Source organism: Pteronotus mesoamericanus, unplaced genomic scaffold, assembly GCF_021234165.1.
Source record: "Pteronotus mesoamericanus isolate MK-2021 breed Mesoamerican mustached bat unplaced genomic scaffold, CSHL_Meso_final scaffold_31, whole genome shotgun sequence".
Taxonomy (NCBI): Eukaryota; Metazoa; Chordata; class Mammalia; order Chiroptera; family Mormoopidae; genus Pteronotus; species Pteronotus mesoamericanus.
In genome coordinates, this window is record NW_026555312.1 from 35022595 (window position 1) to 35280968 (window position 258374).

Below are 258374 nucleotides of genomic sequence, written 5' to 3' on the forward strand. Positions count from 1 at the left end.
AGTTACAAAGGGAAAAAAGTGAATAAATACCTATCAATAATAACTTTAAATGTATATGGATTAAATGCTCCAATCAAAAGACATAGAGTGGCCTAATGGATAAGAAAACATAACCCACACATATGCTGCCTGCAAGAGACCCACTTCAGAACAAAGACCTACACAAACTGAAAGTAAAGGGGTGGAAAAAATATATTCCAAGCAAATGGACAGGAAAAGAAAAAAGCAGGGGTAGCAATACTTATATCAGACAAAATAGATTGCAAAACAAAGGCCATAAAAAGGGACCCAGAAGGACACTTTATAATATGCAAAGGAAGACTCCATCAAAAAGACATAAACATTGTAAACCTATATGCCCTCAACATAGCAGCACCCAAATGTATAAGGAAAATCTTGGAGGAGATCAAGAATGATATACACAGCAACACATTGATAGAAGGGGATTTTAACACCCCAGTGTCAACAACGGATAGATCTTCCATACAAAACATCAACAAGGACATTGTGGAAGTGAATGACACATTAGATCAAATGGACTTAACTAATATGTCTAGAACCTTTCATCCCAAAGAAGCAAAATACTCATTCTTTTCAAATACACATGCAACATTTTCAAAGATAGACCACATGATAGGACACAAAACAAGCGACAACAAATTTCAGTAAGGTGAAATTATAAGAAGCACTTTCTCGGGCAACAGGGCTTGAAACAGGAAACCAATATCAAGGAAAAAATTCAAAAACATTCAAACTCATGGAGACATAATAGTATGCTATTAAACAATGAATGGGTCAATAATGAGATCAAAGAAGAAATCAAACAGTTTCTGGAAACAAAGGAAAATGAACACACAACAGTCCAAAACCTATGGGACACAGCGATGGCAGTCCTGAGAGGGAAAGTCATAGCAATGCAGGCATAGCTAAAAAAGATAGAAGCATTTCCAATAATGACCTAACCCTACAGCTTCAAGAAAAGGAGAAACAACCACGACAAAGCCCAGAGCAAGTAGGAGGAAGGAAATAATCATGATCAGAGTGATTTGAATGACATAGAGACAAAAAGAACAATTCAAAGGATCAACCAATCTAGGAGCTGGTTCTTTGAAAAGATAAACTAATTCCACAAGCCTTTAAGCAGGGTCATAAGGAAAGAAAGGGAGAGGACCCAAATAAATATCGGAAGTGAAAGAGGAGAAATAACAACTGATACCACAGAAATACAAATGATTATAAGAAATTACTATGACTAATTATATGCCAAGAAATGTGAAAGCCTCAATGAAATTGACAATTTCTAGAAAACTATAACCTTCCAACACTGAGTGAAAAAGAAGTAGAAAGCCTGAACAGGCCAATGATAACAGCTGGTGAAACTGAAGCAGTAATCAAAAAACTCCTGATATACAACAGCCCTGGCCTGGATGGTTTCACAGGAAAATTTTAGAAAACATTTAAGGAAGAGCTAACCCTTGTCCTTCTCAGACTATTCCAAAATATCCAAGAGGAGGGAAGACTCTCAAACACTTTTTATGGGGCCAGCATCATCCTAATCCCAGATAAAGACACTACAAAGAGAGAAAACTAGTGGTCAATATTGCTGACGAACATACACACTAAAATCCTCAACAAAATATTGGGAAGCCATATCCAGCAATACATTAAAAAGATCATCCACCATGATCAAGTGGGATTCATCTTAAAATATAGACGAGAACAGGGGAAAAAATGAAATTATTTTTCGTTTTGCAATAGCATGGAAGGACCTACACAGTACAATGCTAAGTGAAATAAGTCACACAGAGAAAGACAAATACCACATAGTTTCACTTGTATGTGGAATCTACAGAACAGAATAAACAAACAAAATAGACTCGTAGACAGTTTGGAGTTGGGAGGCTGTATGAAAACTGACAGTTTGGGGTTGGGAGGCTGTATGAAAAAGGTAAAGGTAAAGGGATTACAAATTGGTAGTTACAGAATAGTCACAGAGATGTAAATTACAGGATAGGGAATTAACACAAGATGGGCAAAAATAGGTTTACAGTTGTAAAACAGTTTATTCTGTTTATGTGAAACAGTTTATTCTTGTGTTATTATTTATTAATTATTATATGTTTTCCATGCAAACAACTTAAATCTACTTTTGTCCCTCTCTGTATGTATGGGGCCAGGTGGATACTTGAAATATCAGGGAACCACTCTGTAAAGTACATGATATTCTAACCACTATGCTATATGAAACTAATACAGAATAATATTGAATGTAAACTTTAATTTTTTTAATTAAAAGAAATATCCAGGTAAATATATAAATGCTGAAGTGTTTTAATTTTAAGTGTGTGTGTGTGTGTGTGTGTGTGTGTGTGTGTGTGTGTGTGTGTAGGGAAAAAAATAAAGAAAGTAGTTTTCAGTCCAAAGTTGGTTTAATCTGTAGATGTGAAACCTGGGGATACAGAGGGCCAAATGTATATGTACTGGAAAAAAATGAGTTTATAATTGGACCTGCGCAGTTCAAAATCATGTTGTGCAGGGGTCAACTGTACTGTGTTAGGGTTCTCTAGAGAAGCATACCTAAGTAGTTCTTGCAAACTGGAAAACCAGGAGGCCTGAATGGTGTAAGTTCCAGTCCAGTGTAGCAGAACAGCGATGTTTCAACTTGGAAATAGAAAGTTAGCTCTCCCTTACCCTACTTTTTGTTCTCTTAGGGCTTTCAATGAATTGGATGAGGCCCACACTCATTGTGGAGAGAAAAATGCTTTACTCAATCTATTCATTCAAGTGTTAATCTCATCCAGAAACAACCTCAAAGATAAACTCAGGATAATGCTTTAACCAAATATCTGGGCATCCACGTCTCAGGCAAGTTGACACATAATATTAATCACTGCTGGGGAGGAGGAGGTAGAAAAGAATAAAGGCGAGGATAAATGGTGACAGAAGGAGGCTTGACTTGTTAACACAATATAATATTCAGATGATGTATTATAGTATAGAATTGTATACTTGAAACATATATAATTTTATTAATCACTGTCACCCCAATAAATTCAATAAAAATTTAAAAAATTACCCCACATAAGCATTATATAAATGTCCAAACTCATAAGAATTTTTATGAGTTTATTCGATGACAATTGCTGGAAAGCAAAACCTCAGTAGATTGAGAAAATGCTCCAGAAAATGGCAGTTTTGCACCTCATTTTACACATTACAGTCAAAAGAAAAGACATAAGTAGGTTACATGAAATCCATTGGTGATCGATTAGGGAGGCAGGAGGAAGCAAAGCAAAGGAAATCTATGGGATTGGATGAAAAATAAAATGATAGACACACTTCTTTTACAAATGTGAGTACAGGATAGCTAACAGTCACCAATTAACATGATCACAGTAACAATGAGGGGATTTTTAGTCTCCTTCTGGTACAGTGCCTATGCTTTGAGGGATCCAGAAGAAGGAAATTTGAAATTCCAGAGGTATGTTATATAGATGCAAATAGACAATAGACAGGCTCAATTAAAGCAAAGATTGACTTTTGTCAGGGAAGATTTCAGCCTAGGACATGACTACCTGCCATGTCCTGTTTTTAGTTAGAAATTTTTAATTTTTGACTATCCTATGTGGTTCCTATTGGTCACTGAGTTTGTAAGGGCATCACACTGGCCTCCTCTGACCTTGTCAGGATTAGTATTGAGGTGGATGGCAGACTCTGTCCCACAGAGTACACTCCAAGTTGTCACGGATGGGGAAATACAATAAGTTGTCCCAGACACTTTTCTCTCAGTCTGCCAGGGGAACGGGTGGCACTTCCCTTTAGTGGAGAAAGCCTTGAGCCCCTGTGTCCAAAGGCTTTTATTGAAAGGGTTATCAATGGGCCTAGGTAGTAGAAATGCACAGGTGATCTCATTACATCAGTATGTTAATGTTTACAGAGAATAGATGATGTTTCGAAGAAAACAAATGGCAGGAACACACCGATTTACATGGGTCTGAGAGGAAACGAGTAAACATGAGAAAGTAAACATAAGAGCGCCAAAGGGTTTAGGGTCAGGGTCTGTGAATATAAATTTCCTTCCCAGTATAAGCTGGTTATCATAGCTTTTGAGGGAAAAGCAAAGCATACTTCAAAGAATTTACTTCTAGACCTGATTTCCCCTGGGAACAGCCCGATCCAGTTTAGGGCCGTCTCCAGTATTGTTTCAAACCTGAGCCAGGTCGGGGATCAGAGCTACCAAGACATAAGGAGACTTCTTTCAGATATAATGAGGACTTAGGCCATATCAAAGCTGAGGGGTGAGGGTCTTTTTGCCCTTTCTCCGTGTCCCCCAAGTTCTTCCCTGATGCCCATGCGGCTGTGCCTGTCTTAGGTTGCCACTGCCATCAAGGGGTCTTACCTGTCATTGACTAACCAGCCATCATCTGGGGCCAAGCAGGGTGATGTGAGGGAGGGAGGGGCTGCACCCCTGCCAAGGGTACAGGTTTTGTCTCCTCAGTGGCCTATTTTTCCAAGGCCCCCTTGCTTAGCTCCAGCCTTGGGGCCCTCTCACCTGTCAGCAGGAGTACAGTTCCTGAAACCAGACGGGACATTTCCCAACATAGTATTTTTTGCTCACAATGTAAAAATACCCTTGTGAACTTACAGCTATAGTTTGGAACCCAAATAATTTCAAATCCTCTATTTCAGGAGTAAGTATGGAAAAACTAAAGGCAAACCATTTAACATCTTTGTAGCTCTATTTTTCTCTTTCATCTGCCTTACTATTTATATCATGTAGTATGATTAATTATTTTGTATGATTTCATATTAGAAATAAATTCTTAACTAGCCCACTTAATCCACATTGTCTGACTAAAGTTAACTTAATTTCATTGGTATCTGTTGGATATAAAAATATATTTGAAGAAAATGATACACTACTAACTCTGGCTTTAGTTCAATGTAGTAAATTCTATAAGCAGAACATTATAATGTGCAAAAATCCCATGATTTCTACAGTTACTTCACTCTGCCTAGGAAGGCAATCTATGTGGTAGATAGGAGTACACAGTTTGAAGTCAAACTGCCAGACTTCAAAATTTTCTACATTGTTTATTAGCTATGTGACACAGGACAAGTTACTTGCAGTGCCTCAGTGTCCATAACTATTAAATAATATAGGAACACTTTAAGGTGGCTAAACCTATCAGCCATTCCCTTCCTCTCCTTGCTCATCCCATTATATATGTTAAAAAGCCAAGTACTGTGCCAACTTCCTTACAGTTAGCAGTGGCCAAGTAATTCATGTTGGGTCAATTAAAAATAGAAGGAAGTTTTTTGGAAGGCATATGAGAAGGCTTATGATTTTTAACAACAGGAAAAGAGAATTTTCTAGCATCACTATTCCTCCTCCTTTGGACCCTGAAAGACCTGTGGCAACCATCTGTGACCACAGGGCAACACTTACACTAACAGTGGCGTAGACTAAAAAGGATTTGTGTTAATTCTTGTTTATGAACTATCCTTGATCTATCTCAGATTTCTTGTTTTTGAGAGAAATAAATGATTTATGTAACTTTTGTTATATACAACTGGTTCATTTCTAATTTTCAAATAATAATAATCTTGTTATAGTAAATGAAAAAATTCAGGTAAGAGGCTGATTTAGCACAGGACCTAATACATTGGACACATACAATAATGTTATATATTTTTATTTTCTACTTCAAATGTGTAATTACAAACCAGTTTCATCACACCTTAGTCACTGTCAATACCAAGAAGATTAACATTAATATTATCCAAATAGTTGTTTGTGGCTATCAGTCATTTCTGAGGGATGTACTAAATTCTAAATATAAAACTAAATTTTTGGAATTGCTGGGTCAAAAGGCAGTTCCATTTTTATTTTTTTGAGGAAATTCCATAATCAACAAAACAAATAAGTGAGCAAAACAGAACCAGAGACATGGAAATAAAGAACAAACTAACAGTAACCAGAAGGGAGGGGAGCAGATAATGGGGGAAAGAAGAGGAAGGGTCAAGTCCAGGAACATGCATAAAGGACAAAGACAATGGAGGTGGGGAGTATTGAATGTGGGAGGTAGGGAGTGGGTAGGGCAGGGGAAAATAATGGGGGGAAATGGGGACAACTGTAATTGAACAACAATAATAAATAAATAACAATAAAAATGAAATGTTTTTAAAAATTCATATAAATGACATTTGTATCAATCCTGTATGCTCTTCTAATTAGTAAAAACAACTTGAGTGTAGTTTATCCAGAATTTTGCCAGTTCTGTTCGTTGTGTTCCTTAATTGTTTTTTTTATTTTTTGTAACTTAGAAAAAAATAGGTGCTTGTGTTTTTGTTTGTCTTTTGATCAACTTTGTCTAAATATTATGTTCACAGTTTCCTAACGTGTAATTGATGGCTAGATACAGGGTATTTTTTCATTTCGGTGCCTCTTATGAGAACTGACAATCCCTTTTACTCCTTTTCTTACCCTAATAGAGCAGTAAAAGATCACTCCCTTGAGAAGTTCTTTTGCTTCAACTTCTGCTACCATCAGTGTTTAGTTAGATATTAGAAAGGAGAGCAAAAGGGAACTAGACATTGAATTTAATAAACTGGGAAGCACAAGTCTACTTGCTAGTTAGGAAGCTAAAGTTTCACATCCCAAGGGATTACAGCATTTCTCTGTCAAGAGGATTAACACTCTTCCCTCCCCACCCCTCCAGTACCAGATTGCCAGGTGGGAGCAGGGAATGTCAGGCACATGTGCAGGAGAGTGAAAATGACACAGGGGAATTGTTTGACCAAAGAGGCCTATCAGTCTAGCCCAGGGAATGAAGGGATTGGTTGGGAGGTGGGCTCAACCAAACACCACAGAAGCCTGGGAAGCTGACCGGTTCATTTGAAAGGCACCTGGTCCATCCCAAACCCAAGCTAATTATAGGGAGCAAAGCTGTCTCTCTCCACTAATGAATAACAAACACACTCACCTGTGTTTGTGCACTCTCTCACCCAAGAGCATGTGACCATGTGTGTCTATCAGCTACTGCACCTGCAGCAGATGGATTGGGCTCCAAAAGGACTAAGCTCTCTCCTTCAGGTGGCCCTAGCAGCCACATGGCCCATGGCAGTATGGGCTCTACACGCAGGCTCCAGGAGGGAGCGTGGAATGTCCTGCAGTGGGAATAAGCTAAACTACCTGGATGGGGATTGAGACCATTTAACAGCCACCCACGGGCTCTAATGGACTGTACTTTAATGTGAAGCAGAAACTCTAGACATTGACTTTTGTCTTGGCCTTGCTGAGGACATGGTTGGACTTTTTGCATGGTGAGACAGGAGATGGGACATTGGAAACCCAGAGGGCAGCTTCTATCTCCACAAATATAAACCATGGAATACTATGATCTCCCATGCATGGGTCCTTGAAATTCCTTTTTCATGATCTCATGGAAGAACCTAATTCCCACCTACGACACTTCAATCTTTACTTTCATTAACTTTCCCAAGGATATTGATCTGTTCATAAGACAGGCCTGTCTGACTTCAGGATATCTGTATTATTTAGTGATTTTTTTTCCGTCAGCGTAAGTATAAATATTACTCATTGCACAGCTGTGATGCTGAGGTAAGTCTAGTGAAATAAAGATTGAAGAGAACTAGTAGCCTCACCACAGATTGTCTTTCAGTGGAAGGGATTCTTTCTAACTGCTTTTAAAAAACATAAAGAAAATGAATCAACATGGAAAACAGTTAATAAACCAACTTTATCTTATGCCCATACTGACATCAAATGGTATACCAGGTTTTAGAGTAGTAACTCTTCTAGAACACTGCTTGTTAATCTCAGTTGATTGCTTTTGGTGTTTCTTAATTTTTTTAAAAGCATGACTTCTATTACTCCTCTTATAACCACAGCAGAGGCTTTGGTTACCAATTCAGACCTTCTCTGAGCAATTAAACAGGTAGTTATATTATTTATTTTACTGCAGTTTAAGATTGCAATAAGATGCAGTGCCCAAAGAATAAAATATTATTTTTTTACAAAGTATAATTTGTGGTAGTCTATAGGATAATGTATCAATATACTTCCTACACTAAAGATAATTAGAAATCTCTATATTGTAGTATGCTCTTAATAAACTAAACACTTATGTTGAGCACTGGACATTGTCCAATGTTAAATTCATGTGATTTATGCTGAGTTTTTGACTGAAATCATTCTTTCTGGCCATGTGCATTTCTGCTGGGAACCATAAAATATGCAGCTAACTTAATTTTATAACTGCACTATTTCTGTTTCTTTTCCTGGAAAAGGAGAAATCATTCAGATCAACTTTCAAGTTGCATTATAGACTATAACTCTGAAATATTTTTTAAAATTTTCTTTGTTCTAGAACTTCTCTAATACAGTAAATGCTAGTCACATGTGTATATGGAAAGACTGAAATGTAGTTATTCCAAATTGAGATACACTGTAAGTATAAAATACACACCAGATTTCAAAGACACAAAAACATAATGTAACATAGCTCATTAAAAAATTTTATGATTGCATGCTGAAATTTTAAAATTGTGAACACACTAGTTTTCAAATAAGTTGATAAAATATATTCTTAAAATTAATTTCATCTCTTTCTATTTACCTTTTATAATATGACTACTAGAAAATTTTAAAATTACTTATAGAGATCATAATTTGTGACTTGTATTACATTTTATGACACAGTGCTTCTCTAAAGAGTCATTCTGTTAAATTCTAAACTTAACTCCAGATGCCTTGAGGAATAGGTGCCAAATCAGGAGCCTCCCTGATCTTCTGCTTTTAAAAGCCAGCAACAATGAGCACTATACCTTCTCCCTTCAAAAATATTCTCTCCCCATGTGCAGTACACCAATTACATATTAGTTGGGGGCAATTAAGCTCCTCTTTTAAAATGTATATTGAAAAAGATTGAGGGAGGGAAGGAGGGAGGCGGCAAGGGAAAGTGGTTGGGGGGAGGCAGAGACAAATGTATTTGAAAAAATAAATTAAAATTAAATTTAAAAAAGTAAATAAAAAAAAAGAAAAAGATTAGTCCAGATATTATTTTACTATTATATAATCAGATTATTAAATTGTTTTTTTTCCCCTAAATCCTGTCAAAAATAAATTAGCTCTCATAGAACTACAGGATCACTTTTGTAATGTGATTCATGAATTACAGGCTAAATTAAATCTCTCCTTCCCCTAAAGAGTAGAAAGTATACAAAATTTCTATGTTAGCCCTTAGAGTAATTGAAAATTCATAAACCTTGAAATAAATACAGGCTATAAAATCATTACATTTTACAAAAAAAAAAAATTAAATTGGCTTTGAAAACTATGCATAAGATAATGAAAGCTAAGTTTATCATTGTCACAGAGAGAAATTACAAATAAGCAAAAGAGAAATTGTAGAATGAATCTGTGGTATTGGACTGAAGGCAAAGGTATCAGAATAAGTTTTTTTTTTTCCTTTTTTTTACAACACAGATACAGAAACATAGATAAGAGCACATACATGAGTTAGAATACCTCCAGGTATTTTTTTTTAATCTCTGTTGGCTAAGGGGGACTAGATGAATACATCGAATGTCCTGTTCTTGATTCTAAAATATTATGCTGTAACAAAAGAAACCAGAGCTCCTTGGAGAAATAGTTGTTTCCAGGGTTAAGCAGTGAAAATACAGAATTATCTGGGAGAAACTTCTGGTGCCTAAAAATGAGAAAGTGCTCAAAAACAAGGATGGGACACATAAAAGTGAGACAGGAGTCAACCTGGGAGAGTTCCCAATGGCCAAAGCTGAAACAATTTGAGCAACAGAATAAATAACAATAGTACTGGATTGTAACCCAAAGAATGAAATTGATACCCATGAATCTTATGTATGAAGGGGAGATGGGACTTTTCTTTCTTTTTTTTAAGATTTTATTTTTATTATTTATTTTTAGGGAGGGAAAAAGAGAGGGAGAGAAACATAAATGTATGGTTGCATCTCACACACCTCCTGCCACAGACCTGGCCTGCAACCCAGGCATGTACCCTACACTGTGAATCGAACCGGCGGCCCTTTGGTTTGCAGGCCGGCGCTTAATCCACTGAGCCACACCAGCTAGGGCAAGGGACAACTTTTCCATACAGAAAAATTCCAACTAATAAATTTGTTAGGAGTAAGGAAATAAAAATTACCATTAGAACACCAAAGCTGATAACTGAACCAGGCAAGATCAAATGATGAATATGAATATAGTGGACACAATTTGAATAAGAAACAGGATATTACATAGCTCAAAGTGTCTGCCCCTGAAGTTTTTGTTGACTGCCAGGAATAATATGGCTTTATGCTGGAGAAATATGACAGAAACCATCTTAAACAGTGGTTCAAGGCTAATATCACTGGTTATGGGACAGATCCAATGCTTATAAAAAAACATTGGGAAGAACATCTGTGATATTCCTCCCAAAAATCCATGGACTCTACTTAACCATGAGTAAACAACAGCCAAGCACAAAATGAGGGACATTTTACAAAATAATAAATGTCAAAGAGCATGAGTTGGATCCTTAAACAGAGAAAGGATACTGGGGAAAAAAATAAACTGGTAAAATCTAAGGTCTGAAGTTTAGTTAGTGGTCTTATACAAAATCTATTTTCTTAGTTTTGATCATTGGAACCAAAGTTAGGGGCAATGTTAATATCAGAGAAACTGAGTGAGGCATGTACAGGAGCTCTTTGTTCCAACTTTTTTTTTCCTTTCTAAAAAATTTTTATATATTGATATGAGGGGAGAGAGAAAGAGAAATATCTATTTGTTGTTCCACTTATTTATGCATTCATGAGTTTCTTCTTATATGTGGCCTGACCAGGGATTAAACCCACAACTTGGGCATATAGGGATGATGCTCTAACCAACAGAGCTACCCAGCAGCCAGGACCATTATTATTTTTTAATTTTATTTATTAATTTTAGAGAGAGGAAAGATGAGGGGAGAGAGAGGGGAAAGATGGGGGAAGAGTGAGAGGTGTCAATTTGTTGTTCCACCTTATTATGCACTCATTGGTTGATTATCTGTATTTGCCCTGACCAGAGATCAAACCTACAACCTTGGCATGTCAGGAGGACACACTAACCAACTGAAAAACCTGTCCAGGGTCTCTGTTCTATCTTTACAACTACTCTGAACATCTAAAATAATTTCAAAGTAAAAAGTTAAAATGAAAAACCTGCATGATAATTACCTGGCAAAGAAGATGCCATAATTCTAAAGGGGAGGCTCATCTATGGCACTTAGGATCTACTAATTTCTACAATGGCTGATCCCCCAAATATAAGAAATGTGACTGCATAATTGGTGGTAGAGGGGTACTGCAGTAGCTCTTTCTCTTGGGAAAGAATGGACATTGCATAAATGCTGTCTACAAAAACATCAGACAATTGTGAGAGAAAATAGAGGATTGGGTGTCAAATTACCAGTTTACAAAAATTAGTCTGCCTGGGAAGATAATGGGATAATCTGTACATACTATTTATCTATGACCTTAAGCCAAACGATACAGAGCATAGAAAAATAAACATTCTCATTGGCATCAAATAAATCTTCATGGTAAGTTTGGTTGATACCTTTTTAGAGAGATTTATTCTACTGCAAGATAAATTAAGTGCTAATGTTTTTGATTTCTGGTTTCCAGTTCAACATGCAAAGAGCTTGGAAGCTGTAACTCCCATTTTCACAAAAAGAAAAGAAAGCTGAACAAATTGAAAAATGAATCTCTTAGATCCATCAGAGAATAGAAGTTTTTGGGAGAAAAACTCTTCAAGTTGGGTCCTATAATTGAGGGCCTGCAAATTAGCTGAGGAAAGACAGATTAACAGGAGAATGGCAAGGTTTATTTGTACTTGTATACACAAGAGCTCCCAGTAAGGGTATCCTGTATGATACTGCAACAGTGGATACGTATCACTATATATTTGTCACAAGTCAATAGGAATAAATAATTCCAATAGTGAACCCTGGTGTAAACTATAAACTTTAGTTAATAATAATGTATGAACAATAGCTGATCATTTATAACAAGTGTACTAAACTAATACAAGATATTAACAACAGGAAAAACTGGATGTGGAGTGAAATTATATATGGGAACTCTGTATTTTCTGCTCATATTTCTGAAAACATAAAACTGCTCAAAAATAAAATTCTGCCTTCTCTTGAATTCTCTATTCCAGATTATGTCTACACCATTGACAAATTTGTACTAGTCAGAAAACTGGAAGTAATTCTACATTCTTTCACTAAATTCAACAGTCATGTTAATTTCATCCCATCATTATCTTTTAATCTATTATTCTGCTCTAGTTCCCAGTGCGACTCAACTCTAGGCAATCAACAGATCTCACTTGGATGTCTGTGATTGCTTTCCTCTAACACTTCTTCTGGCTCACTTCCCTCAAATTTTCTTATATATTCAGGAATTATGAGACATAGTTATATATTTATATTTTGTTTGTTTTATGAAACAAAAATATTTTTATTATATTTATGTTTATTACAAAATAATACATGTGTATTCCAGGAAGCATTTGATAATAGATTTTTCAGCACATCCTTCTCAGACAGAAACTTCATCAAGGCTACAGAAAATCTGAATTAAAATATTTCTCCTAAGCCATATGTATAAAAGACTGCATCTAATAATTAGATTATACATATTTATTCACAAGAAATAGACCATATATTTTGGAAAATTTACAAAAATTGATCAGGTCCATAAAGAAAACCTCAAAATATTTCAAAGAATAAGCACTATTTATAACTAGATCTTTGGCTACTACCCAGTTAAGTTAAACATAAGGGGAAAAAAAGGCAAAAGTAGAAGCAAAAATTCTTATATGCTTGAAAAGTAAAAAAATAAATTAAATAAATAAATAAATAAATGAGCTAAACTGTCAAAATGAATTTTGAAAACATCTTGGATGAAAGGAGGAAAATATCACATTTCAAAAGCTGTGGAATGAAGCAATAGAGGAAATACAATAGAACAACATAGCTTTAAATATTGATGACAGATGATTCAAAATAAATGAGTCATGGCTCCTTATGATATTGGGAAAAGCTCCAGAGAATAAATAAATGAAACAGATGATAAAGATAAGAGTACATAATAGTGAAGTACAAGTAGAAGAGACAAGATCGTGGTGAAGTAGATGGAAGCTACATTAAAACTCCTCCCAGGACCAAACTGGAATTACAACTAAATTATTTTTAAAAATTATCCTGAATAACTAACTGAATGGTAACTGGAGAATATCATAACCAAGATCTTGTGGAAGAAATTATATCACCAAACCAAGACTAGTAGGCAGTGTGGAGGTGCAAGAGGACTAAGCAGCAGCTGAAGTTCCAGAGAGATAATTCAATAGCTGGGGGTGTTCCCCCAGAGAAGTGTGTGATCCTAACCCCAAGATAGTCTCCCCAGCCTAAGAGCACCAGAACCAGGGATTGAACCAAGTAATACAGGGCTATGAAAAGCAGTGGGTTTTTTGTGCACCAGGGAAAGACAGCTAGAGAGGCAGAGAGCTTCTTACAAAGCCAATGCACAAAATTTCATTAGCAGCCACTTACTGGCAGCTCTAACAGGCAGAAGCAGAGTGGACTAAAAGACACATCATAATTAAAATTGCTCATGTGAGAGGAGTCTAGGGTTTGTGACTCTGGAAAGAGAACTGAAGGGTCAAGCAAGAACCCAGTGCTTAGCCATTTCCTATACTGCAGAAGGACTCCCCTCCATGCAGCATGAATCTCGGAGGGAGCAATAAAGGTCCACGCACAGGAATCCCACTCACTGCACCTGGTGGAGCTTAAATTCTGCTGATAAGGATTACAGCTGGAGACATTTACAATGGTTAAGCTTAACAGGAAGCCTGCAGGTGAAGGCAGAATTCTGGAATCTTTGAGACTTTAAAAGGCCCTCCCCCAAGCCCAGGGCTGCTCAAAGCCAGTGTTGGTGCACAGCTTGGTTCTTTCTGCACGTGCCCATGCCCAGCAGAGGGAGCCACAAGCTGTGGATCACTGATAGCTCCAGAGCCAGTCACAGGCAGCATCTGACATAGGGCTGCATATAAGCCTTTGTAGGTTTGCCTAATACATACAACAAACACAAAGAGGCAGCCAAAATGGGAAGACAAAGAAATAGGCCCCATATGAAAGCACAAGACAATTCTCCAGAGGAAATAAATGAAATGGAGGCAAGCAATTTATCAGTCACAGGTATCAAGAAATGATTATAAGGATGCTCAACAGCATGAAAAAAGACATAGAAACCATAAAAAAAGGACCAGTTGGATATAAAGAAAGCAATATCTGAAATAAATGATACATTGGAAAAAATGAACAATAAGTAAAATGAAGCAGAGGATCAAGTCAGCAATTTGGAAAACAACATTTGAAAAAAAAACAAAAGCCCAAGCAGAGCAGCAAAAAGAAAACATAATTTTTAAAAAATGAGGAGAGTTTAAAAAACCTTTGGGAGAACATGATGCATAACTACATCTGCATCATAGGAATACCAGAAGGAGAAGAGAGTAAGCAAGGGATCAAGAACCTATTTTAGAAATAATGACAGAAAATTTCCCTAATCTGGTGAAAGAAAAAGACACATAAGTCCAGGAAGCACAGAGAGTCCCAAACAACATGGCTCCAAAGAGGCTCACACCAAGACACATCATAATTAAAACAGAGAAGTTTAAATATAAGGAGAGAATCTTAAAAGCTGTGAGAGAAAAGCAGTTCATGACCTTCAAGGGAGCTCCAATTAGATTGTCATCTGATTTCTCAATGGAAACATTTCAAGCCAGAAAGTATTGGCATAAAATAGTCAAGGTGAAGAAAAGCAAAGATCTAAAACCAAGGCTACTTTACCCAGCAAGACTATTATTTAAATAGAAAATGAAATAAAGAGCTTGCCAGATAAGAAAAAGCTAAAGGAATTGGTTACCACCAAAAAAGTAGTGCAACAAATGTTTAAAGGCTTGCTTGAAGAAGAAAAAGAATAAAATAAGAAGGAAGAGGAGAAGGGAGAGGAGGAGATGAAAGGGAAATAGTGAAAAAAAATAAAATGGCAATAAATATGGATCTACCAATAATTACTTTAAATGTAAACAGCTTAAATGCTCCATTCAAAGAAAAGTAGCTGACTGGATAGGAAAACAAGACCAATATATATGCTGTCTCCAGAGACCCACATCAGAACAAAAGATACAGACTCAAAGAAAAAGGATGGAAATAGAGAAGTCATGCACGTTGAAAAGAATAAAAAGCTGGGATAGTAGTACTTATATCCAACAAAATTGACTTTAATACCAAGGGTATAGTAAGAGACAAAGACAGACACTGCATAATGATAAAGGGAACAGTCCAACAAAAGAATATGGCTCTAGTAAATATTTATGCATCCAACATAAGAGCACCTAAACATGTAAAGCAAATCTTGATGGACATAAAGGAAGGTATCAACCAAAATATAGTCATAGTAGGGGATTTTAACACACCATTGACTTCAATCGATAGATCTTCTAGACAGGAAATCTACAAGGAGATGGTGGCCTTAAATCATACACTGGATCACCTCATGGCTTCCATGCCTAGTTTAAATCCTGGCCTGGAGCTTCTGTTGTGATCCCATTTCTGACTGCTCCCACAATGGGTTACAGCTGCCTGTTCTCTGCAGTGCTCATAGTCTTTCTGCTGTCATTATCAGTCCGGGCAGGCACGGCCTGGTGACACACGGCAAACTGCCTTCCTGCCTCTCGTGCAGGTGCTGTAACAGGAGAATTGCCCTCCCTGCTTCACAGGTGCTATAAACTTCCCTTGGCTACATCATGGCTGTGTTAGGAGACAAAGAAATTCCCATCTTTTTGGTGCTGAGCAAATGAGCCAATGAGTGGCACAGCTTTTTAACATAACTATTAAGCTAGCCAAGTGGCCATAGATATGCAAAGTACCTCTCAATGGTCATCTCTATTTTTCCCATCCCCCAAGCCAGGTTTGTGGGGAATATCCTCTGAAGAGCTTTACAAAAACACAAAACACGTCTCAATAAATTTAAAAACATTGAAATAATATCAAGCATCTTCTCTGACAATAATGCTAGAAAATCAGAAATTAATCACAAGAAAAAAAAACTGGAAAACACAAAGACATGGAAGTTAAATAACATGCTTTTAAACAATGAATGGGTCAACAATGAAATCAAGGAAGAAATCCAAAGATACCTTAGAACAAATAAAAATGAGAACAAAAATCTCAAAATCTGTGGGACACAGGAGAAGCATCCTAAGATGGAATTCATAGCATTACAGGTCTGTCTCAAGAAACAAGAAAAAAACTCAAATAAACAGTCTAACTTTACACTTTAAGGACTTTGAAAGAGAAAAACAAACAAAGCCCGAAGTGTGTAGAAGGAATGAAATAATAAAAATCAGAGCAGAAATAAACAAGATAGTCCTTAAAAATTTGATATAAGAGATCAATGAGTCCATGAGCTTGTTCTTTGAAATGATAAACGAGATTGACAAACCTTTAAACAGCCTGATCAAGAAAAAGAGAGGATCCATACATAAAATCAGAAATCAATGTAAAGAAATAACAACTGACACCAAAGAAATACAAAGGACTGTAAGAAAATATATGCCAACAAATTGAACAACCTGGATGAAATGGATGAATTCCTAGAAACATACAAGGTCTGTCCAGAAAGTATGGGACATGTAATATAAAAATATAGATATTTATTGAAGAAGATACAAGATACAAGAAACATTGCACATAGGACAATGATTCCTCAATACCGTTCGTTGTAGGAACTTTGGGATCTCACACAGTTCTCCCAGCATCTCTTCCACCATTCAAAACATTCTGCATATTCCTTCCTTGGAATTGCCATCAGCAGCCCCATCAAATTTTCCTGAATTTCATCAATGGCCTGAAACCTCTTCCCTTTCAAAGATGACTTTAGTTTTGGGAAAAGTCAGAAGTTACAGGGTGCCAAATCTGGGCTGTAGGGGAGTTGAGTCACCAAGGTGATTTGGTGTTTTGCCAAAAAACTCTGCATAAGATATGATGCATAAATGGGCATGTTGTTGTGATGAGCTGCCGATCACCAGTTGCTCATAGCTGCAGTTGTTTTTGTCATATTGCATCTCTCAACCAACAAAGAATATTGAAGTAATACTCCTTATTAATTGTTTGGCCTGGATGGACATACTCATAGTGAACAAGACCTTCCCAATCAAAAAACACAGTTAATGTGGTCTTAAAGTGTTTGTGCCACACTTTTATCTGCACTACACTCATTGCATCATTCCCTGAAAGCCTTCTGAATTATCTGAACAGTTTACGCAGAGGAATGCTCAAGCTTAACACAAAATTCGATGCAGATTCATTGCTCTGCTTGCTCAGTCACTATGAATGTGATGGCCACACAGTATACATGCTCACTTAATGGAATCTACTACCCCCACTGACTAGTACAGTGAAGTTGTCATTGTTCACACATGTGCATTGCAGTCCACTGTCTGGCTGCCAGGTTACATCAATGTCACACAAACCATTCTTGTTATATTAACAATGGCTGGAATTTTTCCAGACATACTTGTACAATCTTCCAAACTAAATCAGGAAGAATCAGGGTATCTGAATAGACAGATGGACATAGTGAAATTGAAGTACTGTCCAAAAAACTCTCAGCAAACAAAAGACCTGGGCTGGATGGCTACACAGGTGGATTTTACCAAACACTGTGAGAAGAACTATGACCTCTTTTTTCAAACTATTCCAAAACAGTCAAGTATCCTAATTCTAAAACCAGATAAAGACACTACAAAAAAGAAAATTATGTGCCAATATCTCTGTTGAACATAGATGCTAAATCTCAACAAATATTAGAAAATTAAATACAGCAATACATCAAAAAGATCATATATTAAGATCAAGTAGGATTTATTCCAGGAATGCAAGATTAGTACTATATCCTAAAATCAATAAATATGATATACCACATAAACAAAATAAAAGATACAAACCAAAATCATATCAGTAGATGTAGAAAAAGCACTTGATAAAATCTAGCATTTATTTGATAAAAATTCTCAGCAAAATGAAAATAAAAGGAACATACCTCAACATAATAAATACTATATATGACAAATTCACTGCCAACATTATATTTAATGTACAAAAATGACAAAAATTTCTCTTAAATTGGGATCAAAAAAGAGATGTCGATTTTGCCTTCTCATTCTACATGGCCCTGGAGTCCTAGCCACAGCAATCAAACAAGAAGAAATATATGGCTTCCAAACTGAAAAGGGAAAAGCAAAACTGTCATTTTTTGCAATAACTTGATAGTGTATATAGAGAACAATACAATTCCACCAACAAAATGACTAGAATCGATAAACAAATTCAGTAAGGTAGCAGGACACATTAATATCCAGAAATAATTTGCATTTGTATAAGCCAGTAATGAACTATATCAGAAAAGTGTATTAAAAAACTATACCATTCACAATTACTTCAAGAATCGAATTCATAGGAATAAATTTAACCAAGAATATGAAAGACCTGTACTCAAAAAATTTTAGAAGAAACTGATGAAAGACATTGAAGAAGATACAAATAAGTGGAAGCATATACCGCATTCATGGATAGAAAGAATTAACATCATAAAAATGTCCATATTACCCAAAGCAACCTATAGATTCAGTGCAATTCCTATCAAGATACTAATGGTGTATTTCACAGAACTACAACAAATATTTCAAACATGTTTATGAAACCACAAAAGACCCCAAAAGGCAACAACAATCTTGAGAAAGAAGAATAGGTTTAAAGCAATCATGCTACCTAATATCACACTATACCGCAAGGCCATAGGAATGGAAACAACATGGTATGGGCAGAAAAACAGACATAGAGATTAATGAAACAGATTAGAGAGCCCAGAAATAAATCCAAGACATTAAAATCAATTAATGTTTGACAAAGGAGGCAAAAACATACAATAGGCTAAAGATAGTTTACTTATATACTGCTGTGAAAATTGGACAAATATGTGCAAAAGAAATGTAACTAGACTACTTTCTTAAGCCACACACAAGAATAAACTCAAAATGGATTAAACACTTAAATGTTTGAGTCAAAACCATAAAGATCCTAGAAGAATATAAGCAGTAAAACCTCAAACATTTCTCATAGCAACATTTTTTCTGATACATCTCCTTGGACAAAGGACACTAAAGAAAAAAAATAAACAAATAGGACTACATGAAGCTAAAAAGTTTTTTGCACAGCAATGGAAACCATCAAAAAGTGAAAACAATCCACTGAATGGGAGACATTTTGCAAATACGTCTGATAAGGTGTTAATATCTAAAATTTACAAAGACCTTTTTAAAATCAACACAAAAAGAAACCCAAACATCCAATTTTACAAAATTGGCAAAGGACCTTAACAGACAATTCTCTTAAAAAGACTTACAAGGTGAAATCAAGATGGCAGAGGAGTGAGTGGAAGTCACACTAACCTCCACCCAGGACCAACCTGAAATTACAACTAAAGTGTGGAGAAATCACCTGGAACAAACAACTGAACAAGAGCTAGAGAGAAGCCTTGTAACATTGGAGACAGAAGAATCGGCTTTAGCGCAATCTAACTGGTAAGGAGTGCGGTACAGAACTGAGAAGGTGGGCGGCGCACACATGGGCAGCAGCACCAAAAGGATATTGAAACAGCCAGTTGGATCCCCCTGAGAAGAGCGGGGTCTAAACCAAAACTGGGGATCTCTAGCCCACAGCACCAGAGCCCAGAAAATACACAGAAAACAGCCAGCTCTGGAAAGTGGCAGGGTTGCTCTCTTCGCGGCTGGAGACCCAAAGAACCATTTAAAGAGCCAACACAAAATTTGTATTTGCAGCCACGTACCCTGGTCTCTGGCAAAGGCAGGGGCAGAGTGGGTTAGAGATGCCTGAGGAGAGACTGGGGAAGGAGGCTTTGGGGAGGGAACGGAGACAGTAGCCAGCGGGATCATGGTGCTGACTCATCCCCCAAGTGGCAGCAGCCATCTTGCTCAGGCAGAGACCACGCCCCCTGACCAGCACCTGTGTCAAAAGACCCACAAGTCTCGCCCCCAGGTGGGATTCCACCCTGCCACTTGCTGTCTAAGCTGCCTGCTGTGTGCAGAGTGGCAGCTACAGACAGTAAATCCCTGGTGAAAGGGGGCACAAAGAGGTCTGGAGACACTTAAGGAGAGGCTGGGGACAGAGGCTTTGGGGAGAGAATGGAGAGAGTAGCTGGTGGGATCCCAGTGCGGACTCTTCCCCCATACGGCAGCAGCATGAAAGGACCCAATAACCCTGCCCCTAGGAGGGACTCTGCCCCGCCCTGAGCTGTCTAAGGTGGGCTGCTGAGTGCAGAGTGAAGAGCTTAACAGCTGAAGGAGACAGGCACAAAGAGTAGATTCCTGGAAGTCTCGAACAGACTGCCTAGAGTTGGACAGGGTCAACATCTGACATCATTAGAGGCAGATTCAAAAACTAAAAACAGCAGTCTCCTACCACAGAAGTTCACACCACAAAGTCAGGAGATCAAGACAGATCAACTTAAGAATCAGAAGCAAAATAGAAGAGTCTCACAAAAAATGGGAAGACAAAGAAATATGCCCCACTAGAAGAGAAAGGAGAAATACCCAGAGAGAGAACTAAATGACATAGAGGCAAGTAAACTATGAGATATTGAATTCCAAACAATGGTTCTAAGGAAGTTCAATGAGCTCAGTGAGAATTACCAAAAACTGCAGGGAAACTACGAGGAACTTACTGCAAACTGTATCAGCAAGAAAAAGGACATAGAAACTATCAATAAGAGACAAAAGGAAATGAAGAATACAATTTCTGAATTGAAGAACAGAGTAGAAGGAATCAAAAGCAGTCTCGATGAAGCCAAGGATCGAATCAGCGAGCTGGAGGACAAGGTAGAAAAAAGCTCCCAAAAGAGCAAGAAAATGAAAAAAGACTCAAGAAGAATGAAGAGGCATTGAGGGAAACGCAGGACAACCTGAAACGTAGTAATATCCGTATAATAGGGATACCGGAAGGAGAAGAGGATGAGGATGGGATAGAGATCCTGTTTGAAAAAGTAATGATGGAAGACTTCCCTAATTGGAGGAGAGAGAAAGGCACACAAGTCCAGGAAGCACAGAGGGTCCTATTCAAGAGGAACCCAATGAGGCCTACTCCAAGACACATCATCATTAAAATGACAAATATCAAAGACAAAGAGACTCCTAAAGGAAGCAAGGGAGAAAGAGGTAGTAACATATAAGGGAGCCCCAATACGGCTAGCATCTGACTTCTCAACAGAAACACTGCAAGCCAGAAGGGAATGGCAAGAAATATTCCAAGTAATGAAAAGCAAAGGCCTGTAACCAAGACTGCTCTACCCAGCAAGGTTCATGATTAAAATGGAAGGTGAAATAAGGAGTTTCCCAGACAAAAGAAGGCTAAAAGATTACACCTCCACCAAACCAGCACTGCAAAAGATGCTAAAGGGACTGCTTTAAGATGAAGAAAAAGAGTCTATGAATACCCAGTTCCTTTCAGAGTTGCCAATACTTGATATTACCAATATTGTTAATATTCATTAATCTGATTGTGACAATGATGTTATTTTAATTGTTCCTTTACTATTTGTTGAAACTAAACCTGTTTTAGTATATTTCTTGCCTATTTCTATTACTTTTTTTTAAAAAAGCTTTAAATGACTTTTTGGTATTCTTTATCCATTTACTGATTAAAGGTTTGTAGAACCTTTTTCAAAAGAGAACCCTATTAACCATGTTTTAGATGTGTTGCAAATACTTTTCTATTCTATTCTTGGTCCTTTAAATTTTTTATATGTATATTACTATATAGTTAAATATTTAATATAGTCATATTGTCAATATTTACTTTATAGCTTCTGGGTTTGAATATTTTACCTCAGGTCATGAAAACTATTAGTTCTATTTTCTTCTAAAACTCCTTAGATTCTACATATTGATTTTTAACTCACCTGAATATTTCTTGTATAATGTGTGAAATAGGGCTCTATGTTTGTTTTATTTCAAGTAATAGTGGCCCATGTACATTATTTGTTGAATTAGCCTCATTTTCCCCATTGATTTGAAATATCAACTTAATCATACATTGTTAGACAGATATATGCATTTGTCTCTAGAATGTTCATTGTATTTCATTGATCTACTGATTATTTCTGTGCTCGTGTCCTGTTGGTTTAATTGCTGAGACTTTATAAGGGTTTTAAATTTTTTTAATATAATTAACTTTGACATAAAAAAAATAGATAAAATCAATCTGCATTTAAGAAAGAAAGAAAGAGAGATGGAACTGCTCCCTTTTGTGACGACATGGATGGAACTGGAGAATATTAAGCTAAGTGAAATAAGCCAGTTAATGAAAGACAAACACCTTATGATCTCACCTATAAGTGGACTCTATGCAACAAAATAAAGTAACAAACAAAATAAACCACAGGCACGGAAACATGGAGCAGACTGAAAGTGACCAGAGGGGATGGGGAAAGAGGACAACGGTGGAAAGAAGGGGAAGGGACTAGACAAAGAACATGTATGAATGACCCATGGACATGGGCAACAGAGTGGGAATTGACTGTGGGAGTGGGGGGGGGGAGTGGGTGGAGGGGAGTAAAGGGGGAAAAATTGAGACAACTGTATTAGGATAAACATGATTTATAAATAAATAAATAAAGTAAAACAAAAGAATGACCAAAAAAAAAGCAAAAAAAAAAAAAAAGACAGGATTAATTTTCATATAAAAAGATGCTCAATGTCACTATTATCAGAGAAATGCAACTTAAGCTACAATGAGATATCACGTCATATCTGTCAGAATGGCTATCATCAAGAAAGGAACACAAAACAAATGCTGCTGAGGATGTGGAGAAAGGGGAATCCTTGTGCACTTGTTGGTGGGAATGCAGATTGGTGCAGCCACTGTGGAAAGCAGTAGAAAGTTACCTCAAAAAATTAAAAATGAAACTGCCTTATGACCCAGCAATACTGTAATTGGGCACCCCTTGGGGCCCGGCCACTTGTTGCCATGTATATGCATAACATGATGAATTGTGGGGAAGGAGATAAGTTTTTTATTAACAGTGTTTTCAGTTTGATAGGGCTAGAAGCATTTGTGCTCCAAGCTGACTGAGCCAACTCTCATGCAAAGCACAGAAAACCAGCCACTTCCAGGAAATTGAAGTCCAAATCCATGTCCAGAGTTGTCACTTGAATGGGCCACTGTCTCTACATCTTCAGGTTCTCTCCCTCTCTCTGGTGCCAGAGGCTCCATTGCCATGTAGCTGCTTTTTCTCTCTCAGGGTCTGGGATGCATTGCCAAATCAGTCCAGATGGTCATGCTGGGGAAATTTCATTAGCAAGGAACTCCCCAGCTCATGCCTCCATATGTTGCTCTCAGCTTCCATACACTGCTCTCAGGATGAGAGAATAGAAGCAATCCAGGACTCATGTGCTATGTGGCATAGGGTCATAGCATCCTAAGGGCTGGATTCTGGTGAGGGATGCATCCCAGTGTGGGACCCTGCCTCTTGGACTTGGCTTCCAACAGTGTGTGGTCTAAGCCTGGAGTGATCTGGGTTTATGCTGCTCCCACCTGTGTGGGGCAAAGCAAGTGCAAGGCTTCTGCTTGCCTTCATTTTAAAAGTCCTCTCCCAAAACCCCACATGGGCCAGAAGCCAGTGGGAGCGAGCACCTATTAGACCAGTGAGGGCTAATGTTGGCTATGTTTGCCTTTGCCCCCCTTCTAGCTGCCATGTTGTGTAAGGGAGAAAAGTCTTAAACCCCACATCCTCTGCACAAGCGCTCTTCTGCTGAGTCAGGTGCTGTTTGTCTGTCTTCGGCAAGCTCCCCGCTCTGGCAATCCCTCCCTTCACAGGGAAGGCAAGCGGCTTTTAATATTCACTTCTGCCTGGGAGTTTTCTCCTCACCCGCTGCCTTCTCCAGTGATTTGGTCTGACCATTCTCTTATAATTCCACTTCTGGGAGTTTGTCTGAAGAATCCTGAAACACTAATTCAAAAGAATGTAAGCTGCCCTATGTTCATTGCAGTGTTATTTACAATAGCCAAGAATTGGAAGCAATCTAAGTGACTATCAGTAGATGAGTGGATAAAACAGCTCTGGTACATTTACACAGTGGAATACTACTTGATTGTAAAAAAGGAGAAAAATTTACCATTTGCAAAAGCATGGATAGACCTGGAGAACATTGTGCTGACTAAAATATGACAGAGAACAAAATTATCATATCCTTTCACTCATATGTGGATTCTAAGGAATAAACTGAACTAAGATGCAAATTAGAGACAGACTCATAGACAGAGAGCAGGCTGATAGCTCTGGTGGTGCTTTGGGTGGGTGGAGGAACTGAGGCAAAAAAAAAACCAGACAATGAATTCATAGCATGGACAACAGTGTGGTGATTGCAAGGGGCAAGGAAGTGGGTTGAGGTGTAAGAGGGTATAAGGAGATAAACTAACTCAAATACAATAAGTGAAATAAAAATTAAAAATGAAATAGACAAAACTGGCAAGATTGATCAAGAAAAGTAGAGCGAAGATCAAAAATTTTATTGATATAAGGGGACAAACACCAGATAGAGTAGAATTTTAATATATAAGATATTTTATTACTGATTCTATTTCCTTACTAGTAATTGATTTATTCAGATTTTATATTTCTTCCTGATTCAGTCTTAATAAGTTGTATGTTTCTAAGAATATTTCCATTTCTTTTAGGTTGTCCAGTTTGCTGGTATATGCATGTTCGTGTATGTCCAACTATTCAGAATAGCTCCTTTTGATACTTTGCATCTGTGATATTAGATGTAAGGTCTCCTCTTTATTTATAATTTTGTTGTTTTGGCTTCTTTCACTTTTTTCCGTGGTTTGTCTACCTAAGGGTTTTTCAATTTTGTTTACATTTTTGAAGAACCAATTCTTATTTTGGTTAATCTTTTCTATTGTTTTTCTGTTCTCTATTTCATTTATTTTTTTTCTAATTTTTATTATTTTTTTCCTTTGGCTAACTTTGGAATTTGTTCTTCTTAATATGTTAAAATGTAGAGTTAGGTTGTTTATATGGGGTTTTTCTTGTTTAATGTAAGCATTTATCACTATAAATTTTCTCTGAGAACTGTTTTTGCTGTGTCCTGCAAGTTACGGCATATTGTGTTTCCATTTTTGTTTGTCTCAAGAAAATTTTTAATTTCCCTGTAATTTCTTCTTGGATCCATTAGTTCAGAGAATGTAGTTTAATATCTATGTGTTTATGAACTTTCCAGTTTTCCTCTCATTATTTCTAGTTTCATGTCATTGTGGTAAGAGAAGATATTGGTTATGATTTCAGACTTCTCAATTTTGCTAAGACCTGTTTTGTGGCCTAATATATAGTTTATCCTAGAAAATATCCCCTTGTGCTTTACAAGAATATGTGTTCTGCTGTTGTTAGATAGAATGTTCTGTATGTATCTGTTATGTCCCTTTGTTTACAGTTATTCAGATATGTTGTTTTCTTATTGTGTCTCTCTCTGGATGATATATCCATTGTTGAGATGGGTATTAAAGTCTCCTACTATTATTGTATTACTATCTATTTTTCTTTTAGCTCCATTAGCTTTTGCTGTATATAACAGAGGACCCCCAAAAAACAGGATTATTATCTGGAGGGTGGACCCCTTGTAGTACAGGCTTTCCCCACTAGGTGAGTGTTTTAGCAACCCATCTGTATCAGTGTACAAGCTAGCATTGTTGTGAGAGGCTGTGTTCGGCTCTAGTGAATTTTTTAAAGACTCTTTCAATGCATTTGCCCATTTCATGATGGGTGAGTTGTGAGTATACCTGCCCACACTGTGCTGAGTGTTCAGCAATTTTCACCAAAAATGGCATGACCCCCATGCCCCATCCCCCTCCCTATTTACCTGATCTCACCCTGAGTGACATTTTGATTTTGTTTCCCTGGATGAAAATAGTCCTCAAAGGGAAATGTTTTGCTGATGTGGAAGAGGTGAAACAGAAAATAGCAGAAGCACTAAAAGGCATCAGAATCAAGGAGTTCAAGAACTGTTTACAGCAGTGGGGGAAAAAAAGTCTTGATAGCTGTATTACATCAAAGGGAGAGTACTTTGAAGGTGACTGAAGTTTAAACATGTAAGAACAAATACACAGTTGTTTAATAAATAAAGTCCTTTTCTGGGGGATGCCTCCTCATATTTTTAGTTTTTCCAATGTTGGGGATGTAAGTATTTACAGTCATATTTTTCTCAGGTCCTGATTCCTTTATGATTATATAACGACCTTTGTTTCTTTTTACCATATGAAGTAAAGCCCAGGACCAAACAGCTTCATTGGTGGATTTTATCAAAAATTTAAAGAAAAATTAACACCAATCATTTTAAACTCTTTCAAAAAATGAAAGAGGAGAGAACATTCCCAAACTCAATTTATAAGGTCAGCATTTCCTTACGCCAAAACCAGGAAAGAACACTGCTGAAAAGGAAAACTACATATCCTTGATGATTATAAATACAAAAATTCTCAATAAAATTCTAGGAAAGCAATTTAGCAGAACATCAAAAGATCATTTACCATGAGCAAGTGGGATTTAATACTGGCCTATAAGGATGGTTTAATATATGCAAATCAATGATAGATCACATTAAAAGAATGAAAAAATCATATGATAATCTAATAAGTGGAGAAATAGCATTTGAAAAATTCAACATCCCATTCATGATGACAGCTTTTAACAAATTACAAACAGAAGGATTATACTTCAACATAGAGAGGGTATATATGACAAGACCACAGTGAAATTTATAGTCAACAGTGAAAAGATAAAATTTTTCCCCAAGATCAAGTTTTATGGCTTTGGGCTTTACATTTAAGTCCTTAATCCATTTTGAGTTTATTCATGTATATTGTGTAAGATAGTCACTTCGTTACATTTTTGGCATGTATCTACTTCTGCTCATCATTGTACTGAAAATATGAGCTAGAGAAATCAGCAAGAAAAAGAAAAGTATCAGAATTGGAAAGGAAGAGGTAAAATTGTCTCTATTTGAAGATGACATAACTTTATATATTAAAAAATCCTAAAAACTCAAGCAAAAACTGTTAGATCTAATCAACAAATTCAGTAAGACTGTTAGATCTAATCAACAAATTCAGTAAGACTGCAGTATACAAAATTTTAATACTCAAAAGCCCCTTTTTTCCTCTTTCTTTCTCTAAAGATCCATTTATTTATCTATTTTTAAAAATTTTATTGATTTATTTTTAGAGAGAGGGGAAGGGAGAAAAAAAGGAAGAAAAAGAGGAAGAGAAACATCACTGTGTGGTTGCCTCTCCCACGCCTCTCTGCTGGGAACCTGGCCCAGCAACCCAGGCATGTGCCCTACACTGGGAATCAAACCAGCAACCCCGTGGTTCGCCCCTGGCACTCAGTATGCTGAGCCACACCAGATAGTTTTTTTCATTACAGTTAACATACAACATTTACTAGTTTCAGGTGTAAAACATTGTGATCAGACATCTATATAACTTATAAAGTGGTCACCTTGATACTTTGAGTATTCATTGAACATTAACACAGTTACTACAATTATTGACTAGGTTTCCTATGCAGTACTTTAGATCCCTGTGATTGTTTTTATAACTGGCAAGTTATAACTTCTTAATTTTTTTCTCCTTGTCGATTCATCCCCCTAAACTCTTCCCCATCTGTCAACAATCAACATGTTCTCTGTCTGTATCCATGAGTTTGTTTCTGTTTTCTTTGTTCATTTGTTTTCTTGTTTTTAGAATTCACATATAAATGAAATCATAAAATATTTGTCTTTCTCTGTCTGAATTATTTCCCTTAGCACATTATCCCCTATGTCAATCCAAGTTGTCACAAATGAGTAGAGTTTATTCTTTTTATAACTGAATACTTCATTGTATATATGAGCCACACCTTCTTTGTCCATCATTCATCTATTAATAGACACTTAGGTTGCTTCCATACTGGGGATATTGTAAATAATGCTGCAATGAACATAGGAGTGCACATATCTTTTTTGAATTAGTTTTTTTGATTTCTGTGAATAAATAACTATAAGTAGAATTGCTCGGTCATAAGGCAATTCTGTTTTGAATTTTTTGAGAAACCTCTGTACTATTTTTCGTACATACTGTACCAAATTACAGTCCAACCAACAGAGCATGAGAGTACCCTTTTCTCCAAACCCTCACCAATATGTGTTGTTTGTTTATTATTGATGGTAGCCATTTAGGCAGGTATGAGTATTTTTTCATGTGTCTGTTAGACATCTGTATGTCCTCTTTGAAAAAATGTCTAATTCAGGTCCTTTCCTATTTTTAATTGGATTGTTTACTTTTTGGTGTTAAAGTGTATGAGTTTATCATATATTTTGGATATTCTCCCCATATTGGATGTATAATTCGTGAGTATCTTCTCTTATTCAGTAGGTTGTCATTTCATTTTGTTGATGATTTTTTCAGGGCAAAAATTTTAGTTTGATATATTCCCACGTGTTTTTTTTCTTTTGTGTCCCTCACCTGAAGAGACTTATCAAAAAATATATCACTAGGAGCAATGTAAAAGTTATTATGTTTTCTTTCTTTTTTCAATTGTTGTTCAACTACAGTTGTCCCCATTTGCCTCCCACCACTCTCCCCCACCCTACCCCCACCCTGTTCTCTTTGTCTATGGATTATACATGTTCTTTAACGACCCTTCGCGTTCTTTCTCCTATTACTCCCTTTTCCCCTCCACTCTGGTTACTGTCAGTTTATTCTTTAAGTACTATCTATGTTTTCTTCTAGGAGTTTTATAGTTTTAGGTTTTGCATTTAAGTCCTTAATCCATTTAGAGTTTATTCATGTATATTGTGTAAGATAATCAGCTAGTTACATTTTTGGCATGTATCTATCCATTTTTCCAGCACCATTTATTGAACAGACTGTCTTTATTAATTGATTTCTGGTTGTTTTCTTTTTCTTCACGTTCCTTTCTTAGTCTCTTTTTCTCTTCTCTTGTATCTTAATGACTTCTAAGGTATTTTGATTGTTGTTGTTGTTAGGAAACCTTTTTCTTCTTGTATATCTGTTGTAGATTTTTGGTTTGTGATTCTCATATGCTTAATGTATATCAGGCTCAGTGTATAGCAATCTATTTAAGTTGATGGTCACTTAATTTGAAAACATAAAATAATGACTATTTTTATTTACTTCTTCCACATTTATGTTTTTGTCACTCTTTTTTACTTTCTTGTGAGTGTATTTGTGTGTATCCCTTTAGTTATTGTTGAAATTACAAATGACCTTTCTACATTTGCTTTTTAATATTTGTACTAACTTTATACTTGGTTGATCCACAGCTTTGACAAGTGTTTGCTTTTGTTACTGAGCATTTTTCTTTCCTTTTTTTAATTGTTGTTTTCTCTATTTTCCCAACAACCCCCTACCCGCCCTACCCATCCCTGCCTACCACCCTCGATCCTATCCCCTTTCGCTTTGTCCATGTGTCCTTTTATACATGTTCCTTGATGACCTTTCCCCTATTTTCTCCCATTATCCCTCTTTCCCCTCCCCTCTGGTTACTGTCAGTTTGTTCTTTTTTTTCAATGTTTCTGGTTATATTTTGCTTGCTTGTTTGTTTTGTTTATTAGGCTCCACTTACAGGTAAGATCATATGGTATTTGTCTTTCACCACTTGGCTTATTTCACTTAGTATAATGGTATCCAGATCCATCCATGCTGTCATAATGGGTAGGAGTTCCTTCTTTCTTTCTGATACATAGTATTCCATTGGGTAAATGTAGCACAGTTTTTTGATCCAGTCATATACTGATGGTCATTTAGGTTGCTTCTAACACTTGGCTATTGTAAATTGTGCTGCTATGAACATTGGGTGCATAGGTGTTTTTGAATTGGTGTTTCAGGATTCTTAGGGTATAATTCCAGCAGTGAAATTCCTGGGTCAAAAGTCAGTTCCATTTGTAGTTTTCTGAGGAAATTCCATACCATATTCCACAGTGGCTACACCAGTCTGCATCCCTACCACCAGTGTACGAGGGTTCCCTTTTCTCCACAATCTCATCAGCACTTGTTAATTTGTTTACGATGGCCGCTCTTACTGGTGTGAAGTGGTATCTCATTGTGGTTTTAATTTGCATTTCACAAACAACCCAATTAAAAATGGGCAAAGAACCTGAATGGGCACCAAGGAGGGTATACAGAGGCCCCAGAGTCATGGGAAAGAATGCTCAGCATCACTAGCCATCTGTGCATTTTTCTTAGTCATATTTTTATCTTTTTTTCCTCCTAAAGAAGTCCCTTTAAGATTTCTTGATATACAAATTTGGTGGTGATAAACTCCTTTAGCTTTTTCTTTTCTTGAAACCCTTTATCTCTTCCCATGGTAGCCTTGTTGGGTAATCTTGGTTGTATGGCTTCCGTTATATCACTTTGAACACTTCATGCCAATTTCTTCTTGACTGCCAAGTTTCTGGTGGAAGAGGGTATAGGGAAGATAAGTGGTAACTGAAAAAATACAATAAAAATGACATTAAAAAGTTTCTTTTGAGAAATCAGCTGGCAGTCTTATAGGAACTCTCTTGTATATACCTAACTTCTTTTCTCTTGCTACTTTTCTGATTCTGTTTGTCTGCAATCTTTGATATTTTAATTATGATATGTCTTGGTGTGGGCCTCTTTGGGTTCACCTTCTTTGAGACTCTCTGCACTTCCTGGACTTGAATGTTTAATTCCTTTGCCAGGTTAGACAAGTTATCAGTCACTATTATTTGAAATAGATTTTCATTTGATTGCCCTCTCTCTGTTCCTTTTGGTACCCCTATAATGTGCATGTTGGTATACTTGATGTTTTCCCAAGGTTCTTAAAATATTCTCATTTTTTTTAATCTTTTTTTTTTTTTTTACTAATTGATTGGTTGTTTTCTGCTATCATCTCCAGATCACTGATTTGATCCTCTGATTCATCTAATCTCTTGTTGACTCTTTCTAATGTATTTCTCATTTCTGTTATTGTGTTCTTCATTTCTTTTTTCTTTATTTTTTTTTTGTCTACTTACAGTTGTCCCCATTTTCCTCCCAGCATTCTCCCCTGCCCTACCCACCTGCACCTCCCACATTCAATCCTCACCCCTCCCCATTGTCTTCGTCCAGGGGTTCTTTATAAGTGTTCTTTGCTGACCCTTCTCCTTCTTTGTCCCATTATCACCATCATCCCTCCCCTCTGGTTACTGTCAGTTTGTACTTTATTTCCATGTCTCTGGTTATATTTTGCTTGCTTGTTTGTTTTGTTGACTGGGTTCCACTTATAGATGAGATCATATGGTATTTGTTTTTCACTGCCTGGCTTATTTCACTTAGCCTAATACTCTCCAGATCCATCCATGTTGTCATAATGGGTAGGAGTTCCTTGTTTCTTTCTGCTGCATAGTATTCCATTGTATAAGTGTAGCACAATTTTTTGACCAATTCATCTACCGATGGGCACTTAGGCTGTTTCTAGCACTTGGATATTGTAAATAATGCTTCTATGAACATTGTGATGCATAGGTTCTTTTGAGTTGATGTTTCAGGATTCTTAGGGTAAACCCTCAGCAGTAGGATCACTGTATCAAAAGTCAATTCCATTCCATTTTTAGTTTTCTGAGAAAACTTCATGTTGTTTTCCACAATGGTTGCACCAATCTGCATTCCCATCAACAGTACACAGGGGTTCCTTTTCCTCTACATTGTCACAAGCACTTCTTTTATTTAGCATTTTAGATTCAATTGTTGATAGATATGTATTTATTACCATTATATTGTTCATATATTTGATATTTTTCTTCTTAAAAAAACCCCTTTAACATTTTACGTAATACAAGTTTGGGCAAAACGAACTACTTTAGCTTCCTCTTGTCTGGGAAGGTATTTTTCTGTCCTTTGCTGGGTAGTGTAATCTTGGTTGTAGTTCCTTGCTTTTTATCACTTTGAATATTTCTTGCTAATCCTTTCTGTCCTGCAAAGATTCTGTTGAGAAATCAGCTGACAGTCTTGTGGAAGCTCCCTTATGGGTAGCTAGCTGGTTTTCTCTTGCTGCTTTTAAGATTTTTCTGTCAACAGTTTGCATTTTTTAGGATTTTATTTACTTACTTTCAGACAAAGGGAGAGGTAGGGAGAAGGAGAAGGAGAGAAACACCAATGTGTGAGAGAAATATTATTGTTTGCCTCTCACACTCCCCCAGCTGGGGGACCTGGCCCTCAACTCAGGCATGTACCCTGACTGGAATTGAACCAGCAACCTTTTGGTTTGCAGGCCAGTGCTCAATCCAGTGAGCCACACCAGCATTTTAATTATGATGTGTCTTGGTGTGGGCCCATATGGGTTCATTGTTTTTGGGACTCTCTGTGTTTCCTGCACTTTTTTTGTGTATTTCCATCACCAAGTTAAGACATTTCCTTTATTTTTTTCTCAAATAGGTTTTCAATTTCACGATCTCTTTCTTCTATTTCTGGCACCCACATGGTGTGAATGTTGGAACATTTGACATTGTCCCAAAGGCTCCTTACACTATTCTTTTTTTGTATTCTTTTTTCCGTTATGATTGGATGTTTTTTGCTTTATTATATTCCAAATTGTTGATTTCATGTTTGGCTTCATGTACTCTACTGTTGATTCCCTGTAAATTGTTCTTTATTTCAATTAGTATATTCTTTATTTCTCACAGGTTCTTTTTTATGCTGTTGAGGTTCTCACTAAGTTTACTGAGCATCCTTAAAACCAGTGATTTGAACTCTGCATCTAGTAGGTTGCTACTCTCCATATTGTTTATTTATTTTTCTGGAGTTTTGTTCTGTTTTATTTGGGCAATATTTCTATTAATCCTCAGTTTGGAAGCCTTATGTTTGAATCTATGTATTAGGCAGATGTACTATGTCTCCCAGGCTTGGTAGATTGGCCTAACATAGTAGATGTCTTGTAGGGCCCAATGACACAGCCTTCACTATCTTCCAAGCTGGGTACTTGAGGTGAGCCCACTGTGTGAGCTGTGTACACCTTCCTCTTGTAGTTGATGCTTGATTGCTGTTGGCACATCAATAGGAGAGATTTACCCAGGTCAATTAGCTGCAAGAATTGGCTGTGACGACCACTGACCTCTGACCTCTGATGATTGTGGAGGTTCAGCTGTGCAGGAGATAACCACACAGAGCAGGTCTTATGTCTCCAGGGCTCCAGTGCCTGCTAAGTCTTCTTCTTGAGTGTGTCCCTTGTGGAGGTGGTTAGGTAGTGCTGTTTCAATGTGGTGTGATGTTTAGTGGGTGAACTGGCTTTGGGACTTCCTGGGAGGTGCAGGCCAAGGTCAACCACCACTTATTTTCTGCCCAGGGCCTGATAGCATAAGCTACAAACCGATCTGCAGATATCTGGTAATTATTTTGGGCTGAGAGTTGTCCAAGTGAAGCCAAGATGTGAACCAAGTCAGCTGCTGCTATTGCTGGTCCTAGGGCCACTTAACAAGAGGAAGATGGCTTGCTGAGGCCAGTTGCTGCTTGTTTGGGAGAATTTAGGAAAATTCAAAGCATAAGGGAAAGCAAGCCATTTCTTTAACAACAAAAAAAATCCCTTGGAAACAACTTGGGTCAGCCTGTAATTTGCATTGGGTATGTACTCAGGGAATCACCAGGTTGGAAAAAACTGTGTGAACCAGGCGGTTGGAGACTCAGATATGGTGCCCACCTGTGTGCTCTGTGTGGGGAGGTCTCAGAAAAGGAACAATGGTCTCTGTCAGCACTTCTGTCTGGGAGAAAGCTATCCCTCCAGCTCCCACACTGATGACAAGTCATTTAATTCCTCCCTGTATGTTTCTAATATATTTCAAGCTGCTGCCCCCACCCTGGGCCTTAAGGGAGTGAGTTTGAGTAAGTTTGTGTGTGGGCCCTTTAGGAGGAACTGCATGGGGTTCCAGAAGTTTTCATCTTCCTCAGCCTTGATCCCCACTATTTTTTACAGCCAGAATTTATGGGGGCTTCTCTTCCTGCCGCTGGAGCCCTGAAGCTGAGGTGCCTCGTGTGAAACTGGGATCCCTTCCTCCTCAGGGGAAACCTTCCAGCCAAGAGGTCTGCCCCCAATTTTTATCTGTCACATGTGGGTGTGGGACCAGCCTGTTCTTTGTCCCTGTCTATCCTACCAGTCTCAATGTGGTTCCTTCTTTAATTCTGTAGTTGTAGGACTTCGGTTCAGCTCAGTTTCTACCAATTCTGAATGATGGTTATTCTGTAGTTTGGTTGTAATTTTGATGTAGTGTGGAAGGAGGCAAGTACCACATTAACCTATGCCACGATCTTGACTGGAAGTTGCTTTTTTCTCCTTCTTCTTTCATTTTTTTATTGTATCCAAATGAGAAGATGGGTGTTAGCTGAACCTACTGTGGTAATCATTTCACAATATGTAAATCAAACCATCATGCTGTGTGCCTCAAAATTTAACAGTGGTGTATGCCAATCACTTCTCAAAATTGGAAAACTATATGAAAATAATATAATCAACTATATGTTATCAATTTTGAACTTTGGAGATAAAATAAACTAACTTTTTATATTTAAAATTTAAATTGAATCTGTAGATACTGTGTATCAACAATGATCTTGTAGAATTTAAGAACTTGAACAGAGATTTGACAAGATGATGGAGGACTGAACGGAAGTCACACTGACCTCCTCCCAGGACAAACATTGAATTACAAATAAAATGTGGACAATCACCTGGAACAAACAATTGAACAATAGCCAGAGAGGAGCCTTACAACCTCAGACAGACAGAAGAATCAGCTTTAGCACAACCTAACTGGTATGGAGTGGGGTCAAGACTCAAGAAGGTGGGCAGGGCACCCATGGGCAGCAGCGCCAGAGGGATATTGAAATGGCCAGTTGGATCCCCCTGAGAAGAGCGGGGTCTAAACCATAAGCAGGGAACTCCAGCCTACAGCACCAGCGCCCAAAAAGTACACAGATAACAGGCAGCTGCGAAAAGTGGCAGGGTTGATCTCAGAGAGAGGTGGCTGGAGACACAAAGAGCCTTTTAAAGGGTTAACACATAAGTTTTTATTTTCCGCCAATTACCCTGGGCTACAATAAAGGTGGGGGCAGAGAGGGCTAGTGATGCCTGAGGAGAGACTGGGGAAGCAGGCTTTGGGGAAAGAGTAGCTGGCGGGATCCCAGTGCTGACTCCTCTTGCTCAAGCAGACCACTTCCCTGAGCAGCAGCAGTGTGGGAGGACACAATAGCCCTGCCCCCAGCGGGGACTCTGCACTACCCTGTGGTGCCTACGCCTGACTGCTGAGTGCAGAGTGACTAGATTAATAGCTGAAGGAAACAGCCACAGGCAATAGATTCCTAGAAGTCTCGAAAAGACTGCCTAAGTTCAGATGGGGTCAACAGCTGACATCATCAGAGGCAGATCCAGAATGTAAAAACAGCAGTCTCCTACCATAGAAGTTCACCCCCCAAAGTTAGGAAGTCAAGACAGATCAATTCAAGAAGCAGAAGTGAAAAAGAAGAGTCTCACAGATAATGGGAAGACAAAGAAACACCTCCCAATCAAAGGGAAAGGAGGAATCCTTAGAAAGAGAACTAAATGAAATAGAGGCAAGTAAACTATCAGATGTTGAGTTCAAAACAATGGTTCTAAGGAAGCTGGTGAGTTCAGTGAGCTCAGAGAGAATTACAAAAAACTGCAGGGAAACTACGAGGAACTTACTACAAATTATAGCAGCATGAAAAAGGACATAGAAACTATTAATAAGAAGCAAGAGGAAATGAAGAATACAATTTCTGAATTGCAGAATGCAGTAGAAGGAGTCAAAAGCAGGCTAGATGAAGCTGAGGACCAAATCAGCGAGCTGGAGGACAAGGTAGAAAAGAGCTCCCAGAAAGAGTGAGAAAATGAAAAAATACTCAAAAGGAATGAAGAGGCATTTAGGGAAATGCAGGACAACGCGAAATGTAATAATATCTGTATAATAGGGATACCAGAAGGAGAAAAGTAGGAGCAAGGGATAGAGAACCTGTTTGAAAAAGTAATGATGGAAAACTTCCCAAATTGGAGGAGAGAAAAAGTCACACAAGTCTAGGAAGTACAGGGGGTCCCATTCAAGAAGAATCCAATAAGGCCCACGTCAAGACACATCATCATTAAAAGGCAAATATCAAATACAAACAGAGAATCCTACAAGCAACAAGAGAGAAAAAGGTAGTAACATACAAGGGAGCCCTGATATGGCTAGCAGCTGACTTCTCAACAGAAACACTACAAGCCAGAAGGTAATGGCAAGAAATAATCCAAGTAATGAAAGCAAAAGCCAGCTGTCTCAGGGGGCGACGTGTTATGTGGAGCGCAGTGTGCTCCTGAGTCTGAGGGTTACTGTCTGGAGCCAGCTGAGGAGGGAGCAGGGCTCGGAATCCCACAGAGCTCGTCCCAGGGTTGTCACAGATGGGGGAAATAAACACGAGTCATCACAAACACTCCCCTGTTTGCCAGGAGAGGGGACATGGCAACTTCCTTCTAGTGGAGAAGGTCCTGAGCCCCTTTTTGCAAAGACTTTTATTGAGAACCATACGCTCATCAATCAATGTAAAAGGCTATGTTTACAGAAAACAAATGAGAGCATGAATAAAAATTGGAGGAACACAAGAGATCTATCTCAGGTCAGGGTCTATGAATAATGTGAATTTCCTTCCCAGTATGAGCCGGTTATCATCGCTTTTGAGGAAAGTACAAAACATACTTAGAGGAACTTACTTCTAGGCCTGATTGTCCCCTGAAACTGCCTGATCCAGTTTAGGGATATACCTGCCTTTAGCTATTGTTTCAAGCCTGAGCCACGTGGGTGAGGCAGAGCGGCCAAGAGGTAAGCTTTCTTTCAGATAGAATGAAGACTCCGGCCATGTCTAAGCCTAGCTGAGGGGTGTGGGCCTTTTTGCCCTTTCTCCGTGTCCCCCCAAGTCCTTGTCCCGACGCCCTTACTGGCCAACATCTATCTTATGTCATCTCACCCCATAAAACAACTTACCCATCATCAACAACCGTCCACCACAGGGCCAAGTAGGGTCATGTGAGGGAGGCAGGGACTGTATCCCTGCCAGGGGAACAGGTTTTGTCTCCTCAGTGGCCTGTTTTCTCAAGACCTCCTTGATTATTTCCAGCCTTGGGGCCCTCTCACCTGTTGGGGAGGCTACAGTTCCTTAAACCAGACGGGGCGTTTCCCAACAGCCTGCAGCCGACTCTGCTCTACCCAGCAAGGCTCTCAATTAAAATGGAAGGTGAAATAAGGAGTTTCCCAGACAAAAGAAGGCAAAAAGAATACACCTCCACCAAACTAGCATTGCAAGATATGCTAAAGGGACTGCTTTAAGAAGATGAAGAGAGTCTATGAATACCCAGTCCCTTTCAGTGACCAATACTTGATATTACCAATATTTTTAATAGTTATTAACCTGATTGTGACAATGATGTTATTTTGTTACTTTATTATTTGTTGTTACTAAACCTGTTTTTGTATTTTTTTTTCCTATTTCTATTATTTTTAAAAAGCTTTAAATGACTTTTTGGTATTCCTTATCCATTTTTTGACTAAATGTTTGTAGAATTTTTTCCCTAAAATAAAACTATTAACCCTTTTTTAGATGTGTTGCAAATACTTTCCTATTCTATTTCCTGTCCTTCAACTTTTTTATATGTATATTACTGTATAGTCTTAAATGTTTAATATAGGCATATTTTCAATATTTTACTTTATAGCTTCTGGGTTTGAATATTTTACTTCAGGGTAAGAAAAATATTAGTTTGTATTTTCTCTTAAAACTCCTTAGATTTTACATATTGATTTTTAACTCACCTGAATATTTTTTGTATAATGTGTGAAATAGGGCTCTATGTTTGTTTTATTTCAAGCAATAGTAGTCCACACACCTTGTTTGTTGAATAAGCCTTATTTTCCCCATTGATTTGAAATATCAATTTAATCATATATTACATTGTTAGACAGATATGTACATTTGTTTCTGGAATGCTCATTTTATTTCATTGATCTACTTGATTATTTCTGTGCTGGTGTCATGTTGGTTTAATTGCTGAGACTTTATAATGGATTTCAAATTTTAATATTTTATAATGGATTTTGACATTTAAAAAATAAATCAATCTGCATGTAAAGAAAAAAAAATGAAGGAACTCCTACCTTTTGCGACAACATGGGTGGAACTGGAGAATATTATTCTAAGTGAAATAAGCCAGTCATTAAGACAAATACCATGTGATCTCACCTATAGTGGAATCTATTCACGAAAATAAACTGTTGAACAAAATAAACTGCAGGCATGTAAACATGGAGCAGACTGAAAGTGTCCAGAGGGGATTGGGACGGAGGACAATGGTGGAAAGAAGGGGAAAGGACTAGAGAAAGAACACGTATGAATGACCCATGGATTGGTCAACAGGGTTGTAATTGTCTGTGGGAGTTGGGGGCAGGTAGGATGAGTGGAGGAGGGCAAAGCGGGGGAAATTGAGACAACTGTCATAGAATAAACATGATTTTTTAAAAAAGAAAATAAATAAAATAAAAAGAAAATCCTCATCATTATGTTGCAGGTAGAAATTTGGTCCTTCCACGGGATCATAAGAAAAGCACTTCAAGGACCCACACATGAGAGTCTGTGGTATGGCAGCGGTATTTGAGGGGAGATAGAAACTGTTCCCTGCGTATTCAATTCACTAATCTCCTTCTGTCCCACCATGGAAAAAGACCAAGCATGTCCTCAGCAAGGCCAAGATGAAAGCCAATGTCCAAAGTTCCTGCTTCATATTAAAGTACAGTCCTTTAGAGTGCATAGATGTTTGCTAAATGGTCTCAGCCCCCATCCAGGTTGGCCTGATGATGGAGTCCATGATGTTGCGAGAGAACTTAGTTCTTTTGGAGTCCACACCATCTGCTATGGGCCTGGTAGCTGCTGGATGCACATAGTTGTGTGTTCCTCGGTAAGAAAGCACACAAAGAAACGGGAACGGGCAAGTGCATCACCAGGTGGGCAAGAAAGAGAGAGCTTTTTTATTACCCTGGGGTTTCATTAGCTTGGATTTGGGATGGGTCAGGTGCCTTTTCAAAATGATCAATGACCTTCCCAGGCTTCCATGGGCTTCAGATGGGCCAACCTCCCAATCAGCCTCCTCTTTCCACAGGCTAGACTGACAGGCCTCTTTGGTCAAGCATCTCCCCCTGTACCATTTAGATTTCTATTTCACATGTGTCTGCCTTCCCCTGTTCTCACCTGGTAATCTAGTATCTGATAAGGAAAAGGAGTGTTAATTCCTTTTGACAGAGAAATGCTGTAATCTCCTGGGGTGTGAAGCTGTAGCTTCCTGGCTAGCAAACAGGCTGTTTTCCAGTTTATTAAGCTCAGTATCTAAGTCCCTTTTGCTCTCCTCTTTCAATATCTAGCAAAACACCAACAGTAACAATTGTCATTTAGTTTATAAATAGTTCCCTAGGTAGCTTTAAAACTTATGCATACTGTTTGTAGGGTAAATAGAGGTAGTCTGGCTTCCTTACCCAGGTGTCTGGGTAACTAAGGGAAGTAGTTTTCTCATAGCATTATAGGGGTCTGATAAAGTAGTGTTCTCACAGCCTTGAGAAAGGGTCTCATAGCCTTGAGTCTGGGTCCGGTAAACTGTTCCCATAGCCTTGAGTGGGCTCGATGTGTGGTATGAAGCCCTGCGGTATAAGGTCTGTTGACACCCTGCTGGTTTTGTTTGTTTTAGAACTTAAGAAGATAGGGGCTTCTCACTGGGGGCACAGACATAAACACTCATGGGGAATGCAAGGGCCCACACTGGGTGCCATGCAGAGGGGACAGGTGATATTCAGTGTGACACGCAGCTTGTAGGTTGTGTGAATCATCTACCCTTGAATAAAGGTATGTCAGACATCCCAACGGCTTTGCGAATATTCTTCCATATGTGTAAATCCCATGAACCTGTCTGGCCCTGATCAGTCCCAACACACTGTGTACACATAAGAATACATCTGTAAGATAAATTTCAAAATGTGAATTTCCTGGATCAAAGTGGAGCTGAATTTCACATTATAAAGTTGCCTGCTTGTCCTTTACAAAAATAACATGGTTTTATTTTCCCATCAACAGTAAATCCAAGCATTTATTTCCCTGTATTGTCATCAAAACAGCATATTGTTCAATTGTTAATCTATGTGAAAAATGGTATTTCAAGTTTTTATTGGATACTTTCTTGTACTTTTACAAATTATTTGTATTTCTTTTTGTAGATGAAAAAGGGGCCACATACTAAACCTGACAATCTCAGGGGAGGCCTGTATGGTGACCTTACAAACTCAGAGATAGAAAGTATACACATAGGATGGTATGAAATTAAAACTTTCTAACTTAAACCAGTTCAAGGCAGGCAGTCATGTCTTAAGGCAGTATTTTTCCCTAACAAAGGTCAATCTTCATTTTAAGTAAGCCTGTCTGTTGTTTTTTTGCATCTAATATGACATACCTTTGACATACTAACATCATTTCTTTTTTTCCTCACCCCTAAAAGCACAACTACCACGAGAGTAGAGACCACCAATCCCCTCATTGTTATTATTATGTTGTTAACTGTTAACTCTCCTATATTCTTCTCTGTAAAAGTATGTGTCTGTCATTTCACTTTTTATGTAATCCCAGAGGTTCCCACCCTTTGCTTTCTCCCACCTTCCTTTGATTCTGATGTATACATAAGTGGTAAAACTGTCATTTTCCAGAGCATTTTCTCAATCTCTTGAGATTTTTTTTACTGGTAATTGTTGTCAGTTGGCTCAAATAAATGCATAAAAATTCTTTCAGGTTTGGATGTTTCTTATGTTGACTCCTCCCCCCCCCCCCCCGCCCCCCGAGGAAACCTGTGTATACACCTTGTCTTTTTCTGAGCTGTTGAATGTTTTTTTTAACTGATTCTTTTGTCATATGAACAGTAGACCTTTTTTGGTCATCATATTTATTGATTTCAAATTTTATGACTTCTGGCATTGTGGTCTTGTTTGTAAAGTTTCTCTTTGCTCCATTAGTTTTTTTCGTTTTGTTTTCCTCCTATGTTTTTTGTTCTAGTACTTCTATGTTTTTTCACGTGTAAATGTTTGCTCTTTTTAGAATTTATTTTGATTTAAGGCTGTCAAAGGCATCCAGTGTTTTCCTGTCACGTAGCTAGACTAGTAGCAGACAAGAGTTTCATTCTGTAATTAGAAATTAGGTATAGTTATAAAATGAAAATCAGATATCGTAGAAGAAAGCATTCATGGCCAGGGTATATAACCTGTATCAGATGCTTCGCGGATTTCAGGTTTTGGTAGAGGGAATGGGCAAAAGAAAGTGAGGAAAAGGCGGAAAGAAAACAATGCAGTAAGACTAGAGAGTCTCAAAGAAAGGTTAGATTTCCTAATTCACAATTCCTAAACGCAGTTGAAAATCCCAGTGAGCCCCCAAGAATGTGTCAGGCGTTCTGCACAGACAGGGATGCAGTGGTGGCCAATCCGGATGAGGACACCACTTTTTCTTATGGAGTCTCCTCAGGGCCCCTCAACAGGACAGGGTGAACTTCGCAGGCCCTAACACTTTGCGCCCAAGGCCTGGGCCAGAGCCACTAGGCCCGTCCGCAAAGCAGAATTAGGGATGTTTTGGGGAAAGAGAACCTGGCCGGCTCCTCCCGCTCCCGGTGGACGACGCTCTCACCCAAGGGCGTAGTAAGACGCCAGTCCTAACCGTTTGCCTCAAGCCCGGGAGTTACCGCGAGTCCCCGGGTCACGGTCCGACAGGCCCTCTCTTCTTCCGCGCGTCGCCGCCCGGGGGGCGGGGCAAGGTGTCTAGAGCCGCCGGTCCCGCCGCACTTCCACTTCTCGTCAAGCGCACGGTGCCCCGGCGTCGCCAGCCCAGCCATTTGCCGGCTCCGGAAGGGAGGAGGAGGCGACGGCCTTCCCGCCCTTGGTCCGCCTCTCCTTCCTGCCGGAGGTCCGCCCACCTCCCCACGCTCGGCTCCATCGAAGAGGGAAGAAGGCTAGCTTGGAGCGTCTGTGGGAGACGGGGTGCTGAGACGTCGGCGGCTCACTGCGGAGAGATGCTGGGCGTGGCGGCAGGAATGACCAACAGGTAAGGGCCGTGCCCCTGCCACGGCCTCCCGGCGCTGAGCATCCGACTGGTCAGAAGCCCTGAGTACCCGGGTTTCTCGTCGGCCTTTGTCCCCGCGCCTCTTCCGGCGTGGCCGCGTCCCTCGCGGGACTGTCTGGGCCCGGCCGCCCTCCAGGCCGCGCTTCCGCCCTCCCTGGAGCTCCCTGCAGCACAGGGCCTACTTGCGGTTCCTAACATATGTTTTAATAGTGTGAGTGTGTCCGATATATTAGGAGCGCTTGAGGGCATATACTGTCTCAGTGCTTAGCAAAGTATTCAACAAAAAATATTTATTGAGTAATTTATATTCTAACAGTTGGACTATAATATAGACCAGCGGTCTTAGCACCCATTTTAAAAATAGGAAAGAATTTTTACTTAGGATGGTTATGACTATAGTTATTTACTGTATTAAAAATGAAAACTGAGACATTTAAAAATACTTATAATTCATTTAAGAAACAACTCCATGCTACTGCTAACATACATAACACATTTTTATGAAAATAGTAATATTCTAAACAAAAGAATTCGTGGGAGGAGCGGCATTCCTGTACATTTTGCAGCTCTTTTAAATATCTGACACAGTAGAAGACAACTGGATTTTCCCATTTTCTTTGCCTTCAGTTTATTGCGATATATTTTGATTGAACTATATGAAGAAAATCTGGTCTTACAGTAATAAGTAGTTGGAAAAAGGAGTATTGTAATAGCTTTTCGGGTAATTGTAAGTATCCTTTGTTACTAGATCCAAACGAGATAAGTAGTAGTTTCTTAGAGATTAGTGTGGATGTGGAATCTGAAGCCTTACCGATGAACTTTCACATGTGTTACATTAAAATTCATTGGTCTATCCTGCCATTAGAATGGACTTGTTAACCCATTTTAACTTCTTATGTTTGTTATTTGGAAAATATTGCTTCACTAAGTTAAGGCAGGTCTTCCAAATGCTGACACATTTCATTACACAGTGTCACTAAATCACATTTGTTAATATCACCACTGATTTCCCTTAAGTATTGAGAAGCTGTCAGACTCATGGGGGTGGATACTAGTTTTTCAGCATTCTAATTCTCAGTTGAAAGCTTAATTTTTATTATTGATAGGCAACTATTATCAATTATTTTCCTCACAGTGACAGGTTCATTTTGTTCAGTTTCAAGAAATGTGTGCCAAATATTGCACAAGTCTAAAAGCCATGGTTTGTGTGTCTGTTTTTGTTTCCAGTAAAAATGGTATCATGAAAAAAAGCATTTAATCTCGTGACTGAACCACATGTACATGCATTTCCTCAAGACAACTGGCTTTCCTTGGTATGCAGCATAAGTGCTTTATGCATACCTCATTTTCATCACAAGTGACAAAAATTAAGGCTAAGGGTCATGATTAAATAACATTCATAATTTGTACTGTACAAGGACACTTTTCCTTTTTAAAAATCTATTGAATATTAAGTTGACACAAAATTTAAAATATGTGTGAAATATAAAGAACAATGCCCTGGTTGGTGCAGCTCAATGGATTGAGTGCCAGCAAGTGAACTGGAAGGTTGTTGGTTCCAGTCCCAGTCAGGGCACATGCCTGGGTTGCGTGGCAGGTCCCCAAGTTGGGGGCATGCGAGAGACAGCAGACAGATGGTTCTCTCCGTTTCTTTCTCCCTCCTTTCCCCTCTCTAAAAATAAATAAAATCTTTTTTTAAAGAAAAGAGCAACAGTACAATGGATATACAGTGTAAGTAAAGAATATAAGTTTCCTTTTGAGGCCCTTGAACCCCTTTCTGATCCAGTGTCTCCCCTTGAGCCCATCCCCTTTCCACCCTGAACTTTCCATTAGCAATCCGTTACTTTTTTTGTTTGTGTTAAGTACACTTGTATTGCTGTGCAACCATCACCACTGTCCATCTTTAGAACTCTTCATCTTGCAAAACAAGAACCTTTATAGATTAAAAACTAACTCCCCATTCTCCTTTCCTGCAGCCCCCTGGTAACCCCTGTTTTATTTTCTGTCTCTGATTTTTGACTATTCCAGTACTTAATGTAAGTAGAATCATACAGCATTTGTCTTTTTGTGTCTGGCTTATTTCATCTAGCATAATGCCCTCAAAGTTCATCCATATTCTAGCATGTGTCAGAATATCTTCCCTTTTTAAGGCTGAATAATATTCATTGTGTGTAATGGTATTCATTTGTTTATTCAGTCATCCTTTGATGAGCACTTCAGTCACTTCCATGTTTTAGCTATTGTGAATAATGCTGCTGTAAACATGAGTATACATACGTTAATTGAAATTTTATTGTAATTGTAGATTCACACTTAGTTGTGAAACAAAATAGATCCAGTGTGTCCTTTACCCAGTTTCCTCCAATGATGATATATTTGCAACATTGTAGTACACTATTACAACCATGATACAATCAATCAGTGTTTGGATTTCCCGTTTTATGTGTGTGTAATTAGTTCTGTGTGTAGGTCACGTATCTACCACCACAGTCAAGATACAGAACAGTTAATTCCATCAACTACAAGAATCCCTTGTGTTGCTATTTTATACACACACCCAGTTCCATGTTTTCCTTCTCCACAAAACTTAGCAACCACTCATTTGTTCAAGATTTCTAAATTGTCATTTCAGAAATGTTATGTAAGTAGAATCATACAGTATAAAACCTTTTGGGATTGCCTCTTTTATTCATCTTAATTCTTTGGGGATTTATCTAGGTTGTTACATGTATCATAATTTGCTCCATTTTACTGCTGAACAGTAGTCCATGGTGTGGGTGTATGACAGTTTAACTATTAACCTATTGAAGAATGATTAGGCTATTTCCAGTTTGGAGCTATTAATAATAAAACTACTATGAACATTTATGGATAAGTTTTCTGTAAACAAAAGTTTCCTTTTCTCTGGGATAAATGTCCAAGGGTAGAATTGCCAGGTTGTGTGACAGACTTTTCTGGAGTGAAATTTTCATCACGCACACTTAAAAAAGAAATTGGCCTTTTTTTTTCCTGCAAGTACATGAAGAATTTGGTTATGCTACCACCGACTTGATTAGTACTAAGAGACCAGCAGTTTTATCTACAATTGCTTTTGCATTATCAGTAAAACTGTCACCACAGTGCAAAAGTCTACGTCAACTTTTCAGGAACTTCTTAGCATTATTATGAGAAATACATAGTTTTCATCCTCTAGACCTTTTGAAAAGGTCTTAGAAATGCTCCCTGGTGTCCTCTCTCCAAGTTTCCAGACCACACTTTGAGAACCACTGTTAATGACATAATCCTAAATGATGAGGGAAGTGCAGGTATTTGGGTTATTTAAAAAGGAATGTATACAGAGATTTCTTTTAAAGATATGTACTGAATGCTTGTTGTAGTGCGTGCTTTCTAGTTTGGGGGAGTTTTAGTGGGACTTAGTAACTAAGCCATGAAAAACCACCATGAAAAAAGCAACTTGCTTCCCTTAAGGATTTTCCACTGTTCTGAAGAGTGTAAATGTCTTGGCAGTGTCTTCATAAAACTTCAGTGCTCTGTGTTTACTTCAACAGCACATACTCTGTATATTAAAATTGGAACGATACAGGGAAGATTAGTATAGCCTCTGCACAAATTTGTGAGGTGTTAACATATTCAAAACAAAAACAAAACTTCAGTGCTTTATGCCTGTCTATATGGTGAGGAAACAGCTCTTAATTTTTAAGAAAATTAATGAAAATTTGATGGTAGAAAAGATACTTTTTGCTTTTGGTTGTTTTGTGCCCTGTAAGCCTAGAAAAAACTATCAGGACTGTGCTGTCATGATTTTTTGTTTTTAATCATTTCCATTTCTTTCCTTTGAACCATCACCTGGATAGCTCTTTCTCTTGCTAAATGTGGGCACAGCAAGTGAGCTTTCCTTTCTGCCCCTCTACTGGCCAGAGAAACTTCAACAGCTACAGTAGATTAGTGATGAGAGCAGAGCTTTCTTCTGAGAATAATGTTGTGTTTGCTTTTCAGATGATCATTTAAATAAACCTCAGTAGAGGTCATGTTCATAGTTAGGGTTGCACTTAACTATGAAGAAGGAAAAATATCTAATCATTTGTCAATTTTAAATTTCTTGTAATTATGTTTTAAGCTGTGGTTTTCCACCCACAGATATATCATCTGCATTACATGCTGGAGTGTTGCCATGTTGTCTTCCAGAAACTTTTAATTGTGAGATCCCTGAGAGGCAGAGCAGCATTACCTGCTGCCACATGCTGTGCATTCTTTAGCAGCCACACTGTCCCTCCACATGCCGACACTGGCTCTTCTTTTTTACTTGATCTCATCAGACAGTTCCACCACACCTCACTGGGGGCAAGTAGGGAGCATTTTCCTTCACATTTTCTTCATGTTGGAACATGTTTTGGAGTTGGATGAGTCTACAGTGACATTCAAGAGAGGTTATGAAACTTGGATAAACCAGAATCTGAATGCATATTCTGTGTCAGGTAGGAAAAGGGTGCTAGGAATTGAGCCTGAATGCCAACAGATGGGGGTGGGAGAGACAATATTCAGCGGTAGCATGGTGAAGTCTGGAGCCTTACCAAGTTGTCTTAAAGTAAGATAAGGGATAAAAAAAATCTACAAAAAAATATTTATATATACACATACACACATTCTCTTTGTACAGAAATTGAATCAAAATCATACCGTTGTGCAATTGCTTTTTTTCAGGATTTAAAAAATTGTGGTAAAATGTATATAACATAAAAGGTACCATCTTTATCATTTTTCAGTGTACATTTAGTGGCATTAAGTACATTCACATTGTTGGGTAACCATCAACACTATCCATCTCCAGGACTTTTTCATCATCCCAAACTGAAATCTGTGCCTAGTAAACAATAATTACCCATTCTGGCAATTCCTTTCTTAACTTAATCAGCTGTCTTTGAGGTTTTCCTGTGTGGCATATCTGGATTATCTACCTTATGTTTTTTAACCTTAGTTTTTATGGCTACGTATTATTTCACAGTATACATGTGATATAATTTAAATAACCAACCCTTTGTTATTACAAATACTTTGTCCATTTGTGCCAGTGTTTGTGTAGGAGATCCCTGAGTATAGAGGTGTGCGCGCGGGTTGGTTGGGTTTATGTTGCAATCCCAGCTCTGTCCCTTCATGGCTCTATGGCCTTGCCTGGTTAAACTTTTTAAGGCTTAGTTTCTTAACTTACAGCGTAATACCATTTATCTCAGAGAGTTGTTGTGAGAATTAAATATGAAGGCAAATATAAACATCTGAAAGGATATGAATGAAATTATTAATTGATTGTTGCCCCTGATAAGGGAATCAAGCAAACCAGGGAGTTTAGGACTCTAGAATGAGAGGGAAAATTTTTACACTGTCTTGATTTTTTTTTTTTTAAACCACATGCATGTAGTAATTTTTAAAGAATTTAACATGATGCCAGGAGCCTACTGGATGCTCTGTTCATGGTAACTGTAGTGGTCGGTGTGAATTTTTCTTACCACCCTGCTTCTTTTCCCAAATCTACAACTTCTGACTGTACCGTGTTTGTTAATGGCACACTAACATAGTGAGTTTTCTTTACTCTGTATATCTACTTGCTGAGTTCCTATTTTAGAATTTTCTTTTGAATCCTTTCTCTTTCTTACTACTTTCTTACTGACTTCATTTTCACCCTCATCCTAATTATCTTTCAAGTGAATTAAACTAACAGTATTAAGGCTGGGAAAGATTTTAACGAATGCAAAATAAAAGCCCAGTGCATATTAAACATATGAGGTGAAACAGTAGTTTTGATGTGTTCTTGTTTTTTTTACTTACATGTTGAGAAAATACAGATTCTTTTAGAGGGGCTATGGAATTTGTGGTAACATTTACATAGTATATGCTTTATTAACATATACTAAAAATACAATTACAGTAATGTGAAGATCTAAGAAATTTGCACTTTGCTGTCCTGTGTAGAATCTGCCTTACTAATACAGTAAGAAAGAGAGGAGGAATGGATATTGGGTGGGCAATTGCTGTCTGTGCCCACAGCTGCTTGTCCCTCTTCAATGAAATGGATTCAACAATTTTTTTTTTTTTTTTAAATAAGCAAGCACAGTGCAGGTGCAGCAGTGGAAGTTCAAAAGGTGAATGAGACTCGATCCCTCCTCTTGAGAATCTTTCAATTTAACTCTTGCATTATTCGTGTTGGTTCCAGATTCTCCTAAAGCAGCATTTTGGTCATACTACCTCTCTTTTCAAAATGTTAAGACATCTTTTTATTGACTGCCAAATAAGGTCCAAATACTAGAACCTGAAATTTAAGGCTCTTTGTAATCTAGCCCCCAACCTGTCTTCATAGCCTATCACACATTGTTCCTTTATTCTTTGTTTTGGTAAACTCTAATCCACTTGCCATTTCTGGAAACACCTGGTGCTTTCCCCGTCAGTACTTTTGCTCATGCTGTTCTCTTGAGCTAGATGACCATCTTCTCCTGTTTCTTCTCTGCATTGAGCCCCTGTTGTATGCTAGGAAATTAGAGATTCAGAGCTTGTATCTGTCCTTCCAAACTATTTTAACTTCTTTTTTGGTAGTTATCAACTCCTGTTTTGTATGATAATTATTAGTTTATATGTTTAATCTTTTCTGTCACATTGAAATCTCTGGAAGTAAAGGAATATCTTATCATATTTGTTAAATGTCCAAAGAAAAATAAATTGGATTTAAATGAGCTTTATTTCTCCTTTTATTCCTTCAGTTTTAGGAGATTGAAAAGTTCAGAGCCAGTTCTGCATAGTGCTGGGAGCATTGTTTGAATAAATTGACAAAACTTTGAGTAAGACAAGATAGCGTTCACCTTTGATTTAACTTAACTCTACAGTGTATTCTCTACTAGTGGCAGAGACCCAATATCCAGAGAACTTTGGGAGTAAATTCAAATGAAGTTCAGTCATCTCTGGTTAGATTATTTCATTTTGCTGCCAAGTCATTCTTTTGAAAACTTTCTGATTAATAATGACCATTATTAATTACCTAATTTGATGAAAAGTACTTTAAATTTGTGAAACATCTATGTAACAAACCTTACTCTCATAGCTGCACGATGAAGTGGAATCTTTATGTTCACTTTGTAGATGGTGAAGCTGAGCTCAAAAGGGTAAGAATTCACAAAGTCACAGTGATGGATTTGGGGTTCATACTGAAGTTCCCTGCAGAGACCTGTGTCTTCTCAGTCCACTCTTCAATGAAAGGTTCACAGCTCCCTAAGTCTCTTAGGTTTCAAGGCTTTCTCTTCACATGCCCAACCAACTTATTCTTTCTTTAGCTTACATTATCTTACTGCCAAGACATATTGCAGTCCTTCTTTCTTAACACGGCTTTTCCTTTTCTAGAAGGTGTGGGTCTGACATCTTACTGTTAAAGCCCAGGCTAAACCCTTCTGTCTTGAAGATGGCTTCCCTGACTGTTTCAACCTCTATTAGTCTTTTCTCTTCTGACCTTATAAAGAACTTATCGGATAAGAAAAAATTCTTTACTTAAATTTAGTGTGCATCTACTTCTGTATAACACACAAACTTCTGCGATTTTCCCTTTGGAATCTTGGCCACATTTGCAAATTTGGGGACATATGTTCTAATTCATTGTGTCCATTGTGTAGACTGCACTGTGCTATGGGATCATACATTGTCTATCTTGCATTGTAGCTATTTGTGTACAAGTACTATAGGAGAAGTTAAAAACAGTTTTTTAGATAAACACAGAAATAATCATTTGTCACCAGTTGTTATAGATTTATTATTATATTTAAGACTTGACAACCAGTCAAATACTTACTGAGCTCTTTCAGCAGGTAGAGATAAGTCAGTCAGGGCAGTGTTCAACCAGTGGCCTGATTGATTTGGACCATTTTGGGGAAATTCAGAATCAAATAGAGCAGTGCTCTCAGGACGTGGGCTGCGGACCACTCACGGTACAGGGCTTACAGATTGTTTATCCTCATTCTTTACTTCTTGGGTGAAGAAGAATGCCATGAAATCTTGTACTTTTAAATTTTTTATTATGGAAAACTTCAGACATACAAAAATAGAATAATGTAGAACAATGTGCTACCATTTAGCTTCAATAACTGTTGACTCAGAGCCAGTCTTTTTTCACTCCTCTCTCCCTATTGCCTATTATAAGGATTTCAATAGGTATTCTTAAAAGATAAGGACTCTTCTAAAAAACTTTTTAAATATAACTACAACATCATTATCACGCCTAAAAGAAAGATTACTAATAATTTCTTGGAATCATTGACTACCCAGTTGGTTTCAATTTTCCATATATCTCAAACATCCATTTTATTTTATAGTTTTCCAGATTGGGATCTAAATATAGTTTATGCTTTTTGATAGCTTGGTAAGTAAGTTTTTTTTTCTTCTAACAGATAGGTGCTTCTTCCGTTTCCCCCTTGGTCTCCATCTTGTGATTTTGTCGTTGTTGTTGTTGTTGTTGTTAAAGAAACTGTTTGGCTTGAAGAATTTCCTATGGTTGGGATTTGGCAGATTGTGTCCTCAGAGTAGAGTTAGTTAAACATTTTGTTTTGCGTTCTACATAGCTAATAAATTGGTAGTTGGATCTAAAAAAGCAGTTCTCAAACTTCTTGGTCTCAGGACCACTTTACACTCTTAAAAATTATTGAGCACCCTGAAAAGTTTATTGATATTTGCTATGTTTGAAATTTAATAAATCTTTTGTATGTTAACATAACATTTTATAATTATTTTCAAAAATAAAAAATGATAGTGAGAAAAGTCCCACTTGTTTTGTAAGTCTCCTTGATGTCTTACTGGAAGTCAGCTTGCCATTAGTCTTTGTAATATTTCATGTCATATGCTTTCTGAAAAACTCCAGAGTGTGCTTGTGAAAGAATAAGAATAAAAGAAGGCAGCTATACTGTAACATCTTAGTGTTGTTATGAAAATACTTTTGATTTCTAGATCAGCAGTTTACTCCTTGGATCTAGAAGTCTGATAAGATTCAAGTTTGATCCCCACATCACTCCATGACTACGTTATAGATGGTATTGAGTTCTCCCATTAGGAGGTACATAATGTCTGGTTGTTTCCCTTATTGTGATTCAGCACCTGTTGATGATCAGTGCCCTAGATCAGAAGCTGGGAAAGTTTTTATCTAATGGGCCATTGGTAAATATTTTCAGCTTGGGCTATAGAGGGTCTCTGTCACAACTGCTCAGCTGTGCTGTTGTACCATGAAGACAATATGTAAAGAAGGGAACATGTCTGCATTCTACTAACATTTTAATTATAGACACTGAAGTTTGAATTGCATATAATTTTCATGTCACAAAATATTATTATTATTTTTTTATTTTCCCCCCAACACTTAAAATGTAAGAACTTGGAGAAGATGGATGATATATCATTTTCCTACTTCTCCAACTAAGTACAACCAAAATGATAGACATCATTTATAAAACAAACACAAGAAGAAGACCCTAAAATGTGGAAAACAGAAGGCATGCTGCTGGGAACCATGGAGCCTGATGAATAACAGGGTGGTGAGTTCTCTGGGCTTTCTTCTTACCTTATATATGCCAGACTTGGAGCTGAAAAATGTGGCAGTCTGGAAATGCCAACAGGTGCAGACAACAACACCACATAAAAAGATTCCTCTTTTGCCCTGACTGGATAGCTCAGTTAGTTAGAGCATCATCCCCATACACCAAGGTTGCAGGTTCAATCCTGTCAAGGCACATATAAGAAACAATCAATAAATACAAGAATAAGTGGAACAACAAATTGATGTTTTCCTCCCTCCCTCCTTATAATATCAATTAAAAAAACAAAACAATACAAAAAGAAAAACCCTTTTCTCTCTATCCAAAGAACCAGGAAAGATACAGTTTAATAGGACAAAATAAAACATCAAGACAAACACACAGAAAAGACTATGGCCCCATTCCTACCCATGTCAGAAAAGTCCAAATGGAAGCCTACACTTGTACCCTCAACAGGCTAAAACCTCGTACTCCAGGTCATGAAAGGCCATGTAGGGAGCCAGGACTTTCATCCTCAGTAGTTACTGGCCCCCTCCATTATCACAGTGTCAGTGAACTAGAACTGTTATCCTGACCCAGCAGTGATGTGGGATCCTCATCTTGCGTGTCTGTGGAGGTCAAATAGGGAATCTGGACTTCCACTTTCATCTGGCAGGAAAGAGAGAGGTCCCTTGCCAGAGAGATAACAGAGAAAAGCAAGTAGTTAAAACAAAGTTCAGATATGATCCAGTCTCATATGCAATGTGAAATGTTCACGTGTCTTTGGAATATCATTTGTTACATCAGGAACCAGGAAGATCTTAAAGTAAATGAAAAAAGACAATAGATACCAATACCAAGATGATGGAAGTGTTAGGAATATCTGACAAGGTTGTATTTTTTTAAAGATTTTATTTATTTTTAGAGAATGGAAGGGAAGAAGAGAGGGAGAGAAACATGTGGAAGAGGAACATTGATCAGTTGCCTCTTACACATCCCCAACTGGAGAGTTGGCCTGCAACCTGGACGTGTGTCCTGACAGGGAATCAAACCTGCAGCCTTCCAGTTCACAGGCTGATGTTCAATCCACTGAGCCACACCAGCCAGGGCAGACAAAGGTTTTAAAGCTGTCATGATAAAAATGCTTCAGTTATCAATTGTGAAGATACTTGAAACAAATGAAGAAATACAAAGCCTCAACAATGAAATAGAAGATATAAAGAAGATCCAAATGAAAATTCTGCACCTGAAAAAATGAGCAAAATAAAAAGTTCAGTGCAGGGCTCAACAGTAATTAGGCTCAGCTGGAGGCATTGGAAAAAGAATCAATGAACTGGAAGATAAATAACAGAAATTACCTAATGTGAACAATAGAGAAAATAGACTAAGGAAAAAAAGAACAAAGCTTCAGGGAACTATGAACTAAAATAGAAGTGCTAATATTTGTGTTATTGGAATCCTAAAAGGAGAGGAGAAAGAGGATAGGGTAAAAATGTCCTAGGGGAAATGATGGCTGAAAATTTTCCCTATTCTAGAAGATCAGCTGTACCAAAACCAGACAAAGATATTACAAGAAAAGGAAACTACATAGCAGTATCGCTCATGAACATATATGCAAATATCCTCAACAAAATATTAGCAGACTGAATCCAAAAAAATATAAATAGAATTATGCATCATGACCAAATTGGATTTACGTTAGGTATGCAAAACTGGTTTAACATTCAGAAAGCAACTATTCTTAATATGCACATACTAGAAACAGCGCAGATGTCCTTCAGCCGTTAAATGGATAAAATGTAGCATATCCATATGGAATTCAGCATGAATAAGGAACAAACTATTGATAACTGCAGCAGCTTGGATGGATCTCAAGGGCATTTTATTGAATTAAAAAAAATAAAACCCATCTCAAAAGGTCACATATGATTGATTCAATTTATATAATATTCTCTAAATGACAAAGTTATAGAGATGTAAAATATATTATCGATTCTTTGGAGTTAAAAGGGGATGGCAGTGGGGACGAGGTGGGAGGAAAGTAAGGTTTGAGTCTGAAAGAACATGAAGGATCATTGTGATAGAATGTTTTGTATCTCCACTCTAGCATGTTAGTATCAGGTCTGTAATCTTGTACTGCAGTTCTGTAAGATATTACCATTGGAAGAAACTGGGTAAAGTATACATGGACTTTCTCTGTATTGTTATTAGGACTGCATGTGAGTCTACAATGTTTTGAAAACATTTAATTTTTAAAAAATGTATGTTTGCCTAAAGGGGCAACAGCCATCTTCTTCATACTTGTGTCCCTTTGAAAATTTAACATGCTTATTACACCAATGTAATTTTTTCAGACAGCATATATTCCTAATTTTCACTGAAATTCTCCAAGAGTGAAGTGGAGAATGAATTAGGGTAGGGAGAATAAATGTGTTTGTAGGACACTTGAATTAAATTACTGTGCTCTTTATTTCCTGCCTCATTTACCAAAAGCAGAGTGAAATAGAAAATTAAAGCAATTATTTGAGTAATCCAGACTCCCTCACATCTCTAAAAGGAATGGCCAAAAAGTCCTTCTTCAAGGACTCCTTAAATCTCTCAGATTTGTCTAAGCTTGTCTTTTCTGGCTTTTTGAGATGCAAAGCACCTAATTGAGAAGTAGAGTTTTTGAAATTTGAAATTTTAGTTGGAAAAGGTATAAGGAAATTATAATTCCACCTCAGGTGCTTCTGGAGTAGAGCTCAGAAATAATCTTTTCAGAATTTCTGATACATTTAAAAGGCTCCCAAATTCTATGGTTTTTCAGAGCTGTGCATGTGCTGGTGTTACATTAGCTGAGGAAACGGACTGTCAGTAACAACAGTATTTAAGTAATGATTATCTTTTTTTTTTTTTTTTTGTTATAAGGGGTTTAATTTTTCCAACCCCTGATCTGCATTATAATTTGTTTTTTTAATTTAATTTTAATTTATTTTTTCAAATACATTTGTCTCTGCCTACCCCCCACCACTTTCCCTTGCCCCCTCCCTCTTTCCCTCCCTCAGCTCTTCCCCTTTGATTTTGTCCATGAGTCCTTGCTATATGTTCCTTGACTTTCCCCTTCCCTTCCTTTTCCCCGCCCCCCGCCTCCTTCCCTCTTGTCTCTGTTGATTTATTTTCCTTTCAGTGTTGCTGGTCTTATTTTCCTTGCATCTTTGTATTGTTGGTTAGGTTCCTAAGTAATGATTATCTTAAATATCTGTTTAGCCAAAAGGTTTGTTTAGTTTTTTCCATAAGATGGCTCTTGTAGAGCTTAGTTGTCTTTAACTTCATTTGAGACAATTTTGTTAGATTGTATTGTAACAGCTGTCATATTAGCGTGCATTTAAAAAACAAAAATTGGTGAATTTTTGTGCAGCCGTATTAATATTGAAAATGGAAGAAAACACTCAACATGTTTGGCAGATTATGCTTTATTATTTCAAGAAAGGTAAAAACGCAACTGGAATGCAAAAAAAGATTTGTGTAGTGTATGGAGAAGGTGGTTTGACTGATCAAACGTGTCAAAAGTTGTTTTTGAAGTTTCTTGGTACCATTGACATTTTGACCAAATAATTCTTTGCTATGGGGCTGTCTTATGCATTGGAAGATATTTTGCAGCACCCCTGACCTCTGCCCACTAGAAGTTAATATCAGGAGATAGCCGACATGCTCAAAATATCCAAATCAGTAAAGTTATTGGTGAAAAGAAAAATGTGTCTTTAATTTTATGGAGAAAAAACTAAACAGACTTTTTGGCCAACCCAGTACTATTGTCTTTTTGTGCAGTTCTTTGTGATTTATACCATGTGTTGTCTTGTCCTCAAACCTTACTCTTCCAGCTTTGTAAGTGGTGGTGATTCATCCTCCTCTACCCTTAACTGTCCACAGGCTGTGTGTTCTACATTTTCATAGCTGTTCTAAATTATGAGGTATCTCTTCCCTTCATTTCTTCATGTTTTTACCTATCCTCTTTCCCCAACTTTTTGTGCCCTGTGAGAAATTCCTAATCTTTCAAGATTCATTTCAAGAATCATCTTTTCCATGATGTTTTCCTTGATAATACATTCCCTTCTTGCTCACCCAGAGAAATGCTGCAGATTCCTTTTTCCACTTCCCTAATACACAGTAACTCCTGTGATATAAAACTTTTCACATCGTATGTAAAGGATAATTTTCCTATATATCTACTTTAGGCTCTGACTTTCATCAGGGAAGTGATTTACCCATTCACCTTTGTGTTCCAAAACGTAGCAAAAATGCCTGTGACACATATTAGGTGCTCAGTAAGTTAAGTGTATGAGTTAGGGTAAATATGAATATCCTTACTGTCATGTTAAGAATTAGAGACTTGGAAATTTAAAAGGGTGCAAAACTGATATAGGGAGGAGCTGCAGCCTTAATTCTAGTAACTTGACTCTAATCTAAGGATAATGGTTTTTCTGCCTGGGGTGTCTGGCCCTTTGCAGTTAGTGTACCTTTACCAGTTCCATCTTACTGAAATGAAAAGAACCAGATGTATCACTGATTAGCTATTATAGATGGGTCACAGCACATACCAAAATGAAGAGCTTAGAACTAATTGCCTGTGCTCAGATCTCAGCTTCTTAACCTGTTGATAATTGCCTTAAGTTCTCTCTGCCTTTTCGTAAAATGAAGATAATAGTACCCCCACCTCATGGATGTTAGGAAGTTACTGTGTAAAACATTCGAAACAGTGCCCAGCTGATTAAGTTTTCTGTGTGTTTGCTGTTATGTTTGTTGTTATTAAAAATAGAAAAGTGAAGAATTCCTTAATAAATTTGAAAATGTAAGAGCTCTTAGCTCACAGGCTATGCCAAAATAGGTCATATGTTGAAATTATCCTTGGGCCATATTTTGCAGACTTTCAATCTAAGATCATTAATTTATTAGGGGGTTGCAAAATGGAAATATTCTAATTTTGTTGTTTAAGACATTTCATATTTTAGTTGCAATACTTTTATTTTTAAAATATTTAAAAAAATTTTTTTACATTTTTAATTAAAATTTTCTTTAATTAATTAAATATTTTAGAGAGAGGGGAAGGGGAGGGAGAAAGGGAGAGAAACATCAATGTGAGAAACATTGATTGATTGCCTCCTGTCTAGGCACCAAACCTGCAGCCTAGGCATGTGGTGTGACTGGGAATTGAACTAGCGACCTTTTGCTTTGTGGGATGACCCCCCCCAACCAACTGGGCCACACCTGTCAGGGCTACTTTTTACAATTTTTTAATCGTATTTTTTCCATTATCATTTATCACCCCCATACCCTCTTCCACCCCTACCCATTCCTTCTCTTTCCCGAACTGCAATACTTTAAAAGGAACTTCCCCTTAGTTGACTATTTAATAACTCACTGGTACAGCTTGACAGATTACAAATGGTTTCAAAAATACTGTCCAGTCCCCTACTTAATAATACATATGTTGCCTTACCACCTACCACTTTTGTATAATACTGGACATGAGATCTGTGCTCAGAAAAATACATTGCCTAGATCCCACATTTTCTGGCTCGAAACAGTGTTTTTCCCTCACTCTCAGGCTGCCTCCGTACTTTTAGAGAGTATGGTGCCCTTGTGTTAAGAGCCTCTCTGGTTAGGGTGGCATCTGCTCCTTCATGGAAGCCCAGTGGGGTGTGTGGATAACTTCCTGCTCACATCTAGGGATCCCTGTAATTGGCCTATTGCCATGACATCAAAAGATGTACCATATTTTGCTGTGTATAATGTACACTTTTTACCCAAATTTTTGAGGGAAAAATAAGGATGTGTATTATACATGGGTAGTACCTGAAATACCTTATATCTGTTCTTGTGTTTTGTAATTATTTGTTACATAAAATTTCTTGTACCATAATATGTTGAAAAATAAATGCTAAAATCCCTTTATAATACCAAAAACAAGTATCTAAATATAAATAAATAAATAGAATTTAAAAATTAAAATAAAGGATTTTTTTTCCTGAAAGTTTGGGCCAAAAATGTGGATGTGCATTATACATGGCAAAATATGGTAGTTAATGTTTGTGCCACTTATAGCTGAACTAGCATAGCCTCAGCTCTTCATTACTTAGCAAACCTGACTCTAATTTGGGTGAACCCTTATTTAAGGAAGTTGTATAAATAGTTCCATGTTAAATATCATGTAGAGTTTGAAATGGTCAATGAAAGATATGAAAAAAAATCTCTAAAGGGCAAAATAAGTTGCTTATGGAGCACCCACAAATCATTTGGATGTAATAATGTCTGTTTTTTAAATGGAAAACAAAATTTCCTTAATGATCCTTGTATTCAAACTAGAACTTAATTTTTTAAAAGTTAATTTTATTTTTAGAGAGAGGGGGAGGGAGGGAGATAAATATTGATGTGCAAGAGATACATCAATTGGTTGCCTGTTGGCACACCTTCAACTGGGGACCTGACCTACCACCCAGGCACATGCCCTGACTGGGAATCAAACTGGCAACCTTTCAGTTCGCAGGCTGGCACTCAATCCACTGAGCCACACCAACCAGGGCAAATTTAATCTTTTTTTTAAAGTAGTTGCCTTCCTGACCTTAATTGTGTCCGTATGACTGAGGAAATTAAATGACTGATTTAAAGTTCTGTTTTCATTACATGATAAGAAGATAGGATGATGGATTTCATTATTTGGACTTGTGTTTTGAAGTTAATTTTTTTTAAAGTATACTTTATTGATTATGTTATTATACTTGTCCCAATTTTTCCCCCTTTCCCCTCCCCTGCCCCATACCCCCTTCCCTCCAGCAGTCCTGCCTCCTTACTTCATGTCCCTGAGTCATACATATAAGTTCTTTGGCTTCTCCATTTCCTATACTATTCTTAACATGCCCCTGTCTGTTTTGTACCTTTTTAATCCCAGCACCTTTTCTCCCATTCTCCCTCTATCCCTCCCAGCTGATAACCCTCCAGGTGATCTCCAATACTTGTGATTCTGTTCCTGTTCTTGTTTGCTTAGTTTGTTTGTTTGTTTAGATTCAGTTGTTGATAGTTTTGAATTTGTTGCCTTTTTAATGTTCATAGTTTTGAATTTCTTCTTTTTCTTAAATAAGTCCCTTTAACATTTCATACAATAATGTTATGATGATGATGATGAACTCCTTTAGCTTTACGTTGTCTGAGAAGCACTTTATCTGTCCGTCAATTCTAAATGATAGCTTTGCTGGATAGAGCAATCTAGGTTGTAGGTCCTTGCCTTTCATCACTTTGAATACTTCTTTTCAATCCCTTCTTGCCTGCCAAATTTCTTTCTAGAAAACAGCTGATAGTCTTATGGGAACTCCTCTGTAGGTAACTCTCTGCTTTCCTCCTGTTGCTTTTAAGATTCTCTCTTTATCTTTAGCCTTTCGCATTTTAATTATGATGTATCTTAGTGTGGTCCTTTTTGGGTCCAACTTGTTTGGGATTCTCTGTGCTTCCTGGACTGGTATGTCTATTTCCTTCATCAAATTAGGGAAGTTTTCTTTCATTATTTTTTCAAATAAGTGTTCAATTCTTGCTTTTCCTCTTCTTCTGGTATCCCTTGATTCCAATGTTGGCACATTTAGAGATGTCCCAGAGCCTTGTTATACTACCCTTGTTTTTTTGAGTTCTTGTTTCTTCATTTTGTTCTAGCTGAATGTTTTGTTCTTCCTTATGTTCCAAATCATTGATCTGAATCGCAGCGTCCTTCCGTTCACTGTTGGTTCCTTGTGGATTTTTCTGTATTTTACTTAGTATAACCCTCATTTCTTAGTTTTTGTTGCTGCCGTACTCAGTGAGTTCTTTGAGCACTTGATCACCTGTGTTTTGAACTCTGCATGTGATAGGTTGGCTATCTCCGTTTCATTTAGTTCTTTTTCTGGGGTTTTGTTCTGTTCTCTCACTTGAGCCATATTTCTTTGTCTCCTCAATATGGCAGTCTCCCTTTGTGTGTTTCTGTGTACTAAGTAGAGCTGCTTTGACTTCCTGTAAAAGGTACCTGTAAATTGTGTGGGATGGAGCCTTAGATAATCACCAGGGTGGGGCAACCCGTGTCACTACTTTGTGACTCTGTGTGGGGGGAGGGCTCCGGGAGGGGCCTGTGCTGCTAGTTGGCTTGTGGAGGTTTGCCCAGTACTTGCCTCATTTCCAGTCACTTCACCCACTCCCCATATGTGAGTGGCACCCTTCCCCCTGTTGCCCAGGTGTTGAATCCCAGAGTGAGTGTTTTTGCATATGTTTTAAGACTGTGCGGGCCCTTTAAGTGAAATTTCCTGAAAATCCTGCTGTTTCTTCAGCCATCCCAACCCCATCTGGTTTTTACAGCCAGAAGTTATGGGGATTTATTTTATTGACCATGGAACTCCGGTCTTTGTGGTCTGGACTGGGGCTGGGATCACTCGCTCGCAAGGTATCCCTCCTGATTTTTATCCACCACATGTGAATGTGGGCCCACCTGTGCCTGTTCCACTCCCTCTACTCCTGCCAGTTCTCCAGGCCCCACTCTGTCTCCTCACCTCTCAACCAGTCTCCATGTCTCTGCTGCTCCTACCCACCTGGATGATTGTGGTTTCTTTAAGTCCTTGATTGTCAGACTTCTATACAGTTTGATTTTCTGACAGTTCTGAGTGTTATTTGTTTAGTGATTTAGTTCTAATATTTTGTGGTTGTACAAGGAGGTGAAGTGTGTCTACCTACGCCTCCATCTTGACTGGGAGTCCTGAAGTTAAATTTAAAAAATTTTGAGTAAAGTTTTTTTCCTCACCCCTTGAATTAGAAAGTACCATTTAGACTGACTTCATCACATGACTAGTGTGCTTCCACACTTACTGATAATGTAGTTAAACTTCAGGTTGCTAGAAAGTAGGCCAAGTCATATTCCAGGATGGTGGACAACCAGCGGGACTTTTGTGGGAATTGTCAGTATTCTGTACTTCATCACCAAAGGACAGTGGGTGGGGCGGGGGATGGAATTTTTGAGGTTTGGAGTCTGTCTTTTCAAATCCTTAGAACATGATGAGAGAGTCTTCAGGAAAGGTTAGCTTGCCCTGCTGGCTCCCAGTGGTTGGGCATCCTCTCTGGTAGTAGTTCTCTCAGTCCTTGGCTCACAGAGACAAATGCAGAAGCAGTCAGATAAAAGTGGTATATGCTAAGCCTGTAATTAAAGAAGGAACCTTGGGACTTTGAATTATGCTGTGTGTCCACCTTAGATTTATTTTTCAGATATCTTAGAAGCTTAAAGCATATGAATATGGGTTAAAGTTTAGCCTGGTTTTTGAGGCTTGAGTTGAATACCTCTGTCTGTGTTTCTAATGGGGAATTTTAGAACAAAACAATTATTCATTCACTACTTTCAAATTTTTTCATTCAGAAAGTGTGTGGGAAAATGTCCAAAATATCAAGGTTGAGATAATGCCAGTATTAGAATACACTGATTCCCTTGAGTTTTAATGGATTGCTGTCAGAATAGTTCTTTCTTTGGAATATTGTTATGGTGAAGCATGTTGTAGGAAGTAAAGAGTTGTCTTTATTAGAATCTTGAGATGGAATAATTCATCTCCTAAATGAGTAGCCTTTTGTTCTAGGAGTATGGGTAGCCTATATATTTTTGTAAGAGATATGAAACTTATATAAACATGGCTAGAGACTAATTTTCTCTTTTTATATGCCCTGACAAGGGATTGAACCCACAACCATGGCATATTGGGACGGCATTCTGACCAGTTGAGCTACCCAGCCATGGATAGTTTTCTCTTTTTTAAAATGAGTCCAAGAAAATAAGAGCTTTTGACTAGCCCTATTACACCAACAAAGTTCTGTTAGCATCTTAGCCCATTTTAGGTGATTTAATATGTTTACATAATTGAGAATAATGCTAAAAAAAAAGTGTTTAAAATTTTTTAAAGATGCATGTGTAAGACACTAGGTTATCTGTTTTATAAGATAGACCAGAATAACAATGATGTTACTTTAAAGTGAATGCAAGACTAGTGTTTGAGATCATTTAATGATGTTTCTGGACTTAATGTGTTTTTTGTTTATTTGTTTTTTAAAGCTGGCTAACCCACATCATGAAATGAGAGCATTTTTGGTCTTTTGGGCATTTGCCAGATCTATGCAAAGCATGAAACATCTGCAGATGTCTTTTTAAGGCAATATGTTTATGCTTTGTAATGGAATGTTTGAACCATGAATATTACATAGTTGCATGAAAGCTACGTTATTTTTGTTACTCTATTTTAGAGCTGGATTTCCCAGTACTTTTCCCTTTGAGAGTGTTACTGATAATGACAGGGCATTAGTAAAGTGTAGAAAGTGATGTTTAATTTCCGTATATAAGTCTACTGAATTTGACAAAAGACAAAAAAATTCCAGTGTTTCCTCAGAATTTCAGAGGTCAGTTTTTCCCCACATGGGTCATTTTGGGACCGTCAGACCAGACTTAAAGATACACGCACATCTCTTTCTGATAATACATTTGGTTATGTAGAACACTTTCTGTGAAGGAAGTGGTGGTGATAGGTTCTGGAATGTGCAGGCTGCAGCAAACATGGCTTGATTAAGAGAGAGATAGGAACACCAAGGATACAGGGCTTGGGAACTGTTTAGAAATGAAGTTTTCTTTTGCTAAGTCATGCTTAATCATGCTACCCAGGAGGAACCATTGCTACAGATGAGCTAAACAAATGGAGTTTTTAGATAAACTTTGGTAAAGAGGTTAAGTTCTAAGTAAACAGCAATGTCCTAGAAAAAGCTATTTATACTATTTAGGAAATCTATGTTTCCCATGCTGTTATAATAATGAATAGCACAGTAAATACTTGTCCAATGAATAAATAATGATGCTGTATATTTTATTTGGTAAACCTGGGTTTTTTTGGATTTAGTATAGTGTGTTTCTTTAAATACTGCCCTAAAATATGTGAGTAAATGCTAATAAGGTTCCTTTCGGTAGGCATTAAATTACACTTGAAGGGTTATTTCAGATATACATAATTGCAGTGATACTGTGCAGGTATTTTTTTGATTAGTTTTTAGTGCATGAACAATTATGGGAGGATGCTATATTCTGGATCAATGAAGCTTCTAGGTGAATGTCTTAAATCTTTTAGATCAAACATTAACAACTTTTTATGTGAAGTTCTTCAACTTTTCATATTGATACACTGCTTTAATACTATTAATCAGAATTCCAGGTGGAACTCTTGGTACAGTTGACAGAATTGTCCATTGTGTTAACTCAAAGTGTATTGTTTGATTTGCTTAGAAACAATCAGGAAAAAAAAATGTCGTCTACTAGCTAGTTAATACTTCTTAGTAGATATGTGTGTTCTGATTCAGTACAGATGCATGGAAGTTATTTAGGCAGTATTGAGAACTGTGATTTTCATTTCGCTATGTTGAGAATGGGAGAAGGAAAATGTTTTTCTCCAGCAAGGCAAAATTAGGAAGTAGGTTACCAATCTCCTTTCTGTATCTTGCTTTCATCCTTTTTTCTGAAGAGCCATTCTGCTTCATCTTTGTGTCCATTTCCTTTCAGCTGCCTCAGTTGCTTGTCTCCATGCTTCTTATTGACCAGTTCTTTTCTTACCACCGGTATCGTTCCTGTCTCACTTTTTGCCCTCTATTTAGACAGCATTCTTAAATGAATGGTTCACCTTTCCACATTACTCCCAGAAGTTTTGTTTTCACTATTGAGGTGACTTCTCCTTAATGACTTCTTTCTAACCAGGTCTATATGTCTTTATTAAATGTTGGTTCTTAACTTTTTTGTTATTTCACATCTATTGATCATTGTTCAAATTCATCCTTTAACTTCTCTGTTACTCTATTTGAATACACTCTTGCTAATACTTGTTTTCTCTCTCACCATGCCCTGTTTATTGTCTTGTTCTTGAACCTTATCTGTGGTTTTATTTCTTGAATGTCACTTCTACAAAATCAGTTTCTAAAAAAAGCCTTTGGTTATTCCCCAGAGCTGGCTGTAACCAGGACTTCTCTGTGTTTCACCAAACTTAACTCTGCTTCTCTCGCCTCACTCCATGCCGTAACTAGGTTCATTTTCTAATACCCTTTACTGGCTCTCTATTCCCTGTATGTATGGTAAGGGCATTTTAAGAATCTTAACAATATAGCCTCATCCTAATCATCATGTTAATTTTCTACTAATCTCTATATCCTCTTTCTCCAAATGCTATTTAATAATTGTTCTCAGTAATTCTCTGCTCTTAGTAATTCCTTGCCTTTAATAAACCTTTCATAACTCCCAGACATCTCCTTAGGTAGGCCACTGAGTCCCACTCTTGCATCTTTTTACTCTTGTAAATTCGTAATTGTATTTAAGATCCAACTCAGAAGTCACTTCCTTGATGACGATGCCCAAAGTTCCTTTGTCCCAATACTAAATTATTTTATTTGCCCTTCTATAGTACTTTATTCACTCTATTGGTAGAATAGTTACCACAAAATATTTTACTTGGCTTATGCATACCTGTTGTGCCCTTCTAGGTTATGAACCACTTGAGACATTACATTTCTTTCATGTCCAAATCACTAACATAATCTCTTACACAGTATAGACATTCTATAAATGTTGAAAGGGATAGGTCTTTTAGTATTAATAATCATCACCTTGATATTCTTTTGGACCACAAACATAGTTATCCAACCTTTTTCATTCTCTGTACACATAGCCTGCTTTTGTTAATTTAGTTACTTCTCTGTTGGTCTACATATCTGTTCTTATGCCAGTTACCACCACACTGTCTTGGGTACTATAGCTGTGTAGTAATTTTGAAATTGGTATCTGTTCATCTCTTTTGAGATTCCTAATGCTTTTTTACATTCCCAGTCTTTTAAATTTTAGGATGAGCTTGTCAATTTCTGAAAAATGGATTTTGGTAGTGATCGTATAAGATGTGTAGATCAATTTGGGGAGTATTGCCATCTTAACTGTATTAAGGGTCCCAGTCCATGGACATGGATGTCTTTCTATTTACGTAGGTCTTCTTTTAATTTCTTTTAACAGTGTTAAATTTATTCCTAAGTATTTTATTTTTTTGATGCCATTTGTAAATGGAATTGTTTTTTTCACTTTATTTTTGGATTGTTTGTTACTAGAGTATAGAAATACTGGGTTGGCCTAAAAAGTTCGTTTGTTTTTTTCCATAAGATGGCTCTAGTAGTGCTTAGTTGTCTTTAACTTCATTCAAAGCAATTTGTTAGATTGTATTGTAACAGCTGTCATATCAGCGTGCATTTTTTAAAAAAATCAAAATTGGTGAATTTTTGTGTAGCCATTTTAATATTGAAGATGGAAGAAAATAAGCAACATTTTTGAAATATTTTGCTTTAGTATTTCAAAAGAGGTAAAAATGCAACTGAAACACAAAAAAAGATTTGTGCAGTGTATGGAGAAGGTTATCTAAAGTGTCAAAAGTGGTTTGCGAATTTTTGTGCTAGAGATTTCTCGCTGGTTGATGCTCCATGGTTAGGTAGACCAGTTGAAGTTGACAGCTATCAAATGAAAATATTAATTGAGAACAATCAATGTTCTACCACACAGAAGATAGCTGACATACTCAAAATATCCTAATAAATTAAGTTACTGGTGAAAATGAAAAAAAAAGTGTGTCTTTTATTTTAGGGGAAAAACTAAACGGACTTTTGGCCAACCCAATGCAATAGAATTTTTGTATATTGTTTTTATGTCCTGCCTTGCTGAAACTGTTCATTAGTTCTCATATTTGTGTGTGTGTGTGTGTGTGTGTGTGTACGTGGATTCCTTAGGATTTTCCATACATAAGATCATGTTTTATGCAAGTAAAGAGAGTTTTACTTCTTTATTTTCAGTCTGAATAATTTTCTTTCTTTTTCTTGCCTAAGTGCCTGGGATAGACCCACCAGTATAATGTTGAATACAAGTGGCTTACGTTTCTTATTTCTGATCTTTGTGAGCAAGCATTTGGTTTTTCACCATTGAATATATCTCTTTTATTACTAGTTAGGTCTATGTTTTTATCATGAAGGGGCACTGCATTTTTTCAGATACTTTTTTTTTTTTATGCCCATTGAGAGAATTAGGGTTTTTGTTTTTTGTACTTTATGAATATGGTGGTTGAATTTTGGATGTTAGACCAAAGTCTCATTCCTGGGATAAATCCCACTTGATCATGGTGTACAATCCCTTTAGATGTTTACTGGTATTATTTTTACTTAATTTCTTATGTTTCCTTAGGGGTTTCTTTGAGGATTTCTCAATCTATATTCATAATTACAATATTCTGTAGTTCTTATTTTGTGTCTTGTGTTTGTTTTCAGGGTCATATTGGCTTCATAGAATGAGTTTAAAAGTGAGCATTCCATGAATTCATAAGATGTGTCCAGTAGCTCATTTTTCTTCTGTTGCTTCTTAAAACATACACATTTCTGAATGGAGCAGGCCGGAGTTTCCTTTGAACCCAGGTGTCTTTTTCTGCAGGTTGCTTCTTTTTCTGATCATTTTCCTTTGAACATTTCAAGAAGATAATTCTGTTCTTAGAGTGTTTAATGTACTTAAATTGCACATTAACTCTCAGGACAAGAATCTTGCCTTGTTTCTTTACAATATGTCAGCGGTGTGCAGTGTGTAATGCATCATAGTGGACTCTTCCACTTTGGTCATAATAAAGTTGTGGGGTGGTAGGCTCCTAGTCAGGATGGTGGAGTAGATAAATGCTGTGCTTACCTCCTCCCATGATCATATGAAGAATAAATTATAGAACAGTCTTTCTTGCCAGCCATCTGAAGATTAGCTGAACAGAACTCCTTTAGCTAAGGATATAAAGAAGAAGCCACACGTAGGTTGGAAGGAAGGGTGGAGACAAATCCATAGTGTGCCAGTTAAGAAACAGGAATGGTATCTCAATATGGAGGTGCCCCCTGGGGAGTGAGGGGTCCCATCCCCACACAGAGCTCCCCAGCCTGGACCACCAGTCCCAGGAAGAGAAGTCCCTACAACGTCTGGCTGTGAATATCAGTAGGGCTTCCATCTGTCTGTGTGAGACCAAGGGCTGTTGTCTACCCAGGTGTCCTCTTAAAGAGCCTAAGTACAGACTCACTCACTCATTTACAAACACTTGCTATAAGCTGAAGAGAAGGGACAGTAGCTCCAAAAGTGGCAGGGACATAGAGGAAAAACTGAATTGTTTGATTTCAGGGAAGGGGCTGGAGGGGCAGTTCTTTTCAGGGCCAAAAGCTTGCAGGCACCAATGTTCCTTTGGTGAGCACTGCCTCCCACCCATGAGCCAGCACACACTGACCAAAGTGCTGGTAGGCCCTGTTGTTTCTTTGTTGAGCCCTGCCCTCCACACAGCAGGCCCCAAATCTGAGTCTCCATTAACCAGGAAAACATCTTTCTTGCCCCACTCTGGTGATTCTCTGAGACTCTCTGCCTCCCATACCTCCCCGCCCCCGCCCCCGCCCCCTGCATTCCCCCCTCTTCCCCGCCCCCTGGAATTCACACACCTACCCAAACTTCTTTCAAAGGCTAATCCGTACAAGTAGCTGGCATGGGCCCTTGCTGCAGACTTCCATAAACTCTCTTCAAAGGTCCAAAAATAATCCAAAAAATATAGCTGGTCTTGGCATGCCCTTTATCCTTTGCTAAGTGGCCTCAAGCCTGACACTAGTGGCAGCTGTACTTGGTTCAAGGCACAACCACTCCCAGGCACCTCCAAGCCCAGTACAGGCAGCTAGCAAATGCAGATCTCATTGTAGCTCCTACCAGGTGATCCTGGGCTAGACACCCACAATAGCTGACTTTGTCCTGCACCAAATCCCCTCTCAAGAAGCCCCAGAACCAACATACCTGGCGGCCAGTTTTAGAGAGCACCACCCAGTTAGTGCTACAAACAACATACACTAAGGGTGGACTTGGCAGGCACTCAAGTCCTGCTAAAGCAAATTGTAGTTTGTGGGGTCAACCCCTGAAAAACAGCTTGTCTGCTGTAGTCACAGCCAGTCAGCAACAATCAAGTTTCAGCTATACCAGGAGGGCACACTCAACTCACCCAAGGGACATCTCTGTAGCATCTGGCTGAAGTAAACAAGGAGACTGTGCCAATGGGCCACACAGGACACTCACTACATAAGGCTACTCTGCCAAGACTGGGAGACATAGCAGATCTACATAATACATAGAAACAAACACAGGGAGGCAGCTAAATTGAGGAGGTGAAGAAACATGTCTCATATGAAAGAACAGGACAAAGCTCCAGAAAAAGAACAAAAAAAATGAAGACAAGCAATCTATTAGATGCAGAGTTCAAGACACTTTAAAATGATGGTCAGTGAACATAGGGAAAGAGTAGATGATCTCAATGACAACTTTAACAAAGAGATGGGAAACCTAAAAATGGAGATAGAAAACATAAGAACCAGTCAGAAATGGACAATACAATAACTGAAATGAAGACACCATTAGATGGAATCAGCAAAGATTAGATGAAGCAGAGGATCACATCACTCATATGAAATCAAGGTAGTGGAAAACACCCATTGGAACAACAAAAGGAAAAAAAGAATAAAAGAAAAATGAGAATAGTTTAAGTGACCTGTGGGACAACATCAAGTGTAACCATATTTACATCATAGGGGTACCAGAAAAAGAAGAGAGAGCAAGGGATTGAAAACATAAAAGAAGTAAAATATGATGACAAAAACATAAAAGTGGGAGAGGTGAGTAAAAATGGTAGTGATTTTATATTTTGTTTGAATTTAAGCATCCTTCAACTTAAAATAGATTGCTGTAAGCATAGCTTGGTATATATGAAGCACATGGTAGTCACAAACCAAAAATCTACAAGAGTTAACAACATAAAGAGAAAGAAATCCAAACATAACACTACAGAAAGTCATCAACATATAAGAGAGCGAGAGAATAAGAAAATAGAGAATAATGACAAAAAACCCCAGAAAACAATTTATAAAATGTTAGTAACTACAGACCTATAAATAATCACTGTAACTGCTAAGTGGATTAAATGCTCCAAGTACAAGAGTAATAGTCAAAGAGGATGTGGTGCATATATGCAAAGGAATGTTATTTGGCCATAAAAAAGAAGGAAATTGTACCATTTTGTGACAGTGTGGATTACCTAGCGGGTAATATGTTAAGTCAAATACGTAAGACAGATAAAGAAAATACCATATGATTTCACTTATGTGGAATCTAAAAAAAAAAAAAAAAAAAAATTAATGAACAAACTGATGGTTCCCACATAGAAGGGAGGTTTGGCAGCTGGGTAAAAAAGGTGAAGGAATTAAGAAGGACAAATTGTCAGTTGCAACATTGTCATGGGGATGTAAAATTACAGCCTAGGAAATACAGTCAATAATAGTGCAATAACTATGTGTGATGTCAGGTGGGAGCAAGACCTATTGGGGGACCATTTTGTAAGTTATATAAATGTCTAATTGCTATGCTGTATGCCTGAAAATAATATTGAATGTCAACTGTAATTGAATTTTTTTTTTTTTTTAAAAGAGGAGAGAATAAAATTGTGGGCATTCCTTTTTGAAAGTACCATTTCTGTCATGTCTAAAGTGCCATCTTCATAGGCCATGAAATACCAAAGAAATCATTACGTGTTTTTAAAAGGGCCTAGAGTATATATGTGCTGGATCAAAACTTTCCCCTTCTATTAGTTATTTAAGTGAAATATTGGAAGATAGCTAAAAGGACTCTTGTAGTTTTGCTGTGCAGGGAAGTGAATAGTTAAGAGTTCTTTTTAGTCACTGTGTTCATTGGGCTCTTGCCAAAAGTAGAGAGCAGTTCTAGCTAACTTAAGTCAAAAAAGGGAATTATTGAAAAGCTGTGAAATAGATAAAAGGAAAACTGCTTATTCATGACTTGGAAATATCAGGGATATTAGTCACAGTCTCGTCAGATTGTCTTTCTTGGGATGAGTCTTTTCCAGTTGTTTTTCATGGGCTGTGTCATTTGGCTCAAGATTCATATATCTGGAGTGGCCTGGCCTAATTTGGGCATGTACCTAACCTTGGCCAGTAGAAGTCAGTGCTTCCTTATTCAATCTCACCAAAGGAGAACAGATGAGTTAGTACTAGAAAAGGGGGAATGGATCAGGGCCAAACAATATATGCCAGTATAAGGGCTTTACCTAATTTGTGGTTTATTCCTTTTAAAAACAAAGGTAATTCGGGTCCCATTAATCCTAACACCCAGTGCCCAGTCGGGTATGCAAAGACAGCTAAGGTGGATTCCTTTCAAAGGGCTTCCAGTGTGTATTTTACGGGTGTTAAAAAGAGAGACACAGACAGACAAGTTTTCTAATCTGATAATGAATAGAGATGCAGTTAGGACTTCAAAAAATGTACTGATCAGAACACTATTAGTCTGAAAAAAATGCAAGGGAAAGGGAGTTATAGGGATGTTGTAGTTAACATAATAAATAAATATTTTAAGAAACATGTCCTCACACTTAAAATTGTTCCCAAGCCACTGACTTCAGGAGGTGCTGGATTAACATGGTATTGATGTAATTCACTACGTTGTAATTCTATAATTTAACTAAAAACACCAAAAAAGTTTCCTTTGTAATTATCTCAAAAACACTTGTTCACTATATATGCCCTTAAAAGTTAATTTCTGTTTGTGAGACATAGATTTAAGAGATAGATTTAAGGAGAATGATGATTATGCATCTGAGACCTTTATGCCATGGTCATATCTAACTGAAAAATAAGCCAGGTTTAATCAGGTGGACCCTGAAGAAGGTACCAAAGCATCAAAAATCACTGCTGGTGCTGATAAGATGTTAAAGGTAAAACCATGAAAAATAGTTATAATTCATGTGAGCCTCATCCTTCCACAAGAGAATAGGGTACTATTCTACTGTGAATCTCCATGCTCTCCTAGATAGAATTTGTAAGGTCTAAGATTTCCTACTGCTTAGATTCAGCCTGTCTCATTGCAAGTAAATTTCTTCTGCAAGAGAGAATTAGTATCCTTCTGGGTCTGTTTAAAATAGTGCTTTTACTTTTGGTTCTCTTTAAAGTCATTGCTCCATGATTGAAGCAAATAGTCAGTGGTAATGTACATAAATTCAGAAAGCCAGTTGAGGATGGTGGGTGTTACTTGGCAGGATTAAATGGGGATCATGATAATAGAGGCTTTGATAGCAATGGAATCTGTGCTGAACTTTTTCTGAGGTGGGGCTTAGGATCACAGAATCCCAAAATGGCAGAGCTGTAAGAAACTTTAGAGAACTAACCAGTCCTTTCTTTCATTAGAAATTAGTTTGCATCAAACTTGAAATTTTGTGGTATAGTTTCTGCTTAGAAAGAAGAACCCTTCACCTTGTAAACTTCTCTGATCCTTGCCATGCACTGCTAAGGAACGGAAAAATTCCAAATTGCAGGCAGGTGCAGACCCAACCCAGCCTTTCCAGAATCTCTGGGGACCTAGCTTCAGGACATGCACCACAACTGCTGCTGTGGACTCCAGTGGTTGGTATATGGAGGAGGCATGGGCCAGATTATTTTCAACATGAATGAATATGCAGAATTACAAAGTTCTAGATTATGGGGAAACCAATTTCTCACCCTCCACATGGAGAGCTTTGATAGTAACAAACATTTGTGTAGTGTTTCATGATTTACACAGGACTTTTCTTCTGTGCTGTTTTATTTAATCCCCATAACTCAGATGAACATATTGAGACACAGAAAACACTTGTGAGACACATAAAACACTTGTCTGGGTGTATAGTTGGTTAGTAAAGTGGCAGAATTGAAATTAGGACCTGGATACTGACATTTCAAATCCCATGCATTTCCTGTGGTATTAAGCTGTGTCTGGGCAATCCATTCAGTAGTGGAGAACAAAAATTTTGACCTCTTTATTCTGAAACCACAGAAACTGCCAGGTGTTTTATAGGGTTTCACCTATCCCGAGGAGAGGAATGGTGGGGAGGAGTGACAGCTCCTGGCAGGGTCAGATGGTTTTGGAGAGCTTATGGAGAGTCTTAAGAGATACTGCTGTTTATTTCCTGCATATCCAGTTGTCACTTTTCCACCCCGCATTTCTTCTTGGAAATGAGTCAGACCAACCCATGACTCCACTCTATGCTTCTAGAGTCTGCACTTGATTTCCAAGGACCTGTTACCCCTTCATTCAGTTTTTAGTATGGGGTCCTTTGATTAGGGTTGCTAAAGGACAGCCTTTGTCTGAAGAAATGTATCCTCCATTATTCTGGAGGTAGAGACTATTATATAGCTGGGGTGATAAATGCAAGTTATTCATAATGCTTGCCATTAGAGCTAGAGTACATTTTACATTCATCACCATTGATCATTTATCCAAGTATTCTGTGTAAAAAGCTTCTTAGTTTCAGGATGCCTCAGGATAATTTGTCACCTACAATACTCAATATCCACTGCCGTTGCAGCCTAGAGGAATGGGCTGGATTGTAAAATCCACAGCCCAGCTGGCAACCAGCTTCACCACATATGTATGTGAGAACTTGAAGAGGCTGTCAAATACTGTGGTAATTAGAGGAGGTGAGGATACACAAACTGTTGTTGGGTAGCACCTGCCAGTAGGGAGGGACCAGCAGAATCATCATTATCTGCACATTATTGTTAATGCAGAATCTTGGGCCTACTGAATCGAGCTACATTTTAATGAGATTCCCCAGGGGGATTTTTATACATATTTATACAAGACCAGCCATCTGTATGGAAAGTCCATGGGAAACAGTTTGGGTGGCCCTGAAAGTTTGATGGGGCAGTGACTCAAGGAATCACCAAAGTGGGGCAAACAGTGTGAGCCAGGTCGATGAATTCTCAGACGTGGCACCCACCTGCCTGCTCTATGTCTCTGTAGAGGGAGGGCTCAGAAAACATCACCTCTGCCAGCACCTCTGTCTGGGAGAAAGTTCCCCCCAGCTCTCTCCCTGATGCCCGCCAAATCACTTCCTCCCTGAGTGTCAATGATGCTTTTGAATCTGCTGCTCCTATGCTGGAGCTCTGATACAGTGAGTCCAATTAAGTCTCTTATTGGACCCTTTCAGAGGAACTGCCTGTGATTCCAGAAGTTCCTGTCTACCACAGCCTCAATCCCTGCTTGTTTTTACAGTCAGAATTTAGGCAGTCTTAGCTTCCTGGCATTGGAACCGGGGATGGGAGGCCTGGTGTGGGGCTGGGACCGCTCACTTTTTAGATATTCCTCCTGATACTTATCTGCCATATGTGGGACCAGCCAATTCCATGTCTCTGCCCTCCTGACAGTCTCAATGTGTTTTCTTTAATCCTGTAGTTGCAGGACTTCCATTCAGTTTAGATTCCTACTGTCCTGAATGATGGTAGTCCTATAGTGTAGTTGTAATTTTGATGTGCTTGTGCAAGGAGGCAAGAGTCGTGTTTACTTATACTGCTATCTTGACTGGTAGTTCCTGCTTACGAGATTGGTTTTTTAATATTTCTTTTCCATTACAGTTTACAATCAGTATTATTACTTTTTAATTTTTATGGAATTTACTGGCCTGTCATTGATTAATAAAATTATATAGCTCTCAAATCTACAATTATATAATACACCATTTGTACATTGTATTGTGTGTTTACCACCCAAAGTGAAGTCTCCTTTCATCACCATATTCCCCTCTTTACCCTCTTCTACCTCCTTCCACACTCCATCCCTCTGTTAATCACCATACTGTTGTTGGTGTCTGTAACTTTTTTTCTTTTTTGCTTAATCCCTTCACCTTTTTCATCCAGTCCCCAAACCCCTGCTCCCATCTGACAGCTGTCAGTCTGTTCTCTGTATCTATGAATTTCTTTCTATTTTGTTTATTTTGATCATTAGATTGCATATATAAGTGAAATCATATGGTATTTTTCTTTATCTGACTGGCTTATTTCAGTTAGCAAAATACTCTCCAGGACTGTCTGTGCTGTCACAAAAGGTAAAATTTCCTTTGCTTTTATGACCAAGTAGTTTTCCATTGAGTTTTTTCTCTTTTTTTTTTATAACTTTTAGTCTGGGTAGTATTCCATTGCGTAAATGGACCACAGCTTTTTTATCCACTCACCTACTTATGGGCATTTGGGCTGCTTCCAAATCTTGGCTATTGTAAATAACACTACAGTGAACATAGGGATGCATATAGTTTTTAAAATCAGTGTCTCAGGTTTCTTCAGATAAATTCCCTGAAATGGTTTCACTGGGTCAAAAGGCAGTTCCATTTTTAATTTTTTTGAGGAAACTCCATATTATTTTCCACAGTGGCTGCAGCAGTCCTCATTCCCACCAACAGTGCCAAGAGTTCCCTTTTCTCTACATCCTCGCCAGAATTATTTGCTTTTGATTTATTGATGATAGCCATTCTGACTATTGTGAGGTGATATCTGTTTTTTTGTGTTCAAGCACAGTTGTCTCCATATTTCCCCCACGAACCTCCCCCGCCCCACCCATCCATACATCCCACTCTCAATCCTAGCCCCCTTTCGCTTTGTCCATGGGTCCTTTATACATGTTCCTTGATGACCCTTCCCCTTCTTTCCCCTGTTACCCACTTCCCCCCACCCTCTGGTTACTGTCAGTTTGTACTTTATTTCAATGTGTCTGGTTGTATTTTGCTTGCTTGTTTGTTTTGTTGATTAGTTTTCTCTGATAGGTGAGATCATATGGTATTTGCCTTTCACCCCCTGGCTTACTTCACTTAGCATAATGCTCTCCAGATCCCTCCATGCTGTGGTGAAGGATAGGAGTTCCTTCTTTCTTTGTGCTACATAGTATTCCATTGTGTAAATATACCATAGTTTTTTGATCCAACTCACATACTGATAGGAACTTAGTTTGCTTCTAGCACTTGGCTATTGTAAATAATGCTGCTATTAACACTGGGTGCATAGGTTCTTTTGAATTGGTGTTTCAGGATTCTTAAGGTATAATCCCAGCCATGGAATTGCCAGGTCAAAAGGCAGTTCCATGCTGAGTTTTTTCAGGAAATTCCATACTCTTTCCCATGGTGGTGCACCAATTTGCATTCCCACTGACAGTGTACTGGGGTTCCCTTTTCTCCACAACCTTGCCAGCATTTGTTGTTTCATTTGTTTATGATGGCCATTCTGACTGGTGTGAAGTGGTATATCTTACTGGTTTTAATTTCCATCTCTCTGGTGGCTAGTGATGCTGAGCATCCTTTCATATGTCTCTAGGCCCTGTGTCTGTCCTCCTTAGGGAAGTGTCTGTTCAAGTCCTTTGCCCATTTTTTAATTGGATTGTTTGTCTTCCTGAGGTGGAGTTGTGTGAGTTCTTTATCTATTTTGGAGATGAAACCCCTGTCTGAGGTATCATTAGCAAATATATTTTCCCATATGACTGGCTCCCTTTTCATTTTGCTGATTTTTTTTTTTTTAACTGGGCAGAAGCTTTTTATTTTGCTGTAACCCCATTTGTTTATTCTTTCCTTTATGTCTCCTGCTCTAGGGGACATTTCAGTGAAAATGTTGCTGTGTGGGATATCTGAGATATTCCTCCCTATGTTCTCCTCTAGCACTTTTATGGTGTTGTGACTTTTAAATATATTTAAGTCTTTTATCCATCTTGAGTTTATTTTTGTGTATGGTGTCAATTGGCAGTCAAATTATATTTTTTTACACGTAGCTGTCCAGATCTCCCAACACCATTTGTTGAAGAAGCTGTTTTTACTCCATTTTATACTTCTGTCTCCTTTGTTGAATATTAATTGGCCACACAGACATGGGTTTATTTCTGGGCTCTCTATTCTGTTCAGTTTATCTATGTATCTGTTCATATGCCAGTTCCAGACTGTTTGATTACAGTGGCCTTGTAATATAGTTTGAAGTCAGGTATTGTGATCCCTCCTACTTTGTTCTTCTTTCTCAAGATTGCTGCAACTATTCAGGGACATTTATGATTCCATATACATTTTTGAAATGTTCTGTATATGTGAAATGTGTCACTGGTATTTTAATAGGGATTGCGGTTAATCTGTGAATTGCATTGGGTAATGTGGACATTTTTATGATGTTAATTCTTCTAATCCATGAACATGGTATATACTTCCATTTATTTGTGTCTGCCTTAATTTCTTTCTTGAGCATTGTATAATTTTCTGAGCACAGGACTTTTACCTCCTTGGTGAGGATTATTCTTAGGTACTTTATTTTTCTTGTTGCTATAGTGTATGAGATTTTTTTCATAATTTCTTTTCTCATATTCCCTACCTGGTGTACAAAAAAATGCCTTCAATTTCTTCCCCCGCCCCCAATATTGGCATCTCCATTTTCTTTTCTTTTTTTTTAAATTAATTTATTTTTTCAAATACATTTATCTCTGCCTACCCACCACCACATTCCCTTGCCCGCTCCCTCCCTCCCTCAACTCTTCCCCTTTGGTTTTGTCCATGAGTCCTTGCTATATGTTCCTTGACTTTCCCCTTCCATTCTCTTTCCCACGCCCCCCCCCCCCCGCCCCTTCCCTCTTGTCTCTGTTGGTTTCTTTTCCTTTCAGTGTTGCTGGTCTTATTTTCCTTGCATCTTTGTATTGTTGGTTAGGTTCCACTTATGAGATGATATGGTATTTCTCTTTCGCCCCCTGGCTTATTTCGCTTAGCATAATGCTCTCGAGTTCCATCCATGCTCTCACGAAAGGTAGTAGGTCTTTTTTTCTTTCTGCTGCGTAGTATTCCATTGTGTAAATGTACCATAATTTTTTGATCCAATCATCTACTGATGGGCATTTAGGTTGCTTCCAACACTTGGCTATTGTAAATTGTGCTGCTACGAACATTGGGGTGCACAGGTTCTTTTGAATTGCCGTTTTGGGATTCTTAGGGTATAGTCCCAGCAGGGGAATCACTGGATCAAAAGGCAGTTCCATTTTCAGCTTTTTGAGGAAATCCCACACTGCTTTCCACAGTGGCTGCACCAGTCTGCATTCGCAGCAGCAGTGGACTAGGGTTCCCTTTTCTGCACAGCCTCGCCAGCACCTGTTGTTTGTTGATCTGTTTATGATGGCCATTCTGACAGGTGTGAGGTGGTACCTCATGGTGGTTTTGATCTGCATTTCTCTGATGGCTAGTGATGCTGAGCATCCTTTCAAATGCCTCTGGGCCCTCTGTATCTCCTCCTTGGAAAGCGTCTGCCCAGGTCCTTTGCCCATATTTTGATTGTATCGTTTGTCTTCTTGGAGTGAAGTCGAGTGAGTTCTTTATGTATCTTGGAGATCAAACCTCTATCTGATGTATCATTAGCGAATATATTTTCCCATAGGGTTGGCTCCCTTTTCATTTTGCTGATGTTTTCTTTAGTCGTACAGAAGCTTCTTATTTTGATGAGGTCCCACTTGCTGATTCTTTCCTTTATGTCCCTTGCTTTAGGAGACATATCAGTGAAAAAATTGCTGCGTGGGATATCTGAGAGTTTCCTGCAATGTTCTCCTCTAGGAGTATTATGGTGTTGCGACTTCTATTTAAGTCTTTTCTCCATCTTCAGTTTATTTTTGTGTATGGTGTCAGCTGATGATCCAATTTCAATTTTTTGCATGTAGCCGTCCAGCTCTCACAACACCGTTTGTTGAAGAGACTGTTACTGCTCCATTTTATGCTTCTGCCCCCTTTTTCAAATATTAGATGCCCATAGAGACCTGGGCTTATTTCTGGGCTTTCTATTCTGTTCCCCTGGTCTATGGATCTGTTCTTATGCCAATACCAGGTTGTTTTGAGTATAGTGGCTTTGTAGTACAGTTTGATGTCTGGTATTGTGATCCCTCCCACTTTGTTTTTCTTTCCCAAAATTGCTGCGGGTATTCGGGGTCTTTTATGGTTCCATATAAAGTTTTGAAATGTCTGTTCTATTTCTGTGAAATATGTCATTGGTATCTTAATAGGGATTGCATTGAAACTATAAATTGCTTTGGGTAGTATGGGCATTTTGATGATATTACTTCTTCTAATACATGAGCACGGTATGTGCTTCGATTTATTTGTGTTTTCCTTAATTTCTTTCTTCAATGTTGTTTAGTTTTCTGCGTACAGGTCTTTTACCTCCTTGGTTAAATTTATTCCTAGGTACTTTATTTTTCTTGTTGCTATATCGAATCATATTTTTTTTTCTGATTTCTTCTTCTTCTGTTTCATTGCTGGTGTACAAAAATGCCTTTGATTTCTGAATGTTGACTTTGTATCCTGCTGTTTTGCCAAATTCGCTTATTAGGTTGAGGAGCTTTTTGGTAGAGTCTACAGGGTTTTCTATGTTTACTATCATGTCATCTGCAAACAATGATAGCTTTACTTCCTCCTTTCCTATTTGGATGCCTTTTATTTCTTTTTTTTTGTCTGACTGCTGTGGCTAGGACTTCCAATACGATGTTGAAAAGAAGTGGTGAAAACGGACATCCTTGTCGTGTTCCCGATCTTACTGGGAAAGCTTTCAGTTTTTGCCCTTTGAGTATGATGTTGGCTGTAGGCTTTTCATATATGGCCTTTGTTACGTTGAGGAATGCCCCATTTATTCCCATTTTGCTGAGTGTTTTGATCATAAATGGGTGCTGGACCTTATCGAATGCTTTTTCTGCGTCTATCGAGATGATCATGTGGTTTTTGTCTTGTCTTTTGTTTATGATGTATTACGTTTATTGACTTGCGTATATTGAACCATGCCTGCATCCCTGGGATGAATCCCACTTGATCATGGTGGATAATCTTTTTAATATATTGCTGGATGCAGTTTGCCAATATGTTGTTGAGGATTTTAGCATCTATGTTCATCAGCGAAATTGGCCTGTAGTTTTCTTTCTTGGTACGGTGTTTATCTGGTTTTGGGATTAGGGTGATGCTGGCCTCATAGAAAGAGTCTGGGAGTCTTCCCTCCTCTTGGATTTTTTGGAATAGTCTGAGAAGGACAGGGGTTAGCTCTTCCTGAAATGTTTTGTAAAATTCTTCCGTGAAAGCATCTGGCCCTGGCGTTTTGTGTGCCGGGAGATTCTTGATTACTGCTCAATTTCCCCAGCTGTTACCGGTCTGTTCAAGCTTTCTATTTCTTCCTCCTTCAGTGTTGGAAGATTATACTTTTCTAAAAATTTGTCGATTTCATCAAGGGTTTCAAATTTCTTGGCGTATAATTGTTCATAGTAGTTTCTGACAACCCTTTGTATTTCTGTGGTATCAGTTGTTATTTGTCCTCTTCCATTTCTGATAGTATTAATTTGGGTCCTCTCCCTTTTTTTCTTGATGAGTCTGCTTAAAGGCTTGTCAATTTTATTTATCTTTTCAAAGAACCAGCTCCTGGATTGGTTGATCCTTTGAATTGTTCTTTTCGTCTCTATGTCCTTCAGTTCTGCTCTAATCTTGACTATTTCCTTCCTTCTACTTGCTCTGGGATTTATTTGTTGTTTCTCCAGTTCTTGAAGTTGTAGTGTTAGGTATTTTATTTGAAATGTTTCTATCTTTTTTAGGTAAGCCTGTATTGCTATGAACTTCCCTCTGAGGACTGCTTTTGCTGTGTCCCATAGGTTTTAGACTGTTGTCTGTTCGTTTTCATTTGTTTCCAGAAATTTTCTGATTTCTTCTCTTTTCTCATTATTGATGCATTCATTGTTTCATAGTCTACTGTTCAGTGTCTATGAGTTTGCAAGTTTTTGAAGTTTCTCTTTGAGGTTGATTTCCAGTTTCAAGCCCTTGTGTTCCGAGAAAAAGTTTGGTATTATTTCAATTTTCCTGAATTTGCTGAGGTTTGCTTTGTGTCCTATCATGTGGTGTATCTTTGAAAAACTGCCGTGAGCATTTGAAAAGAATGTGTATTTTGCTTCTTTGGGATGTAAGGTTCTATATATGTCAGTTAAGTCTCTTTGATTCAGTGTGTCATTCAGCGCCACTATATGTTTATTAATGTTTTGTTTGGAAGATCTGTCCATTTTTGACAGGGGGGTGTTGAAATCCCCTACTCTCAGTGTGTTGCTGTCTGTATCTTTTTTGAAGTCCTCCAACAATTTCCTTATATACTTGGGGGCTCCTATATTGGGAGCATAGAAGTTTACAATGTTGATGTCTTCTTGATAGAGTCTTCCTTTAAGTATTATAAAGTGCCCCTTGGGTCTCTGTTTATGGCCTTTGTTTTGAAATCTACTTTGTCTGATACAAGTATGGCAACCCAGGCCTTTTTCTCTTGCCCATTTACTTGGAATATTTTTTTCCATCCGTTTACTTTCAATCTGTGTAGGTCTTTTGCTCTGAGGTGGGTCTCTTGTAGGCAGCATATGTGTGGGTCGTGTTTTCTTTTCCATTCAGCTACCCTGTGTCTCTTGATTGGGGCATTTAGTCCATTTACATTGAGAGTTGTTACTGATAGAAAGTTATTCATTTTTTCTCTTTGTACCTGTGTTTTTCTCTTTCTCACTCTTTTCCTTCATCTTCTTAAACCAGTCCCTTTAGCATGTCTTGGAGTGCTGGTTTGGTAGATGTGTATTCTTTTAGCCTTCTTTTGTCTGGGAAACTCCTTATTTCCCCTTCTATTTTAATGGAGAACCTTGCTGGGTAGAGCAGCCTTGGTTGTAGGCCCCTGCTTTTCATTACTTGGAATATTTGTTGCCATTCCCTCCTGGCTTGTAGTGTTTCTGTTGAGAAGTCTGCTCCTAGGCGAATTGGGGCCCCCTTGTATGTTACTTTCTCCTTCTCCCTTGCTGCCTTAAGGATTCTCTCTTTGCCTTTGATAGTTGCCATTTTCATGATGATGTGTCTTGGAGTGGACCTCCTTGGGTCCCTATTGAGTGGGGTCGTCTGTGCCTCCTGGATCCACGAGACCCTTCCTCTCCTCAAATTGGGGAAATTTTCCATCATTACTTTTTCGAGGAGGTTCTCTATCCCTGCTCCTCTTCTTCTCCTTCTGATATCCCTATTACGTGGATATTATTGCGTTTCAGGTTGTTCTGCATTTCCCTAAATGCCTCTTCCTTCTTTTTGAGTCTTTTTTCCATTTCTTGTTCTTTCTGGGAGCTTCTTTCTACCTTATCCTCCATCTCACTGATTCGATCCTTGGCTTCATCCAGCCTGCTTTGGATTCCTTCTACTGTGTTCTTCAATTCAGAAATGGTATTCTTCATATCCTCTTGTGTCTTCTTGATAGTTTCTATGTCCTTTTCCAGGTGGATATAGTGTGCTGTAAGATCCTGCTAGTTTCTCTGCAGTTTCTCATAGTTCTCTTTGAGCTGGCTGAGCTCATTGAGCTTCCTTAGAACCATTGTTTTGAATTCAGTATCTGATAGTTCCCTTGCCTCTATTTCATTCAGCTCTCTCTGTGCGGAGTCCCCTTTTGCAGTCATTTGGGGGGAACTTCTTTTTCTTCCCATTTTTGTGAGAGTCTGTTAAGTAAGTAAGTAATTTATTTATTTACCCTTTTTCTTTCTGGGCCTGCCTCTGATGATGTCAGTTGTTGACCCTATATGGCCTTGGGTCGTTTGTTTGAGCCTTCCATGAGTCTACTGTATGTGTCTGACTCCTGCTTTGGTCAGCTCTGTGACCCCTTCGCCCAGGGATCGACTATTTCTGTGGATCTTTTCAAAGAACCAGCTCCTGGATTGGTTCTCTGCACTCTCTGCACTCTCTGCACTCTCACGCTGGCTCCTTGATTGCGCTCCCGAGCCCGGCAGGATCCCCCGCCCGCCGGGGCTCGCGTGCCTGCCCCAGCCCAGGGGGCTTTTTCGAGACCTCGCATACTCGTCTGGCCCTGCAGGGTGGCGGGCACCCCGGCACTGGTCCGTTTAGGGTCTTCTATTGTGTGCTTTCCCCGCATTGGGCGCTTTGGAGGCGTTGCCTGCCCTCGCCAAAAGGAGACTATGGAAATGGGAGGAAGTCAGCTCCAGGTCTCTCTAGTTAATCCTGTCTCCAGTTTCTCCTCCAGGGATTCTGGGCAGCTCTGTGACCCCTTCGGCCCGGGATCCACTATTTCTGCAGACTGCTCTGCACTCGCGGGGCTGCGCGGTCGATTTACGCCTGCCCCCGCCGATCTGCACGCTCTCTCGCAGGCCCCATCGGTTCCAATCTGTGGGAGGCCCTGCCAGCCCGCGCGGGTCCACACATGTGCTCGCCAACCCTCGCCGGCCACTTGGCGCGAGTGTGCACGCCTGCACTGGGTGGTTTTGGGCTGTCTATTGTGTGCTTTTCAGCTTTTGGCTCTTTAGGGGTGTGGCTTCTTCCCACACAATGGGGACTACGGAAAGGAGAAGGAGTCGGGACTCCCCGGTTCCTCCTCCTGTTCTTTCCCCAATGCCTCTGTTTCCAGTCTCTGCTCAGGGGTCTCTGTGCAGTTCTGTGACCCCTTCGGCCAAGGATCCACCACTTGTGCGGAAGGCGTTTCAGTGGCGGGCAGTCTGTTTCGTGCGCGCCCCGCTTCTGCCTCTTTGGGGGCACGCTTTGCCTGCCCAGAATGGAGACCACAGAATGGGGAGGGAGTCGGGTTCCTCCTCCTGTTCTTTCCCCAACGTCTCCATCTCTCCGCAAGGCTCTCAATGCAGCTGTGTGACCCCTTTGGCCAGGGATCCTCTATTTCTTCCAGCCAGTCTGCACTTAGCCCCCCAGCTCACACGCGCACAAGCTGTGTGCGGAGCGCCCAAAGGGAGGTTAATTGATTCCCTTATGCCTGAGCGAGATGGTAGCAGCAGAGCGGGAGGTGCGTTATCACCGGGGCTCCACCAGCCGCCGTCTCAGTTCTCTTCACAAAGTTTTTCTCTGGTTTTTCAAACTTTTCCCAGGCACCAGCCCACTCTGCTGCCAACTCTGCCCAAGAGATCAAGGAGGATGGCTGCCACTGCAATTTTCGCGTTGGCCCTTTGAATGTCTCTTTGCCTCCCCAGCCACCTGTCTCTGGCAGAGAGTGCCCCTAAGCTTTTCGGGGTTGCGTTTTGTCTGTATTTTCCTGGTTTTTGCTGCTGTAGTTTAGAGGTCCCTGTTTATGATTGAGACCCCGTTCTTCTCGGGGGGAGCTAACTGGCCGTCTCAATGTCCCTCTGGTGCTGGTGCCCGTGGGCACCCAGCCCACCCTCTCGAGCCTCCACCACACTTCTCACCTGCTGGGATGTGTGAGAGTTGAATCCACTGTGTGTCCGTGGCTCCAAGGCTCCTCTCCCACTATCGTTTCATTGTTTTCCAGGTGATTACGCCATTATTTAGTCGCAATTCCCCAATTTCTGAATATTGACCTCATATGCCACTATTTTGCCAAAGTCACTTACTAGGTGAGTAGTTTCTTTGGTGGAGTCTATAAGGTTTTCTATGTACATTATCATGTAATAGGAGAAAAATGACCGTTTTACTTCCTCCTTTCCAGTTTGGATGCCTTTTATTTCTTTTTCTTGTCTGATTGCTTGAGCTAGAACTTCCAATACTATGTTGAATAGAAGTCATGAAAGCAGACATCCTTCTCTTGTTCCTGATTGTAGTGGGAAAGCTTTTAGTTTTTGTCCATTGAGTATGAGGTTGGCTGTAGGTTTTTCATATATGGCCTTTATTATGTTGAGATATGTTCCCTGTACTCCCACTTTGCTGAGTTTTTTTTGATATGAGCATATCATAAATGATTACTATACCTTATCAGGTACTATTTCCACATCCATTGATACAATCATGTAATTTGTCTTACCTTTCATTTATGTGATGTATTACGTTTATTGATTTGCAAACATTGAATCATCCTTGCATTCCTGGGATGAATCCCACTTGAGCATGGTGTATGATCTTTTTAGTGTATTGCTGGATCCATTTTGCCAATATTTATCAGGGATTTTAGCATCTATGTTTATCAGAGATACTGGTCTGTAGTTTTCTTTCTTTGTTTTGTTTTTACCTGGTTTCGGAATTAGGATAATACTGACCTCATAAAAAGAGTTTGGGAGTCTTCCCTCTTCTTGGACTTATTCGAATAGTCTGAGCAGTGTAGGGGTTAGCTCCTCCTCAAATGTTTTGAAAAATCCCCCTGAGAAACCATCTGGTCCAGGGCTTTCGTGTGCTGGGAGTTTTCTGATTTACTGCTTCAATATCATTTGTTACTCGTCTGTTCAGGCTTTCTGCTTCTGCTTGATTCAGTTTTGGGAGATTATATTTTTCTAGAAATTTGTCCCTTTCACCCATTGTTTCAAATTTCTTGGCATATCTCTTTTTATAGTAATTTTTTACCTTTGTATTTTTGTAGTGTCAGTTGTAATCTTTCCTCTTTCATTTCTGATTTTATTTATTTGGGTCCTCTTTCTTTTTTTCTCAACAGTCTAGTTAAAGACTTGTCGGTTTTGTTTATCATTTCAAAGAATCAGCTCCTGGATTTATTGATTATTTGAATTGTTGTGTCTCTGTGTTATTTAATTCTGCTCTGATCTTGGTTATTTCCTTCCTTCTACTCACTCTGGGATTTGTTTGTTGTTGTTCCTTCAGTTCTTGAAGCTGGAGGGCTGGGTTGTTAATTTGAAATGTTCCTGTCTTTTTAAAGTGGGCCTGTATTGCTAAGAACTTCCCTCTCAGGATGGCCTTTGCTGTGTCCCATAGGTTTTGGGTTGTTATGTGTTCATTTTCATTTGTTTCCAGAAACTTTTTGATTTCTTCCTTAATCTCATTATTAGCCCATTCATTATTTAATAGCATGCTATTCAGTCTCCATGAATTTGAATGTTTTTGAGTTTTTTTCCTTGAGGTTGGTTTTTAGTTTCAAGCCCTTGTGGTCCAAAAAAATGCTTCATGTAATTTCAGTTTTTGTGTATTTGTTGAGGCTTGTTTTGTGTCCTCTCACATGGTCTATCGTTGAAAAGGTTCCATTTGCATTTGAAAAGAATGTGTATTTTGCTGCTTGGGATGAAAGGTTCTCTGTATATCAGTTAAGTCCATTTGATCTAGTGTGTTACTCAGTACCACAATATCTTTGTTTATTTTATTTAGAAGACCTATCCTTTGTTGATAGTGGGCTGTTAAAATCCCCTACTATAATTGTGCTGCTCTCTGTATCATTCTTGAAGTCCTCCAAGAATTTTCTTATATATTTGGGTGCATATATGTTTACAATGTTTATATCTTCTTGTATTCTGCCCTTGAGTGTTATGAATTGTCCTTCTGTGTCTCTTTTTATGGCCTTCGTTTTGAAGTCTGTTTGGTCCAATATATATATTGGTACCCCAGCTTTTTTTTCCTGTCTGTTTGCTTGGAATATTCTTTCCAGTGTGAGGTGATATCTTATTGTGGTTTTTATTTGCATTTTTTGATGATTAGTGACACAGCATCTTTTCATATGTGTATTGGCCATTTGCATATCATCTTTGGTGAAGTGCCTATTCAGGCCTTTTGCCCATGTTTTAATTGGAATATTTTTTTGGTGTTGAGTTGTATGTCTGTATACATTTTGGATGTTAACCTCTTATCAGAAGTATTATTGGCAGATATGTTCTCCCATTCTGTGGGTTTTCTTTTCATGTTGTTGATGGTTTCCTTTGCTTTACATAAACTATTAGTTTGAAGTGCTCCCACATTTTAATTTTTTCTATTGCTTTCCTTGCCTGAGGAGACATATCAGGAAAATATTGCTACAGAAATGTTTTCGATTTCTCTGACTGTGTTTTCTTCTTGGTGTTTTATGATTTTGAGTCTTATATTAAAGTTTGAAAAAAATTTTTTAATCCTCACCCAGGGATATCTTTACTGATTTTTTTTTTTTTAGAGTGAGAAGAATGAAAAATGAAAGAGAAACATCAAGTGGTTGCCCCCTGTTCACCCCCATCCCCAACTGGGGATTGAACCCTTAGCCTAGGAATGTGCTCTGACTGGGAATCAAACCTGTAATTTTTTGGTGTATGGGGGGAACGAAATTCCAGCCAACTGAGCCAACTGGCCAGAGTCCATTTAAATCTTGAATCCATTTTGATTTAATTCTTGTGCATGGTATAAGAAGGTGGTCTAGTTTTATTTTTTGCATGTATATGTTCATTTTTCCCAGCATCATTTATTGCACTGACTGTCTTTATTCCGTTGTATGTTCTTGCCTCCTTTGTTTAATATAAGTTGACTGTAATGGTGTGGGTTTATTTTGGGGCCTCTCTATTCTGTTCCACTGATGTATATGTCTGTTTTTATGCCAGTACCATGCTGTATTGATTACTGTAGCCTTGTAGTATAGTTTGATGTCAGTCAGTATCATACCTCCAACTTTGTTCTTCTTCCTGAAGATTGCTGTTGCTAATCAGGGTCATTTGGGGCTCCATATAAATTTTTGGAATATTTGTTTTAGTTCTGTGAAAAACCCCTTTGGTATCTTGATAGGAATTGCTTTGAATCTATAGATTGCTTTGTGTAGTATGGATATATTAATGATGTTAATTCTTTCTATCCATGAACACAGTATATTCTTCCACCTTTTTGTGTCTTCTTCAATTTCTTTCTGTAGTGTCTTAATCATTTTCTGAGTACAGGTTTTTTACCTTCTTGGTTAAATTTATTCCTAGTTATGTTATTAGTTTCGATGCAGTTGTGAATGGGATGTTTTCTTAGTTTTCCTTTCTGATAGTTCATTATTGATATAAATATGCAACTGATTTATGGGTGCTATTTTGTATCCTGATACAATACTTGACTGAATTGATTTATCAAGTTGTAGTAGTTTTTGGTGAAATCTTTGGGGTTTTTTTATACACACTATCATGTCCTCTGTACATAGCGACAGTACTTATTTCTTTCCAAATTGGATATCTTTATTGCCGTGGCTAACACTTCCAGTATTATGTTGAGGAAGAGTGGTGATAGTGGAAATCCCTGTCTTGTTCCTGATGTTAGGGAAAATGCTTTTTGTTTTTGCTTGTTGAGTGTTAATGTGGTTGTGGGTTTGTCTTATATGACCTTCATTATGTTGAGGTATGTCCCCTGTATTCCTACTTTGCTGAGAGGTTTTTTTTGTTTTGTTTTGTTTTTAAATAATAAATGGGTGCTGGATTTTATCAAATGCTTCTTCTGCACTTACTGATATCATGTAATTTTCATTTGTCATTTTGCTTATGTGGTATATATATTAATTTGCAGATACTGTACCAACCTTGCATCTCTGGAACAAATCCTACTTGATCATGGTGTGTGATCATTTTGATGTATTGCTGGGTTTGGTTTGCTAGTATTTTGTTGAGGACTTTAGCATCTGTGTTCACCAGGGATATTGGCCTATAATTTCCTTACTTTGTAGTGTCTTTCCTGGTTTTGGTATTAGGATAATGCTGGCCTTGTAAAATGAGCTTGGGAGTCTTCCCTCCTATTGAATTTTTGTAGCAGTTTGAGGAGGAGATGTGTGTTTGGTAAAAGTCACTTGTGAAGCCATGCATTCCATGGCTTTAGTTTGCTGGGAATTTTTTGATTGCTTCTTCAATTTCACTAGTTGTAATCTGTCTATTCAGACTCTCTGATTGTTCCTGATACTGTTTTGGAACATTTTATGTTTCTGTGAATTTATCCTTTTTGTCCAAGTTGTCCAATTTGTTGGCACATTGTTGTTTGTAATATTTTCTTAGATCCTTTATATTCCTTTGGTGTCAGTTGTTACTTCTTTAATTTCTGATTTTATTTATTTGGGTATCTCTTTTTTCTTGATAAGTCTGTGTAAAGGTTAGTCGGTCTTGTTTATTTTTTCAAATAATCAGCTCTTGGTTTTGTTGCTCTTTGTATTGTTTTTTTAGACTTTGTTTATTTCTGCTCTGATCTTTATTATTTCCTTTCTTTTACTCATTTTGGGTTTTGTTTGTTCTTCTTTTTATTGTACCTTTATGTGTGAAGTTAAATTGTTTATTTGAGATTTTTCTTGTTCCTGACGTGAGCCTGTAATGTGAATTTTTCTCTAAGGACTGCTTTCACTTGTCCCATAGAAATTGGGTTGTTGTGTTCTTTTTTTCATTTGTTTCACAGTATCTGTTGATTTCTTCCTTGATCTCATTGTTAATCCACTTATTATTTAGTAATGTGTTATTTAGTGTCCATGTCTTTGTGTGGTTTTCCCTTTTTTTGCATGTGATTGATTTATAGTTTCATACCATTATGGCCAGAGAAGATGCTTGTTATGATTTCAGTCTTCTTAAATTTATTGAGACTTGCTTTGCACATGTGGTCTGTTCTTAAAAATATTCCATTGCGCTTGAAAAGAGTGTATATTCTGCTTCTTTAGCGTGAAATGCTCTGAAAATATCAATTAAATCTATCTAGCCTACTGTGGCATTTAAGGTTGCTGTGTCCTTTTTGTTTTTTTGTCTGGAAAATCTATCCATTGATGTCAATGGAGTATTAAAATCCCACTTATGACTGTATTACTGGCAACCTCTTTTTTATGTTTATCCAGATTTGTTTTACATATCTAGGTGCTCCTTTGTTGAATACATAATGTTTACAAGGGTTATATCCTCCTGTTGGATTGATCCCTTTATAATTATGTAGTATCCTTTTTCTGATCTCTTACTATAACCTTTACTTTAAAGTCTGTTTTGTCAGATATAAATGTTTCTAACCCAGCTTTTTCTTTCCTCTCCATTTTTATGAAATATCTTCTTTCATCACGTTACTTTCAGTCTTTGTGTATATCTTTTATTCTGAGGTGGGTCTCTTGAAGACAGCATATATGTGAGTCTTGTTTTCTTGTCCTTTCACATACCCTATGTGTCTCCCCCCGCAATGTCCCCCCCGCCCCCGTCTTTTGACTGGAGCATTTAAACCATTTGAATTCAAAGTGATTATTGATAGGTACATATCATTTTTTTTTTATCTGTGTTCCTCTGTTTCTTCTTCTTAAAGCAGGCCCTTTCAGCATTTCCTGCCGTACTAGTTTGGTGGTAACAAACTTCTTTAACTTTTCCTTATCTGGGAAGCTCTTTATTTCCCCTTTAATTTTAAATGATAACCTTGCTGGGTAAAGTAGTCTTGGTTGTAGATCCTTACTTTTCATCACATTGAATATTTCATGCAGTCCTTTCTGGCCTGAAATGTTTCTATTGAGAAATTGGCTGATAGTATTATGGGATCTCCCTTATATGTAACTATCATTCTATTGCTTCTTTTAAATTTCTCTCTTTGTCTTTAATCTTTGCTGTTTTCATTATTATGTGTCTTGGTGTGAAACTCTTTGGGTCCATCGTGGTTGGGACTCTCTGCACTTCTTAGACTTGTGTGTCTCTTTTCTTCACCAGGTTAGGGAAGTTTTTGGTCATTATTTCTTCTAATAGGCTCTTGATGCCTTGCTCTTTCTCTATAATGTGGATGTTTGTATGCTTCATGTTGTCCTAAAGATCCCTTATACTACCTTCATTAAAAAAAATTTTTTTTTTCTCTTTGCTGCTCTGATTGGCTTTTTCTACCTTGTCTTTCAAGTCTCTGGTTTTATCCTCAGGTTCATCCAATCTACTATTTGTTCCTTCCTGTGTATTTTTCATTTTAGATATTGTATTCTTTATTTCTGATGGGTCCTTTTTTATGGTTTCTATGTCCTTTTTCATGCTGTTGAGCATCCTTATAACCATTACTTTGAACTCCGTATCTGACAAATTGCTTGCATTTATTTCATTTAGCTCTTTTTCTGGAGATTTTTCCTATTCTTTTATTTGGGGCTTTTTCCTCATCTTTCTGTTTTGCTTGCCCCTTTTTGTTTGTTTCTTTGTACTAGATCTATCTGCTTTGATTCCTAGTCTTTGTCAGATGGCCTTATGTAGCAGATGTCCTTGGGACCCAGTGGTTCAGTGTCCTTGATCAGCCTAGCTGAGTGCTCTAGGAATGTCCTTTGTGTGAGTTGTATGGGCCCTCCTATTGTGATTCAGTCCTGACTGCTATTGGCCTGTTTGTGTGTGAGATCTACCCTCAGACTGGCTGACTGTTAAGCTCAAACTTGACCACAGTGTGAGCTGCTATGGTGGTCTGACCACATGATACAGAATTCTCCTCAGGAAGGTTTGGTGCTTGCCAAGGTCTCCCATTGGATATGCTGCTTATGAAGCTGAATGAATTCTGTTCTGTTGTTTGAAGCTGGCCACTGGGTATGTTGGTTATGGGCCTCTTAGGAGGGACTCTGACACTTCCTGTGACTGGCCCTGGGCAACCAGTTTGTAACTACAGTTTTGTGGATGCCTCTGCTAGGCCTGAGTTTGCGCAGGAAGGACCAAGCTGCGCACCAAAGCTGACTTTTATCAGCACTGGTCCTTGGGGGCAGTTTTACAAATGTCCCAAGGCACCCTGAGATTTGCCTCCACCTCGGGGTACCCATTAGGCTCAGTCACTGAAAGAGTCTCTGGCTCCTCAGTGGGGCATAAGCTGCACAGGATGGGGCAAGAGGGAATGCAGAGGATGGGCTATTGCTTTTCCCCAGGCTGCTGCCATGCAGAGGGGAGTGCTCCACCCAAGAAAGATGGCATCTGCAGTGTGGGAGAATGACTCAGCACAGGGATTGTAGTAACTGTCCCTTCAGCTCTCTCCTCAGAGAGCTTTTCCATCCCTCTGTCAGAGCCCAGGGTGAGTGGCTACAAATGAAATTTTGTGTGCTGGCCCTTTAAAAGGGTGCCTGTGTCTCTAGCCATCTTTCCTTGGTAGACAGAAACCCTGCTGCTTTTCACAGTTGGATGTTATGTGGGTGCCTCTTCTTGGCTTTGATGCTCTGGGCTAGGGAACACAACTTGAGGTTTAGGCCTCATGATTCTTAGGGGGAACCCTCGCACAGGTGATACATCCATCTGGAATCTCACCCATCACGTTTGGGAGCGGGACTAGCCCTTTTCGCATCTCCACCTTTCCTACCAGTCTCAATGTGGTTTCTCCTGTAAGTCTGTGCTTATACAACTTTTCTTCAGCTAGTATTCAGTTGGTTATTCAGGCTGATTGCTCTCTATTTTAGTTGTAATCTCCATTTGGTCCTGGGAGGAAGTGAGTATATCATCCACCTACTCTTTGCAATCTTGAATCCCTCAACTATATTGTTTTCTCCTCTTTTGCATCCATCTTCTCCACTAAGGAAAATTGAATAGAAAACTCAGTTTTGTTCTTTATGAATTGAAATGTCAGAGACAAATTTGTTAGTAATTATCTGGCAATAAGACTATAAGGAAGTAGTTTTTCAGGTTGTAACGATTTAGAATATTTATTTGCATTCTTTTATTTGTCTGAGATCTTCACAGAATTGGAAATCTTCTGTTTTCTGCCCAGACGGTTTCTAGGTGTCGCTGAGAGGCTCCCTGCAGCAGACAAGTGTTACCTAACCCCCCTGCACTGCTGTGCAATTCAGGTAGTGCAATGCTGCGAAGGTTTGGTTTTATAGTGCAACATGAAAGTGAATTCCGGAGGTATGCCCCTGCTTTGGAGTGCTGGATAGAGCCCTGAATTTTAGGACTTGCTCTGCCCATTGCTTTCTTAGATGTGCTCTTTCATCTGTTCAGGCACTAAACCCCCTCCTTGTAAAAGTCTTGGCCTCCTAAGTGCCTTCCAGTTCTACTCTTCCACTGTCACAGTCTCTAAATGCTGCTGGTACCCAGGCTCTGGTGTTGGTAAAACAAGCAAAGGTATTAAGTCATTTTCTTGTTTTTAAAGATTAACCTCAGGTCCTATATCCTAGAAATGATGTTATCATTCTAAAAATGACTGCCCTATAATAAAGTAATACTTAAGGAACTTCTTTGCAGTATTCTTGATAAGTCAGAGCAAGGAAGCCTCCATTCATGGAAAAAGGCTATATTAATTGTTCCTGAGTTCCTGCATCTCAACCAAAGATCCCTTCATTATTCTTAAGTGGAAACTTGGCACCTAGGAGTTGTGGGAGGTAGTTCAGTCAGGTGTATGAGGCCTCAGCAGAATTGTCCTTGCTCTTTCTCTGCACTGGGTTTGTCAAGGATATCTGAGACAGAAGGATATCTGTTCCCACTGTTCGGCCAGAAAGAGCTTGGCCTCCCTGTGTCAAAACTGGATTTTTTGCTATCAGGAAGATAAAATAAAGACCGCCTGACACCAAAGTTGTAAAGCACTCAGAGGAGACTTAAAAGAAGCTCTGCTAATTCAAACATGTATGTATTGTCAAGATTCAAAAGGCTGGAGGCTGTTTATGAAAATTCACTTCTTTTTGTGCTGATCGGTTATTTATTTTTCTAAGTATTTTTCTGTATATTACACATACTTTCAGTAAGTTTGTGGATGAATTTCTTAACTTAATATAAAGTATATAAAATAACAGGATGTGAGTTGTGACATTTAGTGGTGGTTGTATTATTGCTTCAGAACTGTGGGGTTACCATGTAAAACACCCATGTCATGTGATTTTACTGAATACAGAGGAAAAACCTTAGCTTGGTTTCATTGGTTTAAATATAGTTCAAGGGAACAAATGCAAAGTTAAGATGAGGAAGTACTCTACAGAATAGGAAGCAGGAGCTTTTAAAGATAATTCACTATTATGTGAAACTGGTTTCTCAAACCCTAATAAATGAGTGAAAACAGGAGCTGAAATACCAGAAAGGAGATCCTTTTTCCTTCAGTTAAGAGGAAGGGAGCATATCTTAACACATCAGGTGAGTGTTTGGAACATCAGCTTGCTTTTGCCGAGGTAGGGCTGTGTGTGCAAAGTGGTTGAGATGGAGAAGTGGAAGTTTGAGAGGAGACATGGACATGATGGCCTAGAATAGCCAAATGCAGAGTATTGTTGTATTTCTAGATTTGTCTTCCCTTTGAACCACCTTTCTCAGTTATTGAAAAGCAAATCTAAGGTACTGTCTAAACTGGCATATTAGTTAACAGAAAGGTTCTTTAGTAAGTTGCAGTAGCTTCTGGCCATGATCATTAAAATTTTTCTTCCTACTGCAGAGAGTAATGGTTGTGGGTCTTCCTGTGGGTGTATATTTAATTATTGAACATGTGTAAAAAGCAGCTTCATCTTTTATTGGTTTCCAAGCAAAAAACTAGGCGAGGAAGGGAGATTATACTCCTGTGTCTGCAAGAAAACATGAACAATCTTGATAATGTTTAGTGCCATACAAATAAAGGTCTTGCAGAACTTATACTGTAAAAGACCTTAGTAATACTTTTTGGCATTTCATTACATTAAATATTTTTAACTCAAATTCTGCCTATAGTCTTAAAACAAACAGTCATATATACTGATCAACACTATGGTTAGTGTACTTTTGTCTTGCCATGGTGGAAAAAAGCAGCTAGTTGAGAATTTCTTATTTGTTAACCTCTAACTCCGTTAAAAAACCAGACTTATCGCATGAAATCTACATATGTAAAATATTTATTAAGAGATGATTATTCACCCCAACAGGATCTTTTGTTTTAAACATGATTTGCTATACACAGTGAATTTCCTTAGACATTTAATTTATTTATGAAAAAACAATGTATGTATTTTATAGTTAATGTCCAAAAACATGATAAGCTTGAGAGAAATATACCTGTGATACGGAATGTGGTGATGTATAAGGAAGGCTCGCATTTTATATATATGTTTATATAGTATACTATATGTTTATATAGTATATATAAAAATACATAATTGTGCATTATGGAATAGTTATAGTGACTAGAAGAAGAGTTTTTTTTGTTTTCAGGGACAAGAAAGAAAATGTTAAAAAAGATGATCACTTTAATTTGGGCTTTCAAATTAATAAAAAGGTGAATGCTCTAAAGTTTTCGGGGGTAAAGAAAGGAGTGCCTATAATTCTCAGGGATGGCAGCATTTAGTAAGTGCTTTTTGAGTTGGATTTTGAAGAGTGAATACATTTCAATTTTTAAAATTATGGGAAAGAGTGTTCTAAGTAATGTTGGTGACAGCTTGAGTAAACATTTGTAGGTCAGTTATATTTCATTGCCTTTTCATTTCACCTAGAATGAGACCCAGAGTCCTTATTCTGGTCTACAGGGCATACTTGATCTGCACCCTGCCCTCGGCTTCTGTCTTTCAGATGCCATGTTTTTCTGCCCTTTCTCACTGGACTGTTAAGATTCATGAAGCAGGGGCTTTATCTTCATTGTTCCCTCTGTATCTCCCAAGCCTAGAACACCAAGTGCCCAATAAATGCATGTTGAATGAATGAAAGACATTCAAAAGGCATCTAGTGGGCTATAGGATGTAAGATGTGTTTGAGGGATTAGAGTAACAGGATATACTTGGAATACTAGTCTTGAATGCAATAAAAAGTTTTGGAGTCATTTTACACTGAAGTGATAATAAATAACATTGCCATGTAGAGGATGGACTGGGAGAACCAGAGAGTGGAGACTGTAGTACGATATTAAAGCTTTTGTCAACAGTTGTTTCCTTCGGTTGACATGACTTGTTTGCTCCTTGCTAAGTACTATGCTAGGTTCTAAGGATACAAAGATGACTGAGAAATGGTTCTAGTTGGTGGTACCAGATGTGAGAACATTCTGCAAATGAAATCTCAACAAAGTGACATTTGGGGCCTTGAACCTCAGCAACGTCAGAGAGGTGGAATGGAGTCTTACGTTCCATTGACAATTTCTTGATGTCAGCAGCTCCAAGAATTGGGAGAGGGAGGAAGTAAAAGCCTTTAAAGGAACTTTAATTTTATGTTAACTATACATCAATAAATGTTTTAAAATTGTTTTTAGTTTTATTTTTTTAATGCAGAGGCCTTACAGTGATTTTGAATTAGGTCTTGACTAAAAGTTCTTACTAATATATTGATTAATTCATTTGTTCTTAGAAGAAAGATTATATAGAATGTATATATAGGTATAATTGCCTGTATACTAGCTTGGATTTTAGTTCTGAGTTAGTGTGTCACTCCTGGGGCTTAGTTTATCAGTCTAAAAAGTAGAGAGGTTGATGTCCTACAAAGCAATTGATTGAATTAAATGAATGAAATAGGAAAATATTTATGCACCAAACATTGCTACAAGTATATGATGGTGGTGTTGGGGGTGGGATGGAGACTCTAATACCCCAGATGAAAGTTTGGGATAGGATATAGATAAGAACATGAAAAACTGAAAAATAAATTTTACTAAATATTCAGGGTGTAGTGGGGAGAGAAGAGGCAGATACTTCCTTAGTATTCGTAGGACTTAAAAAACTATGCTAAAATGAAGTTTGTTACTACAAATATGTTTATTTGTAGCCAGGGCAAGTGTTGAAACACTTAGTTCCTTGAGTTTAGATGTTCATGGTCTTTCTTGTCACTAATTTAACAGTTTCAGACAAGTAAGGAAAATCTGCCTTTGTCACTTGTTTGTTTAGTCATTGAGCCTGTTTATCTTTGAAACACTTTTGTATAGTTGATAGACCATTGGTTTTAGAGCTACCAGGCTTGGGTTCCAATTTTCTGCTACTTGCATGATTTTGAACAAATTATTTAACAACTGAGTCACAGATTTCTTATCTCTAAATGTCAGTAATGCCTAGTCTGTGAGTAGTGAGGATTAATTGTGATAATGTGTGTGATATTTGGTGGGATTTAGATGGTCAACAAATGTTCCTTTCCCTCCCTGTTTTTTATTGTGGTAAAATACATATACATAAAATTTGCCATTTTAATTATTTTAAGTGTATAAGTAGAACTATACAACATATGGCCTGGGCCTAGCTTTTTTCACTTAGCATAATGTTTTTGAGATTCATTCACGTTGTAGCATGCATCAGAACTTCTTTCCTTTTTATGGAGGAACGCTATTCCATTGTATATACCCACACTTTGTTACCCTTCTGTTGAAGGGCACTAGGGTGTTTCCAGCTGTTGGCTATTGTGAGTAATCATGCTGTGAACATGAATGTAAAAGTATCTGTTTGAGTCCTTGCTTTCAGTTCTTGGGAGTGTATACCCAGAAGTGGAATTGCTGAGTCATATGGTAATTTTTAATTTTTTGAGGGACCACCAAACTCTTGTTCCCACCTTTGTTTTTTGTTTTACTCTGAACCATTCATGCATATCTTAAAGACTAGAACAACTAGTTCTGGTCAGGTGACTCAGTTGGTTGGAGTGTCGCCCTGTACACGAAAAGGTTGCAGGTTCAGCCCCCAGAAGGCGCACAGATGGGAGGCAATCTATTGATATTTCTCTTACATCAATGTTTCCCTCTCTGTGTGTCTGTTTCTCTTCTCCCCCCTTCCTTCGGTCCCCCCAACCTTTCCCCACTTCTCCGTCTGTCTCACCCCTTTCCTCTCTCTTGAAAATCAATGAACATACTCAGATGAAGATTAAAAAAAAAAGAACAAGAACTACTATAACTCAGGGTTGGAAGAAACTAAACTCTGTTTAGTACCTACTAATCTCATGTTTTTTTTCTCTACTTCCAAACTGATGTGAACCTCTTTGAAGCTTCCCACTGCTGACTACTACTGCAAAGGCCTTTTCTTTCCTTTGCTGTTTTCATTCTTAAATTTTCTTCCCCCTCTCTGACCTTTTTGTTCCTTTACTAATCCTTTCCTTTTTCCTCCCTGATTCTCTCATCATTTTCATTCTTTTTTAAAGGGATGTCAGGGAGGAAACCTGGCAGGAGTTGGCACTTCCTTTCCATCCCTACCAGCCTGAACCTAGAGGTGCTGTTCTCCTTGTGACAAGGGTCCTGAAGGTGGCCTGTGATCCATAGGCTAGATCACATTGATACAGACTACACTTATTTAAACCAGAATTTCAGAAGGGTTAGCATTAGTAATAAATAGTAGCAAGTATTTGGGAAAAGTTGGATGGAAAATAAGAAAATAGTGTCATCCAAAGAGGAAATTCAATCCTCAGGGTTGTCAACCCAGCACACTGTTAGCAATATTTGGCAAGAAATCATGAAAGTGAATTTTCCAAAGACAAACCAGCCAGAAAAAAACCCCAGCTGCAAGTCAGATATGATTTCTTAGTCAAAAAGAACTTCCTTTTCATTCCCTGTATTCCTGATTGGCCTGGTCATCATTCAGTTTTATTTTACTTATTTCTAAGACTGTTAAAAGGTCTTCATTCATGATGTATTTTGGGACACTAGAGGAAATAAAGGATTTTTCTATGTATCTTAGGAGAATGAAGTGTGCACACATGAAATACCTAAAAATTATGACAAAAGCTACATTTAAATTTAGGCAGTAACAATGAGCTGTAGATAACAATACTAAGGAGAAAATGAGCAAGTCAGTATTTTGAAACTAATTTTAATAATTTGCTAATACATGGGCCAGCAGAAAGGAGATGGGAAGAATATGGTGGACAAACAGAAATAGATAATGGCATTGTGGGGAAGGGAGTAGGTTTTGTCTAGAAGCCTCCCACACACTGTTGCCATATAATGGTAAATTCTGTGGAAGTAATTAGAGTGGAGAGAAAGGAAAAAAGACCATTGGAATCTAGATTGTCCACAACAAACCCCAAGATGACTAAATCAGCTACTGAATCCCGTGTATGCAGGATTCCTAAGACCTTAAAAGAAAGGGAAGAGTGAGGAAAGTGGGAGATATCCACAATAGTGTCAAGAATAAAAAAAATTTTTTTTAAAGAAAGGAAAGTAATATTTATTGAAAGTGCACATTTTGTTGCTAAATGCTGAAATGCTTTCCTTGTGTTTTTAGTCCTTGACAGCTGTGATGCAGCCTTACAATGCCGACATTATATTTGAAGAAACTAACCTGTGGGTGAGGAAGTGTGTGGGCTAATGGGAGGTGGAACCTAGTCCAGGGTTCTAGTCCAGGCTGCACTCCCCTGAGCTGCATAGTTAGAAATGAAGGGATTCAAGGATTCCTTTTCCCCATGGTTTGGACAGTATTTGTCTGATTTTTCAGTGCTCCTTCCTCAAAATGCTCTCTGGGCTACATATCTTTATTCAGTAAATGGGGCTTGTTACATTACTTAGAATGGTGTTCTCAATAAACATGTAATGTAAACTGCATCACATGTGTAGTTTAAATTTTTCTAGTAACCACATGGGAAAAGAAACAGGTGAAGTTAATTTTAATAATACATTTTATTTAAGGCCATATGCTGAACTTTTATATGTCCAAACCATATACGTATCATGTAATAATATTAAAAATTGAGGTGTTTTACATTTTTTATGAACTATTTGAAATCCTGTGTGTATTTATACTTAAAGTACATCTCAGTTTGGATTAGCCACATTTCAAGGTGCTACATGTGACTAGTGACTACCATGTTTGTTGGACTGCGTAGCTCTAAGAAAAAGGTAGTGACACTCAGCCTAAAGAAGATAGAGGCTCTGCTTTGAAGCAGTTGGAAGAATTGTAGGGGGGCAAGAAAACAGCTTCACCTAAGATGGAAAATTCCGTGAAAGAAAGGTACCATACATAAAGGCAGGACTGCTCTTTAAAAGAAAGTGAAAACATTACCATATCTTGTAAGGACAGTACTAACTGAAGGACCATTTATAGAGAGCAGTAAATTCATACTAACCTATCATTACCACCAGTCATGACCACAGGAAGACTGTGTGGTGTTGACTGCTAGATGCTAAACAATATTTGGGCAAGGGATAAAATATCTTGGCAAATCTACTAACCATTAAGAATGGAGACCGCAACCTTTAATATATATGAATGTCATTGCCAAAGAATCTTTCCTCCAAAATGCCTAATCCTTTTGTATATGGAGAGCTGTAATGTCAGCTTGAGGAAATAAGCATGAACCAGCTACCTTATATGGGAATTTCCGCAGACCTCAAATCTACCCGGAACAAGATAAATTGATAGTTTCAGACTTCTATTCTGGCCGCAACACAGAAATTATTTAACAGTGTTCTTGGAATTTCCCCCTCATCCTTTTTCCACCTGTGATTCTTCCTACTTTGTTATCTTTGTCCCATTTAACTTCTATCTTTCAGCCTTTTCTTATTATACTCAGTTTTTGTAGTTCCTTTTTGTAGTAAGCTAGGTACAAGGAATTGGTGTACCTGAGTCCTGCTCTGAAAAGGATTAGGATTAGAATCTTTTGTAATCATCCTTATTTTTCTGTGGAGGACGGTGAAGGCTGGTGTCAAAAGCCAGGTTAAGCACTTGGCAAGGCCACACTTGACCACTTGCATCTGCAAAGCAGAGCAAGCTGGCAGCCGATAGCAGCCTGAGCCCTTGGGGTTTGGGAAGGAAATAGTTAACCACAAGCTTCAGCTGAATGTAACTGCAGCCTTGGCAGAAGAAAGTTTTATGATTTAGGTAGCTAGGGAAACGAATAATCTTTGCCTGCAGCTGCAGAAATGTCCTTGAGCTTCATTTAACCAACCTCCATAAAATAAACGCAGAGACCATGGTCATTGTCATTGTCTCTCCATCAGAGGACAGTGCCCCACCTGGCCCCTTGTTTTTCTCTAAACTGTCTTGTGTTGTGTCTTTGTGTTGTATTGTCTCTTTCTCAGTCTCCCGTAGCCCCCACTCAGGGACTACCACCCCGCGCGGGTCATGGCATTTTGCAACTTTGAATTTCATTTTTTTAAATTTTGGTGGTGAAATAAAATTTTAAGTGTATATAGTTCAGTGGCATTAAATACATTCATATTGTTGTGCTACCATCTACAAAACTCTGTACCCATTAAACTATAACTTCCCATTTCTCCCTGTTCTACTTTCTGTCTTTATGGATTTGACTACTCTGGATACCTCATATGGAATCATACAGTATTTGTCTTCTTGTGACCAGCTTATTTGACTGAGCCTAATATCCTTAAGGTTCATCTATGTTGTAGCTGTGTCAGAATTTCCTTCCTTCTAAGGGCTGAATAATATTCCATTGTATGTATATAGCAGTTTGTTTATGTTGATGAACACGTGGGTTGCTTCCACCTTTTGACTATTGTGTATAATACTGCTATGAATTTGGATGTAGAAAATCTTTTGCTGTTTTCAATTCTTTTAGATGTATACCCAGCAGTAGAATTTCTGGGTCATATGGTAACACCTTATTTTTAAATTTTGAGTACTGCCATATTGTTTTCCATAGTGACTGCTCCATTTTATTTTATTTTTTGAATAGTTTACTGTATTTCTTCCTTTACCATGTATCCCTCTATACCCTCTTCCACCTCTACCCATCCGTCATCCCCTCCACAATCACCACTCTGTTGTCCATGTCCATAAGTTCTTTTTTCTCTTTTGCTCAGTCCCTGTGTTTTCCGGAGATGTCAGCCTGCTCTCTGTCTATGAGTCTGCCTGTATTTTGCCTGTTCAGTTTTACTTGTCTTTCTCTGCTTGGCTTGTTTGACTTAGCATACAGTTCTCAGGTCTATCCATGCTGTCGCAAAGAGTAAAATTTTCTTCTTTTTTTTTTTTTGGCTGAGTAGTATAGTCCATTTTGTAAATGTACCATAGCTGTTTTATATTTTCATCTACTGATGGACATGTGGGCTGTTTCCAAATCTTGGCTATTATATATAATGCTGCAGTGAACACAGGGATGCATATATTCTTTCAAATTAGTGTTTGGGGTTTCTTCAAGTAAATTCCCAGAATTGCAATCACTGGGTTATAAGACAGTTCCATTTTTAATTTTTTGAGGTAACTACATACCACTTTCCACAGTGGCTGCTCCAGTCCACATTCCCACCAGCAGTGCCTGGGGGTTCCCCTTTCTCCACATCCTGGCCAGCAATTGTTTATTGATTGATTAATAACCATTCTAACAGGTGTGATGTGATATCTCATTGTGGCTTTAATTTGCATTTCTCTGATTATTAGTGACATTGAGCATCTTTTCATATGCCTGTTGGCCATCTGTGTGCTGTCCTCCTTGGAGAAGTATCTCTTCAGGCCCTTTGCTCATTTTTTTTTTAACTGAATTGTTCGTTTTTTTGGTTTAGTGACTATACCATTCCATATTCCCACCAACAGTGTACAAGGGTTTCAGTTTCTCAACAAACCCAACCTTTGTTCTTTTCTTTCTTTTTTTTTAATAGTAACCACCCTAATGGGTATGAAGTGGTATCTCTTGGTTTTGATTTGAATTTTCCTAATGATTTAGTGATGTTGAACATCTTTTCATGTACTTATTACATTTTTTTAATATCTTCTTTGGAGAAAAGTCTACGCGAGTACTTGGCCCATTTTTAAAATTTGGTTGGGTTTTTTGGTTGTTGCTGAATTGTACAAGCTTTTTTTTTTTTTTTAATAAATTTTTTTTAATAGATTGTGGTTATTAACTCCTTATCTCATGTATGATTTGCACATATCTTCTCCCATACCAGGGATTGTCTTTTAACACTGTGGATTGTGTCCTTTGATGCACAAAAGTTTTTAATGTTGATGTCATTTCATTTTCCTATTTTTACTTTTGTTGCCTTTGCTTTTATCATCATGTCCCAGAAATTATTGCTCAGTCCAATACCATGCAGCTTTTTTCCCTCTGTTTCCTATTAGGAGTTTTATTTGAGCTATTTAGAGTTAACTTCTATATATGGTAAGAGGTAGAAGTCAAAAATCTATACTTTTGCATGTGGATATACTACATTTTCCCACCATCATTTGTTTGAAAAGACTAACCTTTCCCTATTGAGTCTTTGTACTTTTGTTGAAATCATTTGACTATATTTGTGTGGGTTTATTTGTAGGCTCTCAGTTCAGTTCCATTGGTCTGTATATCTGTCTTCTACCAGTACTACACTGTTTTGATATGGGAACTTTGTAGTAAGTTTTGAAATCAAGATATGTGAGTCCTCCAATTTTGTCTTTTTCAAGTTTGTTTTGACTTTCTGGAGACCCTTGAAAGTCCATTTAAATTTTAGGATATATTTTTATATTTCTTCAAAAAACCTTATTGAAATTTTGAAAGAGGTTAAAGCCTCATTTTTTACCTCGGTTATGCAAGGGTGATAATTTTTCCCAGTGTTCTAATTCAAGAGAAGTTTTTACCTATAGCAAGATGTCAAACAAGGGCTGGTGGCTTGGAGACAACCATACGCATCCATGGATGGTGGGAGGGAGGTGTCTGTGGAATAGTTGCCTCAGAGCAAACTATAGAGACAAGGAATGGTCTTCTGGCAAATTCTTGCAGTAGCACTTTAACACCTGCTTAAGGAATTGTGTCAGGGGTTTTGGCTCTCTGCTGCAGACACAGTAGGATATTATATGCTTTTTGTCTTCCCTGTTACCTAGTATATTAAGGCCCCATCATTCAGTGACTAATAATGTTATAGTACTTTAGTATCTTTCCCTGTTTGTTTCTAATTAATACCCCATTTAATCCTTACAAAGAGACTGTGAGGTAAACAAGCATATGCTGTCTTTGATTTACGAGAGAAATCAAGGATTCTGGAAGACTTGCTGGTAATCACGTCATGTAATAGTTAGAACAGCAGAAAAGCCAGTAGGAGGCCTCAGGAGTCTGGTGCAGCCAAAACATCAAATGAGGTAGCCATGGCCCTCTACCCTGAGGATCATGTCCACATTGCCAAACCCAGGCAATTGTCACGGGCAGCACATATGACTGTCATAGTCTGATGCCACTGAATATTCAAATAGTATAATCGCTTTTCTGTAATTGATATATACCAAACAACATTTTAATTCTAATCTGACTTTTCATTTGGTCTAAACCTAGGGAGAGAACATATTACTTACGGAAACTAAATTTTTACTTTGTAGTTCAGTTCACCAGTTGGATTCTGGTTTTACACATTCACTCTAAAACTTGGTTAATGAGAACTCCTGAGATGGATCCACTTTTGATATACTATCAAAAGTGGATTGCCAAGGTTCAGAAACTGCTGGTCCAACTTTTAAGTTTTTAAAAACTCACCAAGAAAAGACCCCTTTATAGGAAGCCAACTACCTTTTTTAATATCCAGCAAACTCTGTGTCACTGTGAACAAAGCACTTTGGGGGGAAGACTTCAGTGTATGTACATGTTTATAAATATATGTATGTATACATTAGCAAGAAAAACTATCACACTTTTGTGAGCTATACACATTTTTTAATCTATAAATACTCTCATGTTTCTGAACCTTAAATTATTTAACAATCATTTCTTGCATCCCTATTATTTGTAGGCTCTAAGTAATTTTCATTTTTAGTGAGGGAGATAGACCAACATGTGAACATTACAGTATGGCAGGTGTTAACAGGGTAGATATATCTGAAGTTCAGTAGGAGACAATTCCTTGGGGAACTCTGGAAGGCTCCATAAAATGGGAAGAGTGTGGGAATCTAAACTCAGCGAGGAACCAAATATGAGGAGAGAGCTGCAAGTTCATCACAGGTAAAGGAACAGCAGGACCATGGAGACACAAAGGAGTATGCTAAGTTTGGGAAATAGTGGCTGGTGAAGGGAATTTACTCTTGGAAGGAAAAAAATGACTGGAAATGGGGCCAGACAGATAAGCAGGTTCTGAAGTGTTATATCTAAGATTCACTTTATCCCGTATAAAACAGATATCATTTGAGTCTTTTAAACTGAGACATGATCATATTTGCATTAAAAAAATTTGACAGCAGTGAGGAAAAGGAGAAATGTTCATAATAATGATGATATTTATTCATTGAACTATGTGCCACTTTACTTTCATTAAGCTGCCGTTAATTAAAAGTGTAATTTTAATAGTAGCTCTATGGGATATGGGTATAACTATTCCCTTTTTAGAAATTAAAAAAAAAAAAGCTAGTGAGTACCAAAACTGGAGTCTGAGTTCAAACCTGATTGACACTAAGCCCAAACTCTTAACTTCTGCACCTTCAGGCCTCTTGTGGAAGGGAGAGTGAGGATCATCAGGACCTCAGCTGGGTATGCAGTATGGATATAGCAAGAGCCTTAAGGCATATATAGGTAAATGAAGAGAGGAATGAGGTTGAGATTTCATACATGAAACCTGTTGGTTTTGGTGAGTGGGTTGGTGAGAAAGAGGAAGCTGAGGATGACATCGAGATTTTAACTTGGCCAACTGGATGACAAGAGACACCTTTGATCAATATAAAGGACACAGTAGGTACTGCTGTACAATTTTAGTTCCCACCCCCCCACATATGATGAATAAACATAATTAAGCATGCTAGTTGTGTAGTATCTTCATTATATAAGTAGAGTGTATATGTAAATAATTTTTCACAGGGATGTGTTTATATACATTAATTAAGCACTGTTGTATAATTTTTAGGTTTATTTTTCTCCACCCTGGAAATTAATAAAAGAAATGTTGATTTTCAGTAAAGTACTACATTTTATAAGTGAAACTTAATACTGTAGACAGGCTTTTTTTCTTCTTTATTTTTTTCTGCTTATTTACATTTAGGTCTTAAAGACTATATGTAGGTCTTTATTGTTTCTGAAAACCAGCCCTTCTTACCTGTTTTTGCCAGTCTTATATCTTTAATGTATCTTAAAGTAATCCTTTTCTCTTATAGTTCATATCCATTAACTTCCCAGTATAATCTTCCTTTGAGTGTGTTTCCTAGTATACATTTTTAAAATTTTTTATTTTTCCAGCTTTACTGAGATATAATTGATAGATAAAACATTGTGTAATTTTAAGGTGTACAATGTGGTGACTTAAAGACATACATGTATTGTCCATTACCTCACATAATTACTATTTTGTTGTTATGGTGAGAACATTAAAAACTACTTCAAGTATACAATATGGCATTGTGAACTGTAATCTCCATGCTATACATTACATCCTCAAAACTAATTCATCTTGTTCCTGGAAGTTCCTTTTGGTCAACATTTCCCATTTTCACCACCCCTTGGCATTTGGTGGCCACCATTCTACTCCCTGTTTCTAAGAGTTTGATGTTTTTAGATTCCACATGTAAGTGAGATCATACAGTGTTTGTCTTTCTCAGTCTGACTTATCTCACTTAGCATAGTGCCCTCAGTGTCTGTTCATGTTGTTGGATATGACAGGATTTCCATTTTTGTGGCTGAGCAATATTCTTGTGTGTCACATTTTCTTTATCCACTTACCTACCAGTGGATACTTAAGTTGTTTTCCTGTCTTGGGTATTGTAAATAATGCTGCAGTGAACAAGGGAACACAGATATTTCTTTGAGATAGTGATTTCATTTCCTGTAAATACATACCCAGAAGAGGGATTGCTGGGTTACACAGTAACTCTATTCTTAATTTTTTTGAGGAACTTCCATACTTCTTCCCATTGTGACTGTACCAGTTTACATTCACACCAACAGTGTACAGGCGTCCCCTTTTTACCACCTCCTCCCCAACACTTATCTCGTCTTTTTGATAATAGCCACTTTATCAGGTTTAAGGTGATGGTACCTCATTGTGGTTTTGATTTTCATTTCGCTGCTGATTAGTTAAGTTGAGCACTTTTTCAATTACTTTGAGCAATTGGTATATTTTCTTTGGAAAAATGCATATTCCGATCCTTCTCTCATTTTTTACTCAGATTGTTTTTTTGCTGTTGAGTTGTATGAGTCCTTTGTATACTTTGAATATTAATTTCTTATTTGATATATGGTTTGGAAATTATTTTCTCCTACTTCATAGGTTGCCTTCTCATTTTGTTGATTGTTTCTTTTGCCTTGCAGAAGCTTTTTAGGTTAATATTCCGCTTGTTGATTTTTGCTTTTGTTCCTTGCGTTTTTGGTGTCATAGTGAAAAAAATTACTGCCAAGACTGATGTCAGCTTGCTTTGCCCCTGTGTTTTCTTTTAAGATTCTTAAAGTTTGAGGTCTTCGATGGAAATTGTTAATCCATTTCAAGCTGATTTTTTTAAGTGGTGTAAGGTAGACATCCAATTTCATTCTCTTGCATCTAGTGTAGTTTTTTGTGTCTTCTGTTTTATCAAACATCATTTGGAAGTGATAAAATGTATATTATTATATGAAATGGTGGCTAATCAGGCTTTCACATTGGGTTTGTTCATGTTATATTGTATCTGAGAATTAGCCATCACCCCCTTTTTGAACTTTCATTTTTTGAAAATTGTGTGCTTCTAAATATCTTTAGGGGCCACACGATGGCAGAGACAGTGCTTTGAAACTGGTGGACTTGCAAACATGCTCTTATGAAAATGTCTGCTTTGTATCTTCATCATTCTTTTTACAAAATGAATACAAGGAATTTAATAAAAGGACCCTCCAAATATCCACCTTAAGAAGTGAAGCATTATGAATATAGTTGAAATCTCCTGTTTTAATTATTTTATGTACTCCAGAATTTACTTCATGATGAAGCACTTTTCTGAATTTGATATCACATCTTTGTATGTCTTTATACTTTTATTATACATTCATATATTCTCAACAGTGCATGGGATTGTTTCTACTAAGAGTTTATATAGTATGTACTATTTTGTGTTATGCAAGTTATGCTTTTCACTGAACATTAACTTTTAGATTTATTCACGTGGATTTGTGTAGTTTTAGTGGATTATCTTTCTTTTGTATGTATATAGCATTTCACTGAACAGTGATAGGAAAGGAGGGTGAGTGTTGATTTGTCAGTACTGAGAGTTTGAAGTGCCTTGCTTAGGACCTGATCTGGCTAGGTACTTGGACAAAAGACTTTCCTGTTTAGGTGCTATGTGCTTTTCTTATTTGCTTTATTTTTAATTCTCAGCATCCTTTATACCTAATAAAACACGAAGACTCTGCCTCCACTCTGGAATCCTCTCTCCCCCGACTCCCATGGCACATCTCACTACCAGACTGTCTTCCACAAGTGGATGTCTACAGGCTTGTAACCTTCTCCAGCCTGAATTGATATTATTTATGTCTTTTTAATCACATGTCATATAAATTTCTTAGCCTGGAATTGACAGGTCTTTAAATTATGGCCCTAAACTGCCTTTGATGCCCTAACTCCCCCCATCTCTACTCACACTGTTTCCACAAAATGAGACTACCTATTGTCCTCTGGGTCAGCTTTCCACAGGCTTTGTTCTATTTATTCTTTTTCACCTAGAATATTCTCTTCTCTCTCCTCATGTCCTGCTTTCAAAATCTGACATATCCTTTAGTCTGTTTTACATGATCTTAGACAAGTTATTTAATGTTCCTCAGATGTGACATCCTTAGATTCCACATTAAAAAAAGGATCCAGTAAACCTAGGATCTTGCCCAAACCTTCTGTTGCCCTGTCATTGTATGTCCTGCTGTTCTTATGCTGGTATTGACGTTATGTTCTGACTTCAAGGATGTAATACTTGTTTTCAATTGGTTGAAATTTTTTTAACTTAAAAATTTTTATTATGAAACTTTTTAAATAAAAAATGGAAGAAATAAATCCTTATACACTCATTAGACAGACTTAATTACTGTATTGCCATATTTGCTTTATATTTTTTCTTTTTTAATTAAGATATAATTGGCATATAACATACTAGTTTCAGCTGTGCAACATAATGATCCAGTATTGTTGTATATTGGGAGCTAATCACCACAATAAATCAGTTAATATTTGTCCCCATACATAGTTACAAAAATTTTTTTTCTTGGGATGAAAACTTTAAATATCTACTCTCAGCAACTTTCGCATATGCAATACAATATTATGTTTTTCTTTATTTTTATTGACACTATTACAGATGTCCCCACCCCACCCTTTGTCTCCGTTCTCCCAACCCCTATTCCCCCTTCCTCTGGCCAACACCATACTCTTGTCTGTGTCCATGGAATGGAGATATATATATGAATGATACAGGTATGTCCAGAAAGTATCCAGCCATTTACTATGAAAAATAGAGACATTTATTAAAGCAGATACAAGATACAAGAAACATTGTACATAGGACAACGATGCCTCAGGCACCTTGGGGCAATGATGCCTCACACAGTTCTCCCAGTGTCATTACCAACTGTAGCATGATATTCCTTCTGTGCTGGTAGCAGAAGCCATGCAATGAATTTTGGCACAATACATTTCATGCTAAGAACCTGTGCCAGATCTTGGACACAGCATTGTTTGGAATCACCAGGTTGGCTTCTGGTACTCTTGCTGTCAGTCACCAATCTTTGTTGATTGCAGCATGTACACATTCAACATTCTCAGCTGTTCTGCTTATTTCAGGCCTTCTACAATGTGGATTACTTTCAACAGATTATTGACCATCTTTGAAGTGTTTGTGCCATGCTGCATTCATTTCATCATCCCTGAAAGCCTTCTAAATCATCCAAATGGTTTCCACGGAGGAATGTTCAAGCTTAATGCAAAATTTAATGCAGATTTGTTGCTCTACTAGTTCAGTTGTTTTGAATGCGAAAGCCACATGGTACACTTGCTCATTCAATGGCTTCGATTGTCTCCGCTGACGAGGAGAGTGAAATTGTCATTGTTCAGTTCACTCTCCTTGGCTGCCACGTTCCATCCATGTCATGCAAACCGTTCTTCTAATATTAATCATGGCTGGACTTTTTCCAGACAGACCTCATATATGTTCTTTGGCAAGTCCCTTCACCTTCTTTCATCCATTCCCCGCTCCTCCCTCCCCTCTGACAGCTGTCAGTCTGTTCCATGATCCATGCCTCTGTATTACAGTTTTATCTGCTGTAGTCACCATGCTGTACATTATATCCCATTATGTTTATTTTATAATCTTTTGACCTTCTTCACCCATTTTGCCCATCCCTCCCCACCTCCGCCATGGCAGCCTCCAACCTGTCTTTTGTATCTGAGAATCTATGAGTTCGATTTCATGTTTTGGTTTTGTTTTTAGATTCCACATATAAGTGAGATCATGTGGTATTTATCTTTTTCTGTATGACTTATTTCACTTAGCATAATGCCCTTAAGGCCATTCATGTTATAACAAATGGCAAGATTTCCTTTTTATAGCGAATAATATTCCATTTTGTACATATGTATCACATTTTCTTTCCATTCATGCATCACTGGACACTTGCATTGTTTACATATCTTGACTATTGTAAATAGTGCTGCAGTGAAATATATGCAGTTGGTGCATATATTTCTTTGAGTTAGTGTTTTTGTTTTCTTTGGATAAGTACCTGGAAGTAGAATTGCTGGATCATATGGTAATTCTATTTTTAAGTTTTTGAGGAACCTTCATACTGTTTTCCATGGTGGATACAGTACTTTACATTTCTACCAGCTGTGCACAAAGGTTCCCTTTTCTCTACATGCTTGACAACACTAGTTATTTCTTGTCTTTCATATGATAACCGTTATAACAGTGTAAAGTGATACCTCATTGTAGTTTTGATTTGCACTTTTCTGATGATTAATGATGTTCACTTTTCATGTACCTTTTGGCCATCTGTGTATCTTTTTTGGAAATGTGCCAATTTAGATCCTCTTCCCACTTTTTAAGTCAGATTTAAATTTTTTTTTATTTTTGAGTGATATGAGTTCTTTATTTTTTAATGTAATCTTTATTGTATTCTTACCATCACCATTTAGTTCTCTTATATCCCCTAGCAATTGCCATACTGTTGTTCATGTCCATGAGTCCTTTTTTCTTTTTGCTCAATCCCTCCACCCCAGAACCTCCTCCCAGGCCAGCTGTCATCATGCTCTCCACCTATAAGTCTGGCCACATTTTTCTGGTTTGTTCAGTTTGTTCATTAGATTCCACATATAAGTGAAATCATATGATATTTGGCTTTCTCTGACTTGCTTATTTCACTTAGCATTATGTTCTCCAGGTCTGTCCATACTATTGCAAAGGCTAAATTTTTCTTCTCTTTTATGGCTGAGCAGCATTCCACTGTGTAAAATGTCCCATAGTTGTTTTATCCATTCATCTACTGATGGACAGTTGGTCTACTTCAAATCTTGACAATTGTAAATAATGCTGCAATGAACAAAGGGGCACTTAGGTTCTTTTGAATTAGTGTTTTGAGTTCCTTCAGATATACCCCAGAAGTAGGATAGCTGGGTCAGAAGGCAGATCCATTTTTAATTTCTGAGGTATCTCCATACTGCTTTCCATAGTAGCTGCACCAGTCTGCATTCCCATTAACATTGCAAAAGGGTTACCTCTTCTCCCCATCCTTACCAGTACATGTTATTTGTTGATTTCTTGATGATAGCCATTCTGACGGGTGTGAGGTGTTATCTTATTGTGGATTTAATTTGCATTTCCCTGATGATTAGTGATGTTGAGCATCTTTTTATAGGTCTTTTGGCCATCTGTATGTGCTCTTTGGAGAAGCATCTATTCAGGTCCTTTGCCCATTTTTTTTAATTGGCTTGTGGGTTTTTTTTGGTGTTGAGTTTTGTAAGTTCTTTATAAATTTTGGATATTTACCCCTTATGAGATATATTGGTGAATATGTTCCCCATTCTGTGTGTTGTCCTTTTATTTTGTTGATAATTTCCTTTGCTTTGCAAAAACTTTTTAGTTTGATATAGTCCCATTTGTTAATTTTTTCTTTCGTTTCCCCTGCCTGGGAAGATACATCTGAGAAAAGATGGCTATGAGCATTGTATGAGGTTTTGTTGCCTTGTTTTCTTCTACAGTTTTAATGGTTTTGTGTCCAAATTTAAGTCTTTGATTCATTTTTAATTTATTCTTGTGTGTAGTATAGGAAGGTAGTCTAGTTTCACTTTTTTGCACATATCTGTCCAACTTTCCCAACACCATCTTTCAAATAAACTACCTTTTGCCTATTGTGAATGCTTGCTTCCTCTGTTAAATATGAATTGATTACAAAGGTGTGGATTTATTTCTGGGCGCTCTACTTTGTTCCATTTGTCTCTGTGTCTGTTTTTATGCTGGTACCATGCTGTTTTGATTACTGTGGCCTTATAGTGTAGTTTGATATTGGGTAGTGTGATTCCTTCACCTCTGTTCTTCTTTCTCAGGATTGCTGTTGTTATGTGGGGCCTTTTGCAGTTCCATGTAAGTTTTTAAAAATTTTTTTTCTAGTTCTGTGAAATACATCATTGGAATCTTGATAGGAATTGCATTGAATCTATAGATTACTTTGGGAAGTATGGGCATTTTAATGATTTAATGCTTATCCATGAACATGGTGTGTGCTTCCACTTATTTGTATCCTCTTCAGTTTCTTTCTTCAGTGTCTTATAATTTTGCAAATACAGGCCTTTTACAGCCTTGGTTAGGTTTATTCCTAAGTATTTTATTCTTTTTTGAAGCACTTGTGAATGGGATTGTTTTCTTAGTTTCCCTTTCTGTTAGTTCATTATTGGCATATAAACTGCAACTGATTTATGTATTTTAATTATGTGTCCTGCTACTTTGCTAAATTTCTTTATCAGTTCTAGTAGTTTCTTTGTGGAATTTTTGGGATTCTCAATGTACAGGTTCATGTCATCTGCAAATAATGACAATTTTACTTTTTCCTTTCCTTTCCAGTTTAGATGCCTTTAATTTTTTCTTCTTATCACAATACTGTGTCTTGGACTTCCAGTATTTTGTTGAATAAGAGAGGTGAAAGGGGACATCCCTGTCTTGTTCCCGATCTTAAGGGGCACACTTGGAGCTTTTAACTGTTGAGAATGTTGCTGGCAGTTGGCTTAGCATATATGGTCCTTATAATGTTTAGGTATGTTTGCTCTGATCTCACTTCGCAGAGAGTTTTTATCATAAATTGGTGCTGGATTTTATCACATGCTTTTCCTGCATCTATTGATATAATCATGTGGTTCTTATCCTTCATTTTGTTTATGTGGTGAATCACATTTATTGATTTGCAACTGTTGTACCAGCCTTGTATTCCCAGAATAAATCCCACTTGATCATGGTATATGATCTTTTTGATGGTTTGCCAATATTTTGTTGAGAATTTTAGCCTCTATGACATAACGTATATTGGCCTAAATTTTCTTTCTTTGTAGTGTCTTTGTCTGTTTTTGGAAGTAGGATAATTATGGCCTGGTCAAATGAGCTTGGGAGCCTTCCCTCTTGACTTTTATGGAATAGTTTGAGAAGGAAAGGTGTTCTTGGAATGTTGGGAGTTTTTTGATTCCTGCTTCAATTTCACTAGGTATAATCTGTCTGTTCAGGTTCTCTGATTCTTAATGATTTAATTTTGGAAAATTGTACACTTCCTGGAATTTATCCATTTTGTCTGGTTGTCCAGTTTGTTGGCATATAGTTATTCATAATATTTTGTTTCAAAGCTTTGTGTTTCTTTGGCATCAGTTGTTATTTCTCCTCTTTTATTTCTGATTTTATTTATTTGGGTCTTCTCTCGTTTTTTCTTGATGAGTCTGGTTAAAGGTTTGTCAAAACTGTCTTTTCAAAGAACCAGCTCTTGGATTCGTTGATTGTATCTTTTTTTTTTTTTTTTTTTTAAGACTCTATTTCATTTATTTCTGCTCTGACCTTTATTTCCTTCCTTCTAATCACTTTGGGCCTTGTTGTTTGTTCTTCTTCAAGTTCTTTTAAGTATAAAGTTAGATTGTATATTTGAACCTTTTCTTGTGTTTTTGAGATAGGCCAGTAATGCTATGAATATCCTTCTTAGGATTGCTTTCGCAGTGTCCCACAGATTTTTGATTGTTGTGCTCACATTTCCACTTGTTTCAAGTATCTTTTGATTTCTTTATTGATCTCATTGTTGACCCATTCATTGTTTAAAGATGTTATTTAGCTTCCATATATTTGCGTGTTTCTCAATGTTCTTGTGATTGATTTCTAGTTTCATGGTATTGTGTTCAGAGAAGATGCTTGATATGATTTCAGTCTTCCTAAATTTACTGAGACTTGTTTTGTGTCCTAAAATATAGTTTATCCTAGAAAATATTCCATGTGCACTTGAAAAGTATGCATATTTTGTTGCCTTGGGACAAAATGCTGTGAACATATCAATGAAATTCATTTGATCTAGTATGTCATTTTAAGGCCACTGCTATCTCCAGTTGATTTTCTGTGTGGAAGATCTATCCAGTACAGTCAATGGGGTGTTAAAATCCCTGACTTTGACTGTATTTCTGTCAGTCTCTCCCTTTATATCCATCAAGGTTTACTTCACATATTTAGGTGCTCCTATGTTGGGTGCATAAATGTTTCCTAAGGTTATGTCCTCTTGTTGGATTGTTCCCTTTATCATTGTTTAGTGTCCTCCTTTGTTTCTCACTATAGGCTTTGTTTCAAAGTCTATTTTCTTGGATATAAGTGTTGCTGTCCCAGCTTTTTTTCCCTTTCCATTTGCTTGAAATATCTTTTTCCATCTCTTTACTTTTAGTCTGTATGTGTCTTTTGATCTAAGATGGGTCTATTGGAGGCAGCATATGTATGGGTCTAGTTTTCTTATCCATTCAGCTACCTTATGTCTTTTGGTTGGAGCATTTAAACCATTGCATTAAGGTGATTATTGATAGATACGCATAATATCATTTTATTTTTCGACTATTCTCCTCTGGGTTTTTTCTTTCTTTTTTTCTTCTTCATCTTTTTAAAGCAAGCCTTTTAAGATTTTTTTCAGTACTGGTTTGATTTTAACTAATTCCTTTAGCTCGTTCTTGTTTTTGAAGCTCCTTATTTCTCCTTTGATTGTACTTTACTTATACTTTTAAAATATATTTTATAGATTATATTATTACAATTGTCCAAGTTTTTCCCTCTTTGCCTCCCTCTGCCCGCTACCCCACTTCCATGCAACAACCCCACCACCACCTTAGTTCATGTCCATGGTTCAAGCATATAATTATTTTGGCTTTTCCATTTCCTATATTATTCTTAACACCTCCCCCCCTGTCTATTTTGTACCTACTAATTATGCTTTTTAATCTCTGCACTGTTTCCCCCATCCTTCCCTTTCCTCCTTCCAGCTGACAACCCTCTAAATGATCTCCATACCTGTGACTCGGTTCTTGTTCTGGTTGATTTTGTTGTTGTTGTTTTTAGATTCAGTTGTTGATAGTTGTGAATTTGTTGCCTTTTAATTTTGATCTTCTTTTTCTTAAGTAAGTCTCTTTAACATTTTATGTAATAGTGGCTCAGAGATGATGAACTCCTTTAGCTTTATCTTGTCTGGGGGCACTTTATCTTCCCTTCCATTCTAAATGATAGCTTTGCTGTATGGAGTTATCTAGCTTGTAGGTCCTTGCTTTTCATGACTTTGAATACTTCTTTCCAGCCCCTTCTTGTCTGCCAGGTTTCTTTTGAGAAATCAGCTGATAGTCTTATGGCATATCCTTTGTAGGTAATTCTCTGCTTTTCTTTTGCTGCTTTTAAGATGCTCTCTTTATCATTAACCTTTGCCTCAGTTATATGTCTCGGTATGGTCCTCTTTGGGTCCAGCTTGTTTGGGACCCTTTGTACTAACTGGACTGGTCTGTCTGTTTCTCATGAAATTAGGGAAGTTTTCTTTCATTATTTTTTCAAATAAGTTTTCAGTTTCTTGCTCTTCCTTTTCTTCTGGCATCCTTTTGATTCAAATATTGGCACATTTCCAGATGTCCCAGAGTCTTCTTATACTATTCTCATTATTTTGAGTTCTTGTTTCTTTTTACCATTCTGATTGATTATTTCTTCCTTTTGTTCCAAATGATTGATTTGAATCCCAGCTTCCATCCCTTTACTGTTAGTTCCCTGTGGGTTTTTCTTTATTTCACTTAGTGTAACCTTCATATCTTCCTTTATGTTGTTGCTGTACTCAGTGAGTTCTTTGAGCATCTTGATCATCAGTGTTTTGAACTCTGCATATGATAGATTACCAGCTATCTCTGTTTTGTTTAGTTCTTTTTCTGGGGTTTTGTTCTCATGTTTCACTTGGGCCATATTTTTTTGCCTGCTCAATTTGGCAGCCTCCCTGTGTTTATTTCTATGCATTAGATAGAACTACCTAGACTCCCTGTAAAAAGCACCTGTAAATTCTGTGGGGCAGAGCCTTAGGTAATCACCATGGTGGAGCAGCCCACTTTACTGCTTTGTGCCTGTGTGTGAGCATAGGCCTTTGAGAGGGGATTATGCCCCTTCCTGGCTTCCTGTGGTTTTCCTAGCATTCTACTCGTTTCCTATGCCCCATTTCCAGTCATTTCACCAACTCCCCGTATGCGACTGGCACCCTTCCAGCTCTTGCCCTTGTGTTAAGTAAATCCAGCAGTTTCTTCTGCTGCCCCAACTTCCACTGGTTTTTATAGCCAGAAGTTATGGGGATTTATCTTCTCAGCACTGAAACTCTAGGCTCTGCAGTCTGGCCTGGTGCTGGAATTGCTCACTCCCATGGTGTCCTTCCCCATTTTTATCTACCACATGTGAATGTGGGACAACCCATGCCTGTTCTGCTGCTTTTGACCGCCTCTCTGCACCACACCTTGTCTCCTTGCATCTTGGTTCTGTCTCTACATCTCCGCCCCTCCTACTCATCTTGATGATTGTTGCATCTTTAAGTCCTTTGTCGTTGAACTTCCATATAGTTTGATATTCTGACAATTCTGGGTGTTACTTGTTTCGAGGTTTTGTTATAATTCTTTTTGTAGTTGTGAGTGGCAGCAAAGTCTGTCTACCTATGACCCAATCTTGCTCATTAGGCTCTCCTTCGATTTTAAATGATAGTCCTGCTGGGTAAAGTAGCCTTAGTTGTAGGTCTTTCCGTTTCATCACATTGAATATTTCATGCCACTCCCTTCTGGCCTGAGATGTTCTGTTGAGAAATCACATGATAGTCTATTTTGTGCTCCCTTTATGTAACTACTTGCTTTTCTCTTGCACCTTTAAGGATTCTCACCTTGTAATTTTAATTATGATGTGTCTCCATGTAGGCCTCTTTGGGACCAACTTGTTTGGGATTCTCAGCTTCCTGAAATTAAGTCTTTGTCTTTCACCAGTGTGGGGAAGTTTTTGGTCATTATTTCTTCAGATTGGCCCTGAATCCCTTCCTCAGTCTCTTCTCCTTTTGGTACTCCCATGATGTGGATGTTTTGTTTCTTTTTTAAATTAATTAATTTCTTTTTGTAAAAAATTTTTCACATACATTTGTCTCCACTTACCTGCCTCCACTTTCCCCTGCCTAATGCCCCCACTTCCCCCACCGCAGTCCTTCCCTACCTTGCCTTCATCCATGTGTCCTTCACCCCTGTTCCTTGATCTGAACCTTTCCCTCCCCCCAGTCCCCTTTCTCCCTCCCTCCCGTCCCCATTGGTTTCTTCTTTCTTTCAATGTTGCTGGTCATATTTTCCTAGTCTGCTTGCTTTGCTGATTAGGTTGAACTTACAGGTGAGATCATATGGCATTGATTTTCCCTGCCTGGCTTATTTCACTTAGCATAATGCTCTCCAGTTCCATCCATGCTGTCGTGAAGGGTAGTAGCTCGCTCGCTTGCTCGCTTTCTCTTTCTTTCTTTCTTTCTTTCTTCCTTCCTTCCTTCCTTCCTTCCTTCCTTCCTTCCTTCCTTCCTTCCTTCCTTCCTTCCTTCCTTCCTTCTCTCCCCCCCCCCTTTCTTCCTTCTTTCTTCGTAGTATTCCATTGTGTAAATGTACCATAGTTTTTTGATCTACTCATTGACTGATGGGCACTTAGGTTGCTTCCAGCACGTGGCTGATGTCATTTGTGCTGCTCTGAACATTGGGATGCACAGGTTCTTTAGAACTGATGTTTTGGGATTCTTAGGGTATAGTCCCAGCTGTGGAATCGCTGGGTGAAAAGAAAGTTCCATTGTTAGCTTTTCGAGGAAATTCCAAACTGTTTTCCACAGTGGCTGCACCAGTCTGCATTCCCAGTGTACTAGGGTTCCCTTTTCTCCACAGCCTCGTCAGCACCCATTGTTTGTTGATTTATTTCTGGTGGCCATTCTGACCAGTGTGAAGTGGTATTTCATGGTGGTTTTAATTTGCATTTTTTTGATGGTTAGTGATGATGAGCATCCTTTCATACGTCTCTGGGCCTGGTATAGGTCCTCCTTGGAGAGGTGTCTGTTCAGGTCCTTTGCCCATTTTCTCATTGCATTGCTCTTCCTGGAGTGGAGTTGTGTGAGTTCTTTATATATTTTGGAGATCAAACTCCCATCTGAGGTATCATTGGCAAATAGATTTTCCCATACAGTTGGCATCTTTTCATTTCGCTGATGTTTTCTTTAGCTGTGCAAAAGCTCCTTATTTTGATGAAGTCCCATTTGTTTATTTTTTCCTTTATGTCCCTTGCAGTGGGGGACATTTTGGTGAAAATATTGCTGCGTGGGACATCTGAGATTTTCCTGCCTATGTTCTCCTCCAGCACTTTTATGGTGTTGTGACTTTTAAATATATTTAAGTCTTTTACCCATCTTGAGTTTATTTTTGTGTATGGTGTCAGTTGGTGGTCGATTTTCATTTTTTTTGCATGTAGCTGCCCAGCTCTCCCAACACCATTTGTTAAAGAGGCTATTTTACTCCATTTTATGCTTCTGCACCATTTGTCGAATATTACTTGACCATAGAGCCATGGATTTATTTCTGGGCGCTCTATTCTGTTCCATTGATCTATGTGTCTGTTCTTATGCCAGTACCGGATTGTTTTGATTGCAGTGGTCTTGCAATATAGTTTGATGTCAGATACTGTGATCCCTCCTATTTCTTTCTCAAAATTGCTGCAGTTATTTGGAGTCATTTATGGTTCCATATAAATTTTTGAAATGTTTGTGCTATGCCTGTGAAATACATCATTGGTATTTTAATAGGGATTGTGTTGAATCTATAAATTGCTTTAACATGGACATTTTGATAATGCTAATTCTTCCAATCCATGACCACAGTATATGCTTCCATTTATTTGTGTCTACCTCAACTGCTTTCTTCAGAGTTGTATAGTTTTTTGAGTACAGGTCTTTTACTGCCTTGGTTAAGTTTATTCCTAGGTACTTTATTTTTCTTGTTGCTATAGCAAAGGGGATTTTTTTTTCTGATTTCTGCTTTTGATATTTCATTGTTGGTATACAAAAATGCCTTTGATTTCTGAATATTGACTTTGTGTCCTGCTGTTTTGCCATATTCACTTATTAGGTCAGGTAGTTTTTTGGAGGAGTCTACGGGCTTTTCCATGTACACTATCATGTCATCTGCAAATGATGATAGATTTACTCTATCCTTTCCAATTTGGATGCCTTTTATTTCTTTTTCTTGTCTGATTGCTGCAGCTAGGACTTCTAATACTATGTTGAATAGAAGTGGTGAAAGCGGACATCCTTCTCTTGTTCCTGATCATAGTGGGAAAGCTTTTAGTTTTTGTCCATTGAGTATGAGGTTGGCTGTAGGTTTTTCTATATGGCCTGTAGTATGTTGAGGTATGCCCCCTTTATTCCCACTTTGCTGAATGTTTTTATCATAAATGGGTGCTGTACCTTATCAAATGCTTTTTCTGTATCTGTTGATATAATCATGTGTTTTTTGCCTTTCCTTTTTTTTATATGATCTATTACATTTATTGATTTGTGAATATTGAGCCATCCTTGCATCCCTGGGATGAATCCCACTTGACCATGGTGGATGATCTTTTTAATGTATTGCTGGATGCGGTTTGCCAATATTTAGTTCAGGATTTTAGTGTCTATGTTCATCAGCGATTTTGGTTTGTAGTTTTCTTTCTTGGTTGTGTCTTTACGTGGTTTTGGGATTAGGATGATGCTGGCCTCAGAAAAAGAGTTTTGGAAGTCTTCCCTCTGGGATTTTTTGGAATAGCTTGAGAAGCACAGGGGTTAGCTCTTCCTTAAATGTTTTGTAAAATTATCCTGTGAAACTGTCCAGTCCAGGGCTTTTTTGTGCTAGGAGTTTTTTGATTACTGCTCCAAATTTTCTAGCTGTTATCAGTCTGTTCTGTCTTTCTGCTTCTTCATTCAGTGCTGGAAGGTTATATTTTTCTAGAAATTTGTCCATTTCATCCAGGTTTTCTAATTTCTTGGCATATAATTGTTCATAATAATTTATTACTATGGGTCCTTTGTATTTCTGTGGTATTTGTTGTTATTTCTCTTCTCTCATTTCTGATATTATTTGTTTGGTTCCTTTCCCTTTTTTTCTTTATGAGTCTGCTTAAAGGCTTGTTGATTTTGTTTATCTTTTCAAAGAACCAACTCCTGGTTTGGTTGATCCTTTGAATTGTTCTTTTAGTTTCTATGTCATTCAGTTCTTCTCTAATCTTATTTCCTTCCTCCTACTCCCTCTGGACTTTGTTTGTTGTTGTTTCTCCAGTTTTTGAAGCTGGAGGGTTAGGTCGTTTACTGGAAATGTTTCTATCTTTTTGAGGCAGGCCTGTTTTGCTATGATTTTCCCTCTCAGGACTGCCATCGCTGTGTCCTTTAGGTTTTGAGTTGTTATGTGTTCATTTTCATTTGTTTCCAGGAACTGTTTGATTTATTCTTTGGTCTCATTATTGATCCATTCATTGTTTAATAGCATGCTATTCAGTCTCCATGAGTTTAAATGTTTTTGAGTTTTTTCCTTGAGGTTGGTTTCTAGTTTCAAGCCCTTGTGGTCCGAGAAAATGCTTGTTATGATTTTGATTTTGCTGAATTTGTTGAGGCTTGTATTGTGTCCTACCATGTGGGCTGTCTTTGAAAATGTGCCATGTGCATTTGAAAAGGATGAGTATTTTGCTTCTTTGGGATGAAAGGTTTTAGAAATATTAGTTAAGTCCATTTGATATAATGCGTCATTCAGTTGCACAATATCTTTGTTGATGTTTTGTTTAGAACATCTATTCATTTTTGACAAGGGGGTGTTAAAATCCCCTACTATCAATGTGTTACTGTCTATGTCTTTCTTGAATTCCTCCAAGATTTTCCTTATATATTAGGGTTCTCCTATGTTGGGTGCATATAGGTTTACAATGTTTATGTCTTCTTGATGAAGTCTTCCGTTCCGTATTATGAAGTGTCCATCTTCGTCTCTTTTTATGGCCTTTGTTTTGAAATCTCTTTTGTCTGATGTAAGTGTTGCTATCCCTGTTTTTTTTTCTTGTCCATTTATTTTGAATATTTTTTCCATCACTTTACTTTCAGTCTGGGTAGGTCCTTTGTTCTGAGGTGGGTCTCTTGTAGGGAACATATGTGTGGGTCATGTTTTCTTACCCATTCACCTATCCTATGTCTTTTTGTGGGGCATTTAGTCCATTTACATTTAAAGTTATTATTGATAGGTACTTACTCATTTTTTCCCTTAGTACCTGTGATCCTTTCTTTCTCACTCTTTTCTTCATCCTCTTAAAGCAGTCCCTTTAGCATATCTTGTAGTGCTGGTTTGGTGGAGGTGTATTCTTTTAGCTCTCTTTTGTCTGGGAAACTCCTTTCTTGGCCTTCCCTTTTAATTGAGAGCCTTGTTGGGTAGAGTAGTCTTGGCAGCAGGCGCTGCTTTTCATGACTTGGAATATTTTTTGCCATTCCGTTCTATCTTGTAGTGTTTCTGTTGAGAAGTCAGATGCTAACCATATAGGGGCTCCCTTGAATGTTACTCCCTGTTTCTCCCTTACTGCCTTTGGGATTCTCTCTTTGTCTTTGATATTTGCCGTTTTAATTGTGATATGTCTTGGAGTGGACCTCATTACTCTAAACTCTTTCTCATAATTTGCTTGCTTCCATTTCATCTAGCTTTTCTTATGGACAGTTTTCTCGTTCTTTCATTTGGGGTCTCTTTCTTTGTCTTCACAGTTTTGCTACTTCTTTGTATTTCTTTCTATGTATTAGGTAGATCTGGAAACACTGGTGTAGGCCTTCCTCAGATGCTGCTTGTGTCTGGCTCTGGTCCACCTGTTTGTAGCTGTCAGTGATCCACAGCATTTGGCTCTCTCTGCTGGGCTTGTTTGCATGTAGAGAGAACCAGGTTGTGCACCAAGGCTGAGTTTTATCAGCACTGAGGCTAGTGTGGAGTCAGCTGAAGTCTTACAGAGCTCTCAGAGTTCCATCTTAATTGTTAAACTAATCACTGATAAGCCACAAGCTATAAGCAGCAGCTACGCTTAAGCTCCACAGGGAGAGTTAGAGTAATTCCTGCCCGCAATGCTATTACTCCTCCTGAAGCTGATGCCACTTGGAGTGTAGTGTTCTGCCTGAGAAAGACGACTTCTGTACTATGGGAAATGACTCAGCACAGGGAATCTGGTTTGCTGTTCCTTCACTTCTTGTTGCAGTCACCAATTCCAGACTCTCCTCAGATGCCTCTAGTCCAGTTTCCTCTCCCTCTGCCGGAGCCTACCTTAGGAGGCGGCAAATGAAATTTTGTGTTTTGGCCCTTTAAGAGGCTCTCTGAGTCTCTAGCTGTCACTGCCTGGCTGAGAGAAACCCTGCTGCTTTTCACAGCCGGATATTATCTGGGTTCCATTCTGGTTCTGGTGCTACAGGCTGGGGAGCCCACCTTGCTGTTTAGATGCCACACTTCTCAGCGAGAACTACCCGACTGCTGAAATATGCTCTGGAACTTCTGGGGGTGCTCATGGGAGCCCCCCCAGATCTCTCACACCTGCTCTGCACTACCTGTTATTCTCATTGTGGTGAAGTGGTTTCTTTTCTTTGTGTGTAGTTTTAATGGTTCTCTACAGGTGGTGGTCAGTTGCTTATTCAAGATGATTTCTCTACAATTTAGTTGTAATTCCAGATTGTTCCTAGGGGGAGGTTAGTGTAGCTTCCACTTACTCCTTCACCAGCTTGGATCTTCTGCATATGTTTTGGATATTAACTCTGTGGCAGATATATGACTTGAAATTGAGCCAGATGGAGGCCTAGGTAGATAAGCCTTATTTCTTTGCACAACCGAAAAAAGGATAACACACAATTTAAAAACAAAAACAACCAAAACTTCCAGAAAAATCAAGCTGTATGGAAGCCCGACAACTAAGGAGTTAAAGAAGAAACATCCATCCAGACTGGTTGGTGGAGCGGAGACTAGCAGCTGGTGTGGAAAATACGTGTGGCATGGCAGCAGCTGGTGGATTGGGCCGTCCCACGTTCATGTGCTGATATACCAGCAGGAGCAACTGAGGAGCAAGACAGACCCCGCAACCCAGGGTTCCAGTGTGGGAAAATAAAGCATCGAAACCTCTGGCTGTAAAAATCTGTGGAGGTTGCGGTGTTGAGAAAAAATGCCAGTCTTACAGGAGAGTCTGTTGGAGGGATCCACGGAGTCCTAGAACATACAGAGGCCCACTCACCTGGGAATCAGCACCAGGGCAGCAATTGAAAGGGTGTAATTTGCTTGTGGGAAGCGGGAGAAAGTGAATGAAAGCAGGGCGAGAACTGAGCAAGTGCCAGTGTTCCCTTTCTGACCCCTCCCCCACTTACTGTGTCACAATGCAGTGAAGAGGGTTGCCCTACTTTGGCAAATACCATGGGTTCTGCCCCTTACAATGTAACAGATGCACTGAGACAGAGAAATATGGCCCAAATGAAAGAACAGATCAAAACTCCAGAAAAGAGCTAAGTGAAACTGAGATAGCCAACCTGTCAGGTGCAGAGTTGAAAACACTGGTAATCAGGATGCTCACAGAAATGATTGAGTATGGATACAAAATACAGGAAGAAATGAAGGCTTTACAAGGTGAAATAAAGCAAAATATGCAGGGAACCAACAATTAAGGGAAGGAAACTGGGACTCAGATCAATGCTTTGGAACATAAGGAAGAAATAAACATTCACCCAGAACAGAATGAAGAAACAAGAATTCAAAGAAATGAGGAGAGGCTGAGGAACCTCTGGGACAACTTTAAACATTCCAACATCTGAGTCATTGGGTGCCAGAAGAAGAAGAGGAAGAGCAAGAAATGAAAAACTTATTTGAACAAATAATGAAAGAAAACTTCCCTAATCTGGCAAAGGAAATAGACATAGAAGTCCAGGAAGCTCAGAGAGGAGCAGAGAAGTTGGACCCAAAGGGAAACACACCAAGACAAATCATAATTAAATTACCCTAGATTAAAGATAAGGAGAGAATTTTAAAAGCAACAAGAGAAGAGAATTACCTACAAAGGAGTTCCCATAAGACTGTCAGCTGATTTCTCAAAAGAAGCCTTGCAGGCAGGAAGGGTTGGAACGAAGTAGTGAAAGTCATAAAAGGCAAGAATCTACATCCAAGATTACTATATCCAGCAAAGCTATCATTTTGAATGGAAGGGCAGATAAAGTGCTTCCCAGATAAGGTGAAGGTAAAGGAGTTTATCGTCACGCAGTCCTTATTATATGAAATGTTCAGGGGACTTATCTAAGAAAAAGAAGATCAAAAGTATGAACAGCAAATTGACAACTGTCATTTTACTCAAAACTGTTAACAACTGAAACTAAAAAAAACAAAACAAACTAAGCAGACAGCTAGAACAGGAACAGAATCACAGAAATAGAGATCACATGGAGAGTTATCAGTGGGGAGGAGGAAGGGGAGAATGAGGAAAAAGGTGCAGAGAATAAGAAGCATAATTGGTAGGCACAAAATAGGCAGAGGGAGGTTATGAATAATATAGGAAATGGATAAGCCAAAGCACTTACATGTACAATCAGTGGACATGAACTAAGAGTGGGGAATGCTGTAAGGAATGGTGGTACTGGGTGGAGGGAGATAAAGGCAGAAAAATAATGGGACAATTGCAATAGGATCATCAATAAAATAATCTTAGAAAAAAGAAAAGAAAAGAATTTTTTCCACTCAGTATGTTTCCTTTCATTTTGTTGACGGTTTCCTTTGCTGGGCAGAAGCATTACGCTTTGTCGTAGTCCCACTTCTTTATTTTTGCGTTTGATCCCTTTGCTTTTAGTATCAAATCCAAAGAATCATGGCCAAGACCCATATGAAGGAGCTTACCCCCCATCTTCTTGGAGTTTTTATAGTTTCAGGTCTTTAAACCATTTTGAGTTTGTTTATGTATGGTTTGAGTCTGGTTTCATTCTTTTTCGTGTGGTTGTCCAGTTTTCTGAACACCATTTATCAAAGAGACACTGTCTTTTCCCTTAGTGTATTCCTGCCTCCTTTTTCATAAACTAATTGACCATATCAGTGTGGGTTTATTCTAGGCTCTCTATTTTGCTCCATTCATCTATGTATCTGTTTTTATGCCAGTTCCATCATGTTTTGATGGACGTAGCCTTACAGTATAGTTTAATATCAGATAATGTGATAACCTCCTACTTTGTTCTTTCTCAAGATTACTTTGGCTGTTTGGAGTCTTTAGTGATTCCACATAAATTTGGGGATTATATGAAAAATGCCATTGGTATTTTTATTTGAATTGCATTGAATCTGTGGATTCCTTTGGGTAGTATGGTCATTTTAACAATGTTAATTCTTATTTGTGAGCATAGTACATATTTCCATTTATTTGCATGTTCTTCAGTTTCTTTTTTCAATGTCTGTAATTTTCCCAGCACAGGTCTTTTACCTTTTTGGTTAAATTTATTCCTGTGAGTTTTTTTTTTAAATGCATTATACATTGGATAGTTTTCTTAATTTCTTTCTGATAGTTCACTATTATTGTATAAAACTCTTACAGTTTCTAAATATTTTGTAGATGCTATTTTACTACATTCATCTATCAGTTCTTAGAGATTTTTTAGTGGAGTCTTTGGAGTTCTCTATGTATCATATCACCCGCAAATAATGACAGTGTTATTTCCTTTCCAATTCAGATGCCATTTATTTATTTATTTATTTATTTATTTACTCATTTACTTGCTTATTTTGTCTGACTTTAGCTAGAACAATGAATACTATGTTGAATAAAAGTGGTGAACGTGGACATGCTTGTTTTATTTCTGAACTTAAGGAAAATGCTTTAGCTTTTCACTGTTGATGTTAGCTGTGTGCTTGTTGTATATGGCCTTTATTATGTTGAGATAAATTCCCTCTATCTTCACTGACAGTTTTTTATCATAAATGGATATTGGATTCTTTCAAATGCTTTTTACATATCTATTGATAAGATTATATGATTTTTATCCTTCATTTGATTATATCACATTAATTGATTTGTAGATACTGAACCACTCTTGCATCCTGGGAATAAATTCCACTTGATCGTTGTGTATGATCTATTGATTTAATTGCTGAGATTGGTTTGTTAATATTTTGTTGAGGATTTTTACATCTATGTTTATCTCAATTATTGGTTTTCAATAATTTTTTAGTAATATCTCTCTGATTTTGGTATAAGGGTAATGTTGGCCTTGTAAAATGTGCTTTGGAGCCTTCCTTTCTCTTCAGATTTTTGGAATAGTTTTTGAGGGATAGGTATTAATTTTTTTGTTACATGTTTGAACCAGATGGATTCACAGGCTTTTGTTTGTTGTGAGTTTTTTGGTTACTGACTTGGTTTTGTTAGTAGTTATCAGTTTGTTCAGATTTTCTGTTTCTTCCTAATTTAGCCTTGAAAAATTGTATTTTTCTAGGAATTAATGCGTTTATCCCAGGTTGTACAACTTTTTGCCATATAATTTTTCATAGTATCTTATAATTTTTTTGTATTTCTGTGGAGTTGGTTGTCACTTTTCTTTCTTTTTGAGTTTATTTATTTAGGCCCTCTCTTTTTTTAAGATTTTATTTATTTATTACTTATTTTTAGAGAGAGGGGAAGGGAGGGAGAAAGGAAAAGAAACATCAATGTGTGGTTGCCTCTTGTGTACACCCTAATGAGGACCTGGCCTACAACCCAGGCACATGTCCTGACTGGGAATTGAACTGGCAACTCATCCACTGATCCATGCAAGCCAGGGCCTTTTTTTTTTCCCCTTGCAGAGTTTGGGTAAAGGTTTATCAGTTTTATCTTTTCAAAGAACAAGCTCTGGTTTCATTAATCTTTTCTATTGCTTAATTAGATTCTATTTCATTTCTTCCCACTGTGATCTTTATTATTTCCCTCCTCCTAATAACTTTGCATCTTTTGTTGTTCTTTTTATAGTTTCTTTAGGTATAAGACTAGTTTGTTTATAGATTTGAGATTTTTGGGGTTTCTTTTTTTTTGAGGTTGGCCTATATTGCTATGAATTTCCCTCTTAGAACTGATTTGGCTGTGTTCCATAGATTGGAGGTCATCATGTTTTCATTTTTATTTGTTTCATTTGGTTTTTTTTCTTGATCTCATTGTTAACTCATTTATTGTTTAGTAGCATGTTATTTAGTCTCCAAGTGTTTATTTTCCATTTTTCTTGTAATATATTTCTAGTTTCATACCATTGTTATTGGAGAAGATCCTTGATATGAGGTCAGTTTTCTTAAGTTTGTTGAGACTTGTTGTGTGACCTGACATGAGGTCGATCCTGGGAAATGTCCATGTGCACTTTGAAATATGTATATTCTGCTGCCTTTGGGTAAAATGGCCTAGAAACATAAAATAAATTTTTCTGGTCTAATTTGTCATTTAAAGTCACTGTATCTTTGTTGATTTTCTGTCTGGATGATCTATTCATTGATGTCAATGGGGTGGTAAAGTCTGCTACTCTGACTGTTTTGCTGTTGATCTCTCCCTTTATGTTGGCCAATATTTGCTTTATAGATTTAGGTGTTCCTACATGGGGTACATACATGTTTACAAAAATGTCCTCTTGTTGGATTGATGCCTTTATCATTATGAAATGCCTTTCACTGTATCTTGTTACATTCCTTGTTTTAAAATTTATTTTGTCTGATATAAGAACTGATATTGCTAATTCAGCTTTTTGCAGTGGTGGGGGCATGCTCACTTGAATAAAATACCTTTGTCTATCCCCTTACTTTTAGTCTGTGTCTGCCTTTCGATCTGAAGTTGATTTCTTGTAGGCAATATATGTATGGGTTTTCTTATCAATTCAACCACTCTATGTCTTCTGATTGGAGTATTTACTATGTTTACAGCCATTATTTCTTCAATTGAAAACCCCTTGTATAGGTTTTCAAGGGGTTTTCAATCTATTTGCTCCCTCTCTTCTCCTCCCAACACCTCTGCAATGCAAATGTTGGTACACTAGATATAATTCCAGAGGTCCCTTAAGCTATCCTTACATTTATAACTGTTTTTTCTTTTTGCTGTTCCAATTGAGTATTTGCTACCTTATTTTCCAGATTGCTTATTTGGTCCTCCGCTTCATGTAATTTGATGTTGCCCTCTAATGTATTTTTCATTTCAGTTATTCATTTTTGACTGATTTTTTTTTATGTTTTCTATCTCTTTGTATAAGTCTCACTGAGTCCATCCCCCCGACCCCCCACACACACCCTCCCTCAGGTACATTGAGTATCCTTATAACCAGTATTTTGAACTGTGCATCTAGTCAATTGCTTGCCTCCATTTTGTTTATATTTTTTCTGCAGTTTTGTCCTATTCTTTCATTTGGCATATATTCTTTGTTTTCTCCTTTTGGCTGACCCCTTGTATTTATTTCCTTGTATTAGGTAGTTCTGCTGAGACTTCCAGTCTTGGCTTAATGTCCTTATGTAGTAGGTGTATTCTGAGACCCAGTGGTATAGTCTCTCTGTTTACCTAAGCTGAGTGGTTCAAGAGTGTCCCTTGTATGCATCGTGCATGCTCTTTTGTTGTAATTGAGCCTTGGTTGCTGATAGCACAGTAGTGCATGGGATTGATCCTCAAGCTAACTAGCTCTGTGGTCTGGTCATGACCTCAGTGGATGAGCTGTTATGTTGGGGCTGACCTTACAGAGTATGATTTACTTGAGCAGGGCTTTGGTGTCTGCCAGGTTCACCCTTTAGGGGTGTCATTTGTAGAACTTGTTGGGTGGTGCTCTGGTGTGGCCTAACCTGGCCATAAGGTCTGTTGGTTCTGGCACCTCATGGATGGGATGGTGATGGGTAGGCTCAGGTCATCTGCAGCCTGTGTGCATTCATGGGCCACTGATAGGAGCTACAAAGTGATCTGTTGTTGGTTGCTGCCTTGCTGGACCTTGAGAAGCCTAGGAGAAGCTAGGCTGCAAACCGATGCTGGGTGTCACTATTATTTGTCTTGGGGCCACTAGCAAGGAGTATAGGTCACACCAAGACCAGCCACTGCTTATTTGGGGTTTGTGGGCCTTTAAGAGATTTTAGAAAAGGCTGCAGCACAATTTGAGGAAGGCCACTTGTGTGGAAAAGCCACCGAAGAGGGTTGGTCCTGGTGCGAGTTGGGTAGGTTGGGGTCTTAGGGATTCTCTAGGGCAAACGAACGGTGATAGCCAAAATAAGGGAGAGTTCATACTTGGTGCTCACTTGTGCCTTCTGACAGAGTACAAAAAGGGCTCAACAAGGGAACAATAGCATCTATCACCACTTTTACCCATAAAGAGAGCTGCCCTGACCTCTGCTCCTTCAGTTTTTGCCCTGAAGCTAGTCAGTTCAGCTCCTTCTTGTATGTCCCTCATGCTTTTCAAGCTTCTTTGTCAGAGCTGGAGTTCATACTAAGTATGCTTTCTAGTAGTTTAATCTCTTCATGGTCCTTTTAAGACCTGCAACATCTACATCTCCAAGAGTCCTCCATTCCACTCTGCCAAAATCCCTTTTGGTTTTCATAGCCACATATTATGGGGCCTACTCTTTCTGGCAGTGGAACCCTAGCCTGAGATGCCTGGTGTGGGGCTGGAACTCCTCACTTTTTACAGGGACTTTCACAGCCAGCATATTCCTCCTGTTTGTCATCCGTCACACTGTGTATGTGGGACCTGCCCATTCTGCGTCTCTGCTTCTCCTACAAGTCTTGCTGTGGCTTCTTCTTGATATTCAGCTGGTTTTCAAGAGGTGTTTGATAATGATTCTTCTGTGATTTAGTTGTAATTTTGATGTGGTCTTGGGAGGAAGTGAGCATGGCATTTACCTACTCCATCTTTACTGGAAGTGTTCCAATCTTGTTTTTCCGTTTCAGAAGCCAGTTGTTGGACTTCTCTAGCCAGATGTAATTATTAGCTGGGAAAATATCTCTCTGGAACACGAGAGATATTTGGCCATTGCTGTTTCCTTTAAGGGCAGCATTCCTTGTCAAAATGTCAGCAAGGTGATTTCCTTTGGCTACTAGAGAATTAAGTTTAGATCCTCTGGGATCTTAATAATAGCTAAAGCAACAGGTAAAAGTTTATAGCATCAAGTAATTCCTGAACATACAGGCCATTTCTGATTTTGTTTCCACTGGATACCAGGAAGCTATATTGTTTCTATCATATTTCAAAATCCTGAACTACTTTGAAGGCATATCTACTGTCAGTATAAATGTTGGCAGATTTGGCATTGGCCTAAATACCAGCTAAAGTGAGGGCATATGATTCAGCCTTTTGAACTGAAGTTGCCAGAAGTAAAGATTCTCCCTCGGTGACTCTAAACAGAGTTGCAACAGCGTACCTAGCACAGTACTTACTATTTGCACTCTAAATATGAAACATTTGTGAACCATGGGAAATCAGCCCTACTCCAAGGAGTTACCTGTAGATTGTCATCAGATGATCCATCATTATTAAGCAATGTAGAGGAGCTTAGAAGATTCTTTATGGCTCTCAATCCAACTTAAATTTAGGGAACATATGAAACTTGGGGTTTATTAGGGCCCTCAAGGGCTTAACTTTAAAGGGACAGGTACTGATATATTCAGAGTCCAAGAAAGTGAGAGAAGGTTCAGAGGAGGAAGGAATAAGAGAGGTTCAGAGGAGGATAATAATGGAGGCAAAGTCAGAGGCAAAGAAGCCAGGAGTAGAAGGCAGAATGGTGTTGGAGATGGAGCTTGAGACAAAGGAGCTGAGGAGGAAGGGCAAATGACGCAGGAGGTGAGTAACTCAAGGCTTCAAAAGCCCTCTTCTCTTTTTTAAAAGTTCGGTAGCCTCAGTTAATTCTAAAACTCTATTTTGTAAAGAGACAATTCAGATTCCTTGTAATATTTGGAAGCCTCAATACCACTCCAGATAGGCATTTCTTTCAATTTCAGAGCTATGATTGTACAATTTAGTTTTAAGTAATATAAGTTTGGAGATCTCAATAGGTCCCCATAATTGTCATTGATATTCTAAATTACTTTGGTCAAGTAAGCCTGTTTAGTTTAAAAGGAACATGAAGAGAGGCTGCAATTTCTAAGCATAAATTCGGCCAGGGTCCCTTTAGGAGAGTCATCCTAACAATATTTGTATAACTGAGATCCCACTTTTCAGAGGCTTTTCAAAGGCCCAAATGGCCTGAACTACTGTAACAGCTTAAGTAGCTTGAATAGCTTAATCAGCTTGCAGGCTTCATACCGATCAGTTCCACGCAGAGCATTCTGACCAAGAAGGAGTTAGTTTGATGGCCAAACCAGAACAGATTCAGAGAAGCAGCTGGTTCCCAAGGGAGTCAGGCCATAACCGAAACAGAATAGTGCTAATAGATTATATGGTTAGTAGTAGTATCCCCACCAGACTGAAAGCTGTCTGAAGAAACTGGGTCTCTAGTACTGAGAGCAGAACTTGCCATGTTTTAGAAGTATACTAAATGTGAGTGGAGGGATTGGAATGAAAAGTGCACACTACATTCTTCTGTACCCTGTTGTAGTCATACCCATCAGTCCTGTTGTTACATTGTTGTACCTGGCCCCTTTCCCTTTCTTAGAACAGCCTCAACTGGACCCTCATCTTACACTTGGGCATGGCTAGATCTACTGCACATGACTTTGACTTTTTCATACCAACTCAAAAGCGTTGATCTTGGCTTGAAAAGGCGTCATCACTCCCTGACACATCTCTGTTAGTCTTATCACACTGAGGTTTCCTCCACTTTTCTCTCCCCTCTGTCTACCCAGATCCTTCCCCAAATCCAACCCTCTGTGTGGGGTGCATCAATATATTTTATTGTATTTACTGAGGTTTTGTGAGTTATCCTCTCTTCCTCATTAGATTGCAAATCCCTTAGGAGATGGACCAATAATGTACCTTCATTTAATTTTTGTTTCTTCATTATTTTACACACTTTAATTTTTTTCATTCTTATAGAACTATATTGTCCTTTGTAGAAAAATTAGAAATAATATATAATCCAGAAGTAATTTTTAATCTTTTCAAATGCATACAACTAGAGATATTTTGGTATATACTGGAAGACCGGACTCCAGTGTTTTCCGGTAAAATGAAATCATATAGTATAAAGTATTCTCCAGTCTTTTGTTCACTTAACAGTATATCATGAATACCTTCTCATGTCAAATAGGTATATACCTTATTATTTTCTATTGCCATCGATTGCCCTAGAATAATAAAACTGCACAGAAAATATTAGTATCCTTATTGAAATATCTTCAGAGGTTTAAAATTTTAAACTCTATTTTTATCATTGAATTGAACTTTTATCTGAGTTACGCAGAAAAGAATAATAGTAAATGAAGAGATAATACGGACAGTAGAAATGAGGCAACAACCTTTTTTTATGTTGTTGCCTTTAAGATTAGGCTTTACACAGAATTTAGGGAATATTTTTATAACTTGGTAAAAATAGTTTTTTAAAAAGTTTGTTTGTTTGTTTGTTTGTTTTAGAGGCAAAGGGAGGGAGAAAGACAGAGAAACAGTGATGTAGGAGAGGGACATCGCCTGGTTGTCCTTCCTGTGCACCCCAATCAGGGATCGAACCTGTGACCTCTTGGTTTGTGGGACAGCATCCAACCAACTGAGCCACACCAGCCAGGGGAAGGTGAAAATAGTTTTGAAGTGAAAGTTCTAACAGTTGTAATGAAATCTGTACTGGGGTGGGGCAGGTATTGTGGTTTACTGTTTACAACACAGCTCTTGAATTCCAGTGCAGAAACTGGAATTCCAGTGCAGAAACTTCCAGTGCAGGAAGAGAACTGTGTTTACTCTTCCAAGTCCTCAGCAGTTTAGAATTGTAGGCTTATGACTCTTCCTACCTTGGATTGTAAAAATAACTTTCTTTTCTCCTCTTACACATAAGTACTATACCTGCTGGGTTTAAAAAAATAAATAAACAAGGATTTAGTTTAGAAATATCCTCAGCAGATATAGGTGGGCAGGTAGAATGAGTAGAAACAACATTTGTAGTAATGCTATACAAAAAAGTTGTATCAAAACATGTTTTAAGTCAAATTATGTGAAAAACTGGATTTCCAGAAAAGCTGTTTTGTGAAACTATAACTAGAATTCCTCTTTAACACAAGTTTCTTTAGATAATTAAAAATTATTCTATTACAAAAGTTTAATTTTATATGCAGTTTTTCAAAATGTTGACTACATCAAATGGAGTATCCTTTAATTTACCTTTATGGAGGAAATGTACAATTCTCTTGCAAACATATATTTCCTTGTTCCTTCCCTGTTACTTCAGTCCCTGTTGAGGATTCATGGTTCTTTTTGCAGGAGGTATGTGTTGGGGCTGGGATGATCACAGTATGCCTTTTCATGGTATTTTGTATCATATATAGGTCTCATCATTGGAGCAGCTCTTCTGACAAAAAAGAACGTGAACAGGACAGTAACAATCAAGAAAAGATCAAAGGCTAGACTGCCCACTGTCTTTCTCCTCTGTTCTACCTCTACACTCTTAAGGGCCTGGCATATGTTAGGCCTTCCAGAAGTATCTATTGAATAAATCCTGATCTTGTGTTCCAACTTTATTTGGGAATGAGATTTCCTTTTTTTTTTCTTTTAAATACTTTTTTTTTCTAAATTTACGGTTGACATACAATACTATATTAGTTCCGTGTGTACAACCAAGGCATTTATATAACTTATGATAAGTCTAGTAATCATTTGGCACCATTCATAGCTATTACAATATTACTGACTATAATTCCCTATGCTGTACTTTACATCTCCATGACTGTTCTGTAACCATCAATTTGTACTTCTCAATCCCCATTTTTCATCCACCCCACCAACCCTCCTCCCATCTGGCAGCCATCAAAATGTCCTCGTATCTATGAGTCTGTTTATGTTCTGATTGTTCATTTATTTTGTTTTTTAGATTCCACATATAAATGAAATTATATGGCATTTGTCTTTGTCTGACTTAATTTACTCAGCACAATACCTCTAAGTTCATCTATATTGTTGAAGATGGCAAAATTTCATTCTTTTTTAATGGCTGAGTCATAATCCATTGTATATATGCACCACTTCTTTATCTGTTTACTTGTTGATGGGCACTTAGGTTGCTCCCGTATCTTGACTATTGTAAATAATGCTGCACTGAACCTATAGATTCATATATTTTTTCGATTTAGTGTTTGGGGTTTCTTTGGATAAATACGCAGAAGTGGAATAGCTGGGCCCTTATTTGTTTCTTGTTAGAGTATTTGTTTAAAGTCTGTTTTCTGAGGTTTAAGTACTGCTACCGCTGCCTTTTTGTTTATTTCCATTTTCATTTTTTCATCCCTGTACTTTCAGTTTGTGTGTGTCTTTCAATCTGAAGTGAGTCTCCTATAGATAGCATCGGTAAGGGTCTTGTTTTGTTATCCATTCAGCCACTGGATGTCTTTTGATGGGATCATTTAAGTCATTTGCATTTTTTATTTTTTATTTTTTTATTTATAGATCATGTTCGTTCTATTACAGTTGTCTCAATTTTTACCCCTTTACCCCCCTCCACCCATACCCCCACTCCCTCCACTCCCACAGTCAATTCCCACTCTGTTACCCATGTCCATGGGTCATTCATACATGTTCTTTGTCTAGTCCCTTCCCCTTCTTTCCACTGTTGTTCTCTTTCCCCATCCCCTCTGGTCACTTTCAGTCTGCTCCATGTTTCCGTGCCTGTGGTCTATTTTGTTCGTTAGTTTATTTTGTTGCATAGAGTCCACTTATAGGTGAGATCATATGGTATTTGTCTTTCATGAACTGGCTTAATATTCTCCAGTTCCATCCATGTTGTCGCAAAAGGTAGGAGTTCCATCTCTCTCTTTCTTTGTTTCTTAAGTGCAGATTGCTTTTATTTTTTTTAGATGTCACAGTTAATTATAAAATATTTTTAAAAATTTAAAACCATAATAAAGTCTCAGCAATTAAAACAACATGACATGAGCACAGAAATAATCAAGTAGATAAATGAAATATAATGAGCATTCTAGAGACAAACGTATATATCTGCCTGACAGTGTAATATATGATTAAGTTCATATTTCAAATCAATGGGGAAAAGAAGCCTTATTCAACAAATAGGGTGCATGGACCACTATTACTTGAAATAAAACAAATACAGAACCCTGTTTCACACATTACACAAGAAATATTCAGGTGAGTTAAAAATCAATATGTAGAATCTAAGGAGTTTTAGAAGGAAGTAGAACTAATATTTTTCAAGACTTGAAGTAAAATATTCAAACCCAGAAGCTATAAAGTAAATATTGACAATATGACTATATTAAACATTTAACTATATAGTAATATACATATAAAAAAAGTTGAAAGACAAGGAATAGAATAGAAACGTATTTGCAACACATCTGAAACATGGTTAATAGGTCTTTTTTCTTTTTTTGTTTTTTTAGGGAAAAAAGTTCTACAAACCTTTAATCAGTAAATGGATAAAGAATACCAAAAAGTCATTTAAAGCTTTTTTTAAAAAAAATAATAGAAATAGACAAGAAATATACTAAAACAGGTTTAGTTTCAACAAATAGTAAAGGAACAATTAAAATAACACATCATTGTCACAATGAGATTAATGAGTATTATTACCAAAATTATTGGTAATATCAAGTATTGGCAACTCTGAAAGGAACTGGGTATTCATAGACTCTTTTTCTTCATCTTAAAGCAGTCCCTTTAGCATCTTTTGCAGTGCTGGTTTGGTGGAGGTGTAGTTTTTTAGCCTTCTTTTGTCTGGGAAACTCCTTGTTTCACCTTCCATTTTAACTGAGAGCCGTGCTGGGTAGAGCAGTCTTGGTCGCAGACCTTTGCTTTTCATCACTTGGAATATTTCTTTCCAGTCCCTTCTGGCTTGCAGGGTTTGTGTTGAGAAGTCAGATGCTAGCCGTATCGGGGCTCCCTTATAAGTGACTGCCTCTTTCTCCCTTACTTGCTCTAGGAGTCTCTGTTTGTCTTTGATATTTGCCATTTCAATGATGATGTGTCTTGGGGTGGGCCTCATTGGGTCCCTCTTGAATGGGACCCTCTGTGCTTCCTGGACTTGTGTGCCTTTCTCTCTCCTCCAATTAGGGAAGTTTTCCATCATTACTTTTTCAAACACGTTCTCTATCCCTTCCTCATCCCCTTCTCCTTCTGGTATCCCTACTATACGGATATTATTACGTTTCAGGTTGTCCTGCATTTCCCTCAATGCCTCTTCATTCTTTTTGAGTCTTTTTTCATTTTCTTGCTCTTTCTGGGAGCTCTTTTCTACCTTGTCCTCCAGCTCTCTGATTTGGTCCTCAGCTTCATCCAGCCTGCTTTTGACTCCTTCTACTGTGTTCTTGAATTCAGAAATTGTATTCTTCATTTCCTCTTGTCTCTTATTGATAGTTTCTATGTCCTTTTTCATGCTGATATAGTTTGCAGTAAGTTGCTCGTAGTTTCCCTGTAGTTTTTGGTAGTTCTCTCTGAGCTCACTGAGCTCATTGAGCTTCCTTAGAACCGTTGTTTGGAACTCAGTAGCTGATAGTTGACTTGCCTGTATTTCATTTAGTGCTCTTTCTGGGGATTCCTCCTTTCCCTTCGAGTTGGGGATATTGCATTGTCTTCCCATTATTTGTGAGACTCTTCTATTTTGCTTCTGCTTCTTAAGTTGATCTCTCTTGATCTCCTGACTTTGTGGTGTGAACTTCTGTGGTTGGAGACCACTGTTTTTACTTTCTGGATCTGCCTCTGATGATGTCAGATGTCGTCCCTGTCAGACTTTAGGCACTCTGTTCGAGACTTCAAGTAATCTACTGTTTGTGGCTCTCTCCTTCAGCTCTTAATCTATTCACTCTGCAGTCAACAGGGCGCCTTAGACAGCTCAGGGCGGGGCGGAGTCCCTCCTGGGGGCAACGTTATTGGGTCCCCTCTAGCTTCAGCCGTATGGGGGAGGAGTCAGCACTGGGATCCCGCCGGCTACTCTCTCCATTCTCTCCCCAAAGCCTCTGTTCCCAGTCTCTCCTCAAGTGTCTCCAGACCTCTGTGCGCCCCCTTGAGCCAGGCATCTACTATCTCGCTGCCACTCTGCCCTCAGAAGGCAGCTTAGACAGCACGGGGCGAGGTGGAATCCCACCTGGGGGCGGGGCTGTTGGGTCCTTTGACGTTGGTGCCGCTCAGGGGGCGTGGTCTCTGCCAGACCGAGATGGCTGCTGCCGCATGGGGGCTGAGTCAGCACCGAGATCCCACTGGCTACTCTTATCATTTCTCTCCCCAAAGCCTCCTTCCCTAGTCTCTCCTCAGGCGTCTCTAAGCCCACTTTGCAGGAGACGCAAAGACGTCTCCTGCCCCTGCCTTTGCCGGAGACCAGGGTAAGTGGCTGCAAATAAAAATTTACGCGTTGGCCCTTTATACAGTTCTTTGCCTCTCCAGCCGCCTGTCTCTGGCAGAGAGCAACCCTGCTGCTTTTCGCAGCTGGCTGTTTTCTGCGTACTTTTTGGGCTCTGGTGCTGTGGGCTAGAGATCCCCACTTTTGGTTTAGACCCCGCTCTTCTCAGGGGGATCCAACTGGCTGTTTCAATAGTCTTCTGGTGCTGTCGCCTGTGGGCGCCCTGCCCGGCTTCTCGGGTCTCCTCTGCACTCCTTACCTGTTAGATTGCACTAAAGCCAATTCTTCTGTCTCTGAAGTTACAAGGTTCCTCTCTCGCTCTTGTTCAGTTGTTTGTTCCAGGTGATTTCTCCACAATTTAGTTGTAATTCCAGGTTGGTCCTGGGAGGAGGTCATTGTAACTTCCACTCACTCCTCTTCCATCTTGATTCTCTCCTCATTCGCATTTAAAATAATTGTCGATAGATACGTATTTATTCCCATTATATTATTTGTATTTTGAATATTTGTTCCTCCTTATCCTTAAAGAAGACTCTTTAATATTTATTGTAGTTCTTGGTGGTGGTAGTAAACTCCTTTCACTTTTTCTTGTCTGGGAAGCTCTTTCTCTGTGCTTCAATTCTAAGTTATAGCGTTGCTGAGTGACCTTGGTTGTTTGTCCTTTGCTTTTCATCACCTTGAATATTTTGTGCCAATCCCTTCTGGCCTGCTAAATTTCTGTTGAGAAATCAGCTGACAGTCTTACAGGAGCTCTTATTTGCAGGTAACTTTTTTCTTTCTGCTTTTAAGATTCTCTGTTTTTTAACCTTTTGCATTTTAATTATGATGTGTCTTGTTCTGGGTGTCTTTGAGTTCATCTTGTTTGGAACTCTGTGTTTCCTGGACTTGTATGTCTATTTCCTTCAGTATGCTAAGGAAGTTTTCTGTCATTCTTTTTTCAAATAGGTTTTCAATGTCTTGTTCTATCTCTTTTCCTGCATACCGCCATGATGCAAATGTTGGTATGCTTGAAGCTGTCCCAGAGTCTCCTTACGCTATCCTTATTTTTTATTTTTTATTTGTCTGTTCTTATGGGGTGTTTTCTGCTACCTTGTTTCCCAAATTGCTGATTTCATTTTGTGCTTCATCACATCTGTAGTTGATTCCCTGTAGTGTAGTCATCATTTCAAGTACTGTTTCCTTCATTTTTGACTGGTTCTTTTTTATGGTTTCTATGTCCTTTTTTAGGCCATTGAAGTTCTAAGTTCCTTCTAACCATTGTTTTGAACTCTGTGTCTGGTTGTTCACTTGCCTCTTTTTTATTTCTTTTTCTGGGTATTTATCCTTTTCTTTCATTCAGGCCATGTTTCTTTGTCACCTCCCTGTGACTGCCTCCCTGTATTTGTTTCTGTGTATTAGATAAAGCTGCTACATCTCCCAGCCCTGGTAGAGTGGCCTTGTGTAGTAGGTATTCTGTAGGGCCCAGTGGGACACAATCCTCAGTCATCGGAGGAGGGGGGCGGGAGTTGGGGGGTACCTACAGTTGTGTGTACCTACAGTTGCAGTTTGAGCCTTGATTGCTGTTGGCTCATCATGCAAAGGAATTGACCACATGCCAGTCAGCTGCAAGGATCAGATGTGACTTCCCTTATGTGTGTCTCTCATGGAGGTGGTTGGTGGGTGGTGCTCTGGCATGATATAAAGCTGGCCACCACATTTACTGGCTCTGGGGTCTCCTGGGGTAGCATACTAAGGTCAGCCACCACCTGTTCCCTGGTTGGGGCCAACCATCATGAGCTACAGAGCAATTTGCATATGGCTGCTACTTGTGCTGGTCTTGAAGGTGCCCAAGCTGCTAACCAAGTTCATCTGCCACTAGTTCTGGATCTATGACCACTTAGCAAGAGATAAGGGGCATGCTGAGTCCAGATGCTGCTTGTTTGAGGTTTGTGAAACACTGAGCGATTTTAGGAAAGTCCCAGGAATGGAATTTCTGACAGCTCTTAAGGAGCAAAGTATGGTAGTGAAGGCAGGGAGTCTAGACCATTAAAATTATCTGATTTGGCTGCTTCTGTTTACAAATGGAAAAATTGAGGACTTACATAGTTAAGTTTCCTCCTCTGTGCTTATATGCCAGCCACAGCAAGTAAGTTGCCAAATGAGGAACTATCACATGAATGTGTTCTGGTTTTGGTCTTGGACCCTTAAGAGGTCCAAGACCTCTTTTTTTTCAGCTTCTTAAAAATGTGGGATGGAATAGGTTACTTGAAATTTCATCCTAAATTTTTTTTTTTGAAACATGCCAGGAAAGCCATATTGTGACAGTGGCTTTGAGAACATTTTAAATTGTCTAACAAAAGACTGTAGATGGCCCCATGGTGTTGGTTGTGATAGAGACTTGAGTGTTTCTGACTCAGAATGATGTAAGTCAAGTTTTCACAAGCTGTTGATGGCAGCTGAGCCTGTCCACTTGAGAGTTACAAAAAGGCTGATTAGGGGAAATGATTCATGGGGGCTGTAGACAATTGCAGTATCATCGACTTACATATGAGATCATATTTTTGGTTATTTTTTTTTTTTATTTGACTTTGGGCTGTTTTTTTAGGTGGCTGATTCTGCCTTCTCATACGCTGTGCTCTGGTTAATCTGAACTTGGACCTACTCACAATAGGGTGTGATAGTCTGAACTCTTCTGAGACAGGTCTGTTTTCAATACTGGGGCCTTTCTCTGCACTGATTGTCCATGACACTAGTGAGAGGTCACATTTAGGAAGATGGTATAGCTGGAAAATAAATGTTAGGGAGATGAATGTGTTGGAAATGCTTAGGAAGGATATTCTTGCTTTATTACAGAAAGTTTGCTTTCCTTTGTAAAAGGTTACTCATGAGATAAATTTAAACAGAAAAAGGATTTATTTCCATTGAATTCAAAGTCAGTTTCAAAACATAAAATTATTCTCTTACCATATGTCACACAAGAAAATCAATGGCCTTGAAATGTACAACTACTTGACCAGTTTACAGGTCTAGTATAAAAAATCCTGCTAATGAGGCCCAGTTAACTACAACTCTGCCTTGGAAGCCAGTTTGCAGCTGTCATAATTCCATATAGGATATAGAACAGACAGTTCAATAACATTTACGGTCAACTTTAGAAGTTTGATATTTAACTAGGTTTCTTTGCCCTCCAATACTTGGGAGAGGGTACACTGAAAACTGGGCTATGTCAGGTATGGGTAAAAATCTAGGCTAACTTTTAAATTCTTATCCCAAATGGTATACACAATTGTTAAACTCTACAAATATGAAAAGCTTCTGAGTTTTTACAGTCTTAGCAAGAATGTACATTTTTTCAAAATTAGTATTGATGTGCCTTTTAAAAATCTCATTTAGGTAATGTTAAGTGTTCATTTTTTTTTTTAAAGTTTCAATACCCTGGAGCTTTAATCTCAAACATAGCATTGTAAAGTGATTAGCCTCTCAAATCAATTGATTAACAATTACAACAAAGAACTTACTTAACAAATGCAAATATCTACTGTGTACCTGGCTTTGTAGACACAGTGATAAATTAGATACATTGCTGCCCTCAAAGAGCTGTTATTCCAAGAGGAGCATGGATAAAGAACTCATCATGAGACTGTGGTTCCAGTGACAGAAAACAGCAGGGAGTTCTGGGGGTACACAGAAAGGGAATCGTGGGTGCCTAGGGTCTAGAAAGGCTTCTCATGAGAAATGACCCTTGCAGTGAGTTCTAATAGGATGAGTAGAAATTAGTCCTGCCTGAGATCCTTCTTCAAGTCTTAAAGAAACTGCATGTGGAAAGGCCAGGAGGTGAGAAGAAGCAAAGTTTGTCCTGGAAACATCTGGAGTTCAATATAGTGCAGGTAGGGGAGAGAGTAGAGCTCAGCTGGAGTCAGATGGCAGTGGAGCCATTGAAGGATTTTTCAGCTGGATCAACAAGTGATCAAATTATATTTTTAAAACAACACTTTAAAATTTGAAGATAGATTAGAAGAGGGCAAGATAAGTGACAAAAAGATCAGTTAGCAGGCTGAGAGAAATTAAAGGAAGATAAAAAGAACTTCTGAAATAGCGTCTAGCCCAGGACAGGGCACCAGGTAAATATGTATTAAATGAACAAATGAGATCAAAAGTCCTACACTGCAGTGTTGAAGATTTTCAGAAAAGGGGGAGATCAATGCAGATTGGAAGATCTAAGATAAAGTCCAGCTTTTGGCTTCTGAAAGATCTGTCCGTTTCCTGAAATGGCTATAAAATTGTATGCTCACATGCATTTTCTAAGAGAGGAACATTAACTTTTATCAGATTCATAAAAGGTCTGTGGCTCTCCCTAAGATGGAAAACTACTGGGTCAGATGTTAGCCCAGCACAACAGAGATCTTGTGTGATTTTCCATAGAGCTTTGTATTTAGTCATTTCAATCAAAGGCTTATGTTTATGGAGATTATCAGCTATGCTGGTGACATCAAGCTGGGACTAGTATCTCATCATACCAGGAATCAAGGTACAGATTCAGAGAGAACCCAACAGATTGGACAGGAGTGAATAAAGTTATAATTAGGTTCATAGATCAGCTGCACTGTATTAGTGGAATGGAAGATACTAGGCTTACCAATTTTTGTGAATGTTTGTTCCTCAGTAGCCATTGCACATGAGGGAAAAGGGAGAGCCCAGGAGCTTTATGGAGCAGTAAGTGCTTTGCTGGAATTAAGAAGAGGCAGCATCCCACTTCAGGGATGTACAGGAGTGAGGCTAGACTGGCCTTCAAAGAATGTTTAGAGAGCTAAAATAAAAATTTTCCTTAAATGGATACCCATGGAAAATGTACTCACATAGACCTCCCTCTGTACTGTTGACAGTTGTTTGAAATTTAAAACTTATTTTAAGTGGGCCTGATTTGAGAATCAGGCACACTAGGTAACTCTTTTTGTAGAAAAATATGAAAGGAAAAAAAAATGAAACTGCTTTTGCCTGTGGAGGCCCTGCTGTGTGTTTCAAGGGTGTGTTCTTACAACCTTATTGCTGATGTACAGGAGCACTATGTTACAAGGGAAGAATTGGTAATCTGGCTGCAATATAAGCCAGTCAGTGGTGTGTATTTGAGGCATTTCCCTTACAGAAACTGTGGTGCCCATCTGTGCTTGTGTTTTCGTAGTAGAACTAGGAAGAAAGACAAGTAAAAAATGTCAAGGCATATTTGAAGGGCTGCTGGGGAAAAAGAGGATGCCTTTTTTTTCTCTGTCTCTTTGTTTTCAATGAATCGACAGTGTTTAAAAAAGCTTTTTCCAGAGCCCCAGAATTTAATTTTACTCAGTTGTGACAGTTTTGTTAGGTTGAAAGCATTGATTTACTGAAATTCCTATTTGTCAGTACAGCAATTTTAAAAGTTAGAGGGCAAAATTGTTTTTTTGTTATATCACTAGGGAACTTCTTTTTCTGTTCACATTGTTTTATCCTTAGATACATCAAATAGATAATCTGTGTCCTATACGGTTAGCTGTTTCCTGTCTTGTTAACCTGTGGGAGTCCCTGTCCCGTGGAGTCCCCCTGGCTGTCACGGATGAAAAAATGAGTCTTTCCAGACACACTTGGTCTGCCAGGAGAAAGGGTTGGCAATTCCCTCTAGTGGAGAATGCCCTGGGCCCTTTTCTGAAGTGGCTTTTATTGAAAACAGATATGCGCAGGGATATATAGCAGGCATATATGCAAAGTTTATCAATCAATGCCTAAAGGCTATATTTACAGAAAACAGATAGGGATCATAGACAGCAATTGAAGGAACACAGATTTGCCTCAGGTCAAGGTCTGTTAGACTTGCTGACATCAGATGGTCATTGAGGTATGGCTCCTGAATTCAGGAATTCACTCCTGTTTAGATCTTAAACATCTGGTTTATATTAACAGGGCTATACAAAACAAAGCAAGCTTCAAAGGGTACAGTGCATTTTTCAGACGTAATTTCCCACGGGAGCCCTCCGTGCTATCATTGGGTCATGTCTGCCTCCCAGCATTTCCAGTTTCCTTGTTGAGATTTACAGGCCCCTTCCAAGGCCTGGCTCGCGTGGGGCTACAATTCCAGATAACACACAAAGTGGTCCCCAGCATTAACCTTTAGTAGTTATCAAGCTTTTGTGCTGACCTGTGGGGCTTAGTTGACTGAGCATAGTACCACAAAGCGAAGGGTTGCCAGTTTGATTCCTGGTCAGGACACCTGCTTGGGTTTCTCAGGTGGTCCCCGGTTGGGGCATGTGGTTTGGGCTCGTGCGAGGGTCAACTGATTGATATTTTTCACACAGCCAATGTCTCTCCTCTTTCTCCCTCCCTTCCCCTCTCTCTAAAAATAAATAAAATCTTTTAAACAATTAAAATCAAGCTCTTTATTTAAAATTTTTCTGTAGAAACAAGTTCTATATAATGTTGAGATTTGTGTGTATGCAGTGAATGCAATTAATTTGTATGTTATTCACCAGGCATCTATTCTGTTTTGATGCTGAGTGAAAAAATTAAAGATTGAGTGTTGTTTCTCTTCATTTTTCACCTGTCTTGACAAAAATGTGAGAATTAGGCACTTTGGGAGTCTTAATTTTATGTTTCCATTACTGTAAATTTTAAACTTTTCTGTATTTTAGACCTCTGTAGGATCCTAGGGTTCTGTACAAAAGAGAACTCTAGGATCTAAGTGATTTGTTTGTTTTTGAATAGGCAGTATATTCAAAATTCAGAAGGTATAAGGTGGTATATAATGAAAAGGCTTTCTTCTGCTATTTCTCCACAGGCAGTTAGGATATGAGGTTTTTTTTGTGTCTTCCAGGCCAAGGAAGAGATAAATCTGTTACTTATATTTTTTAACATCTTTTATCACTAATTAAATCTAGTGTAGTAACAAAATAGTAATTTTGTTCCTGAATCTTTAAAAACATACATTATGTTTTGACGGCATCAATAGAAAGTTGTTTGTTTATTGTAAGGCCCATTTCTCATGCTCTTGTTGTTGGAGTATTTTAGAATGGAAAGAAGCTAATACAAATTACTCAAAGAGAAATTATTGGAACCATAACATCAAACTATTGGCTAAGAACTTGCCAGTGATCTAGCTTGTGTTTATAATATGCATAGAGTGGAATTCAATTAGATTGAAGGTGGGAACCCTGCCTGCTTTTGCACCAACATTTGGTGTTGAATGATAAAGGGGGGTGGAGAGCTGGGTGAAAAAGGTGAAGGGGGATTAGCAGTATAAATTGTTAGTTTCAGAATAGTCACAGGGGATGTAGATACAGCACAGGGAATGTAGTCAGTAGTATCGCGATAACTATGTATGGGGCCGGGAGTCTACTTGAGGTATTAGAGGAACCATTCTGTAAAGTACATGATTTTCTAACCACTATGCTGTACATTTGAAACTAATCTAGATTAATATGGAATGTAAACTGTAATTGAAAAATAAATTTAAAAAACCCTTACATCATACTATCTACCTTCCATTATACACAATCCCCCTTGTAAACACTCACCCATACCCTGTTCCAAAAAACCAAAACCTCCTTTCTTACATTGCCACTCTCTAGGATCACATAAACAGATAAATAAATACAGGGACTGGGTAGGCACCACAATGGTGATAAATTAAAGTACACATTTTATGATAGGGAAGTATTCAGAAGTTGAGAGAAGAAACTACCTTTCTTTCAGTTAAGAATTTTTGAGTCATGTTTAATGGGAAAAAGACACTTCGTTACTAAAGAGGATTTAGAGTAGTGTGAGAGGGAGGAATTGGACTGCTACTCTCACATTTCTGCTCCCCTTCACCCCCACTCCCCCAACCCTGCCTCACGCCTTTTTAAGGAAAATGTCCCAAAGAGCTCAGGATGACCAGGCACTTATTTAAACTGACAGCTGCCTGTGAAATGTTAATGGTTTCCTGACAAATAAAATAGAGCAGGGCTCTTCTTTAGTCATTATCTTACTGGAGCTTTTCAGCTCAATTTTTTTGAATCTTCATCCAAGGATATGTTTATTGATTTTAGAGAGAGAGGAAGCAGGGAGGTAGAGACGGGACGGGGGGTGGGGGGGGGAGGCAGGGTGAGACAGGACAATGACACTGATGTGAGAGAGGAACATGAGTCGATTGCCTTGGTGATCAAACCTGCAACTTAGGTATGTGTCCTGACCAAGAATCAAACCTGGAACCTTTTGGTTCAAGGGATGAGGCTCCAACAACCGGAGCCACCTGGCCAGGGCTTTAGCTCAATTTTAATACAGAATGGTGCAGGAAAGATTTATAAGAGAATTGGTATAATTATTCATAACAATTAAATTTTTCTTATTAGTAAACATGTGTGCAGCCCAGGTCACACTCACCCCCTCCCCTCAGACACACACACCCTCCAAGGTGGAAGGCACAGAGATAAGGCAAGCTAGGCCTTGCTGAGAAGGGTGTGTACCAGCAGAGAAACAGGAAGCTGTGCTTCAGAGCCTGGCCTGCTTGGAGGTTTCTAACTCTGGGTCAGGTGTGCTGAGGTTCAGCAGCAGAGACACTGTCTTTCTGAGCCCTGGCAGCCATGCTGCTCAGCATAAATACTTTATAAAGTGTCTGTAATTTATGTGTAGAGAAAGGTATGACTGCATTACAGCTTAAAGAGCTTTCACATTCAGGCCTCTACAGGAGAAGACGAGATCGTGCTGATAGTTTGAGACTAACTGGGGAGGAAGAGCAAAGGTGAGTGCAAAGTCATGGTTGGCTAAAGGTCAAGGCGCCTAACGATTGCAGTGGATGCAGTAATGGGGAATACACATTGAAAAGATTCCTCTAGGAACCTCTTGTGCTCGATTGGAACTGTGCAAAACTAGAATTATTTTTTCATTTTGTTCACAAATCCTGTAAGTTGTTTTAGCTCTTCCCCAAATCTAGTATTTTTATGTCTTTAAAAACTATATAATTACCACAGTAATATTTAAAACTGGAAACAATAGATTTTTATCGCCTTGGTTTAAAAATGGATTGCTTTGGTGTATTAGAACATGTTTCTGTGAGGAATTTTTATTTAATTTTTGGTGGTGAGTGTAGCTTGTGGTGTTTGGGTGGGGGTCAGGGAGTGTTCATACAGGATACTTTGTTATTGAAATGTATTTAACAAAGGAATACAGAAAAACTATTGCAGGTAGCCTAGGAAGGAAGGACATCAAACATCTGAAGACCATTTTAACTAAAAATGTTAGGGGTTTTTGTCTTCAAAGTTAATTTGCCTGAAACAGCACAATTTTGGCTTTTGTTAAACTGTCATTTTTTTTTTTTTAAGATTTTAGGTACTGAAAGGCCCCTGCAGCTTTAAGCTATATGTTAAAATACACTAACTTGGAGTCTCTTTCTGAAACAAAGTGTTCCCGTTTTAGTGCTGACAGAACGCTGCAGTAAAGAGAGACTTCCTTTTCTTTTCATTTTATGCATTGTATAGTGTTAAATGTTTACAGGCTTTCAAGTGAATGTTCCAATTAGATGATAGGAGGGATATTTATATGTTGTATATTATTGCTCTTTTTTTTTTTATAAACTCATTTTTAGAGTTTCTGTTAAATTCTCTATTTAAATTTGACAGGGAAAATTTGACAAGTGAGCTTTTTTTTTCCTAAGCAGTATTTATCTTTTTATTGTTTATTTTATTACAGTTGTCCCAATTTCTTTGTTTTCCCCCTTTGCCCCCTTCTACCCAGCTCCCCACCGCCACCCCCCAGGCTCTTGCCCACAGTGAATGATCCCCTTTCCGTTGTTTATATCAATGAGTCATTCATACATGTTCCTTGACTACTCCCTTGCACCTCCTTCCACCATTCCCCCCTCCCTGCCCTCCTCCCCTCCTATAGCTATCAGTCTGTTCCATATTTCCATGTCTCTGGTTTTGTTTTTCTCATTAGTTTATTCATTAGACTCCAGTTAGAAGTGAGGTCATATGGTATTTGTTCTTAGTTGACTGGCTTATATCACTTAAAATAATAGTCTCCAGTTCCAACCATGCTGTCACAGAAGGTAGGACTCCTTTCTTTGTGCTTTGTGGTATTCCATTGTGTAAATGTACCACAGTTTTTTAATCCACTCAGCTGCGGATGGGCAGTTGGGCTGTTTCCAACACTTAGCTATTATAAAGAGTGCCATGTGTTTCAGGATTCTTAGGGTATTTTCCCAACAGTGGAATCGCTGGATCATAAGGCAGTTACAATTTTAATTTTTTGAGGAAGTTCCATACTGTTTTCCACAGTGGCTGCCACCAGTCTGCATTCCTACCAGCAGTGTGCTAGGTTCCCTCTTCTCCGCATCCTGACCCGCACTTGTCTGTTGATTTATTGAAGAAAGCCATGCTGATAGGTGTGAGGTGATATCTCATCGTTGTTTTAATTCACATCTCTCTGATGGCTAGTGATGAGCATTTTTATTGATATATCTATTGGCCCTCTGTATGTCCTCCTTGGAGAATTGTCTATTCAGGTTGACAAGAAAACTTTTTAAAACTTATATTAAATTTGTCTTTTTCTTATTTTATTTTTTCCCAAACCACACTCCCCACCCCGGCCTTGGGAGCCATCAGCTTGTTCTCTGTATCAGTGGGTCTATTTCTGTTTTGTTTGTTCTTTATTTTTGGTCTTTTTTTAAATTACATTTTATTTTTTTAAATTTATAAATCATGTTTATTCTATTACAGTTGTCTCAATTTTTCCCCCATTATCTCCCTCTACCCATCCCCTCCCACCCCCCCACCCCCACTCCCACAGTCAATTCCCACTCTGTTACCCATGTCCATGGGTCATTCATACATGTTCTTTGTCTAGTCCCTTCCCCTTCTTTCCACTGTTGTTCTCTTTCCCCATCCCCTCTGGTCACTTTCAGTCTGCTCCATGTTTCCGTGCCTGTGGTCTATTTTGTTCGTTAGTTTATTTTGTTGCATAGAGTCCACTTATAGGTGAGATCATATGGTATTTGTCTTTCATGAACTGGCTTAATATTCTCCAGTTCCATCCATGTTGTCGCAAAAGGTAGGAGTTCCATCTCTCTCTTTCTTTGTTTCTTAAGTGCAGATTGCTTTTATTTTTTTTAGATGTCACAGTTAATTATAAAATATTTTTAAAAATTTAAAACCATAATAAAGTCTCAGCAATTAAAACAACATGACATGAGCACAGAAATAATCAAGTAGATAAATGAAATATAATGAGCATTCTAGAGACAAACGTATATATCTGCCTGACAGTGTAATATATGATTAAGTTCATATTTCAAATCAATGGGGAAAAGAAGCCTTATTCAACAAATAGGGTGCATGGACCACTATTACTTGAAATAAAACAAATACAGAACCCTGTTTCACACATTACACAAGAAATATTCAGGTGAGTTAAAAATCAATATGTAGAATCTAAGGAGTTTTAGAAGGAAGTAGAACTAATATTTTTCAAGACTTGAAGTAAAATATTCAAACCCAGAAGCTATAAAGTAAATATTGACAATATGACTATATTAAACATTTAACTATATAGTAATATACATATAAAAAAAGTTGAAAGACAAGGAATAGAATAGAAACGTATTTGCAACACATCTGAAACATGGTTAATAGGTCTTTTTTCTTTTTTTGTTTTTTTAGGGAAAAAAGTTCTACAAACCTTTAATCAGTAAATGGATAAAGAATACCAAAAAGTCATTTAAAGCTTTTTTTAAAAAAATAATAGAAATAGACAAGAAATATACTAAAACAGGTTTAGTTTCAACAAATAGTAAAGGAACAATTAAAATAACACATCATTGTCACAATGAGATTAATGAGTATTATTACCAAAATTATTGGTAATATCAAGTATTGGCAACTCTGAAAGGAACTGGGTATTCATAGACTCTTTTTCTTCATCTTAAAGCAGTCCCTTTAGCATCTTTTGCAGTGCTGGTTTGGTGGAGGTGTAGTTTTTTAGCCTTCTTTTGTCTGGGAAACTCCTTGTTTCACCTTCCATTTTAACTGAGAGCCGTGCTGGGTAGAGCAGTCTTGGTCGCAGACCTTTGCTTTTCATCACTTGGAATATTTCTTTCCAGTCCCTTCTGGCTTGCAGGGTTTGTGTTGAGAAGTCAGATGCTAGCCGTATCGGGGCTCCCTTATAAGTGACTGCCTCTTTCTCCCTTACTTGCTCTAGGAGTCTCTGTTTGTCTTTGATATTTGCCATTTCAATGATGATGTGTCTTGGGGTGGGCCTCATTGGGTCCCTCTTGAATGGGACCCTCTGTGCTTCCTGGACTTGTGTGCCTTTCTCTCTCCTCCAATTAGGGAAGTTTTCCATCATTACTTTTTCAAACACGTTCTCTATCCCTTCCTCATCCCCTTCTCCTTCTGGTATCCCTACTATACGGATATTATTACGTTTCAGGTTGTCCTGCATTTCCCTCAATGCCTCTTCATTCTTTTTGAGTCTTTTTTCATTTTCTTGCTCTTTCTGGGAGCTCTTTTCTACCTTGTCCTCCAGCTCTCTGATTTGGTCCTCAGCTTCATCCAGCCTGCTTTTGACTCCTTCTACTGTGTTCTTGAATTCAGAAATTGTATTCTTCATTTCCTCTTGTCTCTTATTGATAGTTTCTATGTCCTTTTTCATGCTGATATAGTTTGCAGTAAGTTGCTCGTAGTTTCCCTGTAGTTTTTGGTAGTTCTCTCTGAGCTCACTGAGCTCATTGAGCTTCCTTAGAACCGTTGTTTGGAACTCAGTAGCTGATAGTTGACTTGCCTGTATTTCATTTAGTGCTCTTTCTGGGGATTCCTCCTTTCCCTTCGAGTTGGGGATATTGCATTGTCTTCCCATTATTTGTGAGACTCTTCTATTTTGCTTCTGCTTCTTAAGTTGATCTCTCTTGATCTCCTGACTTTGTGGTGTGAACTTCTGTGGTTGGAGACCACTGTTTTTACTTTCTGGATCTGCCTCTGATGATGTCAGATGTCGTTCCTGTCTGACCTTAAGCAGTCTTTTGAAGACTTCCAGGAAGTCTTGCTGTCTGTGGCTGTCTCCATGAGCTGTTAATCTAATCACTGTGCACTCCGCAGGTGGTTTAGACAGCGCAGGGCGGAGAGGAATCCCACCTGGGGGCGAGGCTATTGGGTCCTCTCATGCTGCTGCCTCTCAGAGGAGGGGTCTCTGCCTGAGCAAGGTGGCTGCTGCCTCATGGGGGATGAGTCAGCACTGGGATTCCACTGGCTACTCTCAGTTTTCTCCCCAGAGCCTCTTTCCCTAGTCTCTCATAAGGCATCTCTAGCCCACTCTGTCCCCACCTTTGCCAGAGCCCAGGGTAAGTGGTTGCAAATAAAAATTTTTACATTGGCCCTTTAAACAGCTCTTTGCACCTCCAGCCACCCGTCTCTGTCAGAGAGAAACCCTGCCGCTTTTCACAGCTGGCTGTTTTCTGTGTACGTTTTGGGCTCTGGTGCTGTAGACTGAGGATCCCTACTTAACGGTTTAGACCCTGCTCTTCTCAGGGGGATCCAGGTGGCAATTTCAATATCTTTCTGGTGCTTCTGCCTGTGGGCACCCTGCCCACCTTCTTGAGTCTCTACCATCCTCCTTACCAGTTAGATTGCACTAAAGCTGATTCTTCTGTCTGTCTGAGGTTGTAAGGCTCCTGTCTCACTATTGTTCAGTTGTTTGTTCCAGGTGATTTCTCCACAATTTAGTTGTAATTCCAGATTGGTTGTGGGAGGAGGTCAGTGTGACTTCCACTCACTCCTCTGCCATCTTGATTCTACCCATCATTGATTTTCTTAGTCCCACCCTGCTCTCCTATCCACAGCTTCTGTCCTACTTTTCTGAAACCATCTAAACTAAATGGTATGGTTTCTCTCTCTGTCCTCATCCTTACCCTATTTTTGTTTAAATAAGCTTTGTTTAAGCGTAATTTTAGATTTATAGGAAATTATGATACTAGTACAATTGTTCCTCTCTTTATTTCAGTTTGATCGCTTTGATTTTGATCCTACTGGCACCCTTCATCACTAAGGCTTGCCCCTCCACTCTTCTACCAGTTGAGTTTTACTTCTCTAAGGACTGCTCATACAGTTTAAAAATAACAATGCTTCTTTGATCATATTTGCTTAAGACAATATTTACTGGTTTTGTGGCCGCAGTTCAGAGACTTATTGCTATCACCTATATACATCTCAGTGTTTCCATTAGCTATCATAACTACTTAAAGAAAGCACTGTCAGTTGGTAATGAGTTGAAATTGCACATTTTATTGTCAAAGTTCTAATTGTTTTGAGTAATAGGAATGAGAAAAATGACAATATTATCAATACGTATGAGTATGTATCGAACTAGAAATGGACCACAAGGTTATCTGTGAGCTCCTAATTTGTAATGTCCCTGCCATGTTTTGGTGGAAATGAAATACTCGTAGGATTGTTTATAGACAAGATTCTTCCTAAGATGGTCTTGTGCAAAATACATAGACACTGTAATTGTTTTAATTATCAGTTTAAAGTGGTACATACCAGTAAGTTAACTTTTACGCATAGTAGAAATGGTGAAATATATCAGACCATTTCAAAAAACCAGTCAACATTTTTTAGAGCTTCTGATCATTACGATACCAAAACAAAACAAAAAGCAAGTATCAGTTATAAAGCAAATTTTTCATTTGAGAATCTCAGAAAAGGATCCAAGGGTCCAGTCAGAAGCTTTTCAGAGAATCATCTTTTCTTCACAGTATTTCCCGGGCAACTGCAGTATAAAAGCAGTGATGCTCTATGGAGGTGATATGAGAAGGGGAGGGTTTGAATAATAGACTCTGGATTCTGGATTCTTTTCCTGATCACCTTCCTTTTGTTTTTCGTGTGGCAGCTACTAGGGCATCATAACTTAAGAGAGCATGATTTAAAAGATGGTGGAAGACAGCCAGCCCCTATTTAAGCATCTGTAATTTTGAAACAGTGAAATTCAAGCATGTCTGTACTGAGCCTCCTTCAAAATTCAGAGTGCTGCTGCATTGCACATTATAGGAAATAAGAGCTTAAATATATGTCAAGATTACATGCTGAAGAATTTATGGTTCAAATGATATGATGTATGGAATTTGCTTCAAAATGTTTTATGTTTGAAGACTAGATAAACATATTGATCACGATTTGAGAACTTTTGGAATTATCAAAATAATGGATTTGATGGGATTCATTGTACTATTCTCTCAGTTTAAATGTGTTTGAAATCTTCAGTAATCGAAGTTTAATTTTTTTTTTTTGGTATGTATCATGACAAATGACACAAATCTAACTTTGCCCTCTTAGGTAACTATGACAGTATAATTTGTCTGCAAACAGAAAATAGTTATTATTAATCTGTTTGGCAGAGCTTCCTGTCTAATTTTTAGCGTACTAAGTAGGCCTAATTAGTTCAAAAACTTTTATAAGAAGAGAGAGTAAATCCTTGAGGTATTTCAGGGCCCATTGGAACAACCCAGACCAAAACCCTGGGAAAGTTATAGGCCCAGTACAGCGGTTTATGACAGTGAGGTTGGGGGTGAGGTGGGGACTAAGTTATCACTTACAACAAAGCTAATGTTTTCGTCCCAAGTTTCAGAGAGAATTACACATAGCTGGCCATGTAGGAGGTGAGGAGGATGTTGTCCATAGAGTCTGGAGAGACAGAAAAGGATAGAATCCTCTCTTCAAACCTTGCAAAGATGGGGTTAGGGGATTAGTTAGCTTGAGCTTTTGCTGCCTGCTGCGCCCCAAGTCGCAAGTCTCAAGAGACAGAGAAGAAGGAGAAATAGACAATGTCCCTGTACAGGCTACCAAAATGTTAAGGTGGTTGGTGATGCAGGCTGTGAAAGAATTCTCAAAGAGAAAAAAGTGCAGAGTAAAGTTTTTTATTCACTTTCTAGGAGGGGAGAGGGGCTTGGTGTGGAGAGAGAACACCAACAGCGTAGGGGCTTGGAGCTTTCATTAGGTGATTGGGATGGATGTAGAGAAGGATGCGTCAGTTGGTCTTATGTAGGCTGCAGCTTGTTTCAGTGTTATCTTTGGGTGCAAAGCCTGGTTGTTGAGGTCTGACATGCCCTATTTCATAAGTTCCTGGAGCCTGAGTGCCTTCAGGACGCTTCCAGTAATTTTCTAGTCCGGAGGATAGAGGCTAATAAAACAAGAGTCAGTCATGTTTTATGGGGTTGAGCTAGCTCTGGCAAAGAGGGGCTGAAAAAGGGGCCTTTTGTCCTATTACTCCTCCCATTCCTTCCTAGTTTCTAGGGCAGATACAATTGTTTTGAGTTGCTAAGGGAGAGACGTGATTCATATTGGATAAAGGGCCCATGAGGTTCGAAGAACAGTCAGAGTCCTGACTTTAGCCGCTTATATCCTGGGTTCAGTCAAGGTAGAAGAACCACACAATAATTCAAACGAGGAAGGTTTAATATAAAGATAGAATTGTTAACTCTAACAGGGGGTTGAGGTAATAAGGGATTGGCTAGTGAGAAGTAGAGAGAACACTCAAGAGTATAGGAATAACAGCTACAAGGAGCATCCAGTACTCCAGGGCTGAGATAGAACCCCCGAGGAAAAGCTCCTGTCCACCCCCTGACCCACAGACACACTGTGGAGGCTCTTGGAATGGCAGAGAAGTTGCTTAGTGCCAGGCCAGTGAAACTTGAAAGAAATCTGAACTTTTGGAGACCCTTCCTCCAGAATGCTAAGGAAGGCCGTTCTTGTGAGGTGTCTCACCAGACGCACTCCATTACAGAACTGCCAAAAGGGAGAGTTGGGGACAGTGTCAGTGTGTTGCAGTCTGCCGTGCACTGTAGGAGCCAGAGGTCACCTGCTGCCAAACAGCCAGGGACTGCTGTCTGAAAGGCTGCCTGCCTCTGGTTGCCCTGCTTACAGGACCTGGTCACTGATGAAGTTGTGTGTGCCGCAGGAGCCTAGTATGGAAGAAAGCCCTAACCCTGGAGCTTGCCAAGTGAGCAGTCAGGACCAGGATGCAAAATCCTTTCCTCCAACAGGTCTCTTCAACACCCTCCACTGAAAAGCCCGGGTGCCAGCTGGCAGAGGACAATGACCACTTTCACAGAGCAGGCCAAACTCCATATAACCAGAATACTGAAGAGGTTCCAGTAACACTCCATCAGGGAGATGAGTGGGTCTGTCTGCTCTCATAATTACCATGTTTTATATATTATTTCAAGATTTATAGAATACATCTTTTTTTTTTATCCTCACCCAAGGACATTTTTTCATTGCTTTTTAAAGAGAGAGGGGAGGGAGGGAGGGAGGAGGGTGAGAAACATCTATTGGTTGCCTTCTTGTACATACCCTGACCGGGGATCGAACCTGCAACCTGGGTATGTGTCCTGACTGGGAATTGAACCCATTAACTTTTGGTCTATGAGATGACACTCCAACCAACTGAGCCATGCTGTCCAAGGTTAGACTGCGTCTTCTTGAGAAGAGCTGAAGGAATTGAACAAAGAGCTTCCCACCTAACCTTGTAAAATGCTTTCAGAAACCCACCTTTATCCTGTAACAGAGGACAATAAGCTCTATGGGGAGAGAGGAGAGCTGAGGACAGGTGCCTGAAGAGGAAGAAGAAGATGTCAAAGACACCCAGGAGAAACTGAAGCCCTAGTTGTGTACTGAACAGCATGACCCTGATAACTTCAGGTAGTCAGGCCTCCTGTAGCCTATCATTTCCACATCTTTTGGTCACACTTGTGGAAAAAATCTAAGTTGTAGTAGCTAGAACAATTCCTCGATTTTCTATATTTACTTCATGAAATTTGAAGGTAATGAAAGAGAAGAGACCTTTTTAAAGTTAACAAAAAATAAAAATAAAAATTTTCTTCTGTTTAATCCTGTCCAATATATGCAATGTTTAATGCAGTAAAATATACATGAAAACAGGTTCTATGTTAAAAGAAACAACTGGGAATGAAATATATGTAGATTTAAATTTGAAAAGATTTTTTGCACTTGACTTGAGTAAAATGTTCTTTCTTCTGCCCTTCCATACTCAAATTCTCCTGGTTTTCATTTACCTTCTCATTGAGGAAAGTAGATTTCATGTTAAGCTGTAGTTACAAAATAAAAACTCTCAGTGACTTCCTCTACCAACTTAGCTGAAGGTCAGTGTTCAGTGAGATATCCTTAGCTGAAGCAGACTAAAATAAGAATGTAATTTAGAGCCAGAAAGTTTGGTGCTGATGGCTACCACAGCCATATAAGGAACCCATGGATACACTGGAAGGATTTTCCACGTAAGCTGGGCATTCTCTTAATTCAGCACGCTTAGCTAAAAATACTGTTGTATATTTGAGATACAAGCCTTTCTTAAATTTGTCTATTTGGTCAGGACACAATATATCTTTATGAGAAGATGTTTAGGGGTGAGAATAGTGTTGTTGTGTCACAATACAAATGCCAGAGAGAAATTATTTGAATAATGGAGGAACTCCTGCAGAGACATTTTCCAGTAAAGTTGTTTAAAATTTTAAGAGAAATATTACACAACCTGTGAACGAAAATTTTAAGAATGTTTTTACAGTTGACCAAATTCTGCTTATCTGAGTGACCATGGGATGGGGATTCAGTGAGAGAAAATTTCTGAGAGAGCTTATAGATTTCAAACTGCAGTGATGATAGTTAAATGAGTTTTCTTTACTGAGACGTAAAAGGTGAGAGGAGAAAGTCATGCTGAAGCACATGAGCTGCATGGAGCTTGTTTAAGTTTATGGAGAGGGAATCGGCTCACTAGCACTTGTCCAAATGTTCTTTTGGATGTTTTACCCAGTACTAGGAAAGTTTGATTAATACCGAAGATAATTCTGAATAGTTATCTTGCTATAATCCTGTTTTTATTTAAAATCATATATGTATTTTAAAAAGGAAAGATCAAGCGTTAATGTGCTTATCGCTAGATGGCAGACATAATCAGTCATCTCTGCCTTTTATAAATTTTCTGTAATAAATTACTTTTGGGCTAAAGGAGGTGACAAATTAAAAATTAAAACAATGCTGCCTAGTGATCCTGGTGCAAGTGTTCATATTTCACATACGTAAGAGTCACAGAAACTGGGGCTGCCCCATTGTTCAAATTATTTATTAGTTTTTCTGAACATAGTTCTCTGGATAAAAAGAGTTTCATGGAGAATAGAAACACTATTTTTATTTTTCTTATCCTCATCCAAGGACATACTTATGGATTTTGGAGGAGAGGGTGAGAGAGGGAGAGAAACATCAATGTAAGAGAGAAACATCTATTGGTCACAGGGACATAACGTGCAGCCCAGGTATGTGCCCTGACTTGGGATCGAACCCATGACCCTTCGATTTATGGGCTGACACTCCAACCAACTGAGCCATACCAGCCAGGGCAAAAACACTGAATATTAATTGTTTGTTTTAGGACTAAAAGTATGCCTTCCAATTTACTTACTGAAACACTTTAATTTGAGATTAAATTGTGCTTCACTCATTTTTTTTATGAGGGATATGAACACTCTTCTTAAAATATCACCAATTTTGAGGTGCTATAAATCTTGACTCCACCACCAAAGATAGTCCACCTTTAGGTGAATTTCTTTTGAAAGGATGTTACAATCAGATACAAATTGCCTTCTTTGGTCACAGGGTCCTTATCACTGCTGGATTGGTCTGAGTATTTGGGATGAGTTGGAGGCCCTGGAAAGGACAAAAGGATAGTTGATAGGATATAGGGAGATCATTACGCTCTCTTCATCTTTGTTAGTCTCTAGTTATTTCTAATATGCTCTAACAGGGCCAAAGAGGCTCCTCACTACTTCGACTGTGATCCCAAAAAGCAGCTCCAGTTTTTGAAAGCAGGTAAATATGCAGTTTTCATTTTTTAAAAAATCCTCACCAGAGGATATGTTTACTGAGTTCAGAGAGAGAGCAAAAGATTGAGAGAAATATCAATATGAGAGAGAAACATCTATCAGCTGCCTTCCACATGCACCCTGACCAAGGATCAAACCTGCAAGCTAAGTATGTGCCCTGACTGGAAATCAAACCCACAGCCTTTTGGTGTATGGGACAATGCTCCAACCAACTGAGCCATCTCGCCAGGGCAACTTTCTTCATTTTATATTTGGGATTTTCATCTTATTTTGCTCTCTCTCTCTGTCAGCCTCTATTGTAATTAATAATTTTTTTTTTTTTTTTGCTTGTGCAATCAGGAATTAGGAAACAATTCGAACAGACAGGGCAAAATGGTATATTAATAGCAACTTCATGTCCTTTTCTGGCCAGCCTTTGTGTACTTCCTCACCGTCTCTTAAAATAAAACAGTGCATTTGTCCATGAAGCTAGGAAGTGAGAAAGAACTTTCCAGCTCCATTATCTTTACTTACATGCTATGATTGTTTTGTTCTTAGTAATAGCGGAAAATCAGATTAAATTTTCCATTTGAGTAGAATTGAGAATCACAGTGAAAATAATTTATTTTACCATGTGGTAATTTAACCAGGCCATCTCAACAATTTGTATACTCCAGCATTCATGGAAGCTTTTCATTGACTTTGGAGAAGCTTCATTCTGTTAGTTGTTGCCAAGTGTTTTGTTTAGCCATCCACATACACAGATCTCTCTGGAATGGCACACAACATGTAATAACCTTATTTCTATGTTATTTTTATTGATTGATTTTTAGAGATAGAAACATCAGTTTGTTGTTCCACTTAATTATGCATTCATTGGTTGATTCTTGAATGTACCTGATCAAAGATTGAACCCACAACCTTGGTGTATCAGGATAATATTTTAACCAACTGAACCACCCAATCAGGACCTTGTTCCTACGTTAGAGTCTCACATTTTAGTGGCAGTTGGTTAAAATATGCAGCTTGGGTTTTAAAAACCACATATGTGAAATATTTGATAGTGATGTACATAATTCAGTAGTTCCTATTTGAGAGAATTTTAATTTAGAAATACCAGTTATTTGAACGTTGATTTTTAATTAACTTCCCACCCTACTTCAAGAGCTATTTTGATGCCACTATAGTGGGAGTAGTAATTTTTCAATGAAGGGAGTTCAGGTAACTTTTTCTGTGGTTACAATCGTAGTCTAAAAGAATTGTTTGCATTTTTTAGAGTGGTATTAAGTGCCAAAAATGGTTTTAAAGGTAACAAAATGGCTGGATGTAAAACTTGAGCAATGGTGTTTATCTGACCTCAAATTAACCCCTTGTCTTCTTGAAAAATAGAACACTTTTTTTTTTTTTTTTTTTTTTAACTCTGCGCTGTGGTAGCTGGATAAGAGAAGTACATGATCAACCGATTAACCTGTACAGTCCTTTTGGACAAATAGTGTCACCTAAACTTTCAGGGGTCACATACATGACTACTGACTCTCACTCAGGAACTAGGGCCCATAGATAGCTTTTTTCACTTAGCATTAGGCACTGAAATAGAAATCTGTATCATTCTATGCTTGAAAAGTGGAAGAAACCACATATATCCATATATTGTTTCCCGAACTGTATTGTATACTGAGAAACAGAGGATGTGCCTTGTATTCTCTTGTTCATTCATTTAACAGACATTTCTTAGGTACTCCCGTATGTCTGTTGTACGGTGAGGACATAGTAAAAGATCCTTACGTTCAGACATAATGTAAAATAATATAAGTAAACATGGAATAATGCAATTACTTTTTAAGAAACTATTGACTCTAATAGAAAAGCTGCTAAGGGAAGGGGAACCTGTTTATATTGCCATAAGCTCCTAAAATACAAGACCTTGCTTATTCTTATAATTGCAGAGTTCTGTGCCTTTCTGGTTGACGTAGAACCTTCATTTTATTAATTAGTTCCTTTGCTGTTTAAGTATAAGTAACATATGCAAGGTGCAGAGAGTTTCTCTCCCAGTCTTTTGTACTATGGAGGGACGCATGGGAAGGAGATGTGTGGTAGAAGATGATCTGGCTCTTTCATAACCCACCTTTTCTTTCTTTAGAGCATCAGCCTGCCTTCTTCAGAACTCCCAGCTTCCAGTAAGCATATTCGTTGGTTATAAAAATAAAGGAAAGAATGAGATCTGGCAAAACAAAGAGGCAGAGCCACAGATCTGTCTTAATATTCTTATAAATGTTTAAAAATATTTACATAGCATATGATACCTTTGCTCACAAAACTGAATTATGTCAAGGTGACTTATATTGAAGAGTTCAGTCTAGAGCAGGGGGTGTCCAACCTTTCGGTGTCTCTGGGCCACACGGGAAGAAGAAGAGTTGTCTTGGTCCACACATGAAATATATTGTGACACATAATCACAAAAAATATCTCATAATGTTTTAAGTAAATTTACAGTTTTGTATTGGGTTGCATTTATAGCCATCGTGAGGTGCATGCGAGCCACAGGTTGGACACTCCAGATCTAGAGTTTCTGGATGCCAAGAACCCTCATTAATATAGTCCCAGCTGGAAAACAGGGAAACCTGGGGGAATAAAAGGTCTTCTACATGCTTTTCCTTAACACAGTATTCTTTTCTTTTTAATTAATTAATTTATTTTTTTCAAATACATTTGTCTCTGCCTTCCCCCCACCACATTCCCTTGCCCCCTCAACTGTCTCCCTCTCACAGCCCTTCCCCTTTCGTTTTGTCCATGAGTCCTTGATAGATGTTCCTTGACTTGCCCCCTTCCCTTCCTTTTCTCCCCGCCCCTCCTCCCTCCTCTCTTGTCTCTGTTGGTTTCTTTTCCTTTCAGTGTTGCTGGTCTTATTTTCCTTGCATCTTTGTATTCTTGGTTAGGTTCCGCTTATAGGTGAGATCATATGGTATTTGTCTTTTGCCCCCGGCTTATTTCGCTTAGCATAATGCTCTCCAGTTCCATCTATGCTGTCACGAAAGGTAGTAGGTCTTTCTTTCTGCTGCGTAGTATTCCATTGTGTATATGTACCATTACTTTTTGATCCAATCATCTACTGATGGGCATTTAGGTTGCTTCTAACACTTGGCTATTGTAAGTGGTGCTGCTACGAACATTGGGGTGCATAGGTTCTTTTGAATTGCCGTTTTGGGATTCTTAGGGTATAGTCCCAGCAGGGGAATCACTGGATCAAAAGGCAGTTCCATTTTCAACTTTTTGAGGAAATCCCACACTGCTTTCCACAGTGGCTGCAGCAGTCTGCATTCCCACCAACAGTGTACTAGTGTTCCCTTTTCTGCACAGCCTCGCCAGCACCTGTTGTTTGTTGATCTGTTTATGATGGCCATTCTGACCGGTGTGGGGTGGTACCTCATGGTGGTTTTGATCTGCATTTTTCTGATGGCTAGTGACGCTGAGCATCCTTTCAAATGTCTCTGGGCCCTCTGTATCTCCTCCTTGGAAAAGCGTCTGCCCAGGTCCTTTGCCCATTTTTTGATTGGATCGTTTGTCTTCTTGGAGTGGAGCCGAGTGAGTTCTTTATATAATCTTGGAGATCAAACCTCTATCTGATGTATCATTAGCAAATATATTTTCCCATAGGGTTGGCTCCCTTTTCATTTTGCTGATGTTTTCTTTAGCCGTGCAGAAGCTTCTTATTTTGATGAGGTCCCACTTGCTGATTCTTTCCTTTATGTCCCTTGCTTTAGGAGACATATCGGTGAATAAAAGCTCTTCTATCCGCCTTGAGTTTGTTTTTGTGTATGGTGTCAGCTGATGATCCAATTTCAATTTTTTGCATGTAGCCGTCCAGCTCTCCCAACACCATATGTTGAAGAGGCTATTATCACTCCATTTTATGCTTCTGCCCCCTTTGTCAAATATTAGATGCCCATAGAGACCTGGGCTTATTTCTGGGCTTTCTATTCTCTTCCCCTGGTCTATGGAACTGTTCTTGTGCCAGTACCAGATTGTTTTGAGCATAATGGCTTTGTAGTACAGTTTGATGTCTGGTATTGTGATCCCTCCTACTTTGTTTTTCTTTCCCAAAATTGCTGCGGCTATTCGGGGTCGTTTATGGTTCCATATAAAGTTTTGAAATCTCTGTTCTATTTCTGTGAAATATGTCATTGGTATCTTAATAGCGATTGCATTGAATCTATAAATTGCTTTGGGTAGTATAGACATTTCGATGATATTAATTCTTCCAATCCATGAGCACGGTATGTGCTTCCATTTATTTGTGTCTTTCTTAATTTCTTTCTTCAATGTTGTATAGTTTTCTGCGTACAGGTCTTTTACCTCCTTGGTTAAATTTATTCCTAGGTACTTTATTTTTCTTGTTGCTATATCGAATGGTATTTTTTTTTCTGATTTCTTCTTCTTCTGTTTCATTGCTGGTGTACAAAAATGCCTTTGATTTCTGAATATTGACTTTGTACCCTGCTGTTTTGCCAAATTCACTTATTAGGTTGAGGAGTTTTTTGGTAAAGTCTACAGGGTTTTCTATGTTTACTATCATGTCATCTGCAAACAATGATAGCTTTACTTCCTCCTTTCCTATTTGGATGTCTTTTATTTCTTTTTCTTGTCTGACTGCTGTGGCTAGGACTTCCAATACGATGTTGAAAAGAAGCGGTGAAAGCGGACATCCTTGTCGTGTTCCCGATCTTACTGGGAAAGCTTTCAGTTTTTGCCCTTTGAGTATGATGTTGGCTGTAGGCTTTTCATATATGGCCTTTGTTACGTTGAGGAATGCCCCATTTATTCCCATTTTGCTGAGTGTTTTGATCATAAGTGGGTGCTGGACCTTATTGAATGCTTTTTCTGCATCTTTCAAGATGATCATGTGGTTTTTGTCTTGTCTTTTGTTTATATGATGTATTACGTTTATTGACTTGCGTATATTGAACCATGCCTGCATCCCTGGGATGAATCCCACTTGATCATGGTGGATACTCTTTTTAATGTATTGCGGGATGCGGTTTGCCAATATTTTTTTGAGGATTTTAGCATTTATTTAACACAATATTCTTTAAGTAACTTGAAAAAATAAGAGTATTTTTACTGAATTTCCAGCATTAATCTGATTAAGCAGAGGACAAGTGTGGAACAATTTAGTGCCTGATGGAGGAGGATTAAGCTGTATTTCCTGTTCAGGAACAGTTTACTGGTAGCTCTGTTAGTAGTGAGGTCCATCAGCCTGCCTGTACTTGGGGCACTAGGGGAAACAAAATACAAAACAAAACCAGATTTGCTTTAATTTCAACTTAATGTCTTGTTGGCGATCAAGAATCAAATAATTTTTTAAATGCGCTCCTTACTTGCATCAAAGGGACAGTTAGGATTAGTAGAATGCATGTGCATGCAATGAGACACACACAAACTTTTAAGAGACTTTTCATTTTATACCTCTCTATAGTTTTTATTTTTCCCAAATGCACATATTACTCTTTTTTTTCTTCTCGTCAATATGATTATCTAGGGAAGTAAAATTTCTGACTTTTTTTTGTATTTATTTTCACATATACATACTTAATACATATATACATACATAAAATTGGGACTACATACCAATTAGAACAGCAAAAATAAAAAATAATGGTACTACCAAATGCTGACAAGGATGTAGAGAATTTGAATATCATACATTGCTGGTGTCAATGTAAAATGGTACAACCACTCTAGAAAATAATTTGGCAGTTTCTTTAAAAAAGTAAACATAGACTTATACAAATCAGCAGTTTCACTATTGGGCATTTATCCCAGAGAAATGAAGACTTATATTCACATAGAAATGTATGCACTACTCTACTCACAATAGCCCAAAACTGGAGACTATTGGATTGGCCAAAAAGTCCACTTAGTTTTTTCCATACGATGGCTCTAGTAGTGCTTAGTTGTCTTTAACTTCATTCTAAGCAATTTTGTTAGATTGTATAGTGACAGTGCACATTTAAAAAAAAATTATCAGAATTAGTAAATTTTTGGGTAGCCATTTTAATATTGAAGATGGAAGAAAATGCTCAACATTTTCAGCATATTATGCTTTATTTCAAGAAAGGTAAAAATGCAACTGAAATTCAAATAAAGATTTGTGCAGTGTGTGGATGGAGAAGGCGCTGTGACTGATCGAACATGTCAACAGTGGTGTGTGAAGTTTCTTGATACTATTGACACATTTGACCAAATAATTCTTTGTTGTGGGGTTGTCTTATACATTGAAAGATGTTTAGCAGCACCCCAGCTTCTACCCAATAGAAGCCGAAAGTGGGAGATAGCCGACATACTCAAAATACCCAAATCAGTAGAGTTATTGGTGAAAATGAAAAATATGCCTTTTATTTTATGGAAAAAAACTAAACGGACTTTTTTGCTAACCCAGTATTTATATGTCCTTCAATGGGTACATGGTTAAACTTTGGTGTGTTCATTATTGGAATACTACTCAGCAATAAAAAGGAGCAAGCTATTGCTATATAAATAAAACAACTTGGATGTTTCTTAAGGGCATTATGCTAGTGGAAAAAGCCAACCTTCCAAGTCACATACTGTATGGTTTTTATTTATGTAATTGTCTCAGTCATTTTGGGCTACTATAACAAAAATACTGTAGACTACATGCCTCAAACAACAAATACTTATTTCTCAAGATTTTGGAGGCTGGAAATTCTAAGATCAAGGCTCCAGCAGATCCAGCTTAGATGAAGGTACACTTCCTGGATTGTAGACAGCTACTCTGGCTGTGCCATGTCTTGTATCACATGGCTCATAGAGAGTCATGATCTGTGTTTCTTCCTTTTATATGGGTATTACTCTCATGGTGAGGGGTTGATGTCCCACTCTCATGACCTAATCTAACCCTAATAATCTCCCAGTGGCCCTACATCTAAATACCATAACATTGGGGATCAGGCTTTTAATATGTGAATTTTGGAAAAACATTCAGTCCATAGCAATAACATTCTGTAAGTCACAATTACATAGATGAAAATCTGATTAGTGGTTGCCAGGGGTTAAGGATGGCAGGATAGGGAGAGAACTCTCAGAGATAAGATGACAGAGATCTTTGTAGTGATGGACTAGCCTTACATCATTATGGGGATCTACCCTACACACACACATTGCACCAATGTGAGATTCTTGGTTTTATGTTGCAATGAGATGTAACCACTGGAAAAAGCTTGATGAAATATAGATAGGACCTCTCTGTACAATCTTTGCAATTCCCTGTGATTCCATAATTACTTCAAAATAAAAAGTTAAAAATTTGATTGCAGATCTTTCAGAATGTTTTTAGTTCCTTGGGACATAAGAGACTTTGTTATGTCTTATATTCATGAACCATTAATTTTTTCATAGTTCAGCTGTTCTGTCTAGTAGAAATAAGATTAGTCATTGTGAAGCAAATAAGGTAATTAGTTACATGTTTACTTTATTAATTTTTAGATCTCTTGCTGACTCAAAAACTGGTAGCCAGTTTGCTTTTGCATTGTTTCCGTAGTTGGTTGATCAAGTACACGAGTTATTAACTCCATTCATCAACAAGTAATTATTGCATACCTGCTAAGGGGTGGGCTCTAACCATGATGTGGGTACAGTCATGAACAAGACAAAGTTTCTACCCTCCCAGGGTTTACATTTTTGGCATTGAAATGAGGCTAAAAGATGATAGAGAAGGAACTTGTCCCCAGCCCTCCTGGATACTCTGTGAACTAGGTGTCTCTTAGTAGCATTACTTTCATGTGGGCAGAATATTTTGGATCTGATGATGATTCTGGCAGGAGAATGAACATGATTTGCTGTCACTGAACCTCATACAAATTAAGGGCTGTAAAGAATACTGTAAGGAAAATAAATAGAGCTTGACAGTACCACATTATCATCATCTTCATTGCTGACACTGTTACAGGACCTGTGATACGGTGTAATAAGGCATGCCAGTGGCATTGTTAGTCATGATAAAGACCAGTATTGGCTCACAAGTTACAGGATTAGCTGGGGATCAAATACAAAACGTTCTAACTAAACTGGCTATTTCCTGTTACCTCTTGCAAAGAAGATTCATTGAACACATTCTTGAACTCCTACTGTGTGCCAGCTGTGAGAATAAATAAGTCAAACACAGCTCTTTATTGCACCAACTCACAGATTCCTGGGGGAAAGCAGCCATAGTGCACATCTGGAGAGCACGTCATGAGCATTGTGATGCTCCTTAGAGTGTGCCAGTGGTACCAGCCTTACCAAGAGCTTTTTAGAAACAATTTCTGGGGGTGTGTTACATGCTCTCTGAGAGATTCTTATGCTCACCAACGTTGAGAAGCACAGTGTTAGTGTTTTTGAGGCCATCAGCAGACAGCCAGGGTACATGGCTGTTTCTTTATCTTGGAGACCTACCAAGCAGACCTCTATTCCTGTAGTAGTGATTACAGGCACAGTCCACTGGGAAGGCTGTTTGGCAAGGGCCAGGTTACTACTTTCTGGAATTTTTTCTAGAGCTTCCAAAATGCTAATAAATCAGGACTGTCAGGCCAACTGACTGCTTTGATGCTGGAGCTCTTAACGTGAAGGTCAGTAGCCACCCTGGCAAGCCTGGGGCTGACGTATATGGAGACAGTGGGAGTAACTCTGGCAGGGAAGCAGTAGAGGCCTGGACATTATTTCTCCGGCCTCCTGTCCTGCTGCTCTCTAATCGGGTCTCCAAGCTCAAAAGCATCAATAATGGCATTCCCGAGTAGGGCACACCACCCCTCTGTTATCCCGAAGAATGAAGAAATGTCCCAGATAGTGCTGAGCAGTGTCCACCCAGCTGATGACAACGACAGTGAAAGGGCTGTGTCCAAACCGCAGCACAGGCACAGTGACGTGAAAGTCTACAAGGAGTTCTGTGACTTTTATGTGAAATTGTGAGTGTCTCCTTTTCTCGAGTTCCCTTCTCCCAGTTCTAGCCTTTCTGGGATTTCAGCTTGATAGCCACTAATGGTGTTATTTCCTGGATTTTGAGCAGGGGCTTCCCAGGTGGTGCAGCAGATTCCAGCAGGCAGGCCAGTTGCCTGGTCATGTAAACTTATGCTGGATGAAATGTGAAGGAAAATGCTACTGTTACAGTAAAAGTAGTAACATCTGTCTTTAGCAGGTTCCTGATAATAGCACATTTGTACTGTACAGACCGAGAGGGAGGTTTAGAATTTTCGTTATTGGCATTATAATACATTTTTATACTATAAAAGTGCCCATAGGTAAGGGGCAGATTGGGGGCAATCAAAATATGAATTACAGGCTGCTGATAAAAATACAGATTTTTGTGATGTTTAACAATCAGCAGTTTAAATGGGGTTTTTAATGCTGTCTCTAGGGGAATGAATGAATAAAAAAGATGTTGTATAAGCTAGCAAATATATATTATCATACAGTTACCCTCAAAGTTCATCTATTTCATATTATTGCTGGGCTTTAGCAAACAGTTTCAAAAAAAAAGAAGTAGAGTATTCTTTAGACCAACTCATGTAAGATTGTTGACCTTATACAGCATTGTAAGCTTGGAATTAGTGCAGATCCCTAATGTGTCAATTGAGAGTTAAGGAGAATTTAATTGACCTGATTCCCTATTTCCATGAACTCATTCTCTATGGTATTGCAACAGATGTCATTTATTTTCACAGCTCATAAAGAGCTCTTTTAAGACTAATTAGACAATTATAATTACCCTGTAACTAAAATGCTTGAACTCTCAAGATGCTTTTTGAATATTTACATTTTTTTATTTTAATGCCAGAAAATTTGTTTCACATACTTTGATAAATAAGGCATTTAAATAATGGAAGGTTGATGACATCAGGTGCTCTGTGTGTGCCTGATTTTTGAAAGTAGGTTAGCTAAAGCAGTTGTGACTGGGCCGTTAAGATTCTACACTAAAGGCATGCATATACGTATAAATACATGTATATTTTTATATATGTCTCCTGCATACAAATGTATCTAGAGATATCCCCCAATATACATAATCATTGCCATCAATGCTTTTGTTGAAAATTCTGGTGAAATTTTTCTCAGAAAATAATTTACTGTAACTAACCAAATGACAGCTATAACTGCCATTCATGACTTTTAAAAAGTAACTTTTATCATATTTATTAAATATAAAAGTCAACTGTAAAAAAAACGTATGTCAATGTAGTTTCATCCATTGTAACATATGTACCGCTTGGGTGGGGTTATTCGTAATGGGGAAGCTGTGCAATGTGTGGAGCAGGGGGCATATGGGGAATCCCTGTTTCTTCCACTCAATTTTTCTGTGAACCTAAAACTTCTCTGAAAAACAGTCCATTAAAAGCAAAACAAAACCAGATGTAGTGCCAGAAGATCAAAGATAGTGAGATTATTGATATATTTTTTTTCTGAAAGTTTCCTCAAATGTTGTTTCTTTTCTTGCTTGTTATAAAAAGGAATACTTTAAAAATACATATTGCATTATCTCTAAAAAACTAGTTTATTTTTTCTGTGGTGGGAAAAAACCTATATGCTTTTTTTATAATATGTCTACCTATTTTCTAATCTATTTTGGGCCTATTTGACCAAAAAAAAAAAAAAGAAAAGAATTATTTTGATTCACTCACACCAGATGGCTTTTGTTGTGTTGGCTGTTATAGCTTGTTTGTTTGTTTTGTTTGTTTGTTTGTTTTACTTGTCAATCTAAAGTAAAAGAGTTCAGTGCCCCTAACTTAATAGTCAGGTATTGCATGTTTGAAAAATTGATGCGGCACACTTGTTGAAAATTGCTAACCTGTAGTATAAAGATCAGTGATAAACATTTTGATCTTGGGACCCCTTTACATGTTTGAGGTCCCCAAATAGCATTTGTTTTATCTATGTTTACTGTATCAGAAAATAAAACTGAGAAATATTTTAGTTATGTATTCGTTCATTTGAAATGCCAGTAATTTCATTACACAATCAAATGTTAATATTAATTTTTAATGAAAAATAAGTGTATCTAAAACAACAAACACTTGGTGAGAAGTGTGGCATTGTGTTAAAATTTTACAAATCTCATTAATCTGTATCTTAATAGAAACCAGTTTCTTGTAACTGCTTCTGCATCCATCCTATTGTAAAATGTTGTTTTAGATAAAGTACATAAAGAAAATATGGTCTTACATAGAGATGTAGTTAGAAAAAGAAGGAGATTTTGAATCTCTGAAAGGGTCACAGTGGCCCCTAAATTTTGAAAACCACTGATCTAGGTAATAATGAATCAGGGCATTACGGGATGGTCTTATTTCTAGCTTTTTTGGAGTTCTATTAAAATCATTGAGGATTTGGTGACTCTTTTGAGAGGGTTTTTAATTAATAATAATGCTTTGTATTTGAGTAGCATCTTCTGGTTTTCAAAGTGGTTTCATATACCTTTTCTTATTTCATCCTCAAAACAGCACTAAGAATTTTCAGGACAGATGTGGACTTAAAATACTTCATCAAGGGACACCTGATGATCTTGGTCAGGAGAAAGGAGGAATTACAGACCTTTCCAGAGCTTTTCTAAAACTTTGACAGTTCGTCTGGCTTATGGCAAAGCCAAGTGAAGAAGGGGTTATAGATTTTTCTTGGTAACCCATAATAATTCTGAAATGAGAAAATAGAAAATTTGTTTTAATGTGAGATTTAGACAAGATTTGTCAGGCTCATGCCTTCTTCCCTTTCTCCTTTTTAGGGGGACGACGTTCCCCCTAAAGGATTTATACTTTAGGATTAAAAGGATTAAGGTTTGCTAAAGGATTCTATACTTAAGCCTATTAAGTAAAATTGAGTGTGATACCACTGAGTAAGTTATGGCAAAGCTACAAAATAGTAATACTATTCTTTGAAATACTTGGGGGTGAAAGGCAGAGTTGCCGTTTGTTGTGTGTGGGGGGTTGTGCATTGAGGTAAAACGAGGTATGTTTGAAGACTGGCTAGAGAAACAGGAAAACTTAGAAACTGGTACGAGACAAGGCAGTTAATCTGTAAAATGGAGACTCTCCTTCCCACCTGCCACACAGAGTGGTTGTGAAGATTCAGAAGAACATTGGCAGTAACTTTACGAGATGGTCAGAAGCTGCACCTGGGGACCAGACACCAGTACAGCTTGCACTCTGAGTGGACATCTGAAAATAAACTTGCCAGATTACGAAGAATGGCTTAGCCAAATCCAATGACTTCTGCTTAGGGGACCTTCTTCACTTGGGGGCCTTTCAGAAATAAAACAATTCTTTATGTGAAATTTGGAGAAGGGGGTGTCATTGGAGAATAACTAATTATATCTGATTATATGCCTTATTATATGCTTTTCTTGAAACTACACAGTGGAACATGGGATCATTTATTGAATGGCCCCTGTGTGTTTCCAGGTGCTGGGGAATGATTGGTAATGGCATTACCCAAGGTCTTGGGCTCGTCATCAGTGGTCACTGACTGCCTGGTTTTACTTCCGTCGTCTGTAAAGTGTGATGGTGTCCCTATCATGTCTCTCAAGTGTTTGAAATCGATACTGTAGTATGATTGTGATTTTATGATCAAGGGACCTGGATTCTATTCCTGTATCTTCTATTAACTAATTAACTTTGTGGGGTTGGGCTAGTCAATCCACATCTCTTCTCCAAACCACCATTTCATCATCTGTAAAGTGATCTTTATAATGCAAAGTTCTGTGATTTTAAGATTATTTTATAATACTAGTTTTTAATATTTGTTTTACCAATTAGATTACAGGACTAAGGAATTTTGACTGGTTTTAAGAATTGAGCAGTTGCTTTCAACAGAGTCTAACCAAAGTGATAATTTGTATTTGTACAATGATATCGCATTTAGTTAACATGAAGTTTAGATTCTGTTCTCAGAAGGGAGAAAAATTGACTTTGAAATGTTGGTTTTTGGACATTTTAATTAAGCTACTTATAAAGCTGTAAACTCAAGCTCCATGGGGACAATTCTTGACTTTCATCTGTATCCTATAGGCATTCACTATGGTATATTTATCAAGAGGAATATCAAAATGTTAAAAGAAAAACAGGTTCCAAGCAGGAGGAGCTTTCAAGGCTTAACATGCTAGGGCAGAGATGGGAATAGTTTGACTTGAATACTTAAGACACAAGCTAAAAATTGGGCTTTATAGATAAAGTATGATTTTTGTAAACAGAATGTGCTCTTCCATTCATTCTGTTTATTGGTCTTAAGTCTAAGAAGAGGTTAATCAGTGACTTCCCTTCCTTTGTTGCAGTAACATGGCCAATGCCCTTGCCAATGCCACCTGTGAGCGCTGCAAGGGGGGTTTTGCACCCGCTGAGAAGATCGTAAATAGTAATGGCGAGCTGTACCATGAGCAGTGTTTTGTGTGTGCTCAGTGCTTCCAGCAGTTCCCAGAAGGACTTTTCTATGAGGTGAGTCGACTTGGGGAAAAGCATAAAGGTACCCTTCTTTTTTCCCCTCCCCTTTGCTCCCCCCTCCTCCCCTCCCCTTCTTTTTTGACGCACTTTCTTCCCTTTAAATTTTAGTGTCAAAAATTGTGTCGAAGAGCCAGGTACAGTGCCAGATATTTGGTACCTGTCGATTAGTGATGGCTTATACATGGAATGCCTTGACAGACTCCACCATTTATATTCTTCATTTCATCCTCCTATTTCAAAACCCACGGCACCGGTGACTCAACTTATCAAACGTGAGCACTTCAGGCTCAGCAGATAGAATTCTTTTGGAAGCTTCAGCCAGTTTTTCTGGCTTCTCCACTTAGGTCTCCATTTGCTTGCCCCTCTACACATACCTTCCTGATTCCTGCCTTTGTGTCTTCCTTCTTCTAAGAGCACCATTGGATATCTTCTCTGAAGGAGGGTATCTGTTACCTACTCCAAGACTTTCAGGCAACCAGTGGGGCCTTCCATGCATTTATTTGCTAAAGAGGATCTTGTTTGGAAATGAGTATTTTAGAGGGATACCCTGTCTATATTTAGCTCTTCTGCATGTCTTATATTCTTTTCCAAGTATTTGTTTTTCTTTTTCTTTTTAAAGGTTTTATTTATTTATTTTTAGAGACGGGAAGGCAAGGAGAAAGAGAGAGAAACATCAATGCATGGCCACCTCTTGTATGCTCCCCCACTAAGGACCTGGCCCACAACCTAGGCACGTGCCCCAGACAGGGAATCGAACCAGTAGCTCTCTGGTTCACAGGCTGGCGCTCAATCCCCTGAGACACACCAGCCAGGGCATGTTTATCTTGATCCTCTGGTGTTACCACGTGGTGTTTACTTCCTTTGTATTTATTCTTACTATGACTGGAACCCCCTTCTCACAGTATATGTCTACTTTTGTGACTGGTCTAGGGAGGCTGACCTCATGCTCTTAATGAAGATAAGAATGGGTGTGTGTGTGTGTGTGTGTGTGTGTGTGTGAGAGAGAGAGATAGAGAAATCAATTTGGTAATTTGCTTTTACCAACCTATTCCTTACATATTTGTATATATATGTTATTCATATGTGTATCTTTATATGGTAATACATGTACATAGAATTATGTTAAATCCAGAGATTGCTGCTTTTTGATATCTCCTTTTGCTTAACAGATTTTTAAATTTCCTGGTTTTACAAACCGTTCCTGAGGAAGGAAAAGGTAGTCATTAGTAAGTTGATTGCAACTCAGACAGAATTTTCCCATTGAAACAATGTCTCATGAAAGCGGAGTTCCCAGGTCAGCCTGCAGAAAGCTTTTTACCTGTTATGTTTACATTAAATACAGAACTACGGTGTATATAGTAACTTCACTCTGGGAAACAGCTTTGAGAGTTTTGATTAGAGAACACTGTTTTATTCACTCAGACACATTTTTAGCTCTAATATGTCCCAGAAACACTCAATTCACTACAACAAAAACACTAGCAGTAGGAATAGGAATTGTTTTTCTCTTTTCATTCACTTCGGAACTGCTTTCCTGTGCAGTTGGAATCTCTTTTTCTGTCAAGGCGGATGGCTCTTGGAGGGGGGTGGCTTTTTGATGGGAATGGCAAGTGAGAGTTGGAGTGGGACCTAAGCAGAAAAGGCACAGTGTCCAACAGCAGGAGGGAACTGGGGGTGAAGGCTGGTTAGAGACCCCACCCTGAGGTTGTAGATGGAGCCGCTATTGATGAAGAGGATAGCAACTAGATTCAAGAAGAAAAAGGAGATTATTACAGGCTGAGGCTTGGGAAGAGAAAGACAATGTGTAAAAAGACCTAAAGACCTGCTTCGGTAGACCCTTGACAAAACAGTCTCTGTTCTCTGGGTAAGTACAGTGGAGGCAGGCCAGGACTAGCAAGGAAGGAGTTAAGACTCGCAAAGCACATTTAAGGGAACTCTAGGGATCTGCCTCCAGAGGAAACATTGTCTTCATACTTTGTAAACCCCCTCCTTATCCCTACCTATGTTTTTTCATGAGGCCCAGAGAGGTTGAAGTGTCCTTGATAACAGCATATTTGTGACATCAATGGAATTAGAATCTAGTTTGGTATCCTAATATTCGATATGGTATTTTATTTCTTATATATTCTGTTCAAATGTATGGTATTTGTATTGAAATAGATAATTACAGCAAAGGCCTTAAAAGAGATTCCCGAGCAGCAGTACAGAAGAACTCAAGAGAAAAGGCAGGATATGTTTTTTCAAACATTTTTTTTTATCATGGTCTGCTATTCCTTCTCTAACTTATTTTTCCTATATTGTCCATTTGTTTTCCATTTTGGAATTAATGATATTGTTAAGCACAATCACCTCCTAAGCTCCTGGGTCCTATATTTAGGTCCTGTCAGGTGCCTTGTGCTTAGTCAGAGGGAAGGCTTTGTAAGAGTCTTTAATAGAACGGAATAAAGCATGACTCATACTTGTCATCCTGCCCACCCTTCACTCCTCTTTACTTCAGGATTATAAATAGCCTCCCTGGGCTTCTCTAATAGTGTTCCAGAAGATGTTATCAACACCCACAACTAGTCTGTTAATGGGCTGTTGTCAAGCTTAAGCTCCCTAGGGTCCTAAAGAAGATTGCTATTTTAGTTGCATTTACAATTAAAACCCCTCATTTAGTCCAGAATAGACCTTTCCTTTTGGTTGAATGATATTAGAGAAGAAGCTATCTAAGACTTCTGAGAAATAATCTGCATTTTCAGTTATATTTAGCAATAAATTGTTTTTCGGAAAGGAAGCTCAAAAACTTACCTGGCTTGCTTTCCATTTGAGAGACAACTCTGTGCAGCATTCTTGGTGGTAATAGTAATTACATTATTTCTTCTCTATACCTTTGCTGTGGCTTTTGTCTTACCATTAAAATACCATCCTTCCTTCATTCCCACAGCCCTTATCTTTTCTCTAGAAGGCTAGCCAAGAAGATTGACAGGTGGGTTTTTTGTACTTAAGGTCCCTTGAAAGTAGGATCCCCTTTTTGTTGTGGAATATTTTGGATCAGATAGCCAAGACATTCTTCACTTTGACTACAAAAGCAAATCTAGTCTAAGACTTGTTTCCTATCAGTATCTGGGATATATATCTGGAGATAAGCTCATCCAGCTCAGATATGTGTGGCTCATCTGCAACTCTGCTTAGAGTAATTTAACACCAATCTGGAGTATTACCAGCATTGGCTTTGTACTCAAGATGACTTTGAATCCCACTAGATTATGTGGTTTAAACGTGAACTTAACTTCCAGTCAAGATGGCAGCATAGGTAAACACAGTACTCACTTCCTCCCAAAATCACATCAAAATTATAACTAAACTACAGAACAACCATCATACAGAATTGCCTAGAGTCAAACTGAATGGAATTCCCACAACTCTGGAATTAAAGAAGAAGCCAAACAGACTGGTAGGAGGGGCAGAGATGCACAATGAGCTAGATAAAAATTGGGAGGAATATCCTGGCTGTGGAGATCCCATGTGGAGTGAAGTGTCCCAGCCCCACACCAGGCTCCCCAGCCTGGAGTTCCAGTGCCAGGAAGAGAAGTCCCCATAACTTGTGGCTGTAAAAACCAGCAGAGATTGAGGCTGAGGAAGGCAGAAGCATCAGGAGTCCCAGGCAGTTCCTCTTAACAGGTCTGCAGACAGACAGACTTGGACGTACTTCCTCTGACCTCCAGCATGGGGGCACCAGAGACACCAGAAGATCTGGGTTGCATGGCTCCAAGGAGAGATCTGAAGGGTCAGCTGCCAGGGGCCCTGTGCTAAGTCCCTATCCCACACCACCCATAGGCACCACTTTCCCTGAGTTGAGCATGCCTGTTCTTATAGCACCAGCCTGTACTAACCCACTCCTCCTGACTCCCTGTAGCCCTACCCTGTCAAGCTTGTTTCCTGCAGGAAAGCCTGCCCGGCTGTAGCCAGCCTGGATTGGTGGTGCACTTTTTCTTAGAAAGCTATTGTCAGAGACTTGGACTGGCACTAGGTTGTATGTTTCCAGAGCAATCACCGTTCTTCCCTCCCTGTGTGTCACTGGCACCCATCCTGCAACAGGAAACCCACTGGCCCCATCCTCCCAACTCCCAGTGGCCCTGCCCAGCTGACCTCCAGTCCTGCAGAAAAGTCTGCTGCCTGCACCCAGTTGGGACCCGCAGTGCACTCTTTCTTGGGAAGCAATGGTCAGAGACTGGACACTGAGTGGTATATGGAGTAAGGGCCTCTTTCTTCCTACTGAGTACCTGTCCAGTGCCATCCCTAAACAGGATTCCCTGTCTTCCTGACCCTGGTTGCCTTGCCCTACTAAAGCTTGTGCATTGTGGAAGAGACTGCAGGCAGTAGCCAGCCTGGGCCCAATCTATAGACTTTGTTTAGAAGGCGCTCAAGGAAATCCAGGCAGTGTTGGGGTGACAAGAGTAGTCATCTGGTAGGAGCAGTTCTTGGAGATCCTTAGCCCTTTCACTGATCTTCCCCCAGGCTCAGAGCTGGTGGAAGCCAAGCTTTGTATACTGCTTGGTCCCTGCCACACACACTTAGGCCCAGTAGAAGGAGTCACAAACTAATGACAGCTTAGTAGTTTCAGATAAGTATCCCAAGGCCATTTGTAGGCAGCCTCTGGCATTCACTTGCACTAGGGTCCTGCCAAGGTAGGCCCAGAACCAACATAACCAGTGATGGGCTTCAGATCACAGCTGAGCCCTTCCCAATTAGTCATACAAGTGGCGCATGCAAGGGAGATCCTGGGAGGAACTAGACCATGCTGGGGCTAACTCCACTTCAGGTGGCAGCCCACCACAATGGCTCATACACTCTGGTCAGAGTCTGTCCTCATAGTCAGCCAGCTTGAGGGTTAACCCCACCTATGAGTGGACCAACAGTCTTCCAGTGTTGTAACAGGAAGGTGCACCTAACTCATACAAGAGACATTCCTAGAACACCTAGGTCAGAAGGTCAGGAAGATTTTACCATTGAGCCCCTCAAGATACCTAATGCATAAGACTACCGTACCAAGATTTAGAGACATAGCAGATCTATGTAATACACAGAGACAATCATATAATGGCAGACAAAATGGGGAGACAAAGAAACATGCCCTACGTGAAAAAACAGAAGAAATCCCCAGAAAAAAACTAAATGAAATGCAGGCAACAAAGCTACGAAATGCAGAGTTAAAAACAGTGGGTATAAGGATGCTCAAGGAACGTAGGAGAAGGGTGGATGAACTTAGAACTTAAACAAAGAGATAATAAGCATTAAAAAGAACATAGAAACCATAAAAAGAAGAACCAGTCAGGAATGAAAAATGAATATCCAAGATGAAGAATACTAGAAGGAATCAATAGCAGGTTAGATGAAGCAGAGGATTAATGATTTAAAGGACAAAATAACAAAACACCCAAGCAGAACAACAAAAAGATAAAAGAATTTTAAAATATGAAGAAAGTCTAAGGGATGTCTGAGGCAACATCAAGCATAACAGAATCTGCATCATAGGGGTACCATAAGGAGAAAAGAGAGAGCAAAGGATTGAGAACTTGTTAAAAGAAATAATGATGTTACTAACCTGGTGAAGGAAAAAGACACACAAGTCAAGGAAGTACAGACAGTCTAAAACAAGATGAACTGGAAGCAGTGGCCTTAAATGACACTCCAGACAAGATGGATTTAATCGATGTATTCAGAGCATTTCACCCCAAAGCAGCAGAATATACATTCTTTTCAAGTGCATGTGCAACATTCTCTACAATAGACCATATGTTAGAACACAAAACAGATCTCAGTAAAGAAGATTGAAATTATATCAAACTACTTCTTCAATCAAAACAGTATGAAACTAGAAGTCAATTACAAGAAAAAAACTGAAAGAAGCACAAACATGGAAGTTAAAGAACATGTTAATAATCAACAAAGTTTACCAGTGAGATCTAGGAAGAAATCAAAAGTTGCCTTGAGACAAATTAAAATTAAAACACAACACAAAAATGATGGGACACAGCAAAAGCAGTCCTTGGAGGGAGATTCATAACAGTGCAGGTCTGCCTCGAGAAGTAAGAAAAATCTCATAAACAATGTAATCTTACACCAAAAGGAACTAGAAAAAGAACAACAAACAAAGCCCAAAGTGAGGAGAAGAAAGGAGATAATAAAGACCAGAGAGGAAATAAATGAAATAGAGTAGTAAAAAAACGATACAAAAAAAATCAGTGATACTAGGAGCTGGTTTTTTTCAAAAGATAAACAAGATCTATAAACCTTTAACTAAAGTCATCAAAAGAGAGAGGTGGAGGCCCATATAAATAAAGTGAGAAATGAAAGAGGAGAAGTAACAACTGATACCACAGAAAAGCAGAGTATAAGAAAATATTAGTAACAACTATATGCCAACAAATTGGACAATCTGGAAGAAACTGATAAATTCCTAGAAACAAGCAATTTTTCAAAACTTGTAACAAGTAGAAGCAGAAAACCTGGACAGAAAGATGACAACTAATGAAATTGAAGCAGTAATAGGCAAGCTCCCAGCAAACAGAATTCCTAGACGGCTTCACAGGTGAATTTTACCAAGTATTCAAAACAGAATTAACAGTTATCCTCTTCGAAGTATTCCAAAAAAACTGAAGAGGATGGAAGACTCCCAAGCTTATTTTACAAGACCAGCATTATTTTAATTCCAAAACCAGATAAAGACACTATGAAGAAAGAAAATTGTAGGCCAATATTCATGTTGAACCTGAATGCAAAGCCCTCAACAAAATATTAGCCAACCAAATGCAGCAGTACTTTAATGACCATATACTGTCATCAATTGGGATTTATTCCTGGTATGTAACGTTGATACAACACCCACAAATCAATAAACATGATACATCACAAACAAAATGAAGGATAAAAATCATATAATTATATCAATAGGTGCTGAAAAGGCAGTTGACAAAATCCAGCACCCATTTGTAGTAAAAACTCTCAGCAAAGTGGGAATAGAGGGAACATACCAAAACATAATAAAGGCCACATATGACAAATGGACAGCCAACATCATACTCAATGGGGAAAAACTAAAAGTGTTTCCCTTAAGATCCAGAATAAGATAGGGATGTCCACTTTCACCACTCTTATTCGACAGAGAAGTCCTAGACACTGCATTCAAACAAGAACAAATGAAAGGTACCCAAATTGGAAAGGAAGAAGCAAAACTCTTTATTTGCAGATGACATGATTCTGTATGTAGAGAATGCTAAAGGTTCGACCAAAAAACTGCTGGAACTGATAAATGGATGCAGTAAAAGAGCAGAATACAAAAACCAAATTTTCAGAAATTATTCCCTTTTTGTACACTAATTATGAGCTATCAGAAAAGGGAAACTAAGAAGATAATCTCATATACAATTTCATCAAAATAATAAAGTACCTACCAATAAATTTTACCACTGAGGTAAAAGACCTATATTTGGAAAATTATAAGATACTGAAGAGAGCTACTGCAGAAGATACAAATAAATGGAAATATGTACTGTTCTAATGGATAGGAATTACCATTATTAATATGTCCATACTACCCAAAGCAATCTGTAGATTCAATGCAATTCCTTATCAAAATACAAATGGCATTTTTCACACAACTAGAATAAATAATCCAAAAATTTATATGGAACCACAAAACACCCCAAATATCCTCAGGAGCCTTGAGAAAGAACAAAGTTGGAGGTATCACACTGCATGATATCAAACTATACTGCGAGGCTATAGTAATCAATACAGCAGGTACTAACGTAAAAACAGACATAGATCAATGGAACAGAGTAGAGAGCCCAGAAATAAACCAATGACTACATGGTCAATTAATATTTGTCAAAGGAGCCAAGAACATAGAATGGGGTAAAGTCTATTCAGTAAATGATGTTGAGAAAATTGGACATGTACATGCAAAAATATGAAACAAGACCACCTTCAACCACCTTCTTACACGATATACAAGAATAAACTCGTGCAGGCCAGGTAGCTCAGTTGGTTAGAGTGTTGTCCTCATATACCAAAGTTGTGGGTTTGAGATCCAGTCAGGGCACATACAAGAATCAACAAATGGATATATAAATATATGAAATCACAAATCCCTCCCTCCCCCATGGCCCTCCTTCTCCCTGTCTCTTCCTTCCTCTTTCCCTTCCCCTCTCTATGGTCAATAAATTAAAAAATATTTTATAAATTTTTTAATTTTCTTATGCTTTCATCTGTTATTCTTTTTAATTAATTAATTTATTTTTTCAAATACATTTGTCTCTGCCTACCCCCCACCCCTTTCCCTTGCCCCCTCCCTCCCTCCCTCCCTTCCTCCCTCAGCTCTTACCCTTTGGTTTTGTCCACGAGTCCTTGCTATATGTTCCTTGACTTTCCCCTTCCCTTCCTTTTCCCCTGCACCCCCTCCCTGCTTCCCTCCTGTCTCTGTTGATTTCTTTTCCTTTCAGTGTTGCTGGTCTTATTTTCCTTGCATCTTTGTACTCTTGGTTAGGTTCCGCTTATAGGTGAGATCATATGGTATTTGTTTTTCGCCCCCTGGCTTATTTCGCTTAGCATAATGCTCTCCAGTTCCATCCATGCTGTCGCAGAGTTCAGTACTTCTTTTTTTCTTTCTGCTGTATACTATTCCATTGTATAAATATACCATAATTTTTTGATCCAATCATCTACTGATGGGCATTTAGGTTGCTTCTAACACTTGGCTATTGTAAGTGGTGCTGCTACGAACATTGGGGTGCATAGGTTCTTTTGAATTGCCGTTTTGGGATTGTTAGGGTATAGTCCCAGCAGGGGGAATCACTGGATCAAAAGGCAGTTCCATTTTCAACTTTTTGAGGAAATCCCACACTGCTTTCCACAGTGGCTGCACCAGTCTGCATTCCCACCAACAGTGTACTAGTGTTCCCTTTTCTGCACAGCCTCGCCAGCACCTGTTGTTTGTTGATCTGTTTATGATGGCCATTCTGACCGGTGTGGGGTGGTACCTCATGGTGGTTTTGATCTGCATTTTTCTGATGGCTAGTGACGCTGAGCATCCTTTCAAATGTCTCTGGGCCCTCTGTATCTCCTCCTTGGAAAAGCGTCTGCCCAGGTCCTTTGCCCATTTTTTGATTGGATCGTTTGTCTTCTTGGAGTGGAGCCGAGTGAGTTCTTTATATAATCTTGGAGATCAAACCTCTATCTGATGTATCATTAGCAAATATATTTTCCCATAGGGTTGGCTCCCTTTTCATTTTGCTGATGTTTTCTTTAGCCGTGCAGAAGCTTCTTATTTTGATGAGGTCCCACTTGCTGATTCTTTCCTTTATGTCCCTTGCTTTAGGAGACATATCGGTGAATAAAAGCTCTTCTATCCGCCTTGAGTTTGTTTTTGTGTATGGTGTCAGCTGATGATCCAATTTCAATTTTTTGCATGTAGCCGTCCAGCTCTCCCAACACCATATGTTGAAGAGGCTATTATCACTCCATTTTATGCTTCTGCCCCCTTTGTCAAATATTAGATGCCCATAGAGACCTGGGCTTATTTCTGGGCTTTCTATTCTCTTCCCCTGGTCTATGGAACTGTTCTTGTGCCAGTACCAGATTGTTTTGAGTATAATGGCTTTGTAGTACAGTTTGATGTCTGGTATTGTGATCCCTCCTACTTTGTTTTTCTTTCCCAAAATTGCTGCGGCTATTCGGGGTCGTTTATGGTTCCATATAAAGTTTTGAAATCTCTGTTCTATTTCTGTGAAATATGTCATTGGTATCTTAATAGCGATTGCATTGAATCTATAAATTGCTTTGGGTAGTATAGACATTTCGATGATATTAATTCTTCCAATCCATGAGCACGGTGTGTGCTTCCATTTATTTGTGTCTTTCTTAATTTCTTTCTTCAATGTTGTATAGTTTTCTGCGTACAGGTCTTTTACCTCCTTGGTTAAATTTATTCCTAGGTACTTTATTTTTCTTGTTGCTATATCGAATGGTATTTTTTTTCTGATTTCTTCTTCTTCTGTTTCATTGCTGGTGTACAAAAATGCCTTTAATTTCTGAATATTGACTTTGTACCCTGCTGTTTTGCCAAATTCACTTATTAGGTTGAGGAGTTTTTTGGTAAAGTCTACAGGGTTTTCTATGTTTACTATCATGTCATCTGCAAACAATGATAGCTTTACTTCCTCCTTTCCTATTTGGATGCCTTTTATTTCTTTTTTTTTGTCTGACTGCTGTGGCTAGGACTTCCAATACGATGTTGAAAAGAAGCGGTGAAAGCGGACATCCTTGTCGTGTTCCCGATCTTACTGGGAAAGCTTTCAGTTTTTGCCCATTGAGTATGATGTTGGCTGTAGGCTTTTCATATATGGCCTTTATTACATTGAGGAATACCCTATTTATTCCCATTTTGCTGAGTGTTTTGATCATAAATGGGTGGTGGACCTTATCAGATGCTTTTTCTGCGTCTGTTGAGATGATCAAGTGGTTTTTGTCTTGTCTTTTATTTTTGCGATGTATTACGTTTATTGACTTGCATATATTGAACCATCCCTGCATCCTTGGGATCTGTCCCACTTGATCGTGGTGGATAATCTTTTTAATGTATTGCTGGATGCGGTTTGCTTATTTCTGGGCTTTCTATTCTGTTCCCCTGGTCTATGGATCTGTTCTTGCCAATATTTTGTTGAGGATTTTAGCATCTATGTTCATCAGCAAAATTGGCCTGTAGTTTTCTTTCTTGGTACGGTGTTTATATGGTTTTGGGATTAGGGTGATGCTGGTCTCATAAAAAGAGTCTGGGAGTCTTCCCTCCTCTTGGATTTTTTGGAATAGTCTGAGAAGGACAGGGGTTAGCTCTTCCTGAAATGTTTTGTAAAATTCTCCCGTGAAACCGTCCGGCCCTGGGCTTTTGTGTGCCGGGAGTTTCTTGATTACTGCTCAATTTCCCCAGCTATTACCGGTCTGTTCAAGCTTTCTGTTTCTTCCTCCTTCAGTGTTGGAAGATTATACTTTTCTAAAAATTTGTCGATTTCATCAAGGGTTTCAAATTTCTTGGCGTATAATGGTTCATAGTAGTTTCTGACAACCCTTTGTATTTCTGTGGTATCAGTTGTAATTTGTCCTCTTTCATTTCCGATATTATTAATTTGGGTCCTCTCCCTTTTTTTCTTGATGAGTCTGCTTAAAGGCTTGTCAATTTTATTTATCTTTTCAAAGAACCAGCTCCTGGATTGGTTGATCCTTTGAATTGTTCTTTTCGTTCTGTCCTTCAGTTCTGCTCTCATCTTGACTATTTCCTTCCTTCTACCTGCTCTGGGATTTATTTGTTGTTTCTCTAGTTCTTGAAGTTGTAGTGTTAGGTCTTTTATTTGAAATGTTTCTATCTTTTTAAGGTAAGCCTGTATTGCTATGAACTTCCCTCTGAGGACTGCCTTTGCTGTGTCCCATAGGTTTTAGACTGTTGTCTGTTCATTTTCATTTGTTTCCAGAAATTTTTTGATTTCTTCTCTTTTCTCATTATTGACCCATTCATTGTTTCATAGTCTACTGTTCAGTCTCTATGAGTTTGCAAGTGTTTGAAGTTTCTCTTTGAGGTTGATTTCCAGTTTCAAGCCCTTGTGTTCCGAGAAAAAGTTTGGTATTATTTCAGTTTTCCTGAATTTGCTGAGGTTTGCTTTGTGTCCTATCATGTGGTGTATCTTTGAAAAACTGCCATGAGCATTTGAAAAGAATGTGTATTTTCCTTCTTTGGGATGTAAGGTTCTATATATGTTAGTTAAGTCTCTTTGATTCAGTGTGTCATTCAGCGCCACTATATGTTTATTAATGTTTTGTTTGGAAGATCTGTCCATTTTTGACAGGGGGGGGTGTTGAAATCCCCTACTCTCAGTGTGTTGCTGTCTATATCTTTTTTGAAGTCCTCCAACAATTTCCTTATATACTTGGGGGCTCCTATATTGGGAGCATAGAAGTTTACAACGTTGATGTCTTCTTGATAGAGTCTTCCTTTAAGTATTATAAAGTGCCCCTCTGGGTCTCTTTTTATGGCCTTTGTTTTGAAATCTACTTTGTCTGATACAAGTATGGCAACCCAGGCCTTTTTCTCTTGCCCATTTGCTTGGAATATTTTTTTCCATCCGTTTACTTTCAATCTGTGTAGGTCTTTTGCTCTGAGGTGGGTCTCTTGTAGGCAGCATATGTGTGGGTCGTGTTTTCTTTTCCATTCAGCTACCCTGTGTCTCTTGATTGGGGCATTTAGTCCATTTACATTGAGAGTTGTTACTGATAGAAAGTTATTCATTTTTTTCTCTTTGTACCTGTGTTTTTCTCTTTCTCACTTTTTTCCTTCATCTTCTTAAACCAGTCCCTTTAGCATGTCTTGGAGTGCTGGTTTGGTAGAGATGTATTCTTTTAGCCTTCTTTTGTCTGGGAAACTCCTTATTTCCCCTTCTATTTTAATGGAGAGCCTTGCTGGGTAGAGCAGCCTTGGGTGTAGGCCCCTGGTTTTCATTACTTGGAATATTTGTTGCCGTTCCCTTCTGGCTTGTAGTGTTTCTGTTGAGAAGTCAGCTCCTAGGGGAATCGGGGCCCCCTTGTATGTTACTTTCTCCTTCTCTCCTTCAGCCCCCTTGCTGCCTTAAGGATTCTCTCTTTGCCTTTGATAGTTGCCATTTTAGTGATGATGTGTCTTGGAATGGACCTCCTTGAGTCCCTCTTGAGTTGGGTCCTCTGTGCCTCCTGGATCCACGAGACCCTTCCTCTCCTCAAATTGGGGAAATTTTCCATCATTACTTTTTCGAGGAGGTTCTCTATCCCTGCTCCTCTTCTTCTCCTTCTGATATCCCTATTACGCGGATATTATTGCGTTTCAGGTTGTTCTGCATTTCCCTAAATGCCTCTTCCTTCTTTTTGAGTCTTTTTTCCATTTCTTGTTCTTTCTGGGAGCTTCTTTCTACCTTATCCTCCATCTCACTGATTCGATCCTCGGCTTCATCCAGCCTGCTTTGGATTCCTTCTACTGTGTTCTTCAATTCAGAAATGGTATTCTTCATATCCTCTTGTGTCTTCTTGATAGTTTCTATGTCCTTTTCCAGGTGGATATAGTGTGCTATAAGATCCTGCTGGTTTCTCTGCAGTTTCTCATAGTTCTCTTTGAGCTGGCTGAGCTCATTGAGCTTCCTTAGAACCATTGTTTTGAATTCAGTATCTGATAGTTCCCTTGCCTCTATTTCATTCAGCTCTCTCTGTGCGGAGTCCCCTTTTGCAGTCATTTGGGGGGAACTTCTTTTTCTTCCCATTTTTGTGAGAGTCTGTTAGTTAGTTAGTTATTTTTACTTTTGCTTCAATTGCGCCATCTATATTTCCTGCCTTTTTGGATTAAACTTCTACGGTAGTAGTTGGGTCGGGGTTTTTTTTATTCATTCATTCATTCATTCATTCATTTATTTATCCTTTTTCTTTCTGGGCCTGCCTCTCATGATTTCAGTTGTTGACCCTATATGGCCTTGGGTCATTTGTTTGAGCCTTCCATGAGTCTACTGTCTGTTTCTGACTCCTGCTTTGGTCAGCTCTGTGACCCCTTCGGCCAGGGATTGACTATTTCTGTGGATCGCTCTGCACTCTCACGCTGGCTCCTTGATTGCGCTCCCCAGCCGGGCAGGATCCCCCGCCGGCCTGGTCTTGCGCGTGCTTGCCCCAGCCCAGGGGGCTTTTTTGAGACCTTGCATACTCCTCTTGCCCCGCAGGCTGGAGGGCACCCCAGCACTGGTCTGTTTAGGGTCTTCTATTGTGTGCTTTCTCCACTTTTGGCTCTTTGGAGGTGTTGCCTGCCCTTGCCAAATGGAGACTACGGAAATGGGAGGAAGTCAGCTCCAGGTCTCTCCAGTTAATCCTGTCTCCAGTCTCTCCTCCAGGGACTCTGGGCAGCTCTGTGACCCCTTGGGCCCAGGATCTACTATTTCTGCAGACTGCTCTGCACTTGCGGGGCTGCGCGGTCGATTTACGCCTGCCCCTGCCGATCTGCACACTCCCTCGCAGGCCCAACCTGTGGGAGGCCTTGCCAGCCCGCGCAGGTCCACCCATGCGCTCGCCAACCCTTGCCGGCCACTAGGCGCGACTGTGCATGCCTGCACTGGGTGGTTTTGGGCTGTCTATTGTGTGCTTTTCAGCTTTTGGCTCTTTAGGGGTATGGCTTCTTCCTGCACAGTGGAGGCTAGGAAAGGAGAAGGAGTCGGGACTCCCTGTTTCCTCCCCCCATTCTTTCCCCAACTCCTCCGTTTCCAGTCTCTCCTCAGGGGTCTCTGGGCAGTTTTGTGACCCCTCCGGCAAGGATCCACCACCTGTGCCGACTGCGTTTCAATCACAGGCAGTCTGGTTCCTGTGCGCCCCTCTTCTGCGTTTTTGGGTGCGCGCCCTTCCAGCCCACAATGGAGACTATGGAACAGGGAGGGAGTCGGGACTCCCCAGTTCCTCCTCCCGTTCTTTCCGCAACGCCTCCGTCTCCAGTCTCCTCTCAAGGCTCTTCCAGCCAGTCTGCGCTTAGCCCCCCAGCTCAAACGCGCACAAGCTGTGTGCGGAGCACACAAAAGGCAGGTTAATTGATTCCCTTATGCCTGAGCGAGATGGTAGCTGCAGAGTGGGATGTGCGTTATAACCGGGGCTCCACCGGCCGCGGTCGCAGTTCTCTTCACAAAGTTTTTCTCACCAATCTTTTCCCAGGCACCAACCCACCCTGCTGCCGCCTCTACCCAGAGATCAAGGAGTGTGGCTGCCACTGCAATTTTTGCGTTGGCCCTTTAAATGTCTCTTTGCATCCCCAGCCACCTGTCTCTTACAGAGAGCACCCCTAAGCTTTTCGGGGTTGTGTTTTGTCTGTATTTTCCTAGTTTTAGTTGCTGTAGTTTAGAGGTCCCTGTTTATGATTCAGACCCCGTTCTTCTCGGGGGGAGCTAACTGGCCATCTCAATGCCCCTCTGGTGCTGGTGCCTGTGGGCACCCAGCCCACCCTCTCGAGCCTCCACCACACTTCTCACCCGCTGGGATGTGTGAGAGTTGAAACCACTGTGTGTCCGCAGCTCCAAGGCTCCTCTCCCACTATTGTTCCATTGTTTTCCGGGTGATTACTCCACTATTTAGTCGCAATTCCAGTTTGGTCTTGGGAGGAGGAGGTCAGCATGACTCCCATTCACTCCTCCGCCATCATTTTTATCAATAAATTATAATTTTTTAAAAATAAACTCAAATTGGATTAAAAGACTTAAATGTAGGGCTTTGAAACCATTATTCTCCTAGAAGAAAACATAAGCAGTAAAATTTTGAGCTAATTCTCTTAGTGTATTTTTTCTGTTATATCTCCTCAAACAAGGAAAACCAAAGGAAAAAATAAACAAATTGGGCTACATGAAACAAAAAAGCAAAGTAAATCATCTACAAAACAAAGACAGCCTAGTGAATAAAAAAGAATGATACATCTGATAGGGGGTTATACCCAAAATTGTTAAGGAACTCATACAACTTAACACCAGAAAAATAAACAACCCAATTATAAAGTGGACAAAAGACCTGAATAGACACTCCTCTAAGAAAGGCATACAGATGGCCAATAGACATGGAAAGTTTGTCAACATCATTAATTATCAGAGGAACACAAACCAAAACCACAATTAGATAACACCTCACACCTGTCAGAATGCCTATCAATAAATCAACAAACAAATGTTAGCAAGGATGTGGAGAAACGGTAACCCTCATGCACTGTTGGTGGGAATGCAATTGGTGTAACCACCATGGAAAATAGTGTGAAGATTCCTCAAAAAACTAAAAGAACAGCCTTATGACCCTGTATTTTCACCTCTGGGGGTACATACTGAGAAATCCAAAAAACTATTTTAAAAGAATGTATGCACTCTTCTGTTCACTGCAGCATTACTTACAATAGCCAATGTATGGAAGCAGCCCAAGTGACCCATCAATAGATGAGTAGATAAAAAAGCAGTCGTACATATATATACACATTGTAATATTAGTCAGCCACAGAAAATGAAATCTTATCTTCTGCAACAGCATGGATGGACCGAGAGAGTGTTATTCTAAGTGAAATAAGTCAGACAGAAAGAAAAGTACCATATGATATCATTTCTATGTGGAATCTAAAGGACAAAATAAACGCAAAATAGAAGCAGACTCATACAGAGAAGAGACTGACAGTTGTCAGAGGGGAGGGATGTTGGGGAGCTGGGTTAAAAAGATGAAGAGATTAGCAGTTTAAATTGGTGGTTACAGAACAGTCAGGTATAGATTGCATTATAGGGAATAAAAATATCATCATCATAACTATGTATGGAAATAGGTGGGTTCTTGAGGCATCAGGGGACCACTCTGTAAAGTACATGATTTTCCAACCATTTTGCTGTACATCTGAAACTAATACAGAATAACATTGAATGTAAACTGGAATTGAAACTTTTTTAAATGAATTTTTAAAAGATAAAATGTTAATATATCAACTAGGACTACATCAGACAATTTTTCTTTTATCCTCACCAAAGGACATGCTTATTGATTAGAAAGAAGGAAAGGGAGGAAGAGAGAGAGGGAGAGAGAGGGGGAGAGAAACTTCAGATGTGAGAGAGAAACCTTGATTTGTTGCCTGTCATATACTCCCAAACCAGGGACTGCTCATTCATGCCCCAACCAGGGACCTAACTGGCAACCTAATTGTGCCCTGACAAGGAATCGAACCTGTGACCTTTCTGTTTATGGGACAATGCTCCAATGAAATAAACCACACTTGCCAGGGCCAGACAATTTTTAATGTAAACATTTGCAGGCTATACTTAATAATCTCGGTAGAGTGTGTCTAACTGCTTGTTCATCTTGCACATTTTTTGAGCTTTGTCATGCCTGTATGCAGAGCAGTGAGTAAAAGAAAAGCATTTTTAAATGAGCACAACAGATCTCAGTTGTGGGTGAAATTCTGTTTTTAGTATCACATACAGACCATTAACTTCATATGTTGGTTTAGGCCAATGTGCTGTTTTTATTTCAAACCTACAAAAAAGTTGAAAGAATAGTACAACGAATGTCATGTACCCTACACATCTCGCACTCACGCATGCACCACACCCATTTTTTGGCAAACATTTTGAAAGTAAGTTGCAGGCATATGACATCGAAAGAAGTTACTTATAATTTTCTACAAGATTGACATTTGCCTTCGAATATTTGTGAGGATGATTAATGATTTGACTGTTACCTGAGTTTTTTTAAGGGGGGGAGGCAATGGAAAGGTCATGTTTTAGAGATGATTTTCAGGATACTGGCATTGCCAAAATGTCCTATTATTGAAAGTTTAAATGCTATTTCCAAGAGCAGACATTAAAAGAAAAAAAAAGAGCTCAATTCTCTCCCATTTAAGTATATACGGTAGTGATTGACTCACTTCTAACAGGGATGTAGAAAGGGTAAAGTAGTAACTTTGCAGTGGAGAAACCTGGAAGATCTTATACAGGTGAGTAAAGTTAACATCACCAGTAAGAGTAAGTCATGTTGATATCATGTATTCCCCAATATGATGCATATTATTGCATACACGTAGAGCATATTACCTCTGTGATATTCTTCACCAAAACTATAGCTTTGGTGTAATCATGAGACAAAGTCACAAAGAGCACTAAACAGATTACTTGGCCAGTACCTTTCAAAAGTGTCATGCAAGACAGGACAACACTGAGGAACTATCACAGATTGGAGGAGTCTAAGGAACCTCGATTGATCTGACTTCCGTGAGATTTTGTGAGTGGTATTTATTCATTTTTTTATTGACCTGTCCATACATTTAACAAATATTTATAATATTAATCAACCAGTTACAATGTACCAAGCACCATGTTATATTTTAGGAGTACAATGATGAGCAAGAAAGACTTGGTTTTCAAGAACTTACCTAGTGTATTATACTGAACTAACGAAGCTTTGAAAATTAGATATGAAAAACTTTATAGTTTTATGGACTGCTTGGTAATAAGGAAAAATTAAATCTATCTGAAGACAGATTTTCTTCCCTCCCCCAAATCCACTGAAAACTAGAATGGATGATGTTTAAAGTGCTTTAGCACACTGCCTGGCACTTGGTAAGAGCTTAATAAATGGAAGATGCTAGTTTTGCAAAATAATCATGATGTGGTTTTATAGAGTACACATATCTACAGCAGTTCCTAGCACAATGCCTTGCCTTTAGAGGGTGCTCTGAGTATTTGTTGACTGAGAGAAGCTGTTGATGAAACTGCAGACTAAGACATCTGTCTGAGTAACTCCATATCTATAAGGAGGATTTTTCAGGACCTCAACATTTTTCTGAGCTTTGTACAGTGGGGATAGAGGATGGATTTACTATTGGTATTAATACATGGTCAAAAAGGAACCCAGTAGTACAAGACTAATGTCACTGTCCTGCATCCAGTAATGTTACCTCTTCATCTGTCTGCAAATGAGCAATTCTGAAGTCAAGATCACATCATGTTTTAGCAAAGAAACCAGGGTTATCTTTTCATCTTGATTTTTAAGTTCTGATAGAAACTCCACAATAATTTAAGAATTCTAGGTTAAATTCTCTATTGCTCTGCAAAGAGAAATAGAGAGGTGGTGGATACAGGGGAAGAAGTCCAAATTATGGGGTCTGACAGCCTTGTTCAGCTCCACTAGCTTTGGTACAAGTTACTTAATCTTTCTGAATTTCAGTTTTCTTAAACAAGAGGATAATCACATGTGTCTCACAGAGTTGAGTTTGAACCAAGGTAGCACCTATAGTACCCAGTCAGTTATCCTACTCCCTTCCTCCACTTCCCAATGGACACTGCTTCCGATAAGTAAGGATTCCACACAGTATAACAGAGTTCCTCATCCTCAGCACTATTGACATTTTGAGCTGGGTAATTCTTTGTCCTGTATATTGTAGGGTGTTTAGTAGCATCCTTAATCTCTACCCGCTAGATCCCCAGTTGTGACAACCAAAAATATCTCCATTCATTGCTAAATATCTCCCAGGAAGCAAAACCACCCTCATTTGAGAACCACTGCACTAAAACGAGGACATCCCTTCAAATGGGTAGGGAAGTTCACTGTGGTAATAGCAAGCCAGTTCTAAATGGGTATATTTCCCAAGTTGTTTAGACAATACCCTACGCAAAACAAAAAGCTTTTTATAGTCCTGTCTCTTTAAGAATTTGACTGCAGTCACAGTAAATTCTTGTGCCATAATTAGAAAGTACTTCTAGAAAGAAGTCACTTAAGAAAGACCCTAAAGGGAGCCTACATTTCTTGTTTAAATTGGATAGTTCATCACTCATTTAGCAGAAGGCACGATATATTTTCTGTGTAGTAATTAGAACTGTTTTCCCAAACTGAAATTTTTCTCTATTGAGATATTCTACTTCTGCATTTTAATTTTAAATAAATTTTCAATAGTAATGATTGTCATAGTGTTTTTAAATTTACCTGTATCAGAAGACAGTGGTCAAGGTAATAATAAAAACAAAGCGAACATGTTAAAACAATAATAGGTATTGCTTTCTACCACTCTCACCACCAAGAGTTGAGATATTTCTTCACAGTTCAGGTGAGTCCCTTGAAGTTGGGGCTCATGTGGCTTGTGTTGCTTCACATTACTTCACCTTGCCTGGAATGTAGTACTTTATGCATGAATAAATGCCCTATTATTGTTAATTTTGTAAGACGTGTGAATTATGTTAACATTTTTATTTTTGAAATAATTGCCTAATAAACCCCGATTATGGGGGTTTTACAAACTGTTTTTCATGTTCTTTTATTAGCTTCTCACATGAACCCTATAAGTTAGGTATTCTTACTCACAGTTTACATGTGGCTATGAGTCTCAAAGACCTTGCATACAGTTAATTGGTGGGCAAGTAGTCAAATTAGGGTTTTATCTCAGGCCTGCTTATATCCACAGCTTTGTTTTCCTCCATACGATGCCCTGACTCTCACTGAAACTAAAATAGTTTCCTAGGAGTGATGTTTTATGTAATTGATGGGTAATGCTCTCCTGTGTTGCCATCACTGTGCTTTGCTCAGTCACTCCCTAGAGTTTCGTGGAGAGCCCGCCTTGTGCAGCATGCTGTATGGACCACATTACATCCTAGTTCCAGGAGTGAATGTGGTTTTCAGAGTGATTTGGTTAGAACTTGACGACACCTTTCATGCTTCTTGTTCTCATTTTCAGTCTTGGAAATTTGAGGGGTTGTATAAATGTGTGAGTTATATATGATTAGTGGTCTTAATTTGGTATTGTAATTATCTTCAGAGGGAAATCTGTTTCCATCAGTGCTGGTTTACACAGGCTGTCAGTATCCCCAGTCATTCTCCAGTACACATGGAGAAGTATTTGTAAAGTGACCAAATCATTGTTGGCACAAGAAGGCTGATTAAATGCCCTTTCCAGGAGGAAATACCTATTCAACCCAGAGACCCTAATACCAACTATATATAGGCATATAGAGGTTCCTTAATCTAAGTTTGTGATTATCTCCAGTAAAAGGATTACCTTAATTTATCCTGAGAAAATACCTTCGGGAGTGAAATTGAACCAGTAGTTACAGAGGGATATACTTCGAGAAATACTACAGACTGGGATGGATTGAACCAAGAACTAGGGACTTGGTGTGCAGCCTTTCAACCTAGCACAGAACATACATAGGGCTGGGTTCTTGGCTGATAGGTCAGATTCCTTTTTCTCTGCTTCTTAGTTTGAATATCCCAAATGTATCCTTTGTTTCCTATATCACAAAATGCATAACAGGAAAGACCAATTTATGATGAGAGGTTTAGTAGAAAGATGTTTTCCAAGAGATTTCTTCATTCATTTCCTTTTATACTGAATCATGATTACTCATGAAAGCTGAAACTTGAGAAGGAAAGACTTACTGTTGGAGAGGAAACTTTCCAACAAAAAGAGGTGCTTATCTGCTGACCCACTCACTTCAATTTATGACAAACCGGTACAAATGTTAAAGATTTTCAGCATTTGCACTTGACTTGAAATGAGACCACCAGCTAAGTTTCTAATTCCAGGTATTATTTTCTTTTTTTAAGTATATTTTATTAATTATGCCATTACAGTTGTCCCATTTTTTTCCCCTCTGCCCCACACTCCCCTCCCTCCAGTTCATGTCCAGGGGTCGTACATATAAGTTCCTTGGCTTCTCCATTTTCTATACTATTCTTAACCTCCCCCTGCCTCTTTTGTGCCTACCAATTATGTTTCTTATTCCCTATACCTTTTTTTCCCCATTCTTCCCTTCCCCTTCCCCGTTGATAACCCTCTATGTGATCTCCATTTCTATGATTCTATTCCTGTTCTAGTTGTTTGCTTAGTTTTTGGGTTTGTTTGTTTTTTTTAGGTTCAGTTGTTGATAGTTGTGAGTTTATTGTCATTTTACTGTTCATAGTTTTGATCTTTTTCTTTTTGTTAGATAAGTCCCTTTAACATTTCATATAATAAGGGCTTGTTGATGATGAACTCCTTTAACTTGACCTTATCTGAGAAGCATTTTATCTGCCCTTCCATTCTAAATGATAGCTTTGCTGGATAGAGATATCATGAATGTAGGTCCCTTGCCATTCACGGCTTTTAAATATTTCTTTCCAGCCCCTTCTTGCCTTTAAGGTTTCTTTTGAGAAATCAGCTGATAGTCTTATGGGCACTCCTTTGTAGGTAACTGTCTCCTTTTTTCTTGCTGTTTTTAAGATTCTCTCCTTATCTTTACTTTTTGGCAATTTAATTATGATGTGTCTTGGTGTAGTTCTTCCTTGGATCCAACTTCTTTGGGACTCTCTGAGCATCCTGAACTTGCATGTCTAGTTCCTTCACCAGATTGGGGAAGTTTTCCTTCATTATTTGTTCAGGTAAGTTTTTGATTTCTTGCTCTTCCTCTTTTCCTTCTGGCACCCCTAGATTGAGATGTTGGAACATTTAAAGTTGTCCGAGAGGTCTCATCATTTCCCAGCCTCTCCTCACTTTTTTGAATTCTTTTGTCTTCATTCTGTTCTGGTTGGGTGCTTTTTTTCCTTCCTTTTTTCCCAAATCATTGATTTGAGTCCTGGATTCCTTCCCTTCACTGTTGGTACCCTGTATGTTTTCTTTTATTTCACTTTGTATAGCCTTTATTTCATCCCTTATTTTCTGACCATACTCAGTTATTTCTGTGACCATCCTGATTACCAGTGTTTTGAACTCTGCATCTGATACATTGGCTATCTCAGTTTTGCCCAGTTCTTTTTCTGGTGTTTTGATCTGTTCTTTCATTTGGGCCAAATTTCTTTGTCTCAGCTCACCTATTATGTTATAAGGGGTGGAGCCTTAGGTATTCACCAGGGTGGGACAAACCACTTCACTGCGTTGTGGTGTTGTATATGGGGAAGGAGTCAGAGAGGGAACAATTCTGCTTGCTCATCTCTCACCCCACTCAAGTGGATATGCCCTTTCAGGTGCTGATTCCCGTGTGGGCAGGCTTGTGCACATTTTAGGATCCCATGGGCCTCTCCAACAGACTCTCCTGTAGGACTGAGAGTTTCTCCTGCCACTGTAACCCCCATAGGTTTTTACAGCCAAAGGTTTTAAAGCTTTATTTCCCCACACTGGAACCCTGGGTTATGCAGTTTGTCTTGCTCCCCAGTTTTTCCTCCCAGCTTATCCCCATACGAATGTGGGACCGCCCGATCCACCAGCCACTTCCTCAGCTGCTGCCTTGTTGCACGTCCTCTCCACCCCGGCTTCCCATCTCCACGCCTCCTACCAATCTGGATGAATGTTTCTTCTTTAACTCCTTTGCTGTTGGACTTCCATGCAGTTTGATTTTCTCGCAGTCCTGGTTTTTTGTTTTTAAATTTGTTGTCATCCTTTGGTTGTGTGAGGAAGTGAAGTGTATCTACCTACACCTCCATCTTGGCCAGCATTTTAATTCCAAGTATTCTTTAAAGTAACAGAATTCTTTTTTCCCCTCAAAGAGAATATTCACAGAACTCCAAACCTTAATCAGTTAAGAGCAGAACTAATCTTTGCTAGAGTTCATCCTTCCCCATACTGAACTATCCCCATTCCCTATAGGTGGTGGGACTTTGGCATTTTGTTTAAACACTACTAATATGGAGCATTAGTAGTCTTATAGGCTTATTGTATTTTAAACCAATTTGGCATTGTAACCTGTGATTACCTAGAAAGGAAATGATTAGGGAAGTTTGATTCTGCCAAATTTATGATTTCTGAATTTTTTCTCTTTTTACATCCTCTAGTTTCACTTTGGATCAACTCCTGGCTATAACTGTACGATCATTTCTACACACTGTAGAGAAGAGGTAGCCTTTTAGAGCAAAGGACATTCCGTTGCAGTTGTGCTCACACTGGGTATGCACGAATCTTGCAACATGGGTGGTTTCAGGCAACTCAGTTTTTGCATTCTTATTCCTAATATTGATTTGCCTGATAATATATTTGTATTCACAACAGCATTTTTCCCACTTTACAAAACACAGGAGTCTCAAATCTTACTCTGATGAATTGCTCCAACACAAATGTGAAGGGATTGGTCTGGGGTCCTTAAATCCATAAGGCTTTCCAGTCTTTCTTGAGTCATGTATTTTCTTTTTAAGGATGAAGCTTAGCTTTGGGAACTATATTGGATATTCTGTATTCAGATATATGGCAGGTTTGAAGTAGTCCTGACAACTTTGCATTTAGGACTTTGCCCTTTTTGTCCTCTAATTTCAAAAAGACTCATCCATTTAAAGAGAGTTAGTCCTCTGAAAGCAAAACAGAGAGAGCGGTGGTAAAAATAATTATGCACATGTTGAGTATGTGTTATAAGCCAGGACACACAGCTGAAAAAGCATATGTTTGTGACTCTTAGAAGGCACTGAGAGGCTAAACAGCTTGTCCTGAGTCACACAGCCAGTCAGTGGTTCAGCCAGGATTTAAACCTAGGTCATCTGGATCCATGGTCCATGTTCTTAACTCCTATGACATGTTACCTATTTGAGTGATGTCATAAAAGGCTTAAATCAGAACCAGTCTATTTTTTTCTACTTTATGCTAACAAATACAGTATATATGTTAACTGTTAGACTCATTTTGTTTTTTAAGATACTTGGCTTTGTTAAATACAGAGTAAAAGTTGATCATTTCTTTTCTCATTAAACTTTGTTTTAATAGGTCTCAATATTCTATTGACAGATGCTTGGTCAAGTATTTTCTATTAAAAAGTACTGATTTTAAAAGCTAGTAACTTAAAACTACCACACACACAGAAAAAACAAATGGTTCACAAAACATTCTCCTTTCTGTCTGAAGGTCTTAGGTTGCACTGCTATCATCAACCAGTCTTTTACTGTTAAATTGAAGTGGCCAATTGAGACAAACAGTTCTGAGATCATTCTTCCAGTACTGACTAAGACTGGAGTGGTGGGGCAGGGGAGAGGAGTTGACTGTTTTTTAAATAAAGTACAGGGCTTATTTCTGAGTTTTTATATTACGTGTCTTTTTTAAATTACTACTAAAGGGTGAACATCAGATTTCTATACATGTCCCTAAAATATAATCATTAAAGGAACATCTCACTTCATAAATAACTACTTTGGGCTACACGTTACAATGCATTACGTTACGACACACTATTGAGTAACAGCTTGTTGCTTTATTATCTTCTGTTTGTAACTTTTACAAAGAGATTTATTAAATATATTATACTTTATTCCTTTGAATTTAAAAATGAAGGAAGACTTTTTCTGGCACAAAATAAATCTCGTTTGCCAGTTAAGCTATTGTAGATATGTTCATTAAATTGAACGAGCTAAATCTTCAGATAATTTTCATAATTGAGGAGATTGATTTGACAACTGATACATTATTAAAAGTGGGTTTTGATAATCAAAACTGTGATTTTAAACATATAACTTATAAAGAGCTCAAAGATTTAAAGGCAGACATTTATATAATTATAATTCCCACAACTTTTTTATGTGAAAAGGATGAAAGCAACCCCCAAAATAGAAAGTTAATCTAGAATTAATGGCTCTTCTAGTAGTAAGACATATATTTCTCCATACATGCATAAAATAATTCTGAGGGGGAAGTGTATCCCTATTCATCTCATTACAATATGCTTTTCAAGTAAATAACTAGTAAAAAAAATTAACGTTTGTAACTTATGTTTTACTAATAGTCATTATAATGATAACTTAATCCAGTAAAAAGAATGTTGCCCTGTAGGGCATGGCTCAGTGGGTTGGGCATCATCCTGCATTGTGAAAGGTCACCAGATCAATTTTGGTCAGGGCACATGCCTGGGTCACCGGTCAGGTCCCCCACTAGGGGCGTCCCAGAGGCAACTGATTGATGTTTCTCTCTGTCTCTTTCTTCCCCTCTTTCTAAAAATAAATAAATAGCCCTGGCTGGTGTGGCTCAGTGGAGTGAGCACTGGCCTGTGAACCAAAGTGGCACAGGTTCAATTCCCTGGTCAGGGCACGTGCCTGGGTTGTGGGCCAGGTCCCAAGCAGGGGGCATGTGCGAGGCAACCACACAGTGATGTCTCCCTCCCTCTCTTTCTTCCTCCCTTCTTCTCTCCCTAAGAAATAAAATTTTAAAAGGTTGCTCCTCAAAAGTATCAGTGCATTTCCTTTAAAAAAAGAAAAAGGAAAATGAATGTTAACTTTTCAGCCTTATGGATTCAGAAATTAAAAATTTTAATGGCAGTCAAGTATGGCAGGGTGATCAGAAAATATACTATGATAAAACTTTGGGGAAAATTAAATGGAAACAGTTCAAGGAGAGAAAAGAAGGATGTAAATTTTCCAACTGTTAAAGAAAGTTTAGTTTTTTAAAGGGTTTTGGTTCCATTTTAAAATGTTTAAATTTAAAACTACTAGAATATCTACCCTTTTTAAATATTTAAGCTTAAAGTAAAATATTTTAGATACCAATCTTAAAACTTGTGGGAAGGAGTTTATATATGCGTATTTTCTGGGGAGTAGGGTCTGTAGCTTTCATCACATCCTTAAAGGGTGGAGTATGTGAGCCAAAAAACAATTAAGATAGTTAGAAGCAAAGTCACCATATTCCAAGGGCACAATATTAGTTCTGGTCTCAACTTGTTCATTGTATCTTTTCCTGTGCCCCCATGTAGATGTATGAAAGATACAAAAGTATATCTGCTTTTAAAAAATCTCAGTAGCAGAGTTCTTAGTTCAAAACCATCTTTTGTCTCTGTAGAATAACTATGTTTATCCTCTGTTTATTTAATATTTACAAGTACTATCTGTTTCAGTTTGAAGGAAGGAAGTACTGTGAACATGATTTTCAGATGCTCTTTGCACCTTGCTGTCATCAATGTGGTAAGTTCTGCTGAGTGTAAAATATAAGTAAGTTTCAAAATTACTTAAGCTATTTAACACTACTAAAGTGTCAGTGGTGTTTGGACCTTGTTGTAAATAGCATTTAGGTGATTTACCAGTCCTCTTTCCTATTATTAATATATAACAAATGGGAAAAGTATCAAAACCTGATACTTTTTTGTATGGAGAGAGGCGTGGGTTGCTCAGTTGGTTCAGGTTGTGTGCAGAAGGCAGCCGATGTATGTGTCTCTCTCACATGATGTTTCTCTCCCTCTTTGTCTCCCTCCCTTTCCCTCTCCATACAATAAAAAAAGAAAAAGTAAACTTTAAAATATTTTTTAAAGAGAGAGAAATGATTTTTAAGGACTTCTAATATAAAGGTATTTTGGGACAAACTAGGACTTCCGTTAGATGATCTTTTAGAATGTTCATTTCCCCTGTTAGTGCAAAGTATTCGTGCTCGCTTTTGCGTTTGCAAGAGAGAGAGAATATAAGTGAGGTACACAGATACTTAAAAATTGCCTGTGTGTACCCCTGGCTGGTGTGACTCAGTAGATTGAGCACGGTCCTGTGAACGGGAAGATTGCCTGTGTGTTACACAAGTACCAGGCTTGCTTGCTCCTTAGCCCCTTCACTGGTTGCTAAGAGCCCTACTAAAACGTCTCCAGAGATTAGAGAAACTGATTAGAATGTTGCAGTGGTTTAATGAAAGAAGAAATTAAGCATGGATTACAAGAATATATTCTGTGGATTTCAGTTTTCTGTGTCAATTATGACCAGAAATTACCAAAAGACATTCAAGAGAGCCTTGTATATTGTTTCTAAAAGGAAAGTCAGATTCAGAGATGTGATAAGACAGCCTGAAAATATAGCTACAACATCAAAAACAAGGACACAGATGAAATAGAAAACATTTTTCTGGTATAGTGCTTACTGTGGTATGTATGTGTCCTTGTATGTGTATGGTAGACGCATACATGAAAAGTCCTTACTTGTGGAAAAAGGCTTAAATATATTTTTCCTCATATTTTTTTCCCTTACCACTTTTAGCAGTAAAACACCATACTGGATATGCTTTGTGTGTACCTTTCCACAGGTGAATTCATCATTGGCCGAGTTATCAAAGCCATGAACAACAGCTGGCACCCTGAGTGCTTCCGCTGCGACCTCTGCCAGCAAGTCTTGGCAGACATCGGATTTGTCAAGAATGCTGGCAGGTAGGAGTTTTTATCCTTGTCAGGTGCATGTAGATGAAGTGACTACTACAAGGTCATGCATATTTTCTCATGGGACTGTCAGACAGTGCTTTACGACACTGAATTTAAGGTATAGGGACTCAGAGCTGGTGCCTATTAGGAGAGGACCCTACAATTTCTGTGCTGCAGTGCTTAGCTGCACCTTATGTTCCTGGGCTGACAAAAAGAGGGAAAGGTACTTAAAATGCAGTTTCTTAAGTATCAGTCAGATTACTTGGGTTGGAATAAATACTTTTTTATATAAAAAGTAGTGGCTTGATTCTGCTCTATTAAGTCATCAGTGATTTTTAAAGACATAGTTTCCATAATTTCTTTTGGGAGATAGGAGAAGCATATTTCTTTTTAATTATTAGGAAGGACCTTAGATATTAAATTTAAGTTTTTAAAGAAGTTTTGGTTCTGTTTAGACATCTGTGTCGCCCCTGTCATAATCGTGAGAAAGCCAGGGGCCTTGGAAAATACATCTGCCAGAAATGCCATGCCATCATTGATGAACAGCCTCTGATATTCAAGAATGACCCTTACCATCCAGACCATTTCAACTGTGCCAACTGCGGGTATTGTAATATCTTTCTTATTGCACAAATGGTGGAAATAAAATAACATTTCTCTGTATTTCTGTTATTCCTGCAAACCAGATTGTTTTTCTCAGACTTTTAACCTGGAAAATTTTAAACCTGTAGAAAAGTCAGGAGAATAATATAAAGAATACCTACATGCCCATCATTTAGTTTCATCAGTTAACATTTTGCCCCATTTGAGTGGGTGTGCAGCATACTTTGTGTGCATTTACATATATAGACCTTGAAATATTCAAACCATATTAAAATGTCCCAAATCATCTCAAAAACTTTTTCCAATACAAGATTCAAAAAGAGCTTTTAAAAGTCTTATCTTTGTGTGTATATATATAACTTCTACAGTTGTAATAATTAGGGTATTATTTCAAAATATCTTAAATTACATCTAAAGGGAATTTTTTTTTTTCTTCAAAATCTCATGACAAATTGTTGGGCTATGATTTTCTGAATTTGTTATCTAATATAAAAATTTAAATGAAAATGGTACTTTACTATAATAAATATGAACTTACATGCTAAATTCTTGTGGGGGAAGAAGTACGGTAGGCAAAAGGTCAAGAAAACAGTTTTGTGTTATTAGTACAGCCACTTCATGTTTTTTGTGATTCTCAGTTTGTGCCTTACCTGGTTTTCTTGCCTGTCCTCTGATAGGATATTTCTTATTTTTCATTAGCATTATTAAAGAATTACTTAAAAGGTGAAATTCAGACATGTCCATTTGACTAATTGGGGCTATCTCTGGCATGTTTATTGACAAAGGAGACCGAAAATAACAGTACATTTAAGTATTTGGAAATAGAAAATTCTGGTCATTTCATTTGTTTATTTCCTATTAGCATATAACTATTCTTGAAAGCTTGTGACAGTTTAAATAATTACTATTAAATGGATCTAGCCTCTAAACTCCTCAGTTATTTTAGAAAGATAATATCACTGAGTCTGTCGTAAGCATTGTTGTTATTCTCTAGCTTTTTAAAGATGACAAATGGACTATTTTATGATAATAGATGAGAAACTGATAGATATGACCAGTGTGATGGTATATATCTGACGTATTGGTACATGTTATCATTACTGTAAGGATATTGAAATCTGTTAATTCACATTACTCTGATCATCAGGAGGGAAAAGAAGTTACAGGGATTGTTATAGTGATATCTTCAAAAAACCTTCTAAAACGTTTTAGACACATTGTTGCCTAGTTTTTTCCTCTCTTGATGGTATCACATTTGGTATCTTTCTCTTGGACAGAAAGGAGCTGACTGCTGATGCCCGGGAGCTGAAAGGAGAACTGTATTGCTTGCCATGCCATGATAAAATGGGCGTCCCCATCTGTGGTGCTTGTCGACGGCCCATTGAAGGGCGAGTGGTAAATGCCATGGGCAAACAGTGGCATGTGGAGGTAGGTTCTAAATGATACAGGGGCAAACAGTACTTTTAAATATCTTTGGTTCATATTTGTTAGCAAGATTAGAAGATTTTAAAGAATAAATGTGAACACTTTAAAGACAGCTGACTTTGTAGAAAATTAGGAATAGAGAATATACACTGTTTTAGTGAGCTCTTGGTAATGATATAGGATGTGATGTTTTGTTCTTAATTTTTTAAAATATATTTTATTGATTATGCTCTGAGAGTTGTCCCAAAATTTTTTCCCCTTTGCCTACGTCCACCTCATACCCCCTTCCCTCCAGGAATCCCCCCCCCCTCAGTTCATGTCCATGGGTTGTGCATGTAAGTTCTTTGGCTTCTCCATTTCCTTACTATTCTTAACATCTCCCTGTCTATTTTAAACCTAATTATGCTTCTTATTCCCTATACCTTTGCCTCCATTCTCGCCACTGAAAACCCTCCGGATGATCCCCATAGCTATGATTCTTTTCCTTTCTACTTGTTCACTGAGTTTGTTTTAATTTTTTTATTTTTTTAGGTTCAGTTGTCCATAGTTGTGAGTTTGTCAGTTTACTGTTCATAGTTTTTGATCTTCTTTTTCTTAAATAAGTCTCTTTAACATTTCATATAATAAGGGCTTGGTGATGATGAACCCCTTTAGCTTTACCTTATCTGGGAAGCACTTTATCTGCCCTTCAATTGTAAATGATAGCTTTGCTGTGTAGAGTAATCTTGGTTGTAGGTCCTTGCTTTTCATGACTTTGAATACATCTTTCCAGCAAGATTTCTTTTGAGAAATCAGCGAATAGTCTTATGGGAACTCCTTTGTAGGAAACTCTCCTCTTACTGCTTTTAAGAATCTCTCCTTATCTTTAATCTTGAGTAATTTAATTATGATGTGTCTTGGTGTGGCCCTCTTTAGGTCCAGTGTGTTTGGGACTCTGCGTGCTTCCTGGACTGGTATGTCTATTTCCTTCATCAATTTAAGGAAATTTTCTTTCATTATTTTTTCAAATAAGTGTTCAATTTCTTGCTCTTCCTCTTCTCCTTCTGGCATCCCCGTGAATCAGATATTGGCACGTTGGGAGATGTCCCAGAATCTTCTTACTCTCTCTTGATTTTTTTTTAATTCTTCTTTCTTTATTCTGTTCTTGGTGAATGTTTATTTCTTCCTTATGTTCCAAATCATTGATCTGAACCCTGGCTTCCTTTCCTTCACTGTTGGTTCCCTGTAGATTTTTCTTGATTTCACTTAGTGTAGCTTTCATTTCTTCCCTTTTGAGTTTTTGGAGCATCCTGTTACCAGTGTTTTGAACTCTGCACTCGATAGGTTGGTTATCTCAGTTTTGCTTAGTTGTTTTTCTGGAGTTTTGGTCTGTTCTTTCATTTGAGCCATATTTCTTGTTTCCTCAATTTGGCAGCCTCCCTATGTTTGTTTCTATGTATTAAGTAGAGATGCTTTGACTGGCTGTTCTGGCACACGTATTGTGTTGTAAGGTGCAGAACCTTAGGTATTCACCAGGGTGGGGCAACCCACTCTCTGCTTTGTGGCTCTGTTTGTGGGGGAGAGGTTGGAGAGGAAACAATGCCATTTGCTCAGCTCTTGCCTGTTTCCAGTCACTTCCCCCAAATGTCTCACCTCCTGTATGCAACTAGCGCCCTTCTAGCAGCTGCCCTGGTGCTTAATACCAGACTGGGTGTATTTGCATACATTCTAGGACCACGTGGGTCCTTTAAACAGACTCTCCTGAGAGACTGGCAGTTCTTCTTCCACACCAACCCCCACTGATTTTTACAGCCAGAAGTTATGAGGCTTTTTCCCCCCAGGCGCTGGTACCCTGTGCTGTGCCTTCTGGCCCAGGGCTGGGATCACTCACTCCCCAGGTGACTCTCCCAGTTCTTATCCACCACACACGAATGGGGGACCACCAGTGACAGCTGCCACACTGCATCCTCTTACCCTAATTCCCTGTCTCTGCCCCTCCTACCTGTCTGGGTGAATATTTCTTTAAATCCTTGGTGGTCAACCTTCCATACAGTGTGATTTTCTCGCAGTTCTGCTTGTTTTTAGTGTTGAGGTTAGTTTTGATCCTTCTTATGGTTGCTTGAGGAGGTGAGGCATGTCTACCGAGGGCTCCATCTTGGCTGGAAGTGTGTTCTTAACTTTTCTTGAGAGAAGCAGTGTCATGGTTCATCTGCAGCGGCAGCTCTTGCTTACAGGTGTTGCTCCTCATTTTGTGAAGTTTGAATGGTCTGGGTCTTCACTTTTCAAAAACACCTGAATTAAGACTGAAATTGCTGCAGGAGTACCTATGGCCAAATGAAACTGCTGCCTGAAACTTTCATGTATTTTCTCTGAGGATGGTATAACTTTAGAGTTTTACTTCATTTTATAAGTAAAATATGGCAAATCAAAAATGACCTATAGCAATTTTTTTCAGCATTTTGTTTGTGCCAAGTGTGAAAAGCCATTTCTTGGACATCGCCATTATGAAAGGAAGGGCCTGGCATATTGTGAAACCCACTATAACCAGGTATTGTTTGTACTCATTGGATACTAGATGTACTTTTATCAATTTAAGCTTATCAGTATTTCAGCTTCAAAGAAATCTCTTGGAAATGGTTTTTTTTCCACTCTAGTACTTGACCCAGGCGAGGGTTGTCATGTTCCTTTAGCTTCCTTAAATTTGGAACACCTCCAGAACCTTTTTTGTTTTTTGGTAGTAATGAAAAGTAAATTATGTTCATCATAACAAGTAAAAATTAGTCAACTGCTACAAGTTTTCTCTAGTAATAGTAAAATCTAGATTTTGGTAGCCACCTATTTATTTTTAAGTGGTAAAAAGAAACAAAATTATATTAAATGTTTGATGTTTTAAAACGTATTTCTAACCCATCTTGAATTTTTACCGCTTTTTCATTTTTTAGCTATTTGGTGATGTTTGTTTCCACTGCAATCGTGTTATAGAAGGTGATGGTAAGTAACTGTAGGAATTGCATATGGCACTATTTTGACACAAAAGCACTTGGGAAACGTGAAAATTGTAAGAGGTTGATTACTGTAATTGTTTGGAATGTGATTGTTATCAGTTACTTTTTTTCCTTATTTGGTCCTTTTCCTAAACAGTTTATATCAGTAAGTATAGCCTAAGAGTTGGATTTGTTCCTCATTTGATAATACTTCAGGCCAGTGCCACAGAGTTGTTACACTAGAAGTGTAAAAAGCATTTATGGCCAATCCCGAAACCTATTTCACTTTCCTTTCCTTAGAATTATATAACTTGGAAGCTATAAAGCAGTGTTTATTAAGAACAGTTTAGTCTACTATGATAGTTAGGAAGAGTCACTTTAACCTTCCAGATCTTAAAACTTGGCAGTTATCTATAGATGTTTCTAGGACTTACTGCCACTGTACTGGGATAATTAGGCACAGCAGATTGATTGGAACCAAGCACTGGTTTTTCCTTATAAACCCTGGCACAGTTCTTCGAGAAACTTCCTGTCAAAGTTTTGAACATTTCTGTTTTCAACATGCTTCATGGTTCTTGGCAGGGAGCCACACTCAGAAAATACTCGCTGAAATAATGCACATACGCAGTTTGCAAAAAGATTAGTTCAGGAAAGCAATCTGTAGTGCTATCAAAATAAACCTTTCTCCTACATGGGACAGTTACCAGATGAAAGTTGCTGTCAAAGGAAGCTCTTAGTTTGAAAATAAATAAATAAATAAATAATGACTCTTGTAAGTGAATACATAAATGTCTACATTTTCTTTTTCCCTTTACTTCTCTATTCTGTATTTCTCTGATGGACCAGTGGCAGTAGGAACAGAAAAGTAGTGAGAAGTGTGCTTGCTGGTAGGCAAGCACTGTGCCACAAAAGTTCATCTAAGTGACATATACACTGCACTGTCCACAGGAGTGAGAGGACAAGAGCTTTGTTGTGAATACATGGTACATACCATTTATATGCCTCATAAGACACTCAAAGGAAAGGAAAAAGAAAAATATTAACTATAAATAGAGGTTGATGTGCAGTTTCCTACATTCATACCTTCAATGAATGGTTTCCTAACAAGTGAAGCTCAGTCAAGCATTTTCAAAAGACACAGAGCAGTAATACTTAACCGATACAGTTTTAAATGCAGGAAGAATAGAAGTAGATCTCTGTGTATATTTTTGAAAAGTACAGGTTGAGCCCTGGCTGGTGTCACTCAATGATTTGAGTGCCGGCCCACAAACCAAAAGATCACCAGTTTGATTCTAGGTCAGGGCACATGCCTGGGTTGAAGTCTAGGTCCCCAGTTGGGGGTGTGTGGGAGGCAACTGATCAATGTCTCTCTCCCTCTCTTTCTCCCTCCCTTCCCCTTTTCTCTAAAAAATAAATAAAATCTTAAAAAAAAAAGTAAAAGTAAAAGTTGAAAAGGGCAATAATAATATTCCTAAGATGAAGCTTACAGTCATAAAAGACATAAATTGTTTGTATGTTTTTATTTATTTATATATTTTTATTGTTCAAGTACTTGTCTTCATTTTCCTGCCACCACTTTCCCCTGCCCCATCCACCTCCACCTCCCACCCTCAATCCATCCCCACTTTGGCTTTGTCCATGGGTCCTTTATACATGTTCCTTGATTTGACCCTTCCCTTTCCTTTCACTGTTACCCACCTCCCTCCTTCCCTCTCGATACTGTTGGTTTGTTTTTTCTTTCAATGTTGCTGGTTGTATTTTTCTTACTTGTTTGTTTTGTTGATGAGATCCCACTTATAGGTGAGATCATATGGTATTTGTCTTTTATCCCCTAGCTTATTTCGCGTAGCATAATGCTCTTCAGTTCCATCCACACTGTCGGGAAGGGTAGTAGCTCACTCTTTCTTTCTGCTGTGTAGTATCCATTGTGTAAATGTACCATAGTTTTTTGATCCACTCATTTATTGATGGGCACTTAAGTTGCTTCCAGCATTTGGCTATTGTAAATTATGCTGCTAAGAACATTGGGGTGCACAGGTTCTTTTGAATTGGTGTTTTGGGATCCTTAGGGTATAATCCCAGCAGTGGAATCGCTGGATCAAAAAGCAGTTCCATTTTTAGCTTTTTGAGGAAATTCCAAACTGTTCTCCACAGTGGCTGCACCAGTCTGCATTCCCACCAACAGTGCACTAGGGTTCCCTTTCCTCCATGACCTTGCCAGCACTTATTGTTTTTTACAATTTGTGTTTTTAATGTGAAAAAAATAAATAAAATTGTTTCAATAAACATTAATTAATGACACCAAGGTTTTTTAACTATGTGATTCTTTTGCAAGCAATCCTCTGAGAACCTCTTCCAAGTGTCTTGAAAATAACCTTACCTTAACTCTGTCTTAAAGTTGAAAACTTCAGCTCCCCCATTTTCCATGCCATGTATGTGACCAGATGTCTTTCCTCTTTCTCTAGTGGTCTCTGCTCTTAATAAGGCCTGGTGTGTGAACTGTTTTGCCTGTTCTACGTGCAACACTAAATTAACACTCAAGTAAGTACACGTTTTGGTCCAGCAGGTGTCCCAACACTGAAAATTTGGGAATAACGGTTTTTTAAAACAGAGTTTTTAAAAAGATAATTATTTGATTCCTTTTTTCTTCTTTCTACTCAGGCCTTCTGAAAGTAAAAGTTCTTCCTTTAATTGTTTCCTGTTCTTCTATTTCTTCTTTGTCCTACTCAAAGGGATAAGTTTGTTGAAATTGATCTAAAACCAGTCTGCAAACACTGTTATGAGAAAATGCCAGAAGAATTTAAGAGGCGACTTGCCAAACGGGAGAGAGAAGCAAAGGATAAGGACAAGCAGAAAAAGAAAAAGCCTGTCTGTTTGTAAACTTTTCTATCCCTTCTATCATTTTCACTACTTTCTTCTTTGGTTAGTCCTTTAGAATGTTTTTGTTCTGTTTTTGTCTTTTGCTTTTTTTTTGGCATGTATTTGTAACTGCTAGAGAGTAAAATACCAGTATCCATCCTCTATAGAGTTGGTTCTTTCACGTAATTATTAATATTATAGATCATAAAGTAATAAGATTCATGCTTAATACCAGCTTGTACTTCACTTATTTCCCTTAATTTGTAGATTACCTGATCTCTTTTTTTAAATCACAGTATGAGGGTAAAATTTTCTCTCTCTCTCTCTCTCTCTCTCTCTCTCTCTCTCTCAGTGGATTCAAAGGGAAGAATATCAATTCCTTGATACTGGGAAAGTTTTAAAGTATTTTTGTCTGATAATTGCAACTGTTAAAATCCTAGTTTTGAGTTTCTTTGCCTAAATTAATCTAATTGATAAATTTCAAGTGTTTCGTGTTCTAAAGTTCAGTAATAAATTAAATCCTTTCAGTGTGTTTCAGATCTAAGAAAATACCTTGTAATGTACATAATGAGATATATGCTATCTTTGGTGTATGTACCAGGTGGGGCAAAAGCAGGTTTAAAGTTGTTCACGTGGAAAATAATACAGTAATTAATAAATAATAATACAACAATAAACTCTGTTTCGTGTACTCACAATTATAAACCTACTTTTGCCACACCCTGTAGATGTGCTTTCATATAAAGCCCATATGTTTACTGGTAATGAGTTCATTTTCTTTCTTTTTTTTTTTTAAGATTTTATTTATTTATTTTTAGAGAAAAAGGAAGGGAGGGAGAAAGGGAGAGAAACACTGACGAGCAAAAGAAACATCAATCAGTTCCCTCTCACATGCCCCAAGATGGGGACTTGGCCCCAAAACCCAGGCATGTGACCTACCCAGGAATCATCCAGCGACCTTTTGGTTTGCAGGAGGATGTCAACACACTGAGAGCCGTACCATTCAAGTCAATGAATTAATTTTCTTGAAATTTCCAATCTCTATTCCTGATTTTTATGTAAAATAATTCAGTCTTTGAAATTTTGTTGAATTACTAGCATGATTATCCCATTTTTTTCCTTTATGGTTATGACTGTGTTCTAACTCTAAAAGTTTTCTTAGTTTTTCAGTTTTCATGTTTCTTTCTATAAATAGGAATTAAAATTCAAATATGAAATTAAAACAGTGGGAGGATGGCTTAGCAGTATCTGCAAAAGAAGTGGTAATTTATTTCCTTCAATTAAAAAAAATGACAGTTTTAGTCATTTCTGTTCTAGGAAGACTTTGGGAGAAGTTTTTAATTCATGAGTTGAAATCAAACTGATAAGTGAAATGTGACATCATTTGCATTACTATTAGCATTTTCTAACTGTTTATCTCTGAAATACAGTTAGTAAAAGGTGTTAGCAGATACAATCACCTGTCGTAGGTGACAATGTACTACTAGACTTGATCCACAACTGGATATATTCTTAAATATAATTACAAAGATGGTGAACAAGTTATAAAGTTATTTATTCAATTCACAATTGAGGCCCTGGATTTCTGCATTAATAAGGTATTGTAATTACAAATTGTCAAAGTATTACAGATAGAAGGACGTCTGAAACCGTGTCTTCTCCATAACTGTTTTACAAATAAATTGATAATGTGTATTGCTCTAGCTTTTAAAAAGAAGACTTTATTTAGTTCACAGAATGTAACCACAGGCAATCTGGTTCATTTGTGTTCATTAAGAGTGATCAAAAACTTTCCTATATCTCCCTTACCAAGCTTTCTGTCAGACAGTCAACCAAAATAACCCATTCTGATTTAAGATTCTTTGTCAGATGATTATTTAAGTTGATTTTGGAGGGTGACAGGGTGAGGGGTGGGGTGGGAGGCAAACTATTTTATGCTAGCAAAGATGAAACCATATAACTACCTAATTTAAAATAGCAAGATTAATTTGACTTCAATAAAGAGGATCATTCAAATTCAGAAATACAATTCTTTTCTTCAAGTAACTTTAAAAGTGTTCTCATGGTACTTTAAAATATGATTGACTTTACTTACCTAAATTATATTTACATTAGATTTCCTGTATACTTAACACTGGCTGCAACGTAGTACACATTCTGTATTACACAGGTAGATGTATAGGATCAATTTATAAGACAATTGTTTTTTAAATATTGTCAAGTTTTTACATCTACCACAATGACAGGAATTGACATTAGAATTATACTTGTTTGCTAACACATCATCATATAGTATCTTTATTTACTTCAGTAAAAGTATTAACATTATTTACATGTCTATGTTAAATATATTTCCACTAATTTTTTTATTATTATCTTTAGGAATAAATTTGTGGAGTTTGATATGAAACCAGTCTGTAAGAAGTGCTATGAGAAATTTCCGTTGGAGCTGAAGAAAAGACTTAAGAAACTAGCTGAGACCTTAGGAAGGAAATAACTTCTTTTTTCTCTTCAAAGATAAGAGAGTACCAACATTATTGACCTGACCCACCCTATTTAAAACCTGTCTCAGAATAATTGAGTGTAGAAAACCTAAATTTTCTTCATCTCCTTTTTCTCATTAAAAAAGAAGAAATGTTTGTGTGATCATATTTAAAACATGTGACATCAAGATTTCACGTTTGTTAATAACCCTTACCAATTTATTAAAATGTAGATTATGCTTAATAGCAAAGAGACATATTTAAATGTTAAATTTTAATTAATGTTCAAAAAATTAAATGCAACTTTTTTTTTTTTTTTTTTTTTTTTTTACCATTACCATTTAGTCCTCCTCCACCCTACTTCTCCCTACAGTCACCACACTGTTGTCCATGTCCGTAAGTCCTTTTTCCTTTTTGCTCTCTACAACTTTTGGTTTTGGCTGTATTTTAAAATTAAATACAGCTTTTAAAAAGGAACAGAAGGAGTCAACTTTTTACATGACTCAGATTAAAAAATATAAACATTATTTTATTTTGTACTCAAAATTAATTCCAGCTGCTGTTGTGGAGGATAGAAGGAAGAAAAAATAACCAAGAAAAACAAGTTTTATGGAATATTAGTATGTTTATCAAACTGGTAGCTGTAAAATGAATATACACATTACTAACATGAAACAAGTGTTTTCAGAACTACTTCATTTGAGTTTTGTTTTTGCTGTTGTTAAATGCAATAATTATGCTTCATATTTTCAAATTATGCTTAGTTTTGTGTTTTGTTTTCCTTGTAAACTTCTTTCTTCATGCAGTTAACACATTAGTTATAGCTAGCTAATAGTCTGCCTTTTAAAATTTTGTGCAAAAATTTATTCTATGTATTTGAAATTGCAGTATAATTTGCAGTATTGGAAAATGAAAGTTTTTTTTATGTATTACAGCAATTAATGCTTCTAAGCGTAATATCAAAGAGTAGTTGTAGAATAGGACATGAAACTAAATTTTTGGTAGCTTGGAATGTATGACTTAAAAAAAGTGAATGTATATGTTTTGGTCATATTGTCTTTATAACCAAGTTAATATCTATGCTTTAGACATAAACTTGCCATGCCTTAGAGAAGCATAATTTAATCAGGAGTTCTAGCTGTTCCATACAGTTCCAACTAAAAATAAATGTATTGATTGAAATTTATAAACTCAAATTCATTTACCACAGCTATGATTATATTTTCAAAAATGTTTTCTCCCTTTTTGGGAAATATTAAAGTTAATTTCTGCCATCTTATTAGAAGAGAATGATGTTGATATGTATTTCAGGTTTTTCATTTCAGATCTCATAGTTAATTGGATTTTTTTTTTTTTTTTTTTTTGCTTTAAGTAAGCTGTATAAATGGCACTTTTAAATTGGAAGGGGGATATTTTAGTGTAAATTTTAGGTCAAAAATAGTGAATTATTCTACTTCATAAAACATTTTATTCTGAAGTCCCTGGACCATTCTTTCTTGATAAAATTGTATGCAAAGCATTTAGTTTTGAACATTATTTGACTGTTGCTGCTCCTGTGTTGTTATTTGAAAGAAGGTTGACAAGATGGACTTCAAAGGGGAAAATTATTGTTTTTCCAAAAATTGCTGAAATATTGTTTTGCCATTAAATATATCATCTCAGGATACTAACACTCTGCCATTAAAACATTTCTATGCATGTATTAAAAACTTTGTGTGTGCACTTTAAGGATAAATTCTATTTCAGGTTTCAGATAACTTACAATCAATAACTTACTTTAGTGTTTTTTAGAATTCAAAGAATTACAAATGATTGAAAATAATTAAATATATAGTTTAAGATGGCATGTGTTCAGAAGTTTAAAACAGTCTTTGCATTTGACAGTAAGAATCTAAATCCCTCCAGTGTGCCTTTGTCAGCTAATTTATGACCAGCACTGAAAATCTTGAACGTATTTATTAAATATTATACTATGGATATAGACAAAATAGTACAGGGTTTGCAGTAGGGTTTGATGCTAAATTTTAAAATACTTCTACACCAGAAATACAAAGCAGAAAAGCAACCATTTACCCATACACGCGCGCACACGCACACACCCTCCATCCTATATTCTTAATCACTTTGAAGATGCCTGACTGAACTCAGCTGCTTTGTCTACATACCTTATATAGCCAGGCCTCTCCTGTAGCTAGAGGTCCCAGTGCTCTCTTTGCTCATTCTTCTCTTACAATATGAATTAATATTTCCTGGAAGTTCAACTTGTTAGGGTATTTTATCTGGATACAGTACTTCCTTAATGAGGCTATCATTGGATCCCTTACATGTAGGGAGGAAAAAGTTGAAAAGTTGTATTGGAATAGAAGACATTTGATTTACTTCATAATATTTTTTGTGGGTCTTTTCCTAGCTGTTTAAACTCTTTGTTTAAAGTCCATCAAGGCAGTTTTAAATAATTTATTGTTTTTACCAAATTTCTAAGTGCTCTTTTCTCTTACCAAGCCTAGTATAATTGGAGGAAATGTCTGGAAATAAATAAAACATTCTTTGGATCATATTGTAAGCCTTATTAACATTGTACCTGAACTGATACTTGTTTGCCTCACTTGTTTGCCAAAATAGCCATTTCTACCTTCAGGAAATTTCAATGTAGGCTAACAGCATTCTTACTGTATTTCATTTTAGATTGTAAACTCAATGTCAGGGACACTATATAGCTAATTACGTTTTTATATAACAACCTTTGCAGTATATTCTTTGTACTTAATAAATGTTCATAATTAATAACGATGTTGTGCATTATTCCATTTGAATGGCTTTGACACCTAGAACTATGAGAAGACAGGGCTAATGTTTTAAGAAAGCCTTTTTGGAACAACCCAAGTGTCCATTGATGGATAAATGGATAAAGTATGGTGTATACAGTGGACTGGTAATCATAAAAGAAGGAAATCTTGCCATTTGCAAGAACATGGATGGCTTTTGGGTTTTGAAAGTATGCTAAATGAAATAAATCAGAAAAACAAATATCATGATTTCAGCTATATATGGAATCTAAACAAAAACAAAAACAAGCTTATAGATATAAGGAGGAGATGGTGACCACCAGAAGTGGGAGTAGGGTGTGGGCAAAATGGGTGAGGGGCTTAAAAGGTACAAACTTCCAATTATAAAATAAGCGGGATGTAATGCACAGCATGGCATATGTAGTTAATGATAACGTAATGCATATTGAAAAGTTGCTGAGAGAGTAGTAGATCTTAAAAGTACTCATTACAAGAAAACAATTTGTAACTGGCATTGGATGTTGACTTATTGTGGTGGCTATTTCACAATATATACAAGTATAGAATCATAGTAAACCTGAAGCTGCTAATAATATGTCAATTATATCTCAGTTTTTATGAGTGCCACATTTTTTAAAAAGCAAGGCATTTTAAAATTCTGTATGTCGTTTTTGGATTTTTTTGTTTGTTTTTTTAGGAACACAATATAAAAGTATGATATCTAACACCCTGAAAAATGTCAAATTTAATTTCTCTAGAAAATTCACACGGCAATTTCCACAAATACTGTGTTTTTTAATCATTACAACGGTATGAGTTACTTAAAATTCTTCCCACTTTTACAGCAGAGGATTTGCATAGTGATGTTAATAAGTAGGTCCTGTTTCTCTCTCTTGGCATGTGTGTAAGATGTGTTTATGTGTTTGTATGTGTAAGAAAATTCAAGTGTTCTTGAATACATATAGTACAAACCTTCATGTGTATGAATAAAAGAAGATGATCTGGTAATTATGTATGAGAATAAGCCAAATCTTAGAAGCATATAGAATAGTAGTGGAGTCTTCCCACTAATAACCATAAATTCTGATAGTTTTCCTTTTTTTTTAAACGTAAGATGCTTGTTTAAGCAACAGGATGCTTGACTTGAAGGGAAAACTATCTAGGAATCACTTTTTTTAGAGTAATTTATCTCTCCTTAAAGGCAGATTGCCCTACGTGTAGCAGCTATGTATTAAAAAAATTATAGAATTGTCCTTGGTTTTACAGTGATAAATGAAAAACATTAAAATTCTCCAATCTAACAAAGAAGAGATGGTGACTGCCAGAGGTTTAAAATGCCTTTTTTTCCCCTTTTTCTTTTTTTTTTTTTTTTATTAAACAGTGAGAGCAAAATAACTTGCTGGATAAGAAAGATAAGGGCTGAATGACCATGCCGCTAATGGAAAGGGGGGATATTTTCACAGAACCAGTTTTCCCCTATCCAATCTCCATTTGATACCCATCAAAACATACCATTGGCTGTCTAATTTTTAAAAATACAAATTCTCATGCACGTACATCAAGTACCCAATGTACAATAAAGGAAAAGAGAAGGGGAAAGTGAAAGAATAGAAAAAACAGTAGCAGGTGGAACCAAACAGCAGTTTTCTTAGACTATCTTGGTCTGGAACACAAGAGTTAGTAAAGTAGCAGGTTCCCTTCATAGTAAACACTTCCTATCTGCTACTAGAACACACAATTGTATCTTCATCCTCCATTTACAACTCTGCAGGTGTGTTTGCTTCATTGATTAGCTGCCCATCAAGTCGCAATATGATCTGCTTCATTGACAAACCCTGTCCTTCACAATAGGCTTTTGTTAGTTTTCTAAGTGGTGTGTGGCTCTATATCTCATACTGCACCCCAGAACCATCCTGCCCTGCCACCTTCAAATTAATATGATCGTTCTCAGTCTGTACTCCTGCCTTGGGCTTTTTGTCAGCCACGGCAAGTGCCAGAGTGTCCTCAGCTGCTGCTTCACAAAAGAGGTACCATGTCTGCACCCAGAGAGCATGCAAGCAGCACTAGGAGTGGCCCATAGTTTCATTTCTTAACAAAGGAGACATTTAAATATTAGGTTGGACAAAAATTCCATTTAGTTTTTTCTATAAAGTAAAAGACACATTTTTCATTTTCACCAATAACTATTGATTTGGATATTTTGAGTATGTCACCTATCTCCCACTACTGACCTCTAGTGATCAGAGGCCAGGGCTGCTGCTAAACACCTTCCAATGCCTAAAACAGCCCCACAGCAAAGAATTACTTGGCCAAAATGTCCACAGTACCAAGAAATTTTGGACACCATTCTTGACACAGTCAGTCACAGCACCTCCATATACTGCACAAATCTTTTATGTTTCAGTTGGGTTTTTACCTTTCTTGAAATAATAAAGCATAGATGCAGAAAATGTGTATCATTTTCCATCTTCAGTATTAAAATGCACAAAAATTCACCAATTGTGATGTTTTTTTAATGCATACTGATATGACAACTGTCATAATACAGTCTAACAAAATTGTTTGGGATGAAATTAAAAACTAAGCACTATGGGAAAAACAAAGTTTTGGCCAACCCAATATATCATTCAGCAAGCCTTGAGGCACTATGTGTAGCGTGTTGAGAATATGATGGTCACTGCCAGTGCATTCCTCTTTTTGTGCTTCATCCTTCCTGGTTCTTCAGCCTCCATAATTGGAGATCCTGGGTACTCTGTCTGATTTGAGTCTTGCACTTCTTTTCCTCCGGGCAGGTGCAGAGCTTTGATTTCTCCCTGCCCAGGTAGGAGAGAGGCGTAGTTACAAAACGTGGAAAGTTTGTGATGGAGTGAGCATAGGGTTTTGCAGTATCGCAACAGTATCACCCCCAGCAGAACAGGATGGAAGGCTTCTTAGGTGATCCATCTCAAAAGGAGAATACAGGTTAACCGGGCAGAGGATTGGGCCACGAGATGGATTGCCTTGGATTTCTTCCATTTCCTGTTTTCTCCATTTCCCGTAGTGGCATCACCATCTATTGAGGCTTCCAACCTAATACTGTGTTGACTTCTCTTCCCTCCCCTCAACCTCCACCTGTCCCAATATCTTCAGTACTCCAAAATTCATCACTTCAACTGTAGAAAGGTTGCAACTTATGGCCAAGATGGAAATATAGGTAGATACACATCGCCTTCTCACACCAAGAAAAGGACAACAAATTTAAAACAAAAAAAAACCCCGAACTGCCAGAAAATCGGAACAGTATGGAAGCCCGACAACCAAGGAGTTGAAGGAGAAACATTCATCCAGATCAGTAGGAGGGGTGGAGACAGGCAGCCAAGGAGGAGAAGATGTGCAGCAAGGTGGGGGCTGGAGGACTGGATGGTCCCACGTTTATATGCAGATAAACCAGGAGGGACAGCTGGGGAGCGAGACAGACCATGCAATCCAGGGTTCCAGTGTGGGAAAAGAAAACCTCAAAATCTCTGGCTGTAAAGATCTGTTGGGGATGGGGCAGTGGGAGAAACTCCCAGCCTCACAGGAGAGTTCATTGGAGGGACCCACAGAGTCCTAGAACATACACAAATGCCGCCTCCCAGGAATTAGCATTAGAAGGGTTTAATTTGCTTGTGGGTATCAGAAGAAGTGACTGAAAGCTGGCCAAGAGCTGAGCAAGTGTCATTGTTCCCTCTCGGGCCCCTCCCTCACAGACAGTGTCATAACGAAGCAACCTGGATTGCTGCACCCTGGCAAATACCTAAGGCTCCACCTCTTCCAACTAACAGGTGTGCTGAGACAAAGAAATATGGTCCAAATGAAAGAACAGATCAACACTCCAAAAATAGAACTAAGTGATGAACAGATAGCCAACCTATTAGATGCACAGTTCAAAACACTGGTAATCTGCATGCTCACTGAATTGGTTGTGTATGGATGCAAAATGGAGGAAAAAGTGAAGGCTACACAAAGTGGAATAAAGAAAAAATATACAGGGAACCAACAGTAAAGGGAAGGCAACTGGGACTCAAATCAATGATTTGAAGCAGAAGAGAGAGAAACATTCAATCACAACAGAATGAAGAAACAAGAATTCAAAAAAAGTGAGGAGAGGCTTAGGAGTCTCTGGGACAACTTTAAACATTCCATCATTTGAATCATAGGGCTGCCAGAAGGAGGAGAGGAAGAGCAAGAAATTGAAAACTTACTTGAAAAAAATAATGGAGAACTTCCCCAATCTGGCAAGGGAAATAGAATTCCAGGAGAGCCAGGAAGCTCAGAGAGTCCCAAAGAATTGGACCCAAGGAAGCACACACCAAGGGACATCATAATTACATTACCCAAGATTAAAGATAAGGAGAGATTCTTAAAAGCAGTAAGAGAAAAGAAAACAGTTACCTACAAAGGAGTTCCCATAAGACTATCAGCTGATTTCTCCAAAGGAAGCTTGCAGGCAAGAAGGGGCTGGAAGGAAGTATTCAAAGTCATGAAAGGCAAGGACCTACATCCAAGATTACTCTATCCAGCAAAGCTTCCAATTTAGAATGGAAGGGCAGATAAAGTGCTTCCCAGATAAGGTAAAGTTAGAGGGGTTCATCACCACCAAGCCCTTATTATATGAAATGTTAAAGGGACTTATCTAAGAAAAAGATCAAGAGCTATGAACAGTAAAATAACAACAAACTCACAACTATCAACAATTGAAACTAAAAAACAAACTAAGCAAACAACTAGAACAAGAACAGAATCACAGAAATGGAGATCAGAAGGGAGGGGCAGGGGGAGAATGGGGAAAAGGCACAGGGAATAAGCAGCATAAATAGTAGGTACAAAATAGACAGGGGGAGGTTAAGAAGTATAGGAAATGGAAAAGCCAAAGAACTTATATGTACGACCCATGAATGTGAACTAAGGGGGGCGGGGGCAGGAATGCTCGTGGGGGAGAGGTGCAGGTGGAGGGGAATAAGGAAGAGAGTGAAAAGAAGAAAAAAATAGTAAAAAACGATCAAAAGAAAAAAAATGTAGTCTAGTATAAAGGGGATCATAGCTTGTTTGTTGTAATTGAATCAGTGACCTGTCTGGACAGACCAAGAAAACTCCAGAAGGGTTTATTGAGTGTTCATACTGAATGATATTTGTATTGATCTCCAGAATTTGAGAATACAAAATATGGAATCTATGGACTAGCAAAGTTGCTAACTCTCTAGGAATTTGCAAGAATTCAATCTGAATAGGAAGCAATAAAATTGACTGAATTAAGTTTAAGATTGATGAGAACCATTGATTAAAATGGCACTTAAAAAGTAAAAGGTAATGTATAATGAAACATAAATCATATCTCTAATGAAAAAAATATGATAATTACTAGGCATTCTGACACTTTGTTACTAAAAATTAGAAATGAGACCTGATATTGCTACTTGGATTATTCAGGGGGATCTGTAGTGTTTCCTGCCTTCACTTACATCACTTATCATGTAATAATCAATCCTTTTGTATGTTCTCAATTTTAAATCTGTAATACATTTTCATCTATTTGTGGGTGTTTTCATTCTTTAGGTTCTACAAAGTACTTGGCTTTAAAAAAAAAAAAGGAATTGTGTTAGTTCCTCCAAAAATAATTATTTTAGTAAAAAAGAAAAGAAAACTGTAGAAAGGTCCCAGAAACCCTTCTCCTTACTTGCAGCCCCTGCCTGCCTCTACGCTATCTCATTCTGCTCTGACTTCCAAGCAACCATTCCAAGCAATCAACTCCAGAGTTGATTAACTGTCTCTTGTTTATTGACTTTAGTTCACTGAAACAAGCAGAATAAAGTCCCAACCCTTTCCTATGGTATCAAAGACTTTCACAGGTAGGTCCTAATCTATTAAGTCTTTGTCTCTCAAGGGCCAATGTGCATGTCTTTCACAGATCTTGACTGCCCTCCTATAAAAAATGTACGCTTCTCACTTACGAGATTCAGTTCAAATTTCACCCCATTTTAAAGCCTTTCCTGACTTCCTCAAGCAAAATAAATCATTCTTCTCTGCTCCCCTAGTTCTCTGTACCTCTATTTCAGTAGTTATTAAGTGAACTGTATGTATTGGTTTCTATTCCCATCAAAAATCTGGTCCCTGGAGAGAAGGGCTGTATTATTGTCTTCTTTACATTTTTTTTTGCTCTGAGCGAGAGAGAAACATTGATTTGTTGTTCCACCCATTTATGCATTCATTGCTTTTTTTCTTGTATGTGCCCTGTCTGGGGATCGAACCTACAACCTTGGCATATCTGGACAATGCTCTAACCAACTGAGGTACTCAGCCAGGGCTGTGTTGTTTTTATTTTAGTATCCTCCATTCATCTTACAGTACCCCACGTCCAGAAGGAGTTCAGTGATTACTGAGTGATAGATTGACTAGTTGGACTATGTACATTACACTTTTACCCTTTTCATGTATCCTACAAAGCTATTAGATGTTTTTTCCCAGAGGGAGAGGAAGGGAGAGAAAAAGAAACATCAACTCGCTGTTCCACCCATCCATGTCTTTATTGGTTGAGTCTTGCATGTACCCCGTCTGGGATTGAACCCAGAACTCCAGCACATTGGGATGCTGCTCCAAACAACTGTGTGAGATAATAATAAAACAGCTACAAACTTTCAGTCTTTGGAAAGCCTACAGTTCACCAGGGGCCATAAAGAATGCATCAGAACATAGTGTCATAAGAACCGACATTAGAAATATGAGTAGGATAGAGTTTGCTCAGAGGAGAGAATGGTTAATTTTAGGGACAGTAGGAAGATTTCCCGATGATGGTGATGGCTAAACTGGGGTTTGAAAGACACTGAGAGCTTTTCAGGAGAAATGAGAAAGGGGCATTCTAGGCAAAGAGAACAGCCTGTTGAAAGAACCTTGTGAGAATTTCCACTTAGTTGGGCCCAGGAACCAAAGCTCTGAAAGGGGGAAACTTCTCCAATTGATGGAGCTGTAGACTTGAGGGATAAAACCAATTGGTACTGCTTTTGTTCCAATTCTGTGCTCCTGCTGTTTGGTACCAGTTGTAGAAGTGCATGGCAGATCTGGGTAACTGAAGTCTCATTTTCTGATTGGAAGACTAAAATGAGAAGCCTCAGGAAACAAGAGTAACAAAGAAATTGCTAAGAGAGAGTTGTTCAGAGAAGTGATCCCATAAAGTTGTTTATGAAATCCAGGATTTGTACTTGAACTGGTCCTGCATGGATCTGTTACTGTTTGTTTTGTTTTTCTTTTTTTTTAATTTTTAAATAACTGTTGACACACAATATTAGTTTCAGGTGTACAAACCCATGATTAGACATTTACATAACTTATGAAGTGATCATCAGCATACACAGTTATTACAATATTATTAACCATATTTCCTATGCTGTGCTTTACATCCCTGTGGCTATTTTGTAACTACAAAACTGTACTTTTCCATCCCTTCACCTTTTTCACCCATCCCTCAATCCCCCACCCCTCTGACAACCATCAGTCTCTTCTCTGTATCTATGAATCTGTTTCTGTTTTGCATAGACACTTCTCCAAAGAGGACATACAGATGGCCCATAGACATATGAAAAGATGCTCAACATCACTAGTCATCAGTGAAATGCAAATTAAAACTACACTGAGATATCACCTCACACCTGTCAGAATGGCTGTCACCATAAGTAAACAAACAGGTGTCAGTGAGGTACATTGTTGGTGGGCATGCAGATTGTTGCAACATTATGGAAAAAAAGTATGAAGTTTCCTCAAAAAATTAAAAATGGAACTGCCTTATGGCCCAGTGATTCCACTTCTGGGTATATATCCAAAGAAAGCCAAAACACTAATTCAAAATAATATAATCACCTCTATTTTTACTGCAGCATTATTTATAATAGCCAAGATATGAAGCAACTCACATGCCCATCAATTGACAAGTGGATAAAAAAAACAGATAAATACACACACACACACACACACACACACACACACACACCCCACACACACACACAATGGAATATTACTTGACCATAAAAAAGAACAAAATTGATACAAAGATGGCGGAGGAGTGAAAGGGAGTCACGCTGACCTCCTCCCAAAACCAAACTGGAATTGCAACTAAATAATGGAGTAATCACCTGGAAAGCAGTGGAGCGATAGTGGGAGAGGAGCCTTGGTGCCGCGGACAGTGGATTCTACTCTCACACATCCCAACGGGTGAGAATTGCGGTGGAGGCTCGAGAGGGTGGGCTGGGTGCGCACGGGCACTGGCACCAGAGGGACATTGAGACGGCCAGTTAGCGTCCCCCCGAGAAGAACGGGGTCTGAATCATAAACAGGAACCCCTAAACTACAGCAGCTAAAGCCGAGAAAATACAGACAAAACGCAACCCCAAAAAGCTTAGGGGTGCTCTCTGCCAGAGACAGACAGGTGGCTGGGGATGCAAAAAGACATTTAAAGGGCAAACGCAAAAGTTGCAGCGGCAGCCACCCTCCTTGATCGCTGGGTAGAGGCAGCAGCAGGGTGGGCTGGTGCCTGGGAAAAGACTGGTGAGGAAAACTTTGTGAAGAGAACTGACACAGCGGCCAGTGGAGCCCGGGTGATAACGCACTTCCCACTCTGCAGCTACCATCTCGCTCAGGCATAAGGGAATCAATTAACCTGCCTTTTGTGCGCTCCGCACACAGCTAGTACGCGTGTGAGCTGCGGGGCTGAGTGCAGACTGGCTGGGAGAGCCCTGAGGAGAGACTGGAGACAGAGGCGTTGGGGAAAGAACGGGAGGAGGAACCGGGGAGTCCCGACTCCCTCCCCGTTGGGTAGTCTCCATTGTGGGCTGGAAAGGCGCGACCCCAAAGAGGCAGAAGCGGGGCGCGCATGAACCAGACTGCCTGCAATTGAAACGCAGTCCGCACAGGGGTTGGATCCTTGGCTGAAGGGGTAACAGAACTGCCCAGAGGCCCCTGAGGGGAGACTAAAAACGGAGGCATTGGGGAAAGAACGGGAGGAGGAACCGGGGAGTCCCGACTCCTTCTCCTTGCCGAAGTCTCCATTGCGCGGGAAGAGGCCACACCGCCAAAGAGCCAAAAGCCGAAAAGCAAACATAGACACCCCCAAAACACCCAGAGCAGACACGCACACTTGCGCCAAGTGACCGGCGTGGGTTGGCGAGCGTGTGTGTGACCCACGCGGGCTGGCGAACGCTTGCACCTGCCGGCAAGGCCTCACACAGACTGGCACCCATACGGCCTGCGAGGGAGTGCACAGAGGGGCAAGGGCAGGCATAAATTGACCTACCCGCCGCGATTGCGGAGCGGCCCACAAAATAAGTAGAGCTGCCCAGAGTCCCTGGAGGAGAGACCAGAAACAGGATTAACCGGAGAGTCCTAGAGCTGATTTCCTCCCATTTCCGTAGTCCCCATTTGGCGAGGGCAAGCAACGCACCCAAAGAGCCAAAAGTGGGGAAAACACACAATAGAAGACCCTAAACTGACCAGTGCCACGAAGCTCGCGTGCCAGGGAGGCCAGATGAGTATGGGAGGTAGCGAATAAGCCCCCTGGTCTGGGGCAAGCACATGCGAGCCCAGGCAGGTGGGGGACCCTGCCGCGCTGGGAAAGTGCTCAAGGAGCCCGCGTGAGAGCGCAGAGAGATCCCAAAAAATAGATCAGCCCTGACCCAAGAGGTCACAGAGCTGCTCCAAGCAGGAGTCAGACACAGGCATTAGACTCCTGAAAGACTCAAACAAACAACCCAAGGCTGTATAGGGTCAACAACTGACATCATCAGAGGCAGGCCCAGAAAGAAAAGTAAAGGACAAAAATACTTAACAGACTCTCACAAAAATGGGAGGAAAAAGAAGTTCCCCCCAAATGACTGCAAAAGGGGACTCCCCACAGAGGGAGCTAAATGAAATAGAGGCAAGGGAATTATCAGATATGGAATTCAAAACAATGGTTCTAAGGAAGCTCAATGAGCTCAGCCAGCTCAAAGAGAACTATGAGAAACTGCAGAGAAACTATCAGGATCTCACAGCAAACTATATCAGCCTGGAAAAGGACATAGAAACTATCAAGAAGACACAAGAGGATATGAAGAATACCATTTCTGAATTGAAGAACACAGTAGAAGGAATCCAAAGCAGGCTGGATGAAGCTGAGGATCGAATCAGTGAGATGGAGGACAAGGTAGAAAAAAGCTCCCAGAAAGAGCAAGAAACGGAAAAACGACTCAAAAAGAATGAAGAAGCATTTAGGGAAATGCAGGACAACCTGAAACGCAATAATATCCGTATAATAGGGATACCAGAAGGAGAAGAAGAGGAGCAAGGAATAGAGAACCTACTCGAAAAAGTAATGGTGGAAAATTTCCCTAATTTGAGGAGAGAAAGGCTCTCATGGATCCAGGAGGCACAGAGGACCCCACTCAAGAGGGACCCAAGGAGGTCCACTCCAAGACACATCATCATTAAAATGGCAAATGTCAAAGACAAAGAGAGAATCCTCAAGGCAGCAAGGGAGAAGGAGAAAGTAACATACAAGGGGGCCCCGATACGCCTAGCAGCTGACTTCTCAACAGAAACACTACAAGCCAGAAGGGAATGGCAACAAATATTCCAAGCCATGAAAAGCAAGGGCCTACAGCCAAGGCTGCTCTACCCAGCTAGGCTCTCCATTAAAATAGAAGGAGAAATACGGAGTTTCCCAGACAAAAGAAAGCTAAAAGAATACATCTCTACCAAACCAGCACTCCAAGATATGCTAAGGGGACTGGTTTAGGCAGATGAAGGAAAAGAATGAGACAGAGAGGAACACAAGTACAAAGAGAAAAGATGAGTAAGTTTCTATCAGTAATATCTCTCAATGTGAATGGACTAAATGCCCCAATCAAAAGACACAGGGTAGCTGAATGGATAAGAAAACATGATCCACACATATGCTGCCTACAAGAGACCCACCTCAGAGCAAAAGACCTACACAGATTGAAAGTAAAGGGATGGAAAATAATATTCCAAGCAAATGGACATGAGAAAAAGGCTGGCGTTGCCATACTTGTATCAGACAAAGTAGATTTCAAAGCAAAGGCCATAAATAGAGACCCAGAGGGGCACTTTATCATACTTAAAGGAAGAATCTATCAAGAAGACATCAACATTATAAATTTATATGCTCCCAATATAGGAGCCCCCAAGTTTATAAGGAAATTGTTGGATGACTTCAAAAAAGATATAGACAGCAACACACTGATAGTAGGGGATTTCAACACCCCACTGTCAAAAATGGACAGATCTTCCAAACAAAACATTAATAAACATATCGTGGCGCTGAATGACACACTGAATCAAAGAGACTTAACTGACATATATAGAACCTTACATCCCAAAGAAGAAAAATACACATTCTTTTCAAATGCTCATGGCAGTTTTTCAAAGATAGACCACATGATAGGACACAAAGCAAGCCTCAGCAAATTCAGGAAAATTGAAATAATACCAAACTTGTTTTCAGACCACAAGGCCTTGAAACTCGAAATCAACCTCAAAGAGAAACTTCAAAAACTTGCAAAGTCATGGAGACTGAACAGTACACTATTAAACAATGAATCGGTCAATAATGAGATAAGAGAAGAAATCAAAAAATTTCTGGAAACAAATGATAATGAACAGACAACTGTCCAAAACCTATGGGACACAGCAAAGGCGGTCCTGAGAGGGAAGTTCATAGCAATACAGGCTTACCTTAAAAAGATAGAAACATTTCAAATAAAAGACCTAACACTACAACTTCAAGAACTGGAGAAACAACAACAAATAAATCCCAGAGCAAGTAGAAGGAAGGAAATAGTCAAGATTAGAGCAGAACTGAATGACATAGAGACAAAAAGAACAATTCAGAGGATCAACCAATCCAGAAGCTGGTTCTTTGAAAAGATTAATAAAATTGACAAGCCATTAAGCAGACTCATCAAGAAAAAAAGGGAGAGGACCCAAATTAATAATATCAGAAATGAAAGTGGAGAAATAACAACTGATACCACAGAAATACAAATGATCATCAGAAACTATTATGAACCATTATATGCCAAGAAATTTGAAAATCTTGATGAAATGGACAAATTTTTAGAAAAGTATAATCTTCCAACACTGAAGGAGGAAGAAACAGAAAGCTTGAACAGACCGATAACAGCTGGGGAAATTGAAGCAGTAATCAAGAAACTCCCAGCACACAAAAGCCCAGGGCCAGATGGTTTCCCAGGAGAATTTTACAAAACATTTCAGGAAGAGCTAACCCCTGTCCTTCTCAGACTATTCCAAAAAATCCAAGAGGAGGGAAGACTCCCAGACTCCTTCTATGAGGCCAGCATCACCCTGATCCCAAAACCAGATAAAGACCCTACAAAGAAAGAAAACTACAGGCCAATTTCGCTGATGAACATAGATGCTAAAATCCTCAACAAAATATTGGCAAACCGCATCCAGCAATACATTCAAAAGATTATCCACCACGATCAAGTGGGATTCATCCCAGGGATGCAGGGATGGTTCAACATACGCAAATCAGTAAACGTGATACAGCACATCAATAAAAGCCAAGACAAAAACCACATGATCATCTCGATAGATGCAGAAAAAGCATTTGACAAGGTCCACCACCCATTTATGATCAAAACACTCAGCAAAATGGGAATAAATGGGGCATTCCTCAACGTAATAAAGGCCATATATGAAAAACCTACAGCTAATGTCATATTCAACGGGCAAAAACTGAAAGCTTTCCCACTAAGATCGGGAACACGACAAGGATGTCCGCTCTCACCGCTTCTTTTCAACATCGTATTGGAAGTCCTAGCCACAGCGGTCAGACAAGAGAAAGAGATAAAAGGCATCCAAATAGGAAAGAAGGAAGTAAAACTATCATTGTTTGCAGATGACATGATAGTGTACATAGAGAACCCTGTAGACTCTACCAAAAAACTCCTCAACCTAATAAGTGAATTTGGCAAAACAGCAGGATACAAAGTCAACATTCAGAAAATAAAGGCATTTTTGTACACCAGCAATGCAACAGAAGAAGAAGAAATCAGAAAAAATATACCATTCGATATAGCACGAAAAAAGATAAAGTACCTAGGGATAAATTTAACCAAAGACACAAAAGACCTGTATGCAGAAAACTATACAACATTGAAAAAAGAAATTAAGGAAGACACAAATAAATGGAAGCACATACCGTGCTCATGGATTGGAAGAATTAATATCCTCAAAATGTCCATACTACCCAAAGCAATTTATAGATTCAATGCAATCCCTATTAAGATACCAATGACGTATTTCACAGAAATAGAACAGACATTTCAAAAATTTATATGGAACCATAAACGACCCCGAATAGCCGCAGCAATTTTGAGAAAGAAACACAAAGTAGGAGGGATCACAATACCGGACATCAAACTCTACTACAAAGCCACCATACTGAAAACAATCTGGTACTGGCACAAGAACAGACCCATAGACCAGTGGAACAGAATAGAAAGCCCAGAAATAAGCCCAGGTCTCTATAGACATCTAATATTCGACAAAGGGGGCAGAAGCATAAAATGGAGTGATAACAGCCTCTTCAACAAATGGTGTTGGGAGAGCTGGATGGCTACATGCAAAAAATTGAAATTGGATCATCAGCTGACACCATAACACAAAAATAAACTCAAGATGGATAAAAGACTTAAATATAAGTCGCAACACCATCAAAGTCCTCGAGGAGAACATTGGCAGGAAACTCTCAGATATCCCACGCAGCAATTTTTTCACTGATATGTCTCCTAAAGCAAGGGACATAAAGGAAAGAATAAACAAGCGGGACCTCATCAAAATAAGAAGCTTCTGCACGGCTAAAGGAAACTACAGCAAAATGAAAAGGGAGCCAACCCTATGGGAAAATATATTTGCTAATGATACATCAGATAGAGGTTTGATCTCCAAGATATATAAAGAACTCACTCGACTCTACTCCAAGAAGACAAACGATCCAATCAAAAAATGGGCAAAGGACCTGGGCAGACGCTTTTCCAAGGAGGAGATACAGAGGGCCCAGAGGCATTTGAAAGGATGCTCAGCATCACTAGCCATCAGAGAAATGCAGATCAAAACCACCATGAGGTACCACCTCACACCAGTCAGAATGGCCATCATAAACAGATCCACAAACAACAGGTGCTGGCGAGGCTGTGGAGAAAAGAGAACCCTAGTCCACTGTTGGTGGGAATGCAGACTGGTGCAGCCACTATGGAAAGCAGTGTGGAATTTCCTCAGAAAGCTGAAAATGGAACTGCCTTTTGATCCAGCGATTCCCCTGCTGGGACTATACCCTGAGAACACCAAAACGCCAATACAAAAGAACCTATGCACCCCAATGTTCATAGCAGCACAATTTACAATAGCCAAGTCTTGGAAGCAACCTAAATGCCCATTAGTAGATGATTGGATCAAAAAATCATGGTACATATACACAATGGAGTACTACGCAGCAGAAAGAAAAAAAGAAGTACTAAACTTTGCAACAGCATGGATGGAACTGGAGAGCATCATGCTAAGCGAAATAAGCCAGGGAGCGAAAGACAAATACCATATGATCTCACCTATAAGCGGAACCTAACCAACAATGCAAAGATGCAAGGAAAATATGACCAGCAACATTGAAAGGAAAAGAAATCAACAGAGACAAGAGAGAAGGGGGGGGGCAGGGAAGGGGAAGGGAAGGGGAAAGTCAAGGAACATAAAGCAAGGACTCATGGACAAAACCAAAGGGGAAGAGCGGAGGGAGGGAAGGTGGAAGGGGGCAAGGGAAAGAGGTGGGGGGAGGCAGAGACAAATGTATTTAAAAAGTAAATTAAAAAAATTAAAAAAATAAAAAAGAACAAAATTGTACACCTTGAGATAGCATGGATGGAACTAGAGGGTATTATGCTACGTGAAATAACTTAGTCAGAGAAAGACAAATACCAAGTGATTTCACTTATTTGTGGGATCTAAAGAACAATATCCGTAGGTCCATCCTTGATGTTGCATGATTTAGCCATGCACCCATTATATATATATATCCCATTACATATATGCACCACTTCTTTATCCATTTATCTATTGATAGACTCTTAGGTTGTTTCCATATGTTGGCTATTATAAATAATGATGAGATAAACATATGGAGGTATATGTCTTCTTGATAGATACCGAATATATCTTTTCAATATATGTTTTATGCTTCTGGATAAATACCAGAAGTGGAATTGCTGGGCCCTTCTTTGTCTCTTGTTATAACCTTTGTTTTAAAGTATTTTGTCTAGTATAGCTATTGCTACACTGGCTTTTCTTTCTTTCTTTCTTTTTTTTTTTTTTTTTTTGCTTCCATTCTCATGAAACATCTTTTCCATCCCTTTACTTTCAGTCTGTGTGTGTCTTTTGATCTGAAGTGAGTGTCTTGTAGACAGCGCAGGTAATGGTCTTGTTTCATAATTCTTTCAGACACTGTCTTCTGATTGGAGCATTTAATCCATTTGCATTTAAAATAATTGTTGATGGATATGTATTCATTGCCATTTTATTATTCATATTTTTATCCTTTAGTTTCCTTCTTCTTAAAGAAGAACGTTTAGCATTTCTTGTAGTACTGGTTTGATGGTAATGAAACTCCTTTAGCTTTTTCTTGTATGGGAAGCTCTTTATCTTTCCTTTGATTCTAATAGATAGCTTTACTGGGCAGCATAACCTTGGTTATAGGTCCTTGCTTTTCATCACTTTGAATATTTTGTGCCAATCTTTTCTGGCCTGCAAAGTTTCTGTTGAGAAATCAGCTTAGGGAAGCAGTCTTATGAGAGTTCCCTTGTAAGTAATTAACAGCTTTTCTCCTGCTGCTTTAAGATTTTCTCTTTGTCTTTAACATTATGAATTTTAATTATGATGTGTCTGTGTGTAAGCCCCTTTGGATTTATCTTTTTTGTGTGCTTCCTGGTCTTTTATGTCTATTTCCTTCATCAGATGAGGGACATTTTCCGTTATTTTTTCAAATAGGTTTTCAATTTATTTCTCCCTCTCTTCTACATCTGGCACTCCATGATACAAATGTGAATGTGTTTGAGGTTGTCCCAGAGGTTACTTACACTAGCCTCATTTTTTTGGATTCTTTTTAATTTTTGCAATTCTGATTGGGGTTTTTTCCTGCTTCCTTCTCTTCCAAATCACTTATTTGATCCTCTGCTTCATCTACTATACTGTTGATTCCTGTAATGTATTCTTTATTTTAGTGTATTATTTATTTCTGAATAGTTATTTTTTATATTTCTGTTTTCTATCTCTATTTTTATGTTTCCTATCTCTTTGAAGTTCTCACTGAGTTCCTCTACTCTTACCATAAATTCATTGAGCATTTTTATAATCAGTGTTTTGTACTCTGTGTGTGGTAAATTGCTTGTCTACATTTTGTTTAGTTCCTTTTTATTTTTATTTATTTTTTTAGTTTAGTTCTTTTATTTGGGACATGTTTTCTTTGTCTTGTCACTTTGGCTGCCTTCTTGTGTTTGTTTCTCTGTATTAAGCAGAGGTGTTAGGTCTACAGGTATTGGTAGAGTAGCCCTATATAGTTGGTATCCTGTAGGGTCCAGTGGCATAGCCTCCCCAGTCACCCAATCTGGGCACTCCAGGTGAGCACCCCCCAAACCCTGTGTGGGCTGTGTATTCCCTCATGTAGTGGTTAAGCTTTGATTGCTCTTGGCAGATCAATGGGAGGATTTACCCCCAGGCCAATGGGCTTCAAGGACTGGTCACAACTATGGTGGAGGACTGGTTGTGCAGGAGCTGCCCCCATGGAGAACTTAATTCGGTTGGGCTCAGATATCTGCTGAGTCCGCCTCTTGTGTATGTTACTTATGGAAGTATTTGGGTGGTGCTTCAGCATGGTCTGGAGCTGTTCACTGGGTGTGCTGGCTCTGCAGCCTCCTGTGAGGTGCAAGTCAGGATCAACTGCTGCCGGTGCCCTGCCAGGGTCAACGTGGCATGAGCTACAGAGCATCTTCAGATGACCGCTATTTGTGCTGGGTTTAGAGGTGCCAAGGTGAGGCCACTGCAAACCAAGCTGGCTACAAATTTGCCAGGCCTGGGTCCACTTAGAGAGAAGTATGGGGTGCACCAAGGCCAGATACTGTTGGCATGTAAGGTTTTAGGAAAGTTGACAGCATGAGGCAAGACAGACCATTCGTATGGAAAAGCCACTAGAAAGGCTTGGGTGGGCCTACAACTTGGGTAGAATAACCCAAGCAAGAGAATAACCAAAGCAAGGTAAAGAGTGTGAGCCAGGTTGATGGAGGCTCAGATATGTTGCCTGCCTGCCAACTCTGGTGGTGTAGGGTAGGGGGTGGCACTCTGCAAAGAACAATATCAAAGGCCTCTGCCAACACTTTTGAGAAAGCTGCCTCTCCAGCTCTCATCCCAATGTTGAACAACTGTGTTCCCGGACTCCTGTATGTCCCAGGCTCCTTTTAAGCTGCTGCCGCAGTGATGGGCCTCAGATGAAGTGAGTTCAATTAAGTTTGTGTGCAGGCCCTTTAAGAGGAACTGCCTGAGACTCCAGTAGCCCTCCATCTCACTTAGCCACTATCTCCACTGTTTTGTTTTGTTTTTTAAATAATCAAACCAGCTTTAATATGATGACCTTTCAAGGCCTTGTTTTGCATTAAACAAGTTAATTTTTAGCAGGTGTAAAGCACTGTACAAAAAAAAAAAAAAAAAAAAGGAAACTTGGTGCATTCTCAAAATTTAATACAGAGATTCCCACGCAGGAGTCTGCTGGCTAGATACTGGAGAAGGGTGTTATGTTTGGGTTTAAATGTAAAGAAAATGAGAAACTGGATAAAGCAAGCTAACCAAATTCACATCACTTCGTGCTCCTTTCTGCTTTTTCACAAGTCTCTGCCAGAGGTCAGGAAGCCCTGGTGTAACAATCATTTTAGTCTTTATACAACATATATTTATGTGCTTCTTATTCAAAGACATAAAGGCAGCCTTTGTTACTATTCGTGCTCCAAATCCTTTCCGGTTCTTAGACTTCAGGAAGCTATCCAAGATTGCTGCCCAGTTCTTTTTATAAACCCAAGTAAACATCTATACCAAAGCAGCTCTTCCTGGGAGAAGATAAAAGGACAGAGACAGATCCAGGCCAATTGCATACCTACTCAGCTTGTTACCTGATCACATGGGCTTATATCTTTAAAAGCAGCGCCAGGGACAAGTGGGCCTATCAAGAGGTAAAATCCAAACACTGGACAGTTAAAACACATACAAATCAATCAGTTAAAAGAATGTTAGCAGAGGGGCACTAAGGCTGGGCAGCTGGTTCAACCATACCTTTGTACTGGGAATAAATCTGCAAGATGAGAAACTGATAGAGGAACCCTGAAATAATTAGGCACAGTAGTATTACGGGGTTCACTTTCACTGCATGTCTTTAAAATATCTATCACTCAATCCAAGTGACTAACTTAAAAGCAGATTGTGGATGTTTAGCCAAGAAATACTAATCAAAAACAAATACCTTGCTATAATTTTATTTGAGTGTTAAAGGGTGTGCCTATTCCCTTCAAATTTGAGTTAAAACACCTATATAGGAATGAAAATAATCATAAAACTGATAAACTGTTGCTATCCCTTAAGAGTTCCAACACTTCAATAATCATTCTATTCTATGCTGTATTTTAGATACAAAATGGATTTACTTTTGTCAAGTGAGATCTCCACTTGTTGGGAACATTAGATAATATTTTAGAAATGTTCCACTTCAGAACTCAATTTCAGAATGCTAAAATTTTTAAAGTTGTTTTCATAGCTGTTTCTTAGCTCCTTATTAAAAATCTGATTTAAAAATAAGTTAAATACTAGTTCTTCAGACCTTGCACTTTAACTTTCCAGATAAAGCATGTTATGGTGATTTACATTTTCAAATATTTTTTCAAAAGCATACAATTTACTAAGTTAACTCAATGAATTACAACACTTACTGAATATTAAACAACCTGAAAAATTATACTAAGGAAGAAAATGCCTCGCACTTTAACATGTGCCTTATTGATCTCTTGCATTACTAAGGTACAGAACACCTTAGAAAATAGCAATCAGCATAGTCTTATAAGACAAGAATAAAAGTGCTCTGCAAACTTGGCTTCTAAGTACTTAATGTTGGTAGTACATTTGGCAGGGTAGCCAGTAAGGTAAAACTTAAAAATTCAGATAAGGCAATTTACAAATACTTTTCCTTCACAAAAAACAAACCAACCAACCAACCAACCAAAAAAACAAGAAAGGGGACTATTAAAAATATCCTCCATCTTTAAAAGTATCAACAACTACCAGGTGCCACTATACTCTAGCAAGCTGTAAAAATGGCCTTTTATAAGGCATTTGCACCATTCACCTCCCTATCACATGTTCATTTTGGGAATGGACTGAAAGTCACGGCTGATGCTCGACCCATTTCACATCATGGACATTTGGGAAGTGAGTGGTTAAATATTAAGCATATAAAGTGATAACACTTCATAAATATAATTTGAGACACTGACTAGGAGAGAATACTTGGCAGAGAAAGAACTTATTTTCCCGGGGTGAAAATTACTTGAGGTAACACTTACAGATAACCAGTTTCCAATGATTATGTTTTCAGAGATTTTTATATATTTAAAGTGGTGCTAAATATTTTTGTTGTTTACCTGCTGATACTAATGTGAACAATTTTCTCAATCCCCACCTCCATTAACATTAACACTGCTGAGGTATAACTAATGTATTCTTTTTAGAGCAAATATTCCAAATTAACAACATGGCTCATCTTCTAGTGTTGCTACAAAGTCTGAAAATTTTAAACCTAGCTTGTTCAATTTGATTTTGTACTAATAAATCACAACCTTGTCATCTGCTTGGAGGTAAACAGCATACCAACTCAAAAGTTTCAGACTAGTAAATGGGTTTTTAAAATATCTGAAATATTCAAGGAAATTCAGTTTTCAGTAATTTTCCCTAAGCTTTGAACAAAGTAAACTCCTGACATTGTTTTTTTCTTGTTCCTCTTACTGCATGAAGTTACATGTCAGAAACTTTCTTTAATAAGGAAAAAGTGCAAAGATACAAAACAAAATGTAAAGTCTTTTTGCAAGGAGATGCTCCTTCAAGGGAATAGACGTTTGGATGCTGGTAGGAAAAAAGATCTTTCTTCTTCATTGTTCATGTGACACCTACAAATGACCTTGTCTTCAATGTCCACTAGTAAGTGTATATTCGTCATGGCTCTTGCAAAAATAATAAGTAGCAAATTCTACTAAAATATTTGTATCCATTCTACACAATCCAATGGAAATTAATGAGTGCTATTGAAAAAGGTGTCCACATGCATATGCCCAAAATGCGCATTCTACAGAGGGCTAAAAACTTAAAATTCTATTTCCAGTGTTTATGAATAGGTTCAACATCTACATTCATAACCAGAATTTTGCATGGGTTACTTTATACTATAATACTTCACAAATGAGTAATACATCTTGGGAGGTTAGGGAGGTACCTGTAGTCAATAATTTTTTGCTTAGAATGAGCTGCTGTTGTTTTTAAACTGTATATAAAAAATGAACTCCCCTAGAGTAATGAGACATTTTGAACCAGGAAGAAAATGGGTTTGTTTTTAGCCAATCAGGACTGCCCTGCTGATCTGAAAACCACAGATTACACTCTTAGAAAAGGAGACAAGGAGGCTCAAAAATATAAAGGAATCCTGACTATGACATGAACAATTTTTTTAAAAGATAAAATGTATTATATAAGTGCCATAAACAGTGACTTCTGCTTATATTTTTTTTAAAAAAGTGAAGCTTTGTTTAAATATAAGCAGAAGCTTTGTTTGAACATTATTTCCTTGCAAGAGCACTACATATCCTTAGCAAATGACTACCATATTTACAAGTTAATTTCCTTGATACTTAGGTAGGATTGAAAGTGAGAGGAAAGCATGAAAGTATGAGCTTTGAAATGATGTTTTCAGCTAATTTTACAGCAGTTAAGGTAACCAGATAGTTCCTAAAGCAGATTTGTTTATTTTGTTAAGTATCTGATTATACATGGGTAGTCAACTCACTTTGTTAAAGGCCAAGGATGTGTTCAATTTCTCTTTGGACCCATTAATTTTTCCCAGAAAAAACAAACAACAGTCCTCCACAGTAAGACTCATCCTAACCCCAACCAGCCTCAAAAGAGAAATTTAGCAAGAGTACTGGGGTTCTTCACAAACCTGTTTTACTACTAAGGAAACAACATAAAGTGCATGTCCCATAGACCATAAGTCAGCAGTCTCATCTTCAAATATGGGCAGCACAATTATAATTTGAATTTCAAATAACCCAACACAACTGACTTTCTACAAAGGATAAAAATCTCTTTAATTATTCAACCAGTCTTTAAATGTGAAATGTTAAGTCTACGTTAGAGATATAGTAATGAAATATTAACAAGTGTGCACCAGTACCTTAAATGACAAATCTTGAAAACAATGCAAATTCGAGACTTTCCTTATACTGTACCAATTCTTATACTTAAAGTGGTTTATGGTCTCCTTCCTCCGCCTTCTTCTCTGAGGAGCAGACTTGTAAAAACAATAATGCAAATTGTGCTAGATGGTAGTGGTTTGTTTTTCTTAAACCAAAGCTCTGCCAAATTTGTTGATCTACTTCATCTGCTCAAGTAGAATACTGTGTCAAAGATCTCACTTTAAGAAACCAGTATGATTGCTGTCTTCGCGAAAAGTTTAAAAATTCTTCCAGAGTAGTTTTCTTTTCTCCTCCAGTCTTCATTTCCTGCCTAAATCCAAGTTAAAATACACAATCTCCACTGGTCTTCAGTGCAGTTCAGTTCTGCACTCTGACCTTTCCTTTGCATGTCACAGTAGCTGTTCACATACATTAAATATTATAGATATCCTCTGCTCTTGACATGTGCACACTTACAAAAGCAGCTTTGTACTTTGTATGGTGTGTCTTTTTTTTTTTTTAACTATTTTGGGCCACAAAAAGCAGTTTTCTCCATTTCTATTCATGGTACTTTACAATTTTTAATGCATTACAAGAGTGCTTTGGAAAAGTACTAAGCCTCTATAAAATAGCTTGACATTTTTAAACAAATGAGTGTGGGTTTTTCACTTATGTAAGCATAGGCTTTTTTAATATTTCCACAAGATAAATATCTCAATTAAACTATAAGTGCTAAAGTGTGCCACAGTGATGGGCTTAGGAAACAGTTATACACTTAGAAGACCTAACCTTAGTGTTATTTACACTGACATTTCCCATATCACTTTGTCTGAAAAGTGAACAAATGATATTCAGCATGTGGCTGAATTTGTGCCAACTAATAAATGGGAATGGTATAGCTTTAAATGATCGTTATGTAACATATACTGTAACTTAGTCTAAACTGATAATTTCCTTAGCCCCTCTCTCCTAAAGCATAGAAACTTGATGCAGATAGGAGCCATTGCTAAGGCAGATTTTTTAAGATAACAAAGGAGAAACTGATAAATGTATATGATAAATCATCAGTATTATCAATTACTGATATTGAAATCAGATTTCATGTCCTAAAGCGTTGCTTTTCTAAATATTTCCTATTCTGGGACAGAAATTGGAGAAAGGATGATGATTCATTCAGAAAGCAATGACTCAATTCAGGTTGCAACTTTTCATTTAAGCACCACTCGAAAAGTGGACATAAAGCAAGTGATTCCTGTTTGCTTGTCACTATACCAGGTACATAGCTGAGACCTCAGACCTTAATTATACAATGCTTTCTCTATTACCGGAATCTAAGATTGCCTCACGACAAATAGGACCGGTAGAATTTCCGGATAACCAGCAATCAATGCAGTGGACATGATGCTCATGGGAATAATGTAGTTTACTAAGATTGTGGCCTTCTGTATATTCTGTAATGCAAACACTACAGGTTTTTAGTGCATCGTTTTCACCAGAACTTCTCATTGACAAGTTGTCAATCTGTTCTTTGGTGAGTCCTCTAGGTTGGTCATCATCATCCTCATTTAAGAGGAGAAACTGAACCAGACTAAGGAAGGGCAAAGAGCCACTGTCATCAAATGTTATTGGGACCCTGTGTCTACCCTCTCGTCTGGCACCTGATGAGCCTGATGATGAGCTTCTTTCATTACTACCTTCAAACACCTTTGAGCTAGTGTCTGAACATTCTCCACTGGAACTGGAACTGGAACTGGAACTAGGACTGGAAGTAGAACTTAAACTGGAACCAGAACTGCTTCTACCACCAGAACACCCTCTTCCATTCCGTGACTCTGCCCTTTCCATGTTTTGACTTGAGACTGACCCACTAGGCACTATCACTGTACATAAAGTAGCTTAATTCACCAAAAGCTGTCATTATTTGCCTTAGCATGGTCTGAATTGAAACAGATGTAGTCTCACTTAAACCAGTATTTAAGATTCTATGAATTGGAATTCTGGTGGTACTGATACAGGTACTCATGCCTGCCCACTCAGAACATGAAAATGTATGCCTAAAACTTCCTTGTTCACTTTCATAAGTGACAGTATTGTTTGGTGTCTGAGACATTGACTGAGTTCTGCTAGTTATGCTATCTCTCTGCCAATATTCTCCAGGATGTACTCTTCTTACTTGAAGGTCAAGGACTATGGTTGGAGGTCTCTGTCCTGATCCTGTAGATTCACCATTACCAGTTGTGTCCGAAGAACCTGCTCCTTGTGAGGCATTTCTCATTCCAGAAGCTGCAAAAAGACCTCTACTTGGCAAGTCAGATCCACTTATTTGTTGTCTCAATGTCACATGGTGCCAGGTTCTAGAACATCCTTCAGTCTCATTTACCGAAGGACGCTCAAAAGTCTGAGATGAGAACTATGATGAAATCTTCATGGAATTTCACCCCTGGGATGCAGAAGTGACCCACTTTTTCCATCTCTTGCTCGGGTTCTCCTACGGTCTGGCCTCCTGCTTCTTGCTCTTCTCTGACTTCTAGTAGGTGGGACTTCTCCTGTTACTGCTTCAGTTGACTTTTGTTCTGATCTGGATGACCTTGTGGATGTTGACTCAGGTTGTGGATTTTGCACTTGCCTTTGGCTGTTGTCCATGCTTTCTCTTCTGGAACATTTTACAGATGGCTCATTTTCATTATCTGGATTTTGACTCCCATTATTACCGTCAACATTGATTTCTAAACTGACTCTGAAATCACTGCTGTTTTCATTAGTCCGGCTCACTGCTTTCCAAGATTGGTTTCCTCTTTGCCCACTTCTTGTCATATTTCCAGTTTGTCCGACAGAGTTAAGCCAGTCTATTATAGAGTCACCTTTAGACACATCATCTAAAGATTCTCACCAAGTATCAAGAAAATGCCATTTCTCTTTTTTATGAGCAGTTACTTAGCACCAAATTAATCTATGCCATTTCTGGATAATCTTTGGCTGACATTTACTGTTACAAAGTTCTTCATCCATTCCATCCTCTACCCACACCCTGGGGTGTCTAGCAAATTTTTATCCCTCATAAGCCTATAATCTTCTTCAGTTTATTTACAAATTGATAGAAAGCTTCTTCCCCATCCAATCGGCCCATCTGACTTCTGCACTGTGTGGCAGACTGATCAACACTTCCTTTATCATTGGAATCTAAGATTTCCATCTCGATGAACAAGTGGAAAATTATCCGGCTGTTATGGAATAGTATTGTAATACAATAAACTGGATTTTAGTTTTCTTCACTCTCTGCTTCAGTTTTAGTTGTCGGGATCGGATTCCATCGGAAGGGCGGACGCCGCCGCCAAGTCTCCTCCTCACCTCCCTTGTCCGTGCTCTCAAGCCCGCCTCAGATGAATAGCTGGCTGAGACCCGTCTCTACCCCAGCGCCTGCTCCGAAATGTTGCTCCAGCAGCCATTATCTCCCCCATTGTTCCCCATTGTTCTCCACTGGTTTTTATAGCCAGAAGTTACGGGGACATTTCTTCCACGCACTGGAACCCTGGACTGGGGTACCTGGCTCCTCAGGGGGAACCTCTGCCCCTATGATACACCTCCAGGTTTTATCCACCACACATGGGTGTGGGGCTAGCCTTCTTAGTACCTCCACCCCTCCTACAAGACTGACCTCGCTTCTTTTCTATATTTTTAGTTCTAGGACTTCTGTGCAGCTAAATTTCAGGCAGTTCTCAATGATGGTTGTTCTGTAATTTACTTGTATTTTTGATGTGGTTGTGGAAGCTTCGAATTACTGAGTTTACCTATGCTCCCATCTTGCCCAAAATGTTTTTATTCTTTAAATATATTTCTATGCACTTCTACTTCTTGGACCTGGTATGTCCACATGACCTGCTTCGCACAGATCCCAGAAAGAGAAGGGATCTGGTACTGAACGCAACAAAGACTGAGAACTGAACTAATGGAACACCATCCATGGTCCTCAGATGGCCACTTCATGGCACCCAAGTGGAACAGAACTGAAGAGCCCTGCCAACAGCTTGGGAACTGAACTGCTTTGAATAACAGATTACAGGAGAGTTGGAACTCATGGTTTGAACCTAATCAGATAGATTGTCTTCCTTTACAAAAATACCTACATTCACCAGAGGATACAATTTTATGCAACTCAGTAATGTTTTAAAAAATTGTGCAGACATGTTGTGCAGACATCCTCATGATTTAATCCCAAGACATTTTCTCACCCCAGTAAAAGATCCCATACATGTTAAAAATAATAATTCCTAATTCCCTCCTCCTCCTATTCCCTGCCAACCACTAGCATACCTTCTGTGTCTTAGAATTACCTACTTTGGACACTTCACATAAGTGAATTAATATAATATGTGGTCTTTGTAATTGGTGTATTTCACATAGCATGTTTTTAAGTATCATCCAAGTACTTCCTTTTTAAACAAAATATTATTCTATTATATGGACATATCACATTTTTAAAATAAATTTATAACCCTGGCTGGTGTGGCTCAGTGTATTGAGCACCAGCCTGCGAACCAAAGTGTTGCAGGTTCGACTCCCAGGAAGGCCACATGCCTAGGTTGCAGGCCAGGTCCCCAGTACAGGTGCTCAAAAGGCAACCAGACATTGCTGTTTTTCTCCCTCTCTTTCTTTCTTCCTATCCCTCTGTCTAAAAGTAAGTTAATTTAAAAAATAAATATATAGTCGATAGACATGTGGGTTGTCTATTCATAACCCTTTAGTTATTATGAATAGTACTTCTGTAAATATCCATGTACAAATTTTTAAGCAGGTTTTGTGGTTTATTAAAATAAAGTATTAGCAAAATAACGTAAAAATGTTCTTAAGAGTTATGACTTTGAAAAGCACAATATAATAAAACTTAATATATTTTTATAAGTATCAAAAAGATAGCAGAATGGAAGCATGTGCTAGAATTTTACTTTCTGCAACATAAACAGAAGCAGAATAAGTACAAATAAGAAGCAGGCCTACAGTGCAGACATTGGTTTGGTCTTTATCATCTGTATATGAAGTATCTTTTTAGGAGTACAGGGGCAGGTACGTAAAAACTAGTTTTCATTACAATCTTATCCAATTTTAAAGTGACTTTCAAAATGCAACTTAACCAACAAGGTAGAGAAGAAAACTACTTGCCCAACTATTATCTTCAAGAATCCCTATAGTTAAAATACTTTATGAATGAATCAAAGCAACATCATCTGTGATGGAAAATCTGACTCTAAAAGATTTCTTCTTTTATAAAGAACCTGGGTTTGTTTGGCCTCACTGGAGTTTGGTTATAGCTAATATCAGCTAGTATCAAGAAAGCACTACCTAATAATGGGGAAGAAACCTACCTGTACACAAAATTCTGAACTTTTTAAAACAGCATCTTCAAATAAAAACTTACAGGGCAATAGTATGATGATTTTAAGAACAGAATTATTTAGACAAGAGCCACGCAAACCTTTTTCACTCAGCCAAGAATGACAGAAGAATCCTGCTATGACTGGGTCTTTTCAACAAGACGACTAATCACTGGTTTTAAAGTAATTGCAAACAGCACATATTATATTCTTGTCGGTTTTTGTGGACCATCCAATTTTCAGGTAATTCTTCAATTATAGCATAGTTGTATTGTAGAAGATAAGTTTCTATTATGAACAATTCATTGTAACAAAGGCTTGATAAATATTGCTACCTCTCGTAGTCAGGACATACTGAACATGAACTGCAGTCCAGTGAATTCCAAAGAACTGCTCAAGTTTCTGTGCAGCAGGTAAAAATGTTTATACAAAAGTAATGCCTTGAACACTTATTTTCCATGCACAGATCTTCTGAGAAGAAAACCTCCCCCAAATCCTACGTGCATCAATGAGGAAAATGCTGCTGTTCTGAGAAAAAAATAGGCATCAAACCTGAGATTACTCCCCAAAAGCTACCCTATTTAATATCTGAGGAGACCACCCACAAACCAATGCTTAGGAAAACTTACTCCCATAAAAATCACCAAACACTTCTGTACCACCAGGCTACCTGCTGCTTTAGAAGACCTGTGCTTAATTAACTGATGAGTGTGAGGACACATATCTATAATCCCACCCACAGGTTGAGGAGGTTTTGACTAAGAAGACAAAGAGAGGCCCTGACTCAATGGTTAACAGGTCCAAAATTGGTCATCATTGAAAGTTGAATTCAATAATTATTAAAAGATTCTTCCTTCTTCAGGGAGCATAAAAGGCATTAATATATTTTTGAGTGGGAAAGTGGTAATGATCCAAAGTAATATTAAGCAAATAACTAGAAAAAGTATCAAGAAATGGATCTAAACTGATATATTAGATGCTCTCTGTAACAAGCACAACACTTAGGCGCTATCCAACTTTTTAGACTCTCTCTGCTATTGACAGGATGTGATTTTTTTGTATAAACTTTCACCTTCAGCAGAATACTGTTACAAGGGGACCCATTTCCCACAGGTACCCTCAAATACAGAAAGTTTTATAATGGGAGCCCCAGTTCTTGTCTTGACAATAAATACATTTCATATCTGAATACTTACTGATCATTTTACACTCTAAAAGAAGGCCTTCCACTCAAATGTATAAAAAGTATGTGGCTACATCCTCTTTCTGTACTGTTGGGTGTAGCTTATTGAACTGTCTAATAATCTTACAGTGGATTTCACCTCGGACATCCAGCCAATTCTGTTATTAGAGTTTTCTTATATAACATTATTCATATTCTGATGTATATATTTGACATTTTGGTTGATGTCTTCCTTAAATTCCCTCTGAAGAATAAATGTTGGCCTCAGTAGACCAATTACATGCCTACTGGTTTTCATTTCACAACTTAAGTCAGGCAATACCAGCCAGACCATAATAAATATTATGTAGCAATGAGAGTCAAATGCACCTCTTACATTTTTTTCCCCAATTAACATCTTTTTGTTGCTTTAATTAATTACTGAGATTAATTTTGACTCTGTTCTTTTTGCATTTACTAAATTGGTTGTAATTTTATTATTCCCAGACTGTCTTTTCAGCTGGCATATGTTAATATGCTCTACATGCTATGAAATGTGATTATTTTAATGGTGTTAATGTTTAATAAACCATTCTTGAGACTAAATAAAACTTAAAACTGTAATTTTCTGAAATGATTTCTTTCAGAGGTATTTCCTTTTCATTGGTCAGAATTTTACTTACTTTTAAAAAATCTTCCTGGCAACTTTTATTTCCTATCCATGGATACTGGGTATCCTTGGGAATCATAGAAGCAGCTAGATTAAGTTTTTGTTTAAAATCCAGGGGTGTAGAATTGAGAACTTTTAGGAAATACAATAGGTTTATACTTCTCCCTGAAACTCTGAACAGCTAATGGCTTAAGTACTGCCATTCATGAGACACAACTCCTTAGGAAAAATGTAGAAAAGGCCAATCACATAAAATCCTCCAAACTCTTATAGCTGTGACATAAATACAAACAAATTTTAATTAACTGACAGCGTCAATAAAACAATAGTTTCCCTCAGTTCTAGCCCACTGAATTTGATTATGTGTATCTGTCATTCAACCTGGGTGATTTTTCCTACAAATTGTTCCAAAGTTATGCCACGAGCCTGGTAAGTTTTTAAAAAAGAAGTAAATAAAAATTGTCCTAATATTGAGCAAACATCCTCTTTCATGTGGCTGACTGAAAGGCGGAGAATGTGTGTCATTTAAAACTATGTCTAATGCTCAGGTGACTGTCATAAAGTATCCTTTCACCCAGAAAAGGGTTGTGAGCAGAAGTCCACGTGACAGGCACTTCATCTTAAAGAGCTAAATCCATCCATTGGCTGCACTTTGTAAAAGCAATGAGTAATGTCACAGAGAACAAAAAGAATCACATTCTCCTTTCCTCAAAAAATGCATTTCCTTCCTCATAAATGCAGAAAGGGCAAGGTAGAAAGTCAAAATCGAACTAACATTTTAAGCACAAGACTGACATGGCTCCATATACTTACAAAAAGCACTAGAAAATAAGCTTCTCCTAATAGGTGAGTTAGGTCACTTTTCTCAAAATTATGTCTTTGTTCTCATGCCATAACTAAGAGTTCAACTGAGTGCTCCCTAGAAGAAGGGGTTAAGAGTCTTTCACCCAAAGTCTTTAAGCATGATTGATTAAATGGACATCTTAGAGTTTTCACCTCTTCCCTTTGTAAGGATTGTGCTCTGGGTGACTAGTATTTACATAGAAGCCAGAAAGAAGAAAGAAGGGAAGAACAAAGGAATGAAAGAAAGAAAGAAAGAAAGAAAGAAAGAAAGAAAGAAAGAAAGAAAGAAAGAAAGAAAGAAAGAAAGAAAGAAAAAGGAAGGAAGGAAGAAAGGAAGGAAGAAAGAAAGAAAGAAGGAGGGAGGGAAGGAGGGAGGGAGGAAGAAAAAGAAGAAAAAGAGAAGAAAGAAGAAAAAAAGAACATGCATGGTAACTGACATGTACAGTTAAGATGAATATTTTAAAATCAGCTCCCTCAACAACCACCACTAATTCATTTAGGTATCAAACCAGTAGCCTCGTCTTTGGGGCCAGACTGAAAACACTTCTGTGGCAATAGTACACAAGTCCTTGCATGGGAAGCCTGATGTAATAAGAGCAATGGATCTAGTACATGATTTACCAACATTAAAGATGTCCATAAAACTGGAATTAAGAAGGCACTTTAAGCTGGAGCTACAGAAAAGCAGTATTATAATCTAGGCTGAAAATACAACAAAAGCTAAAAAAGCATACCTTCCTATGACTGTAATTTACAAATTGCAGTGTTTGTCAATATAAAAGAGGTACCAAGGAAATAAGGATGAACATCTGAGTCCAAGTCATTTGAGTTTGTTTCACAAGAGGTTACACTAAAAACTGTCACCCCATCAGTGTGCAAAATAAAAGATTAATGCATGTCAAAATTAGAATTCTTGCAACACTGGTCAAAAGCAGCAAACATAGCTGAACAAGGCTGCACATGCACTGTCACTAGCTATAAAGTAGTACTTGGGACAGGTTCTGAGTAAATGACACATACTGGAGATCTGTTGTAGGCAATAGTTTTTTTTTTTTAAAGGAAATGCTAAACAAAAGATATATTGAGTGAAGTCACAGTACACTGACAAACATTTAGCTGTATTAGGAGAAATCAAAATGGTGGAAGAGTGAATGGAAGTCACACTGACCTCCACCCAGGACCAATCTGGAACTACAACTAAATTGTGGAGAAGTCACCTGGAACAAACAACTGAACAATAGTGAGAGGAGCCTTCTAATCTCAGACAGATAGAAGAATCAGCTTTAGCACAACCTAACTGGTAAGGAGTGTGGTAGAGACTGGAGAAGGAAGGTGGGGTGCCCATGGGCAGCAGCGCCAGAAGGATATTGAAACGGCCAGTTGGATCCCCCTGAGAAGAGGGTGGCCAAAACCATGAGGGTGGATCTCTAGCCTACAGCACCAGACCCTCAAAAGTACACAGAAAACAGACAGCTGCAAAAAGTGGCAGGGTTTCTCTCTGCCAGAGACAGGTGGCTGGAGACTGAAAGAGCCATTTAAAGGGCCAACACATAAATTTTTATTTGCAGCCATTTACTGAGGTCTCTGGCAAAGGCGGGGACAGAGTGGGCTGGAGGTGACTGAGGAGAGACTGGAGGAGGAGGCTTTGGGAAGAGAACTGAGAGAGTAGCCAGTGGGATCCCAGTACTGACTCCTCCCCCATATGGCAGCAGCCATCTCACTCAGGCAGACCACTCCCCTGAGTAGCAGCAGTGTGAGAAGACAAAATAGCCCCACCCCTAGGAGGGGCTCTGCCCTGGCCTGGTGGTGCTAAAGCATGGCTGCTGATTACAGAGTGGCAGCCACAAATAGTAGATCCCTGGCTATAGGGGGAGCAGATTGGTCTAGAGACACTTGAGGAGAGAATGGAGATGGAGCTTTGGGGAGAACGGAGAGAGTAACTAGTGCGATCCCGGTGCTGACTCCTCCCCCATACACCAGCAGCCATATGGCTCAGGCAGATCACTCCCCTGAGCAGCAGCAGCTTGAGAGGACCCAATAACCCTGCCCCAAGGAGGAACTCTGCCCTGCCCTGTGGTGCCTAAGCCTGACTGCTGTGTGCAGAGTGACTAGATTAACAGCTGAAGGAGACAGCCACAAACAGTAGATAATTGGAATTCTCAAACAGACTGCCTAAGATCAGACAGGGTCAATATCTGACATCATTAGAGGCAGATCCAGAAAGAAAAAATTGAGGTCTCCTACCATAGAAGTTCACACCACAAAGTCAGGAAATCAAGATAGATTAACTTAAGAAGCAGAAGCAAAAGAGAAGAGTCTCACAAATAATGGGAAGACAAAGAAACAGCCCTCAGCTGAAGGGAAAGGAGGAATCCCTAGAAAGAGAACTAAATGAAATAGAGGCAAGTAAACTAGCAGATATTGAGTTCCAGACAAGGGTTCTAAGGAAGCTCAGTCAGCTCAGTGAACTCAGAGAGAATTACAGAAAACTACAGGGAAACTATGAGGAACTTACTGCAAACTATATCACCATGAAAAAGGATACAGAAACTATCGAAAAGAGATGAGAGGAAATGAAGAATACTATCTCTGAATTGAAGAACACAGTAGAAGGAATCAAAAGCAGGCTAGATGAAGCCAAGGATCGAATCAGTGAGCTGGAGGACAAGGTAGAAAAAAGCTCCCAGAAAGAGCAAGAAAATGAAAAAAGACTCAAAAAGAATGAAGAGGCATTGAGGGAAATGCAGGACAACCTGAAACATAATAATATCCTTATAATAGGGATACCAGAAGGAGAAGAAGGTGAGGAAGGGAAAGAGAGCCTGTTTGAAAAAGTGATGATGGAAAACTTCCCTAATTGGAGGAGAGAAAAAGTCATGCATATCCAGGAAGCACAGAGGATCCCACTCAAGAGTAATCCAATGAGACCCACTCCAAGACACATCATCATTAAAATGGCAAATATCAAAGACAAAGAGAGAATCCTAAAGCAAGCAAGGGAGAAAGAGGTAGAAACATATAAGGGAGCCCTGATACGGCTAGCTGTCGCACTGCGCAATGGCTACAGGGGCACGCTGCTGCAAGGGAGCGCCGCAGAGAGCACAGTGGTCCCTGAAACCTGAGGGAAACTGGCTGGGGCCCGTTGAGGTGGGAGCAGGGCTTTGAAACCTGCAGAGCCCGTCCTGGGGTTGTCACAGATGAGGGGGAATAAATAGAAAATGTCTCAAACACTTCTCTGTTTGCGGGAAGCACTTCCCTCTTACCAGAGAAGGCCGTGGTACATCCCTCTGGTGGGGAAGGCCCCATTGTCCTTTGTTCCAAGGCTTTTATTGAAAATCTTATCAGTGGGGTATGTAACAGGAATACATACATTATCTCATTACATCAGGATGGTAAGTTTCACAGTGAATATATGATGCTTTTAACAAGACGAGTGACAGGCGTACACTGATTTACATGGATCTGAGAGGAGACCAGAATCAACAATAGAGACTATAGATAAGGGGAAAGCAAATTTAAAGGCTCCTTAAAGATATAGGGTAAAAGGTGTAAATAAAGTAAATGTCTTAATGATACCAGGTAAGAGGTGTAAATAAAGGTCCTTCGCAGCATGAGCTGACCAGAGATCTGAAGGAGGAACAGAGCACACTCTAAAGAATTTACTTTTAGGCCTGATTACCCCAGGACTCGCCATATCTGATTTAGGGCTGTTTTTCTTGCACTGTTTCAAGCTTGAACCAGGCAGGGAGAGAGCCATCAAGGATTAAGGAGACTGCTTCTTGGCTGCAATGAGGACTCTGGCCGTGTCCAAGTCAAGTCGAGAGGTGCAGGGGCCTTTTCTCCCCCTTCTCAGTGTCCCCCAATTTCTGGTCTGCTGCCAAAATTGGCCAATAGCTGTCTTAGGTTGTATACCTCAGCACGAGGTAACTTACCAGTCATTGGCTATTTGACCATCCATGGCAAAGCCTGTTTTCCCAAGGCCTCCTGAATATTTCCAGCCTTGGGGCCCTTCCGGCCTGTCAGCAGGGTTACAGTTCCTGAAACCAGGCCGGGCATTTCCCAACAGCTAGCAGCTGACTTCTCAACAGAAACACGGCAAGTCAGAAGGGAATGGCAAGAAATATTCCAAGCATTGAAAAGCAAAGGCCTGCCACCAAGACTGCTTTACTCAGCAAGGCTCTCAATCGAAATGGAAGGTGAAATAAGGAGTTTCCCAGGCAAAAGAAGGCTAAAAGAATACACCTCCACCAAATCCTGCAAAAGATGCTAAAGGGACTGCTTTAAGATGAAGAAAAAGAGTCTATGAATACCCAGTCCCTTTCACAATTGCCAATATTACCAATAATATATATATTATTATTTATTATTATTAATATATATAAAAATATTACCAATATTTTTAAATATGCATTAACCTGATTATGACAATGATGTATTATTTTAATTGTTCTTTTATTATTTGTTGAAACTAAACCTGTTTTTGTATATTTCTTGCCTATTTCTATTATTTTTAAAAAGCTTTAAATGACTTTTTGATATTCTTTATCCACTTTTTGATTAAAGGGTTGTAGAACCTTTTTCCCCCCCAAAACACACCATTAACCCTTTTTTAGATGTGTTGCAAATACTTTCCTATTCTATTACTTGTCCTTTAACTTTTTTTATATGTATATTACTGTACAGTCTTAAATGTTTAATATAGGCATATAGTTATATTTTAATATAGTCATATAGTTAATATTTTACTTTATAGCTCCTGGGTTTGAATATTTTACTTCAGGGTAAGAAAAATATTAGTTTGTATTTTGTCCTAAAACTCCTTAGATTCTACATATTGATTTTTAACTCACCTGAATATTTTTTGTATAATGTGTGAAATAGGGCTCTGTATTTGTTTTATTTCAAGTAATAGTGGTCCATACACCTTATTTGTTGAATAAGCCTTATTTAACCCATTGATTTGAAATATCAACTTAATCATATTACATTGTTAGATATATATATGTTTGTCTCTAGAATGCTCGTTATATTTCATGGATCTACTTGATTATTTCTCTGCTGGTATCATGTTCATTTGATTGCTGAGAATTAATAATGGTTTTAAATTTTTTAGTATTTTACAATGGATTTTGACTTTCAAAATAAATAAATAAAATCAATCTGCATTTAGAAGGAAACAAAGAAAGAAGAAAGAAAGAGAGAGAGAGAGAAAGAAAGAAAGAAAGAAAGAAAGAAAGAAAGAAAGAAAGAAAGAAAGAAAGAAAGAAAGAAAGAAAGAAAAGAAAGAAAAGAAAGAAGGAAGAGAGGGAGGGAAAGAGATGGAAGTCCTACCTTTTGTGACAACATGGATGGAACTGGAGACTATTAAGCCAAGTGAAATAAGCCAGTTCATGAAAGACAAATACCATATGACCTCACCTATAAGTGGACTCTATTCAACAAAATAAATTAACAAACAAAATAAACCACAGGCATGGAAACATGGAGCAGAGTGAAAGCGACCAGAGGGGATGGGGAAAGAGGACAATGGTGGAAAGAAGGGGAAGGAGCTAGACAAAGAACATGTATGAATGATCCATGGACATGGACAACAGAGTGGGAATTGACTGTGGGAGCAGAGAGTGGGGGATGGGATGTGTAGAGGTGGGTAAAGGGGAAAAACTGAGACAACTGTAATAGCATAAACATGATTTATAAATTTAAAAAAAGAGTTGAAGGGAAGACTTTTCACTGTATACCCTCTAATACTATTATAACTTTTCATCATGTGTTATTTTACATTTTCAAAAATAAGTTGAACAAATTTTTAAAAATTGTTGGGGCAATAAGGCAAATGTATGTTACAGTTTAAGATTAATACCAAACTTTGAAACTGGGACACAATAATTTCTCTGCACCTTTCATAGCACTTTTGAGAGTTAATCACATGAACATTAATACAAACAAATGTAGATTCATCACAAAATACAAATGCATTGGTTACAGTTATGTAGAAAAAAATAAGATGTTTTCAGTGTAAGTTCTCAGTATCTGTATTGAAAGTTTTCCTAAAATTAAAACAAGTTCACTAATAATATAGTTGAAAAGAATACTTCTGCACTATGAAACAGAAGCTATGGGGTTAAGAGGGGAGCCTATCTGAGTGAGGACTTTATCGAGCCACTGAAGAGGCCCATGAAGATGAATCTCAGTCCAACATGGGGTGCTGGTAACATCTTGCCAGTGGTATTTTGCTCCCCAGCCCATGACAAAACTCATTCTAATTGTGCACATTTTGGTGAGTTCATATACTGCCTCAAACCCATGGTTGACAGATGTAGCCAGAAGTTGCACAAACTCTTGACTTGAAAATTTTGAGGCTGCAGCTTCTGGGAATCTTACAGGCAGTGGTAAGATGAAAGCCATGATGGAAGTTGCAGTTCCTGGTCTGCACAAATATACTGCTGTCACTGAGACACTCTGCATACACCTCTCTGCCAACATAGTACAGATGAATGCCTTTTCCCATATGTCACCTAGTGTTTTCAATTGTTGAATTATGATTAGCATATGACAACAAATCCAAGCAGAATCTATTTTTGTTATTGGAAGGGTCTGTGGATCCATCTACTAGCACATTAATAGAAGATGCATGAAAAGCTTCCCCAACACAATTATTTAATTCATAGTAAACAATTGAACACCAATGTTTCGGCTCTTCATAGGCAACAGGGCATAATCTGCTGGATATATTGGGCATAATCTTAAGAGTCATATTATTGCTCGTATCCATGGGAATTAACTTGACCCATCTGATCATCTGGTGGCATATGGGCAGGAGGAAGAATATCAGCTGGCAGCTGAAATGGACTTCCTGGTCCAGAACTTGCTGAGGAGTTAGGATAGATGCTGCTAGCAGGGGAAGAGGGTTAGGGGCTGTTTGGAGATAATGGAAAAGGAGTGTTGTTGGGTTGGTGGAAAGAGTCTGCAAAAGTTGCATTTTGTGGCATGTGTGATTGATTCATTGTGGCTCAGGTTTCTAAGTTGAACCAGAAAGCTGTGTTGTGGATTGAATTCATTATGACGAGGCACTAATACTGGAGTTAAGACTGGACTCTCCACTCTCTTATAGTGATATGGGTTCATACAAACTTCTTTTTGCTTGGATACAAAAGGAAACTCACAAATATCCAATGGTTTTAGCTCATGATGGCTCTGCAAACCAGACCAGTGCCGAAGACAACAATATATCACATAGGGTAAACCTTTTCTGTGAATAACCTGCAGGCGTCCATCTAAAGACCTGGGAATTGTGACACACTTGCTTGGCTGCCCTAGACTGCTCAAAGCTTTCTCCAGTTCCTCCATGGCACCGTTTTTCCTTTTTAACTTTTTCACCAAAGCATCGACTGCCTTTTCTCCTCCTCATTACCTTTCTTCCAGCTCAACAATAGCTTTACTGCTGGACTAGTAAAAGAAAACAATGTGGCCATTGACATTATTTGATGTAAATCTTCGGAGACCTCCCTGCAACTCAGTCAGTGGCTACTGAAAGAACAGATCACAGAAGCAAAGTTATATACAGGTCCTAAGCAGAAGTTCCAATTTAAAAGGCAAGAGTGACATTTATCTTCATAAGTGCCATAAGCTTCTTTCACTGGTTCAAGTGTCTCCGGCTGGCTGGGCACACTCTCTGGTGCCATTGCTGCGCTTCCCCCCAGTGCAACTTTATTCTTGTGTACAAATTTTTGTGTGGACATACATTTTCACCCAATTTATAAGCATAGCATGTTTTTTGTATGTCTTCTTTAATTCCTTTAAAAAAGATTGTATTGTTTTCAGTCTACAAATTTTACATTCTTTGGTTAAATTTGTAAGTATTTTATTCTTTTCAATACTATTCTAAATGAATTGTTTTCTTAATTTCATTTTTTATTGTTTATTGCTGGTCTGTAGTAGAAGATAACAGACTTTTGGTTGGCCTTTTATCATGCAAACTTGCTGCACTGGTTTATTAGATCTAATAGGTTTTCCCTGAGAATTCTTTAGGGTTTATATACAAGGCCTGTCTGGAAAAAGTCCAGCCATTTTTAATATAGTGAGAATGGTTAGAGCAACATCGGTGTAACCTGGCAGCCAAGGAGGGTGAACTGGAAGGCATGTGCATAAACAATGACATCTTCACTGTACTAGTCAGTGGGGTGCAGTAGATGCAGTTAAGGGAGCATGTGTACTTTGTGGCCATTGCATTCAAAATGACTGAGTGAGTAGAACAACAAATCTGCAACAAATTTTGTGTTAAGATTGAAAATTCTTCTGTGGAAACTATTCGGGTGATTCAGAAGTCTGCGGCTATGGGCAATGAGTGATTGGCTGCTTCATCACAACAACACTGCCGCTCATGCATCATGTCTCATGCAAAGATTTTTGGTGAAACATCAAATCACTTCCAGCCCAGATTTGGCACCCTGCGACTTCTGGCTTTTCCCAAAACTAAAATAACCTTTGAAAGGGAAGAGATTTCAGACCATCAATGAGGTTCAGGAAAACATAATGAGACAGCTGGGAGATCTGTGTGAAATCCCAAGGTGCCTACTTTGAACTGGACTGAAGTGTCATTGTCCTGAGTGCAATGTTTCTTGTATCTTGTATCTTCTTCAATAAATGTCTCTATTTTTTATAGTACATGGCTGGATACCTTCTGGACAGACCTCGTATAAGATGATGTCATCTATGACTAGAAATATTTTTATTATTTCTGTTCTATATGGATACTTTTTATTTGTTTTTCTTTGAATAGAAGTAATGTCTTGCTCCTGATCTTAAGGGGATGACTTTCAGTCTTTTGCCACTATGCTGATGTCAGCTGTTGGATTTTTTTGTAGATCCTCTTTACCAAGTGAGGACATTCCTTTCTATTCCTATATTGCTGAGTGTTTCTATCATGAAAGAGAATTAGGGTTTCTTAAATGCGTTTTTTTCTGAATCTATTGAGCTGATCATGTAGTTCTGTCCATTAATTCTATTAATATTTTATAATACACTGATTTTTATATGTGAACCATATACCTGGGATAAATCCCACTTGGCCTTAGTGTTTGTTTTTTATGCTGCTGGAATCAATTTGCTAAGCATTTTGCTGAAGATATTTGCATGCATATTAATAAAGGATAATGTTCTTTAGTTCTCTTTTGTTGTCTTTTTCAGGCTTTGGAATCAGAGTAGTACTCTAGTTACAGATCAAGTTAGGAAGAGCTCTATTCTCTTCTAAGTTTTCAAAGTTTGAAAAGAATTGGCATTCATTCTTTTTTAAAAGTATGGTAGAATTCACCAGGGGAGCCATTTGGTCCTAGGCTTTTATTGTTGGTTGTTCCTGGATTACCAACTCAATCTCTTGTTATAGATTTATTCAAATTTTCTCTTTCTTCTTGAGTCACTTTTGGTAGTTACTGCTTCTCTAGGAATTTGTTCATTTCATTAAAGTTATCTAATTCATTGGCATATGTTTGTTCATAGTATTCCCTTACAATCTTTTATATTTCTGTAAATTGGCATTAATATAACTTCTTTCATTTCTAATTTAGTTAGTTGATCCTTCTCTCTTCATTAATCTAAGAGTTTGTCAGTTTTTAAATCTTTTTGAAGAACTAACTTTTGGTTTTGTTGATTTTTTAATTGTTGTCTTTTAAATATTTTTAATTTTTAACTGTGGTAAAAATATGTAATATAAAATGTATCATCACCAATTTTAAGTAGAGTTAAGCATATTTGCATTGCTGTTCAACAGCTTTTCAGAAACTTTTGATTTTGCAAATCTAAAACTTTAAATACACTAAACAAGTTTCTATTTATTTCCCTTTTCTCCTAACCCTTGCTAATCACCATTAACATTCTGTTTCTATGAATTTGACTACTTTAGATACATCATATAAGTGAGTACTTGTATTTGTCTTTTGGTGATTGGCTTATTTCCCTTAGCATATCATCCTCAAGGTTCATTTATAGTGTAATATGTGACAGGATTTCCTCCACTTTTAAGGTTGAATAATTTTCATTGTGTGTATAACCACATTTTGTTATCCATTTATGTCATTGGAAATATGCATTGTTTCTACCTCTTGGCTATTATAAATAGTGTTATGAACAAGTATGTGTAAATATCAATTCAAGAACCAGCTTTCAAGTCTATTGTTTATACAAACAGAAATGAGATTTCTAGGTCATATTGTAATTTAACTTTAAACTTTTTGAGAAATTTTCATGTTTTTCATAGTGTTTGTGCTATTTTACACTACCATCAACAGTGCACAAGGGTTACAATTGCTTTTTATCCTTAAAAATTGTCATTTTCTGGGTTTTGGTTTTTTTTTTAGTCATCCAAACGGATGTAAAATAATTTCATTAATTTTTTTTAATGTTTTGAATTACAGTTGATGTTCAATATTATGTTACTTTAAGTTGCATAGCATGGTGGTTAGACATTTATTTAACTTGTGAAGTAAGTAAGTAGTCTAGTAACTCCCTAACACCATACATAGTTAACACAATATTACTGGCTATATTCCCTATGTTTTATTTTACATTCTCATGATTATTTTCTAACTTCTTAATCGGTTCAATTTTATCAACCATCCTCTCTACCCCTTTCCCATCTGACAACCATCAGTCTGTTATTCTCTGTATCTATCAGTCAGTTTTTGTTTTGTTTGTAAAGTTTTCTTTTTAGATTTTAGGCATCAGTGAAATCATATACATCTGACTTTGTCTGACTTATTTCACTTACCATAATAACCTCTAAGTCCATTCATGTTGTTGTAGATGGCAGGATTTCATTCCTTTTAATTTATTGTTGTTTAGTTACGGTAGTCCTGCCTTTTTCCCCATCGCTCACCCCTATCCCATTCCCCTCCCCCCGACTCTCACAGTCAATCCCACCAGCTGTCCATGCCCATGAGTCTTCTATTCATGTTCCTTTCCTTGCCCCTTCCCCTTCTTTCCCCCATTACTCCCCTACCCTGAACCCTCTGGTCACTATCAGTTTGTTCTTTATTTCCATGTTTCTAGTTCTATTTTACTCACTTGTTTGTTTTGTTGATTAGATTCCACATGTAGGTGGATCCTATGGTATTTGTCTGTTACTGCCTGGCTTATTTCACTCCAGTTCCATCCATGCTGTTGCGAAGAGTAGGAGCTTTCTTTCTTTCTTTCTGCTGCATAGTATTCCATTGGGTATATGTGCCATAGTTTTTTGATCCACTCATTTACCGATGGGTACTTAGGCTGTTTCCAGCACTTAGCTGTTATATATCGTGCTGCTATGAACACTGGGGTGCACAGGTTCTTTTGAATTGGTGATCCAGTGTCCTTAGGGTATAGTCCCAGCAGTGAGATTGCTGGATAGAAAGGCAATTTAATCTTCAGTTTTTTGAGGAAATTCCATACTGTTTTCCACAATGGCAGCACCAGTCTTCATTCCCATCAACAGTGTACTAGGGTTCCCTTTTCTCCACAACCTCACCAGTACTTGTTTGTTGATTTATCAATGATGGCATTCTAACCAGTGTGAAGTAGTATCTCATTGTGGTTTTAAATTGCATCTCTCTAATGGCTAGTGATGGTGAACATTTTTTTTCATATGTCTATGGGTCCTTTGTATGTTCTCTTTTGAGAAGTGTCTGTTCAGGTTCTTTGCCAATTTTTTAATTGGATTGTTTTTCTTCCTCGTGTGGAGTCACATGAGTTCTTTACATATTTTGGAGACCAAACCCTTGTCTGAAGTACCATTAGCAAATATGTTTTCCCATACAGTTGGTTCCATTTCCATTTTGTTGCTGTTTTCTTTAGCAGTGCAGAAGGTTTCTAGTTTGATATAGTCTCATTTGTTTATTTCCTTTATATCCCTTGCCTTAGGCATTGTATCTGTGAAAATATAGCTGCATGGGATATCTGAAATATTCCAGTCTATGTTCTCCTCTAGGACTTTTATGGTATTTCAACTTGTATTTAAGATTTTTTTTTTTTTTAAATTAAATACTTTTTATTGTTATAAGAAACATTATATGCATATTTTCCTATATATGTTAGAAGGTTTTGGGGGGGGTTTGTTTTGTTTTGTTTTTAAATTTATTTACTTTTTAAATACATTTGTCTCTGCCTCCCCCCCCACCACTTTCCCTTGCCTCCTCCCTCCTTCCCTCCCTCAGCTCTTCCCCTTTGGTTTTGTCCATGAGTCCTTGCTATATGTTCTTTGACTTTCCCCTTCCCTTCCCTACCCTGCCCCCCGCTTCCCTCTTGTCTCTGTTGATTTCTTTTCCTTTCAGTGTTGCTGGTCATATTTTCCTTGCATCTTTGCATTTAAGACTTTTATCTATGCTGATTTTATTTTGGTGTATGTTGTAAATTTGCGGTCTACTTCCATTTTTTTGCACGTAGCTGTTGAGATCTCTTAAAACCCTTTATTGAAGAGGCTATTTTTACTCCATTTTATGTTCCTTCCCCCTTTGTCAAATATTAACCAACCATATTGACATGGGCTTATTTCTGGGCTCTCTATCCTGTTCCATTGATCTATGTGTCTGTTCTTATGCCAGTACGAGATTGTTTTGATACAATGGCTTTGTAATGTAGTTTATATCCAATATTATGATCCCTCCTACTTTTTTCTTCTTTCTCAAAATTACTGAGGCTATTCATGGTCATTTATGGTTCCACATAAATTTTTGAAATGTTTGTTCTATGTCTGTGAAATATGTCATTGGTGTTTTGATTGAGATTGCATTGAACCTATACATTGCTTTGGTTAGTATGGACATTTTATTGATGTTAATTCTTCCAATCTAATTCCAAACAGCATATTCTTCCATTTACTTGTATCTTCCTTAATTTCTTTTTTTTTAAATTAACTTAATGTCTTACCATACTTCTTTTATTTTTTAGATTAGTACATGGATTCTCACAGTGTCTTCTAGTTCAAGGCCATTAGGAACAAACTTGTCATTAAATAAGGTTGGATTTATTGATTTATTGAACCAAAGGAGAATTCACACCTTGGGAAACTGATGTCTCAGAAAGATGTTGGGAATTTTTATAGGATTTGTGCTTGTGTTAATTAATTTGGGGGTAAGAGTCAAGGAAGCAAGACATTCTAGAAACAAAGATGGTTATAGTTCTTATAACAGCCTCTGAAAAACAGGGAGCCAGACTATCACACCCAAACATTGTAAAGATATCCCCCCAAATTTGTCTGTTCTTTTCTAGACATCCAAGAAGCTCCCCCTACCCCCCATCTAATTCATGGGCTGTTCTGCGATATTTATGAAGTATTTACTCTTGCATAAATTTCTCTTTGGTTAGCTAAGAAGAAATTAAGGACTATGTTATTATCTATGACGACTCTGCCTAATAAATTTACATTTAAACCCAGGCTTTGTCACAGATAAAGTTGGACACTAGCTAAAGTAAGAAAGACAGATTTTTAAAATCAGTAATACACTATTTCAATAGAGAAAAGAGTACAAGAAGAACTGAACTCAACTTTAATTTTTGTAGCTGTAACAGAATGTTTTCAAGGGAGAATGAATAAATAGGGAGGGCACTCAGTAGAGTCAGGAAATTGAAAAATTCCAAAAAGTTGGAATGGAAGTTTGGTTCATGTCAAAAGCATCTAGGTTTGCTAACTGGCACTTACAGAGGTTAGGCTCCCACCTTCCCATTAGATACTGAGAAGCAGGGGCCCTATCTTCAGGTGTTGGTTGAGACAAACAGTAAATTCTTTTGACAGCCTTGAGTTTGCTATAGAAGGGGGGTTTGCTATACTTATATGAAATATCTTTTCCCATCCCTTTACCTTCAGACTGTGTGTGTCTTTTGATCTGAAGTGGGTCTCTTGTAGCCAGCTTTTCTTTGGTTCTTGTTTTCTTATCCATTCAGCTACCCTATGACTTTTGATTTGAGCATTTAATCCATTTATGTTTAAAGTGATTATTGACAGTTATTGCCATTTTATTATTCACATGTTCTTTTTTAAAAAAATTTCTTCAGTATTGTATAGTTTTCTGAGTACAGGTCTTTTACCTCCTTGGTAAGGTTTATTCCTATGTACTTTATTTTTATTGTTGCTAGAGCAAATGGTATTTTCCCCCTAATTTCTGTTGCTGATATTTCATTGTTGGTTTACAAAAATGCCTTCAATTTCTAAAATTAACTTTGTATCCTGCTACTTTGCCAAATTCATTTATTAGGTTGAGTAGTGTTTTGGAGGAGTTGATAGGGTTTTCTATGAACACTGTCATGTCATCTGCAGAGACAGCTTTACTTCCTCCTTTCCAACTTGGATATCTTTATTTTTTTCTTGTCTGATCATGGTGGCTAGAACTTCCAAACTATGTTGAATAGAAGTGGTGAAAGTGGGCATCCTTGTCTTGTGCCTGATATTAAGGGAAAAGCCTTTTGTTTTTACCCGCTTAGTATGATGTTTGCTGTAGGTTTCTCATATATAACCTTTATTATGTTGTGGTATTCTCTCTCTATTCTCACGTTGCTGAGTGTTTTTATCATAAATGGGTGCTGTACTTTATCAAATGCTTTTTCAGCATCTATTTATATAATGGTGTGGTTTGTGTCTTTTGTATTGTTTATGTAGTGTGTTACTTTTATTGACTTGCATACATAGTACCATCCTTGAATCGGTTGGATGAATCTCACTTGCTCATAGTGTATGATCATTTTAATGTATTGCAGGATCCAGTCTGCCAATATTTTGTTGAGGATTTTAGCATTATGTTCATCAGCGATATTGGCTTGCAGTTTTCTTGCTTTGTTATGCCATTATCTGGTTTTGGAATTAGGATAATACTGGCCTCAGAAGAAGAGTTTGGGAGTCTTCCCTCTTGTTGGATTTTTGGAATAGCTTGAGAAGAATTGGGGTTAGCTCTTCTCTGAATGTTTGGTAAAATTCTTCTGTGAAACCATCAGGGCTAGGGCTTTTGTGTGCTGGGAGTTTTTTGATTACTGCTTCAATTTCACTAGCTGATATTGGTCTATTCAGACTTTCAGTTTCTTCTTGACTCAGTTTTGGAAGAAAATATATTTCTAGAAATTTGCCCATTTTCTCAAGATTTTCAAATATTTTGGCATTTAGTTGTTCATAATAATTTCTTATAATCCTTTTTGTATTTCTGTGGTGTGGGTTGTAATTTTACCTCTTTCGTTTCTTGGTTTTATTTATCTGGGTCATTTCTCTTTTTTTACTCAGTGAGTCTGGTTAAAAGCTTATCGATTTTCTTTAGCTTTTCAAAGAACAAGCTCCTCAAGTTATTGATCCTTTGGAGTGTTCTTTTAGTCTCTATGTCATTTAATTCTTCTCTGATCTTGATTATTTCCTTCCTTCTACTAGCTTTGGGCTTTGTTTGTTGCTGTTTTTTCTACAGTCTTGTAGATGTAGGTCATTTATTTGAAATGTTTCTCTCTTGTTTAGGTAGGCCTGTATTGCTATAAACTTCCCTCTCAGGACTGCCTTCACTGTGTCCCATAGGTTTTGGGTTGCTCTGTGTTCATTTTCATTTGTTTCCAGAAACTTTTAAATTTCTTCCTTGATCTTATTGTTTACCAATTTGTTGTTTAATGATATGTCATTAAGACTCCATGTATTTGACTGTTTTTGAGTTTTTTCCTTGAGGTCCATTTCTAGTTTCAAGCTATTGTCATCTGAGAAAATACTTGTTATGATTTCAATTTTCTTGAATTTGTTGAGACTTGTTTTGTGTCCTATCATGTGACCTATCTTTGAAAATATTCCATGTGCATTTGAAAAGAATGTATATTTTGCTTCTTTGGAGTGATAGTTTCTGTATATATCAATTAAACCCATTTGGTCTAGCATGTCATTCAGTGCCATGATGTCCTTGTTGATTCTTTGGAAGATTTGTCCATTGTTGACAATATGGTGTTAAAATCACCTATTATAAATGTGTCATTCTCTCTCACTTTCTTGATTTCCTCCAAGATTTTCCTTATATATTTGGGTGCTCCTATATTGGGTGCATATATATTTACAATTTTTATAGCTCTTAATGTATTCTTCCCTTTTGAATTATGAAATGACCTTCTTTGCCTCTTTTTATGGTCTTGTTTTGAAATCTATTTTTTCTGATATAAGTAATGCTACTCTGGCTTTTTTTCCCCTCTCCATTTTCTTGGAGTATTTTTTTCCAACCCTTCACTTTCAATCTGCGTGAATCTGAGAGATTGACTTGGGGCAAAGATCGGTCATTCCGTAACCTTTTTCTTATTTCTTCTTCTTTCATCTGAAAAGCAGTATTAAAGAATGAAAAAGAATCCAAATAATGTTCTTCAAATTTTCATTAACATTGTCTGTATTTAACATTTATGGCTCTTCAATTTCATTATTCAGTCATTTTACAAAGCTAAGTTGAGGAAGTATTGTTGAAGACAGATGCACTCCCTACCCTGATGGAGCTCCTAATCTATTTGGAAAAGCCCAGAAGAGAGAAAGCAATGAAGGCTGTCACAGGGATCTGGGGACCATGTTCGCAGGTGCTGCAGGAGCTGCTGATGGTCTGCACACCTTCCTCTCAGCTCCCATCCTCCTCCCCGGCACCTCCCCTCCCCTCTAACCTCACATAACGTTTTTTTTTCCCCCTATGAAGAAAACTCCATTCTTAACTGAGTGTTGATCTTTTGTTCTGAGTTGGGTCTCTTGTATACAGCATATATGCAGGCCATGTTTTCTTATCCTTTCAGCTACCCTATGTCTTTTGATTGGAGCATTTAATCCATTCACGTTTAATGTCACTACTGAAAGGTACTTATTCATTGTAATTTTTCTTTTTGTACCCGTATTCCTCTCTTTTTCACTCTACAATTTCATCTTCTTAAAACAGTCCCTTTAGCATATCTTGCAATGCTGGTTTGGGGGAGGTGTGCTCTTTTAGCCTTCTTTTGTCTGGGAAACTCCTTATTTCACCTTCCATTTTAACTGAGAGGCTTTCTGGGTAGAGTAGTCTTCATTACAGGCCTTTCCTTTTCATTGCTTGGAATATTTCTTGCCATTCCCTTCTGGCTGTAGTGTTTCTGTTGAGATGTCAGCTGCTAACATTATCGGAGCTCCCTTGTATGTTACTATCGATTTCTCCCTTGCTGCTCTTAAGGTTCTCTGCCTTTAAAATTTGGCATTTTAATTATGATGTGTCTTGGATTAGACCTCTCTGGGTTCCTCTTAATTGGGACCCTTGTGCTTCTTGAAATAGCATGGGTTTTCCCCTCTCCAAGTTAGAGAATTTTTCTGCCATTATTTTTTCAAACAGGTTTCCTTGCTCCTTTTCTTCTCCTGGTATTCCTATGATTCAAATGCTGTTAAGTTTCATGTTGTTCTGCAGTTCCCTTCAGCTATCCTCATACTTCCTGAGTCTTTTTTTCATGCTGTTGCTGTACCTGGGTATTTCTTTCTACTCTGTCTTACAGCTTATTAATTCGGTCCTGCTTCATCCAAGGTGCTTGTAATTCTTTCTAGTGTATTTTCTATTTCGGCTATTATATTCTTCATTTCTTCCCAGTTCTTGTTTATAGTTTCTATTTCCTTTTTCATGCTGTTGCAGTTCCCCCTCAGTTCCTTGTAGCTGTAACTGGGTTCCCTGGGTGTCCTTATAACCATTTTTTAAAAATTCTATGTATGATAGATTACTTGACTCAATTTCATTTAGCTTTTTTGCTGCGGATCCTTCCCTTCCTTTCGATTGGAGGGGGTCTTTCTTTGTCTCCCCATTTCAGGTGGTTTTTGTTTTTTTGTTTCTGAATCTCAGGGTGCTATGCTTTGCCTGCCTGTCTTCATGGGATAGACTTCTGTGATAGAAGTTACGTGGGACTCAGTGGTGCAGTCTCTTTGAGCTCTTTGTCTGGATGCTCTAGGAACACCTTTTCTTCCATTTGTGTGGTCTCTCTTATTGTACTTGTGTTTTACTTGTTGGTGACATCTTTCTTGTTAGGTTCTCCTCTCCAGCAGGCTTACTGGTAGTCACAACTCCCACCTTGTCCTGTATGCTGTAGTACAGGTGTTTGCTAACAAAGCAATATTACCAGATAATGAAAACTACACCAGCAAAAAGAACACCACTACCTCATCAGCCATCTCAACCACAATTGAGCAAAGATTAATAAATGTGAAGAGAGATTACGGATATTATAACCTATGACAAAGGGAATCTGAGATGACTAAAAGAGGGGAAAATGTTATAGAGTGGTAAGAGGGAGGAGAATTGACAAGAGTTGGGTTATAACCGAGTTGAAAAAAGGGAGAGAACAAAATGTAAAATGTAAGTAAAACATGAAGAGGCCATGGGAACAATGGGGTAAGAAAGGGTAAGAAAAAAGAAGAGTACACTATGAGGTCTGAAGTAAAATTCAAAAGGTATTGTATCAAACAGGAGCAAAACTACAGAAAAACCACAGCAAGGTTGATTGCAACAGCTGAATGAAGTTTAATAATGGTGGAATGGGAATGAGAATATTGTACAAATGAGAAAAGTGAATATGAGATGTCTACCATAAAGAACAATGATTTTGAGAGGTTGGTGAAACAAACAAATAAGAGTAAGGAATAATGCTCAGGTTGATAGAAGGAGAGAAAAAATGAAATATGATTCCTCACTCAACTGATAGGAGCAGGGGGAT

The 258374-nt window shown here is 38.3% G+C and overlaps 1 protein-coding gene and 2 pseudogenes across 6 annotated transcripts; 1 reads left to right on the forward strand and 2 right to left on the reverse strand.

The window, feature by feature from the left end:
- Positions 1 to 42164: 42164 nt before the first annotated feature.
- On the forward strand, positions 42165 to 210097 carry LIMS1 (LIM zinc finger domain containing 1). 6 transcript variants are annotated; one of them, XM_054592014.1, is made up of 11 exons: positions 164563 to 164856; positions 169206 to 169365; positions 195723 to 195789; positions 196886 to 197006; positions 197453 to 197602; positions 198878 to 199028; positions 201460 to 201552; positions 201947 to 201995; positions 204454 to 204529; positions 204721 to 204860; positions 207230 to 207338. In XM_054592014.1, coding segments are annotated over exons 1-11 (1194 nt in total). In that variant the 5' UTR covers positions 164563 to 164671; the 3' UTR covers positions 207232 to 207338. The 6 variants fall into 6 exon arrangements, with proteins under 6 accessions (XP_054447994.1, XP_054447993.1, XP_054447991.1 ...); XM_054592013.1 differs by having other exon boundaries at positions 204721 to 204910; positions 207230 to 207296; XM_054592019.1 differs by lacking the exons at positions 164563 to 164856; positions 207230 to 207338 and adding an exon at positions 42165 to 42380 and having other exon boundaries at positions 204721 to 204905.
- A 22869-nt stretch (positions 210098 to 232966) lies between these two features.
- On the reverse strand, positions 232967 to 234857 carry LOC129085772 (E3 ubiquitin-protein ligase RLIM-like; annotated as a pseudogene).
- Positions 234858 to 245807: 10950 nt separating this feature from the next.
- Positions 245808 to 247186, reverse strand: LOC129085773 (mothers against decapentaplegic homolog 5-like; annotated as a pseudogene).
- Positions 247187 to 258374: the final 11188 nt, after the last annotated feature.

Excerpts from the sequence above, each read along its gene's own strand:
- LIMS1 (XM_054592013.1), top strand. The coding sequence starts at position 164,672 with ATGGCATTCCCGAGTAGGGCACACCACCCCTCTGTTATCCCGAAGAAT. Across the intron at positions 201,553-201,946 it reads GTGAAACCCACTATAACCAG|CTATTTGGTGATGTTTGTTT; the intron begins GTATTGTTTGTA and ends TTCATTTTTTAG. Across the intron at positions 204,530-204,720 it reads AACACTAAATTAACACTCAA|GGATAAGTTTGTTGAAATTG; the intron begins GTAAGTACACGT and ends TCCTACTCAAAG.